Source organism: Pelophylax lessonae (assembly GCF_965119305.1).
Source record: "Pelophylax lessonae genome assembly, chromosome: 1".
Taxonomy (NCBI): domain Eukaryota; kingdom Metazoa; phylum Chordata; class Amphibia; order Anura; family Ranidae; genus Pelophylax; species Pelophylax lessonae.
The window spans coordinates 638166359-638454716 of NC_138768.1; the positions used below are offsets into that span (position 1 = coordinate 638166359).

The following is a 288358-nucleotide window of genomic DNA, read 5'->3' on the forward strand; positions in this document are numbered from 1 at the left end:
GGTCTCCTCTCCTAGGCAGACCCTTAGGCAAATCTCCTGGTACTCACGATACTGTTTTCCCAAGATGATTCTGCCAGCGGCTCCACTTGTCAGCACTCTGGATCCTCTACAGCTCAGCTCCACACACCTGGTTCACTAGGACGACTGCCCGAACCACCTTCCTCACACCTGCAGGAGGAGAGACAGCCATCCATCTCCTCCTGGGGCTTTGCTCCCGCCAAAAGACACCCTGTCACATGCTCCCTCCGGATTTATAGCCAATCCCAGGATGCATTGCAGCAATGCCCACCCACTGAGACAGCCATAAACCCTGGTGTGCTACTGGTTAGGTTTCCTCCACTGTCCAACAAGCCCCCTTATTGGATACAGTGGGGACACTCCCTTAGACCCAATAAACCACACCTGGAAACATGTGACAGGCTAAACTTAAGCCCCATACACACGAGTAGAAATTTGGCCGGGAAACTTCGTCCGACGACCGATCTGCCGATTTTCGGCTTGTTAGTATGGTGCTTTCCGACAACCGACTCCGACTCTGACTTTTCAGGTGAAAAAATCGTGGTGTGCAGGCTATATAATTTTTGTCAAAACACGCCCGATTTTCATCTCATTAGTACAGATTTTGATGGGGAAAAATCTTGTGAGCAAGACTAGGCATGCTCAGAGATGAAAGAACACAAAGAAAGCAATCCAACACATGACATCACTTCTGAAGTAGAATTCTGTCGTGCGGGAAAATTCGTGTGCAGTCTAGGCACATTCCAACCAACAGACACCACTCTGGACAAAAGACGGACGACCGGTCGGTGGAAATTTGTTGCGTGTGTACGAGGCTTAACAGATCTGGCTCTCCTGATAAGCAGAAAAGAGCCACCAAATGGAGGGTGCTACATACATTTACTGTTTTTTTTTTTTTTTGAAGCTACATTAGTTGGTGTTTTTCATATGTGTCCAAAGTCCAGCTTTAGAGCCAAGTTTAGCCAAAGCTATTTGCTTAGTTAAACCTATAATTTCCCCTTGCCACTTATATGCATACTTCATTACCTCCTGCAGTTAGATAATCCAACTCACAAAAGTGTATGGCAATTGAGCCACATGCTTATGTCCCGTACACACGATCCAAAATTCGGAGGACAGACTGTCCGTTTTTTGTTCTTTTTGCATGCTAGTCACATCGAAATTGGAGAGGTTACTAAAGTTACTAAAATTCTTGTGTGACATAATAAAAAATTGAAAGTAATGTATTGTGCTGTAGTGTGTTTATATTGTGTTTTGGATGACAACTGTACTGATTAAACAAAAAAGTACGATCTGGTATCGTACAAGAAACATTTTCATGCTTATCCGATCGGATAATATCTGAACTGTCATAATCGGCACTTGAAAGCTCTGTGCTAATGATTCGATTATTGCAAAATCTATTCGAAATCGGTATTTTTCATCCGATTTTCAGATTGTGTGAATGGGCCATTACTCAAGGCGATGACAATGTTGAGGGCTTTTGGATATGTCTAGGTATGGGTATGGGCTCAACAAGAGCAGAGATTTGGAATTGTAACTTCCCTGTCCGGTTCCTACAGCCACTGAAAATACCCTTTGTTTTTGTATTTAAGTTCCTGGACTCACATTTCTCATTTGGAGTTTCCAATTGCAGCCTAAAAATGCATCCAATTCCCATCATAGATTCTAAAGTGCTGACATTTTTACGTGTCCATTTATATGCAAAAAGTCTGTGATTTTGTAAAGCATTTTTGTTCATTATATTGTCTTGGCTTATTATCACAGTATGTACTGCGTATTGCTGGAGATTTTACTTTTAATAATAATACATTGTGTTTTCTGTACAAGAGCCATTCACCAAATAAACTGCATTAGAGTAAAAAAACTTTAGGTTTATGAGCTTTGCAGATTGGAGGTCAAAAAATGGACTGTAAATGGGCCATAAATGCCAGTTTCTCGTGTACTTGACTTTTTATTGTTCATTGCAGGTTAAAATTAGATATCTAGTTCCCATTATGTTTTTTTTGTCCTTGTGTGACATTGATATTGTGTTCTGTGATATACATTTTGCTGTCACACACTTTCACAATAAAATGTCATTGCCTGAGGTGTAAGGAGTTAAATTGATTTGTTCCCATGGTCACTGATGTTAGGATTCAGATCAGGTGCACCACTGACCTTTGGGCTGTTCTGTAGCCCATGTGGGAGATCTGTCTGTATATCATGAAGAACAGTTCATCTTATAATGTGAAGCCAGTTTTAGCTCAAAGTATATCTAAACCGAAGAACAAAAATATAATATGTTACAGCTTGCCAGTCCTTGAATGTGGTGAATGCATTTGTTTTCTTTTTTTCAGGCTTTTTTTACCTTTATTTTCCCCTTGTGATCCTGCCAATACACCCACTGTCCTAGGGTGGCAACACTTCTCCACTGTGCTGTATCTATGGAGGAACAGCGTTGTCACACTAGGACAGGAAGTGTGTTAGGACTACAATACAACACCTGCTTTCCTCACCTCCATAACATAGAGGTTTGATGTTTTGTACTCCACAAAGAGAGCTAAGAACAATGCTAACTGATAACAATGTAGCACAGGCAGGCAGCAAAGAAGGTATAACAACATTTTAATCAACGGGAATATGTGCACTAATTGAACCAATATAACAAAACTCGTTTGGTGGTATATCTAACAGACTTAAAGGGGGCAAATTAGAGACATTCACTTTTTTACTAAATATTTTTATAATTATTAAAATAAAAAAGAAATTATGCTTCCCAGTTCGGTGCCTTACCTTCTCTTTGGGAGCCCCCTCACACACACCTGTACTCTATCAGTGTCCACTATCAAGTAGATATAGGAGGAGTCCCTTGTAGTGCATTAGCACACCTCTCCCAGCAAGGAGTGTTGTCTCCAAGGGTTAGAGAGGCTGGATTCACCCCTTTTTTATGGATAGTGTAGGACCCACTGATAATGGGGTACTTTGACGTAGTGGTGGGCTTGAGCACGATATGGCCATATGGTGGGACCAAATCCCCATTTTTATTTATGGATTTTCTTCATATTTGATAGTCATTTCTTTTGCATGTGTGCGCTATTCTTTTTTAATATGCATGTCGCTTGGTTCATAGCTGCAGCAGCTTTAGAAATACATGTTCAGGGTTTGCTCCCCCAACTTTTTACTTGTTTATTATGTATTCGGTCTGACCAGACTTCTGGGGTTGAGCACCCCACCCCAGCCCCCCCCCCCCACACACACACACCTGTACTCTATCAGTGTCCACTATCAAGTAGATATAGGAGGAGTCCCTTGTAGTGCATTAGCACATCTCTCCCAGCAAGGAGTGTTGTCTCCAAGGGTTAGAGAGGCTGGATTCATCCTTTTTCATGGTTAGTGTAGGACCCACTGACAATGGGGTACTTTGACGTAGTGGTGGGCTTGAGCACGATATGGCCATATGGTGGGACCAAATCCCCATTTTTATTTATGGATTGTCTTCATATTTGATAGTCATTTCTTTTGCCTGTGTGCGCTATTCTTTTTTAATATGCATGTCGCTTGGTTCATAGCTGCACCAGGTTTAGAAATACATGTTCAGGGTTTGCTCCCCCAACTTTTTGCTTGTTTATTCTCTTTGGGAGCCCCCGCCTTCCTCTGGGTGCCTCCTTACAAAGCTGGGTTCTACAGTGCATCCGGAAAGTATTGACACCGCTGGGCATGCACCAGTAATGTCATTAAAATGAGGATCACTCGATTTCGGTGGAATGGCACAGGATAGACAGATTGTAAAGACAACACCTGGTACATTTTTTATTAATTATTTCAAGGAATGAAAGTAGAAATCTTTAATTTACTACCACCTAAAGGAAAAAAACTCTCCACTTCCTGTCCTGGCTGCAGCACTTCACTTCCTGGTCTCACAGGGAACACTGAGCCATAGGTTCTTTCTGCTGTCCATCAAAATCCCGCAAGGAGGGAGCAGGGGCAGGTCTTACCAGTGCTGTGTGTGTGTATATGGATGCACACAGCCTGGCTCAGCAGCAGTGAAAAACCTTAAGGCTTTACAACCTCTTTAAAGTAAAAAAAAAAAAAAAAAAGAACACTTTGACTTTGGAACCACTTTAAAGATTGGGTATCTCTATTGTTTAAAATTCCGGATCAAGTGTTTTCTCACATGTGGGATAGTAATTAAAGAGTATTTTGTGGGTTCAAGACCTGCAACTTATCTATTTAGTATGTACTGCAAATAGGCTTTAACTGTATTTACCATGTTCCTTTAGGTCATGCCCACAAATCCAGCACAATTTACCATACCCACTTTTTGCACATCTTTTTACTCTCCAGGTTGTCTCTTTCTCAACTTCTAATGTTGAGAGGTAGGTAAAAGTAATTCTGTCATAAGAGAAATTGCAGGGCTGTTGTATATTATTGGCCTGATAGAATTTCAGACAATACTAGGGAAATCAAGCCATTCATTAAATGGATTGGAATTCAGAAGACCCAAGGTATGGGTAAATGCTGTCAATATTTTGGTGACCAACGATTCAAAGTTTAGTGGTGTGGAATGGATATTAACATACTGCATAGCATACAGAATGGGGTAGTCTGGTAAAGTTAATTACAGCACATTAGACAGATAGGGCAGCACCCCATGGAGCACATACACCCATCAAATCTCATACCCAAAAGAGCTTCCATAAGTGGATCAGTGTGCTCTTGGTTTATAACCTTCAGGCAGGTCAGCACAACCTAAACATTTTCCCCAGCCACAAAGCTCAACCCACTTCTCAGGGGGTTGTCTTTAATATAACTGTGAGATGGGATGTACTTGCATTATATATGTCTGCTTCCATTTTGTTTAATGGTGCCTTTGTTGTCTGTAGTTCTTAGGATACATAATGGTTATCAGATATCGGTACCATTTTAGAACACTGATAAGTGTTACAATGCATCCGTATGTGAAAGTATTCACATCGCATTACTTTTTCCACCTTTTGTTATGTTACAGCCTTATTCCAAAATGCATTAAATTCCTTATTTTCCTCAAAATTCTACAAAAAATACCCCAAATGACAACGTGAAAGCAATTTGTTTGAAATCTTTGCACATTTATTAAAAAAAAAAAATTAAAAAAAAAAAAAATCACATATAGATAAGTAGTCACAGCCTTTGCCATGACACTCAAAATTAAGCTCAGGTGCATCCTGTTTTCACTGAGCATCCTTGAGATGTTTATACAACTTGATTGGAGTTCATCTGTAGTAAATTCAGTTGATTGGACATGATTTGGAAAGGCACAGACCTGTCTATATAAGATCACACAGTTAACAGTGCATGTCAGAGCACAAACCAAGCCATGAAGTTCATGGCCAAATTGAGTGATCGGGGGAGAAGGTCCTTTGTCAGGGAGGTGACCAAGAACCTGATGGTCACTCTGACAGAGCTTCAGTGTGCCAAGCTTGTAGCATCATACTCAAAAAGACTTGAGGCTGTAATTGGTGCCAAAGGTTCTTCAACAAAGTATTGAGCAAAGGATGTGATTTTTTTTTTATTTTTAATAAATTTGCAAAGATGTCAAACAAACTTCTTTCACATTGTCATTATGGGGTATTGTTTGTAGAATTTTGAGGAAAAAAAAGCATTTTTTTTAAATCAGATCTTTTATTATTAATTTTATAAACAATCAATACAAAACACTCAAACAAGCCATGCACATATTAATAAGCACAATAAACGAATATAACAAGAAGGAAAAAAAACACAATCTGTAATAATATCCTATTATCACTATCCGTCTCATCAAATTATTTATGCTTTTATAATTACATATAAACCTCTCTCATTCATAGGTTAAAAGTGGACACCACCCTTTCCCAACTTCCATTATATATCTCCTACCAATTATTCCTCTGTTTCTAATTAGCCAGTGTAGCTACTGGATCTACAATGTCCAACCACCTCTTCCACACTTTTATAAATTTTCTGTGACAACCCATATGTAGGAATATGTACTTTTCTTTAAGTATTTCCTTTATTTGCACTCTCCATTCATCTATTGATGGAGAATATGATGACATCCATTTTTGTGCTCTAAGCTTACAAGCCAGAAAGAGACTACTTACTATCGGTATAAGGGTATTTTCTGGTATCGTTGTTTCATACATCATACTCAGAAGACATATACCTGGCTCCAACAACAGCTCCATTTTAAAGAGAGAGAGTTAATAGTAAAAAAAAAACCCTGCCAGGATCAGTGAGGTTTGGGCATCTCCATAGCATATGTATTAAATTGCCTGGACCCAGATTGAAAAGGCAAATCCCTGTGCTGCCATTTAAATAACTTCTCCAGAGTATGATAAGTCCTTTGTATGATAAATAATTGGGTTAATTTTTTGTAGGAGATAAAGAGACCATGGGGAGTCCGGACAATGTCACCTCCCATTGGTCATCGGATATAGGCCCTAAGTCTCGTACCCATTGTTCCCTTGATGGTATATCCATTGATTCTTGAAACGTATTATAGAATATACAATATAATTGAGATATAAGACCTTTCTTAACATCCCTTTTGGACAACAGTGAGATTATTATAGATTTATTAAATTTCATTCATGGGAGGGAGTCTGTGCCTGTAAGGCATGCCTAAGCTGGAGAAATTGAAAAAATCTTTGTTTTGGAATCCTATATTCATTACTCATCATTATGAAATAACTGGGATATAAACCTCAACCCTTTAGTCTTCCATATCTCAAACCCCTCCAATTTCTTTTGTTCTCCCTAACTGGAATTATTCCACAACGGGGTAAATAACATGTTAATACTTGTATTATTTTTAATTTCCTGCCATGTTTTATCAAATAGTTTACCTGTTAAAAAAACCCTATCCCGTATCACGTTTCTTGTCTCCAATAAAGCTATCAATGGATAATCATCACACAGATAATAACAGACCCTGAATTGGATCAGAAATAAGAAGCTAAGAAATAACTTTTAGCATGGGGAATAGCTAGCCCCCCTATATCTTTAGCTAGCAATAATGTGGTCAATTTAATACAAGTTTGTTTTTTCTGCCAGATACGTTTCCGAAAAAGAGAATCTATCTTCTTAAACAAGAAGGATGTGATCCATGTGGGGGAATAATGTCATTAAGATTAGCTCTTCCAATCACTGTCAGTGGGAGTTTACACCAACTCCGGCATTTATCCGTATATTTAACTAATAGTGGTTTGAGATTCAAATTAACATAATCCTTTATGTTTTGGGATACCTCCACTCCCAAGTATTTAACTGTTTGCTTGATTTGGATTTGGGAAGCTAAATCTGGTAAGGTGTTTTTAGCTCATTCACTGGTATTAATATCGATTTCTCCCAATTAATCCTAAGCCTCGAAAATAGGCCAAATGTAGAAATAGGCTTTATCAGTTCTTTTAATGACTTTGCAGTGTCCCCCCAAAAAATAAGAGCATCATCTGCATATAGGGCTATTTTATCCTTTCTACTAGTATGGTGAAACCCAATCATTCAAAATGTTTGTCTAATAGCAAGAGCCAAAGGCTCTATAGCTATGACAAACAACAGTGGGGACAGGGGATAACCCTGTCTGGTTCTTCTGGACAATGTAAAGGTGGAGGAAAAGGTGTTATTGATTCTCAACCTCACTTTAGGTTCTTTATACCGCATTCTTAACCATGTTAAATCACCTGGACAAATACCAAAAGCAATAAGTACTGCCCAGAAATACTCCCGCTCTATCATATTGAATGCTTTATGGGCATCCAAACACAGTATAGCTCTTGTGCCTACGCTGTCCATAGGTAAAAAATTAATTTAATCCATTTTGGAATAGAGTTGTAACTTAACATAATGTGGAAAAAGTGAAGCACTGTGAATACTTTCCGGATACACTGTATACTACAGTTTTTTTTTTAAATTGATAAGCTTGTGATTTTTTTTCCCTTCTATTTAAGAGTTAATGTCACCAACAGCTCCTTTAGAAACATAATTGTCCTACCAACGTAATGACAAAACAAATATAGAGCACAACATGTATGAATAGGTTCTGCACATTTTAGTTAACTGCTGGTCAGTTCCTTGCAGAAATAAAAGGCTTCCTGCACCCTGCACCACCTATCGCATTTTTCGCCGTATAAGACACACTTTTTCTTCCCCAAAACTGGGGGGGAAAAGTTGGTGCGTCTTATACGGCAAATATACATTTTGCCTGCTGACGTCGCAATGGGGGCAGTGCCGGTGCGTGCATCAGTCACGCACCGTCACCGCCTGATCTCCTTCCCGCCGGACCGATCAGAAGACCGAGAGAGCCGCCGTCATAGAAGACAGAAGAGGACGAGAGTAGCAGCGCCGTGGACGTCTCGCAGGCAGCCCAGGAGAGCAGGTAAGTGAAGCCGACCTGTGCCATGCCTGTACCATCACCTGTGCCATGCCTGTACCATCACCTGTGCCATGCCTAAATCACCACCTGTGCCATGCCTAAACCACCACCTGTGCCATGCCTAAAAAAATCACCTGTGCCATGCCTATACCCTCACCTGTGCCATGCTTAAAACATCACCTGTGCCATGCCTATACCCTCACCTGTGCCATGCCTATACCCTCACCTGTGCCATGCCTGTACCATCACCTGTGCCATGCCTATACCATCACCTGTGCCATGCCTATACCCTCACCTGTGCCATGCCTATACCCTCACCTGTGCCATGCCTGTACCATCACCTGTGCCATGCCTATACCATCACCTGTGCCATGCCTATACCCTCACCTGTTGATATCAAATATTTTACTGCAGGATTTGGTTCAGAATCTTTTTTTTCTAGATTTTCCTCCTTTAAAATTGGGTGCGTCTTATATGCCGGTGCGTCTTATACGGCAAAAACTACGGTACATTTCAGATCCAGCGTTTTGGATGTGACCCTGCCTGTGCTCACTGAATAGACTTGCCTAGCACACTGTTCTTTTGTGGACTCAAAGTAGAGCTGGATTGTCCATTAATGAAAATAAGCACGTACTTAGGGCACTAATGGAATGGGGGGCCACAGAGTTTTCCCTTAGCTATCATACCCTTAAAGGATAAGTGCATACCATTTCCAGGTCACAACAGAACACAGTGCTGGAAACCCGCTCTCCGTGTGTGTTTCCCACACCATGTTCAAAAAGCTTTGGGTGTGCAGTCTGCTGTGGGTGTCAATGTATTTCACAGTACTATGTCATCCAATGATGTGTATTTTTGAAAAGTAGTGCATGCACTACTTTTGGAACGATCCAGTATGATTTCAGCCCATGTGAACCAGCCCCAAAACAAAGTGCACTCATCCTTTTTGCCTATTTGCCCTGACCTAAATGATCCCACCTTGCTCCTCCACAGATGTATACCTAGATCTGACTGCTTTGTCCCCTAATGTTTATTTCCATCCCTTGCCACATGCCTTTTCCTTCTTTGCCACCCCTGTGAATTACAGTACCATGGACTTCTATGGGGCTCATCTATCTTTGTCTTTTTCTCAGAAAAAATTATTCTTGTTAATAATTATTTATCAAAAAATTGATTTCCCTCATCATTTCTAAAAAAAAAAAAGATATCAGCCAGTTGAATGATCTTGAGATATGGACATTCTGTTAAATAAATAAAATAAAAACATTTTATATAATAAAGTTGTGGTGTCTGGCTGGGAGCTGACCTGGAAGAAAACTTAATAAGGTTTATATATTTTGAAACTTTTATTTCACTTTCAGGCACTTTTTAGGTCTTAATGTCTTGTCAGTTAAGCAAAGGAGGGGGCCATCGGGGCATTAGTTGCCCTTTATTTGGCCCTGGTCTGGAGTGAGGGATTAATTGTACTGCATTGTTATATCATCCATTAAAATCATACTACGGTATATTGTATACCTTTTTACCCTTTGTTCTTTGCTTTTGAAAACCTTTAATAAAGTTCCTATAAAATGCATTAAATCCAGTAAAACTGATCAATTATTCTGTTTCTTCGAATGCCCCTAAAAATATAATTACACTTTAAATTTTCATGTCTTCATATCACTATCAGCTTGAAGGGTAGATGCAAAAAAGAACTAGGGGTATATCCACCCATTTAATTCTGTACAATTATTTATGGTATTATGAGAGGTGCTTAGGGCTTTTTGAAAGTCAACTAGCAATGCATTTGGAAGTATTGAAGGGTCATGTTTAGAGCTGCGGAGTTATGTTTTCATGCTACATTTGCTCAGCTTTTGCAGCCAAAAGGCTTTAATATTTGAACCTTTGTGATTGGCCTGCCCTGTCCACCACTTCCAGCTGCTATCAATTCTGAAAATACTCAAGGGTATATGTGTTATTAATCACTTCTTCTGTTGGAAGGAGCTGAATATTTTAACAGTTGCTTGGCTATAACAAAGCACATTGGGTATAAATATAAGATCGACTTTCATTGAGTAGAAACCCGTGAAGCTATTAGAAAATGAAAGCTCTGCTTATTTTAAGCCTTATCGTCGAGTGCTTCGCTCTTGACTCATTTAACATCAGGTATTTAACAAAATGTATTATGTAGATTCTTTGGAAAAATGTACTTTGTGGAACAGTACAAAATTCACTTGAGTTTTGGTAGTCTTTAGGCTTTGTTATTTGTATAAGGCTGGTGCCTGAGCGATGTTTAAAATGAAGTATGTTCTGATCTCAGCATCTCCAAACACTTCTGCTAATGCCTGAACTAGCAATCTGGAAACGGTAAGATTTACCAGAAGCCCACTGGGAATAAGAGCATTAATAGTGGTGGTGTAAACATCAATGACCAATGAATAAGCTCTGTACATTTCCTGAGCTTTACTCTCAATAATATAATCTGCTGATTACTAAACCAATTCAGAAACTTAGTTGATTTAGTTATCAAAGTTTTCTTATGTGAATGGTGATATGGTACTATCTATCTATCTATCTATCTATCTATCTATCTATCTATCTATCTATCTATCTATCTATCTATCTATCTATCTATCTATCTATCTATCTATCTATCTATCTATCTATCTATCTATCTATCTATCTATCTATCTATCTATCTATCTATCTATCTATCTATCTATCTATCTATCTATCTATCTATCTATCTATCTATCTATCTATCTATCTATCTATCTATCTATCTATCTATCTATCGTATACATATATAGAGCCCCTTTCATAGGACATTTCCCGCTACTGACTGCTGTGACCCAATGGCAGTACAATAAATACAGGCCACAGGCTAAGCACCACAGTTGCAGTTTATATGATGCATGCACATAGCTCCCAACTGTCCCTGATTTTGAAGTACTGTCCCTCATTTGGAACAAAGTCCCCCTGTTCCTCTTTCCTCCTCATTTGTCCTTCATTATGGACCATAGGGCAATGGGGAAGGGGGCAAAGAGGATTTTCCTGGTACTGTCCAAAAGCATTACAATCACATAAAATCAAAAAATCTTTATTACATATACAGTATAGAGAAAGTACAAAATATACACATTAAAACTAAGAATTTAAAATAACCCATTACGAATGATTAACTGTACCTATAGCGTTTTTACCCATACTAATAAATATGACACATAGATTGATGGGATATTCAGTTAGCCAGTACGCTACATGTTTCACAGTTGAACCACTTTCTCAGGGGCTCAAAATGAGTGGATATCAATCCTAAAATTAAACATATGTAATTAGGGTGGTAGAATCTATTTGAAAAAGAATACAAACTACTAAATTCAGTTTTAATTACTCCAATGCTTACCTTGAATATTAAATACACTATAGATGAAAAAAGACCAAAAGTAGGGGAGGTCAAAGAGTTCCCCCCAGGGCGAGTGTGGGAGCAAGCAAAAGGGTCACCCTTTGTCCCTTATTCCCATTTCAGAAAGTTGGGAGGTATGCATACTGTGCAAAGTTTGATATAATTTGATATAATTTGAATTTTTCTTTGATCACAGCCATTACTGAGCTTACAATTCTACTCATTGGTTTCTTTGAGGGAATGTGGCAAATGGTCATTACTTTAATTTTTTTGGGGCTGGATTTGGGACACGGAGAACAATCATTTGAATATAGGTATTTTTAAATTAATTTAGTTTTGAATTTGGAATTATTGAGTATTTTGTGGGGGGATACCCAAAGCTCTCTGTGTATGGTTGCATGCAATCGGGTTGGATTGCAGCTGTGACCACTCTGTAGGGTTGATTTACTAAAACTGTAGATGGCAAAATCCGGTGCAGCATTGCATGGTGGGCAATCGGCATCTAACTCAGGGGTCTCAAACTGGTGGCGCTCCAGCTGTTACAGAAATACAATTCCCATGAGGCATTGCAAGGCTGACAGTTACAAGCATGACTCCCATAGGCAGAGGCATGATGGGACTTGTAGTTCAACAACAACTGGAGGGCCGTCAGTTTGAGACCCCTGTTCTAACTTCAGCTTGTTGAATAAGGCTTTGAAAAAAAAACCTGGAAGCCGATTGGTGTCTATGCAGAGCTGCACCAGATTTTGCATTCTCCAGTTTTAGTAAATCAACCCCTATATCCACTTCTGGGTCTATTATGCAGTGTCCATCAGAAGCAATAGGAAACTAGTTCCCATCTATTTTCTGAGAAATCTCAGTGCAGCTCTGAAAATTTCTCAATAGATGTAATGCATTGTTAACCACTTAAGCCCCGGAAGATTTTACCCCCTTCCTGACCAGGGCCTATTTTGCGATTCGGCACTGCGTGAATTTAACGGACAATTGCGCGGTCGTGCGACGCTGTACCTAAACGAATTTGACGTCCTTTTTTTCCCACAAACAGAGCTTTCTTTTGGTGGTATTTGATCACCTGTGCGATTTTTTGATCATGCGCTATAAACAAAAAAAGAGTGTCAATTTTGCAAAAATAGCAATATTTTTCACATTTTTTATATGAAATTCCCCCCAAAAAAATGTAAAAATCAAAATTTTTTAACATTTTCGGCCAATTTGTTTTATGCTACATATGTTTGGTAAAAAAAATCTCAAAAAGCGTATTTTGATTGGTTTGCGCAAAAGTTATCACGTTTACTAACAAAGGGAAAGATTTTTGTCATTTTTTTTTAACGCGTAATGGCGGCGATCTGCGATTTTTTTGCGGTACTGCGACATTGCGGCGGACAGATTGGTCCCTTGACTGACATTTTTGACACTTTTGGGGTTACCAGTGACATTACTGCAGTAATCAGTGCTATACATATGCACTGTTACTGCAAAATGACACTGGTAGTGAAGGGGTTAACTTTATTTGAGAGGGAGGGGTTGTGTGTGTCCCTAGGGGCATGATTCTAACTGTGATTGGCTGTGGCTTGAGCTGTAGAAACAGTGATCAACGGTCCTACATAGTAGAACCGTGTGATCACTGTTTCTACACAGGGGAGAATGACAGGCGGCTTGTTTACACTAGCCGCCTGCCTTTCTCCCTCTGCAACGACGATCGCCGAGTGACCGGCGGACACCGGGTCCGCCGGTCACGCGCGGGGGGGGGGGGTCCGTGACCACGCGGGAGTGGGAGCGCGCCTCCGGGGGCGTGCGGTCGCTCGCTCCCTTGACCCTAACAGGCTAGCGACGTAGATCTATGTCACTCTGCCTGTGAGGGGCTGACTGCCGACGTAAATAGTCGTGCGGCAGTCGGCAAGGGGTTAATGCTTTAGTCTGAAAAAACCCCCCCAAAAACTTCCAGAGATAAATTAATTGGGTTCATTGAGTTATCACTTTTAGTTCTGGTGACAATAGTTACAAGGACAAGAGAAAGTGGGGTTCTCCCTAGGAATGACTACAAATACGACCTGGCAGGGGTTCTAGTCCCTTTTAAAGAGGTTGTAAACCGAGAAAAAAAATTTTTCTCTTCTTTACATCCTGAAAGAGAAACACATAATGAGCTAGTATGCATCGCATAGTAGCTCATTATGAAATACTTACCTTAGAACGAGCCCCCGCCGTGCCGTCCGCTTACCTGTATGACGGGCGACATGTATAGTCGCCCGTCTTCCGGGATCGCGGCATCCGGCCATCTGATTGGCCGGAGCCGCGGTGACGTCACTCCCGCGCACGCGCGCGGGAGCCGACGGTCACGGCACGGGGCTCTGAAGGAACGGCACGATCTGCCGTTCCTTCAGAGCGCATGCGCCAGTGACGTCACTGGCTGCATTAAAGGTAAATATCTCCTAAACGGTGCATGTTTAGGAGATATTTACAGTACCTATAGGTAAGCCTTATCATAGGCTTACCTATAGGTACAACTTCCTGAGGAGGGTTTACTTCCTCTTTAATCGAATGAAAAGCTAAAAAAAAAAAGGCTTTGGGTACTCTTTAAGATTTCTTCATTATGCCCTAATAATGCTTCATAGTTCCATAATTTTTAATATATTTAAACATTTTGCGTGGCAGCTTTATGATGGGCAAGAAGGACAGCCCAGTCAGCAGAATGGTTAAGCAGAACCTTTTACTTTCCTGTAAATTACGCTCATATATTTTATTGTTCAATAAGTAAAATAAACAATACTCTATTTCCCTCTTAAAACACTTGGAATGTGAATATAAATGAGTTTACTTTGCATCTCTATAAGGTGCAGAGAGCTTCATCATACATTTTTCACATTCTCCGTTTTAAACAGGTCAAAACATCTGTCATGCATGAGGTAGGAAAGCGGTTCTAGCTAATAAATTTGTGTCAGGATTCTTAGTTAACACCACGTTTCATACATCCCGAGTGCCGTACCTGCATAGGTAATGAGATCAATGCTAAATGCAACGGCGAGATTCAGGATGACAAATGGAAGTTATAAAAGGAGCATTACTTAGAATGCTGAATGTTTAAGTATTAAATTCACACCTGCACATTGGGGCCTGTCAGTTTCCTTTCACCATTTTAAAACGATTTTAGATGTAATAGTTTTAATGATCATGCAGCCTACTGCCTCAATTATTAGTCAGAATAAGAAACCAAATGATTATATATATATATTTTTCTTCTGACACTACCAATGGACGGACATTGGTAACGTCTGTAAAAAGCACAATGTGGCTCATGAAAAATTGTGGCAGATGAAAAGTGAAGGGATTGCTTCTTATAATCCAATCTTTATACTTTTAAATAGCATCTAGTGTCAGGTGCAATAATCCCCAAATGGTCTTTTAACTATGTAGTTTCCTTCTTTATTTTAAAGTGGTTGTAAGGCATATCGCTCTATAGAGTGTACTTGTCTCAATTAAGAGCACTAAGTGTCATTTCTGTCTGCTGCCTCGTTCCTCTGCTATCAGCATGATTTACGTCTGACATGTTTTCCTGACACCAAGAGAAAAATGGTGGCAGGGAGGGACCTCCAGCAGAATGACATCCTCATCTCTGTTCTTGTGAGCTTTGTTGAGGGGAGTGTGTCTCTTCCCTCCAATCAGCTTTTAACCACTTTAGCCCGGGAGGATTTGGCTGCTCAATGACCAGGCCCTATTTTGCGATTCGGCACTGCGTTATTTTAACGGACAATTGCACGGTCGTGTGACGATGTACCCAAACAAAATCGACGTCCTTTTTTTCCCCACAAATAGAGCTTTCTGTTGGTGGTATTTGATCACCTGTGTGACTTTTATTTTTTGTGCTATAAACAAAAATAAGCGACAATTTTGAAAACATTACAATATTTTCACATTTTTTATATGAAATTCTCAAAAAAAAAGTAAAAATCAAACTTTTTTAACATTTTAGGCCAATTTGTTTTCTGCTACATATTTTTGGTAAAAAAAAAATCACAATAAGCGTATTTGGATTGGTTTTCACAAAAGTTATTGCGTTTACTAACTACGGGAAAGATTTATGTCATTTTTATTGTTTTTTTTTTTTTACTAGTAATGGCGACATTTTGCGGGACTGCGACATTGCGGCAGACAGATCGGACCCCTAACTGACATTTTTTACACTTTTGGGGGTACCAGTGACATTACTACAGTAATCAATGCTAAAAATATGCACTGTTACTGTAAAAATTACGCTGGCAGGGAAGGGGTTAACATTACTGGTGATCAGTGTGTTAAATGTGTCCCTAGGGGCGTGATTCTAACTGTCAGAGGGCGTGGCTTGTGAAGTAATCACAGAGACATGCGATCCTATATAGCAGGATCACATAGCCTCTGTGATCACTTCAGGGAGAATGACAGACTGCTGTGTTTACATCAGCCGTCATAGTTACATAGTTACATAGTTACATAGTTAGTGAGGTTGAAAAAAGACATCAGTCCATCCAGTTCAACCTATGATGTGTATGTGTTTGCTTTTAACCGTACATTGTATACCCCTGTATGTTGTGGTCTCCAAGGTGCCCATCTAATAGTTTTTTGAAACTATCAATGCTCCCAGCTGACACGACTGCTTGTGGAAGAGAATTCCACATCCTTACCGCTCTTACAGTGAAGAACCCCTTACGCATTTTAAGGTTAAACCGCCTTTCCTCTAGTTTTAGTGAATGGCCACGTGTCTTATTGTATCTCCTCTCTCTGAATAGTTTGTTCCTTATGCTAGGGTCGCCAGTACAGTATTTGTACATTGATATCATATCCCCCCTCAATCGTCTCTTCTCCAGAGAGAATAAGTTCAGTGCTTGTAGTCTTTCCTCATAGCTGATGTCCTCCATTCCCCTAATTATTTTTGTTGCCCTTCTCTGGACTCTTTCCAGTTCCAGCACATCCTTCCTGAGGACCGGTGCCCAGAACCGGACAGCATACTCCAAATGTGGCCGTACCTGAGTCTTGTAGAGTGGGAGAATAATCTCTTTATTTCTGGAGTGAATCCCCTTTTTTATACATCCCAGTATTCTGTTGGCTTTGCTTGCAGCGGCTTGGCATTTCATGCCACTGCCAAGCCTGTTGTCTACCAGTACCCCCAGGTCCCTTTCCATCCTAGACTCACCCAGAGGTTCCCCCCCTAGTGAGTAGCTTGCTTTCTGGTTTCTGGCCCCCAAGTGCATTACTTTACATTTTTCAACATTAAACCTCATCTGCCATGTAGTTGCCCACCCCGTTATTTTGTTCAGGTCCGCTTGTAAGGTTTCCACATCCTGCATAGAAGATATTGGCATGCTTAGTTTAGTATCATCCGCAAATACTGAGATTGTACTAGATATCCCCTCCTCTAGATCATTTATGAATAAATTAAACAGGATTGGTCCCAGGACAGAACCCTGGGGGACCCCACTTTCCACACCTGCCCAATCCGAGTACTCCCCATTAATCACCACCCTCTGGACTCTCCCCTGGAGCCAGTTCTCTATCCAGGTACTCACCTTATGGTCCATACCTACCTTCCTTAGTTTGAACAGTAAGCGTTTGTGGGGAACGGTGTCAAAGGCCTTTGCAAAGTCCAGATACACCACATCCACCGGCTTACCTTTATCTAGGTGGCAGCTCACTTCATCGTAGAAGGTTAATATATTGGTTTGGCAAGAACGATTTTTCATGAATCCATGCTGATTACTACTAATAATACCATTTTCATTACTAAAGTCTTGTATGTGGTCCCTTAACATCCCCATCCCCGTCTTTCCTTCTCTCTCAGCTGCGGGAGATTGCGAGTGGCCGGTGGCCATCGGAGCCGCCAGTCACACGCACTGGCTCCTCAGCTAATGAGCGGGGGCGGGAGTGTGCCACCGGCAGTGCGCGCTCGCCCCCTAGAGTCTCCTGAGCGAGCGACGTAGTATAACATCGCTTTGACCAGGAGCGGCTGCCTGACGCAGTAAAACTGCGGCGGGTGGAGCTAAAGTACTTAAAGCTCTTCTCACTGAGCTCTGAAGTGTGTAATTTCAGCTCTCCACCCCCGTTATTTCCGAACCCTCAGACAAGCTTTAAAAATTCAGCACTTTGAATGGATCTGGAGAAGAGAAGACTGCAGATAGACAGGTTTAACTCATGTAGGAGGATTTGTTTCATCTCTGTGTGTCACCAGAGGCCAGTCACTTCACTGGTTACATGTAAGGGTTTACAACCACTTTAATGCTTGGTTCATGTATTATTTGCGACTGTATGATCTTGATAAAAGAAGACCAGCGGATGTTGAATTGCATCCATAGGAGGTGGACTTTAAGGGCACATGTATGAGATGGTAAATAAACTCGGTAATATAAAATTCACATTTTATTAGCTACTTATAAAAACAATGCGATTAGGTTAAAAAAGGGAGACTGCCCAAAACATTTGGGATATCAGTCTAGTTACAGAGAAAAACATACATTTATTGAAAAATCTTTAGATTACATGCATATCAGAGTGTATATCTGTATCAGAGGTCGATGTGTTTCGCAGTATGCTTCATCAAGACCTTGTAGATACACAGGTACAAATATTCTTGAAATAAACAAAATCAGTATTAGCTATTTTTTTTCTTCCTTTATATTCTTTTTCTTTTTTTTTATATATTCTTTTTTTTCTTTATTAATAGGGTTAAAATTTGATACTATGTGAGGTTGGGAGGGTAACCAAGGTTTTTTGACTACTATGTCCTACTTTGGGTATCTTGTATGGATATTGTTGTATCACCGGCGCTCCATGGAGTGGATTGGGGGGGGGGGGGTGGACCCTCCTGGCCATATTGAGAGACCAGGGGGGAAATACCCCTCTGTCTACCTGTTGTCGAGCCCCTGTGATTAAGATTATGCTCTATGCATTAAAACTAATTACTCGTAATTGGTGTTGCAAATCCCAATTGTGCTTATTTTGATGTTTTTGTAATGTAAGATTATCCTATGCTCTTTAAAACCGGTTGCCGACCGCCGCAAGTACGTATACTGCGGCGGTCAGCCCCGGACAGGCAAAGTGACGTACCGGTACGTCACTAGCCTGGGAGCCAATAGCGGGCGGGCGCGCGCCGCCGGAGGCACGCTCCCGCCTCGGCTCGTTCATGGACACCTCCGTGCGTGTGACCGGTGGACCTGATGTCCGCCGGTCACTCGCGATCATCCGCTGTGAAGGGAGAAAGGCAGGTGGCTAGTGTAAACAAAGCCGCCTGTCATTCTCCCCTGTGTAAAAGCACTGATCTAACGGTCCTGCTATGTAGGACCGTTGATCTGTGCTGTTACACACACAGCCACATCCCTGCACAGTAAGAAGCACGCCCCTAGGGACACACATAGTCACTGCATCTCTAATAAAGTTAACCCCTTCCCTGCCAGTGTCATTTTTACAGTAACAGTGCATATGTATAGCACTGATTACTGTAGTAATGTCACTGGTACCCCCAAAAGTGTCAAAAATGTCAGTCAAGGGTCCGATCTGTCCGCCGCAATGTTGCAGTCCCGCAAAAAAAAATTGCAGATCGCCGCCATTACTCGTTAAAAAAAAAAAAACAACAAAAATGACAAAAATATTTCCCTTAGTTAGTAAACGCAATAACTTTTGCGCAAACCAATCAAAATACGCTTATTGTGATTTTTTTTTTTATCAAACATAGGTAGCAGAAAACAAATTGGCCAAAAATTTAAAAAATTTTGATTTTTACTTTTTTTTTGGGGGAATTTCATGTAAAAAAATGTGAAAAATATTGTTGTTTTTGCAAAATTGTGGCTCTTTTTTTAATGATAGCGCATGATCAAAAAATAGTACAGGTGATCAAATACCACCAAAAGAAAGCTCTGTTTTTGGGAAAAAAAGATCGTCAAATTCGTTTAGGTACAGCGTCGCACGACTGCGCAATTGTCCATTAAAGTCACGCAGTGCCGAATCGCAAAATACCCCCTGGTCAGAAAGGGGGTAAAATCTTCTGGGGCTTAAGTGGTTAAAACTAATAAAAAATGATTGGAAACCCAAAAAAATTCATCATAACTAATATAGTCATAAAGGCACAGTTTATTTGTCATTTGACTACCTTCTCTTAAAAACACTCACAAATACTCGGTTTGGGTGTTTTTAAGAGAAGGTAGCCAAATGGCGACCATATTGTACATTTGATATAGGGATATGTATGTTCTACAACACAGTCAACACTATCCTTTTATAAAAATACAATAATGTGATTTTCATTTTCATTTGTGCTGTGTTTTCGAGACAAATACTATTTGAACTATAAAAGAATGGTATGACACTTATATTCTTTTTGTAAACTCTTCTTTGAAGAAGCCCCAGGTCCCTCTGTACTCATAAGCTGCCCCTTCCCTTAAGTCAGCAAACCTAGGCAAGAAACAAAAGGTGGTTCTACTTCTTGGCATCAAATGTTTTGTTAGATGCAGACCCTTCACCCCCCTTTACATGCACCATTCTTTAATAATTGCTTTAAAAAGTCTTAAAGTGGTTCTAAAGGCAGAAGGTTTTTTTCATCATAATGCTTCAGTGTGCAGCAGCCCCCCTAATACTTACCTAAGCCCCATCTTCAGAAATGTCGTAAGAGAGCCTCGGTCGCTCGGCACTCTTGGCTCATACACAGCAGTGGACACCGTTAGCTCTCACTGCTGTCAAACAAAATCAATGAGCCAATGAGGAGAGAGAGGACTGGGGCTGTGGCAGAGCCATGGCTCTGTGTGTGAATAGACACACAGAGCAGCGGCTCGTCTCAGGTGCCCCCATAGCAAGCTACTTGCTGTGGGGGCACGAGGCAGGAGGGAGGGGCCAGGAGCGCCAGCGAGGGACCTGAGAAGAGGAGGATCTGGGCTGCTCTGTTCAAATCTACTGCACAGAGCAGGTAAGTATAATATGTTTGCTATTTTGAAACAGAAAACAAGACTTTAATATCACTTTTAACCACTTTCTGCAAACTGATGACGTACCTGTATGTCAGCTTATAAAAGTGGTTGTACCGGGATGATGCCTGCAGCTGCAGACATCAATCTGGTACCATTTTTTATAGCCAGCGGTTGGCTTTTAGGAGGTAATAATCGATGCAGCTTAGCAGCTGCTCGGCCGTTATCCCAGCAAGCAGGAGGGGACGTCCCCCCCTCCTGCCGCCTTCCGCAGCTCTGCTCGGGTCTCCCGTCTCACCAGGACATGACAACACTGAAGAAATTACACTTTGCTACAATAACTCAACACACAGTTTAATGTGTAAACTGCTGGCAACAAAAGTGAGTACACCCTTAAGTGACAATGTCCAAATTGGGTCCAATTAGCCATTTTCCTTCCCCGGTGTCATGTGACTCGTTATTGTTACAAGGTCTCAGGTGTGAATGGGGAGCAGGTGTGTTAAATTTGGTGTTATCGCTCTCCCTCTCTCATACTGGTCACTGGAAGTTCAACATGGCACCTCATGGCAAAGTACTCCGTATTTCTACATCTGTGATCAGGTCTGTATTGTTAGTAATCAGTAGGTCTAGTAACGCATTGTTTCTTGTCGGTCCGTTCACCATCTGACCCATGAAAATGTCCTGCAAAACATTTAGGAAATGGCGAGCCTTAGATGAATGCGCAGTTCCTTCTGCCCAGTCTATTCCTGGATAATTAAAATCCCCCATTATAATGACATTTCCTATCCTTGCTACCATTCCAAGCTGTGGTAAGAGGTCCGCCTCCCCCTCCTCCCTCTGGTTGGGGGGCCTATATTACTTTCCCCATAGTACCTTCCCTTTGAAGCTCTACCCATAGGGATTCTACCTCCTCCCTAGCTCCATTTTTTATATCGTCCCTCATATTCACTTATACATTGTTCTTGATATACAGGCATACCCCTCCCCCTTTTTACTCTCTCTATCTCTGCGATAAAGGGAATACCCCTGAATGGTTGCCAGTCAATCATTAGAGTTGTCAAACCGAGTCTCCGAATTTCCCACAAAATCAAAATCCTCCTCATACATTAGCAGCTCCTGTTCTCCCATCTTGTTGGCCAGACTTCTAGCAATGGCATACAATTCTTGTAATTTTGTCTGGTTGCATACTATATCCTCGTTAGATGTTATGAGGCTGCACTTTTGATTTGTCAGCCTACCTACCTTGGCTTTTGGATGTCTGGTCACCCTACCACTAATGCCCCCAATATTGCCCGCTGAACCTTGCTCCCCGCTGGATAATTCTACATCTGGACCCTCCCCCCATCACCTAGTTTAAAAGCCCCTCTAACTTTTCGGCCATCTTCTCTCCCAGTACGACTGCACCCTCACCATTTAGGTGCACACCATCTCTACTAAAGAGCTGGTAGCCGACTGAGATGTCAGCCCAGTTCTCCAGGAACCTGAACCAATCCTTACTACGACATCTCCTCAGTCACTTGTTAACTTTCCTAATCTCCTGCTGCCTCTCTGATGTGGATCGAGGTACACCCTTGTCTTTCCACCCGCCTTTGTGCTGGCTCCTGCCGGCAACTGCCGGGTCTGTTCCTAGCTCTCCTTAGGTATGGAGATTCTTCTCAGTGTTGCCAGTTGCTTCTTTAGATTCAGGACCTGAGCTTCCAGGGATGCAACATGCTTACATTTTGCACAGCTGTATTTGCCCTCGATCGGACAATCGAGGAACACATACATGCCACAAGATGTACACTGAATCGCATCACAACACCTGCCAGGCATTGTATCCACTAATTTAATGGAGATTGGGAATTTAATTCTTTCAGATTAGCTGTTTACTAGCTTCCTGACTCTAATTTCTCAGCACACAGTTACTCCTCAGTCACACACAGTTACTCAGCAGTATTCAACTCTACCTAGTCACTCCACTCAGGTACCCGCAACACTCAGGTATGTGCAATACTCAGATACTCACACTACTCAGATACTCACACTACTCAGATATTCACAATACTCAAGTGCTCACCTTACTCAGGTACTCACAATTCTCAGCTTCTCACACTACTCAGGTACTCACACTACTCAGGTACTCACACTATGCAGGTACTCACAATACTTAGCTACTCACACTACACCCTCCTCAGTCAGCATCCCCACTACACACAGTCAGTCTTTTCAATCACAGTCTCAGTCTTTTTTACTAGTTTTTGTCTCAGTGCTCCTGCTCAGTCACCCCTGTAAATTGACACTGACAATTGCAGGGCTTGTCAGCAGGTTCCTTCTCCCTCAGGCAGCCTGCTTCTCTGCTCCCGTAGCCTCTGCCTGTCACAATCCCACCCTCCCCCGCTCAGAAATTTCACTTACCCGCCGCCCTGGTCAGTCTTTCACTTCTTGGTCTCCCAGTCCCGCTGTCACTCCCACCGCACTTGATCCCTGTGTCGCCTGCCGCCAACCTTGGTCCCCTGGTCACACGCCACCGCTATCTCTCGTGATCCACTTCTTGGCCCCCCGGGTCACCAGCTGCAGTGGCTGCTGCCTCTCAGTCTCGGTGGGGGGGTCTCAGTGGGAGGGGGTCCGGTCAGCAGCAGCTCTCATGGAGCAGTTCTCACTCCACATCACGCTGTCTCAGTGACAGCACATCTGCCTTCCTCCCGGCAAATAACAGCACCACCTGCTGGACAACTGAGATATTGATCTGGTCAGTTAAGTAGCAGAGAGGAGTGCACTAGATGGACAACAAGGAGACAACCTCCAAAACAGAAATGGCTTTACAAGTGGAGGCCACTGACATTTTTTTCCCTACTCATCTTTTCTAACACTTTTTCACTATTTTTGCTTTTGGCTAGGGTCAGTGTCACTACTGGTAGCATGAGGCAATACCTGGACCCTATAGAGGTTGCACAGGCAGTCCAACTGCTACAGGATGGCACATCAATACGTGCCATTGTTAGAAGGTTTGCTGTGTCTCCCAACACAGTCTCAAGAGCATTGAGGAGATTCCTGGAGACAGGAAGTTACTCTAGGAGAGCTGGACAGGGCCATAGAAGGTCCTTAAACCATCACCAGGACCAGTATCTGCTCCTTTGCACAAGGAGGAACCGGATGAGCACTGCCAGAGCCCTACAAAATGACCTTGAGCAGGCCACTGGTGTGAATGTCTCTGACCAAACAATCAGAAACAGAATTCATAAGGGTGGCCTGAGGGCCTGACGTCCTCTAGTGGGCCCTGTGCCCACTGCACAGCACCGTGGAGCTCGATTGGCATTTGCTATTGAATACCAGAATTAGCAGGTCTGCCAATGACGCTCTGTGCTTTTCACAGATGAGAGCAGGTTCGTCCTGAGCACTTGTGACAGATGTGAAAGAGTCTGGAGAAGCTGTGGAGAATGTTTTGCTGCCTATAATATCATTCAGCATGACTGGTTTGGTGGTAGGTCAGTGATGATCTGGAGAGGCATATCCATGGAGGGACACACAGACCTCTACAAGCTAGACAATGGCACCCTGACTGCCATTAGATATCGGGATGAAATCCTTGGACCCATTGTCAGACCCTACGCTGGTGCAGTGGGTTTTGGGTTCCTCCTGGTTCACGACAATGTGACTCATGTGCCAAGAGTATGCAGCCAGTTCCTGGAGGATGAAGGAATTTTTACCATTGAAAGGCCCCCACGCTCGCCTGACCTAAATACGATAGAACAACTCTGGGATATTATGTTTTCGTCCATCCAACACCGCCCGCCAGGCGGCACCTTAGTCTGTTCAGGAGCTCAGTGGTGCCCTGGTCCAGATCTGGGAGGAAATACTCCAGGACACCATCTGTCATCTTATTAGGAGCATGCCTTGACATTGTAAGGCATGCATACAAGCTTGTGGGGGGTCATACAAACTACTGAGTACCATTTTGAGTTGCTGCTATGAAATTTTAGCAAAATGGACTAGCCTGCTGCATCCTTTTTTCACTTTGATTTTCGGGGTGTCTTTGAATTCAGCCCTCTGTAGGTTGATAATTTTCATTTCCTTAAAAAAGTGTTGCATCCTTTAGTTCCACACATATTACCCAGTCATATCAGTGTAGATATCCATCATGATATTTTTCCCCACTGAGAGCTAAATTGGTTTCAAAGTGTTCCTTTAATTTTTTAGAGCAGTGTATATACACACAGACACAAACTCATATAAGGGAAAGTAAACAAACATTTTAAAACTTGGACGGTGTCAGTAGAGCAGTGGGTGTGTCAGTAGGACAGTGGATGGTGTCAAGCAGAAGAACAGTGGACGGTGTCAGTAGCGCAGTGGACTTTGGTGAAATATGCACTGCACAGGGTGATTAGGGTGTGCCCAGGCACACCCAGCACAACCCCTGCTCACACCTATGATACCTTCTGTTTTCAAACAAGTTAACTGTGCTCCATCAAAAAACTAAAAAATGAAGTTGACTATAGATATACTTTAATATTTCTATATACATATAAAACTCAGCTGCTTGAAACTTGGTAAGCTAACAGCTTTGAGGGTGTCATAAAATCAGTGGTTTGCATGAGCTAGGTCAGACCACGGCTTGCCGGGTTCTGCGCAGAATCAGCATACACAGGTGTAAAACAAAAATCCAGTCCAGGGTCTTTTCTCAAGAGACTGTACCAGTTTAGAAGCTGAGAATGAAAGCAGAACAAGTCCTAACGTAAAGCGAGCAGGCAGCAATAATCATTATTCAGATAAAGAGCAACCACAAAACCATAACAGAAACTCAGCTACTGTAGGTAACCATAAAATACTTTTTCAACAGCATATTGTATGCAGAAGTCAGTTATGAACCATGGCTCTTTGGACCTGCCTACAAGGTATTTTTTCTTGTTTATGTAAGCCTTCTGACATTAAAAGAGATGAATCAGTATAGGTCTGCATGCCTACATACATTTCTGACATGTCATAATATACAGCAACAGCATATTTTTTCCGAAAAGCTGCACCTAGTACAATGCAAAATAAGAGCTCGATCTTTGCTTTTGCCTAGGTTTAGATGATGTCACCTGTCTACTGCAGGCAGTGTTCTCAGTGTTCTCCTGCAGTGTTCAAACTGTAAAAATGTAGTGCTGCCGCAAGTCACAGACTGGAAAACCAATCTGAGTCATACATTTGTCAACATAGCAAAAATCTGCACAGGCATCAGTATTTATATGATTGTGTCATCTACGGGCCCTGCACTTTAACCACTTTACCACCGGAGGATTTTGCTGTCTTACGTCTGGGCCACTTTTTGCGATTCGGCATTGTGCGACTTTAACTGACAATCGCGCGGTCATGCGACGCCGTACCCAAGCGAAATTTACGTCCTTTTTTTCCCACAAGCAGAGCTTTCTTTTGGTGGTATTTGATCACCTGTGCGATTTTTACTTTTTGCGCTATAAACAAAAAAATAGCTTAAATTTTGAAAAAATAACAATATTTTTCACATTTTTTTATATGAAATTCCCCCCCAAAAAAATGTAAAAATCATTTTTTTTTAATTTTTGGCCAATTTGTTTTCTGCTACCTATTTTTGGTAAAAAAAATCACTATAAACGTATTTTGATTGGTTTGCGCAAAAGTTATTGCGTTTACTAACTAAAGGAAAGATTTCTGTCATTTTTGGTGTTTTTTTTTTAACGAGTAATGGCGGCGATCTGCGATTTTTTTTGCGGGACTGCGACATTACGGCGGACAGATCGGACCCTTGACTGACATTTTTGACACTTTTGGGGGTACCAGTGACATTACTGCAGTAATTAGTGCTATATATATGCACTTTATATTAAAAAAGAATAGCGCGCAAATGCAAAAGAAATTACTACCAAATCTGAAGAGAGTCCATAAATAAAAATGGGGGTTTGGTCCCACCATATGGCCATATCGTGCTCAAGCCCACTACTGCGTCAAAGTACCCCATTATCAGTGGGTCCTACACTATCCATGAAAAAGAGATGAATCCAGCCCTTCTAACCCTTGGAGACAACACTCCTTGCTGGGAAAAATGTGCAAATGCACTACAGGGGACTCCTCCTATATCCATTTGATGGTGGACACTGATTGAGTACAGGTGTATGTGGGGGGTGGGGAGGGCTGCTCAACCTCGATAGTCTGGTCAGACCGAATACATAATAAACAGGCAAAAAATTTGGGGGAGCATACCCATGTATTTCCAAAGCTGCTGCAGCTATGAACCAAAAGACATGTATATTAAAAAAGAATAGCGCGCAAGCAAGCGTTGAGCAGCCCTCCCCACCCCCCACATACACCTGTACTCAATCAGTGTCCACCATCAAATGGATATAGGAGGAGTCCCCTGTAGTGCATTTGCACATTTTTCCCAGCAAGGAGTGTTGTCTCCAAGGGTTAGAAGGGCTGGATTCATCTCTTTTTCATGGATAGTGTAGGACCCACTGATAATGGGGTACTTTGACGCAGTAGTGGGCTTGAGCACGATATGGCCATATGGTGGGACCAAACCCCCATTTTTATTTATGGACTCTCTTCAGATTTGGTAGTAATTTCTTTTGCATTTGCGCGCTATTCTTTTTTAATATACATGTCTTTTGGTTCATAGCTGCAGCAGCTTTGGAAATACATGGGTATGCTCCCCCAAATTTTTTGCCTGTTTATTATGTATTCGGTCTGACCAGACTATCGAGGTTGAGCAGCCCTCCCCACCCCCCACATACACCTGTACTCAATCAGTGTCCACCATCAAATGGATATAGGAGGAGTCCCCTGTAGTGCATTTGCACATTTTTCCCAGCAAGGAGTGTTGTCTCCAAGGGTTAGAAGGGCTGGATTCATCTCTTTTTCATGGATAGTGTAGGACCCACTGATAATGGGGTACTTTGACGCAGTAGTGGGCTTGAGCACGATATGGCCATATGGTGGGACCAAACCCCCATTTTTATTTATGGACTCTCTTCAGATTTGGTAGTAATTTCTTTTGCATTTGCGCGCTATTCTTTTTTAATATACATGTCTTTTGGTTCATAGCTGCAGCAGCTTTGGAAATACATGGGTATGCTCCCCCAAATTTTTTGCCTGTTTATATATATGCACTGTTACTGTAAAATGACACTGGCAGGGAAGGGGTTAACTTTATTGGAGAGGGAGGGGTTAATATATGCCTGGTGCTTACTGACGTGTGTGGGGGGAGGTGACTATGTGACACAAAGACAGATCGAGGGTTCAGCCATGCTGAAACCTGCAATCTCACCCTGCCTGTCACTTAGGAGATCCGCCCGCTCTGTTTACACAAGCGGGCGGATCTCCACACTCGATTCCCCGAGATCGGGGATAAGCACCGGCGGTCGCCGCTGCTCCTCCCCTGGCCCGACTCCCGCTGTGACTGAACACAGCGGGAGCGAGCCTCCGGCGGCGCGTGGGTGCCGCCGAGTAAGGGGAATGTCTGGTGACGTAGTACTACGTCGCCAGACGTTATCGAGCCACTTTGCCAGTAGTGCTCTAGTGAGCAGTCGGCAAGTGGTTAAAGCAGAACTTCACTCAAAAGGGAAAGTTCCTGCTCTCCCCCCCTCCCCCCAGACACATTTGGCACATATTGTTTTAGGGGAGGAGGTAGCAGGTGCCTGTTTTTTTATAGATACTAGCTACTATAACCTAGGAGATCAAAACTCCCACTTCCGCTTGGATCACCTAGACCAGCCTTTCTCAACCTTTTCAACACAGAGGGACCCTTGAAATAAATTTCTGGTCTCGGGGAACCCCTGAAAAAAATTAAACATCTACAACTCATGACATTAGTGTGACAGTCAGTGGGAAGAATGCTCCTTACTCTTGAAATCATTGGGAAGAATGACTCCCTTACAGATAGCTAAAAGGACAAAGGTGTCATTGAGAACTTATCAGAGAGGCAGAAATTGCCTATTGCTCAAGGAACCCCTAGCAACCTCAGGAGGAACCCTAGGGTTCCACGGAACCCTGCTTGAGAAACCCTGACCTAGGCAAATCAAGCTCCCACTTTGGCTTGGATCAGACGATCCAAGCTCTCACTTTGGCTCTGATCACCTAGGCGATTCAAGCTCTCACTTCAGCTCAGATCGCCTAGATATCCAAGCGGAAGTTCTCTTCCACCCCCGCCTGCCGCCTTCAGACATATGACAGGTCCCAGAAGAATGCAGGACCATTTAGTTAGTGCAGTGTGAAGCCGCAAGCAGTCATAGATGGCTGTCCACAGTTAAGATGCCTTCACAAGGACTGAAGCCTGTTGAAGAAACCAGTTCGGGCGAGCAAAGTGCTAGATCTTGGGACAGGTGAGCGTCTGTTTAATAAAAGTCAGCAGCTACAGTTTTTGTAGCAGTTGACTATTAATTTTCCCACAGGTGAGAGGAAATCCCACCAAAGTGATGGAATCCCTGGTTATCCCCAAAAATAATGTCCCCATTGGAAGATTTCCCCTCTGTTCCTGTTCGGGGAACAACCCAAAATTAGGGATTTTCTTTCACTTTGGCTCTTGGTGATCATGGTAAACAGTAGAAATAGAGAGGATGAATGGGGGTACAGACATTAAAAAACACCTGACGGGGGTTCTATTCCCTCTCCACTCTATCAAAGATTTTAAAAAAAAAAAAGTGTTGCCTTTAATTATACTTTAACCTCTTCTATTACAATGACAGCTAAAATGTAATTTGTTCAATTTACTTTTTATTTTCTCCCAGTTTCAGTAAAATATTCTTAGTATTGTATTATCCTTATTCTTTTTTTTTCTCATCTGGTAGCTGTGCCTTAGCAGAAGCAATAGAAATGAAATATATACAGCACACTGCGTGTTTTTCAGCCAGCTTGTATTTCATCCAGGATTATTCTTGCTGAAATACCTAGATTAAATATTAACTAGCAGCCTAAATGCCTCCAAATTTATCGTAATAAAAAAAAAAGACTATTCAGAAGGACCTCCTGTCATCGGCGTGCTTCTTAAATCAGAAATATCTGACTGCAAATTGCTCCTGAACATCTTCTTAGTGCGGTATTAATCAGTTGCTATAAATTTCTTCATTAGGATTGTCAGAAGAGCCACTGGCATCTTTAATCAGTTGCCAGGCAATTAGTTAAATTCGGTATCACTACCTGCATCTAATTGAATTTATTGTTATTTTGTCAAGATAAATAGGATTTTGAAAGTCATCTAGCCTTGTTGGCTAATTCATCATTGTTATACCAAGGAATAGACTCAAGTATAAACAGATTAATTTTTGTAGGCAGTGAAAAATTGAGGTGCCAAAGGAAGTCTATGGTACAGAGATTATCCTGGTCCCTGTCAGCTTTCTCAAGCATTGTATAGAATGGAGTCTGGATGTTAATGGGCTCTACTGCCATGTACAATTTTGTTGTCTGGATTTTTAATGCATTACTTACTTACAAGCATGTATTCGTTGTTCAATTCTGTTTTATCCATAGCATGGTATTCTGGATACGTATTTGTATATATAGAGGCAAAGGCGGCGTTTAACTACTTAAGGACCAGGCCTATTTCTGACACTTGTTGTTTACAAGGTAAAATCAGTATTTTTTGCTAGAAAATTACTTAGAACCCCCAAACATTATATATATATATATATATATATATATGTATATGTATTTTTTTTAGAAGAGACCCTAGAGAATAAAATGGAGATCATTGCAATACTTTGTCACACCTTATTTGTGCAGTGGTACTTCAAACGCAATTTTTTTAAAAAAAATACACTTTTTTGAAAAAATAGGAAAACAGAAAAGTTAGCCCAATTTTTTTCTATAATGCAAAAGATAATGTTATGTCAAGTAAATAGATACCCAACATTTCATGCTTCAAAATTGCAACAAACATTTGTAATTTAAATCTCCATAGGCGAAGCTTTTAAAATTTGTACAGGTTACCAGTCTCAGAGCAGAGGAGGACCAGGGTTAGAATTATTGCTCTCGCTCTAACGATTGCGGCAATACCTCACATGTGTGGTTTAAACACCGTTTACATATGTGGGCGCGACTTGCGTTAGCGATGGGCAGCTTTACATTTTTTTTTTTTATTATTTATTTTACCTTTTATTTTTTATTTTTACACTGTCCCTTTAAAAAAAAGATTTTTGATCACTTTTATTCCTATAACAAGGAATGTAAACATCCCTTGTAATAGAAATAAGCAGGACAGGTCCTCTTTCATGTGAGATCTGCGGTCAAAAAGACCTCAGATCTTACATCTACACTAAAAAGAAAAAAAAATGTCCTTTTTTTTTCCTCATGAAAAAAAATGGGCTCTTTAAGGTCTTTGGGAGGAAGCGGCGTATGACGTCGCTCCGGTCCTCCAAGGCCATAGAGTTGGGTGGGGGCCAGCTTGCCCTCACTCGACTTCCTGCTAAGGAGGGGAAAGGACCGGATCGTTTGCCCTGCTACCGATGGCTCAGGTAAGCGGGGAAAATGACTGGAAAGCTGCGGGAGGGGGAGAGGGGCACCTCCCCCATCGCCCGTAAAAATATAAAAATGATGCCATAGTGAGGGAGTTTTGGAGTCTACAAACTTTGCCATATATATTTGAATTTTGATCTGTCCTGATGTACTGACCTGCCTATCTCATGTCTTGAGGCCCCAAAATGTCAAAAAAATTCAAATACCCCTAAAATAACCCAGTTTTGGAAAGGAGACATCTCAAGGTATTTAGTAAGAGGCATGGCCAAGTTGTAATTTTTTGTCACTCTTTTTTGGAAAATGAAGGAAAAAAATAAAATTTCCCCACAAAGTTGTCATTTTACTAAAGTTCTTTCTCACACTATTTCTTACATGGGCATACTTGGAATTATGACCCAAAACACATTCTGCTACTCATCCCAAGTATAGTGATACTGCATGTGTGAGATTTTTCACTGTTTAGACTAATTATGTACTGTACATTGAATCTAGTGTATCACACAAATCAACCAATTGTATCAAATCCAATGTACTGTAATGGTTGCCTTTATATGAGCGGTCAGGGAATATAGCTTAGTGTAGCGTCACCTACAGCAGCCCCAGTTCCTGTAAGCCAAGCAAGCCTAGCCTACTGGTACGTGGTTGCCCCCAGGAATGCCATGTTCATTGCCTGGGAAGTATAGGAGGGTAAAGAAAGGAAGAACAAAAGAGTGGGCAATGATCAGGGATACTGTGACTGGTGCGGTGGTAACCAGGGATACTGTAACTGGTGTGGCGGTGATCAGGGATACTGTATCTGGTGTGGCAGTGATCAGGGATACTGTAACTGGTGTTGCGGTGATCAGGGATACTGTGACTGGTGTGGTGGCGATCAGGGATACTGTGACTGGTGTGGCAGTAATCAGGGATACGGTGACTGGTGTGGCAGGGATCATTGATTAGGTGACTGGTGTGGCAGTGATCTGGGATACCGTGACTGGTGTGGCGGTGATCAGGGATACTGTGACTGGTGCTGCAGTGATCAGGGATACAGTGACTGGTGTGGCAGTGATCAGTGATACTGTGACTGGTGTGGCAGTGATCAGGGATACTGTGACTGGTGTGACAGTGATCAGGAATACGGTGACTGGTGTGACAGTGATCAGGAATATGGTGACTGGTGTTGCAGTGGTCAAGGATACGGTAACTGGTGTGGTGGTGATCAGGTATACGGTGACTGGTTTTGCAGTGATCAAGGATATGGTGTGGTGGTGATCAGGGATACTGTGACTGGTGTGGCGGTGATCAGGGATACTGTGACTGGTATGGCGGTGATTAGGGATATTGTGACTGGTGTGGCGGTGATCAGGGATACTGTGACTGGTGTGGCGGTGATCAGGGATACTGTGACTGGTGTGGCGGTGATCAGGGATACTGTGACTGGTGTGGCGTTGATCAGGGATACTGTGACTGGTGTGGCGGTGATCAGGGATACTGTGACTGGTTTTAGCGGTGATCAGGGATACGATGACTGGTGTGGCAGTGATCAGGGATACGGTGACTGGTGTTGGTGATTAGGGACAATTTGACTGGTGTGGTGGTGATCAGGAACACTGTAACTTATGTGGCGGTGAGATCAGGGACCCTGTAACTGGTGTGGCTGTGATTAGGGACAATATGACTGGTGTGGCAGTGATCAGGGACACTGATTAGTGACAGTATGTAAAAAAAAGTTTTACCATATTGCAAAGTTCTGCTGCTTCAACACAAATAAAATGAAGAGATATCCCAGAGCAGTCAGGTACGTAAGCAGTTGCAAGCGGCAAGCATAGTATTAAGAAAAAGCAATCCGCAACTCCTTACTTGCTCTTTAAAATCTTCAAGGTTTATTAGTTCTCCATAAAAGACACGCAGCAGATGTTAATGCGCTTCAGCCTTGTCAGCCTTGATCACAATCGGTGTCACCCTATGACTGGTGTGGTGGTGACCAAGGACACTGACTGGTGACAGCATGTAAAGAAAAAAAATAATATATATATATTTTTTTTTTTTACAATTTGGTTTTTGTATTTTAACATACTGTCATTAGAGCAGTACAGTAATTGGTTGTTATGTCTAGGGGAGCGATGGAGAGGCTGTTCACTTACCTGACCTCTGGCTTCAGCCCGTTCTTGTGCTCTCCTCCTCTGCTCAGTTGGTGGAGACACAGCATTATCATATACCATACAGGAACATTAATCTTGTATGGCAGGCTGAGGAGGCTGGAGTGTGACTGCTTAGAGAACTGATTGCAGCACTGGAGGGTCCCTGCTGGAGTGAGGAATAAGGTAAGTATTTACTCCTTAATCCCCTACCTGTAAATATTTTTTTTAGGATTTTTTTTTTTTGTAGGATTGTAGCACTACTCCCAAGGGAGCTGCTGGAGATGGGTCCCCCTGGGTTACCATTAGCAACGGTAGAACATTCTGACATGTTTCCAAGTGTTTTTACCTTAGACAAGGGCTTAACAACTTGGCACCCCTTTACTGTAACACTCTGGGTTAACTGGCTCCTTGATCCCTTTGACCTCTCTGGAGTGGTCCCTCTCTTAGGCAGACCCCCGGGCAGCAGATCCTTGAGTACTTACGACACTGTTTTTCCTGAAGTCTTCTGTCCAGCAGCTCCACTCGGTCAGCACACTGGATCCTGTCAGCTCAGCTCAACCCCTGGTCCGTAGGCCGACTGCCTGGACCACCTTCCTCACTTCAGCAGGAGTAGAGACAGCCATCCACCGCCTCCTGGGACTTTGCTCCCGCCAAAAGACCCTATGCCTCAGATGCTCTCTGCTTTTATTTTCAATCCCATGATGCACCTCTCCAGGTGTCACCCCACTGGGACGGTTACAAAAGCCTTTGTATCATTGGCCAGGTTTTCTCCACTGTCCAACATGCCTCCCTATTGGACGCAGTGGGGACACCCCCTCAGACTAGATGAATATACACTGAGCACACTGAGCAGGCCTAACTAAAGATCAAACTCCTCCGATAAGCAGATGACGCAATTATGGTTTTCCTGCTGCTTTCCTGTTAAGCGGTAAATGCCAAACTATGTCTTCTATCTAGCACCTGACTAGGAGGGTGCTACAGGATGTTTTCATTTTTTCTTTTTTTCCCCTTTTATTGGTTGAACTAGATGTAACTATAATGTACAGTACATATTATAACTGGAAACTAACATAGGTAAAGTTGATCCACGGAATATCAGATTGCCTCTCAGGGGATCAGGAAGGAAATTTTCACCTGCTGTTGCAAATTGGATCATGCTTTGCTGGGGTTTTTTTTTGCCTTCCTCTGGATCAACTGCGAGTATATACAGTATCTCACAAAAGTGAGTACACCCCTCACATTTTTGTAAATATTTTATTATATCTTTTCATGTGACAACATTGAAGAAATTACACTTTTCCACAATGTAAAGTAGTGAGTGTACAGCGTGTATAACAGTGTAAATTTGCTGTCCCCTCAAACTAACTCAACACGCAGCCATTCATGTCTAAACCACTGGCAACAAAAGTGAGTACACCCCTAAGTGAAAATGTCCAAATTGCATCCAATTAGCCATTTTCCCTCCCCCGTGTCATGTGACTCAGTGTTACAACAAGGTCTCAGGTGTGAATGGGGAGCATGTGGGTTAAATTTGGTTTTATCGCTCTCTCTCTCTCATACTAGTCAATGAAAGTTCAACATGGCACCTCATGGCAAAGAACTCTCAAAGGTTCTGAAAAAAAAAAGAAATGTTGCTCTACATAAAGATGGGCAAGGCTATAAGAATATTGGCAAGACCCTGAAACTGAGTTGCAGCATGGTGGCCAAGACCATACAGCTGTTTAACAGGACAGGTTCCACTCAGAACAGGTCTCGCCATGGTCGACCAAAGAAGTTTCAGCGTCATATCCAGAGGTTGTCTTTGGGAAATAGACGTATGAGTGCTGCCAGCATTGCTGCAGACCTTGAAGGGGTATGGGGGGGGGGGGACAGCCCGTCAGTGCTCAGACCATACGCCACACACTGCATCAAATTGGTTTGCATGGCTGTAGTCCTAGAAGGAAGCCTCTTCTAAAGATGATGCACAAGAAAGCCCGCAAACAGTTTGCTGAAGACAAGCAGGCTAAGGACATGGATTACTGGAAACATGTCCTGTGGTCTGATGAGACCAAGATAAACTTATTTGGTTCAGATGGTGTCAAGCGTGTGTGGTGGCAACCAGGTGAGGAGTACAAAGACAAGTGTGTCTTGCCTACAGTCAAGCATGGTGGTTGGAGTGTCATGGTCTAAGGCTGCATGAGTGCTGCCGGCACTGGGGAGCTACAGTTCATTAAGGGAACCATGAATGCCAACATGTACTGTGACATACTGAAGCAGAGCATGATCCCCTCCCTTCGGAGACTGGGCCGCAGGGCAGTATTCCAACATGATAACGATCCCAAACACACCTCCAAGACGACCACTGCCTTGCTAAAGAAGCTGAGGGTAAAGGTGATGGACTGGCCAAGCATCCTCAAATGGAAAGGTGGAAGAGCTCAAGGTCTCTAACATCAACTAGCTCCGTGATGTCCTCCCTCCAGTGACAACCTGTGAAGCTCTGGTGAACTCCATGCCCAAAAGGGTTAAAGCAGTCATGGAAAATAATGGTGGCCACACAAAATATTGACACTTTGGGCCCAGGGGTGTACTCACTTTTGTTGCCAGCGGTTTAGACATTAATGGCTGTGTGTTGAGTTATTTTGAGGGGACAGTAAATTTACACTGTTATACAAGCTGTACACTCACTACTTTACATTGTAGCAAAGTGTCATTTCTTCAATGTGGTTTTTTTCTTCCCCCCCCTTTTTGTTGGTTGAACTACATGGACTTGTGTCTTTTTTCAACCAAACTAACTATGTAAAAATGTTACTATGTAATTAAACGAGCAATATCCCTAGCAGTGCAGAAATAAATGAACTCAAACATTTTAAACTGCTGACAGGTAGATTTTTTATGACAGAAAAGACCCTGTCAGGGAGCGAACTCAGAAGGAAGACTGGGAGAAGAGTGGTGACAGCATAGTACTGGAGGGATTTGTTTAACAGTGAGGTCTCAATAACAAACAAAATAGCCCCTGCCTCCATCTATAACTGGCCTCCACAGCAAGAAGCACATGGAAGGGCTGCGCATGCAAAACAAAACCATGAAAATTCCCAAGTCAACTCACCAACCAGTATGCTCAACAACCGAATGAACCTTGTTAAGCAGACTGGTTGGTGAGTTGAGCTAGGAATTTTTGCTGGTTTTGTTTTGCATGCGCAGCCCTTCCATGTGCTCCTTGCTGTGAAGGCCAGTTATAGATGGGGCAGGAGCCATTTTGTTTATTGTTGATGTATACTGGTGAGGGGACACACTGGATGCCTTTGCTACCATTGTGCTATGTTCTGGGTGCTTAGGGTGCCCCTGTGCCTTTAAGGAGGACTGGGCTACCTCCAGGCCTACCTGCCTCTATCTATTCATTAGAATGCATGTGCTTCTATTTGGGAGACTCGTAAATTTACAGGAGTTAGAACTGCAGGTAATACAGGGTGCCGTGAAGAGGCCTTGCAGGTTACGCATGCGTTTGCAGATGTGTGCTAACTAAACCCCTGTTTCTAATGCATATTGTTAGACAGGTTTATTCAGTTCTTGAGCTGGGAATTTTTCTGGTTTTGTTTAACAGTGAAGTCTTCCATAATGTGCCAATATGCGGTGCACATTTGTGGTTGGGGCCACTTGCTCTGCACGTGTGGGCAGTGGCGTAGCGTGGGGGGTGCAGGGGGGGCCGGCCGCACCGGGCGCAACATCTGGGGGGGTGCATCCGCTCCGCACATGAAGTACTCACACTCTGTCTGTCATAGGATGCCGCCGCCCGCTCGCACTCGCAGCTCTCTGCCCCTGGCAAGGCTGGCTCACTCACTGACCCTCACTGGCTGTGCGCAGCTTGGCTCCCGATCCGAGCCGCCGGGTCGCCCACTGTGGAGGGGGGGGGGGTTTGGAGAGACAGTCCCTGCTGCACGCCTGGCTTATCTGGGAGGGGGAGGGACTAAGGTGCAGCAGCCGCCAAGCGCAGCACTGAGCGCGGGACGGGAGAGGAGAGAGAACCACCGTCCACCAGGCCAGGCAGCTCAGCTGTGGCAGAAGCAGAAGAAGAGAGAGGAGAGAGCCGACGTCAGACGCTGCTGCAGGACGAGGGACGAGGGAAAACCTAGGAGGAGAGGAGAAAACCTAGCCTGCTGTTATCGGGACAGGTGAAAAAAAAGGTAGGAGTCAGGACTCAGGACTGGACTGGAGTAGTACTGGGCTGGCTGTGCCTGTGCTAGTAGTGACTGACTGACTGAGACTGACTGAGTGTGTGAGAAGAACACTGAAAAGATTTTGGAGATTTTGTATTTTGGAGCCATATGATTATGTAGCGCTACCCATAGAGGATCCTCAGAGGGGATCTATTTTATGGGTTACCTGGCCTGCTGTAAGGGGGGAGATCTAAATGGGGGATGGGACCTCACCTCACCCTGGCCTGCTGTAAGGGGGGATCTATATGGGGGACATGATCCCCCATATAGATCCCCCCTTACAGCAGGCCAGGCCGCCAGGGTGAAGTTAGGTCACTCTGGGGTCCCCCATATAGATCCCCCCCTACAGCAGGCCAGGGTCCGGACCTCACCTCACCCTGGCCTGCTGTAAGGGGGGGAAATCTATATGGGGGACCTGCCCTGGCCTGCTCTAAAGGAGGATCTATAGGGACCCTGCTCTAAAGGGGATCTATGCCATAGATCCCCCCCTTTAGAGCAGGATCCCCATAGATCCCCTTTAGAGGAGGCCAGGGTCCCCATAGATCCCCTTTAGAGCAGGCCAGGGTCCCCATAGATCCCCCTTTAGAGCAGGATCCCCATAGATCCCCTTTAGAGGAGGCCAGGGTCCCCAAAGATCCCCTTTAGAGCAGGCCAGGGTCCCCATAGATCCCCCTTTAGAGCAGGGTCCCCATAGATTCCCCACTTTAGAGAAATGTCCCCTTAGATTATATGGGGACCATTCTTTAAAGGGGGATCTATGGGGACCCTGCTCTAAAAGGTGATTTATGGGGACCCTTCTCTAAAGGAGGTTCTATGGGGGACCCTGCTCTAAAAGGTGATCTATGGGTACCCTTCTCTAAAGGAGGTTCTATGGGGGACCCTGCTCTAAAGGGGGATCTATGGGGACCCTGCTCTATAGGGGGATCTATGGGGGACCCTGCTGTAAGGGGGGATCTATAAGGACCCTGCTCTAAAGGGGGATCTATGGGGACCCTGCTCTAAATGGGATCTATGGTATACATTGATAATTGTTTATTTAATTAAAAATGTTTTAATACCGCTTAAATGTTTGTTTACATTTATTTTTAAAAGTGTGTGTATATATTCATATATATATATATATATATATATATATATATATATATATACACACACACACACGCACATGTGTTTGAGGTGCACACCCTTATGCCATAGGCTGCGCACACGCCTATGCACTCTGTCTGACTCTGACATAACAGTTCGCTCAGTCAGTTTAGCAGCGAGTGAGCAGAGTCAGCAGTCTGGCGCTGTCACAGATTTCGCTAAAATTTCGCTATTGTCACACGGATCCTCCTCCTAGCCAATCAGGAAGCGGGATCCGCTTCCTCATTGGCTGAAAGGCGAATGCATGCAATTGGCCGAGCTGCCGAGCAGGAGGCGGGAGGACTCGAGAAGACGCAGGGAACTGAGGAGAAGCCACCACTGCAGGTAAGTCTCTCTGCATTGAAAGGGGGCACATTGGTCATTCTGCATTGAAAGGTGGCACACTGGTCATTCTGCATTGAAAGGTGGCACGCTGGTCATTCTGCATTGAAAGGGGGCACGCTGGTCTCTCTGCATTGAAAGGGGGCACACTGGTCATTCTGCATTGAAAGGGGGCACACTGATCATTCTGCATTGAAAGGTGGCAAGCTGGTCATTCTGCATTGAAAGGTGGCACGCTGGTCATTCTGCATTGAAAGGGGGCACGCTGGTCTCTCTGCATTGAAAGGGGCCACACTGGTCATTCTGCATTGAAAGGTGGCACGCTGGTCATTCTGCATTGAAAGGGGGCACGCTGGTCTCTCTGCATTGAAAGGGGCCACACTGGTCATTCCGCATTGAAAGGGGGCACGCTGGTCATTCCGCATTGAAAGGGGGCACGCTGGTCATTCCGCATTGAAAGGGGGCATGCTGGTCATTCCGCATTGAAAGGGGGCACGCTGGTCATTCCGCATTGAAAGGGGGCACGCTGGTCATTCCGCATTGAAAGGGGGCATGCTGGTCATTCCGCATTGAAAGGGGGCACGCTGGTCATTCCCCATTGCAAGGGGGCACGCTGGTCATTCCGCATTGAAAGGGGGCACGCTGGTCATTCCGCATTGATAGGGGGCATGCTGGTCATTCCGCATTGAAAGGGGGCACGCTGGTCATTCCGCATTGAAAGGGGGCACGCTGGTCATTCCGCATTGAAAGGGGGCATGCTGGTCATTCCGCATTGAAAGGGGGCACGCTGGTCATTCCCCATTGCAAGGGGGCACGCTGGTCATTCCGCATTGAAAGGGGGCACGCTGGTCATTCCGCATTGAAAGGGGGCACGCTGGTCATTTTTCATTGAAAGGGGCACGCTGGTCATTCAAACTTGTATTTAGATGCATTTTACTTTAATTACATCAATATTTTCATAACAAACAATACATGTGCTTAGGGGGTAAGGGTTTCTTTAACTAATCAAGTGGAAGAGACTCGAGTGCTAAAATCCACGGGTTAGGGGGCGCAAATTACCTGCCTTGCCCCGGGTGCTGACAACCCATGCTACGCCACTGCGTGTGGGTACCTTTCATCGTGCACATGCTCAATAATGCCAAGGGCCAGGCCTGGACTGTGGTCATGTGAGAATCAAACATTAAGGCAATTCCTTGACTTAGAAATGAGCCGTGTCACTTTGTGTAGTAATGAAAGTATAGAGTTGCTCTATGCTATCCTGTGTGACTACACTCTGTTGCCTGATGTATGATGCATTTAAGAGGGACACCACTGAGCCTGTGCCAGCTCTACCAGTCCAGTGTTTCTCACTGTCATCTCACTCCCAATAACAGAATGGGGTCCTGGCGTGCACCTAGCGTGGACCTCCTGCGTGTCCTTGTTAACTCCTTTCTACCCGTACCTATGTGAGTAGGTCATAAATCTTCGTAACATGGGTTTGGTTCCGGTTGCTACTGGAAACTGACTGCTAGGAAGGGAGAGATAGTATAGATCCCCTCACTACAGGAGGACCCATCACCCACTCCAGGTACCACCCTTCATGACTGGCCGCTATACACTTCCCACTAGTTCTTGGTTACCCATGGCTACTGCATTACTCCTGTTTGACTTGCCGAATAGACCTGCTGCCGTGCTTTGCTTTGTATCCCTTTGTGCTTTACTGACCCTAGTTGTTTTGATATATCATGCTCCACTATTCACCCCTTTATAGTAACGTCAGACCAGGCATGAAACAGTTAACAAAAAGGGGTAGGAGAAGAAAAGCAGTGCCACCTCAGTGTAGATTAAAAGGTTACTTATTTCATAAAAACTATTTAGTAACTCACACAGAGGAAATAGTTGATCAGCAAATGGTGATGGTTCATCTGCAACACTGCAGGGATGTTAGGGAAGTACACTGTGGCGGCCGTGGTCCTGGCTGTGCCGGTGGAGTCCCACACTTCCTGTGTTTCTGGCAGCGTTCAGTATCCAGGCTTACATCCAATAGTGGCAGGGGGGTGCTCACGTTCGGAGCATGCATGCTCCTTCTTCAGTCGATGGGCATCGCCTGAGGAAGGAGCGTGACCACCCCCCTGCCACTATTGGATGTAAGCCTGGATACGCCACAGTGTACTTCCCTAACATCCCTACAGTGTTGTAGATGAACCATCACCATTTGCTGATCAACTATTTCCTTTGTGTGAGTTGCTAAATTGTTTTTATGTAATAAGTAACCTTTAAATCTACACTGAGGTGGTCCTGCTTTTCTTCTCCTACCCCTTTTTGTCTGTTGCAGAGTCCCTCTAGCTCTGTATGAAGCCTGCAGCCACCTCCACCATCCATCTCCACTAACCCCAGGGATTGAACTATCCTTCATACCTCCTAAAAAGACTAAATACAGCCACAGTTGAAACTTTTTTCATAAGATCGAATGTACTTGAATGAACGTTGTATATGTACCTTTCTTGCTTGATGAAACAGTTAACAGATTTACAAAAGATTACCGAGTCCAGCACTAACTAACTAATGCAGGCTGTCCAGGCTTGTACCTTCCAAAAAGTCCATTCAGCAAGAGTCCAGTGATGGTGGGTTCCTAGTCCAGGGAGAACCCTAGCAGGGTGACCCAGAAGGAGGCCACGTGCCTCAGTAGGACTACATGTTGCAGCAGTTCTTCCTCTGCAAATCCCATGAGAAAGAGAGAGAGAGCGCTCTGAGCCCTCCCCTAGTATTTATGTGGCTTGCAGCAGGAGGCGGGACTCAGAAAGCCGAGGAAAAGAGTCTAGACACAGTTAACCCCTTCCCATCCTGGTGTTGTGCCTAAAACTCTGACTTGCCAAGAAATCCAACAACATTTTTCCAGGTGACTGTACACCAGGAATAATTGGAGATTTCGGCCACTTGGTGTTTTCACGCATCACCGGCAGCCTATACATTCCGGTATAATTAGTGGAGATTGTTAGTCTGCCTGCTAGTTGTCACCGCCTTGGAGGTGGCCTTGTTTTTGGTTACTAGTGGGCGGACTAACAATCTGCACTAATTATAGCATCTACCGGAGTGTATAGGCTGCCGTGTTGTGTGAAAACAACAAAGTGGTTGACGTTTCTTATTATTACTGGTGTACACTCACGGGAAATAATGTCATTGGAGATCTCTGCAAGTTGGAGTTTTCGGCAGAACCCGGCCAGACTGTAACTGTCTGTATAACTACACAGTGAATACAATTGCAGAAATACATTCAATGACACCCCACAAGCACCTTCTTACGTAATAGCACATTATGGCATAATCCTCCGGGAAACCCATTTAAAAATAAATATATAGCGAAGTTTAATTCTTCCTTAAGAATTGCGGTTAATGGAATTGTATTGTGTGTAATGACTAGTTGTCTGGGTCTTGTTGCAGCAGGTTGTTGTCTGAGACAGGTCACACTTGCTGCTACATGCCCAAAACCATTAGCACATTATTGCTTATTTCTTTCAAAAGTGAATGCAGAAACAAAACAAAAACAGGACTGAATAACATTTTATTATATAAATGTATTGATGCATTTTCTGTTTGCCTGTAATTCAACGTTAAAGGTAGGTTTTCATGGATTTAGTGAACTCAAGTTTTAATATAGCATTTACCTAAAAGGCATTTTAATGAGATTTTACATTTTCGTGATTTAGGGGAGCCACATCTTCATGGCCATATTCTATTTAAAGATTTGAAAGGGCTTAATTTTTGTCACACAGTGCAATCAGCTTCCTTGCTGAACAACTACAAGTAAAATAATTACAGAATGAGTCTCCTGCCACGTGTGGGGATTATGTTTTCCTTGCCCACCACAGCATGTCCTCAATCCTTTAGTTGTCATTTCAGTGTCATAAGGCTAACATAAAGTAATCAGCTATGAAACCAGTGCTCAGCGTAATGCTAAGTTGAATCTTTTATGACACTGATTATAAATCATGTCTGGGTGTGCTTATTTTATGAAGTCAACCTGTCAAAAACCTGGACAATTCAAACTGAGCATATTAATAAAATTGCATAACCAGAGGTTATCTTTGGTGAAAACTCTATGTCAAAACAATTACTACATCCTGATATATATGCGCTAAATTGCGTGCAATTTTTTGTAAAAGTCAAGGTTGGCTGTGCACCCTCCCACCCCTGCTTCCCTCTCATAAGCGAGGTGGCCTATTACATGAAGGATCAAAGGAAAGGCTTGGTAGATGGAAGGGGGCAAGGAAACTACTATGAAATTTAATAAAAATGGATACAGAAAAAATTCAGAGACCTTTGTCTTTAATGTAGTGTTCCTTTACATTTGTGATCAGTGGAGAATCACCCCATTACTTTAGCGGTCAGTGCCTAGTTATCCCTTTCCAATTCATGGCAGAAGCACCCCCTTACATTGATGGTCAGTGGTGAAGTGCCCCCTACATTAGTGGTCATTACAGATGCATCCCCTTACATTGGTGGTCAGTGGTGAGGTGTCCACATACATTGGTGGTAAGTGCAGAAGTACCCTCTTACATTGGGGGACACTGATGAAGTAATTCTTTCTATTGGTGGTTAGTGCAGAGGCACCCCCTTACTTTGGTGGCCATTGGTGAATTGTCTCCTTACATTGGTGGTCAGTGGAGAAGCACACCCTTACATTGGTGATCATTGCAAATGTACTCTCTTACATCAGTGGTCATTACAGAAGCATCCCCTTACATTGGTGGTCCTTGCAGAAGCATTCCCTTTACATTGGTGGTCAGTGGTGAGGTGTCCACATACATTGGTGGACAGTGCAGAAGTACCCTCTTACATTGGGGGGACACTGGTGAAGTCCTTCATTACATTGGTGTTTAGTGCAGACGCACCCCCTTACATTGATGGCCAGTGGTGAAGTGCCCCCTTACATTGGTGGTCATTATAGATGCATCCCCTTACATTGGTGGTCAGTGGTGAGGTGTCCACATACATTGGTGGTAAGTGCAGAAGTACCCTCTTACATTGGGGGACACTGATGAAGTAATTCTTTCTATTGGTGGTTAGTGCAGAGGCACCCCCTTACTTTGGTGGCCATTGGTGAAGTGTCCCCTTACATTGGTCATCAGTGGAGAAGCACACCCTTACATTGGTGATCATTGCAAATGTACTCTCTTACATTAGTGATCAGCAGAGAAGCACACCCTTTTATTGGTGATTAGTGACTAAGTGCCCCCTTACATTGATGGTCAGTGCAGTAGCACCCCTTACATTGGTAGTCAGTGGTGAAGCGCTCCCTTATATTAGTGGTTATTGGTTATTTCCCCAATATGGTAACTCAGATATATTGACCATCTGGGTCAGATGTTACTTACCTGACAGAAGAGAGGCTTCTCACCTTGAGAACGTCATCCTTTGACGAAACGTACGTCGGTCGCGGCGTGCTGACGTCACCTCGTTGAGACGCTCAGGCGGGTGTTCCTAGCTGTCCGGCCGGCAGCTTGGATTCAGCGCATTCTATATGCTTTACTTGTAAGTGCATTACTTTTACCTTTTGGTTATAATAAAACGGTTTTACACTATGGGCATCTCTATTGTTTATATATGAATCCGGGAGCCTTGTTTGTGGGTCAGTCATCTATGCCACCAGGGACGGAACCTATGTACAGAGGACAGCTAACCTTATCTGTGGATATCGGTTTTGTGTTTTCCGCATACATCTGCCTATATCTGGTAAGCAGGTATTAGTGACGGTCGTAAAGGGGCCACGGGTCATCTGAGTGTTCATATATGCCTGCTTTCCTGCACCATCTGGTAATTGAACTGTGATCTAGGTGGTGGCTTAACTCATCTCTGTGCTTGTTCTTGTCATCTGAGACAGCTCTTGGATAGTTCTATTGTGTTTTTGCTCTTCCATCTGCTAAGCAGCCTGTGATGGTGGTGGCTTTCATTGACACTTTCTTTTCCTGATACACATGGGAGTTTCTTTTTATCAATATTATACAGTATTACGCTATGTGCTTGTTGTTGTTCTTTATTCCATCACTTCTCTAACGGTGATCCTGGGACGGATACCACTGGGACTGGACCTGCCTATAGGGGATAAGTGACCGCATCCAGGGACATTCTGATTTGTGATATAAGCAATTATATACACACAATCTGGTAAGCGGTGACTTCTGTCGACGGCCCTGAGTGTTTCCTTTACCATCAGAGTTATTTCACATGCTCCCTATACCTGCACTAGTTGGTAATTACACTGTGATTAAGGTGGTGGCTGGTTTGTTGGCCTAGTCAAGATTGCTTTAGTTGTTTTTTGCTTTCTCTGATAATCCATCTGGTAAGCAGCCTGTGATGGTGGTGGTCCCTATGAGCACTTTCTCTGTCTGATACGCACGGGTGATATACTTTTAATATACAGTATCACGCTATGTATTTCTATTTTCTATTTGATATATCCATCAACTTGTGATCCTGGGACGAAAATTTCTGAGGAGGAATTCTTCATAAACTTTCATCAGGCTTGGATATTATTTGAAAGGTCCAATTTGCAGCTGCATCTGGTAAGAAGTAATTTCACATGTAATCTACATCTGTGGATCTTCGCTTGAAATTCTGGACCCTCATTTGATCGTTTTGTACACCTTACTGAATTTTGGGACTTATTTGGACTCAATTTATTCGTGTCACTAAGCGCAGCTTTCTTTATCCACTATTCTTTTGATGTTCGTCACATACTAAGTTGCCGCTATCTGTTTTTTTGATATTCAGCGCAGTTTCTCCCCTCTTTCTGCTGCTGTCATGTTGCTGCCTCTGGCCACTGACTAGGAGACTAGCATAAAAACCTGACACAAGGTCCTTCTTCGCTTAAAGATTTTGGCTTGACATACACTTTAAGGATGAATTTCTCCACAGTGTCTAGGGCTACAGGGGTCCTTGATGGCTTGTTTTAAAGCCCATTTTGTTGTTGGTCATGAATATGTATATAAAAATCAGGATTCAAGTCTTTAAGGACAATGTTGCTGCTGTAAGTTACTTTGTTGATATCTATTTGTCATGAATAAATGAAAAAAAAAAAAAATAACTGACAAAAAGTACAGGCACTTAGGGCTTTATCATATGTATGGTTATACCGTTGTCCCTCTGAAAAACTATATGTCATAGGGCTTTGACAGATGGTAAGGAGGCAGTATGTCACTTTCTCACTGCCTGCTTGAACTCCTAATATGCTGCCCATCATGCTGCAACTGTGTGAGTCACATTTGGCGGTGCTACCGCCTGGTGAATGCGACATGCCATTTCATTTTTGCCATGCCCGCGGTATGGGTACTGCCCTGAGCAGCCGCATTTCTTATTTTAGGTGGGCAGTCAGGAGTCAATAAAGCAATGTCCCAATCTCCTGCATTTACTGTACGCTCCATGTGTATGAGAGGCAGGGTTTCTCAACTGCTGCAAAGGGGTCCAGCGGCAAAATTACAGAAAGCCTTGATATATTCCAATGATTAAAGGCTTCCTGTGTTAACTTCTGTGTATACAAAGCAGAGAGAGCACATCTTGTTTCTCCTCTGGGCTCTCTCCCCCTCCCTGCTGGTATCTATACTACTCCCGGCAAAATTGAAAGCTGTACAAGCCAGCTGCCCGCATCCTACCAACCAATGATGTCATTGATTGCTAAGGAAAGGTCGGGCAGTGAACACAGTTTTCAGTTTTTGCTGGCAGTAGTAACGATAGCAGCAGAGAGGGGGAAAGAGCCTAGAGGAGGAAACCTTTAATCATCAGACTGTATCAGGGCTTTCTGTAAACTTTCTGTGATAAAGACAAAAGTGAGAGGTTTAGGAGGAGGGGAGGATTTGTGCTAGAGGGAGAATTTTGCAGGGGGCCTTTGTGGTAGAAGAGGGCATTTTGGAGGGTGGGTTTGTGCTATGAGGGGGGCGAGGGTTTGAGCTGCGAGGGGGGGATTTGTGCTACGAGGGCAGGGATTTGTGCTACCAGGGGGGGATTTGTGTTAGGAGGGGGGATTTTGAAGGGGGGGGGTTTGTTGGGCTAGCTGAAGGGATAGGGGGATTTAAAACCTACTGGCTGCTTAACTCTGCATTAAAAACTGCATTTTAGGGCTTTTTCACAGCAGCTGCAGTGTGGTAATACACACTTTTCCGCACCACACAAAAATGCGTTGCCATTTACAGCTGCACGCAGGTGCCATTCATTCTTAATGGCACCCATACGCATCTACCAATTGCATGCATGTTTTCGCCCACTAAAAACGCAGTACCACTGCAGTGCCATAATCATGCCACCACATTTTTTGCATTATTCACTAGCATAGAGCAGCCTAATTAAAAACACAACACGCAGAAACACTAAAAAAAAAAACGAAACACGCACACTCAGACGCACCCGTTGTGTGAGCGAGCCCTCAGACTGGTAAGCCCTGGGAATGAACGCAATTCCAAAGGGTGGCTTTAATGAAAAAAGGTTGAAAGACACTGTCCTAGAGGCACATGCACACCTAAAGCAGTCTCTAAAACCCTCCTGTCTCAGCTGAATCCTTGTGTGTTCTGATTGGCACTTCCTGCAGCTCCGATACTACCCAGGAGTGTTGGGGGTTTGCCCGTCAGTGTGGCTCAGTATCCACCATGGCAGGAAGAATTTAGAGATTACTGCCAGTCAGTGCTTTAAGTGGGCCGGTATGCACTGGTACTCAGTACCGCCACTTCCAAATATGGCTCTTGAGCATACCGCCACCTCTCCGTGCGCCCTAGCGTACCAGTACGCCAGTACGCTCATTTTGGACATTTGCACCCTCAATTGCCCCCTCACCCCCAAGAATATTTCCCACTCCAGAGCCAGACCAGTCACCACCAGTGAGTCCCCCTGCTCCGGAGTCCCAGCCCAGGCCGGGGGGGGGGGGTGCTCTGTGGGGACCCGATGTGGGGTGGGGGCGACAAAATTTATAGGCTATAATAGAGTACCGGCACCTCTTTTGGGCCACTTAAAGCACTGCTGCACCCTTTTCCTACAGCAATTTATTTTTTACATTTTACAACAGAATCCCTTTAGGAACCATTTGTCCTCCAAGCACTGCTTTCTAAACCTAACATAGGGGTAACATTTTTCTTTTAAGATAGACTTCCCTACCTGGCGAGCCAGCTGTGTCTCACAAATATGCAGCTTGCAGGTTTATTGTAGTGTAATGTGTGAGATGTGGCAGCACAGTAAAGTAAAATCCAGCTTTATAATGTGAGATGACACATAACTCATTACGATGTGTTGCAATAAATTGTACAAAGTAAGTCTATAAACCCATCTAATCTATTACCAATCCAGGCTCACAGCTAAGGTATTAATAACACGCAAGCACTGCACAGCGTCTGATCAGTGCTGGATATCCAGATAAATATTAATCCAAGTAAAAAAGCAATTACAATAAGAGAACCTCTAAAGAAATACCATTAAGGGGCATTGTATTATTAACCCCTTGATCGCTAGTCATACATAATGTAAACGGCATGAAAATTAACGAGTAATGTCTACACAAAGTGGGCATTTAAAACAGAACTCCACTTTTGTGGTCGGTAAAAGTAGCACAAAAATAAAATAATATAGTGTATACAATTGCAACACAAGTCATATTGTAATTGAATATTATTAAAAATGACCTTTCCTCCTACACACAATGTTAATACGGTTTTACCTTTACTGTTTTTGCAATATCTGCGTTAACTATGTTACTGCATACTCATATATACCTATCTGCATGAGAACAGAAAATGGACAAAGTCCTATTTGAATGTCTGAATGATTGTAATTCTTTTTTCTCTGAAAATCCTCAATAAAATATATGTTAAATAAAAATTACCTTTCCTTTTCAATCCGCAGCTCTTGTAATTCTCTTAAAATGCAATGCAATATGGCTACCTGGAGCTGTTCGGTACACAGAATGTGTACTGACCACACCCCAGAAACATAATTTTCTGCTTGTTTGATTGGCTCACTGATTTTCCCAGAAGTCTGGACTAAGATACAAGTCAGATTTTTGGTATCCCCTGCAACAAAAATGTCATTTTTGGTGAGATACTTCCAAAAGGGACACTTCTAAAGGGATGCAGGCCCAGCAGCTTTCCTCATTAGTGCCCTGGAGGTGCACAGCTGATTGATAATTATGAAGCCACTCCCATTAGATCCACTTTCCCACATGAACACAGACAAACACGCAGTGATTTCTTCAGAATAATAAAAGGTAGGAATCTGCAACAAAGTTTGTTAAAATCCTTACAATGTACATAGATCACCCAGAGGGGAGTGTTTTTTTCTCAAAGCAATCCTGGCATCAGCAAGTCAAATACAAAATAACAGGCATCCTCCAGCACTATAGGTTACTGTAAGTGCTTCTGTTCGCCCCCCAATCAATGTTGTAGCCCCACTGAAAACACTGCTACTTGTGAAAATAGGGCACACTCTATCATGGCCTCCCGCAATGCAGTGGTTAGGTGCTGGGCAGTCAGTTATGTGGGGATTGGGCGTGCCAAGCAGACTGCAATTATTAATTTTCAAGAAAGACAGTATTTGCATAGACTCTTTGAGGCATGGGTCAGGGTGGTGAAAGAGGCATTTATGGTAAGTTAAAGCACTTAAGGGGGCCTGCTATACAGTAGGTAAGTGGTTAGCACTTTTGCCTAGCAGCACTAGGGCAGTCGGTTCAGATCCCAACCATGGCACTACCAGCACACAGTTTGCATGTTCTCCCTGTGCCTGCGTGGGTTTTATCCAGGTACTCTGGTTCTCTCCCACACACCAAACACATGCTGGTAGGTTAATTGGCTCCTGTCTAAATTGGTCCTAGTATGAATGTGAGTTATGAACCATAGATAGTAAGCTCATGGAGAGCAGGGACTGATGTGAATGTACAATATATATATATATAAAGCACTGCATACAGTAAATTGACAGGGCTATATAAGTACCTATAATAAATAAAATGTTATATTTGATTTGCAGAGGACAGGTGTGTTATGAAAAAAGAACTCTGTTAAGTAATGTTTTGTATCTCTATGCTTCTAACAGGCATATGTGCAAGAAATTAACAAGTAACAAACCATTGTATAGCCATTCTTCTTCCACAATATGTTATAGATCAACAGTATCAACTTATAGTCATCATGTACAGTATATCATAAATAGTATATAAATAAGTATTATACACCTCCTGTTGGGAGTTTAAATATTCCCTGTTCTGGTTATATTTTTTCACTACTGCCCTCTAAATTTGTAAAACGATTCTGTATTCATTCCATTATGTATTGAAAACTTAAACTCATTCTTTACTATTATTATATTATATTTAGGGATCGACCGATTATCGGCAACACCGATATATCGGAGGCCGATATGCACTTTCCCCAATATACTGTATCGGAGTCGGCTCCTGAGGTTACCGATATTGCCAATACTTTGGGAAAGTGCATGTACCAGAGTGATGCCTGCATCACCCTGGTACCGGCATCCATAGCCGTCGGTTGGCTGACTTGTAATAACAACTGATGCGGCTAAGAAGCCGCTCGGCTGTCATTACAAGGAGCGGGAGAGGACGCCCCCCCCCTCCTGCCGCCTTCCGCGGCTCCTCCGAGTCTCCCATCCCACCTCCACCACCGCCAAAGAGAAGATCCGACATTCGGCGCTGATCGGGTCTCAATGTAAACAACCCGGAAGTGATGTCATGACATCACTTCCGGGTACTCAGTGCCGAATTAAAAAAACTGACACCATTCAAAATAGCCAAACTCGGCGTTTTATATGCTTTTTAGTGCCGAGGAGGGGTTTGGGGTCTTTTAGACCCCCAGATCGCTCCACAAGGAGTACCTTTGTAAAAGTATTCGAAAATATTGGCCGATATCGCCCGATACCGATATCCGATGACCAAAATATCGGTATCGGCATTAAAAAACGATATGGGTCGATCACTAATTATATTATTATTGTACAGGCAGTCCCCGAGTTACAAACATCCGACTTACAAACAACTCCTACTTACAAATGGAGGGAGACAACAGGAAGTGAGAGGAAATCTAACCCTAGGAAGGGAAATTCACTCCTTTAGGAGTTATTATTGGAAAAAGGTGTCTCCACTGAAGTTTATCACCAATCCTTGTTTCCACAACAACCCAACATTTTCAATATCCAATTGTCACAGGGACAGAAAGTGAGGGGAAATCTTCTGAACACAGGCACAGACAGTAAAACAAACGCTACAGGGGTGTTAACTCTTCCCTATGCATCGAAAAATGTTTAAAATTATTTTTTTGGCTTGAGTTACACTAAAAAATGTACCTGTTTCAATTTACATACAAATTCTACTTAAGAACAGACAACACAACAACAACCTATCTTGTTTGTAACCCGGGGACTGCCTGTACAGGGTTTATATACCACCAACAGTTTGCGCGGCACTTTACAATATGAAGGGGGGACAATACAGCAACAATACAATTCAATACAGAAGGGTTAGGAGGGCCCTGCTCCTGCGAATTTACAATTTAATAAAATGGACTATTATGATGTGTTGACTAGGGGAACCCAATAGAAGTATTCTCTTGAACGTGTTGTAAATGAAGCAAATCTAAACACATTCACTCATTACTATTCATAAACATGTGCTCTCACTTCACCACAGCAGGTATGTTTATAGAATGAAAAAGGTGTCCTTGGTGCTGGCCTTATCTTAGAGAAATTATATTGATTTTCTGGGAAAAGTAAATCATGCTAGTAGAGCCCTGCAATCCAATAGTTAGGAGTGTAAAATGCTGGCTATACATTATTATTATTATTTTTTTCACTCAGCCTACCTATTCCTCTACAGATTCTTCTATCCATGCTATACAGCACAGATGGATGAATCTCCTACTGCAGCTATTGTATACTGAAATCCGGCACCAGCGGCTATCAGAATACCCCTATAGCAGCATGGATGCAGCTGCCGTTTAGCTGACAATTTTCTGCCTGGGTCTTTTGGACTTGAGGGGGCTGACAGTGCCACCCACAGAGTGAAATTCAAACAATGTATGGCTATAGTTTGATCTGTAGGTGCTATAGACATTAGAGATCACCACTCAGTCTATCCCAAATCATCAGCTTTAGACAGTCATACAATATCTATTAATAGTCTTATAGATATATACTATAATTCACATATTAGGTGGTGATTTTATGTAGCAAAGTCCTGATCAGATCATCTTTTTTTTTTTTTTTACTTTGATTTTGCAAAATTACCAATTATCATGTCAACTCTATTTGCAAGATGACAAGTCTGAGCGTACGTATCAGTATGCATGTGTCACACTGCTATATCAGACAAGGCAGGGCTGTAAATGTCTCTAGCTAATATCTATGCTACTTGGGATTCAGGAGCATCATATCACTCATAAGGAGAGTGGAATCACAGAATTGTCCTGTACAAACTCTGCCTGGAGGAGAGATACTGCTAATTAATGTACTGTAGCTGCACAAACAGGATTGCATGTTTATTTTCTACTCTCCCCCTCTCCTCTCTAGCAGATCTGAGATGAAGCACCATTTACATCAGTACACAAGGCTCAGGCAGTTCTCGCTAATGGTTCTGTTATCTGAAATATCAGAATGTCAGTGCTGACAATAGCTCTACTGCTGAGTGTTCCCATTAACCACTTTCAGTTCCTGCCTGTGGAAATGGGAGTTTTTTTTTAACCCTGTTTCAAGGTAGCGATTGTATATTACCTTAAAATGTATGAGGAAGATAACAGCAAGCTTTGATTTATTAGGTCACATTCCTTTCACTCTGCATTGTACATAGAGCTAGTGCACTGAGTTGAGAAAATAGCTGATAAAATAACATGTAGCAAAGCAGGACCAGCTTTTTTTGTATAGCTGGAATTTGTAGAGATGCTGGTTTGTAGGTTGAGGTTTCCCTCTGTAGATTGCTTAGCCAATTTGTATGTTGGGGTTTCCTGTTGTGGATTGCTTGTCCAATTTATAGGTGTTTTTTTTTACTGTGGGCTGCTTAGCCAGTTTTTAGGTTTGGGGTCCCCTCTGTGGGTTGCTTGGCCAATTTGTAGGTTGGAGTTTCCCTCTGTGGGTTGCCTGGCCAATTTGTAGGTTGGGGTTTCCTTCTGTGAGTTGATAACCAATTTGTAGGTTGGGGTTTTCTTCTGTGGGTTGCTTGGCCAATTTGTAGGTTTTGATTTCCCTCTGTGGGTTGCTTGGCAGTTTGTAGGTTGGGGGTTCCCTCTGTGGGTTGCATGGCAGTTTGTAGGTTGGGGGTTCCCTCTGTGGGTTGGTTTGCCAAAGGTAACTCCATTCTAAAATGTATGAGGAAGATAACATCAAGCTTTGATTTATTAGGTCACATTCCTTTCACTCTGCATTGCACATAGAACTAGTACACTGAATTGAGAAAAAAAGCTGATAAATGCCACGTTGCAAAGCAGGACCAGCTTTATTTGTAAAGCTGGAATTTGCAGGATGCCTGTTTGTAGGTTGGGGTTTTGAGTTCTTTGGCCAATTTATAGGTTGGGGTTTTCTTCTGTGAATTACTTTGCCAATTAATAGGTTGGGGTTTCCTTCTGTGGCTTGCTTGGCCAATTTGTAGGTTGGGTTTTCCCTCTGTGGGTTGCTTGGCCAATTTTAGGTTGGAGTTTCCTTCTGTTTGTTGCTTGGCCAATTTTAGGTTGGAGTTTCCTTCTGTTTGTTGCTTGGCCAATTTGTAGGATAGGGGTTCCATTTGTGAGTTGGTTTGCCTCAGTTAACTCTGTTATAAAGCTTGCTGCAGACAATAAAATACCTGGCAGGAAAGCCTGACAAGATGAAGATGGCCTCATTTACCCCTCCATGTCGGGGGTTCCTGATAGAAATGACAGATAGAGCAAGGGAACCAAGTGACACGAGCATCTTGCTGGTCTGCTGAATTGCTGGAGCAGCAAATTATAATGGGTGAACACAGAATCAGCAGACTACTGAGAAGGAGAGTGTGTAGAGTAAATAGAGAGTTAGTAAGTGGTAAACAGAGCTGCACTCAGGTAAGCAAAAGAGATGTAGAAGCTCAGGGCTTGATCAAGGTTAGGCAGGCTGTGTCAGCATCTGGCAGGCAGACCAAGTATCATTTAATTATCATTAAATCAGTAGCAGATACGAGGTCAGCTTCCAAGCTCGGGTAGATACCATACAAGCAGGTCTGGAGCAAGAGACGCAGGCCGAAGCATGGCCATGGAGCAAGCCAAAGTTGGTACAGGCAGATAGTAGGAGCAAGCCAAGATAAGTTGGATCAGTATCAGGAAGTCAATCTAGAAATACTGGATACAGGTTAACAGGTACTGCTGAAGACAAGTCAGGCCATGTGCAACTATCCAGTTTAATGGCCTTGAGTTGTAATTGGGGTACCACAAGGCTCTGACTTGGGACCAGTTCTGTTTTACTTGTTCATAATCAATATAGAGATTATTATAAATAGGTTAACCTCAGTGTTTGCTGATGATACAAACCTAAGCAGCACATTATTTTACAACAGATATTGAAACTCTACAGGAAGATTTCAATAAAATAAATGCATGGGTAGCTACATAGCAAATGAGGTTTAATATTGAAAAATGTAAAGTAATTCACTTGGGGGCTAAAAATATGAGGGCAAGTTACTAACTAGGGCCGAACCTTTGGGGCAAAAAAATCCTAGCATATCACCGGCTCAGCAATAGCATGCAATGCCGTGCAGCAGCTAGCAAGGCAGACTATTAGTATATATTAAAAAAGGCATCTACTCAAGAAAAAAAAAAACATACTGTATTTCTACCACTTTACAAAGCCTTATCTTGAGTATGCCATCCAATTCTGGTCAACAATGCTCAGGAAATTGTGCTGGAACTGGAGAGAGTCAAGGGAAGGACAACAAACCTAAGCGGTTTAACCTTAAACTGCATAAGGGGCTCTTTACTGTTAGAGTGGTAAGGATGTGGAATTCCCTTCCACAGTTGGGGTTGTTAGCGTGGAGTGTCAATAATTTTCAAAATCTACATATACACCCACACACCACACAGGTTAACCTGGTTGGACTGTTGTCTTTATTCAACCTTATCAAGTATGTAACAATGTAAATAGTCTGCTTAGTTCCAACAACAGCAGCATAAGTTTGCACACACATTCGCACAAAAGACAATCTACTGCCGCTCTACTACTGGAAGCTCTTCCCCCTTGTAGCAGTAGGGATGATCGAACGGTTGGGATCGACCATCGGTTTGACCTGAACATTGACTGTTCGAAATTCGGCCGAATTCCGAACTTTTTGCGGAAAAAGTTCGGAATTCGGCAACCAGAACCGACCAAAATGCAATGGGACAGGAACTGGGCTTTAAAAGCCTGTGATTGGACCAGAAACATTATTAAAAGCCAATTGAGGGGGCAGGAGGATGCTAGGAATGTGATTGGAGTGACTAGGGGGTCCAGAGGCCAATCATTTGTGAATACGCCCCCCAGTATATAAGATAGCCCCGCCAAATCGCTAGCACTGTAATACAGGGGCTATGGAAGAGAGTGAAAGCAGTTCTGTTACTCCTGCTGAAAAAGTGTCATTTAGCAATTATTAGTGTGAGGAAAGGGATATCTAGTGTAGTTAGGGTACTATATTCCACTATAGTTAGATTCAAAAATCTAGTTTCTGTAGGGAAAGTGTTAAGTGTCAGGGTGACCGTAGTGTAGTGTAGGGTGAACTGACTCTGACTGCTATGGCAGGGTGACCAAACTCATCCATGTCAGGGTGACCGCCATAGAAAAAAGATCGTTTGTATTATAATTGCAGTAGAGCAGGGTAGTGGCTCCGCTACTTTCACACCTGGCCATTTTTGTTGCAGGCGTTTATTGGGCTTTTTTGTGGATGTCTTTGGAGGCAGGCATGACATCTGAACTTCTGTGTAGGGGTATATATACACACACACATATATGTATATATACACATACACACATATAGGTGTGAAAGTAGCGGAACCCTATGCCTGCACTAATGAAATTATTTGCAGGCATGTGGCTCAGCTCCTATCACACCTGTATGTGTGTATGTGTATATATACAATTATGTGTGTGTGTATATATACCCCTACACAGAAGTTCAGATGTCATGCCTGCCTCCAAAGACGTCCACAAAAAAGCCCAATAAACGCCTGCAACAAAAATGGCCAGGTGTGAAAATAGCGGAGCCATATGCCTGCTCTACTGCAATTCTAAGACAAACAATCTTTTTTTTTTTCTGGTTCTGGACATGCTACAGAGCTGAAACTTCACAAGTAGACTTTTTTTAGACCCCTCAGACACTAAATCCAAAGAAATCTCTTTTTTTTTTTTTCAATAATTTTTTCAATAATTGGCTCTCTATCAAAAACGACAATTTTTAAGAACTTTTTTTTGTGTGATTAATAGTCTCTGGGGCATGACCCAGAACCCGAGGCACTTTTTAGGGGCATTTATTGGGTTTTAGGGCTTCAAAATGTTTTTTTTGATTACCGAAGTTCGGGTCCCATTGATTTCAATGGGGTTCTGGAATCCGGACCCGAACTTTCGGGAAGTTCGGGTGTTCTGGTCGAACCGAACTTTTCAAAAGTTCGATCATCCCTATCTAGCAGTAAAAGAGATGGCTTCACTTTGGGGGTGGGAGTGACTGCTGCAGTATGTCAAACTGCTACTGTCATATCACTGTGTGCTTAGTTCTCTTCACATGTGACCATATTAATGTTGCCACTAATCTCTCTTATCACTAATTGCGCAGGCTGGATTTTTCAGGTCAGTCACTATAGTTTTGTTAGGTTAAATCTGACACAGGAGGTTTCATCACACAACCTATCCAGTATATGGACTTGGTTTGTTATATTGTGCGCCAGTGTCTAACTGCATCCTATGCCCATAGTAGTATGGGAGTTATTTTACTAAAGGCAAAAAAGTTGTGTGCTTTGGCAGAGAAGTTGCACTTTGCAAGAGAATTTTCCTCAGACCTCTACTGACTTCCATCATCCGATCATGTGCAAGCAAAAATGTTTTTGTTATTTTTTGTGCATGTGGTTGGTAGATCAACCCCAGGATGTTCAGCGTTAAGCGTCCCAACCAGATTTTCACATTATCTTCTCAACCCCAACACAAGGTCTTCTTCTCAAGAGCACCCCAGTCACTGCCACTTCCAGGGGAATACATTTAATATCTGGGCTAAGGGGTAAGTCATGTCTTCATCCTGAACTTCACACCTTACACACATTACTTTTCTTGTGTGTGGCAATCCTCTGATCATAGTGCTGTTTACCTACTACAGATATGAAACTCTATAAGAAATGGTGAAACTTTTGCCCACACCAGTGCTGTAATTCATTTCATTGCTGTTCTATTAAAGACTATTATTGGAAATGGAGGTATCTAAAGAATGAAAATAATTTATTATGAGAACTGCAATGCCAAGCGTAGACAATGGGATAGGGGAACTTTGGAAAGCAATATATGTTTTGTTACTTTTGTAAGATGATACAGTCTATTAGTTCCGGCCATTTACAGAGTGCACCGTTTTAATCTCATGTATGGATGCTATGCTTGATTCTGAAAGCATTTGAGTAAAGCTTTCTACACATAAAAGAATACCGCTATTTTTTTTAATGACATAAACATTTGCTATGCTTGTCCTTCAAGGTTAGCCTTTGTTCACATTCGAATTCCATATATTTTCAGTGTATTGCTTGATTGCACTGAACCTATTCACATCATGCAATGGTCTGCAGATGTGTATTAGGTATCATCTAAGACCTTAAAGCTGTTGTCTGACAGTCATAGATTCAGGCATATTATAGTGGTTAAATGAAAGGCCAGAAGAGCAATCATACCTGACTTGCCATGTTATAACAAGACTTTATTCTTACAGAGCTTATCAGCTGGTCTCCGGAGAGTCGTTCGCTGCTTACATCATATGTCACAGAAGCTTTTTCTTTCCTGCACGGACAAATTAATCATACACAATCAGGGTGAAATGTATCTAGTAAAGAGCATTAAATGCCTAATCAAATCAATTTATAAAACAATATAAAGGATATATACTTATCGGTGCAAGCAGACCCCAGGTGACACTTACAGTCCCCAACGCTACAGATATTTTTACATCTCACATAATATGTGTTTTGGTAGTACTGGTTATATTTTCCTCTGAATATGTATATTAAAAAAAAAAAAAAACGTGAAAAATGATAAAAACAGACCAGTTGCATGTCCTCCTACTTTATACAACACAGCTGCATATCGCAACAGGGGATAGCATAATTACTTTAAAATTATTGACATACAGTATATATATTTTAACTTTTTATCTTACTGTACTATTCGATTTGTCTTTAAAAAGGTAAAGTCTACATTTTTTTTCCCTAAGGCTTTCTCAGCATTGAGGTAAAAACACTCCACTAACTGTTCCTCCTTCACCTACCTGACTCCTCTGTCCTGGCTGCAGCTCAGACCCTGTCTCTTCTTGAATCCACAGGAGACTCTGAGAGTAGAAGGAGCCATAGGCAACTGCTGCTGTCAGTCAAACTCCGGTGAGGAAGGAGAGGGGGGCGTTGCTTGCAGGTGCTGTGTGTGTGTCTATGGATGCACACAGCACAGCTTGGGTGCGCATGGGTGCCCCCTTAGCAGCTGGTTTGTTAAGTAGATACTCAGAGGAAAAAGGGGTGGACAGTGCCAGCGGAGTAGGTGAGTCTCCATTCTGTGCAATATTGTTGCACAGAGCAGGTAAGTTCAGCCTCTTTTTATTTTAAGAAAAAAAAATGAGCCTTTCGTATTACTTTAAGCTGACCATTTACTATACAATCTCCATTTAATCTACCATCAGCTATGCAGTGCACCTAGATTGATACAGATTGAAGGGATTGTTTGGATGTATCCTAACATTACATAGTTTTGTTAAAATTATGATTTTACGCTATACAATTAGATTGTATAATGTATGAATAACCCAAAACCAATCACAAGAAAAACAGAAACCCCCTGAATGGGTGGGACTATGTAGGCGACCAATCATCCAAATATGTAAAAAATTTTAGTTTATATCATCATATAAAATACACATTTCATGACTGAATGTTTCCATAGAAAATTGTTTCTATTGTTTCTATTGTTTATATTGAAAAATATAACATATACAAATCTGTACGATAAAAACTGTCACGGCTTGCAAAAGGTGCTCATCAAGATGTGTGGAACATCAGTGAGAGAATTGTCCTCCAAAATCCGACACGTTTCAGGTGAAAAACATCTTTCCTCAGGGGTATAGAGTATAGAGTTGTATAGTTTCCTATACCAAAATAATGAAAAAACTGATTATTTCAATCATATAGCACTTATATATCTACATTTTCCTATATATATATATATATATATATATATATACAGAAACATCATTAAATGGTATTAATTACATACCAATTAAAGAGTTCCTGGTGATGAGGGAGCCGTGTAAATTAAAATCAAGTAATAGAAAAAGAGAAAGGGTGCACAGATGGGGCTACGATGATTTTAATTATGCTGCACGAACTGTATCATGGAGGAGTTACCGGCGCCGCCAGAACCAGTGAAGGTCTCATGGAAGTCCTCACAATAAGTGGGTCAGATGGTGTCCCTGCGACTCAAAAATAGGCCTATTTACAAAAGATGTAATACAAGAAATAGTGCAAAAGAGCGTGTTTCCAGATATGTTACAGGGCAATAAAAATGAGAATAGTCATAATAATAATATTGGATTCCAATATTTCAATAACAACTACCCAGTGTATAAAGGGAGTTATATAAGAATTCTATCACAAACTTTTCATATACGTTTTTACATGTTAATGCAAATTCAAAAGTTTTTTTTTAATTATTTTTTTATTTTTTCAATTATGCAGCTTTCATTAAAAGAATATCTGGTGATCATTGCATGAAAATCCTTGTTCAGACCGTTGCTGTAATGGGGGTGACAGCTGTCTCCCAGTTGCATAGCTCACAACTGTCCCTGATTTTGAGGGACTGTCCCTGATTTGGAACAAAGTCCCTCTGTCCCTCTTTCCTCCTCATTTGTCCCTCATTTTGGTCTGATCTATATAATTTATAAAAAATGAACTTTTAATCTTTCAAAAAGTGCTAAACCTTTCATCCAATTTATAAATTGCTGCATTTCAAAAGTGCGTATAAAGGAAAAGTAGTGGTGGTAAATTAAAAAAAAAAATGGGGTTTTTTAAAGTGGGTTTAACTAATTATTTTTTTTGTATATTTCTCCTTTAAGGGGGTGTGTTCTATGCCTACATACTTTTGTTAATATGTGTTCCTCTTTCCCATCTAAAAAGGTTGGGAGGTATGCAGTTGTACTCCCATGTTCCCACCTTGTCACATACGCCTACAATGTAGACTACAAGCGGTTGTGCATTACATTATCAGGAATCCAGTCCAGAGCAATGATATGGTGCTATGGTTGGAGAGGGTGCATGTAGATGGGAAAAAGATAAAAGAGGATTGAAGTGATCAGCAGCACTGAAATGTAAAGAAGTGTCATTGAGCCCTGTAGGACATACATAGATTATAATGTATGAGTGTTAGTTATGCTATTTCTCCTTTTGGCCACAAGATGGAGATATGGAGAAGCTGATTTTTTCCTTTTAGAACTTCCAGAAACACAAAGCACTATGGGAAATGTAGTTTGTAAGCAGCATCTGGACACTGCATTTCACACTGAGTAACCTGGGACAGAAGAGAGAGAAGATGTTTAGTGGGAAGCCTGTGCTGTCAAGGGAAGCTGAAGGCCAGAACTCTTTCCAGTTTACATCTCAAACTGTGTCAGTCTGTGCAGAGCTGTGACCTGTGGACAAGAAGAGAGACTGAGCCAATGGCAGGGATACAAACGTGCTGCATTACAGACCGGAGTCGCCAAGGGAAACCCAGAGTGAGGGAACGTTCATTCAGAGGGATAATCACTGTTGTGTCACTGGGTCTAGTGAGAGGGCCTTGTGCTCTCTACTTGCTACTGCTGTCATAGAGTAAACCTTAGGGAATTTCTTAACCTGCTATCCCATAGCCCTAATACTGCCTACAGCAGGGGTAGGGAACCTATGGCTCGCGAGCCAGACTTGGCTCTTTTGATGGCTGCATCTGGCTCGCAGACAAATCTTTAATAAAGGGGGGTGTGTACGGACGTGAGCCTCGCTGGACGTATAGTCCCAGAGCTCCGCCGCGTCTACCACTCAATCCAGCGCCATCCACGTAGCTGTGCCCGGTGCAAAGGAGATTTCTGCACCCATCGACGGTGCACTTTGTGGGCTACCCACTGCTACCCTCGGTTCATCTCTGGGTGGCCAGATTGCCATGCTACGGACCCTACGGCCTATTCGCAGTACCGCCGACGGCTCGTGTGCTGTGCATCTGAGGGCCTTGGCAATCACTGCCCGGTAAGGAGACCTGCCATCCGCTCCCTGTGCCCCGACAGACACGATCTCCTTCCCCTCTGATACCCGGGGACCCGCGGGAGCTGCCTCTCACATCCACTTCTGAGGCCTTTAGCGGCCGGCCGCCATTTTCTCAGGGCCTATACTAACATCCATCACTCGCAGGCCTGCAGGCGCTTCACCACTCCGGCCTCATTGCATACCTGCCTGCTCTGCTCTCTTCCCGACCGGACTCCAGGCACTTTCACACGGCTCCATCTACTCACTGTATAGCTGAGGCCCATGAATATGAATATTAAATAAAGGTTCCCGACCCCTGAAATATAGTGTATGGCTCTCACGGAATTACATTTGAAAATATGTGGTGTTCATGGCTCTCTCGCCAAAAAGGTTCCCGACCCCTGGCCTACAGGCTTTATTGATACCCACAACATGCACCAACGAGCTCCAGCGATTAGCTGGTGAAGATTTAAGACTAAGGACTGCCCTTAATTGTAGCTACTCTAAAGCTCTATCCCGCCTGCCAGTTAAAGTGATATTCCACCCCTTTCAGTTACAGTATAGAGCTATCATTCTGAACAAATTTAGTATTATTTTACACTGTTTATTGATTAATTATGGCTAATGATAACAAACCATATTTCTTTCTTTTCTACTTGTCTACAGTTCTTTTACCCTGTTTAGCAGACTATGTTCAGAGAACCCAGAATTATTAAGCAGCTCTTTTGGGAGGGGGGCGCTACAGAAGAAACATAGAAACATAGAAACATAGAATGTGTCGGCAGATAAGAACCATTTGGCCCATCTAGTCTGCCCAATATATCTGAATCCTATGAATAGTCCCTGGCCCTATCTTATATGAAGGATAGCCTTATGCCTATCCCATGCATGCTTAAACTCCTTCACTGTATTTGCAGCTACCACTTCTGCAGGAAGGTTATTCCATGCATCCACTACTCTCTCAGTAAAGTAATACTTCCTCATATTACTTTTAAACCTTTGCCCCTCTAATTTAAAACTGTGTTCTCTTGTGGTAGTATTTCTTCTTTTAAATATGCTCTCCTCCTTTACCGAGTTGATTCCCTTTATGTATTTAAAAGTTTCTATCATATCCCCTCTGTCTCTTCTTTCTTCCAAGCTATACATGTTAAGGTCCTTTAACCTTTCCTGGTAAGTTTTTTCCTGCAATCCATGTACTAGTTTAGTAGCTCTTCTCTGAACTCTCTCTAGAGTATCTATATCCTTCTGGAGATATGGCCTCCAGTACTGCGCACAATACTCCAAGTGAGGTCTCACCAGTGTTCTGTACAGCGGCATAAGCACTTCTCTCTTTCTACTGCTTATACCTCTCCCTATACATCCAAGCATTCTGCTGGCATTTCGTGCTGCTCTATTACATTGTCCTCCCACCTTTAAGTCTTCTGAAATAATTACTCCTAAATCCCTTTCCTCAGATACTGAGGTCAGGACTGTGTCAAATATTCTATATTCTGCCCTTGGGTTTTTACGTCCCAGGTGCATTATCTTGCACTTATCCACATTAAATTTCAGTTGCCAGAGTTCTGACCATTTTTCTAGTTTTCCTAAATCCTTTTCCATTTGGCTTTTCCCTCCAGGAACATCAACCCTGTTACATATCTTTGTGTCATCAGCAAAAAGACAAACCTTACCATCGAGGCCTTTTGCAATATCACTTATGAAGATATTAAACAAAATTGGTCCCAGTACAGATCCCTGAGGTACCCCACTGGTAACATGACCTTGTTCTGAATGTTCTCCATTGACTACAACCCTCTGTTGTCTGTCACTCAGCCACTGCCTAATCCACTCAACAATATGGGAGTCCATGCTCAATGACTGCAGTTTATTGATAAGTCTTCTATGTGGGACAGTGTCAAAAGCCTTACTAAAATCTAGATATGCAATGTCTACTGCACCTCCACCGTCTATTATTTTAGTCACCCAGTCAAAAAAGTCTATAAGATTTGTTTGACATGATCTCCCTGAAGTAAACCCATGTTGTTTTTCATCTTGCAATCCATGGGATTTAAGATGTTCCACAATCCTATCCTTTAATAGGGTTTCCATTAATTTGCCTACTATTGATGTCAGACTCACTGGTCTATAGTTGCTCGATTCCTCCCTACTACCTTTCTTGTGAATGGGCACGACATTTGCCAATTTCCAATCTTCCGGGACGACTCCTGTTGCTAATGATTGGTTAAATAAATCTGTTAATGGTTTTGCCAGCTCACCACTAAGCTCTTTTAATAATTTTGGGTGTATCTCATCAGGACCCTGTGACTTATTTGTCTTCACTTTAGACAGCAATCTTAGAACGTCTTCCTCTGTAAAGACACATGCATCAAACGATTCATTAGTCATCCTTTCAAGTGGAGGTCCTTCTTCTTTTTCTTCTGTAAAAACTGAACAGAAGTATTCATTAAGGCAGTCGGCTAGCCCTTTATTCTCTTCTACATACCTTCCGTCCTTTGTTTTTAATTTAGTTATTCCTTGTTTTAATTTCCTTTTTTCATTTATATATCTGAAGAATGTCTTATCCCCCTTTTTCATAGACTGAGCTAGTTTTTCTTCTGCCTGCGCTTTAGAAGTTCTTATAACTTGCTTGGCCTCTTTCTGCCTAATCTTGTAGATTTCCTTATCTTCATTGCTCTGGGTTTTTTTATAATTACAAAATGCTAGCTTTTTATTTTTAATGATTTGGGCCACTTCTGCTGAGTACCACAGTGGTCTCTTCCTTTTTTTGCTTTTACTGACAAGTCTAATGCACTTTTCTGTTGCCTTCAATAATGCACCTTTTAAGTAGTCCCATTTCTCCTGGACTCCATGTAATCCGTTCCAGTCTGATAAGGACTCATTTATGACTAATTTCATTTTTGAAAAGTCTGTTTTTCTAAAATCTAAAACTTTTGTTTTTGTGTGGTGCGACTCTTTCACAGTTCTTATATTAAACCACACTGACTGGTGATCACTGGATCCCAAGGTTTCGCCTACAATGACATCATATACCGAATCCCCATTTGTGAATACCAGATCCAAAATGGCCTCCCTCCGGGTTGGCTCCTCAACCACTTGTTGCAGAGACAACCCCAGTAGGGAATTTAGAATATCTGTACTCCTGGTAGAACTTGCTATTTTGTTTTTCCAGTTTATATCTGGAAGATTGAAATCTCCCATAATGATAACTTCTCCTTTCATTGTCATTTTAGCTATTTCTTCAACTAGTAGATCATCTAGTTCTTTAACTTGACCAGGTGGTCTATATATCACACCTACACGAGTTACTGCATGATTAGCAAACTGCAACGTAACCCAAACTGACTCTATGTTGGCCTCACCAACTTGTATTAGGTTAGATTTAATGCTATCTTTCACATACAGGGCCACTCCTCCTCCTTTCTTGCCTTCTCTGTCTCTTCTGTATAAAGAGTACCCTGGTATGGTTATGTCCCAGTCATTTCTTTCATTAAACCATGTCTCCGTAACAGCCACTAAATCTACATTCTCAGATGCCATAATTGACCCAAGTTCATTGATTTTTTTACCTAAACTGCGAGCATTTGTAGACAGGACTCTGAGCTTATCATTTCTTAACCTCTGTGCTTCTGACCTGTTCTGGCATTGTTTCGGGGGGTAATTGGACTCTTGTAGAAGGATAAAAAAAAAAAAGGAAAACAGTATTTAATAAAGAAAACTTGCCTGCATCATTGTATAATGTGGGATCATATTCAACTCTGCAACACAGACCTTGATGTTTAGCATTTGCTAACTTCCACTGTTCCACTTCACAGCATACATGTTGCTTTGCTAAGATGCTGCTTGGCAACGTCTTTCTGATAATGTGATCTCCCAACAAGCGCTTGTGGCAGAATACTGACGGATACAATAAAAATGAACAGAAAACATGTAAAAAAGGGCGCAGCAATGTTTAACTAAGCACTTTTCCGTAAACATACCCATGTACCTTTCACATGCAAATCCTCTTAGTACAAGCGATTTCCATTTTGTTTCCTTTCCTTCATAACGTTGAAGAGGATGTAGACAGCTTTATGTACAAGCATTAGTCTATTTGCCATTAATGACAGGTAATACCACTCGCTGCCACTAGATGGGGGAAGCAGATCATCAAAAGCAAGGCTTCTTATTTTTTTTTTGCATTTTAAAAATTACTTCCTATAACAGCTGCATATTAATGCAATTTCTGAAGTAGTACAGAAATCACTTGTATATGTCACAGAACTGTCAAGTCAACCAGGCTATTGGCTTTTTTTTTCTTTTAATAAAGAAGCCTGGAAATATTTTTTTTTTATCATCAGCCATTTTTCTCAAATGTACCAACCTGATACATTTCTGAGGAAAACAAACATGAGCCATTGACAACTACCACAGGGCTGATTTCCAGCTCTGGCATTTTAATCTGCAGCCGTGAATAGTTTACATTTAATAACTGGCAAGCCTGGGTTTTATGATAGTTTATTAAAGTTTCATGAAATACACATTTAATGCTGAGAACTAGCTCATTTCACATGCTGAGTAATTATGGCCCTTTAAGAAAGGTTTTTAAAATGGATTTTACAGTTTGAAGACTCTCCTATCTAGACTTTACAGTAAATCGTGTGTAATTTGACAACTCCGAGGGAGTATCTATCTTTAACGTAGATAGGAGGCTAAATGGCGGCGCTCAGCAACAGGCTCATTTAAAATGTGCAGCCGGAGTCCTTCATAAACTGTAGATCAAGCACAGGGCAAAATTAGTTAGGGGTACAGACTGATGGATTTCATTTATTTTTATTTTATGTATTCATTTAGCGAGCATTGACATATTCCGCAGCTCTTTATAAAGGACGCAAACAGATCACATCAATCCCTGCCACAAAGGCATTAAGACTCCGAAGTCTGTACAGCATTCTTAAATAAATGCGCAATTTTATTGCAAGGTCGTTTTTCTTTTATACAGTTCATTGAAATGCCTTACTTAAAGTGACACAGCGCTAATAAAAAAAAATTTTAGTTAAATATGTATTCTTAAGTTAAAAAAGTACCTTCTATCGCTCTCAGATAGAAGGTACATTTTTAACTTAAGAATACATATCTCCTCCAAATCTCCAAATTCCTTTTTTAGCTGCTGTAATATGACGCCCTGTTAACCACTTAAGCCCCGGAAGATTTTACCCCCTTCCTGATCAGGGGGTATTTTGCGATTCGGCACTGCGTGACTTTAATGGACAATTGCGCGGTCGTGCGACGCTGTACCTAAACGAATTTGACGTCCTTTTTTTCCCACAAACAGAGCTTTCTTTAGGTGGTATTTGATCACCTGTGCAATTTTTTGATCATGCGCTATAAACAAAAAAAGAGCGTCAATTTTGCAAAAATAACAATATTTTTCACATTTTTTTTTCCAAAAAAAAAAATGTAAAAATCAAAATTTTTTAACATTTTCGGCCAATTTGTTTTATGCTACATATGTTTGGTAAAAAAAAAGCGCAAAAGTTATCACGTTTAATAACAAATGTAAAGATTTTTGTCATTTTTGTTGTTTTTTCTTTTAACGCGTAATGGCGGCGATCTGCGATTTTTTTTGCGGGACTGCGACATTGGGGCGGACAGATCGGACCCTTGACTGACATTTTTGACACTTTTGGGGTTACCAGTGACATTACTACAGTAATCAGTGCTATACATATGCACTGTTACTGTAAAATGACACTGGTAGTGAAGGGGTTAACTTTTTTTGAGAGGGAGGGGCTGTGTGTGTCCCTAGGGGCGTGATTCTAACTGTGATTGGCTGTGGCTTGAGGTGTAGGAACAATGATCAACGGTCCTATATAGTAGAACCGTATGATCACTGTTCCTACACAGGGGAGAATGACAGGCGGCTTGTTTACACTAGCTGCCTGCCTTTCTCCCGCTGTCACGGACGATCGTGAGTGAGCGGCGGACATCGGGTCCGCCGCTCACACGCATGGGGGGGTCCGTGACAGCGCGGGAGCGGGAGCGCGCCACCGGCGCCGCGCGCTCGCTCCCCAGAGCCTCACAGGCTAGTGACGTACCGGTACGTCACTTTGCCTGTGAGGGGCTGACTGCCGCAGTATATGTACTTGCGGCGGTCGGCAAATGGTTAAAGAGTAGCTATGTTCATTCTCTGCTGTCTCTCTTCACAGTGAAGGAAAAAAAGTATTTGATCCCCTCCTGATTTTGTACGTTTTCCCACTGACAAAGAAACGATCAGTCTATAATTTTAATGGTAGGTTTATTCTAACAGTGAGAGACAGAATAACAATGAAAAATCCAGAAAATGCTTTTCAAAAAAGTTATAAATTGATTTCATGATGATAAAATACCACCAAAAGAAAGCTCTATTTGTGGGGAAAAAAGGGCGTCAATTTTATTTGAGTACAGCGTAGGGATAGACCTATATGTTTTTTTCAGAGCCGATACCGATATTTTGGTCACAAAGTATCAGTATCGGCCGGTATTTTGTACATTTAGACTCCATTCACACTAGTACGACTTGTCAGGCGACTTGGTCAGCCTGACAAGTCGTGGACCGTCGCGGTCCATTGTGTGGTACAGGAACAGTTCTAATAGGAGCAACACAAGTCGCTCCGACTTAGAAAAAGGTTCCTGTACTACTTCGGGGCGACCTGGAGCGACTTGCATAGACATTAATTTTATGAAGTCCGTGCAAGTCGCGCCAAAGTCGCGCTGCACGCGACTTCACAGGTCGCCCCCGAAGTCGTGCTGCTGCAGTGTGAATGTGGTGTTAAAGTTTTGAAAAATAAAGAATTTTTGACACAAATCTGCTATTGAACTTGTTAATGTTTGTTTATTAATGTGAAAGAAAATAAGGTGTGCTAACCATACAATTAGGCGGCAGCACTAAAATGGGGAAAATAAATGTGAAAAAAGGTATAGTGCGCTCAGCACAATCATAAATATTAAGCATATAACATCTGAGATGACCTAAATATTATGGTGATCTTCATACAGTGGGAAAAACCATATGTGAAAATTATTTATGCAAAAACATATAATTTATAACAATCGTGAAAAAAAAATATATACAGTATATATACAGTATATATATATATATATATATAAAGTCCTCCAATTGATCCAGATAATCTCAAATAGCCAAAGATCAACCTTCCATCAATAGTGGATCTTCAATCTTGCTAATCTTAGACCGATATGTGAAGGTGAAATAGAAGAAATAGCCTCTTACCAGATAACACTAAACAGTGAGCCTTATTGGCGAATAGGCACTTTCCACATGTGAACAAATGAAATCAAGTGAGGTGACACCTCGGTGGTAATGCAAACTTCTTACCAGAAGTATGTAGAGGGTAGGCATAAACCACTGTTGTTTATACGGATGCACCAGATAGAAGGTATCCAATGGCGGCTTCAATGCGTGGGCTGAATGTTTCTCCACTCCACCATATCCAACTCACGGATGTGGCTGGCGATACTGTACTCTAATGTGGCTCCCCCATAACAAAAGATATAAAGTGCCAATAGTGCATTATCCTTTTAAAAAAACTTTATTAAAAAAGAAACACACTTACATGGCAAATGGAAGGAACTGGGCATAAACAATGGTTCCAAATGTACTGAACGTGACCACCTGCAGTGCGGAACACGTGGTGTGGCGTGAAGGCCTGGCTACTCCCCCCGACACGTTTCTCCTTATCAGGCTTCAGCTGGGACCGGAGCAAGTCAACTGGAGGGCGTCAATTTTATTTGAGTACAGCGTAGGGATAGATCTATATGGTTTTTTTCAGGGCCGATACCGATATTTTGGTCACAAAGTATCAGTATCGGCCGATATGGGCCGGTATTTTGTACATTTAAAGTTTTGAAAAATAAAGAATTTTTGACACAAATCTGCTACTGAACTTGTTAATGTTTGTTTATTAACATTAAAGGCTCGTTCTTCACACCTTACCTGCATTAAAATTGGTAGGAAAACCACACAGCTTTCACTTGCAGGTACATCAGTTTCAGTTCATGTGATCGAACGAGTCCTAGAAGAGTAGACAACTGTGAAAAAAAAGTGCTAGGAAAATAATAACTAAAGGCTTCCCAAAGCAAAATTTACATAAACTGCTGCAGTAGTGCACTCACTTTCAATTAAATCTAATAGCTGCAGTGCAAAGACAGTGGACTGGACACTACCATGTTTCCCAAAAAATAAGCCCGGGTCTTATATTAATTTTGGCAACAAAAGACACAGTAGGTCTTATTTTCGGGGTAGGTCTTTTAGCTGTAATGTGCTGTGTAATGTGCTGTCTTCCCTTCCCTCCCTGCCTGCCAGGAATCCCATGTGAACCTAGTTTAGTGTGATTAAAATTCTAGAATCCACTTTATTAGTGTTTTATATAATGTCCAGTGTGTGTTTTTGTAAAAGAATAGTGGGAAATACCTTCATTACATCGCTGCTCCGGGCTCTCCTCGCTAATCTCCCGCTCTGCTCTTTTCTCCTCTCATAGCTGTCAGAGGAAGATCTCAGTCCCTCCCCTCTGCAGTGTACACAAAAGCCTCGGGTATTAGATTAGAATAGTGTGAAATACCATTCGTTACATCGATGCTCCGGGCTCAGCTTATCTCCCGCTCTAATGTCCTTCTCTTCTCCCCAATTGACAGCTGGGGGTCACGGAAGGGCCGAGCAGCGATGTAACAAAGGTATTTCACACTATTCTAATTGAATAACTGCCGCTTCTGCTTCTACACTGCAGAAGGGAGGGGCTGAGATCATCCTCTGACAGCTATGAGAGGAGAAAGACAGCAGAGCGGGGAATCAGCTGAGCGCCAAGCGCCAATATAACAAAGGTATTTCACGCAATTAGATTACAAAAACACACATTGGACATTGTATAAAACACTAATAAAGGGGATGCTAGGATTTTACATACACTAATATTACATACATTAATATCGGTAATATCAGCAAGTTCCGGGGCCGATACCGATATATCGGTAAAAGTGAATATCGGCCCTCTGATAATCGGCTTAGCCGATAATAGGTCGATCCCTAGTACAGCTTCGCACGACCGCGCAATTGTCAGTTAAAGTAACGCAGTGCCGTATCGCAAAAAATTGCATGGTCATTAAGGGGGTTACAGTACTTCCTTCAGATCCAGAAGTGGTTAATATACGCCAAGTGCAATTATTTACAAATAATCGCACCAACTGTTGTCACCCTCTCACCAAGCTGCCTGGCGATGGTCTTTTAGCCCATTCCAATCTTGTGTAGGTCTACAATCTTGTCCCTGACATCCTTGGACAGCTTGATTGATTTATTGCTTCTGTGGACAGGTGTCTTTTATACAGGTAACAAGCTGAGTTTAGGAGCACTCGCTTTAAGAGAGTGCTCCTAATTTCAGCTCGTTACCTGTAAAGAGGACTCCTGGGAGCCAGAAATCTTGCTGATTGATAGGGGATCAAATACATATTTCAATGATTAAAATGCAAATTCATTTTTTAGCTTTTTTTAAATGCATTTTCTGGATTTTTTTTATTGTTATTCTGTCACTCACTGGTAAAATAAACCTACCTTTAAAATTATAGTCTGATCATTTCTTAGTCAGTGGGCAAACCTACAAAATCAAATACTTTTTTCCCGCACTGTTTGAAGGAATGTAGCCACCCTCTCTTTTTTGCTCCCGAGATGGACTATGGGATTGGTAGTCTGCATAGAGTAATGCACATGACCTTCAGGAGCTTACCAAGAACACTAAAAAGAGGCAGAAAAACACAGTAAGAACTAATTTACTCTTGTGGTTGGGGGGGGGTGGTAAAAAACATTTGTTGAGCTACCTTTTTGCCATCTCCCAAATGCTCTATTTTAAGCTGCAAAGGCAGAGGACAGGGTAGATACACATAGCTCCCAACTGTCCCTAATTTCGAGGGGCTGTCCCTCATTCAGAACAAAGGGGTCAATTCACTAAGCTTTACCGCATGCAGTAAGGGTATTATGTTTCTGATTTGTATAAATTATCGTATGCGGCAAATAAAATCCAATTCATGAAAAAAAAAAATACAGATTTTGCGGTAAATACGGGAAAATAATAATTGGTGGTAAATATCGCAAAAATTGTGCAATAATCTGTTAAGTCCAATTCACAAACAAAACAGGAACTAATAAAAGATGCAATTTTTAACACCACCCTTTTGGTGGCGGTAACCAGTGCGGTACCAGAAAAAGGGGCCTATTCAAGCCCTCAGAAAGGGGCATTCCACCCACTGAGAGTCTAATTCAACCCACAGAGGACCCACAGAAAGGGGCCTAATTCCATCCACAGAACACCCACAGGAAGGGGCACTATTCCACCCACAGAAAGGGGTGCAAGACTACCCTCAGAGAGGGGTCTAATTCCATCCACAGAACACCCCCAAGGAAGGGGTACTATTCCACCCACAGAAAGGGGTGCAAGACTACCCTCAGAAAGGGGTCTAATTCCACCCACAGAGGACCCACAGAAAGTTGACACTATTCCACCAGCAGTGGAGACACATAAATGTGGCATTATACATTGCGAATACACAAGTATTTTTTTTTTATTTTTATAAATCAAAAAGGCATGATGTGCAGTGCAAATTAAATGCAAACATTGGCTAAAATGTAACATCAAGAACTTTTTTTAAAAAAAATAATACCTTTTTTTTTTTTAAAGTAAATGTTTACAAAAGTGAAACAATGGAGTATGTCCACCATGACAATTATTCCAGCTAAAAGTGACCTCTTGAAGTGGTCACTGTAATACTTTTGGTTATATACACCATTAATACAAGTTAACCTTGACGTGAAAAATAAATAAAAATGTTTTAAAAATTTGTAAAAAAAATATAATTAAGTTTTCTTTAGTTTTCACATTATAAACATAGACAGCAGCACAGAATTGGGCCAAAAAAACATAGAACAAGCTAGTAAAGAGCACTTTCACATTTTTATGAAGGTATGGCATCTATGGATTTAGTAAAGGAGCGCAACACAGCTTAACAGCTATTTTCAGGCAACAGAGTTCCACATGGAAAAGACAGCTTAGATTACCAAGCATCAGGAGACATTTGAGAAGGTAGTTCAAATTTCAATGCCTCCAAAAAGAGAATACTGTAAAAATGTTAGATTAAAAAATAGTTTTTTTTTGCAAAAGAAAAATAACAAACATGTTAAAACGTAAAATGTTATAAGGAAATTACCTTAAACAACCCTTAAACAGCGGCACGTGCGATAAATTACTGCATGAAAAAATGCTGTAGTTACCGAACAATTGAAAAAATACCATATTTGTTATTTAAATTAACACTAAATTCTTAGTGAATTGAACTTTCACAACTGATTTACCGCATGCGTTATTTTACTGCATTTTTTTGCTGTTATTTAACTCTTAGTGAATTGACCCCAAAGTCCCTCTGTCCCTCTTTCAACCTCATTTGTCCCTCATTTTGGTCTGATCGTTATAAATGTATATAAAATGCACTATTTAGCTATCAAAAAGTGCTTTATAGTGCTAAACCTTTAATCCAATTTTTAAATTGCTGCATTTGTAATTTCAAAAGCCAATATAAAGGAATAGTAGTGGTAAAAAAAAGCATTTGTGGGTTTAGCCAATACTTTTCTATATGTACAATTCTCCTTAAAAAAGGTCCATGGCAGGGGGTGTGTCCTATGCCTACATACTTTTGCTAATAGGTGTTGCTCATTCTCATGGCAGAAAGTTGGGAGGTATGTATACATGCTGCAGTGAGTGGCAAAAATGATCCTCCTCGTCTTGGTCCGAGGTAGTAGTGTCCACCGAAAGCGACCCATTGACCCTAATGAGGCTGCACCATGACCGTGTGAAATATATGCAGAGTTAAAGGAGTTAAAGTGGAAGTAAACCCTCCTATCATTTTCAGCCAAGGAAGCTGCCATCTTGGCCCCTGTTTGATCTACAACTGCCATGATGCTGCACATGTGATCAGTTATCACACCAGCCATTGGATGGTTGGACAGTTTGGTTGAAAGCACAACCAATGTGACAGAAAGCATTTCTGGCATGCCGGGAATGTAACTGGTTTTTGAAACTATTAAATCAATCGGTTTACTTCTGCTTTAAAACAGGCGGTGAGGAGGCAACGTAACACCTCCTCACCACCTGTCATATGCCCTCTGAAGAATGATCCACCACAAAATGGGTACCACAAATGTAAATGAGCCATAAGAACTATTAAAATAGATTACAGGGCCAATAAGTAGTGGGTGCGTATGAATTATTTTTGGGGAATAAGGTGTCACTTTAACAGGCTCTTGCAAAATACAAAGCCTACGTGCAAAATATACCAAACCTTAGCAACCAAGTAAGGTTCAATTTTCTGCAGTCAAATGAGAAAAACGACAAAAGTCAAGTTAAATGATGAAGTCTGATTGCCTGCTATGGTTTACACTACTGGATAACGGAGCCTTTTCAAGCAGCAAGAGAACCCAATCAGTGAGCTAGTAATGCATTTCAGCAAACTGCAGCTGTACTAAAATAAGACATTTCACTGAGATCGAATGTACACACAGCATACTCCGAGAACATCTCAGGGCAATAGTTAACAGGAGTGTACTTCTAGCAACCTGAACAGGGTACCTACTACCTACTTTCTATTTTTTTTTTTTATAATATGAGTAATAAATAAAGAAACAACTTATTACAGATTTTTTTTTTTTTACAGAAGCAGGCAGGTGTGGGTTTCAGCATCACAAGCAGGCATTTTTCTAAGAAAACCAGATTCCAGACAAAGGGAAAAGGGGTGAATTTGTGTACTAATGCAATGCCTGAATGAAAGTGCTAAGCAGAAAGACTGGGCTTATTTCAAGGCCTAGTTTCCTTCTGTGCTCCCCCAAAGCCCTGAACTCCTAGAAATGCACAGGAGATATAGGCCCCATTCACACTAGTGCGACTTGTCCTGCGATTTTGGACTGCAAAATCGCATGACAAGTCGTTTTCCATTATTTTCAATGAGCCCCATTCATATCAGTGCGTTTTGAAGTCGCACCGACTTCAAAGTAGTTCCTGCACTACTTTGCCACGATTTTAATGTGTTTTGAGGCATATAGCCTTGCCATTGCTTTCAAAATCGCGGCAAAAATCGCGCCGCAAAATCGCGGTAAAATTGCGTCGCAATAGTGTGAAAGGGGCCATAAGTTTCTCTCCTTCCCTCCCTCAGCAGCATAATGAGAAAACACCTGATTAAGCAGAGGTGGCTGGGCATGTGATCTGCTGCCAGAAATGTAGTCCTCCACAGTTAGTCCTGGCATACGGGCACCCGAGCTGAGGCCCAATTGTATGCAGCTTTCCTAGAGGACACAGCCATTGCAGAGAATACCGCACTGACTGCTACCAGCGTACTGTGCTTCAACTGGGGTGGTCATACGCCTTAAGCTACCTAAGACATGCTGCATTTTATTGCAGAGCACTGGACAGGATTGCATGTCACTGCTGTACAGTGACATAAACAAAGTGTCGCTTTTGTGCACTTCAAATAAAGTTTGTACAAATATCCCAAATAAAAAAAGGGAGCTGTATGATGCGCTGCACCACACTGCCCCCTACCCCTGGCTCACTACAGTCAGAACAGACAGCTCCCGGACAGGATACCTCTGCGAATGGGCTCTAACTATAAAAACTATGCAAAGGGAAGTTAGGTCAAAGCTGTTGTTTTAAGCCCTTGTCTAGGATTAGCAACAGTGGTTAGTGGTAATCACTGGTTGTGGACCTTTCCCCTCTGGCTATTATCTAGCACTTAGGCATTGGTTTAACTTGATGAGAGGGACTTATAGTGAACAACACATACTCCACATCATTACACTTTTTCCACAGCCCTACAGTACCTTTATTTTGTTATTTCATGTTGTAGCCTTGCGACTTTTGTGTTGCCAAATTACAAACAATTGCCATGGTTTTTTTTCTTTTAAACATCTTTCAGCCTCTTTCAGCCAGTTCCTAAATAGATATGCTTACTATATTCATTCCTTAGGTTGGGCTTCCTAATAATGACACTTGTGGAACTGTGCTATGTACATCAGAACTGCCACTTATGCCCCATACACACGTGCAGGTTATCTGCAGACTTTTGTCTGCAGACTTACCAAAACCATATAATATGAGGTCAAACCTAAACACTTTCAATTTGTATGCAATCCGGCAGGCCCTTGCACTACATAGAAAAGGTAAGTCTGCAGACAAAAGTCTGCAGATAATCTGCACGTGTGTATGGGGCATTAGTCTCCACTGAAAACACACGAGACAGGGTGACAACACAGGGGACATTGGGAGAAAAAAGAAAAATGTAAAGCTGTATGGTACAGGCTGTAATGCAGTAGGCAACACTAGTCAACCAAGCAGTATAGCATGCAAAAAGTTTATTTGTTTAAAAAAAGTGAATATGTAGTTCACCACAGTGTATGAAATTGTGTTGTCACCCTACAACAGGAAGTGCCTGAAGGACTTTCATGACAGGATTACCAAGTGTGATTTTAATGAAATTTATAATTAATTAAAAAAGAAAAGAAAAGTACTTTTAAAACGACATTAGCATGTTAAAGATTGTATGAGATTTTGGTGAATGAGTTTACATACTTAAAGGTTTTCCCACTGACTGTGAGGTTACAATGTTTTCACCCAAGATTCATACATTCATTCAGGATTCACGCACTTTTCCAACGGAATCCAATGTCTGAATCTTGGGTGAAAGTTACATGAAAACAATCTTAGCTAGACCCCACTAAATATTTATATATATATTTTTTTTTATACTAAATTGCTTTTTTTTTTTTTTACTTTTTTAAAAGGAACCATGAAGACTCAACCTTCAAGGAAGGACAGGTGAGGGTTCAGTGAATTTTTACTTGCATTGGGAAATCTGTAAATACTTGATTTCACCCCCACTCTCACAGGATGAATGTACGTGTGGTTTCATAGGATAAATATCTTTTTGTGTGTGTGTATATATATATATATATATATATATATATATATATATATATATATATATATATAGTGTATATATATATATATATATATATATATATATATTCTTAAAGTGTGATTTTACTTAGTCTTTTCCTAAATGATATTTCAATTTTTTTTCAGCAAACTTACAAAATAACTACAACATGGGACAGCAAACAAGTGCTGCATGAGCCAGTGACGATCACATTTAAGCCACATTCAGATGGACTGCTGTTGGAAGTTAATGCTCTTTTCTTTGATGACCCTCGTGCACCCCCAGGGGAACCTGGAAAACCCTTTAATGGACTTTGGGACTATGAAGGTGAATGAAATAAATCCAGATCATTAAACGTATTAGTTGTCCCTTATGTATATGTGATATTAGTTCAGCATAGGTCGAGTCATTGACGCGGGTGAGTTTCTTGCTTAGTCGTGTAGACTTGAAGTTTCATACTTATACCAATTAGAAAAACATGTGAATGTTAGAAGAAAGTTCTGTGAATCCTGTGTGTAAATAAATAAATAGACCTCTAAGAGTCTCTCACACACTGGCAGAAGGAAAGAATTATACATGCAAAACAAAGTACCCACATTATATGCTTGCAGCAATAGCAGTATTTTTACACATCAGTGCTGGTTTTGCATGGCACAGTAGCATGCCTATATACTGCCCTTTTTGTCAGTCCAAAAGGGATGGTGACCCATGGTTGAGGTCAGTTTGGTAATTAACCCTTTTACAACTTTGCCACGTGCATCCAGTGGTATTCACATGGTCTGGCCTGCCAATGGCTTAGTCCCACCTATTAGTTGGAGCTTATGGTCATAGGCAATTAATTATTGGCTCCATCTAGTGGCCATGGGTGTGGTATTTTCCTGATTCAGTCTATTCTGTATAAATAAAGAACATTCTACCACTGTGCTCTGGGAGCAGTGTTCTAAACACTGCATCTGGAAAAGGACAATATACAGGTAAAGGTAAAAAGCAGAGCTATACAACTAAAATAGAGTTTTCCTCCCTGCAACCCCTCCTTTCTCCACAATATATAAAAGCTAGAGCTTTCTTTTGGTGGTATTTGATCACCTGTGTGATTTTATTTTTTGTGAAATAAACAAATTCTGCTATCGACAATTCTGAAAAAAAAAAAAACAATATTTTTCACTTTTTGCTATATAACATTCCCAAAAACAAATTTAAAAATTACATTTTTTAATAATTTTAGGCCAATTGTATTCTGACCAAATGTATTCTGCTACAAATTTTTGGTAAAAAAAAATCCCAATAGGCATATTTAGATTGGTTTGCGCAAAAGTTATCGCGTCTACAAACTAGGGGAAATATTTATGTAATTTTTATTTATTTTTTATTTTTTACTAGTAATGGCGGCGATAAGCGATTTTTAGCAGGACTGCAAAATTGAGGAGGACAGATCAGACACCTAACTGACATTTTTTACACTTTTGGGGGGATCAGTGACATTACTACAGTAATCAGTGCTAAAAATATGCACTGTTACTGTAATAATGACACTGGCAGGGAAGGGGTTAACCCAAGGGTGATCAAAGGGTTAAATGTGAGCCTAGGGGGTGTGAGAGGGATGGGCTTTTTGGATCAACACAGGAACCTGTGTTTCTAAATAGGAGGAACACAGGAGGCCTGTGATGATAACTGACAGAACGATGGTCTGCAGGCCCCACAGATCAGCTTCCCCTTTTGCGAAATGCCGCGCGTGCATACCCCCATGCTTGCTCCTGAGGAGCAACGTATGGGTATGACGATTTGCATAGCCGAGCCAGCCTGGCAGCCTGCTGCAGTATATCTAATGGTTAATAATCCAGCCTGCCCCCTTGCCACTATTCTTGTCTAGGCAGAAATGATATGTCCAGCTCCTGCAGCCTTATGAGATATCTCTGTCACCCTTGTTATCAGGAGGCTGCAAGAGTAGCTACTGGAGGGAGGACCTGATGGCTCCTCACGAGGGGCTGGCTGCCAGAACTCAGAAGAGCCAGCCAGCTCCTTATGACATAGGAAGGGAGGATAGTAGCAAGGGACCTGTGGCAGTAGCACAGTAGGACAATGGTGGATTTACTGGACAGGTGGGTATGTTTTCTGAATACATACATAACAGGTAGAAGGGGATAAAGTTCCTCTTTACCATTCAACCCCCCCCCCCCCCCCACTGTCCTTCCCAGTTATACACTATATTTTCAAAAGTATTGGGACACCTGCCTTTACATGCACGTGAACTTTAATGGCATCCCAGTCTTAGTCTGTAGGGTTCAATATTGAGGTGGCCCCCCCTTTGCAGCTATAACAGCTTCAACTCTTCTAGGAAGGCTGTCCACAAGGTTACAAGGTTTAGGAGTGTGTCTATGGGAATGCTTGACCATTCTTCCAGAAGCGCAAATGCAAAGTCAGGCACTGATGTTGAACGAGAAGGCCTGGCTCGCAGTCTCCACTTTAATTCATCCCAAAGGTGTTCTATTGGGTTAAGGTCAGGACTCTGTACAGGCCAGTCAAGTTCCTCCACCCCAAACTCACTCATTCATGTCTTTATGGTCCTTGTTTTGTGCACTGGTCTAAATCATTTGGTGGAGGGGGATTATGGTGTGGAGGTTGTTTTTCAGGAGTTGGGCTTGGCCCTATAGTTCCAGTCAAGGGAACTCTTAAGTCGTCAGCATACCAAAACATTTTGAACAATTTCCTTGGTAGTTTGTCCCCATCCGGGGGATTCTGTCTGCTCTGGTCTTGAGGTCCGTGCTCTGATGCCTCTCTTGGAGGGATTTCTTCTATCTTTGGCATACCTACGCCATATACATTTGGCTAATTGCTTCTATGTGGTTACAGCTACCCTCCTATGTCTTGTTTAGACATGTGTACTATCTACCTCGGCTTTTGTCGGCATCATCTGACAGACTCATCCCAGCAGACCCCCCGTTATGATTTACATTTTCTTTTTCGTTTGTATATTGCCCGATATATGGGCGTAAGTCCACTGTGAAGCACTATCCGTCTTTATAGGGAGTTTTGTACACCATTAGCTCCAGAAGAAGCTTGATCCCTCAAGCGAAACATGTAGGGCATCTGGCTACATGAACCATTCCCTATTCCAGGGTCATACCAGACAAACTCGGGGACGCTAATAGCCTTGTCTTTGGCATCGTCTTCGAGCCCTTTAGGATGTGACGTATAGTATCCTCTTACCACCACGTTTCATGTGATATGCAACTATCTATCATATCATTGATGTACATTTATGCTTTAATGCCAAGTTATATTTAGGCGCTATTATGTATGTATTGTGTGTATATGTAATCACTCCCCTATGTGGGGGTTTTTCTTCTTGTTTTTACTCGTCAATCAATAAAAAAGTTTTTACTCTACCCCTATCTGTGCCTATAAAGTCCACCTATTTTTTCTTCAATTTTTGATCTATGAACTAGGATGTGGCACATAGTTCCTTATCATTGTTGCGCCCCCGTTTGCTGTTAACCCGGCTGCGCATCCTTTCCATTTAATTTCATGTTCCTAACTTTGTGGGAACAGTTTGGGGATGGCCCCTTCCTGTTCTAACATGCCTGCACACCAGTGCACAAAGCAAGATCCATAAAGACATGGATGAGCGAGTTTGGGGTGCAGGAACTTGACTGGTCTGCACAGAGTCCTGACCTCAACCCGATAGAACACCTTTGGGATGAATTAGACTGGAGACTGCGAGCCTGCCTGACCTCACAAATGCGCTTCTGCAAAAACGGTCAAATAGTCCCATAGACACACTCCTAAACCTTATGGACAGCCTTCCTAGAAGAGTTAAAGCTGTTATAGCTGAAAAAGGTTGGCAAACTCAATATTGAACCCTACAGGCTAACACTGGGAAGCCATTAAAGTTCATGTGCATGTAAAGGCAGGTGTCCCAATACTTTTGGTAATATAGTGTATTTCCTGGGCTGCTACTTTAATTTTAAAAAATATCTAGGTTGCAAATGTTTATCCATTGTTGTTTCTTTGATGGAATAAAATAGATGCAATCAACACCAATACAAAATTGTTTCTATACCTTTATTTTTAATATAACTGGGTTAAAGATACAACTTTTTTAATGGCTTAAACAGGACCTCTGAAGTATGCAAGGCTTTATTTATGAATAAGGTTAATACAGCAGATAAAAAAAATGTTATGGTTAAAGAAATGTCTACATTAATATGCAGAATGTTCCTTATGGTAATAACCAGTGAGTAAGTACACCATACAGAACTATAATACCAGCCACGACATATAATCGTTCTTCCAGTGTGAATTCATGGGCACTGTCAGAGCTGTGGTCTGCAGGCTGACCGCAGGTTTTTAAATCTTGTCTGTGCTTCAATGCATCATTTTAAAGCCATTATTTGTACTAGATTTATCCTGGTTAAGGGGCATATTTACCTCCCAAATATTATTGATGGGAGCCAGTGGCAGAGACAGATGGAAAAGTCAATATTTCTAGTGACCTAAGATGTCACCATTACTATATGGAGCCTGAGCAGGAAGCCGCTTACTGGAAGAGCAAAATATCTACATCAACTACATTTTCCAGAACAGCGAGCAGAGACTGGCTTTATACACAGAACTCTCTGTATCTCTGGGCTTCATAGCTCTTTTATGCAATAGCAAAAAAAAAAAAAAGTGATAGCACTGGCATCTTCCTATGTATCACTTAGCCTCTATCTAGCCAATAACGTTTCATTTTTTTCTCTTCACAAAATTGCTTTTTTCCATTTCTCCACAGTGGTTGAATCTTTTTTCCTGAACAGCCAGACTACTCAATATCTGGAAGTAGAGCTGTGTCCGTGAGTATATTTCCGTCTTTGTATAAAATCATTTTTAAGCGACAAAAACAATGACTTAAAGCCGACAGCACTGAACTGTGAACGCCATAGACATTTAGCAATGGAGCAGGTACAACACTTACTGCAAATGTACAGAGTTTCTATAAACTGTTAAGCTTTGACAGCCCTGACCCTTTGTCAATGTAAGTCAGGGAAAAAAATGGCTCTATTTTACACTGTCAGTGAAACTCAGCCAAGAGGGAAGCATTTGGATTAAGACATGTTTTAGTTGGCTGATGTACAAGCGAGCGTGAAGTCTTTAAATCTTGCTACTGAGAAAGATTCTGAATGACATATACACACTTCTTTATCGACACGCTGCAATGTCTTCAGCGGCCAACCGTTGTAAATGTTGATGTTTTAGGGAACAAGATAGTGGTTATGAGTATGACCTACACTGCCCTATGTGCTCCCGACTTTACCACTCTCCTTTGAATGGCTTGATCATGTATCCTCTAGAAATAGCTCCTTTTTGATTTTCTGTCTTTTGCTATAACATGTTAGCAGGTTGACTTTCTCTCAAGCCTGAAATGGCAAGTGGAAAACTACTTAGATTATCTGTAAAAATATGTGTACAATTTTCCTCTGGCAAGGAGTAAGAAATCACACTGTGCTATCATCCATAGAGTTCCAAGGGGGCAGGACTCAACTTTGAGTGGTGACATACTATAAGTGCTGTGAAAAAGATTACCCCCTTGGTAGATGGGTCATTAAAGGCAACCGCTAACCAAAATATGTAAAAATGTAAATTGTATTTGTTCCATATAAAAATAAAATGTGTATCATATAATTATTGTGTACAAACATACAAACACAATGACAATCATAAAAGTATCCTGACTGAGCTGTCGGGTATCGTTCAACTATTTACTGAGACATTTGCTGATCCTCATATTTTTCCTGACCTTCATTTCTCCAGGAATACTCATATTTATGGGACTCATAAATACTACAGACAACTTAACACCTCATTAATTTTGGAACACCATCTGGCCTAGTTTTGAGGACCATTGTTAGACCATATGGAACTGTTGGATGGTTGAGATGTCCCCACTATAAACCATTACATGTTACCATCATATTACCTCGGCATTTTCATTGTAGAATCTTTTTCCGGTTTTTAATAAACACAGCTTCTTTCCATATCATAAAATATCCTCATTTCTGGGAACCTTGTAACCTCTAGCTCCTATATCCCCTTAAGAATGGTGGTGGTCACCTGAAACATGTCGGGTACTGGAGGAACACTCCCAAGAATGAGGCTGTGATAGTTCCATTAAGATCATCCCCAGAGCCGTGATACTTTTAGGCCCTGTTCACATCTTGGATTTTTCAGCTCGTAAAACGCTCATCTCTGAAGTCTCAAAACGACCAACAAGCAAAATCCCATTCATTTCAATGGCCCCTGTTCACATATGAGCGTTTTGTCACCTGAAGCAAAACGCCTGAAGCTCAAAAAAGTACATAAGCTTCTTTTTTGGCAGATTAAAAGCGTTTTTGTTAGATGTCAATGCCTGCCTCCAAACACCTGCAAAAAACACCTGCAAAAAAAATAAATAAATAAATGACTGAAAAACAGCCAAAAAAAATCTGAAAATGATATGCTCAGGTGTGAATGGAGCCTTATGATTGTCATTGTGTTTGCATTTTTGTACACAATAATTATGCGATACACGTTTTATTTTTATATGGAACAAATAAAGTTTACATTTTTACATATTTGGTAGGCGGTTGCCTTTATTATCCCATCTACCAATGGGGTAATCTTTTTCACAATTTCCGTAAGGGATGATGGCCACCTCTATCCAGGACTTCAAGTGATTGGATATTTTTTCTACTATAAGTGCTGGTATGTTTAGGTCTAGAACTAGGAAGGTTCAATGCTTTTGCTCAGAGGATAAGGTAATTGGTGTCATTTAGTGTAATTGATTTAGGGGTTATGTCAGTGTTAGGATCAAGGACTAAGGGCTTGGCTTACATTTTAGGTTTAAGGTAGGTTTAGAATTTAAGATGCTAGATTGTATAAACCTAAGAACAAAACAATATTTAATTGCGGTTTACCAAACTTGTTTTAGGAAGAGGGGACTGTTGTCACTCTTAAAAAGTTGGGGGATTTTGTTAAGAGGAAAAATGCAATATAAATAGCAATTAGGATAAAGGATACCTACACTTTTGTGTTAAGAAAAATGTTATTACCAATTACCTTCCCATTTAAATCTGTAATGTTGTAATTTTCTGTAAAATTCAATGCAATATGGCAACCTGGAGGCGTTTTGTACACTTTTGGTGTATAGTAATCAAGAATGCTAAAGGCCCATGTATACATCTGAACACAATAAACTATGTAAAACAACTTTTTATTTTATTTTAAATATCCACAGATAAAACCTTATGTCCAGTACAAAAATAAATAAAATATTTATTTAAAGTGGTTCTAAAGGCTCAAGGTTTTTTTTTTTTTTTTTTTACCTTCATGCATGAAGGTAAAAAAAAAACCTTCTCTGTGCAGCAGTTCACCAGTCCCACCAATACTTACCTGAGATCCATCACAATCCAACGATGTGCAAGAGAGCTCTCCAGGGATTCTTCCTTCTAACTGGCTGAGACAGAAGCTGGAGCCATTCTGTGTGTGAATGGATATGCACAGTAGCGGCTCGGGAGCGAGCCTGCTTGGGTGCCCCCAGAGCAAGGTGCTTGCTCTGAGGGCACGCGGAAGAAGGGGGGGGAAGCAGTGCCTGTGGGGTACCCAAGAAGAAGAGGATTGGCACTGCACTGAGCAGATACATATGATATGTTTGTTATTTTTTTTTTTAATGCCTTTAATATCACTTTAAATACAATTATAGAGAAAACTGATCTACTGTTGTCAGAATTTTTGACATAGTCAGATAATATTCACATTTTACAGATTGTCACAAATTCTCAAATTTAAAATCCATAAACTTGCAAAATAAATGGATGGACAAGATGCATCACAAATCTCAATGCATTTCGTGAACAGTAATTCACTTCTTCAGGAATGGATGCAACTAACAGGGTGTCTATGAAAAAAACAAAAAAAACAAATTCTAATTCTATAATAATGATACAAATATGAATTCATCTACCTGTGGTGGATAGATCCATCCTCATACCAATTTACAAAGAAATGTTGGCACGTACAAATCAACTGCAAAACAAGCCTAAAAACCAAGGATCTTTTGGATGGCAGCTATCAAAGGGCGTGTAACCTGGGGACTGTGGCAGAACAACATTTGGCTTGATGTATAAAAGAATAAATCAATGTGATCACAATAATCGTTATTTTTACAACTTAAATTAAAAGATTTTGTGGCAGTAAAATGATAGTAGCACTAAATAAAGATGATTTTTATAATTACATCAATAATGCATTTTACAGGTATTACCCATACCCAAATGTTAACTTAAAGGAGGGTAAGTATGGGGGGTGGAGAAGGATAAATGAAAAGGTTTTACTACTCACCTTTCCAACATTACCTACTTATCTTCCGAAGAGAAAATGCTGTTGCAGATCTCCTCCAGTGCTGTTCAAATCACCAAAAACCTTAGGCCAGAGGCGTAACTAGAACCTTCAGGGCCCCGGTGCAAGAAACCATGAAGGGCTCCCCAGACCCCTGGCTGGGGCCCTTCCCTTCAAGCCTGGGGCTCTTCCCACTGATCCTGGGGCCCTTTACCCTCGTTGTGTGGGCCCTTTATTACGGTCCCACAGCGGGACCCTTTCACAAGTTCTGCAGTGGGCCCCCTTCCTGCCATCTTGGGGGCTCCCCATAGTGGTGGAATTCCAGGGCCCAGTTACAAGTGTGACCTTTGTGATCCTGGAAGTTCACCCACTGGTGTCAGTTGTTTTTATTTTTTGGTATTTTAATTGTATTATTTTTTATCATTTTATTTTATTTTGTACAATGTCACTGACTATGACTCTGTTCATTCAGAAAAGGAAAGAGCTGGTAAATTACATATTTACTGACCCCTTCCTGGTTCTCTTTTGTGACACATCCCCTGCAGCAGCCGGAAGGAGAGGGGGGCGAGCACAGTGGGGGGGGGGGACCAGGGGAGCACACAGGGGCCCAGAGACAGCAGAACACAAGTGAACTGGATAGGAGGAGTGACGGGGGCAGCATACAAGGGAACCAATCTCCTCCATTTTCCTCCTGCAGCTACAGGAGGAAAAAGAATGACAGTGATTTCTCTACATGCTGCCCCCACCGCCCCTCCAGTCCAGGTGTACAGGGGAGCCGCACAGGCCCCCTGGAGCATGGGGCCCACTTGCAATTGCAACCCCCTGCAACCCCTGTAGTTACGCCCTTGCCTTAGGCATTTGGTCACATGATCTGAGCTGAAAAGGGCGGATCAGCCAGTCTTCTCTTCAATCTTCCCTTGTTAACAGAGATCAAACATGACCGTGTGTCTAGGCATTCAGCCTTGTGACCAGCACATGGAGTAGCACATTCTCTCCTCTTTTACTCTTCATTTTTCTGAACGACCATGGCTGTAAAATAGGTGTAAGTCAAAAGAAAATTCTGTTAGTAAGAAACCAAAATGTTACACTTGATGTAGAAAAGGAAAAAATCTGTGTGATGAAAATAATTACTATTTTTGCAGCTTGAGTTAAAAGATTTTGTTGCTCAGCGGCAGGAAAAATGATAGCAGCAGGAAAAAAATGATGATTTATATAATCACATCAATAATGCATTTTACAGGTATTACTCATTCTCATGTAAACTTAAAGTGTATACGTGGTCAAACTGTAAAGACATATATTTATTTCCACACTGTATTTCAATTATTTCTACCTACTCTGAACAATCTTAAGGTTTGTAAACTTACTTTGTGAACTTCCCCACACATGTATTTCTTTAAATTCTATGACATGTTTTCTAGTAAACACCATCAAATTTTTACTAGATCCCAACAACTAAAAGATGGAAGTCAAAAAATCACAGAAGGCTTTTTTAGGCACAAAATCAAAGAAAAAATCGACAAAATAACGCAAGAAGAGACTGGGAATCCAGAGGGCTTAACGATTATAAATTTATCCACACACACCCTAACCGAAGACCAAAAAGAAGTACTATCACTTGGCCTTTCTTTTTGCCCGAATAGAGGCACAGATACCTTTGAAACCATCAAAGATGTTAATTTATTTGCGAGAAACTTACTCCTAAAAGTAAAATACAACAAAAAAACTACCACTGAAACCCCACAAACAAATCTGACAGCAGCAGAATTCAGGGCCATTAGAGACCTGAACCTCCTACTGGAAGAGGGAGCAATAGATGACTGGACAGAGGAGGAAAAACCCGCAGAAAGTGAAAAGGATGAGACAGAAGAGACGCATGGAGTCGAACGTCCCGTCTTTAAGAAAAAATCCCACATCTTTCCCTCCCTGAATGAGAATCCGACCATAGCCCTTTTCGTTAGAGAAACAACGAAAGAGCTGGAAAAACTCAAAGGTGACAATACAATGCAAAACCTCACTGAAAAACAAAAAATTGCCCTAAAAGAGTTGGAGAGTAATGAAGCTATTACAATAAAACCATCCGATAAGGGTGGCAATATTGTGCTCATGGACAATGAGGATTATAAGACAATGTGCCAGAATATCCTAAACAACACCCTATGCTACAAGAAAATCATGCCCATCATGATAGAGTCCTACAAAGAAGAGTTTTATAAGAAAATTGATGGGGCTTTAAACCAAGGGATGATATCACAATCACTATGGCAGTTTATGAGGACTAAACACCCCAGAACCCCAACGTTTTATGCACTACCTAAAATCCACAAGGATAAAAACAATCCCCCGGGTAGGCCCATCATATCCGGGAATGGCAACCTAACGGAAAACACCAGCAAAGTCATAGACGCTTACTTGAGACCTCATGTAACGAAGCTATTTTCCTACACAAGAGATACGGTACACCTCCTTCAGATCATTGACGGTATTACCATACCAGAAAAAGCATTTCTCATTACTATCGACGTGGAAGCGTTGTATAACAACATTCCGCACAAAAAAGGAATGGAAGTTATAAGACAAACCCTGAGGGAACAAAGCGAACGCGATGAAAAGTTCAATGACTTCGTTGTAATGATGTTAGATTTTATTTTGAATCACAATTTCTTTGTATTTAATGGCACATACTATTTGCAGACGTGTGGGGTCGCGATGGGCACAAGCTGTGCCCCCTCCTATGCCAACACCTACCTTGGAGCCTGGGAACAGGAATTTCTGGCTAAAGAAGAGAACAGCACCTTTGCCAACAATATCATCTTATGGCAAAGGTTCATAGATGATATATTCATCATATGGACAGGACCGGAAAACATGATACAAGAATGCTTACATGCCATGAACAATAACAACTATAACATGTTCTTTACTCTAAATTATGACCAAGAAAAAATCTCCTTCCTAGATACATGGATCATGAAGGATAAGGACGGCCTTCTAAAGACAACTCTATACAGAAAAGAGACCGCAGGAAACTCCATACTGCATGCGTCAAGCTTCCATCCCACTCCACTCAAGAACGCTATTCCATATAGTCAATTTCTTAGAGTGAAAAGAAATTGTACAACCGACCAAGATTTCCAGCGAGAGGCAAACCTCCTCACGGTGAGATTGGCCAAAAGGGGTTACACAAAGACAACCCTTAGAAAAGCGTTCAATAGGGTAAAAAAACAGGAGAGAAATGAGATCTTATTCAAAAACAAAAACAAACAGAAAACCACCGAACAGGAAAATAAAACCCGGATAATAATGAGGTTCACTAATGACCATGCAAAAATCAAGAAGATCCTGGCTAAACACTGGCTGATCCTTAAAGAGGACCCCGCAGTAAAATCATTCATACCAGAAAACCCACAAATAACATTTCGAAAAGCAGGATCGATAAAACAATCACTTATCCATAGCGAATACAAAGAAAGTAGAAAAGACCCCTGCAAAGACAAGGGCACGTTTCCATGCGGGAGTTGTGGACAATGCAGCGTCATAAAGAGATGTGTAGATACAACACTCCCCAATGGGGAGGCTTTTAAACCCCGACATTTTGTAAATTGCAAAAGTAGAGGGGTCGTATACCTCATGCGGTGCCAGTGTGGATCCTACTACGTAGGAAAAACCAAACAAGAGCTGGGCCAACGGGTTAACCAACACATCAACAGTATGCAACTTTGCAATTTTTATGTACCTCTGGGCAGGCACGTAATCAACCATCATAAAAACAGGATGCCCAATGTAACTTTTATAGCACTGGAAAGGATCCATATCCCGCACCGCGGTGGGGATTGGAACAAAAAATTACTACAGTTGGAAATGAGGTGGATCAGACGCCTAAGGGCTACAGTGCCACCCGGACTAAACGAAAACGAAAGTTTTCGGCCATTCCTTGAAGGTTTTGCATCGGGCAAAACAGACTAACAAACTATCCATTCATGCCTTCACACACCTCTCCTTCCCCCCCCCCCCACACATGATCATGCACCTGCTAATCTTTCTTTGGTCATACAAATTACCACCTATGACCTTCGAGCAACCACGTCTTTGCCAAAAGCAAATGATACAATACCTTTGATACACCCAATATAAGTCTCATAATATGTAGACATGACATCTGAGTAACCCTTCATAATAACATCCAGCAAATCGGGACCTATCCCATCCTTCAACCTACTGCTCCCCATGATGGTTTATATATTACTGCTGTTAAAATGCTCATCCTTTGTATTTTTCTTTATTTTTCTACTTTTCCTATATATTACTATGATATACTGTAAACATTTGAGAAGTGTTCAAAACTACGTTTGATATGTCCAAAAAAATAGAGGTATATGCCGCTTTTTGCTTTTTCCTTGGGTTCCCACAACCCAGCAGTCACACCCGGCACGGAAAGCCCTTGCAACGCAAGGGTTAATTGGGACCAACCACTCCTCTCGAGGAGAAGACGGCCCCTCCTTTACGTGTCGGCGGCCAGTGAGCGTCCAAACGACGGGCAGACCTGCGCGCGCATTCATCCGACGCAGGCGTAGACAGTGCACGCCACGTCACGCTCACCAGAAGCCCGCTCACACATAGCGCAATGTGCGCATGCGCGAGGGGTTTAAAAGGCCGGGGAACGAGCGTCTATCCGCACTTCTCTCATGGAGAGAGAAGAGGAAGGACATACCCTGCGCCAGCCGATGGAACCTTTCCACTGTAAGCAGACACACAGCCAATTCATGTAAGTGCAAGTGGCTACCAGGTCTCCCCTCCCCCGCTGGAGGGAACCTACTACCACAACCACTTTTTATGTTTTTTTCAAAGTCACAAAAATAACTGTTAAAACACTTCATCATATCTTATATACTACAGATAAAGGAATTGGCTGAGGAAAAGGGGAAATACCTATATATCCCCAGGACTTTGGAGAAAACACACTCCACCAGCCTCAAAATAACTGTAAGTGAAGGAATATTTCTTAAAACTTAAAAACTCCTCACCATTAAAAATACTTATATTAAAACACCTTCATTATATAACCCATAGGCTACGCGCAAATATACGATTCCTGCTGTGACTGCTACTGGATGTAGGAACCCTGACGCAAAAAACAGGGCTATACCCATGTATGTACCTACCAAATACTAGGAATACACTTTGTATCCATTTTTCTGAGAGGATTTTTTATAATCCCTGTATTATTTTCATAGATCATTTACTATGTGACATAAACGCTTTGAAAAAGGCCCACGATAGAGCCGAAACGCGTCAGCATTGGCAATTTGAGATCTCTCTCTGGGAACATCTTCCTATGAACCCCGACAGGAAACACAGAGAGAAAAATCCTTTTTGCTTGTCACAATATTCACTATTGTCACCGATTCTTTTGAATCACCTTTATTTTCGTCACACTTGGGCTCTTTTCCCAAGCACACCATCACTTTAATCTATATTGTGTATTTATATTAGAATTTTTGAATAAATGTTTTTTACCTCTTACTTATCTCCTTGTATACATATATATACCTGCCCATAAAGTCCCACCCTTTCTTTGGCTTGAGGCACCAGCAACCCCATACTTCTATGACATGTTTACTATGAGTAGGCACTGCGGTATCACAGCATTTACAGAGCCTGCCTTTAACCGCTTCAGCCCTGGAAGGTTTTACCCCCTTAATGACCAGGCCATTTTTACTTGCGTTACTTTAACTGACAATTGCGCAGTCGTGCGATGCTGTACCCAAAGACAATTAATGTATTTTTTCCCACAAATACAGCTTTCTTTTGGTGGTATTTGATCACCTCTGCAGTTTTTAGATTTTGCGCTATAAACAAAAAAAGAGCGACAATTTTGAAAAAAACACAATATATTTTACTTTCTGCTATAAAACATTCCCAATAAATTTTTTTTTAAAAATCTAATTTTTTTTATCAGTTTAGGCCAATTTGTATTTTGCAACATTTTTTTGGTAAAAAAAAAAAACCCAAAAAGCGTATATTATCTCGTTTGCGCAAAAGTTATAGCATTTACAAACTATGGGATAGATTTTTGGACTTTTTATTTATTTTTTTGTTTTTTTTAGTAATGGCGGCGATCAGCGATTTTTAGCGGGACTGCAACTTCGCAGTAAACAAATCTAAATCTAAGTGACCCTTTTTGGGGACCAGTGCCACCAATACAGTGGTCAGTGCATATTATTTACTGTATAAATGACACTGGCATGGAAGGGGTTAATACTGGGGGTGATCAAGGGGTTAAGTGTGAGCCTAATTGTGCTTACTAGCTGTGGGGGTGAAGGCTCTGTGACAGGCACACAGAGATCGGTGTTTCAGCTTAGCTGAGACACAGGATCTCTCTGTGCCTGTCTGACAGGAGAGCTGCCTGCTTTGTTTACTGTCTTGCCAGTTTCCCCTGAAAATCGCAGGAGTCCGGCGGTGATCGAGCCCGCTCCTCCCGCAGTCTGGCTCCCGCTGTGTCTAATCACAGCGCACGAGCGCCGCCAAAACCGTGCACACATAATCACGTAGTTCCCGTGAGGTGGGCAGTGTGGGTTCCACCTTACGCGCATTTCGTCAGTCCGTATGACGTCTTCAGAGGTCTTCAGACCTCGGCAAGTGGCCTCTGAAGACATCATATGGACTGACGAAAAGCGCGTAAGGTGGAACGCACGCTGCCCACGTCACGGGTACCTGAGTGGAACGCATGCCGGTATTCACCGCTCTCCACTCACGGGCACCATTTTAGCTGGCGGTTTTACTTTTATATATATTGTGTATTTACCAAATCCTATTAAAACACATTTTTTATGACATTACACTATCAGGAGCTTTTTTTATTCCTCATACCCTGACCGGACCCTATGGACAAAGGTTATCCAGGAGAGGGCAATCCGGAGTACGGTGGTACTACAAAGCCCAGCAGTATCCATTCTGGCCCAGGTGGCCAATCAAGCGCTACAGGTCTTAATACCATAAGGTATATAGGACCCACATCTTCTGGTGAGTGTGTTCTTCTATTACCCCCCACGATGACACCAAGTACTAGCACTGGATTCTTGGAAGATCCAACACAGAGCACCAGCACTTTTTTTGCCCCATTTGCACTCAAGATTTACCTGCAATTTTGGACCTGAGTCACTTATGAACTATTGTCTATGAACAATTTTTTAAATATTTGTTTATATATATATATATATATATATATATATATATATATTTTCATTTTTCCATTTTTTCATTTTTTGCACTTGTTTGAATCACCAAAAACAGCACCTTCCATCACTTTTTAGTTTCATTATCTGAAATCGCATTATAACATAAAATATATATTTGCATACTTATTATGGTATTTTATCTTCATTGATATTATAAGGTTATTTGATATTCATCACTCTTTGTGTTTTTTATATATATATATATATATATATTTGTACACCTTTAAAATATAAGGTTTCCTACAAGTACCAAGCACTTTATTAAGGTTTAATGCACTATATACACTCCAAGGCTTACCAACCTTACGGTATTTTGTAACCATCTTCTGTTTTGACAAGCAATTGTCCAGTAGTGGTTCACCCACAGTTGGCCCCATTACATTGTGGCCTTACTCCTATTTTCCTTTACTCTCCCTATAGCAGCTGCATTTCTATTTTTATTTATTTATTTTATTTAATTATTACTACCAAATATATTGTGACAGGAAGTCAGGTAAATCTGTGAGTGTAGTCACAGACAGGAGATACATTTCCACCTGGATTGGAAAGTTCACCAATTACTATAGGGTGTCGGTTGCAGAGCTAGCCAGCAGGAAGTTGAACAGACTTCAGCTGTTCAGAATGAGGAAATGAAGGCCTCTATAATTTGTCCAAAGGAAGTCTAAGGATTGCTGCCTCCTGTCGCCGTGTGGGCTGGGAGAGGAGGACAGACAGACGTGTGCCCCCTGAAAGCTGTGTGAGCATGGGGAAGACCTCCGGAAGCGATGTGAAGCTAAGGAGGGTAACAAGTGTGAAGACTACTCGAAGTGAGGTCTTGGATCGTTTCTAGGTGAAAAGAAACCAATGGACATTTCCTGTGTGAAGGGGAAATTAAGTAAGACTGAAGACTACTCAAGGTGAGGCCTTGAACTATTTCTATTTGGAAAGAAATAAATGCACTGTTTGCTATGTGGAGAGACAAGCAAATGAACTGTGTTCAATGTGAAGAGTGTGAAGAGACAAACAAAGGGACATGAACATGTGCTGTGAGAAGAGAAAATAAATGGACTATATAGTGTCTGCTGTATGATCAGCCAAGTCTGCCCAACAGTAGGTTGGAGACAGACTCTTAGGTAGGTTCCAGTGTGAGAAGGTAGCCGCCCACAGAGGCAAGGATTTATTTTGGTGTTTTATTTTATTTTGCTGGTTTTGAGGTTTGCAGTCTGGTGAAGAAAATTGCATTAATAAACCAAACTGTTGTTTGCAACCACTTCTCGGATATCTTCTTGTGAAAACGCACCCCCCAAGGGGTCATCCACGCCTACCACTGAGCTAATCCCTTACAATATGTTATTTATTTTATTTAATTATTACCACCTAAATGAATTAATTCATTAGAGCATACCTAACCTTACCCATAGGCGCGAGGGATATACTTATTCCAGTATATTTATCTTAACCATGGGATATTTAGTCCTTAGAAATTAAAAGTAAACAGTGAAGGAGAAGAAGCAAAGCCTGCAGGGAGTTCAGGAAGTTCTGGAAAGAATTGGCCAGTGGATAGCCAACACTCACAACATAACAGGAGATTTTTTTTTTCAAATAACCAATTCTGCCCTGGAAGGCTTTAACCTCTTAATGACCAGGCCATTTTTGCGATATGGCACTGTATTCATTTAACTAAAAATTGTGGGGTTGTGCCATGCTGTATCTAAATAATATTGAATTATTTCCCCCAAATACAATTAATGTATTTTTTCCCACAAATAGAGCTTTCTTTTGGTGGTATTTGATCACCTCTGCGGTTATTATTTTTTGTGCTATAAACAAAAAAAGAGTGACAGTTTTAAAAAAAAAAAAACACAATATTTTTTACTTTCTTCTATAAAACATATCCTATAAAAAAAAATGTATAAAATCAAATTTCTTCATCAATTTAGGCCAATAGGTGTTCTGCTTACTAACTATGTAAGTTAGTACATATTTTTGGTAAAAAGGAAAATCCCAATAAGTGTATATTGATTGATTTGCGCAGAAGTTCTAGCGTCTACAAACTATGGGATATTTTTATGGAATTTTTATATATATATTTTTTTTTACTAGTAATGGCGGCGATCAGTGACTTCTAGTGGGACTGTGACATTGCGGCGGACAAATAGAACACCTGACACTTTTGACACTTTTTTTGGGGACCAGTGACACCAATTCAGTGATCAGTGCTAAAAATATGCACTGTTACTGTACTAATGACACTGGCAGGGAAGGGGTTAACATCAGGGGCAATCAAAGGGTTAAATGTGTCCCTGGGGGGGGGGGGGTGCTTGCTAACTGTATGCTTTGACTGGGGGAAGACAGAAATCTGTGTTCCTGCTTAGAAGAATCACAAGATCTCCATTTTCTCCCCTTTCAGAATGGCGATCTGCCTTATTTACATAGGCAGAACGCCGCTCTGCCTCTCTTGGGAACGATCCGCTGATTGCCTCCCCCTCTGTCTAATCAGCGTGCAAACGGATCTTCGGTGGCGCGAGTCCCCTAGAGGCTATTGCATGAAATGACATACAGGTATGTGATTTCGCGCAATAGAGCCGACCTGCCACAGAAAACGTATGTTACGTGATCGGCAAGTGGTTAAGCCTGTGTTGGATTGTCAAAAAAAACTATTTCTTGTATTACTATTACAGTACTAATGTTATAAAATGAAAGTGTATGCTGTGACCATAGAACCCCTTTAAAAGCAGTAATGAAAACTATGTACTACCCACCTTTCCAATGGAAAATGTGGTGCAGACTCAAGTGTTGGTCAAATTGACAAAACCTTGGGCATTTGGTCACATGATGTGAACTGAAAGGGCGGATCAGCCAGTCTTCTCTTTGATCCTTTCTTGTTAACAGAGATCAAAGGTGACCTTGTGGCTAGGCGTTCAGATATGTGGCCAACACTGGAGTAGCATATTCGCTCCTCTTTTACTCTTTATTTATTTCAATGACCATGGCTCTAAAACAGATGTAAAACAAAGGAAAATTCTGATAATAGCAGAACTAAATATTAAGCTTGATGTATAAAAAGAAACATTTGTGTGATAACAATATTTCTTATTTTTGCAACTTGAGTTAAAAAGATTTTGTTGCTCAGCTGCAGACAAGTGAAGTAAAATGATAGCAGCAGGAAATAATAATGATTTATCTAATGAAATCAATAATGAATTTTACAGGTATTACGTGTACCAGCTTTGTCAGCTGGGATAATGAAACAGTCATGCACTGGTTTATTTGCTAGCTGCATGCTTTGTCAGAGGGCTAGAGCATTTGTTTCAAAATGGAACCTTCACATACTCTCATATGACCCTAGAGAGGATTGCTGCTTTCTCTCCGATAACAATTCAGTCCATTCAGATCAGTTTTTTTAGTTTAAGTGAAATATGGAATATGCCGAGTGAAAAGGTTGGCTTCTGTTCATTTATTTAGCAGCAGCCTCTGGCAAATCTCCAGGCTGATATGCACAACAAAAACTAAAGCACACAAAAGACATTTTAGGCCTCTGGAGAGTTTTGCTAAACATGTTTGGCAATCTGTCATTGGACAGTTCACACTTTTTCCTACACCAAATCACATATTTATTTGTTTGACTCATGCAACATGTCAACTTTTATCTGATCAGACTATAGTCACCTATTGCCCAGGAGAGCCTAGGCCCAGTTTCGAGTCCTTGGCATAGCAGTTATTCCTAGATTGAAAGATGAAAGCTTTTTAATCATTTTCGTTGTCACAATGCAAGTTATACATTTCTTTTGGCAATATTTTACTATTTTACTTCATTAGGACCAGGTTCACAGTAGTGCGAAACTGGATGCGGGTTTCCCTGTATCCAATTCGCATGACAGGAGACTTTGACCGGCTCTCAATGGAGCTGATTCACAAATCTGTTACAAATGTGGGTGGCTGTGGAGTGGATTGTTTTTGGCTCCATTTCAGGTCCGAGTTCAGGCACAAATTCGGGCCTGATTCATCCCTGAAACAGAGAACAGGCACACACTGGACCCCTGTTTTGAGCCGCATCCAATTTAAGTGTGAACCCAGCCTTAAAGTTTACAGGAAAAGTATTACATCTACCAACTGCCATGTTTCCATGGGACAGTCCCAGTTTTTCAGAAGGTTCGAACTAGGGCTGCCACCTCATCCCTTTTAACCTGAACACATATGAATTGCACAGGCTTAGGTGAGTTTAATTACCACCTTAATCAGCCACAGAACCTGTGCAGATAATACGTGTTTGGGTTTAAAGGGATGAGGTGGCAACCCTAGTTCAAACTTAATGCTAGGCCAGGGCTGTGTAACTGGGGTTTCTTTTGAGGCCTGTGAGGCCCTGGCTCCAGCTTCAGCTAGTATACACAATGCACAATGATAATGAGATGCAATTGGAGTACTGGAAAGCTCTCTGCACAGATCACCCCATTTGACAGGGACAGTATAATTCAGGGATAGTACTGCATAGTTCTGGCTGGACCCTAATGGAAAGGGAGAAATAGATAAAACAGCACAGGAGTGTTTGTTTCCAGGTAAGTAACCACTGAACACCAATAAACAGTGGCGGCCGGTATACTGAGGGCACAAGGGCGCCACCCCCCCATCCATGCGTCCGGCCCCCTGATCTGCATGCAGGGACACCGGACGCATGGAGCTTAATGGGCTTTTTTTTTTGGCATCACCTGATTAGAGCCAGAGGCTCTAATAGGGCGATGCAAAGGGCGCAGAGCAGTGCGTCCCGAGTCCACCCATTGTGTGACAATAGCGAATGAAAATTCGCTATTGTCACACCAATCCTCCTCCTGGCCAATCCGGAAGCGCATCCAATATGCACTTCCTGATTGGCCACAAGACAAACCCCATGCCATTGGCTGGGGACTCTGGGGAAGACGGAGGCGGGAGCGGGAGGCGGGAGGACTGAGGACTCGCCAGTCGCCGCCACGCCGGAGAAGCCGCCACTGCCAATAGAGTTTAGTGATTTTACTACACCAGTGAAGAAAGGATTATTTTTGCATCTACTGCAATGCATACCAGAAAAGGTGGGGTGGTGGTGGGATTATTGCTGACACTACTACTGAAACCAATAAAAAAAGAGGGACTATTATTGCTGTCACTGACATCAATGAAGGGAGGGGTTTTTATTGTTGCCACTGTTGCTGATGCTAATGAAGGGAGGGGTTACTGTTGCTGCCATTGTTGCTGACACCAATGAAGGGAGGGGTTATTGTTGCTGCGACTGTTGCTGACACCAACTAGGGGAGGGGTTATTGTTGTTGACACGAATAAAAGGAGGGGTTATTGTTGCTGCCACTATTGCTCACACCAATTAGGGGAGGGGTATTGTTGCTGCCACTGTTGCTGACACCAATGAAGGGAGGGGTTATTGTTGCTGCCACTGTTGCTGATACCAATGAAGGGAGGGGTTATTGTTGCTGCCACTGTTGCTGATACCAATGAAGGTAGGAGTTATTATTCCTGCCAATGAAACCAGTATAAGGAGGGGTAATTACTCCTACCACTATTGCTCACACTAGGGATGCACCGATTTGATTGGGTTTTTAATGCTGATACAGATCATTTTTACTCGTACTTGTGAAAATGCTCCAGATACCGAAACCGATACTTTGCGGTGCAATTTGTGTCAATACAAAATGATTGGACACAAATCGCACTGCAAAGAATCACATGCAATTTGAACAGGAATGCGGTGCCCCCACCGCTCCTGTGTGTGTTTGTGTGTGTATAGAAAGGGAAAAGCTTCATCTAGTGGACAGTTTATTAAAAATGTCAAAACTCACATTAGGTACAGTTTAAATGCAAAATCTGCATAAGTGTCCCAGTCCCACGGATGATAGAAAATCATGGCCGCTGGAGGTGCTCAAAGGGCTGGAGGAGATGTATAGGCAGTCCACTCCCAAGCTGACATCACTTCCACCCTATACCCATGGGATCCCAGAACTTTTCCTTCAGCCCTGTTAGCACCTCCAGCGGCCATGATTTTCTATCATCGGCTGGATCAGGACACCTTTGCAGATTTTGCATTTGACCAGATATGTACAGTATCAATGTGAGTTCTAACTTTTTAAATAAACTTCCCACTAAATGGCGCTTATGCCTTTCTATATACACAGACACAGGAGTGGAGGGGGAAATGGCCTGCGATTTGGACGGGAATCACACCACAATCCTGTCAAATTGCATGCAATTATTTGCAGTACAATTTGCGCCCATTTACTTATTTGTATTGACACTGATTGTACTGCAAAGTATTGGTACTCGGTATCAGCGAGTACTTAAACTGAAAGTAACGATACTTGTACTCGCTGATAAAAAAACAGTATCGCTGACACCAATAAGGGGAGGGATTATTATTGGTGACGCTATCTCTGACACGAATGAAGGGAGGGGGTTATTATTTCTGCCTCTGTCTCTGACACCAAAGAAGGTGTCACTGACCCTGATGAAAGGAGGGGTTGTTATTGGGGACACTGACACCAATAAAAACAGGAGTTTAGTAAACAAATGTGTGTAAGTGCAATTTTAAACCTTTATTGAAATAAATGGCTAAACAGATTTACACTATGGGGCTGGTTTGTTGTTATATCTGCATGTGAGGAGTCTGGAGGGACAGGAGAAGGTAGGAGAAGCCAAGGCAGCCCTGTATTGTGTGCAGCCACAAAGTGCTGCGAATGCTGTTTTACCCCTTAACAGGGGAGAAATTCTGGTGAGTGAAGTGGAGAAGGGGGAGCACGTGTGAAAACCACCAAAGCACCACAAGATATATTTGAAATTCAACCCACATTTTTTGTTTTTTAGCACATGTCACTTTATGTACTTTCTTTACGTTGCATCATAGCGCGTGTCACTTTTCACGGAGGTCAATGAATATTTAAAGCACAGTACAGTCCCTTTATTGTAAATTATGTATCATGTATAGTTTGATTAAGAGTCGGTTCACACTATGGCGACACGACTTCGGGGCGACTTGAACAAGTCGCCGTGCACCGCGACTTCTGCGTGACTTGCACTGACTTCACATAATGGAAGTCAATGCAAGTCGCTCCAACTTCGGCAAAAAGTAGTGAAGGAACCTTTTTCTAAGTCGGAGCTACTTGAGTCGCTCCTATTAGAACGGTTCCCATTGCACAGAATGGAGCACGACTTGTCAGGCGACCAAGTCGCCTGACAAGTCGGAGTAGTGTGAACCAGCACTAAATTAGTGTTTTATTAATTTGTTTACTAAAAAGGTCCTGCAATCATTTAAGACGTTTTTTAATTGTTTGATTGCTTATTTGCACAGCGAATCACTTCACCTAACACACCAATTATAGACACACTTAAAGGGATATACACTATAAGCAGCGCCATACCCACTCTCATAGGAATATTTGCTGACTCTACCTTGGTGGTAGTCTCAGTGGGCGCAGCAGCTTAGTAACCATTTTCATAATTTGTCCATAAAGCCGACATTTTCTCTTTTGTTTTGAAAAGCAGGAGTTATTATCAATGCCACTGTCACTGACCCCAACGAACAAATGTTCTCATTTGAATATTTCACCCCCCCCCCCCTTCATTACTGTTCTGATGACAACTCAAAATTTTGAATTTTCCCTCAATTTCTGTATCAGTGATATGGTCTATGGGACAAATAGAAGGTGCATTTCCCCAGCAGGGTCACAAAGAGCAATACATAATGGATAGATGTTCTACCCTTTCCTTTCCCTTACTATAGTAATGGCTTTAGATAAACTTTACCTTTCTCTAAAGAAGACTGAAGGCCCTGGGTAAAAGGCCATTTAGAGTTTGACAGTTGTTGCAAAGCAGCTGCCTGACCTTATGCCTGATAACACCTAATGTCTCCTGAGTGTGTATACAGTATCATATAATAGAGCCCTGCAGAAAATAAGAAAAAAATAAAATGGCTTAGGGACAATCGAATAAATTCAGGCAATTGACAGCAGCTGTCATACCTCTGGGGACCTCAGTCGTCATACCTCAGTCACTCCTGACTATTATTGCCAAAAATCATCCTCAGAAATACCAAATAACATTAAATAAGGGTGTGAATACAACTATTCTCATGCGTGTGCTCACAAAATCCTCTTAACTAAACATTATGATTCTTGCAAAAGCGCATTTCTAACTGCTTTTATTTGGGTTTATGAAAAGCAGGGCTTTTCTTCAGCGGGAACGTGGGGGAATGCAGTTCCAGCACCTGCAGCACTGATTGGGTTGCTGGGGTATACTGGAGGGTCTATTGATTCTGGTTGCTGGGGGGGGGGTCATTTATTTCTAGGGGGGTCTATTGTTGCTGGTGGGGGATTTATTTTTGCGGGGGGGGGGATCTTATGTTGCTAAGGAGGGACAACTTTTGCTGGCTGCTGGAAGGTCTATTGATGCTGGCTCCAGGGAGATCTACTGTATTGTTATATTGGGGGCCTATGGTTATTTGGGGTGGTACTATGTTGTGGGGGGTCTATTGTTGCTGGGGATCGATTGTTCCTGTCGGGGATCTACTGTTGCTGGGGGGTCTATTGTTGCTAAGGGATCTATTCTTGTTGGCTGCAGAGGATCATGCTCGGAGCTCGGAGTAGGGTAGGGGACAGAGACAAGGGGTGGCTCTGAAGGGGGGGGGGGGGGGTACCTGCACCTATTTTCTGAGAAAAAAAAAGCCCTGATGAAAATAATGGTGCCAGTGAAATAAAGGTCTATCTTTGTCTGCTTGCCACCACTACTTGGACATACAGTGGGGAAAACAATTATTTTTTCACCTGCAGATTATGTAAGTTTGCCTACTTACAAAGAAATTAAGTATCTATAATAGTTATCATAGGTGTATTTTAAATGCTTGATATAGAGATAGAGACAGAAGTGCTCAATTTTGGTCCCATCTGACCACAGCACTTTCTCCCAATCCTTCTCTGAATCATTTAGATGTTCATTGGCGAACTTCAGAGACCAAAATTAAGCTCTTTGGCATTTACTCGTCTTGCCCTGTTTAAAGGAAGAAAAATGCTGACTTTGACCCTAATAACACCATCCCTACAGTCAAGCATGAAGGTGGAAACATTTTACTTTGGGGCTGTTTCTCTGCTAAAGGTACAGGCTGAATTTGCTGCATTGAGGGGCTAATGGAAAGGGCCATGTATTGTAAAATAGTGGATGAGAACCTTCTTCTCTCAGCCAGAACACTGAAGATGGGTTATGGTTGGGTCTTTCAGCATGACATTAACCTAAAACATACCGCCAAGGAAACAGAGAAGTGGCTCAAGAAGAAGCACATTAACCACTTTACCACCAGAGGATTTTCCTGCTTTGCGTCCAGGCCACTTTTCGCAACTTGGCACTGCACAACTTTAACTGACAATTGCGTGGTCATGCAACACCGTACCCTAACGAAATTTAGGTCCTTTTCTCCTCACAAACAGAGCTTTCTTTTGGTGGCATTTGATCACCTCTGCGCTTTTAATTTTTTGCAATATTAATAAAAAAGAGCGAACATTTTGCGAAAAAATTGAGAGTCTGGTGACGTAGGTCTACGCCGCCAGACGATAACGAGCCACTTTGCCGCAGTACCAGCTCAGTGAGCGGTCGGCAAGTGGTTAAGGTCATGGAGTGGCCTAGCCAGTCTCCAGACCATAATTCTATAGATAATTTATGGAGGGAGCTGAAATTGGGAGTTGCCAAGCGGCAGCCAAGAAACCTTAAGGATTTAGCGGAGATCTGTAAAGAAGACTGGACCAAAATTCCCCTTTAGACTGTGCAAACCTGATAACCAACTACAAGAAACATCTTACCTCTGTGCTTGCCAACAAGGTTTTCTCCACCAAGTACTAAGCCATATTTTGCTTGGGAATCAAATACTTATTTTGCTCACTGAACTGCAATTCAATTTTTAACATTTGTATCATGTATTATTTCTGGATTTTTGGTTGATATTCTGTCTCTGTCATTTAAAATACACCTATTATAAAAATTATAGACTCTTCATTTCTTTGTAAGTGGGCAAACTTACAAAATCTGCAGGGGATCAAATAATGGAGATCAAGCAATGGAGATTTGGCAAGTTCTTTTAACAAATGAAACTACATGGCCCAGCAGCACTATTTCTTATAAGTGTTTTTTCAATGCAGAGTTTAAGAGGTGAGATTTACCTGCACTGGCCATGGTTTTTCAAAATATACCATCCTTGAAACCATGGTATTGTCATTTTGAATGAGGTCACCGTACGGAGACTTTGAGGAGAGAACGTTTTTCTTTAGTTGTATCCATGAGACTTTTAAATTGTTGCAATGGCAGTAGGGTTCATATTGGGGTAATGGAAGGATTAATACAATACAACCTTGAAAAAATAATTATATAATAAAATAATTCATTATTTCTTCTATGTAGCACCATTCATGGCTGAAATACCACAGACCATTTCTGACATTTGTAACCTTAATGGCTTCCATTTCGATGGGCACTAGAGAGTTGAAGGCTGGAAAAATCTTTTGTAATGTAAAATTGTGCACTGCATTTTCATTTACCGCTGTAAACATTTCAGGTTATTTTATTCTGTTTTTCACAATTGTGCATTTATTTTTATCTTAGACATGGGCAGCATCTGGTTCTGTTACTTTCTGGCATTGGAGATGCGTTTATGGTGAGTACAGGAACATAGAAATATACAAATATTTCAAATGGTTACAGACAAAAAAAAAAAAAGATATCGAAAGCAATCATGTTTACTAAACAAAGAAGCGCATTGGTACTGACATCTACACCTGGCATTATCACACCGTGGATATCATAAGAAAGGCTGATTTATAATCACTTGTGAACTACTAGTTCCCTAAAACTGGGATCTGCCATCTCGGAATAAGTGCTGCTTAGAGGGAGGTAATTCAAAGGGACGTTAGCACAGTGTGCTGCTCGTTCATGGGGTGAAACAATGATCATCCACGCTCACTTTTAACACCTCCTTCCCACTGGCAAAAAACAGTCATGAGATGTATTCAGGTCACACATATTTATAAACTGCAAGACTCATATGCAATTCATAGCACAGTTACTGTTAAGTGTATGGAAGAAAGGTATTAAAAATATTAATCCCTTGTGCCGCTGAAGCCAGGAGCACATAGCCAAGTGCTAATTGTGTGTTTCCTACAACACTGATGTGGTTCTGTGGGTAATTCATTAACTGCACTGTATAGCCCAAAAAAAAAGAGGTTAATTACCTTCAGATAACACATAGAGTCTGGAAGCATGATGTTTATGCTTCAGAATTGTAATCTTCCACTCTGATTTTACTAATGAAACAAAGCGCTGTTTCTAAATGAGTAATACATTAACTTAATGGGCTATTCATATCATCTGGACAATCTTTTTTCTTTCTTATTTTGCATATTATACAGCAGAGGTCCTTGGGCTTTGTCAGCTCATAAGCCACATTCAACTACAAGATACTGTTAGCAAAACTAAACATACGTGGGGTCAGGTTGTCTTGATTGCAAGCATTCTGAGAACTATGATAAACAATAAAAAAATGTATTAACATAAAATAGTCACAAGCGTAAGGCAATGACTCTTGGAATATCATTTGGTTGGAATGGAACATGGGAGGACAATTCCTAAAGGCACTGAGCATGTTACCCAATGATGAGCTTTTTAGACAGACACTCTTCAGGGGATATGTATGTATAGTTGCCAACATTTGAAAAAAATTTGCAGGGACACTTTGCATCACAGTTATCAATTACTTACCACACCCACTTCCCTGAAGCTCCACCCACTCCACATAATTAATCTGCGCCTACTTCATCAGATTATAGGGTCTACCCAATATAGAGTATTTTTAAAAATACTGAATTTAAAAATATTGTTAAAGTAGAAATACCTTAGGAGTAACGATTCCCCATATATTTATTATAAAGGTGGCCCCAATGTAACAAAACATCCCTCATAGGCTATTTAGAACTATCTTTGGAACTATGGGGATTAATATCCAAATTGTGAATTGTCAGCCAATATATCTAATTTAATGGCTGGTATTTGCATTCTAATGGGGTATCTGTCCTTGGATTTGTAGTAAGATGTTTATAATGCAGCATTAGAACGGGCTGGAAATGGCTTCCGGTTAGGTGTACACGAAGCCTGTACACCCAACAGGAACAGGAAGCGTGAAATATACCAGAGGACGAGGGGGTATAAAACCCTTCCTGTCCAGTGGCCGGAAATACGTCTGTGATAACGCCCTGGAGGAGGGCGAAACGCGTCGATGCAATTTTCGGTCCCACGCTCGCTGTGACGTCAGATCCGGTAACCGTGGAACGCAAGCCGGGACCACGAGATCCCGCAGCACACTGCGATTGTCTCGGACAACTTTACCTGCTTGACTGTACAGAGCCTGATTTTAAACATGGAAATGTGAGTGTTCTAACCTTTGTTTCAATAAATACGTTTTTGTTAAGCAATATTACGCTATTGCGACCTTTTCTTTCCTACTGCATATGGCCCCATTGTGCTGAGTTCCTAAGGAGTTCCCCAGTGGTCCCAGACTAGCCATAAGGATGATTGCCGGATTCTCTGCCGGACTAAGCCTGTGTGACCCTTACACTATATTGTTCAAGGGTCCATTTTGTCCGGTAAGTTTGACATCCTGGGGGAGAGGAAAAGTCACCTATTTCACCACACCATGGCAGCATGTTAATGCACAAATTTCCAGCACTTGAGCACCTTTTTCTTGGTGGACTACCTTTCACTGGCTACCTGCTGAAGCAATGTGTTTTGTTTTGATATTTGTCGGACTTTTTTGATTGATATCTATTATTCACTTGGACTTTTTGATCTTATGAACTTGATTTTATCATTTGCACGGGGAAATAGGTATTACTATTGCAAGTGACTTTATATATTTTATGAACTTCATTTAATCACCACACAGGGTGATATTGATTGTTATTTGTGCAAGTGGTCTAATAGTGCTTATTTTTATATATTTTATATTCATACAACTTTACACACTTATCTATTTATTCACAGCACTTTAGTGGTTTATTACCACATTGTTGATTATAACCAATTTTGCGCTGTTTTTCTCATTAACACGTTTAAAATCCTTTTGATTTTTGCACAGCAGCACTTTTGAGTTAATATAATATTAAATATAATGTTATATAATATTTATTTCACCATAGCGCAGCACTAATTTTCTGTTCACGCAATATAGAGAGAATTACAGGAAATTAAAAAGGGAATTTCAAACTGAAGGCCAAAGTAGCAGAGTTGGAATAAGTCTCCCATTCAGCTGCACTACTTTTGCGTAACATTTACGGGCAGCCGATTAACAGGCGCTTCCAGGGACAATGTAAATTACTCGGGACAGGCTCCTATTTGCTGGGACTGTCCCGGGAAAAAAGGGACAGTTGGCAAGTATGTGTATGTTGCATGGAAAAGCCAAAGTTTTAAGGTTAATTTCTCATGAGTGTATGTAGGTACCTTCAGGGCTACTATAAACAGGTCTAGGATTTTACATTTGGCAAATAGCAGTATGTTTCACGTGCCCCTTAGATAATTTTACTGACCTATGAGTTTCTTTGATTTGAATTCAGTTGCTCAAAAAGTATCTTCAGCTTTTCCCAACCTTTTGAACATGGAGGAACCCTTGATAATACTTTCACATCTCTGAAAACCCCTGCTAAAAACTACTATATCTACAGCTCAGGCTAAATGAATGCTACCAATAAGTTGAGATATCAGAATGAATACGAAAATAAGTAATGTGATGTACCTGTGATAGTGTATGTGATACCCATGAATGCTCTATGTAACAAAATAGTCTTCAGTAACAATAATGAAATTAAATAATTGACCCCTTCTTGCCAAGTGCATGCATATATGGAGCCTCATAGAAGTGGGTCTCAGCCATGGGGCCACGTACAGTATATGCGTATGCGTGTTTGTACTGAGACCGCGCTGCACAGCACTATCCCAGCACAGACCAAAATCCCAAGACAGTTCTAGGTCTCGCATTAATGATCGAAAAGTGATAATCCTGTTTCCTGAATACATGAATGCTGTAATAGCCTGTGACTGGCTATCACAGAAATCAGTCACTCTGTGTTTTTTATTCCTCTTGAATGGAGAAAAAGATAGAATGTATCTTTTAATAATTGTAGAGTTCCCTTAATTGGTGGTCAGAGGGGAAACACCCCATTTTTGGGGTTCATTTAGACTTGCAGTTGGGAGGCATTAAAAATATAGTTGAGCTGCAATTTTAGTGCTACCAACTGCCCTCCCCTTAAGCTGCAAAGGCAGCGGACGGGGTCTTCACACGCAGTGGTCATGGTGCTTTGATTTGTGTTTGCAGCAAAAACAATTTCAGTAGTACCACCGAATGCAACCCATTCAAGTGAAAAGGGAAGGGGGAGGGCGTGGCCACCGCAGACGAGTAAGACCGCATCTTCCCGAGGCTCTGCTAGGCCACTGGGGAATCCACATTGTGTTTATCTGCCTCTTCTCCAGCCATCCACCACCACCCAGCCTCTCTCCAGCTTACCAGTTAGGACCCGCTGCAAGAAAGACCCACTGCCCCCTAATAAACTGGCCGGTTTCTTCATCTCACAAGGCCTCGGAACGGTGGCCCGCATTCTGGCCAATACGTGGACCCTGCAGGCAGCTCCTCCATGGGACCAGGCAGCGGGGGGTCTTCAGGAGCTTCCTCCCTCACCACACACAGCCAAGCAAAGTGAATGGGGAAGTGCTGCAATCACTCTGCAACTGTGTGCAATGCATGTGGTTGTGGCCCGTTGGTGAGATTGTCTCCTGACCGCCTGTCAAACACCTCTGAAGAGTGATCTGAAAAGGAGTGGAAAACTTACTGCAGACTTAAACCTAGTGGAAAGGTCTTTCCAGACATTGATGATCATTGGAGAGGCATTCTCTTACATTGGTGCTGACTGGGAGAAGAAGACCCTTATAATGGTGGACAGTTGGGGAATAACCCTCTTACACTGGTAGTCAGAGGAGAAAAATGTTCATTCATTGGTGATCTGTGAGAAGAATTTCCCCCTTACAGCATTGCTGTCAGTGATTATTTAAATGAGTGTTATAAATTGCTTAAAGAATCCCTATCAACCTCTAGAAGAACCCTAGGGTTCCATAGAATCCTGGTAAACAAAAACTGTTTAAGCCATTTCTGCGTTGTGTCTAGGTACTTTAAGTTGTTTTGGAGCTTGTACTGAGAAAATACATGGGTTGCAATTACGGACCTTTCCTTCTGAAAATTGCAGCTGCTTGGCTGTCATACTGATCCAATGGCTTTAACACTTTCTGAGTCACTGACCTACAACAAGTATGCAGGCCAGTAGTTCCATCTTCATTTGCTGCATACTTATTTGCTATAGTGACTCATGAAGTATGGTTTGCAATTGGCTACCTATAGTTTTTTCTCAGTTCTGATTTCCTTTAAAATGTTTGAAGAACAATAAGATATGCACTGGTAGTGTTTGTGCTTGGGTTTTGTGCTGCAACCAAAACTCACCTCCAAACCAAAACTTCTTTTGGCTGTGATCTTTTTGAGGAGATTTACCACCTCAGGACAGGAAGTGAAGGGAAATCTCCCCAGCGGGGAAGAGTTTGAGCCTCTGACACGTTTTTTTTGCTGTTTGTGTCTTCTTTACTAAATGACAACCACTTCCCCTAATTTCTTGCCCTGCTTTCACAGGCTGTCAGAAGACAGGGAGCCTAGTGAGATCACCCCGTTGAGCTCACAGACAGCAAACAAATAATAAGAACTTACCCTTTTCAAGTCTATAAAAAAAAAAAGATTTGGCTGGAATTGGCTTTAAAGCCTAAGTCTAGCCTAAATTACAAACATAAATATCAGCACAAGGGACATAACTTACATTAAGTCTCCATGCACATTATAAGCTAAAAAATGCGAGAAAAACATTGGATGAGAAATGCTCAAAATAGCATTTTTGTGCCAGCCTTGAGCAACAGTTAGGAGCTTTCAGCTTTTTTTTCTGCTGGTAAATGTCTCCCAAAAGCACAAATAAAAAGTTTTGTTTCTCAAGCTCAAGCTTCAAAAACGCTTCTAGACTAAAATAGTGTGCATGGACAAATACTTTATATTACCTAATTATTGGGACGCCTGCCTTTACACTAATATGAACTTTGTTGCCATCTCAGTCTTAGTCCTTAGGGTTCAATATTAAGTTGGCACACTCTTTGCAGCTATAACAGCTTCACCTCTTCTGAGAAGGTTGTCCTCAAGGTTTAGGAGAGTCTATAGGAATATTTGACCATTCTTCCAGAAGCGCATTTGTGAGGTTAGGCATTGACGTTGGGCAAGAAGGCCTGGCTCGCAGTCTGCTCTCTAATTCATCCCAAAGGCGATCTATCGGGTTGAGGTCAGGGCTCAAACCTCCACCCCAGACTCGCTCATCCATGTCTTCATGGACTTTGCTTTGTGCACTGGTGCGCAGTCATGTTGGAACAGGAAGGGGCCATCCCCAAACTGTTCCCACTAAGTTGGGAGCATGAAATTGTCCAAAATGAGGCAGGCACTCCGAACCGGGACATGGTGCAGGCCCATATTGCTTGGCGTTCCTTGGGTCGGCCGCTGTGATAGGCTAACCGGATGGAACCCATTTAAAGTACACCTGCCTCATGTTATAACTGGATACTTTGCAGTTGAAATCTTTAGCTGCATGTAGGATACAGGACACTTTGGATACACCTATTCCAATTGAGATGTTCCCATATACCCTGACTTATGCTGTCATTATAACAGAATAAGTAACCAATTAGGCCTTTATGGTCCAAGATAACAGGAACCTCAACATTGGTGCGAGCATGCATATGCGCACGTCCTCCTATTGAAACCTACAAAATCACTGTGCCATTATGATCGTATGATAATTATTGCGTCACCACTACTTGTGGATAGCCTGGTTGTTCGGCCCACTCTATGCTTTGCCTGCCATGATCTAATTCGCATTGAGAAATATCGGTCTGTCTTTGGTCTCTCTGGCCCTGAGGAAGCCTTGTGTGAAACACGTCGACTTGCTGGGGACCCTTAGACCATGCTCCATCAGAGACCCTAACATCATCTCCTGATACCAAGTATCGGCATCCCCATTGAGGAATATATTTCTACATATGCGTTTTTTGCTTTGATTGCTATGTTTTTATATATGCCATTAATGGGAATAATCCCCGTATTATGTACTAGTTTTATAAAAGTATTATAATAAAGTTACATTTTAGACAAATTTTGTGTTATATATCATCCTGCTGCTCCCATTGGCCTTGAAAGTCCCACCTTTTCTATTTTTTGTGATTGTCCAAAATGTCTTGGTGTGCTGTTGCCTTATGAGTTCCCTTCACTGGAACTAAGGGGCCAGACCCAACCCCTGAAAAACAACCCCACATCATAATCCCCCTTCCACCAAATGATTTGGACCAGTGCAGTTACCAAGTTCCATAAAAACATGGATGATATAACCCCTTTGGAGACTGCGAGCTGTCCAACATAAGGGCCTGACCTCACAAATGCGCTTCTGGAAGAATGGTCAAATATTCCCATAGACACACTCCTAAACCTTGTGGACAGCCTTCCCATTCCCAGAAGAGTTGAAGCTGTTGTAGCTGAAAAGGGTTGGCAAACTCAATATTGAACCCTACAGACTAAGACTGGGATGCCATTAAAATTCATGTGCGTGTAAAGGCAGGCGTCCCAATACTTTTGACAATATTGTGTAGGATAACACTATTTTCTTCTAGAAGCAGAAAAAATGCTCAAAAGCTGCTGCTGGGAGCATTTGTTTAAGCTAGTGTGCATGGAGCCTTAGTATGATGTATTTGCTGATTATTCTTAGTTTAGGGGAAATATTTGTCTTTATTACCCCCTTCCTGACAACTATAATTTTCTGGTGCCACTTTGCTATTCCTAGAAGACAAACTACAAGTTCTATGAATCATGCCAGACATCTGAATGGAAAAAACAAATTGAAAAGGATTAAAAGAGGTGCATGGAAGCCAGCCAGCCCCAAGTCTGATGTACTCACCCTCCAGTCTGCCACCAACCAAGCATGACCTGCTTGTCTCATGTAAAGTCCCAAATATTTTATGAAATTAGGGATGGAGACACTGACCTATACAGGCAAATTGCCTCATATAAAGTCCCAATCTGTGTTTTACACTGCATCCGCCAAGGGATTGGAGGTGTATGCTTCTCAGCTGGTCGTTTTCAGTTTGTACCATCTTAAGAACATTGCTATTAGAGCATTGAGATACTATACCAGTCGTGGATGGAAGTGGGTTGGGGGAAGTTTGGGCTGCTCCCTCCCACCTGCCTCCTATCCACCCATTAGCATCCATGTGCTCCAAGAGTGGAGACACTCAAATTTAAAAGTGTTAGGGACTGCAGATAAAACAGGTTGCCGTGTCGCGGCTCTGCAGCTTACACATGCGTTTGCAAATGCGTGTCAACTAAACCCCTGTTCTTTATTTATATCGAGACAGGTCAACTTGGTTGGTGGCAGACTGCAGGGTGAGTACATCATAAACAGGCAAAAAATTTGGGGGAGCATACCCATGTATTTCCAAAGCTGCTGCAGCTATGAACCAAAAGACATGTATATTAAAAAAGAATAGCGCGCAAATGCAAAAGAAATTACTACCAAATCTGAATAGAGTCCATAAATAAAAATGGGGGTTTGGTCCCACCATATGGCCATATCGTGCTCAAGCCCACTACTGCGTCAAAGTACCCCATTATCAGTGGGTCCTACACTATCCATGAAAAAGAGATGAATCCAGCCCTTCTAACCCTTGGAGATAACACTCCTTGCTGGGGAAGATGTGCAAATGCACTACAGGGGACTCCTCCTATATCCACTTGATGGTGGACACTGATTGAGTACAGGTGTGTGTGGGGGGTGGGGAGGGCTGCTCAACCTCGATAGTCTGGTCAGACCGAATACATAATAAACAGGCAAAAAATTTGGGGGAGCATACCCATGTATTTCCAAAGCTGCTGCAGCTATGAACCAAAAGACATGTATATTAAAAAAGAATAGCGCGCAAATGCAAAAGAAATTACTACCAAATCTGAAGAGAGTCCATAAATAAAAATGGGGGTTTGGTCCCACCATATGGCCATATCGTGCTCAAGCCCACTACTGCGTCAAAGTACCCTATTATCAGTGGGTCCTACACTATCCATGAAAAAGAGATGAATCCAGCCCTTCTAACCCTTGGAGATAACACTCCTTGCTGGGGAAGATGTGCAAATGCACTACAGGGGACTCCTCCTATATCCACTTGATGGTGGACACTGATTGAGTACAGGTGTGTGTGGGGGGTGGGGAGGGCTGCTCAACCACGATAGTCTGGTCAGACCGAATACATAATAAACAGGCAAAAAATTTGGGGGAGCATACCCATGTATTTCCAAAGCTGCTGCAGCTATGAACCAAAAGACATGTATATTAAAAAAGAATAGCGTGCAAATGCAAAAGAAATTACTACCAAATCTGAAGAGAGTCCATAAATAAAAATGGGGGTTTGGTCCCACCATATGGCCATATCGTGCTCAAGCCCACTACTGCGTCAAAGTACCCCATTATCAGTGGGTCCTACACTATCCATGAAAAAGAGATGAATCCAGCCCTTCTAACCCTTGGAGATAACACTCCTTGCTGGGGAAGATGTGCAAATGCACTACAGGGGACTCCTCCTATATCCACTTGATGGTGGACACTGATTGAGTACAGGTGTGTGTGGGGGGGTGGGGAGGGCTGCTCAACCTCGATAGTCTGGTCAGACCGAATACATAATAAACAGGCAAAAAATTTGGGGGAGCATACCCATGTATTTCCAAAGCTGCTGCAGCTATGAACCAAAAGACATGTATATTAAAAAAGAATAGCGCGCAAATGCAAAAGAAATTACTACCAAATCTGAAGAGAGTCCATAAATAAAAATGGGGGTTTGGTCCCACCATATGGCCATATCGTGCTCAAGCCCATTACTGCGTCAAAGTACCCCATTATCAGTGGGTCCTACACTATCCATGAAAAAGAGATGAATCCAGCCCTTTTAACCCTTGGAGATAACACTCCTTGCTGGGGAAGATGTGCAAATGCACTACAGGGGACTCCTCCTATATCCACTTGATGGTGGACACTGATTGAGTACAGGTGTGTGTGGGGGGTGGGGAGGGCTGCTCAACCTCGATAGTCTGGTCAGACCGAATACATAATAAACAGGCAAAAAATTTGGGGGAGCATACCCATGTATTTCCAAAGCTGCTGCAGCTATGAACCAAAAGACATGTATATTAAAAAAGAATAGCGCGCAAATGCAAAAGAAATTACTACCAAATCTGAAGAGAGTCCATAAATAAAAATGGGGGTTTGGTCCCACCATATGGCCATATCGTGCTCAAGCCCACTACTGCGTCAAAGTACCCCATTATCAGTGGGTCCTACACTATCCATGAAAAAGAGATGAATCCAGCCCTTCTAACCCTTGGAGATAACACTCCTTGCTGGGGAAGATGTGCAAATGCACTACAGGGGACTCCTCCTATATCCACTTGATGGTGGACACTGATTGAGTACAGGTGTGTGTGGGGGGTGGGGAGGGCTGCTCAACCTCGATAGTCTGGTCAGACCGAATACATAATAAACAGGCAAAAAAATTTTTGGGGGAGCATACCCATGTATTTCCAAAGCTGCTGCAGCTATGAACCAAAAGACATGTATATTAAAAAAGAATAGCGCGCAAATGCAAAAGAAATTACTACCAAATCTGAAGAGAGTCCATAAATAAAAATGGGGGTTTGGTCCCACCATATGGCCATATCGTGCTCAAGCCCACTACTGCGTCAAAGTACCCCATTATCAGTGGGTCCTACACTATCCATGAAAAAGAGATGAATCCAGCCCTTCTAACCCTTGGAGATAACACTCCTTGCTGGGGAAGATGTGCAAATGCACTACAGGGGACTCCTCCTATATCCACTTGATGGTGGACACTGATTGAGTACAGGTGTGTGTGGGGGGTGGGGAGGGCTGCTCAACCTCGATAGTCTGGTCAGACCGAATACATAATAAACAGGCAAAAAATTTGGGGGAGCATACCCATGTATTTCCAAAGCTGCTGCAGCTATGAACCAAAAGACATGTATATTAAAAAAGAATAGCGCGCAAATGCAAAAGAAATTACTACCAAATCTGAAGAGAGTCCATAAATAAAAATGGGGGTTTGGTCCCACCATATGGCCATATCGTGCTCAAGCCCACTACTGCGTCAAAGTACCCCATTATCAGTGGGTCCTACACTATCCATGAAAAAGAGATGAATCCAGCCCTTCTAACCCTTGGAGATAACACTCCTTGCTGGGGAAGATGTGCAAATGCACTACAGGGGACTCCTCCTATATCCACTTGATGGTGGACACTGATTGAGTACAGGTGTGTGTGGGGGGTGGGGAGGGCTGCTCAACCTCGATAGTCTGGTCAGACCGAATACATAATAAACAGACAAAAAATTTGGGGGAGCATACCCATGTATTTCCAAAGCTGCTGCAGCTATGAACCAAAAGACATGTATAGTAAAAAAGAATAGCGCGCAAATGGGGTACTTTGACGCAGTAGTGGGCTTGAGCACGATATGGCCATATGGTGGGACCAAACCCCCATTTTTATTTATGGATTGTCTTCAGATTTGGTAGTTATTTCTTTTGCATTTGCGCGCTATTCTTTTTTAATATACATGTCTTTTGGTTCATAGCTGCAGCAGCTTTAGAAATACATGGGTATGCTCCCCCAATTTTTTTGCCTGTTTATTATGTATTCGGTCTGACCAGACTATCGAGGTTGAGCAACCCTCCCCACCCCCCCACACACACCTGTACTCAATCAGTGTCCACCATCAAGTGGATATAGGAGGAGTCCCCTGTAGTGCATTTGCACATCCTTCCCAGCAAGGAGTATTATCTCCAAGGGTTAGGCTGGATTCATCTCTTTTTCATGGATAGTGTAGGACCCACTGATAATGGGGTACTTTGACGCAGTAGTGGGCTTGAGCACGATATGGCCATATGGTGGGACCAAACCCCCATTTTTATTTATGGATTGTCTTCAGATTTGGTAGTTATTTCTTTTGCATTTGCGCGCTATTCTTTTTTAATATACATGTCTTTTGGTTCATAGCTGCAGCAGCTTTAGAAATACATGGGTATGCTCCCCCAATTTTTTTGCCTGTTTATTATGTATTCGGTCTGACCAGACTATCGAGGTTGAGCAACCCTCCCCACCCCCCCACACACACCTGTACTCAATCAGTGTCCACCATCAAGTGGATATAGGAGGAGTCCCCTGTAGTGCATTTGCACATCCTTCCCAGCAAGGAGTATTATCTCCAAGGGTTAGGCTGGATTCATCTCTTTTTCATGGATAGTGTAGGACCCACTGATAATGGGGTACTTTGACGCAGTAGTGGGCTTGAGCACGATATGGCCATATGGTGGGACCAAACCCCCATTTTTATTTATGGATTGTCTTCAGATTTGGTAGTTATTTCTTTTGCATTTGCGCGCTATTCTTTTTTAATATACATGTCTTTTGGTTCATAGCTGCAGCAGCTTTAGAAATACATGGGTATGCTCCCCCAATTTTTTTGCCTGTTTATTATGTATTCGGTCTGACCAGACTATCGAGGTTGAGCAACCCTCCCCACCCCCCCACACACACCTGTACTCAATCAGTGTCCACCATCAAGTGGATATAGGAGGAGTCCCCTGTAGTGCATTTGCACATCCTTCCCAGCAAGGAGTATTATCTCCAAGGGTTAGGCTGGATTCATCTCTTTTTCATGGATAGTGTAGGACCCACTGATAATGGGGTACTTTGACGCAGTAGTGGGCTTGAGCACGATATGGTGGGACCAAACCCCCATTTTTATTTATGGATTGTCTTCAGATTTGGTAGTTATTTCTTTTGCATTTGCGCGCTATTCTTTTTTAATATAGGGTGAGTACATCAGACTGGGGGCTGGCTGGCTTCCATGCACCTCTCTTAATCCTTTTCAATTTGTTTTTTCCGATACAGGGATGGAGACGCTGGGCATACCTGCCGGTGTCTCATTTAAAGTCCCACATAGCCCACATTGTCTAAGACCTCTGAATGGAAGGGTGGAGCTATCAATTACCCACCCATCCCCCCATTCAGAGATCCTGTGCATCCATAGAAGCTGTAGTACGGCTTTTATGAATGGCAAAGTGGGCGATAAGGGTGGGCATAGTCAAGCTCTCTTGATAAGAGCTCCTAACAGCCATTCAGTTGTATTAACCCCAGCTGCACCTGATAGGAAAGACGAAAAATGTATCCTAAACCAAGAAAAATAAGCACAAGGAACACATCACACTAAATGTAATATATGTCCCTTGTATTGATTTTTATGTTTGTAATTTAGACTAAACGTAGGCCTTAATGTCAGCTTTGTAAGCTTTACACAAATTCATGTTCAGTTGAGTTATTCTGCACACCTGCTTGCTATAATGTGCTACAATACTTGCATATGAAGCTAAATGTATTCCTTTGTGCCTATATCATATGCCTCATCCAAAGGACAAATGATTTATATTTTTTTCTTTGCAGATATAGAGCTAATTAAATGGTGCATGTATCTCTTTTGTGATATGCCTTACAGTCAGAAATAGATACATAGATAATGTTATTGAGAGCTGGGGTTTGGGACTGAATACGAGAATTCTATGGAACAAGACTATCAGAAAAAAAGGAAGGGAGGTGATATTGTTGACATGTTGGCTAACTTCTCAAGGTCATAGTTTTAATTGCATTGATAATAAAATCCAGAGTAATTTTCATTATCACATTTGGACATCTACGTGGTGCTGCCATTTGGCATATTATATATCAGCTCCTTATTCTCATTTTATTTGCTGCTAAAGACGGTACATTTCTCTAATTATTTATGCTGCGCCCTGCCACATATATCTTGTTAATAATGGCCCATTTGTTAGAATAACACTACAAAATCTTCAAATCCCTTGCAAATTGGTTTCACAGATTTTCTTCAATCAAATTAATCAAACAGCCACCTAAATAGTGAACCTGACACACATCATATAGATTTTTTTCTTTTTTTTTCATAGATCCAAGGACTTGTTTTAAATATCTGAACTCCCCCCTCCCGTCCACCCTCAGGCCACATCATGTTTTGAATAATGGAGTAATTTATTCTGCATACGATATTATAGGGTATGTAATGGAGCTTGTCTCCAACTAAAGTATTTCTTTAATATGTGGGAATAACGTTTCCCATTGCCCAGGAGAATATTAATACTTTGTTTTTTTGATTAGGCAGAAGGTTTAGGGCAAATATCTGATCAATATGCAGTGCAAATGCTGCTAAACACCCAACACAATGCATTCGTTATAGATGTTATTGCTTAGAGTTGGCAGTAAGATGAATTTAACTCGCTTGTAGTCAACCAATCACATCAATTCAGCTAGAATGTTTGCTTAAAATTCAATTGAAGTCACAGAAATATAAATAGATATGTGTTCATATAGATATTGACAACCTCCATTTTCAGTCTTATCTCTTGCTTCATGGTGAGAAGTGTATCTCAATATGATGTGCAGATTGGTAGGAACCAGAGTTCGAGCCTGTGTATTCAGTAATCTGTACTTAGTAACAGAACTGGTATGACACGCCCCTTCTCCTCCTCTGCAGTACAAATCAGTGTGGGGACATATGATGAGGGGTGTGGCTACTACTCAGCTATGCTAGCAGAGAGCGATCAATTGGGAGGGCAGGAATCAGCATTTTTACTGATGGAGTTTCAAAATTACTAACACATAAAAAAGTGCTTTAGTTTTTGCTTTAGAACTCATGCACACTGGGCGTTATCAAAACGTCAATACATAGCTGTAGCTGTAGAAGGATTTTTTTAGCTTTTTTGCAGTAGAGTTTTTTTTAGCTTTTTTCAGCTGTAGCATTTTTTGGCCTTTTTTTTACTATACTCCCACAAAAGCTTATGGTTCAAAAACGTTGATAAATGCCGAATAGCTGTGTTTTTTGGCGTTTTTAAGCTTTTATTAAGGTTACAGTGTTTTTACAGCTGAAAAATGCCTCCTAAAACCCACTAATTCTGTGTTTTTTACAGCCAGAAAGCGCCCCTGCCAAAAACTGCTGATAACAGGCTATGTGTGCATGGACACATAGAATAACATGCTGGGGAGTTTACTGGCTGAAGAAAAAAACGTCAGACGCCAAAAAGCAGCTGTAAAAACTTCCAGTGTGCATGAGGCCTTAGATGAACTTGTTTATGAATTAATTTTATCCAAAATGGCAAGATAACATAAACTCACCAACGTTTTACAGTTTAAAGATTGAGTTCACTTTTTTTTTTTTCCAAATTCCAGCTTCCCTATGTACCAATGTTTCTATAGCCACACATATACTGCAGCAGGTCGGCAGGCTCCCGTGAAACGACCTACCCGTACGTCACTTCGCGGGAGCACTCATGGAGGCGTGCGAGCGCCCATTTATAAGAGTGGAAGCTGATCGCGGGGCAGGCGGCTGCGATTGCCGCCGGGCACCCACGATCGCTTCCCGCGGAGACAGAATGGTGGTCTGCCGTTGTAAACACATCAGACCATTGTTCTATCAGCAATGAACACATGGCTCCTGTGTTCCTCCTATTTAAGTACATCCCCTCCACAGTTAGAAAGCATCACCTAGGGACGAATTTAACCCTTTGATTTCCCCTGATGTTAACCCCTTCCCTGCCAGTGTCATAAGTACAGTAACAGTGCATCTTTTTACCACTGATTACTGTAGTATTGTCACTGGTCCCCCCAAAAGTGTCCAAAATGTCAGTTAGGTGTCCAATCTGTCAATTTTTCAGTCCCGCTAAAAATTGCTGATCCCTGCCATTACTAGCAAAAAAAATAAAAGATAAATAAAAATTACATAAATCTTTTCCCCTAGTTTGTAGATGCAATAACTTTTGTGCAAACCAATCAATATACTCTTATTGGGATTTTTTTTAATTAAAAATATGTAGCAGAATACAAATTGGCCTAAAATTATGAAAAAAATTGATTTTCACATTTTTTTTTATTGGGAATGGTATATAGCAGAAAGTGAAAAATATTGTTTTTTTCAGAATTGTCGCCCCTTTTTTTGTTTATAGCTTAAAAATAAAAATTGCAGAGGTGATAAAATACCACTAAAAGAAAGCTCTATAGGTAGAAAAAAGAAGACATCAATTTTTTTGGGTACAGCGTCGCACGACCGCACAATTGACAGTTAACCACTTTACCACCGGAGGATTTTGCTGTCTTACGTCCAGGCCACTTTTTGCGATTCAGTACTGTGCGACTTTAACTGACAATTGCGCAGCCATACAATGCCATACCCAAACGAAATTTATGTCCTTTTTTTCCCCACAAACAGAGCTTTCTTTTGGTGGTATTTGATCACCTGTGCGATTTTTACTTTTTGCGCTATAAACAAAAAAAGAGCGAAAATTATGAAAAAATAACAATATTTTTCAAATTTTTTTATATGAAATTCCCCCCCCAAAAAATGTAAAAATCTAAATTTTTTATCATTTTTGGCCAATTTGTTTTCTGCTACATATTTTTGGTAAAAAAAAATCGCAATAAGCGTGTTTTGATTGGTTTGCGCAAAAGTTATTGCGTTTACTAACTAAGGGAAAGATTTCTGTCATTTTTGGTGGTTTTTTTAACGAGTAATGGCGGCAATCTGCGATTTTTTTTGCGGGACTGCGACATTGCGGCGGACAAATCGGGCCCTTGACTGACATTTTTGACACTTTTGGGGGTACCAGTGACATTACTACAGTAATCAGTGCTATACATATGCACTGTTACTGTAAAAATGACACTGGCAGGGAAGGGGTTAATTTTATTGGAGAGGGAGGGGTTAATGTATGCCTGGTGCTTACTGACATGTGTGGGGGGAGGTGACTGAGTGACACAGGGACAGATCGCAGGTTCAGCTATGCTGAACCCTACAATCTGACCCTGCCTGTCACTTAGGAGATCCGCCCGCTTTGTTTACACAAGCGGGCGGATCTCCACACTCGATTCCCCAATGATCGGGGAAGAGCGGTGGTGATCACCGCCGCTCCTCCCCTGGCCCGACTCCAGCTGTGACTGAAAACAGCAGGAGCGAGCCTCCGGCGGCGCGCTCTCATCGCCCACAAGGGGAGGAGTCCAGCGACGTAGGTCTACGTCGCTGGACGATAACGAGCCACATTGCCGCAGTAGCAGCAATGTGAGCAGACGTCAAGTGGTTAAAATAATGCAGTGCCAAATCGCAAAAAATGGCCTGGTCATTAAGGGGGTAAAACCTTCCAGTCCAGAAGTGATTAATGTACTTCTTTTGCAGAAATAAAACAGCTTTCCATTTATTCTACACACACTTACTTCAGTCTCTTCATGGCTCCTCAAAAACACTTAATCATTACTTCTGCCTTACTTCCTGGACAGACTTTAGGTCATGACACAGGAAGGAGTTGACCAGCAGAGGGTAGATAATGCAGGGTGTTCCGTGAAAAAACCATACCCGTGAGAAAACCATACCCTCGTCACTTCCGGTTCAGCAACGGAGGGTATGGATTTCTCACGGTAGTTAAACTTGCGGCGCTTACATTAAAACAGCTTATCTGCAACATAAATCATCTCCGCTCTTCGCCCTGTCACTGCCCTCATCTCCGGTAATAAATATAAAAGCGGATCACGGAACCGCGATCGCCATCACATTTACATCTCATACACCCGCCACCGCTTTTATATTTATTACCGGAGATGAGGGAAGTTACAGCGATAGCAGAGGAGATGATTTATGTTGCAGCCGAAGTGTTTTAATGTACCCGCCGCAAGTATTACATTAGACACAGTGCCGTGAGAATTTCATGCCCACCGAGCATGCGCACTTGTCAAATTCTTTCATGTTTATTTACGTGTCCGGGGCTCTGAGCATGCGCACTGCTGCGCTGCTCAGCTGTTTCAGACCGGAAGTGACGAGGGTATGGTTTCTTCACGGGGTATGGTTTTTTAACGTTACAGGGTGTGTGCTAATGAGATCAGCTGGTCAACTCCTTCCTGTGTCATGACCTAAAGTCTGTCCAGGAAGTAGGGCAAGAGTAATTGAGCAGTGTTTATAAATTGAGCAGTGTGTCATGAGTAAAGTCTGTCCAGGAAGTAGGGCAAGAGTAATTGAGCAGTGTTTATAAATTGAGCAGTGTGTCATGTGTAAAGTCTGTCCAGGAAGTAAGGCAGAAGTAATGGTTAAATGTTTTTGAAAAGACATGAAAACAGTGAGGTAAGGGTGTGTAGAATAAATGAAAAGCTGTTTTATTTTTGCAAAAGAAGTACATTAATGGTATATTGGTACATAGGGGGCTGAAATTTAGACAAAAAAAGTGAACAATGGTGAACTTAGCCTTTAAATGTAATAATTTATGTATAAAAAATATTTATGATGTCTCAAGAAAAAAATAAAGAAAATCAGCCTTCATTATACATATACAAGCAATGCATGTGACACTTTGGCCATATAGACTTCATTTTGGATACCATTGGGAAGGATAAGAGCTTCTGTCAGGTTTTTATTACCGCTTGTATCTATCCTTATTGGGGAGATCTTTCCTCAACTCCTGTTAGGACAGGACATGATGAGAAATCTCTCCAATGGGGACAAAAACCAAACACATATCCCTAAGAGTGTGGAAAACTAATTTGACAATGTTGCTCTCTGTGCTTTCTGCTTTGGTTGACAAGCTCCTTCTCTGTGGTTGTCTCAAAAACAGAAAATAAGGAAAAAATCACCCAAATAGAGTCATAGAACGAAATAAAACCCGAGAGAGTTTTGTATTCCTCCCTTCTCCATTCAAAGATTTTTTTTTTTACAAAGCAATAAGAAGTTGTTACCAAGCAATAATAAGCTGTGAGCATGCTCGGTTTGACAATAGGAGATTTTCAAGCCATATTGGAAATGTTTTGTGGCTACCAACAATCATTTCCTTTTCAGAAATAGATTACTGCACTTTGCAAGCACATGCAGCTGGCTCTTACTGTATATAGCTGTATGTCATATAGTATGAACATAATGTAATTAAGGAGGCACAGATACAAAAAGAATGCTTGAATTTTAACCTCTGCCATTGTAAAGAAAGCAGGTGCATTTTATTTACTTGAATAACTTGCCACCGCCACCCACCTGCTCTTTAAAATAATCCACTTGCTGACCAGCCAATAGTAAAAATGTGTCATTTGTTTGACGTTAAATACCAGTATTATTTTTTACTATTGGCAATTCTCTTTCGGGTAAAAGTGGTCCCGCAGGCGGATTTGCCGCAAGAGCACTTTTAGCTTCCTTGTCATTCCCGGGTTTACCTGAGCCATCGGTGAAGCCCAGGAGCAATTTTATGCTGGCGGAAGCTGGGTATGGAAAAGAGTAAGGCGAAGATGGCTGCCACTCGCCTCCATGTCCTTGGAGGACTGGAGCGACGTCTGACATCACTTCTGGTTTCTAGGCCATAGTAAATAATTTTTTTTTTTTTTTAATTTTTGATCTTTTGCTTTTAAAAGTAGATAAGAGATTTGGGGTCTTTTTTTACCCCAGATCTCTCAATAAGGAGGACCTGTTATTCTTATTTCTATTATAAAGGATGTTTACATTCCCTGTAATAGGAATAAAAGTGATAAAAAAAATTAATAAATGGGCAGTATAAAAAAGTAAAATAAATAAGAAAAAAACCCCCCCAAAAATGTAAAGCGTCCCATCCCTCTGTGCTCCCACGCAGAAGTGAATACATACATAAGTTGCATAAGCATATGTAAACGGTGTTCAAACCACACATGTGCGGTATCGCCGTGAACGTTAGAGCAATAGCACTAATTCTAGAGCAAGAACTCTGAACTCTGTTACAGGTAACCTGTAACAAAAAAAAAGTGTCGCCTATGGAGATTTTGAGGTACCGTAGTAGTTTGTCACTATTCCACTAGCGTAAGCGCAATTTTAAAAGCATGACATGTTAGGTATCTCAGCGTAGAACCATCTTTTACATTATATAAAAAAATTGGGGTAAATTGTGGGTTTTTTTTTATTTCATTAAAGTGTATTTTTCCCCAAAAAAAATTGTGTTTGAAAGGCCGCTGCGCAAATACTGTGTGACATAATATATTGCAACAATCGCCATTTCATTCTATAGGGTCTTCACTAAAAAAAAATATGTAATGTTTTGGGGTTCTAAGTAGTTTTCTAGCAAAAAATACTGATTTAATCTTTTAAACAACAAGTTCCAGAAAAGGCACGGTCAGCAAGTGGTTAAAAGAATCGAAATGCCAGGAAGCAGAAGCGACATTTTCCGTTCATGTGACCACTGTGATTGGCTACCACAGTGGAAAGGTCTGGAGGACCCCTCTGCACACTGCATTATAATATATTTCAGACACCTAACTGACACTTTTGAGGGGACCATTGAAAGTAATACAGTAATCAGTGCTAAAAATATGCACTGTTTCTGTACTAATGTCACTGGCGGGGAAGGGGTTAACACTAGGGGTGATCAAAGGGTTAAGTGTGCTCCTAGGGAGTGCTTTCTAACTGTATGGGGGTTGTGCTCACTGGATGGACACAGAGACCTGTGTTCCTAAATAGGAGGAACACAAGATCCCTGCGTTCATCACTGACAGAACAGCGGTCTGCCTTGTTTACATAGGCAGACCGCTGTTCTGTCTCCATGGGGAGCGATCGCGGGTAGCTGGCGGACATCGCATCTGCCGGACCCCCTGTTTGGCTCCTTTCTCTGGCCAATTGGCGCGTGTGCGCACCCCCACTGTCTGTTACATGAAGCTAAGTACGGGTACGTCCTTTTGTGTAATAGAGCCTACCTGCCGCAGTAAAACTACGGTGGCTGGTCGGCAAGTGGTTAAAGCCCGCCCGCCGAGCTGAAGCATATGTGTATGGTCGGCGGGAACAGGTTAAAAGCTACCTGAACTTTGTGTTTTTCACCAGAAGATGTGCATTGATCATGCAGTTTCATTGTGTCATTGTTGCGCTGTGTGATTAGCTTGCAGTAGAGTAAATCTTCACACTCAGTGTCAGAAGTTTCAGTTTGTGTTCAAACATGAGGCATGAGGCATGCGTCATGGCATTGCACAAGTTAATGTATGACTTCTGTCTGTAGTCTAAGATCTGACACCACCTGTGATCAGTGGCGGCTGGTGTATTGGGGGCCCAGGGGCGCCGCCCCCCCTAACCATGCGTCCGGCCCCCTAATCTACATGCGGGGCGCCGGACGCATGGAGTTCAATGGGGCTTTTTTTAACCATGTGACTAGAGCCAGAGGCTCTCACAGGCTAAAAAAAAGGGTGGGCTCAGGGCGCAGAGCACCACTTGTGTGACAATAGCAAATGAAAAGTAGCCAAAAGTAGAAGCCATGCCATTGGGCATGGGGGAGGAGACACTTCTACTGAGGGGGAAGAAGCAGCAGCTGAAGCTGCTGCCGCCGCCACTGAGGGTGAGTGAGCCGTGGGGGGGGGGGGGGGGGGTCCGGGGTCCTGGGTCCTGAGGGGGTCCTGGTGTGCGGCCTGGTGGGGGCCGGGGGGGGGGGGTGGAACAAATCCTACAGGCTCACCTGAGTCAGAGGACTGCTGGCCGGAGGTAGGAGTGGAGCCCAGTGGCAAGGACCGCAGGCCGGTAGTAGGTGCAGGAAGTCTGGCAGTAAGCGTGGTCAGACAATCCGGATCGGCAACGGAGGTAGCAGTTCAGTAGGTAGGGACAAAGCAGAAGAGTAGTCGGTAGTCAGTTCCAGGTCAGCAGTGGATTTGTGGTAGTAGATAGAGCAGCAGATGAGGAGAAGCTTGATCAAGGCTCAGGAGCTCAATAATCAGCAAGCTTGAGTGCAAGGGGCTGGACTTATATAGGGAAGTACCAGACCGTGGCCAGCAGGAGTGGAAATTTTCCTGGCATCAGTGGGAATAAACATCGCCACATTAAGTATTGTGGGGGGGGGGGTAGTGCCCCATTATTGGTGTCAGTGGCTGAAATGGTGCCCCATTGTTGGTGTCAGTTGGCAGAATAGTGTCTCATAACAGTGGGATGATTAGTGCTCCATTGGCCAGATAAAGATAAGCAAGGGGCCTCATCTGGCCCCTTGGCCGCAGTTTGGAGACTACTGGCATTGACTAACAAATTAAAGTCAAACTTAAAGTGATTCTAAGGCTCCATTCACATGTAGGCGTTTTGGGGCATTTTTGGGGAGTTTTTCTGCTCTAGGATCAGCTCTCAAAACGCCCAACAAGACAAATCCTATTCATTTCAATGGCCCCTGTTCACATCTGAGCGTTTTGACGCTGTGAGCAAAACGCCCAATGCTCAAAAAAGTACATGAGCTTCTTTTTGGGCAGATTACAGGCGTTTTCCATTGGTCTCTACTCAATCTAAAAACGCCTGCACAAAAAACGCCTGTAAAAACGCCTGTAAAACGCCTGCAAAAACGCCTGAATAAACGCCCATAAAAACGCCTGTAATAGCAACGCCAAGATGTGAACGTAGCCTAAAGGCAAGCATGGTATTTAAAAATAACAAACATGTCATACTTACTGCTCTGTGTTATGGTTTTGCACAGGGCAACTCCAATCCTCTGCTTTTGTGCACATCGCTGGATTATAATGGGCTAAGGTAAGTAAAAGGGGGGGGGGGGCTGGGGGGAAGAAGCTGCTTGCAGGAGGTTTTTTACCTTAAGGTAAGAAAAAAAACAAGAAAACTGCTACCTTTAGAACCACTTTAAGCAGTTGTAGCAACGGTATTTGCTCTTTTTGGTATAATATTTTTACATAAATGAATAAAAGCTGACCTTTTTCAGCTTTTAAATAGCATTTAAACCTGTCATTTTGAAATGGTGTGTCTCGACTAAGTGTCTCATTAACACTTTGGTTTGGTCTGTCAAAGGAATTTGAAGAATAACAGATTTACTGGCCAGATCATCAGGTGAAAACAAAGGGGAATATCTATCTATCTATCTATCTATCTATCTATCTATCTATCTATCTATCTATCTATCTATCTATCTATCTATCTATCTATCTATCTATCTATCTATCTATCTATCTATCTATCTATCTATCTATCTATCTATCTATCTATCTATCTATCTATCTATCTATCTATCTATCTATCTATCTATCTATCTATCTATCTATCTATCTATCTATCTATCTATCTATCTATCTATCTATCTATCTATCTATCTATCTATCTATCTATCTATCTATCTATCTATCTATCTATCTATCTATCTATCTATCTATCTATCTATCTATCTATCTATCTATCTATCTATCTATCTATCTATCTATCTATCTATCTATCTATCTATCTATCTATCTATCTATCTATCTATCTATCTATCTATCTATCTATCTATCTATCTATCTATCTATACCACTGCTCAAAAAAATTAAAGGAACACTTTGAAAACAAATCAGATCTGAATGGGGAAAAATATCATGCTGGGTATCTATACTGATATGGACTGGGTAATCTGTTAGGAAAGAAAGGATGCCACATCGTTTGATGGAAATGAAAATGATCAACCTACAAAGGGTTGAATTCAAAGACACCCCAAAAATCAAAGTGAAAAATGATGCAGCAGGCTAGTCCATTTTGCTGAAATTTCATTACAGCAATTCAAAATGGTACTTTTGTAGTAGTTTGTATGGGCTCCACGTGCTTGTATGCATGCCTGACAACATCAGGGCATGCTCCTAATGAGATGACGGATGGTGTCCTATTGAATTTAGGTCAGGCGAGTGTGGGGGCCATTCAATGGTATCACTTCCTTCATCCTCCAGGAATTGGTTGCATACTCTCACCACATGAGGCCGGGCATTGTCATGCACCAGGAGGAACCCAGGACCCCACTGCACCAGTGTAGGATCTGACAATGGGTTCAAGGATTTTATCCTGATACCAAATGGCAGTCAGGGTGCCATTGTCTAGCCTGTAGAGGTCTGTGTTTCCCTCCATGGATATGCCTCCCCAGACCATCACTGACGCACCACCAAACTGGCCATGCTGAATGATGTTAAAGGCAGCATAACATTCTCCACGGCTTCTCCAGACCCTTTCATGTCTGTCACATCTGTCATGTCACAGGGTGCCAGTGGCAGACCTGCCAATTCTGGTGTTCAATGGCAAATGCCAATCAAGCTCCATGGTGCCGGGCAGTGAGCACAAGGCCCATTAGAGGACTTTGGGCCCTCAGGTCACCCTCACGAAGTCTGCTTCTGATTGTTTGATCAGAAATATTCACACCGGTGACCTGCTGGAGGTCATTTTGTAGGGCTCTGGCAGCGCTCATCCTATTCCTCCTTGCACAAAGGAGCAGATACCAGTCCTGCTGATGGGTTAAGGACCTTCTATGTTCCTGTCCAGATCTCCTAGAGTAACTGCCTGTCTCCTAGAATCTCCTCCATGCTCTTGAGACACAGCAAACCCTCTGGCAATGGCATGTATTTATATGCCATCCTGGAGGAGTTGGACTGCCTGTGCAACCTCTATAGAGTGCAGGTATCGCCTCATGCTTTCAGTTGTGACACTGACCCTAGCCAAATGCAAAACTGGTGAAAAACAGTCAGAAAAGATGAGCAGGGAAAAACATGTAATTTTCCTCCACCTGTAAAACCATTCCTGTTTTGGAGGTTGTCTCATTGTTGCCCATCTAGTGCACCTGTTTTAATTTCATTAACACCAAAGCAGCTGAAACTGATTAAGAACCCCCACTGCTACTTAACTGACCAGATCAATACCCCATAAATTTAATTGACTTGATGCTTGATTAAAAAGTGTTCCTTTCATTTTTTTGAGCAGTGTATAAATTCATAAAAATATATATATATATATATATATATACTGGATTTCAGAGAAGATGGAAGGCTGCATTTGTGTTAATATTATTTTTCAGTAAACTAAAGATGAAATAACTTTTTAGAAGAATTTGGTTCTGTCTTCTCTGCAGATTTCAAATAAAAATGCGGTCAATTCAAGTACCCTGTCAAAACACTTCAAATAAAATGAAATATAAAGTAAAAGATAGCCTGGAGGTATTTGTAGATGAAAATAGTGTAACTTTAAACCCACAAGGAACAGTTTAAATATAATCTAGGCATTAATTTCGTTAAAATGTTCTCTTTTATATTTTGTAAAATACATGGTGGTCTAACAATTAGATGTTGATTGGCACCTAGCTGCTGTGTAAGATGTGCTGCCATAGGCCATGCCATTTCATTTATTTTTACACTGCAAGGGTTAAATGTTCATTACGTCTAGGGCACAGGTGTCAAACTCCAGCTGGAGGGCGGCCAGTTTGACCCCCCCTGGTCTAAAGGGTGAGGAAAAAGGTGTAATACCAAGGCTGGCAATAGATGCCTTGCCTTTTTTTTCGATTGGCCATACTTGGGCTGATCTAAGCACTGGGATAATCAAGGAGCGGTAATTATTTGTAGCTGAGGATGGGAAGAGGGTTTAGGAAAAACCTGTTGCTTTGACCTGAATAGGCAAAGCTCAGATTTGCTTTCAAGATTAAAACACAGCATGCAAAAGGCACAGGCAAAAGGCAGACGTGGACTTTATCCAGAGTTTAGATAGTACCTTGTGACCTTCAGTAGTTTTGGTGCAACACATGGCAGTGCTTACCTCCCACAGCTAAGAAAAGTGCTAGGCCTTTGTGATGGGCACAAGAGGGTTGGTCTGCCCCATAATGACTCACAGAGAGTGATAACCACTTGCCTGCATGTCCTCCTCATCAAAACTCTGCCTGGTGCTTTTCCCACCTGCAGCAGACCAAGTTTCTAAACGCTGTTTGTAGACCTTATATAGTGCACTGTTAGGCTGGGTTCACATATATGTGAATTGGATATATTTTTAACTGCATCCAATTCGCATAACATGGGAATGTGATTTGCCTTCAATTCAGTCAGTTCATACATGTGCAGGACGGCCGCGGTGCGGTTTTCAAAAAGGGTCCTGTTCATTTTTGGGTCCGGATCAGGTGTGATTTTTAGGTAAAAATTCGCACCTGACTCGCACCTGAATTGGTGAACAGAAACGCTCCAGACTGCTGCACTGAAACTGCGGTCGCATATGTGTGAACCCAACCTGAGTGTTCTGGAGTCATTAGGTACCAATTCATTGCTAGACAGCACTTGCTTGATAGCCTCATTTGTAGGCATATATTGCAGCCTACCTATCCCTAAATGCGATGGCTGCATTTGTTTTATTGTTTATTTTCACCTGGTGATCAGGCCAGTTTAAGCGCCGGTTCACACTGGCGCGACGCTACTTTCAGGGGCGACCTCCGAGATCGCGGTGCGGCCGCCACAGACTTCATAACATTGAAGTCTATGGCGGTCGCCTCCTGGTCGCCCCAAAGAAGCTCCGGACCCTTTTTCTAGGTTGGAGCGACTTGTGTCGCTCCTATTAGAACGGGTCCGTAGCTTCCCTATGGGAGGCGACCTGCGGCGACCTGTGAGGCGACCAGGTCGCCTCACAGGTTGCCCTAGTGTGAACCGGGGCTAACACACTTTCTGTTTTTGGGTGTGACCACACCACTGGAGGTGCAACAGAGATACCTTTGGACAGCAGCATTTTCAATGTGGGGAGAGGTTAGTGTTAGATGGACTAGTATATGTAACCACTTGCCTACCAGCCGCTGCAGTTATACGGCGGCAGGTCGGCTGGTTCCTGCAAATCGCCGTACCTGTACGGCAGTTTGTGGGAGCGATCCTGTGGGTGCGTGCGCCCGGGCCCACTGGCCAGTAGGAAAGCCAAAGCGTGGGGCATCCACGATCGCTCCTCGTGAAGAGAGAACAATGTTCTCTCTGCAATCAACACAGAGCTCATGTGTTCCTGCTATTTAGGATGACAGCTCTCTGTGTTTATATTACAAGCCCATCCCCTCCACAGTTAGAAAACACCCCCTAGCCTCACACTTGACCCTTTGATCGCCCCTGGGATAACCCCTTCCCTGCCAGTGTCATTTTTACAGTAACAGTGCATATTTTTAGCACTAATTACTGTAGTAATGTCACTGGTCCTCCCAAAAGTGTCAAAAATGTCAGTTAGGGGTCCGATCTGTCCGCCGCAATGTCACAATCCCGCTAAAAATTGCTGATTGTCTTCATTACTAGTAAAAAAATAAAAAATAAAAATGACATACAGTATCTCACAAAAATGAGTACACCCCTCGCATTTTTGTAAATATTTTATTATATCTTTTTATGTGACAACACTGAAGAAATGACACTTTGCTACAATGTAAAGTAGTGGTTGTACAGCTTGTATAACAATGTAAATTTGCTGTCACCTCAAAATAACTCAACACACAGCCATTAATGTCTAAACCGCTGGCAACAAAAGTGAGTACACCCCTAAGTGAAAATGTCCAAATTGGGCCCAATTAGCCATTTTCCCTCCCCGGTGACATGTGACTCATTAGTGTTACAAGGTCTCAGGTGTGAATGGGAGCAGGTGTGTTACATTTGGTGTTATCGCTCTCACTCTCCATACTGGTCACTGGAAGTTCAACATGGCACCTCATGGCAAAGAACTCTCTGAGGATCTGAAAAAAAGAATTGTTGCTCTACATAAAGATGGCCTAGGCTATAAGAAGATTGCCAAGACCCTGAAACTGAGCTGCAACATGGTTGCCAAGACCATACAGCGGTTTAACAGGACAGGTACCACTTAGAACAGGCTTTGCCATGGTTGACCAAAGGAGTGCACATGCTCAGCGTCATATCCAGAGGTTGTCTTTGGGAAATAGATGTATGAGTGCTGCCAGCATTGCTGTAGAGGTTGAAGGGTTGAGGGGGTCAGCCTGTCAGTGCTTAGACCATACGCCGCACACTGCATCAAACTAGTCTGCATGGCTGTCGTCCCAGAAGGAAGCCTCTTCTAAAAATGATGCACAAGAAAGCCCACAAACAGTTTGCTGTAGACAAGCAGACTAAGGATATGGATTACTGGATGAGACGAAGATAAACGTATTAGGTTCAGATGGTGTCAAGCGTGTGTCTCGGCAACCAGGTAAGGAGTACAAAGACAAGTGTGTCTTGCCTACAGTCAAGCATAGTGGTGGGAGTGTCATGGTCTGAGGCTGCATGAGTGCTGCCAGCACTGGGGAGCTACAGTTCATTGAGGAAACCATGAATGCCAACATGTACTGTGACATACTGAAGCAGAGCATAATCCCCACTCTTCGGAGACTGAGCCGCAGGGCAGTATTCCAACATGATAACGACCCCAAACACACCTCCAAGACAACCACTGCCTTGTTAAAGAAGCTGAGGGTAAAGGTGATGGACAGGCCAAGCATGTCTCCAGACCTAAACCCTATTGAGCATCTGTAGGGCATCCTCAATTGGAAGGTGGACGAGAGCAAGGTCTCTAACATCCACCAGCTCCGTGATGTTGTCATGGAGAAGTGGAAGAGAACTCCAGTGGCAACTTGTGAAGCTCTGGTGAACTCCATGCCCAAGAAAGTTAAGGCAGTGTTGGAAAATAATGGTGGCCACACAAAATATTGACACTTTGGGCCCAATTTGGATATATTGACTTAGAGGTTTACTCACTTTTGTTTCCAGCGGTTTAGACATTAATGGCGGTGTGTTGAGTTATTTTCAGGGGACAGCAAATTGACACTGTTATACAAGCTGTACACTCACTACTTTACATTGTAGTAAAATTTCATTTCTTCAGTGTTGTCACATGAAAAGATATAATAAAATATTTACAAAAATGTGAGGGGTGTACTCATTGTTGTGGGATACTGTAAATATTTCCCCTAGTTTGTAGATGTGATAACTTTTGCGCAAACCAATCAAAATAAGCTTATTGGAATTTTTTTTTTACCAAAAATATGTAGCAGAATACAAATTGGCCTAAAAGGATGAAACTATTTTATTTTTAACATTTTTTGGGGGGGGAATGTTATATAGCAGAAAAAATATTGTTTTTTTTCTAAAATTGTCACTCTTTTTTTGTTTATAGCGCAACAAATAAAAATCACACAGGTGATCAAATACCACTAAAAGAAAGCTCTATTTGTGGAAAAAAAAGGACATCAATTTTATTTGGGTACAGCGTCGCATGACCGCGCAATTGTCTGTTAAAATAACGCAGTGCCGTATCGCAAAAAATGGCCTGGTCATTAAAGTGGTAGTATACCGATTTTTGTGACTTTTACCTACAGGTAAGCCTATAATAAGGCTTACTTGTAGGTACAATTAATATCTCCTATACCTGCATGGTTTAGGAGATATTTGCACTGCATGCAGCCGTTGACGCTAGGTCCGGCGGACCTTCAGAGTTCCTTGCCGGGAAGTTGCCAGAAAGTTAATCCCCCTCACGCATGTGCGGGAGTGAGGTCACACGGCTCCGGCCACTCACAGCGCCGGAGCTGCCGAACCCGGAAGAGACGGCGAGGGATCATGTCCGCTCCCACAGCGGTGTCTGGGGGTCCTTGTCGGGGCTTTGTTTTAAGGTAAGTATTTCATAATGAGCTAGTATGCAATGCATACTAGCTCATTTTGCCTTTGTCTTGCAGGGTTTTTTTTTTTTTTGAGTATACTACTGCTTTAAGGGGGAAAATCTTCCAGTCCAGAAGTGGGTAAATGAATGTTACATAAGTGACTAAGAAATGAATGCTGAACTCCAGCTAACACTCTTTAGGTAGTTACAGCAACTTTTTTTTTTTCCTGTTGGGATAAAGGTTTCACATACATAAATACAAGCTGACAATTGTAAGCACCCCTATCAGTGTTAAATAGTTTGTCTCAACCCTCTGTGTCACTTTTGCTGGACAGCTTGCACTGTTAAAGGGAGTTGGAAAAAAAAAGACTCCCTGGCACGGAACACCAGGTGAAAAAAAAGGAGACAAAAAGACAAGACAAAGGGAAAAGTGATGCAGCCACCACATCTAAGAATTGGTAAGCTGCAATATATATTATGCTTAGTTTATGGGTTTAATGCCACTTTTAAGCATTCGTAAAGTCAGTTTTTATTTTTTTTTTAAATAAACATTGTATACTTACCTGCTCTGTGCGAAGGTATTGCACAGAGTGACCCTGATCTTCCTCTTCTGGGGTTCCCCACTGATGCTCCTAACTACTCCCCATTTTGGAGTGTCACTATAGGAAGCCACTTCTTTTGTGGCTGGATCCTGAGCTGCGCTGCCTGCGTCTATAGCTACAGACAGCAAAGCTCAGTCACACCTTGTCACAGGATTCCTTCAGCCCATAGCTCCTGCTGATCTAAGCAAAAACCTGTGAGAGGGGGAGGAAGGGGCGATAGCTGGTTCTCTATAGGAGCACCCCTGGACCAAAATCAGGCTCAAGTAAGTTTAAGGGGGGGTGACATTTTTTTTTACATTAATACAGGGAATTCATTAAAGAGTTCTGGCTGAATTTATTTATTTTTTTAAAAACACCCTTAGTAAAGTTAGGGCTCGTGCATTTACACGAAGTTATCTTGTAAACTATGAAAAATAGGGTTAATACCAGCGCTATGGAGTTTCAGTACCTTAATTGGACTAGGATAAATATTGTGATGTAAGCTGCCACCAACCTACCTCTGAGGTAGTAAAAATGAAAAAGTGCAAAGTTGTTGGGATCGGCGCTATCACTTGGAATATTTCAATGGTAAAAGTGTGTACTGTGCGCATTAATAAAAGATAAGCTGCATAAAATCATACGCTTTAACAAAGTGCATATGGTGCATATAGTGCGTTTGCCCTTTTAAATACAAAGTGCTGCGTGCTGGTTAAAAACTTCAGTAAACAGTGCATGGGCTGTGTTTAGTGTACCATATCATATATCACATATGCATATAAAGTGCTGAGTGCTGATATTGCAATGAACCACGTGAGTGATTATGTGCCTTTAAATAATGAATATGGCGCCTGTGGATCCCCACAAATTGCACCGCTGCTTACCGCACATGTAAGGCAGATGACTCAGCCACTTCTCGGTCACTGAAACACAAGAGAAGCCTCCATTGCATAGTATATGTTGGTTATATTAGAGCAAGTAGCATCAACTCACATTTAGGGAGTTCACCTTCTTATGACAACCGAGGACCACCCCCACCAAGGAGGGTTTTTTTTCAACAAGGCAACAGAGGGAGACCCCCACGAGGAAGAGGGGGCCCTCGCAGACCATGGGGATATTGGCAACAGAATTGGCATCAAGCACCGACAGGAGGGGACAATTGGATAGAACAGCGACAACAAGAGGAACATCGTGGAAACAGAGAGGACACAACACGACACCAGGAAAGAGACAAAAAAGAAAATCGTAAGGAACCCGAGGAAGGAAGAAACGGAAGAAAAAGGAGAAGAAATCAATAGGCAAAGGCATCTTCAATCTGAGTGACACATTATTTGATGAGGAGGAATTGAAAATACTTGATCTGGGTCTCAAATATGCTCCAGGAAAAAACTTGGATAAGTTTGAGGCCTACATAGACCTCAACAAATATGTCAGGAAACTGAACATCAAAAAGTTTTTCACATTGAAACAGAAACAAATACAAAGACCCACACACAGTGAATACAAACAAACAAATTTAAAAAACCGTTCCACTTTTAATCCCAAAAATCCTCAAAATGAGAATTTGGAGGTCTTCAAACGGATGGTGGAAGCAGACATAATAAGAGAATTAAAGATCCAAAATAAGAAGGAAAAGGACACATGGGAAACCATCAAAAAATTGGAAAAAAGAAAGGGAGTGGTAATAAGACCAGCCGACAAGGGAGGTGGTCTTGTGATCCTAAACAAGAAAGATTACGAGGAGGAGATGGAGAATCTACTCAACATACAGGATACCTATATTAAGTTGAAGGGAGACCCGAAACAAGCATTTGAAAAAACTCTACATAAATATGTGGAAAAAGGGAAGGAGATGGGCATTTTAAACAAAAAGGAGGCCAGATACATCTGCCTGGAAAAACCAAAGACCCCAGTCATCTATTACATTCCGAAGATGCACAAGAATGACAAAAAACCACCGGGTCGTCCCATCGTGAGTGGAATCAATTCTGTGCATTCGAGGCTTGGAGAGTACCTTGATCAGTTCTTGCAACCCCTAGTCCCTGTGGGGAAATCCTACTTGAGGGACAGCAAGCAACTGTTAGCAGAGATCAAGGACTTGGATATAGAGGAGGGTGACATCCTAGTGACTATTGATGTTAACTCCCTCTATACTAACATAAAGCAGCAAGATGGCTTGCAAGCAGTGGACTGGGCTCTACACACTCATACGTACATGAAGGAGGCACAGATTTGCTATATACTGGAAGGACTAAAAACAGCCATGGAATCAAAATATTTTTGGTACAAGGGTAATTATTATGTACAAAAGAAAGGAGTAGCTATGGGAGCCAAGTATGCCCCCAGCGTGGCAAACGTTTTTATGCAGAAGTGGGAGGAGGAGCAAGTGTTCAGTGTACCCAGGAATAACCTCAAGTATTACCGTCGGTACATCAACGACATTATTATCGTCTGGAAGGGAAATATGGAGTCCTTACAAGAATTCTTTGATGAGATCAACACCAACATGTATGGTATCACTTTCTCAGGAGATTTTCATTTCGAGCATATCGCCTTTCTGGATCTGGAACTAACTATAAAAAGGAAGGAAGACTAACTAGCAAGACGTATTTTAAGAAAACCGATAGGAATGGGTAGAAAACGGTAGAAAACATGAGGAGAGAAGACTTAATAAATGATTCACCAAACAGAGCAAATAAAAACAAAAACACAGAATTTGCTTTCTTGACAGGATTCAATACACAACACAAGGCCTTAGAGAAGATCATAAAGAAACATTGGCCTATTCTGAAAGCAGATACCACATTAAAAGATATCCTCCCTGCAAAACCCACTTTCATTTACAGAAAAGCACCTAGCCTGAGAAATCGGCTAGTGCATAATGTTATTGATCCCCCAAAGAAAATAAACCTTCCAACAAGTCTTAAAGGCTTCTTCAGATGTGGCAAATGCCTACCCTGTAGGACATCAAAAGAAAAGAGAAGAAAGACCACATCCTTCATGGCACAAAGTACGGGAAAAACGTTTGAGAATAAAGATACTATAACATGCACAAGTACCCATGTAACTTACGTGGTTGAATGCCCATGTAAGTTACAATACGTAGGCCGTACCACCAGACCCTTGTTTGTCCGCATTAGAGAACACGTGAAAAACATCCGGAAGGGGTTTGACAAACATAGTCTGCCAAGACATTTCAAGCAATATCATTCTCAAGATCCTACAGGCATGGTTTTCTATGCCATTGATAAAATAAAAAATGATTGGAGAGGTAGCAATAAAAGAATAAATGTATCTAGGAACGAAACGAAGTGGATATATTTGATGCAGACCCTCCAACCGAAAGGCTTGAATATAGACATTGATTTGAACTGCTTCATCACAGATTTTTAAGAAGACCCCCCCTTCTCCTTTTTTTCCTCTCCTTTTAACTGGAATAATTTTTATATTTTTATATTTCTATTTTTATTAATTTTATACATATGAGTTATATCTATATGTATTCAAGCTGGAAACACACATTTGCCTTATTATTATCGGGCTTGTGGTTTATGACCCAAAGCCTCCTTTGAGCCTATACTGATAATTTCATAATATTTTCCATTCCTCGGTTTCCACCTAAGAAAAGTCTATCCTGAAGTTCCATCATTGGTATTTGCCCCCTTTCTTCCTTTTTTACCTGGATATATATATTATATATTTTATATTTTTTATTCTTGTATCCCTTTACTTAAAGTTTTTTGGATCTAACCTTTGACTTTCATATCAGTCTAAGGACGACACAAGTTTATATAACATTTAGAAGGACTATGGGTCTTTCAATGTTTTTAAGGATGCAAAAACTCTACAAATGTTTTTAAGGATGCAAAAACTCTACAAATACTTTTTTCCACTTTGGAAACACATCCCCAGAGGTTCTTGGACTTTTAAGGAATTTTTAAGAATTTTTTCAGATTTTTAACAATAAAAGATTTTTATCCCGATTTTTTCACCGATTTTATTGTTACATGTATGGGCACTTTTTATCATAAGCACTAAATGCATGGAAAAAAATGGGCCCTTCACCAATAAATATAAAGAATATTTAATACACCACTGGATCACTTTGTCATCTAACTTTCATGCAGCACTTAGATTATCGCATCACTCCCGATTGAATCGGGCACATCACTGCCCCGCACTAATATCGCACCATATTGTATTAAAAAGTTTTAAATAAGTTAATTGTTATGAGTGTTTGGTTGTACTTTTATGAATTGTAATAAACATATATGTATTGTCTGTACGGCGAACACAGCAAATAGGGAGTTCACATGATGAATGAACATTTGTTTAGGCTGTACTATATTGGTAGTTTGCATGGCAGGTACACAAAGATGGCCGCCGTGTCCGGCTCCCAATAGGTGTACAAAAATGGCGGCAGCCCAGCCTATAAAAGGACCAGGAGTAGCGCTAGATGGCACACTCCAGATGACGTCGTATGACGAAACGCGTAGGGCGTGGTTTGTTACGTCAGTACGTCACTTCCGGTAGCGGTGCTTTGAGCCGTTGGAATGCGGAAGCAACTCGGCGAACACCTTATGCTGAAAGTGAACTCCCTAAATGTGAGTGGATGCTACTTGCTCTAATATAACCAACATATACTACGCAATGGAGGCTTCCCTTGTGTTTCAGTGACCGAGAAGTGGCTGAGTCATCTGCCTTACATGTGCGGTAAGCAGCGGTGCAATTTGTGGGGATCCACAGGCGCCATATTCATTATTTAAAGGCACATAATCACTCACGTGGTTCATTGCAATATCAGCACTCAGCACTTTATATGCATATGTGATATATGATATGGTACACTAAACACAGCCCATGCACTGTTTACTGAAGTTTTTAACCAGCACGCAGCACTTTGTATTTAAAAGGGCAAACGCACTATATGCACCATATGCACTTTGTTAAAACGTATGATTTTATGCAGCTTATCTTTTATTAATGCGCACAGTACACACTTTTACCATTGAAATATTCCAAGTGATAGCGCCGATCCCAACAACTTTGCACTTTTTCATTATCCTGTAAACTGTCCCCTGTTCTGTTTTTGTGCAGCATGTCTCACTTACTTTATTCTTCTCCTGTACAGTGCGGCCATCTGCAGTCTGGGCATCTGAAGCCGCACTGTTCTTCTTCTGGGATTCTGTGCATGCTGGCTACCCGGCATGCACCTCCCGTTGTCCCGCATGCACAGTGCGTCGCAGTCCCACAGCTTGCTGCAAGCCGGCGATGCCCATTAACTTCTGGGATTAATGACACTCATCTCCCAGGAGCAAATGCAGAGCAGGAAATGACGTAGGCAGCAACAGCACAATAAGGAGGAAGTGAAGAGATTTTTTTCAGAAAAAATAAGGTAAAGGAACCGAAAAAAAAAAAATAGCGAAATAGTTTTCAGCATGTGAAAAGTAATGCATGATGGGAAGTGTAAAATGTGGCTGGAACTCCGGTAAAAAATGTTTAGGAATTACAACCACTTTAACTTAAGTATACTGTATAACTGACATGGAAGGATTGCTTTTTTTGTCAGCAAAAGTGGCTTTGCACTTTAGGCAGCCTGTCTAATTGATTAGATCCTTGGTAAATCCCTTTTCAGCCATAATGAAGATTTTATGTACGTAGAGCAAAGTCTTTTTACCTGTAATACACAATGCTAAATGATCTAGTCTATTACCAAAGTGCAATTCAGAATCAAGGAAAGGTTTCCAAACTCCAGGCCAATTAACACTCTATGAGTATACTCTATGATTATAACAATTCCTGTTCTAATAAAAATCCTACTAGCGGGGAAAAGAAAAAAACCACCAGCAGCTAAGCAGAGAATCCCTTTAAGAAACAGTAAGACCTACAACCCACATTGTTCTATACGTACTTTTGAGAATGATACACATGCAAACACATTATACTACTATTCACTTGCTAACCGCAATACGTATGTTTGCAAGCAGTTTAACTGGGTTATCGCTGAATCTATCAGCCATAACCCTGATATTTTTTTTCAGTTAGTGACTGACTCTAATGAAAGCAGTCTGAGCAGCTCATCAGCCACTGGATCGCTTTCAGAAGTAGCAGAAGGGGACGTCCGCCCCCCTCCTGCAGCTCCTCAGTGTTTCTTGGGGTTGCTGTTTTTACTGGAATGCCCGAGATCTGACACTGCGGCTGGTCACAGAGGCGAACAGAGACCAGATCGTCTCTGATCACCTCTATGGTCTTGGAGGACTGGAGCGACATCATGATATCACTTTTGGTCCATAAAGCGAACCTGTAATCCTTATTTCTTTATTCAAGGGCTGTTTACATTAAAAAAAAAAAAAGGGACAGTGTAAAAAATAAATAAATAAGAAAATAAAAAAGTTAAAGCGCTTCCATCCCTCTGTGCTTGCACGCAGAAACAAACGCATACGTAAGTCGCGCAAAGCAATTGTAAATGGTGTTCGCACCACACATGGGAGGTATCAATGTGAACATTAGAGCAAGAGCAATAATTCTAGCGCTAGACCTCCTCTGTAACTCTAAACAGGTAACCTGTAAAAATTTTGAAAGCGTCACCTATGGAGATTTTTAAGTACCATAATTTGTCGCTATTCCACGAGCGTATGCAATTTTAAAGTGTAACATGTTAGGTATCTATTTACTCAGCGTAACATCATCTTTCATATTTTACAAAAAAATGGGGTATGTATTTTTTTTTTTTTTTTTTAATTAAATTATATTTTTCCCCAAAAAATTGAAAAACGGCTGCACAAAATACAGTGTGAAATAAAAAAGTTCAGTGATAGCTATTTTATTCCCTAGGGTCTCTGCTAAAAAAATATATAGTGTTTGGAGATTATAAGTAATTTTCTAGCAAAAAATACTGATTTAAACTTGTAAACAAAAGGTGCCAGAAAAGGCTTTGTCGGCAAGATATATTTAATTATATACAAATATACAACTTACTAATGCTCGAAGCAGATGTAAACCAAGATCACCACCAGCAATTCATTTATATAGAAAACAGTTTAGAAACCATGTCAGAAATACCTTTTTTTAATCCTTATTTTGCAAGTTTTTTGACTGCTTTTCTTCTCTTCCCCTATGCACTGCCTAGGTTGGAAGCTGAACTTCAGCTTTTTCATGCTCTATCCTCCAGGCCATGTAGAGCGGAATTGAGCTGTCAGTCAAGGTATCTGATCTGACCTGCAGCATTGTTGACTGTGATGTGGACAGCTAGGAGGATTTCACCCCACAATAAGCCATAATTGCTAGAAGAAGGGGAACCTGTGCACTGTGGTGGCAACGCTGCAGAGGCTCCTTGAGCATGCAGATTGTTGCCACTGAGAAGAAGGGAGTCTAAGAGCCGGTTCACACTACCGTGTCCGTAAAGTCGCGCCATGAAGGAGCGACTTTTTAGCACGACTTTAGCGTGACATTGAAGAGACTTTTGAAGAGACTTTGAAGAGACTTAAATGATAGTCAACTTTGTCTGTGGGGAATGCCTGGGTAATCTTTTTCTTCTTCCTGGAAAGTCTGATCACAGTCGCTTGAAAATAGATAAGGATCCGACTCCCATTGAAGTCTATGTGCACAAGTCGGATAGAGGTTGCCTTGAAGTAGTACAGGAACCTTTTCTGAAGTCGGAGCGACTTCAGTAGTGCATATTAAGACGGCTCTCATTCATTTACATTGAATTTGTAATGACAATCGACTTGGGGCGACTTGAGGTCGCACAAGTCGCGTCCCAAGTCGGAGTAGTGTGAACCAGGTCTTAGTGACTGGCAGGATTAACAGGTCATTTCTCTAAAAAAAGTTTAATAAAAAAAGGAAAGGGCACAGAGTGATTATAAAAAAATATTAGGGAGGTTTTACAATTTTTGGGGGTTTGCAACCACTCCAAAGAGTCTTATAAAGCCGTTAAGCGTCATTTAGTTCCAGTTGCTATTAACTGGGACGAGTAGGTTTCCTGTGCACACTTTCTGATTTTTTTTTTGCAAATGTATGCATGAATTAGTAATTTTTGCCCTGAAAAGCACAAAGCAGAGGAGAAAATGAACAGGCACAGAGCCTTACATTTTCCTTCCACGCCAGCCTGTCTTCTTAACATCTATTTTTTATGTCAGAGATTTTATGCAGTGATGAGGTTTATATTGAAAGTGTGGTGACATATTGCAGCCATCACGGGAGTCTTCTTTGATATTAAAATATGAATAAACTTTCATTTGAAGCTGTCTTCATCCTTCAATACATAAGGGCCACCAAACCTCAGGATTGATTGCTGTGTTAAAGGATTAGATCAGTGGAATTAGATTTCCCTATCAGAGGCATTGAATTCATCCCAAGTGTCTCATTGATATTATGGCTTCAGGAAGAGAAGCAGGCACCCTGCTCTAAATGACTTCAAGCAATCAATGTCACTTCCGTTTATGTGACTTTTTGCAGGTGTGTTTTTATTTTTAAAACTAGAAGAAGAAGAAGAAAAAAAAAAGAAAAAGAAAAACAATATCAACTAGCTCTTGCTATCATGTATCTGTGTATGTGAGCACCAATGTTACCTAATGACACCTACATGTAACTTTGACTTTGCTACTTTAAAGGCCAAGAATATTAACAAGCCCACCTACTTCATCAACCTAACCACTGATATTTAAAGAAAAAAACATCCAAATGCCAGTTTTACCTATCTAAAGCTGCAATCACATGTTAATCCTTTTTCTATTCTTCTCTTTACTTACTGGGACCAGAGGCGTAACTAGAACATTCAGGAAAGAAATCATGAAGGGCCCCCCGGACCCCTGGCCAGGGCCCTTCCCGTCAAGCCTGGGTCTCTTCCCACTGATCCTGGGGCCTTTTACTCTCCTTGCATGACCCTTTTACAAGTTCTGCAGTGGGCCCCCTTCCTGCCATCTTGGGGCCTCCCCACAGTGTTGGAATGCCAGGGCCCGGTCGCAAGTGTGACCTTTGCGATCCTGGAAGTTCACCCACTGGTGTCCGTAGTTTTTATTCACTGACTATGGCTCTGTCCATTCAGAAAATGAAGGAGATGGTAAATTACATATTTACCGGCCCCTTCCTGGGGGGGGGGGGGCAGGGGAGCACACAGGGGCCCAGAGACAGAAGAACACAAGTGAACTGGATAGGAGGAGTGGCGGGGACAGCATACAGAAGAACCAATCTTCTCCACTTTCCTCCTGCAGATACAGGAGGAAAAAGGAGGACAGTGATTTCTCTGCATGCTACTCCAGACACCCCTCCAATCCAGGGGTACAGGGGAGCTGCACAGGCCCCCTGGAGCATGGGGCCCGGTTGCAATTGCAACCCCTGTAGTTACGCCCCTGACTGGGACCCTTCTTTGGGGGTCCACATCTCTGCCTGCACGATGTGGACATCTCCTTTTGGTGGAGGTGACACTTGCAGTTGCTGTGTCCTCTCTCCAAGGCTCCATATGCAGGTGAACTCATGGTGGAGGTAAGAGTATCAGTGCGTAAGAAGAAAGCGAGCAAGAAAAAATGCCTTGTCCCCAGGGCAGGAAAATAGCTTGAGTCATAGAAGAGACTGTGACTTTGATCCAATACACTGTAGGATGGCTTAGGAAGAGGTGCTTGGAATCAAAACTAAGGAGTAAGGTAATTGGTGCACAATGCACTATTTACATTTGATTTTTACCTGAAGTTGAGATTTAAAGTTGAACCCCAGGAATAGATTTTAATGCATAGTTATTTCACAACTGTAGAACTTCTGCGGAGAATCACTGTAAAAGTCATAGGTACTACAGTATTCCCCGCTGTCTTCCAGGACTTCCTCTGTGTTCACTATGCAGCAGGGAAGCCACTCAGCACAGGAATCGGAAGACAACAGCAATCAGTGTAGTAACAGTGACTACTACAGTGATTCTCCACTTCCACAGAGGTCCCACAGTTATGATATATGAATACTCAGTGGCAAAGCTAGACATTCCTTCAGCTGGGGTGAAGATCTCCCTTTTCTGAGTGTCATTTCACTTTTCAGAGGTTTTTTGTTTTTCATATTTCCATTAAATATTGTATCTGCATTCACAATGGTTATTGAGCTAACTCTGAGGGATATGATTCATACTATTTACTATTGACTTCACACTTCAGAGTGTTATTTCACTTTTCAGAGGTCTTCTTTTTTTTTTTTTGCACTTTAGTTTAGTATTTAGTACTGCCAGGACAAGAGGTGAGAGGCTAATTGCTGTCTCATACCATCTTCTCCCCCCTGCCACTCCCCCCGGTGCCCAATATCCACAACATCACAAGCACTACGTCACTTACATAATTCTTCGCTGCAGCTCTAGTGCTTGTTATGTGGAGGAGGTTGAGTGCAGGGGGAGCAGCAGTGAGAGAAGATTGGATGAGACCGGTGGCGCTCCTCTTAATGTAGTACCTGGGGACATTCCCCCCTGCCCCCCCTCCCTCCCATGCCTGGTTAGGGGGTCCAGAGTTAGTGACTGATATGGAGAAAACAACTTTTTTTTTTTTTTAGAATATTAAAGAATAATTAGAGGCATGGATATACATAGTTGCTTTAGTCCAACTTGTTTGTTTTAGGGAACCTATTGCAAGGCACCATGTTAGAACATGGGTTTAAGCCTCGTACACCCGTACCGATTGTCAGCCGTAAATATTCGGCCGTCGACCGATCGGCCGATTGTAGGCTTGTTAGTATGATGCTTCCGACAGCCGACAGCGCATTTTCAGCCGAAAAGAATCTGTCGTGTAGGCATTAAAATTTTTGTTGGCCAACACCAGAACGGCCGATTGTTCGCCAGTCAGTACAGAATTCGGCCGACAATCAGCAGATTTGCAAGACTGGGCATGCTCAGAAAAGAAAAAACACACGGAAAGTTAACCATCACATGACATCACTTCTGCAGTCGGCTGCTGTTGGCCGACAAAATTCGTGTGCAGTCTTTTGCAGTTTTCAACAGACACGACAGCCCTGGACAAAAGACGGCCGATCGTTCGGCCGACGATCGGTACGTGTGTACGGGGCATTAGTTAGTGTCTTGATCAGATGTTTTTGATTCTTTTTATGGTATAGACTTGCTGTACAAAGCCCTTCATCATCGAAACTATGTTTGTTTGCTGCCTTGCTAATTAACATTCTTGGACACACCTGCTTGAGCTGTTCTAGGTGTCTCTAGCATAGTTTACTATTTCTAAACCCAGCTGAGCCTGTCCCCTTTAAACTTGATGCTCAGATGGAGTTAGCACCTTAAAAAGACAGATGCCTATAGTTGAATACAATTGAAGGGCTTGTAAAACAGAGTTAATAAGCAACAGAGCAATCAGTTACTGCAAGAAGTGAAACGTTTAACCACCAGACAGATTTAACAGCTGACTGAAGTACACCAGGCCCCCTTTAAAGGACAAAAGCAAATGAACCTGTCTCTACGGCAGAAGATGCAGATACATGTTCTGTCATAGTGAAAGATGGTAGCGCAAGCCTCGACATTTACATCTTAACCTGGTGCAGAGCACTTTGTGAAAATCGTCCCTGGAGGATAATGTTGAATCCTACTTCTACATCTATGAGAGAATCACAGACAGTGAGAAGCTACCCAAGGAACAGTGGGCAGATGTTATAGCACCCTTTTTATTGTGGCAGCTCCAAATGGCCTACTTTGAATTGCAAACATCACGATGCCAGGAAGTATGTTAAACTCAGAATGGAAATCCTAGCTAGGTTCTAGGTTACCATGGCCATTCCTTGCGAAACCCTTGTTTACATGAGAACTAGAAAGCCTGTAAAGTCCAAGATGGTGGCAAGGATTGGGACGCGTGGCTGCCAATTGACCAAATTACATGAGCCTCTAGAATGTGACCTAGAAAAGCATACTGTATGTCAATATTTTTCAAGAATGTTCTTGCAGTATGAGACTGAGAGGCTCACCATAGAAAGACATCCGGTGTAAGCATTATTAGAATCTAGAAACCTTATCACATTTGCCCAAGCTGGTCCATGATTCAGATCAAATGAAATCATTTTTTATACATAATGAAGCTCTACAAAGTGCTGCAGAGATGCCTATTGTAGCCGCAAAGTTTGCCATAGGTGTGGTTAAAAGCTTGCAACATAGTGTAATACTGAGTTGGGATTTTGAAAACTTGGGGGGTGGGAGGTAACCAGTTCTGAAACTGTGTCTGAAAATATGTCCCTAGTTTGCCTGAACTTGAATGGATGTTGACAACCCTACATCATAGGTACTTGACAAATTTAGGACAGAGATCATTGTTGGGAAGTCAGAGTGAATGGCAGATATAACAGATAAACCTGTGGCCAGGGAAGATATTGGAACTAAACAGCTGCAGGATCCATTGTAGCTGATGAAAAAAAAAATGTAAATATGATGAATAGGATACTCCAAGAAGCAGAAGTTAGCCTTGTGTATATCCATTTTGTGGTATATCATGAAAATAATATAAAATCGCAGAGCTAAACCAAAATATATAAACATGTGACCATGTGTGAATAAATAAACGCGCATATATATATCAAATAAATCATATATATAACAAAACGTTAATATTGATCAAATATGTTACCGCATATAATAACTGAAAAAAGTTAATAAAGAAAGTCCCAAGTGGAGGTATGAACTTAATGTGCATCCAAATTCAAAAGTGATAGTGAACCGTGCCAAGGGACCCCACACCAACGATCAAAAAATTGCGCTCACCGGAGGGTATGAACCCAAGATACTTTATAGTATATGGGCCATACAGGCTGATATTGCTGTATACTTCCAAGATGAGGCTGGAACACCGGATGATCAGAAAGGTAGTCAAAGTGTCACAAATGGAGGCCGTGGATCTCTCACAGTCATACATGGAGGAACAAGCCAGACAAAACCGACATAGTGTAAAACTGCTAAAACTTTAATAGTATGTAAAAGCCAAAGAAACACTTACAAGCACCAATGGACAAAGGCATGTAATACAGAAACTGATGGCATGAATAACGTCTCTGAAGCGTTTCCTCTAAGCAGACATAATCATAGGAAGCTGCCATGTATAAAAAGCCCTCTCCGGCGTCTTAAATACTGTATCTAATCCCTATACTGATCAGGCAATTTGGAACATCTGTGAAAGTACTGACACTTCCTCCAAAATGGCGTTGGCTTGCATACCACTTCCGGGAGTCAGACCCGTTCTGTAACCAGCGAGACGTTCTCCGCCCGCCCACAAGACAACATCAGGTAAGACAAAGCGCTAGTCACATTCAGAGGTGCTCCATCCCTTAGAAATCGTCTTGCCCGAATGTTATTAACCCTCCAAATAGACCCGTATTCTTCAAAAACTTAGTAGGTTACTTTCCTTGCAAGAAGTGTAACGTCTGCAAATTGAATTGTACCCGTGGAAAGGCTACTTCTTTCCAATCCACGGTTACTAATTCCATTTTTTCCATGAAAGTTTTATTCCACATGCGCTACAACACATGTGGTCTATTTGATCACATGTCCCTGCAATAAGCAGTATGTTGGCCGCACTATTAGAACATTTTCTGTCCGAGTCAACGAACATATTAATAACATCATAAAAGGAAAGACAAACCATAGTGTCCCTAAACATTATGCGTTATGTCATAAAGATCCGAAGGGCACTAAGTTTCAAGTTATTGACCGATTCGTTGCCCCCTGGAGAGGTGCTTCCAAGATCCGAGGTGTTTCACGCTTTGAGACCTACTGGATCTACACCTTACAATCTTATGTTCCATATGGGCTTAATGTGGAACATGACATTAACGCATTTATTAATACCTCTTAAGGCGGAGGTGTGTTGTTGTCCTTATTTCCCATTATCCAACCTTCTCTCTGGATTTATATTTATATTTATATACATTTTTCATTTTTTTACCTCCCTTAGTGTGGGTTTATTAACCCTTCCCCCACCCCCCCTCTTTATTTTTAGAGGGACACAACAGGGGAATTATTGGAAGTTTTTCCCTACATTTTTTCATTTTTGATCCACCTAATAAATCACATTCAAGACTCCTGATTCCTATATTCAGTTTAACATACATTACTATACTCTACTTTTATCTAAAATTTTAGATGGTTATCTCCACCAATCCTATTGGGGTTTACACCATTACATTCATATACAATATGACTGTGGAGTATATAGATCATCGGCATCATCTCTACTCCTTAATATGGTAATAATCTACAGGCACTGGCATTAATGTCATGTACTTCCGATTTACACCATTAATTGATTTACATGGCGAGTGTTGTGAGATTGTATGTATTTTATTGCAGCTGTTTCTTCTCCCCACTCTGCTCAGGCTTCGGCTTAGGAGGAAGTGTCTAGTGTTGTCTGGGTTACGGGCATTGACCTCCTCCCAACGCATGTTGTATGGTGGGCGGGCGGAGAACGTCTCGCTGGTTGCACAGCGGACTGACTCCCGAAAGTGATGCCGCCCCCTATGATGAGCTTCCGGTTTAAGAGCGAGGCTTGGTATGCAAGCCAACGCCATTTTGGAGGAAGTGTCAGTGCTTTCACCGATGTTTCAAATTGCCTGATCAGTATAGGGATTAGATACAGTATTTAAGACGCCGGAGAGGGCTTTTTATACATGCCAGCTTCCTATGATTATGTCTGCTTAGAGGAAACGCGTCAGAGACGTTATTTATGCCATCAGTTTCTGTATTACATGCCTTTGTCCATTGGATGCTTGTAAGTGTTTCTTTGGCTTTTACATACTATTAAAGTTTTAGCAGTTTTACACTATGTCAGTTTTGTCTGGCTTGTTCCTCCATGTATGACTGTGAGAGATCCACAGCCTCCAATTGTGACACTTTGGCTACCTTCCTGATCATCTGGTGTTCCAGCCTCATCTTGGAAGTATACAGCAATATCAGCCTGTATGGCCCATATACTATAAAGTATCTTGGGTCCATACCCTCTGGTGGGTGCAATTTTTTGATCCTTGGTGTGGGGTCCCTTGGCACGGTTCACTATCACTTTTGAATTTGGATGCACATTTAGTTCATACCTCCACTTGGGACTTTCTTTATGAACTTTTTTCAGTTATTATATGTGGTAACATATTTGATCAATATTAACCACGTTTTGTTATATATACGATTTATTTGATATATATATATATATATATATGTGTGTTTATTTATTCACACATGGTCACATGTTTATATATTTTGGTTTAACGCTGCAATTTTATATTATTTTCCCTTAAGACTCGATTCACACTAGCGCGACTTGTCAGGCGACTTGTCAGCCTGAAAAGTCGCGCTCCCACGCGGTCCATTGACTGCTACAGGATCCGTTCTAATAGGAGCGGCACAAGTCGCTCCGACTTAGAAAAAGGGTCCTGTACTACTTTGGGGGGCGACCTCGGAGCGACTTGCATAGACTTCCATTATGTGAAGTCCATGCAAGTCGCTCCGAAGTCGTGGTGCATGGGAATGCACAAGTCGCCCCCGAAGTAGTGCAGAGTCGTGCCGCCCCAGTATGAACTGACTCTTACTCACAACACATGTCAGTTGATTTGCTAGCAGCTTTTTTGTTTTCTAAAACTTTGGTTAGCGCAGTTTGACATACTTTATTTTACATGAGGTATATCATGACTTACTCTATTGCCTAAATATAAATGGTAAGGAGCCATGGAGCAACTGGTGGTTCCCTGTCTCACACATGGATGGTGTTGGATCTGGCCCATTCTAATGTGTTGGGTGGTCATTTAGGGATAGAACGAACAAAAAAGCAGATTGAGCAGTTTTATTTGGTCCATTATTTTCAAAGCAGTTGAGGAATTGTAAATCCACTGGTATGCTTAAATAAAACTGTGGAGATTCCTATAGATTGTGTCAGGACACTGTGCAAATCTGCCAGGGAGGCACAAGCACATATTGGTAGTCCGTGACTTTGCTACCAGGTATCTTATCTAAAAGCAATCCTTCTCAGAAACAGTCCCTTTAGGGCTAAAATAAAAGAACTGTTCCACTTGTTTTCTCATACAGGTATTAGGGAAATTTTGTTCGATCAAGGAATCCCTTTCATGACAAATTTAAGCAAAGAGCATTATCAGTTGTTTAAAATGCCTCACCTACGCACCTCAATGTACCACCAACATACCGATGGACTGGTAGAATGATTTAATATAATCCTAAACGTATTCTAAAAGGGAAGTACCATATTCCTCTTTTATGGCAAAATGCAAGGTCCCTATGAGATCAGAGAGAAAGTCTAACTAATTTAATAAAACCCTGGAGGGTTTGGAAGACTCTTCTTAACATAAATGTTAAAAGAATAAATGTTAAAAGTTAATGAAATGAAATGCACAATAGGTCTGGAAGATTTGGGCTACAGCATTGGACAGGGGGTATACTACTATAATAATAATTGAAAAGACTCAAAGTTGGCCCCAGCCAGTGTAAAAACAGATGAGAGCCTTATTCGGAACTGTAGGATAAGTTTGCACCTATCTTTGCTACTATAGAAGCTCCAATTACCGATCTTACCAAAGGGAGCTTATTCACCATGGTGATATGAAATACTGAAACAGAGCTTTTCAGGAGCTGATGGCAGTATTTGATAAGAGGCCAGTGTTCACAATCCTTAACTTCAATCATAGATTTCTTGTACAAACATACACCTCTGATGTTGGCCTGGGAACAGTTTTGTTCCAGGAAATTATTGGGAAAACATCCAGTAGTATACTCCAGCCAGAAACCAACCCCTGCAGATATTAACTATTCAGTAATGGAAAAGGGGTCCCTGACCATGGGCAGTAGAGCCATTGAGTTTTTACCTTTTTGGGCGGACAGTTTTGGTTAAGTTACAGACAATTATCCATTACAGTGGATGGCTTAAGACAAAGGTTACAATGAAAAGATGGGTTCTGTTTCTGCCAGACTTTACATTTTATTTAGAACAATTATCCACTACAGTGGAGGGGTTAAGACAAAGATTACAATGAAAAGGTGAAAACATGGTTTCTGGTTCTGCCAGACTTTACATTTTATTTACAACAAAGAGGGACCCAGCAAGGAAATGCAGTTGGGCTGTCATGAATCCCCCGTATGTTGGCAAAATGTGCGTCTTCCTACAGCAGAGGGGGAGGGTACACGGGGCCCTGGCTGGCAAGATTGTGTGATGTATATGTATCGCCTAGGTTTCTCACCTACAGATGCTGGGGGGCTTCAAGGTTTGTGTCTGATATGTAAAAACAAGCATTATGTTTTCTTAGAAAAGTCTGTCCTGGATCCTGGAGTTCAAAGGCTTTGTTGAGCTTTGGGTAGGAAAACTCCTAATTTTTTAGGTCAACATCTTACCTGGTAGCCAGGCCTCTTTAATTAGTCTCATCTGTCTACAGGCTTCTTTATATATGAGCTGACTTCTGCTCAGGACCTCTCATTTGCTGTGAAAGCCTGCTGCTGGGTGTATTGGCAGACTGCTCACAGAGCACTAAAAAAGGTGTAATAGCTGCTTGTTTGTTTTAGAGAACCCATTAGGAACTACCACGAGTTTGGTTGGTGTCAGACCAGCAGATGCTTTGCTTCTTTTATGAATGTGTTTCTTTGCTGAGTTTTATGAGTTTTTTTGGTGCCTTGCCGATTGGAGGCAACGCCGGGCCAGTTATGCCATTGTGTGTCAGTGGATAGTGGATGCCTAGCATAAAGTATCCGCCAGAACTGTCATCCGAGGGTTCGCGATGAGCACCTGCCAGTAAACCTCGCGCAGATCAAGGTTCCAAAAAAAAAAGTGCGCCTTATAATCCAGTGCGCCTTATATATGAAATTAGTTTGAAAATTTACCGTTCACTGATACTGCGCCTTATAATCCGGTGCGCCTTATAGTCGTGAAAATACGGTATATATATATATATATATATGCAGTATATATAGTATACAGTATATATATATATATATATATATATATATATATATATATTTTTATATTTATATATATATATATATATATATATATATATATATATATATACATATATGTATATATATATATGTATGTGTGTTTTGTTATTGTTTCTTTTTCTGTGTGAAGAAAATGTTTATGAACCAATGTTACAACTTTACAACTTTTATACTATATACTTATTTTGTAATATTTATGCTTGTGCGCCATAGTGAGGGTCCCTCATACTTTTAATTTCACACTGAGTGTTGACTTTCCAGCCTGCATACACCGTTACTATTTATCAGTTATTTACTAGTGATGCATATCTTCTGTCTATTTTTTTGGCTTGGAAATACAGGACTAACAAATGAGATTTCAGTGTAGGAGTACCAGATTTAATGGAGCTGGTAAGAGTAAAATTTGTCAAAAGGAACCATGCGTTCCTTGAAACAGATCATTATACAGGTTTATAAGCATACATGCTGGGACAAGTGAGGAGTTCTAAAACCAGATACCAGATGTAGGCATTAAAATGCCATGCCATAGGTGATTGACAGACTTATGAGAGCTGCCAGACATATGCAGAGCAGGCAGTGACGGGCCTTTAAAGAGAAGCCAGGGAACAGATTGCTTATCCTTGACAAAGGACTATATTTAGACAGCAGTATAACAGAACCACCAAAGAAACCTAGTACCAGATGCGATATGACTTTGGAAACAGCTCTTTCAGACCGTAGTGAAGTTTTATTCCTATTAAAAGACACAGACTCATGCAAATGTCTTGACTTTTTCACATTAGTTTTGGATTCTTAGTTTACGAGTACTTTCTATGTAAGTTATTGATATAGATTTGCAAACTTTTACTCCTGTCACCTTAGATGTGCCAGTTGTCTAACAATTATCATAAGTTTGTCAGTTGTGTAACGAGCATCACACCAAAAAATATGGACCCTTTACTGTCTGGTTGTATATTTATAATTATTTAACCTGGCAGCAAGTATAATGTATCTACAGATCAGGTACATTTATCCGATTGCTATTATTGGCATTGGTATGTACTGCAAGGTATTGATTTAGAATGCAATTTTTTAAGATGGAGCTTAGAAAACCAGTGAACCCTTTACCAGTTTTATTATAGGCTTCCATCATAGATAATTCTACCTTTAGGCTCTGTGTGTGGGGGGAAGCATATTTGCTCTTTATTTATGCATGAGTCCATGCGATCTAGGCGGCCAAGGATGGAAACTTGGGAGCACCCATTTATTATATGTGATAAATAATACCTTTTTTTAACTCTAAAATATATGTGTTTGGTTGTGCTGGCATATGTCCTAATGGTCCATGTAAAGTGTAAAGATAATACTGAAATTCTTTGTATATCATAGGTTAGCACGGGATTAAAAAGTGACTCAAAGTCAAATATAATATTTAATAATAGGCACAATTTTGTTCTTGTATGAGCAGTTGGCAAGTCAGTTGTAGTAGCTGGCCCTTTGCACCTCCTGATAAAAATGCCCAAGCTAATAAATCTCTGTTATGTCTGTGCTGATTACCAGATTATACTTGGATTATCTGACTTCTACTATTCTCCTGCTTATATCTTCAACAGTCAATAATGGTTTGAGATTACAGTTTTGTAGACTGGAATATAATTAAATGAAACTGCAGTTTTTGTTCCATTTCAGGAAAATAATCAGTTGTTTTTGTGTAGTTTGGAAAGTTGTCATTTGTCTGGGAATCAGGATCACAGTACAGACTGAATGAAAATTGAGTTTGAACAAAAAAAAAAGTTCATATCAGCAGGTTGAATGTTGAAATGACCGAACTAGCTAGTAGCGATAGTATAGAGACGTAATCCAAAGTATATAAAAAAAAAATGATGAAGTATTTATCCAAATAATAAAGATACACATTTGTTCAAATAGAAAAACATTTAATGGATCACCTCCCTCACCTGGCATTTGATCTGCGCATTTCTATCCCATTAGGAATCCCTCCATATGCTGAGCTGCCAATCTTCTTTATTGACCAAACCAGCTGCTGAACGCATTGGGAAAATATAAAGCAGATAAAGAATGATGCAAGCTCATGCTTTGAGCTCCACGTCTTGGCAATTATAACACAGTGCTACAAACTTAATGGTCCAGTCCCATCTACACGTACAGAAACATATTTAGCCCATGTGGCAGGATTACTCATATTACATTAGAACAGCAAAGCACAGCATTTCTCACAAACGTGGGAAATTCGTTGCTAAGATGATGCGTGTGTCATTTTTTTCACCAAATATAAGCCGGTAAAATTGACAGCATTCTGAAGCTGTAAATACTGTAATTACATTTTGCCTTCCTGGTGCATTTGTAGCGGTCAGAGGAGTAGGGGACCGCAATGCAGAATTAAAGTACGGTACAGCAGACAGAGAGGCTGAAGCAGATACCGGCTTTATTAACCAACAGAGTATAATGGCCGGAGAATGATGTTAACAGTAAAAACAGATTACATAGGTTTACAGCAAAGTTAACTGCAACGTGATACTTAAAATGGCGTTCCCGCCAACGCACACACAGAGATACAGGCTACTCTGTTATATGATCCTATCTGATTCCCGCTAACCGGGACACGTTGCTGCAACGCTCTGTCTACAGAAACCTGTTCTATGCCCTACCACAGGTTAGCACCGGTGCAACTCACAGTTCTGTAGGTACAGCTGCTTTATCTCAGTCTCTGTGATGGTGGATGCAGTCAGGTCTCTGGATCTGTCCCTTGCTGTCTGTAGCTGCAGTCTCTTATGCACTGGTCTGGGTTTCTTTGCAAGTAGTTTATCTTGTTCTGTCACTTGGAGGTCACTGCAGTCTGGCCCCTTGCTCTGTAATTTGCTTGAGGTGCTCTGGGATGTTCTCTCCTCTCTTTCTCTGGTTCTCAGCTACTGTCCGTTGTATCACAGTTCAGTTCTGTCTCCTCTGGCAAGATCCTGTTGTTCTGTCCCAGGATTATACAGTCTATATCCCTCTCAAGGCCACAGCATGCAGTACCTTTCCTCAGCTCAGCACAGCCATAGAGAGCCGAACACCACACACTTCCTGGAACTTCCTGCTTCCTCCCTTCACCTAAAGCAACAACAGTGACCTCTTGTGGCTGGAAGATGCATGACAGTCTGTGGGAATTTCTCAATAGAACTACAGTGTACTGAAGTTAGTCATTCAAGGGGCTGACCCCCTACATGCCTCCCCACTTAACGATGGTCGTCCTCGGCCATCCTATATAGTCCATGGGGAAGAAAGTGATTATTACAATCTCTAACAGCAGCACAACATTGTCCACAACACATACAGGTGGACCAAACGAACTGATCAGCATTGTACCTGTTTGGTGGAACCCCTGCAGTAGACCTATTGGATCTCCGGAGGTCTTGACTATCTGTGAGGGACTGACTTTCCTCATTGGGAGCTGCCAACCTGGGTTCCTCCTCATTGCGAGCCGGTGGTGGTTCTGTAGCATAAGCTTCATCCCCTGTGGCCCGGGGACCTTCCGTAGTGTCAGGAACAATCCACCAGTCTTCATCATTGTTTTCATTGGAGATAATGAGTTCTGAGGACGGGACAGGAAGTGTTGTCTCTTCAGCAGGTTTGGGATCTTCAGACCGACATGGCCGTAACATATTCCTATGTAGGATCCTTGAGGCAAACTCCTCATTTTCCACCCGTACTTTGTAGACCGGGCCATTGGGGTACACTCTCCTGATCACTTTGTAAGGTTGTACCTCCCAACGCTCACTCAACTTGCCTTTGGGACGTTTCTCCCGCACCAATACCCGGTTGTGTTGTGAACCCGATTATTGTAAGCCCAGACTAATTCATGGAGGTAGTCTGGCCAGTGCATCCTTTTGTCTTCCTCTAATGTCCTCAACATCTGAAGCAGGGTCCGGTTGAAGCGCTCACAGGCCCCATTCCCTTGGGGATGATATGGAGTTGTCCTGGATTTTTCAATGCCATACAGTCGATGTAGCTCCTCCATCACTTTCCCTTGAAAGCACGCTCCTTGATCTGAATGGATCCGCTTCGGACACCCGTAGACTCGGATGAAATCTTGACAGATGGCCCGAGCTGCAGACTCAGCCGTCTGGTCTCGAGTTGGGGTGACCACTGCAAATTTAGAGAAGTGGTCAATCATGACCAGGCAGTATTGTGGACCTCTGGCGGATTGTCCCACGAGAAGATAATCTATCATCAATACTTCCAGCGGTTCTTTGGTCTGTATGGGCTGCATGGGTGCCCTCTGTTCGGTGCTTTTGGTGAGTTCACACATTCGACACTGCCGGCAGACTTCCTCAACCGTGGCCTCCAGTCGTGGAAAATATACATAGCGTTGCAGCCACTGGAAGGTTTTAACTGGCCCGAAGTGGGCTCCAAATTCATGAGCCTGTTTGGCTACTTCTCGTGCCATGCTTTTGGGTATTACTACCTGCCACCTTGCCTCTATATCAGCAGGCTGCTGCCACTTGCGGTACAAAACAGCTCCATGAATTTCCAGTCTATCCCATTGGTGTAGAATGGACTTCATCTCGGCATCAAGCTCAGTCCTTTCATCTCTGTCAGGTTTTCTTTGCTGGGACACCCAACCTTTCATCTGCCGCAGTCCGACATCTTCATCCTGTATTCGGCCCCATTCTTCATTGGTTCTTCCTAATGCCTTGGGTAGCACTCGGGCCTCCCCACTTGTCTGTGCTGCAACTGCTGGAGGTGTGAACCTGCGGAAGTCTGGAGTTTCATCCTCTTCTTTTTGTTCATCCAGATCCCCTACTGGAGTCTCAAAAGTAACCCTCGACAGACCATCGGCATTAGTGTTCTCTGTAGCAGAGCGGTAGCGGATCGAGAAGTCATACTTGGCAAGGCGAGCTGCCCAACGCTGCTCCAGGGCTCCCAGCTTGGCAGTATCCAGATGGGCCAGGGGGTTGTTATCGGTCTGTACAAAGATCTTAGCCCCTGTCAGGTAGCCCGCAAATTTTTCTGTCATGGCCCACACCAGGGCAAGGAGCTCCAGCCGGAAGGAACTATAGTTATGAGGGTTTCGCTCTGTATCCCGCAACGACCGACTGGCATAAGCGATAACTCTTTCACGTCCTTCTTGTACCTGTGACAGATCCCGCCCAAGTTGTACCAGGAAGTGAAGACATTGTTGAAACAGATGATAGATTCAGGAGTGGTACGAGGTAGTCAAAGTCCTTGGGCAGCCCCAGTGGTGCTTGTCAAAAAGAAGGACGGCACTATTCGATTTTGTGTGGATTATCGGCGGTTGAATGCATGCACCACACGAGACTCATACCCTCTGCCACGCATCGAGGAGTCCCTGACAGCCCTAGGGCGGGCTAAATACTTCTCCACCCTGGATCTAGCAAGCGGGTACTGGCAAGTACCGGTGGCCGAGAAGGACCGGGCCAAGACTGCATTCATACTCCCCATGGGACTATTCGAATTGAACAGAATGCTATTCGGGCTATCCAATGCCCCGAGCACCTTCCAGCAGCTGATGGAGAAGTGTCTGGGAGACCTGAATTTTGAAGCAACCTTGATATACTTGGATGATATCATTGTATACTCTGTACATGCTATTGTTCGGCAGAGCTGGCCGGGAAATTGTTGAACTGAATTTAGAACAACCACAGGACTTAATAGAACGATCGACCACCTCATGGGTGAAAGAACACCGTCAGCGGCTCCAGACCATCCGCCGGTTAGCAGGCCAGCGTTTGCAAGAGAGAACTCATACTGACCGTCCTCCCCTCCAGGAGGTTCCGCTGCAACCTGGAGACCGGGTATTGGTGCTGTGGTGTAGGAACCAGTGGGGCAATCTGATAGGGCGGTTGTTGGGCCGGATAGGCAGCCCCAGGGGAATAGCTCGACTCCATTCGCCTTTCCATTTGTGTCAATTTTTCGTGCATAGCACTCAGGGAGTTTTGCAGGTCTTGTACCACTTTAACTAGGACCTCTTCCTTCCCCACAACCCCAAAGGGTGTGGCGGTCTGGGTCCGTATCACTCCGGAGGCATAACTTTCTTCTTTACTGCGTGCCACAGCCTCCGCCAATATTTGCCGAAAGTTCAGAGTAGGGTCCACCCTGCTCGCAGCGCCACTTGTAGCGGTCAGAGGAGTAGGGGACCGCAATGCAGAATTAAAGTACGGTACAGCAGACAGAGAGGCTGAAGCAGATACCGGCTTTATTAACCAACAGAGTATAATGGCCGGAGAATGATGTTAACAGTAAAAACAGATTACATAGGTTTACAGCAAAGTTAACTGCAACGTGATACTTAAAATGGCATTCCCGCCAACGCACACACAGAGATACAGGCTACTCTGTTATATGATCCTATCTGATTCCCGCTAACCGGGACACGTTGCTGCAACGCTCTGTCTACAGAAACCTGTTCTATGCCCTACCACAGGTTAGCACCGGTGCAACTCACAGTTCTGTAGGTACAGCTGCTTTATCTCAGTCTCTGTGATGGTGGATGCAGTCAGGTCTCTGGATCTGTCCCTTGCTGTCTGTAGCTGCAGTCTCTTATGCACTGGTCTGGGTTTCTTTGCAAGTAGTTTATCTTGTTCTGTCACTTGGAGGTCACTGCAGTCTTGCCCCTTGCTCTGTAATTTGCTTGAGGTGCTCTGGGATGTTCTCTCCTCTCTTTCTCTGGTTCTCAGCTACTGTCCGTTGTATCACAGTTCAGTTCTGTCTCCTCTGGCAAGATCCTGTTGTTCTGTCCCAGGATTATACAGTCTATATCCCTCTCAAGGCCACAGCATGCAGTACCTTTCCTCAGCTCAGCACAGCCATAGAGAGCCGAACACCACACACTTCCTGGAACTTCCTGCTTCCTCCCTTCACCTAAAGCAACAACAGTGACCTCTTGTGGCTGGAAGATGCATGACAGTCTGTGGGAATTTCTCAATAGAACTACAGTGTACTGAAGTTAGTCATTCAAGGGGCTGACCCCCTACACATTACCAGCCTATTCATTTAAATGAGCCAACTTGATGCAATGCACATTAATGCACATGTGTTAATGCAACTGACCAGTATGGCAAAGTGGAACCTTTCGAATTTTAAAAATGCTATTCATTACAAGAAAATATAGAAACATAGAAACAGAGAAAAGCGACGGAAGAAGAAGACAGGGTCGTCCATCGAGTCTGACCATTTTTTTTTAATAATTTTATTTTATATTTTTTGTTTTGTTTTTTCCTTAACTTTATTGTCTGACTATAGATCTATGTTTGTCCCAAGCATGTTTAAAGCTATTTACTGTTAACTGTCTTAACTACCTCTGCTGGAAGTTTATTCCAAGCATCAAGTACCCTTTCAACAAAATAATACTTTCTAAGATTAGTTGTGACTTTCCTCCAGTTAGGTTGAGGTCCCGTCCCCATGTTCTTGATTTTAATTTCATATTGAAAAAAAACTGCTCTCCTGATCCTTATTCACCCCCTTGTTGTATATAAAGGTTTCAATCATGTCTCCTCTTTCCCTTCTTTCCACCAGACTGTACATATTAGGTTCCTGAAGTCGCTCTCGATATGTTTTATCCCGAAACCTGGTCATAGCCACGGCAGTGTAGCTCCTTGACAAATACAGTAAGGTAGGACAATCTACCTAGCAATGTGCTGTATGAAATCTTTTAATGCCAGATGTCTTTATGTGCTAGCATTCTGTACTGCCATCTCAATGAAGTTTCAATAAAACTTTCTCAAAACATTCTGACCTCCCAAAGAGATAGCTAAACTAGAATGCTTTAGGGAATTTTAATTTAGAGAATGAGGACTTCCTGTCTGTAAGCTCTTACCAAGAAGAGAGATTTGAATGTGTTTTTAATAGAAAAAGCAGGGATAGAATTGGCTTAAAACTGAAAGGCAGGTATAGTAAAAAATAAAATACAAAATCTATTGTATGGTAACTACGGTATATTTGCTATTTTAGTTTAAAATGAGATTAGAGGTGAAACTTACAATAAAGCCTAAGTGTATTTATTCATTTTAATCAGCACAAGGGACTGTACTCACATTTAAAGAGAATGTGTTTCTTGTGTTAATGACTGCTGTCTTGGAAGAAATCCAAAGTTACTGTATACCCCCAAAGTGTTAATCTTCCGGTGCTTCAGGGATCAATACAGTCACTGGAACTGTCATAGGCACTCATCAAGAGTGGCAGCTATGTCTTCCCTTTCCACCCCATCCTCCATTCATAGAAGATGTATTATAGCTTCCATCCATGAAAAGTGCTCTATGAATGGAGGAGGGGTGGACCAATGAAAGGTCTAGCTCCTCCATTTATAGAGAACTTTTCACTGATAGAAGCTATGGCACAGTTTCTGTTAATGGAAGATGGAGCCAGAAAGGGTGGGCATAGTTGGCAGTCTTGAGAAGTGCCTATGACCAGTTTAGCAGCTGTATTAACTTCTGTAGCACTGGGAGATTACTGCTGCAGGGGTATGAGCGGTAGCAGAGGACCTTGGATTTAAACTAAGATGGCAAGGTGGCACTTCACATTGAATGTAAGTACCATCCCTTATCCCAATTTTAACCTAAGCTTTAAAGTAAGCACTAGTACCAAAATAATTGTTTAGTTTTGGAAGTTTAGGAACTCTGTCAGGGTTTTACTACATTCTGTAGAAGAGACTTCCCCATACTTCCTGTTCTAGAGCCATAAAGTGATGTGAGAGGACATTTCATACAAGAGGACAACCTATTTATGACAGGTTAACTGTAACATGCTCCCGAAGCCACACTGCTATTAATTGCACTGAAGCACTTTTCTCTGCGATTTGGGACTATTATTTATTACCACACACCACCTTGCATGGAAATTTTTGAATTGTGCGATTTGGACTTCACATAGTTTAGCCATTATAAGTTTCACATATTTTTTATATATTTAATGTTTCACGTTTCTTCCTTTGTGATTTAAGGCCATCAACATATTTTGCAATTATTTACTTATTGTCACTATATTTTGGACACTAATGTTTTTGTCTGCACATCCACTTTTTTGTGGTTTTTCTTAAAATATTTAAGCACATTTGCACTTTATATTTGGATTTGTGATTTTTCCACTATTTAATAATTTTATCACTCAGTCACCTTAACATATTTGCACATATTTATATCACACCGGAAGTCACATATTTATGTGTTCATTTTTTCATATATTTATTGTGTATGTGTGAAGTTTACATGTGCTTTTCATAATTTAGGGTGCATATATTTATCTACCTCATACAAGGCTGATTTGACCTTAGGATACAATAAGCCCTAGGATTACCTTCCTTTTATATTGGAAGCACCACTCACCTCCCTTTATTTTCAATTTCCCTACTGTACACTTCTTGTATGGTTTAGAGGTAGGCAGCAGCCATTTACATATAATAATTTGTACGGATAGACTGAAATTTATCCTAAGCGAGGATCCTTTTCTCTCTAATTTCTACTGTAGTTTGAGGGAAAACTTTCATGTAAAAGAAAAATTCTGGTTGGCCACACATCCTAATAAATCACCTTTATTAGAAATCTTAATTAAAGTGTTTGTAAAAAAAAAAAAAAAAAAAAAAAAAAAAAAAAGAAGGATCCAGTTGCCTTAAAGCATGCATAACTGCACAGTGCTTGTGCTGTGTAATTTGGTCCCTTGTATAATTTAAAATACCCGGTTGATCCTGCCTGGTTCTGCCACCCCCCCCCGCCTTGTAAACAGACCGGGTTTATCATGATGCCCCTGACACCGTGGTCAGTTTACGTGCCTCCATCATCCAAAGTCTCTCCTCTGTCCCCCAGCCAGAGGAGCCAGTCAGCCAGAGGAGCCAGACAAAAGCCAGTCAGCTTGTGTCAGTGCTGCTCTGCTCCTCGCCCCTTCCCTTCCCTACTGTGTTATATTCATACAATCCCTTCTTTTAGATAACGTTATGTGCCCCACTGTATGTTCTTTATAAAATAAAAAGGCCAATTTCTACCTTATTTCACCTTATTTTCATGTGACTGCTTGCCACTCTCCTCCCCTCCTCCCGGCTGACATCAGTGGTAGTTCTCGGCCCCTCCCACTGTAGTTGTCAGACTAAGAGAGGAGAGCGGCGAGCAGTCACATGAGCGCCAGGAGGTCTTCTGTAATAAGGTAGAAATCGCCATATTTTTTATAAAGCACATACAGTGAGGTACATAACGTTATCTAACAGATGGCTTTAGAACCACTTTAACCACTTCAGCTCCAGGAGAATTACCCAACTTCATGACCAGGCAATTTTTTGTGATATGGCGCTGCATTATTTTAACAAACAATTGCGCGGTCATGCGGCACTGTATACAAATAAAATGTATGTCCTTTGTTTTTCCATAGATAGGACCTTCTTTTGATGGTATTTAATCACCTCTGCATTTTTTTTTTTGGGGCTATAAACAAAAAAAGAACGACAATTCTGAAATAAAAACATTTTTTACTTTCTGCTATAAAAAATATCTAATAAAAAAATGTAAAAATCGAATTTCTTCATCAATTTAGGCCAATATGTATTCTGCTACATATTTTTGGTAAAAAAAAAAACCCAGTAAGTGTATGGTGATTGGTTTTGCGCAAACGTATAGCGTCTACAAACTATGGGAAATATTTTTGGAATTTTTATTTATTTATTTTGTTTAGTGACTGTGACTTATAGCAGGACTGCAATACTATACAATACAAATCAGACACTGACATTATGATGTTTTTTTTGGGAACCAGTGACACTAGTACAGTGATCAGTGCTAAAAATATGCACTATAACTGTACTAATGACAATGGCTAGGAAAGGGTTAACACCAGGGGCGATCAAAGGGTTAACTATGTTCCTAACACGTGTTTTTCAACAGTGTGGGAGGTGATTTTACTGGGGGAAGGCATGGATCCATGTCCCTGCTTTACAGGAATGCAGGATCCATGCCTTTTGTACTGACAGAACGGCAATCTTGTTTACATAGGCAGACTGCCATTCTGCCTGTGTAACAAACGATCAGTGAGTGGTGGCGGACATCGAGTCCATGGTTTCTGCTAATTGGCTCCCGCTGTTCATAATCACAGTGGGAGTGAGCCGCGGTGACACGCATTCGCACCCGCTACCAGGAAGTGTGGGATTACGTATATATACGTGATCCTGCGCACAGCCGCGACCATGTAGCAGTAAAATTGCTATAGGGCGGTCGGCAAGTGGTTAAAAAACATCTTCACAATGAGGGGATACAGCATACTGTATACAGCTTATGCATTCCGCACTAATTCAACCCTTAATCATGGCTACAAAAATCACAATCCACACAGATATATAAATGGCAGCTGCTGAAAATGTTCTATTCCTGCTCCACTCACTCTAGAAAACAAACAAGACATATAAAACCATGCCTGAACTATTGAAAGCTTTGCTTGTATAGAGATATCAGACTCAGTAAGGAGGAATAAGCAGCCACAGCACCTGCTTGTATACAATGGCGACTGTCGATAGGTAACTCCATCAGACAGGATGCAGTCATTGATAAGTCGATCATTTTCTGCCTGGCTCAGTGGAATTTCAAATTGTCTTTTTTTGAGCCTGGTGGCACTTGCAGGGCCACCCACAGCTCGAATTAAGCAGAAATCAGCCACAATTTGAGTCATCTATGGGGGCCTTAACAGGTGATACTTTTCTATGCTTACAGAATACATTTTAAATGCAAGCTCCCAGTAGCAGCTTCTTTTTCTCGGTTTCTGAAAAATCCAATCACTTTTTTTTTTTTTTTGTTCTTATCATCTGGCGGCCAAACTGCATTATAATTTTTTTTTGCTCTCAAGCAGATTTAAGCATTCCTTTGAGGATCGGTATTCAGATATCATTTTAAAGTGATCTGCATTTGAAAAATAATGTCTGACTGCTGTATCTTTTATTATAAGCCTAGCAGTATTACTGTCATCATCTGCCGGAAAAAGTATAGTCTGAAAGTTCAATTCATCATGCAAAACTGCAACTACAGAAACACCTTTTTTGACCTGTGCTAAATTTTACATAGAGGTGTGAACGCTGCAACTTTGAAAATTGGGATCTAGCTTTGGAAAATGTTCTCAAGAAGTTACCAAATTTTCTGTGCTTGCTACAATCACAAAGAGGCCTTATATTTAATACCACACTTGCTTATTAAAAAAAAAAAAAAATAATAATAAAATAATTTCCTAACATTGCAGTGGGCCCTGGTACATGACATGAATAGAGCCTCAATTTACTGTATGTGACAATGTAATGTTACATGCATGCATCAATGTGTTTGCCTTGACATCAATGTCAATCAATATCTTACAAAGTGGGGGAGATCTCTAGTACACCAGGCATATCTGCACTGTTTGACCTTTAGTTTGAGCCAAAGGGGTCACAGGCTCAATTTGCATACATCAGGGACTGTACAATACTACTTCCTAAAGCTGAACTCCAGACAGACATGAAATAGACACCAATGAAAGCAATTATGCATTAATTAAAAAAATGTTTAAATGTATTTAAACTGCCACTAATATAAATACCCAAAGTGTGCTTGATTTTAGCTTCCTGTACTGAAAAACTCAATCTGGTAGGAGAGGCAAAATTAGGGGCCAATCAAGTGTCCTATGTGCACATCTGCTGACAGGAAACATGACAGGAGGAGAAAGCAGAAAGATCTCATCACTAGTGTAGCACTACTCCCAAGGGAGCTGCTGAGTGTGGGTCCCCCTGGGTTACCGCTAGCAACAGTAGTACCTTTAAGCATGTTTCCCAAGTGTGAATACTTCAGACAAGAGCCAGTCCAGTTTCTTTGGGTTTTTAGGTTTATTTGAGAACTTTGACAGGAGAAGGGATGAGTGGGATACTCCAACAACCGAACTATGCACAAATAGGCTGGGACTCTACAAAAATGCTGGTTAATGCTTGCTGACGCTGATTAGCACTGTCTGATGCTGGTCACGGCTAGGCCGCTTACTATGGCTTCACCTCTGACTGTGGAAAAGTCCTTTGAGCCCCCTGAGGTACTCCTTCCCAGGGTAGCTGACTTGTAGTTCAATCTGTATCACTGAACACTTCAGGGCCCTTCCTGGTGCCCCCTTTAATCCCCAAACTTCAGGGCTTTAGTAATTGGCACTGTACTCTCCTGGTTAGCTGGCTTGTGGATCCCCCGTGACCTCTCTGGAGTGGTCCCCATTCCTAGGCAGACCACTGGGCAGATCTTAAGTACTCATGACACTGTTTTTCCAGAAGATCTCTGCCCAGCAGCTCCACTCGGTCAGCACACTCTCGATCCTCTGCAGCCCAGCTCAACCTCTGGCCCCTAGGCCGATTGCCCAGACCACCTTCACACTTCAGCAGGAAGAGAGACAGCCGTCACCTCCTCCTGGGACCGATGCTCCTGCCAAAAGACACTCCGTCACATGCTCCCTCCAGATTTATTTCCAATTCCAGGGTGCACTGTGGCAATTCCCGCCCCCTGGTGCGCTATTGGCTATGTTTCCTCCACTGTCCAACAAGGTCCTTCATTGGATACAGTGGGGAGACTCCCCAGACTCAACAGGCCACACCTGGAAGCATGTGACAGATTAGCTAACAGATCAGGCTGCCCTGATAAGCAGATAGGTCCACATATGTGCTTTTTCCTAGCACCCACCTAGGAGGGTGCTACACTAGTAATAGGCAAATGAGCTTGGGTTTGATTTGAGGGCAGATTTGATGAACAAGTCCAAAAATCTGAAAACTACACACTGTAATGTGAACCCCACTGAAGTAAAGTCTTGAAAATCAATTCTCAAGGCTAAAAGGCAAGGACATGAGGAACTGGGCACTGCCAGGGGGGACATGTACTAATGTAAAATAAATGGTTAAATAAGGTTTGGTGGGCACTAGCTCTTTTAATAAGACTTAAGTGCCAACATTAAATTTAGACAATTCACGTGAATGATATACAAACCTCCCTGTGAAGTGGCACATCTGTAGGATGTACACAAGCAAAAGCGACATTTACAGAGAAAAATACAATTGGCTGTTAAATGACGTTTACCTGCAGAAAATGGCATGGGCCCCCCAAATCAAGAAAGGGCATAGCCAGCTGGGCACTGCCCTGGGAGACATGTACTAACGCAAAAAAACATTTAAAATAATACCCCTCTGCAAGGAGCAGCTTTTTTAAAAAGTCTTTAAGGGATTCTGTAGCTGTATTGCCAGGCCTGGATATATTGGAAGGTGACATGAGTTCAAGTTATAAAAAAAAAAAAATCTGGTTTTCCGCATCCCTGTTCCACTTTCTTTATCCTAGTAAAGATAAAACAAATAAATAGCTCCATTTGTTACCCATACTTGTGCTTAAAATGTGCAATGTACATGGATGTAAAAGTTTTCTTTTTGTTTTTTTTTCCATTTTTGGTCAAGCTTTTTTTTTTTTTTTTTTTTTTTGCTGCACTTACTATAGAGATTCACCCCTTTACCTGACCACTATCACCAAAGCAGAAAGTGAGGGAAATTACAAAAAATTGCAGTTATCATCAGAGCAGTAGGTTAGGAAAAGTTCTCCAATGGGGACACCTGTTCTTGTGACAACCCTCTAAGTTGGAAATTCAATTCTCTTTGGAGAGATTTGCTCTTGTTTCCTCATGCATATCCAGAACTTGAAGTGAAGGGAAATTTCCCTAGCTGGACACAGACTGCAAAAAATAATTTGATAGGAGTTTAAATATTTCCATAATCCGGCTAAGACTAAAACTAATGTGTGGCTTTACATACACTTTAATTATTTTTTGGGAACTGTCTGATAACAAAGATATATGCTTGCGGAAAATGCACTTTAAAAATGACGTACGGAGTAACAGAGCAGACGTCTATCTCTGTGTAATACAGTTTCTTAATTGTTACATGTAAACTGCTTCATTAATATTTTTGCCATCTAGATACTTGAGAAACAAGGTGGGAAAAATGTATTACCTCAAGTTCAATGTTAACCTTTCAGTAATTGCTGGTCACCACGTTTGCTGCATGTGATCTTTCCATTTAGGCACTAATTATCAGCCCAGGCTTTGAGGAATCGATTAAATAAACCTTTGAAACCTTAGTGCACGAACAGTAATTATTTTATTAGTGACTTTTCAACTCACTGTTCATAATTTACCATTTATTGTCACAATGTGGAACGAATACAGGCTATGAAGATATTGTTCTGCTTTTTTCCAAAATAACAATGGCTGTTCCTGTGGTGCCTGGGTAATTACTTTTTAGTCTGTATATGAATAATTCATAATTTTTCCTAATTTGCTGTTTAAGGAGGTACTGTGTTCTATTTTTATTTATTGAGCTCTCTGCCATGTATGTAGCACAGTTGACATATATTAACTACCTCCCACCCGGGCCATAGTACATATACGGCCGGGTGGGAGTCTCGTCCTTCTGAATGGACGTTCCGGAACGTCCTTCAGAAGGAGAGAGATCGCGCCGCCGCGGGCACGCGCAGCGGCGCGATCTCGATGTGCCTGTGTCCCTCGGACACACGGCAACAACATTCGGCAGGAGGGCCCTGTGATTGGCCCTCCTGATCACATGACGGCTGTGTCCAATCACAGCCGTCATGTAATGTAAATAGAGCCGTTGTAACGGCTTCGATCTCTTCTCCTCCTGACAGATCCTGTCAGTGAGGAGAAGATCAGAGGATCGGTGCTGCTGCGGGGGTGATCAGTGAGTATTTGTAATTACTCACTGATCACAGGGGGGGTCTGTGCTGGTAATCAGAACATTGATTACCAGTACAGCCCTGGGGGGGGAGGGGTGCCACTAAGCCACCAGGGATGCCCACCCATGACCACCAGGGATGCCCACTATGGCCACCAGGGATGGCAAGCAGGGCTCAGAGAGCCCCCCAGTGCCCTCCCTATCAGTGTTGCCCATCAACGGCATCTATCAGTGCTGCCCACCAGTGCCATTATTGCCATCTATCAGTGCCGCCCACCAGTGCCCATTATTGCCCACCAGTGCTGCCTATCAGTGCCCATCAGTGCCCCCCATCAGTGCCGATCAGTGCCACCCATCAGTGCCGATCATTACCGCCCAACAGTGCCACTATCAGTCCCCATCAGTGCCCATCAGTGCCGCCAATCAGTGCCCATCAGTGCTGCCTATCAGTGCCCATCAGCGCTGCCTATCAGTGCCCACCAATGCTGCATATCAGTGCTATCTATCAGTGCCACATATCAGTGCCCATCAGTGCTGCATATCAGTGCTACCTATCAGTGCCCATCAGTGCTGCATATCAGTGCCACCCCATCAGTGCCACCCCATCAGTGTCTCCTCATCAGTGCCTGTCAGTGCGGCATCATCAGTGCTCATCAGTGCAGGAAAAAACATATCTATTTACAAAATTTTATAACCTAAACAAGAAACTTTTTTTTTTTTTTTCAAATTTTTCAGTCTTTTTTTATTTGTGCACCAAAAAAGAAAAAAACCTGACGGTGATCAAATACCACCAAAAGAAAGCTCTATTTGTGGGGAAAAAATGACACAAATTTGGTTTAGGTACAGTGTTGCATGACCACGCAATTGTCATTCAAATTGCAACAGCGCTAAAAGCTGAAAATTGGTCTGGGAAGGAAGGGGGTTTAAGTGCCCTGTATTGAGGTGGTTAAGGACTTGGTCTCTTCCAACATGAACTCTCTTTGGCTGCTGACCCTAAATTAGGGAGATTGCCCTCAGCTTTTTAAAGCACTTTTAGCAGCTGATTTAATTACTTAACTGGGTGCGCAGTTTCTTCATAGTTTAATGTTTGCCTTTGTTCTAGTTTAAGCTAATGTCGTGACCACCGACTCAGATTTCCTGTTTCGGGGTTATGCCTTTCTTGAAATATTCTATGGAGTCACCCTCACATGGAAGTACTAGAGTTGTGTATTCCTACACTGTGTGCATCAATAATAATAGCAATATCCCAGGTACAGGGGTAAGAATTGTAACAAATAGTTTGCTGAGGGATTAATGCTATGACCACCAGCTTCTACACCAGCATAAGGAATATAAATAGTTGATGTTGATTGGGAGAGTTTAGTTTCGGTCTAAGAACCAACAAAACATGCCAATTCCATATAATGTACATCTATTTGATGTACGGTAATCTCCAAAAAAATGTAATAAATAGGTATCTAACATAACATACATGTAAACTAGTACACATCTTTTCAACTGTCACTCCTAAATATATGTTTTCTATTACAAAATATTTTTTATGGTATTCAGAACATTAGTATATTACGTACAAATACAAGCAAAATATTACTAATATGTATTGATTGCTGTTTGTGTTTAATAATCATTGCTATTAATTTAACAATTGTTTAAATAGCCACAATTGTGTAAAAAGAAAGTTTAATGCACCATACACTTATTGATCTACCTATCTATCTATCTACTTCCCTATGACTGGATTTTTTGTCCTGACCAATCGGTAGACATGTGCAATTCATTAAAGCCCCGTACACACGTACCGATTGTCGGCCGTAAATATTCGGCCGCCGAACGATCGGCCGATTGTCGGCTTGTTAGGATGATGCTTCCGACAACCGACAGCGACTTTTCGGCCGAACAGAATCGTGTGTGCAGGCTATAAAATTTTTGTTGGCCGTCACCAGAACGGCCGATTGTTCGCCAGTCAGTACAGAATTCGGCCGACAAACAGCAGATTAGCAAGACTGGGCATGCTCAGAAAATAAAAAACACACGGAAAGTTAACCATCACCTGGCATCACTTCTGCAGTCGGCTGTTGTTGGCCGACAAAATTCGTGTGCAGTCTTTTGCACTTTTCAGCCGACAGGACAGCACCGGGCAAAAGACGGCCGATCGTTCAGCCGACATTCGATACGTGTGTACGGGGCTTTAGTTCTGAATTCTTTTTCAGAGAGCATCCAAATGAACGAAACACTCTTTTGAGGAATGCTTATGAAAACAAATTGTCAGAGCGAAAATCTGAAAGAACGAAAATACAAAAATCCGAAAGAACGAAAAAAGATATAACCTACGAGTTTAACAAATCAAGTACATTTGAATACTTTTCGTTCTTTTCGACTATTCGTTATCGCTGAATATAAAGAAATAATTGATGAAGGCATTCGTATTTCATTTGGATGTACAAACCCAATTCCAAAAAAGTTGGGACACTGTACAAATTGTGAGTAAAAAAGGAATGGACTAATTTACAAATCTCATAAACTTATATTTTATTTACAATATAATATAGATAACAGATCAAATGTTGAAAGTGAGACATTTTGAAATGTCATGCCAAATATTGGCTCATTTTGGATTTCATGAGAGCTACAGATTCCAAAAAAGTTGGGACAGGTAGCAATAGGAGGCCGGAAAAGTTAAATGTACATAAAAGGAACAGCTGGAGGACCAATTTGCAACTTATTCGGTCAATTGGCAACATTATTGGGTATAAAAAGAGCCTCTCAGAGTGGCAGTGTCTCTCAGAAGTCAAGATGGGCAGAGGATCACCAATTCCCCCAATGCTGCGGCGAAAAATAGTGGGGCAATATCGGAAAGGAGTTTCTCAGAGCAAAATTGCAAAGAGTTTGAAGTTATCATCATCTACAGTGCATGAAATCATCCAAAAAATTCAGAGAATCTGGAACAATCTCTGTGCGTAAGGGTCAAGGCCGGAAATCCATACTGGATGCCCGCGATCTTCAGGCCCTTAGACGGCACTGAATCACATACAGGAATGCTACTGTAATGGAAATCACAACATGGGCTCAGGAATACTTCCAGAAAACACAATCCACCGTGCCATTCGCCGTTACCAGCTAAAACTCTATTGCCCAAAAAAGAAGCCATATCTAAACATGATCCAGAGGCGCAGGCGTTTTCTCTGGGCCAAGGCTCATTTAAAATGGACTGTGGCAAAGTTGAAAACTGTTCTGTGGTCAGATGAATCAAAATTTGAAGTTCTTTTTGGAAAACTGGGACGCCATGTCATCCGGACTAAAGAGGACAAGGACAACCAAAGTTGTTATCAGCGCTCAGTTCAGAAGCCTGCATCTCTGATGGTATGGGGTTGCATGAGTGCGTGTGGCATGGGCAGCTTACACATCTGGAAAGGCTCCATCAATGCTGAAAGGTATATCCAAGTTCTAGAACAACATATGCTCCCATCCAGATGTTGTCTCTTTCAGGGAAGACCTTGCATTTTCCAACATGACAATGCCAGACCACATACTGCATCAATTAAAACATCATGGCTGCGTAGAAGAAGGATCCGGGTACTGAAATGGCCAGCCTGCAGTCCAGATCTTTCACCCATAGAAAACATTTGGGGCATCATAAAGAGGAAGATGTGACAAAAAAGACCTAAAACAGTTTAGCAACTAGAAGCCTGTATTAGACAAGAATGGGACAACATTCCTATTCCTAAACTTGGGCAACTTGTCTCCTCAGTCCCCAAACGTTTGCAGACTGTTATAAAAAGAAGAGGGGATGCCACACAGTGGTAAACATGGCCTTGTCCCAACTTTTTTGAGATGTGTTGATGCCATGACATTTAAAATCAATTTATTTTTCCCTTAAAATGATACATTTTCTCAGTTTAAACATTTGATATGTCAGCTATGATTTATTCTGAATAAAATATTGAAATTTGAAACTTCCACATCATTTCATTCTGTTTTTATTCACAATTTGTACAGTGTCCCAACATTTTTGGAATCGGGTTTGTATTTGGATTCATTCGATTTTCAGATGGGCAGTGTTAGTGTGTTATCTTTGGCCAATGAGCTTGTCCCTTATTCCCTAGTGTGTTTTTCTGTGTCTGTCTGCATTCCATCCAGAGTCCAGACAGGGTGCGGTGGTGGGCCTGTGGCACTGTTTTGTTGGGTTTGTGACTCTCTTGTGACACAGAGAGTGAGAGATAAATTATTTATTAATTTCTAATTAAGCTTACACGCAGTGGCGGCTGGTGCTCAAAAATTTTGGGGGGGGGGGGCGCAAAAAGAAAAATGTAATAGATATTGCTTCGCGGCAAAAAAACGCGGTAAAAAATTGCGTGACTTAACAAACAATCATTAGGTTGGTTCAAGATTGACCAGCGTGTCCCCCATCAATGCACAGTGACCAGCATGTCCCCCATCAATGCACAGTGACCAGCATGTCCCCCATCAATGCACAGTGTCCAGCATGTCCCCCATCAATTCACAGTGACCAGCGTGTCCCCCATCAATGCACAGTGACCAGTGTGTCCCCCATCAATGCACAGTGACCAGCATGTCCCCCATTAATTCACAGTGACCAGCATGTCCCCCATTAATGCACAGTGACCAGCATGTCCCCCATCAATGCACAGTGTCCAGCATGTCCCCCATCAATTCACAGTGACCAGCATGTCCCCCATCAATGCACAGTGTCCAGCATGTCCCCCGTCAATGCACAGTGACCAGCATGTCCCCCATCAATGCACAGTGACCACTGACCAGCAGCATGTCCCCCATCAATGCACAGTGACCACTGACCAGCATGTCCCCCATCAGGCCATCAGTGCACAGTGTATTGCAATGCATTGCATCTATGTATGTATGCATGTATGCACATCTCTGCATTGCACATCTCTGCACATGTATGTATCTCTGTATTGCATCTCTGCACATGTATCTCTGCACATACATACACATGCATCTATGCACATGTATCTCTGCACATGTATCTCTGCATTGCACATCTCTGCACATGTATGTATCTCTGTATTGCATCTCTGCACATGTATCTCTGCACATCTCTGCACATACATACACATGCATCTCTGCATTGCACATCTCTGCACAATGTGCAGAGATGTGCAATGCAGAGATACATGTGCAGAGATGCATGTGTATGTGTATGTATGTGCAGAGATGCAATACAGAGATACACGTGCAGAGATGCATGCGTATGTGTATGTATGTACAGAGATGTGCACAGATACATGTGCAGAGATGCATGTGTATGTATGTATGTACAGATATGTGCAGAGATACGTGTGCAGAGATGCATGTGCATGTATGTGCAGAGATGTGCAGAGATACATGTGCAGAGATGCAATACAGAAATACATACATGTGCAGAGATGTGCAATGCAGAGATGTGCAGAGATGCAATGCAGAGATACATGTGCAGAGATGCATGTGTATGTGTATGTATGTACAGAGATGTGCAGAGATACATGTGCAGAGATGCATGTGTATGTGTATGTATGTACAGAGATGTGCAGAGATACATGCGCAGAGATGCAATACAGAGATACATACATGTGCAGAGATGTGCAATGCAGAGATGTGCATACATGTGTGTTACGTCACGTAATATGGGGAAGGTGTGTTTGTAGCACAAGCGCCACACTATTAGCATTCTTTCAGTTTTCCATTTTCCTGGTTTTCAGATGTTACATAGTTACATAGTTGGTGAGGTTGAATAAAGACAATAGTCCATCCAGTTCAACCTGTGTAGGTGTGTGTGGCTGTAATCATCTCACATAGCCCTTAATGTCCTGATCCTTGAGATGTAAGTCTAAGAGTCTTTTGAAAGCCATCATACTTCCCGCAGAAACCACCTCTTGTGGTAAAGAATTCCACAATCTTGTAGCCCTAACAGTGAAGAACCCCCCACGTTGCCTGAGGTTAAAACGCTTCTCCTCTAATCGCATTGTATGCCCTCTTGTCCTCATGCAATCCCTTCGACTGAACAGCTTTTTTTCTAAGCTGAGATCCCCATTGAGATATTTATAAATTGCTATCATGTCCCCCCTCAGGCGTCTCCTCTCCAGGGAGAATAAATCGAGCGATTGCAGCCGCTCCTCATAGTTAAGGTCCTCCAATCCCCTAATCAGTTTAGTTGCCCTTCTCTGGACTCTCTCCAGCTCCAACACATCCCTCCTGAGGACTGGCGACCAGAACTGGACAGAATACTGGTTTGGCGATGTGGTTTGGCGTCTCGCATTCCTGTTGGTAAATGCAAACTAAACAATTCCCCCGAGCCCGGGGGGGAATAGCAGCTCATCTGTAGGAGACCACCACATCAGGGAGAACCCAGCACATCCTAGAATGGTGCATGTCTTCTACCTGTCCTTCCCCTGCAAGGAGAGACACGGATCTCTCTGCTGAGTTATTGATCGCATGATATGCGTGTGATAGAATGTGAAGGATCTCTTTAAGGAAGATTAAGTATAATATGCAACTAAGAAGTACTGCCAGGCAAGAGTGTACAGCCCGGTGCGGCCTGCCCCCAATGCGGTGTGCCCCCCCGGTGCGGGCGGGCCCCCCCCAGTGCACTGCGGTGCGGGCGCCCCCCCCGGTGAGGTGCGGCGCGGGCGGCCCCCCCGGGCGGGGTTCCGTATGCGGTGCGGGCGGGCCCCCCCGGTGCGGTGCGGGCGGGCCCCCCCCGGTGCGGTGTGGGCGCTCCCCCCGGTGCGGTGTGGGCCCCCCCCCCCCCGGTGTGGTGCGGGCCCCCCCGAGGCATCACTTACCGTTGGCGGATGGAGTACTCTCTGTGAACGGCCGGTGTACTGCCGATTGTTTCCTTCCGAGTCCCGGTCCCGACTCCGCCTCCTCACACGCGGCCCTTGCTCTCCTCTCCTCTCCTCTCTGAGCCGGCGGGCGGGAATGGAAGGTGATCGTGACGCCGGGGTGGTGCACCGCCCACACGCATCACGTCACCAGGTCCATGTCCTCCTGTGATTGGTCCAGGCTGGAGTCTGGACCAATCACAGTCCGGACATCAGCAAAGTGGGGGGGGGTGTCAGGGCGCATTGCTCCGCGCCCCGATGACCCCCAGAAGGCCGCCAATCGGTGCCTCTGCTTGCTGCAGGTGGGGTCAAACCCCACCCCATACCCACCACTAGGTCCGGCGCCCCTAGTGGGCAGAAATTTGACAATTTTTTTTTTCCTTCTTTTTTTGGGGGGTAGGGGGGGCGGCGCCCCTGCGCCCCCTATCGGCTGGCCGCCACTGCTTACACGTATAAAATGAAAGGTAACGAATGATTACGAATACAACCATCAATATCTGAATGAACGAAGGGTCTTAACCCGAAATAACGAATGCTGTATCTAAACGAATGGAATGTAATGAATACGAATGCATTTGAAGTTAAGAATTATCCGAAGTAATGAATGCCACATCTAAACGAATGGAACAGAACAAACACAAATGCATCCGGTTACAAATTACCCAAAGTAACGAATGCTGTGTCTAAATGAGTAGAACAGAACGAATACGAATGCACCTGAATTTATGAATTATCCAAAGTTATGAATGCTTATCATAATAAATGATCTGATAAATGGAAAAAAAAAAATGAAACAAACTTTTTGGTAGTGCACATGCCTGCCAATCAGAATAATTTGAATGAAAACAATTGGTTTTGCTCAAAATTAGAATTGAGAGGGCCTCAAGCTCTTTTACCGGATGACTGTCCAGGGGTAAAGAGAATCACTTTACTGGATTGTGTATTGTCCATCCCTGAGGTGTAGTGCACCCAGGTAGCTTATATCTTGATAAAGCATTCATGTTTATTTCTATAGGTGGCTATCCAATCTTCTGCGTCCATAATACTTGCTACTTTTTTAATCCAGTTGTTTCTGCTAAGGACTTGTGTAAGTTTAAAATAGATTGGTATTATATGTTTAGCTGCTGTGACATGGAGTAGTTAGCTCTCGTGGTAGATGCGTAAAGAGTGAGACCACAGCATACAGGAACTATTTTAGGGACTTGGTAACCCACTTTTTTTTTTTTTTTTAAAAGAAAGCAAAAGTTCACAAACCAATGACTTCCCACGCAGGGTTTTTTTTTTCAGCTTCAGCAGAATACAAACACTGGAAAATGCTGAGCCATCTGGCTCAATATTACAAACAAATGGCCAGTTGAGCTTAGTTGGTAAATGGTATGTTGATTTGGGAATGTTCTTTGATTTTACTTGGCTCATCAGCTTACTCAGCTCCAACTGCAGTACCATGCCATACCTCTTACCAGTCTCTCAGACTGTGTTGTCCAACTCTCTAGGATACTTGGCTCTCTACAAACAAAAGAGAAAACAGGCGCCACTGAGTTAAGACTGCGATTTAATATGGCAAACAAGTAATAAAAACTTACATCAAGGTAAGTATAAGCAGACAAGATGGGTCCTTCCGGTGTCCATGTGGAGGCTGGGGCTTGGAGTCATCACTGTGGGTCTGTAATCCTCTCCTCTCTTCCTCTTCCTGTCCAGCAGGAAGTGGAGGGTGTCACAGCAGTGAGATGGAGGCTTGGACAGCAGGGTGAAACCGCAGTGAGATGGAGGCTTGGGCCGCACGGTGGCCGTGATGCTTGTCCACAGGATCTTCCGGCGTATTGACTGACGCGTTTCCGAGCATGCGCACTGTGGGGGGAAAAACAGCGCGCGGTCCTTTTTCAAAGTCGGATGTAAAAGGAAAAGAGAAGGACCAATTTATGTCTTCCGGGACAATGCCCTCTGGTGGTAAAGTTATAAAATTACTATCAAAGTAAACATGACTCTACGTTATAGCTGTATGAGGAACAATGCCCTCTGGTGGTGAAGTTATTAAATTACTATCAAAGTAAACATGACTCAACGTTATGGCTGTATGAGGAACAAGGGTCCCTCTAAAGGTCAAACCAGTAAGAAATAAAAATAAACAATAATATACATGTGATACAATGCATGAAGAGAATAATGCCATAGACAATGAGAGGAAAATTAGAGAAAAAAAAAAAAACCATGGGATGAAATGAGAAAGAAATGATAAATGTGAAAATAAAATTAAATATGAATAAAAATAAAATATAAAAAGTAAATTAAAATAAAAATAAAAATCAAAAATAGGAAATTGAAAATTAAAAATAAAAATAAATGTAAACGAAATAAAGAATTGTATATGATGTATGCATATCATTAACTGAGACTAAATATACAATAAAAAAAAAAAAATATATATATATTTGTATGTGATAATGTAAAATTCTTATGGTACATATTGATACATGTATGTATTTCATATTTTTGATTTTTATTTTAATTTACTTTTTATATTTTATTTTTATTCATATTTAATTTTATTTTCACATTTATCATTTCTTTCTCATTTCATCCCATGTTTTTTTTTTTTTTTCTCTAATTTTCCTCTCATTGTCTATGGCATTATTCTCTTCATGCATCGTATCACATGTATATTATTGTTTATTTTTATTTCTTACTGGTTTGACCTTTAGAGGGACCCTTGTTCCTCATACAGCCATAACGTTGAGTCATGTTTACTTTGATAGTAATTTAATGACTTCACCACCAGAGGGCATTGTTCCTCATACAGCTATAACGTAGAGTCATGTTTACTTTGATAGTAATTTTATAACTTTACCACCAGAGGGCATTGTCCCGGAACACATAAATTGGTCCTTCTCTTTCCCTTTTACATCCGACTTTGAAAAAGGACCGCGCGCTGTTTTTTCCCCCACAGTGCGCATGCTCGGAAACGCGTCAGTCATTACGCCGGAAGATCCTGTGGACAAGCATCACGGCCACCGTGCGGCCCAAGCCTCCATCTCACTGCGGTTTCACCCTGCTGTCCAAGCCTCCATCTCACTGCTGTGACACCCTCCACTTCCTGCTGGACAGGAAGAGGAAGAGAGGAGAGGATTACAGACCCACAGTGATGACTCCAAGCCCCAGCCTCCACATGGACACCGGAAGGACCCATCTTGTCTGCTTATACTTACCTTGATGTAAGTTTTTATTACTTGTTTGCCATATTAAATCGCAGTCTTAACTCAGAGGTGCCTGTTTTCTCTTTTGTTTGTTGCATGTTTGGAGATCGCTTCTGCTCCCCAACAGGCTGGCCTTGAGCATCCAGACTATTTCCTCATCTCACCTTAAGACTTTATCATAGCCTTGATGTGCTACTATATGGACTATCGTTTTTATGTAGTGCTAACAGCTTGCGCCACTTGTTCCATTTTTGTCTGTACTTGGCTCTCTAGCCTTTAGTCACTGAGCCCTACTCTGACCTATGGATTACATTTCTCCTGACACCCCAAAAAAGGGTTGACCTATTTCCTGGAAGTGAGACCCTCTGTCTCTTGGCTACTGTCTGGGCACTCTGACTCCTCAGGAGACCTTCCTTCTCCCCCACTGGGCAGTCTTCAAACTGGGAGCCCTGGGCTATCGTCAGACTTGACTATATCATGACCCTGCACACTTGTATACTTAGCCAGGTTGCAGGTGTCTAACAAAACACAGACACAGAATTGAGTGTTCCGATCCAGAACAGCAGAATCCAGTGAAAGCCAAATGCACAGCTTTCTCTGCCCAGAAACACTAGTCTGAGGCACTCACCCTAAATGCGAATCCTGTGTCACATTTTCCTATATTCTCACAGTGACAAAGCCTTGTACTGCGTTAGGTAGATGTGATAGGACACAATGAGTATAATGTCTGATGAGAATGGTAGGAACATGGAGTAAGCAATGCAATGGTGTGAATGGAAATCAATGTCCAAAATCTTTGCAATTTTTTCTTTATATCTGCCCAGAAGGTACAGAAAATTCCATGATGACCACAGTCCCTCCAAAATAGGTGGAGGGATACATGTAGGCTGAAGCTATGGGCCCCCAATACCATAGAATTACCAATTTGTAATTGATATCTTGTGTCTTAGATTCAATGGAGCCAGAATGTGACAATTGATAGAGGCGTTGCAATTGCACTTCAGAGAGGTCACATTGTAGGTCACGCTCTCACATGGGCCAGTTTTACTCCATGGATATTGGCATTTAATAATTTGTACAGGACTGAAATCATGCGTTATCAAAGTCATTCGAACTGTGTGAGGGAAGACATGGCACGAATAGTGTGTGCTTGAGTAGAGAAAAAGTGCTCAAGTTGTTTATACCATCAGGTATCAATGGCATATTCCCCAAATTTGTCTCTCATGGTAGTAAGCAAGAGCAGCTTGCCAGCAGCAAGGAATTTACTGCAGCTCGCATCTCCGTCTTTAACTTGAGTACCAAAGAAGGCTGGGTGTTCTCCTGGAGGAAACCAAGGAAAGCCTCCAACTGCCTGCAAAGAAACATGGGGGTGGGGGGTTGTGTGAAGTGAACCTGAACGCTTAATTATTTTCCAAAGATTGAGACAGAGCATGGGTTGTTAAGGGAGAACTCCAAGTGGTTAGGCCTCTCAGTGAGTGGAGAAGCCAGGGAGCATGCGATGAATTCCAGGTGACCATAAACTTTTACATGGGGACCCAGATTTTGGATAAGACATAGAAGTGCCAATTCGAGATTCTCTGAATTGCAATACCTTTTTAGTATTGCTAAATATTGGGTACAACTAGACCCCTGGATATTTTTACTCGCCTAAATATGGTCATAGCTATTTCTGGTGTTTGATAATTACAAATTAATTTAGTAAACAAACTCTTAAGGCCCCTTTCACATGGGGTGGATCCGTTTGGATGGACTCTGCTTGCTCAGTGGGTCCGTCCGTCACTGTATGAGCCAAACTGCCCTGATGGAAACGTCCCTAGCTCCACAGCTGGCTATGAATCTGGTCTAATGAGGATGAATCACAGCCTGAAGGAGATGCTTTAATCGATTTGTCAAGATTTTTGAGAGGATTTTTATATCTAAATTCAGTAAGGAAATAGAGCGAAAATTTTGAGGTAATATGTGGTCTTTGCCCTCTTTCAGAAGCACTATGATGTGTGCTCATAGGGCTTCTGCAGGGGTTTGGCTACTCTTGGTGATGGAATCGAAACCCTGAGCCCTCTTGCTGGAAGTGTCTCCTGAATCTAAATCATATACTGTAGTTCTGCATAGTAATTACATAAAAGCAAAGCCATCTTGAAAGTGTGCAAGACTGCATCCTCCGTTTAGGTCTGAAGTTCATGAATGTATCCAGAGGCTCTATGTTTTCTGAGTGCTCTCACCAGCATCCTGCTGCATTTGTTATTATATTCTTAATATCTGTGCGACACAAATCACAACTGTCGATGAATGCGGCGATCAAGCAAACAAGAGAGAGTTTCTCTGAGCTTTGTGAGTCATTCAATGGCTTCTGGGCAACCCTGACGTTTATGGTAAAGTTCAGCAGTTTGGAGTGCAGATAATACACGTTGAAAATCCACCTGTCTCTCTTTTTTAAGTTGGGATCCCCTCGCACCACTGCTTTGTGATCCTCTCAGATCACACCATCACAAACCTCCTCTGTGATGTTCTCAAAAAGTAATGAGTGATGGGTTCAGTAACCTTCCCCACAGATATTATCTAGGAGGTTTTCATTTAGCTCCATAATGTTTTGGCCACCAAATGTGGTAGATGGAGAGTAGCAGTGATCGGAGCATAGTCAGAGATGGTGATTTATTCAGTGGTGGAGTCAGAAAGCAAGTCCAATGTGTGATGGTCTATAATGTGCATGTAGCTATACTCCCTTTCCGAGGCATAGAGCACCCTCCAGCTAAGCGACATAAGGCTTTATGGACATGTTGAAGGAAGACATTAGAATGCAATGCTTTAGAGTGTTTCTGGTAAGTGTCAAGGAGGGGATCGGGGGCTAAAGTTGAAGTCACCTCTGAGAATCAATCTATCGTCTCGGAAGTCAGACAGGCACTCAGGAACAAAATCTATAAAAGTGAGTTGGTGGGCATTTGGGGCACATAAGTATTTCTGATCTGCTCTAGAGCTGTAAGGAAGACATATCTGCCTTTGGGGTCTGCATAATATTTTAAAAAAGCAAGATTCATGGATTGCTTGTAGGGTGCCTCTAGATTTCGCCACTGGAGAATTGAAAAAAAAAGAATTTAAACAAATGTGTTGGTAGTTTTGGGACTTGTGTGTGAAGTGCATCTCTTTCAGAAAGATTACCTGTGCTTTGAGCCTTTTTAATTCTAACCAAAACCTATTACAATTATTAGGGGAACAGAGACCAAGAATATTGTAAAAAAAAACTAACTTGGGCATAGCCATGAGAAGGCAGTTGCAAGGAGCAAGAAATTACTAACATCACCCGCAGGTACATTGTGTGGTGACAAAATGGCTTGCTTCTAAAATGCATAAGAAAGGAATAGCTCAAAAAACAATTAAAAAAAAAAGAACAGAAACCAACAGCATAGAACAAAAGCACCATAGTCACAAGTGCTAGCTAGTTCCAATCCCAGAGTCCAATCCCACCTTGGCAGGCTGGGGACCTACGTCCCTAGGGGGACAAGCTACCATGGGAGGCCGGCCTTTGGGGGTAATATGGGTAGGCATACAGTGTGGGGTTGAGACTGTGCAGGGTTGAGACTCAGGTTTTGTCCACAAAAATATTAGAATTAAAATAATACAGAGGTACCAACTTGGCACCACCAAAGTGCGCTGATAGTCCATAACAATTCTCACTGGAGAATTTGGATCCAGGCAGTAAAAGTCAGAATTGGATGTTGGTGGTAGGGGAGTAGCTATTATAGGGAGTGATGGGTCACAGGACCATCCTGAATAGTCAAACTTCAAACTATATCTTCTGGGTGGTAGGACGTTGCAGATGTAAATTGGGCACTCAGGATGAGTAAGAGCTGCTGTTAAAGAAGAGATACAGAGATGTACAGGTGTCCAGGCCATTAGGTGCCTGTGGAGAGAAAGGTCGACTGAGCAGCCTTTGGGGTGGGAAGGTGGCCAGGAATGAGGTGTAGCAGGGACTGGGATGTCTGTGATGTAGTATCAGTCTGGAAAATCTACAGGTTACAGGTGCAATTGTTAGAGGAACTAGGGTAGATCATCTTACCTTAGTATACAGCACTACATATCTCATTCCCCTTTAATTAGTGATTCAGTGCTGCTGTGTTCAACTACAAATATCGATGCTACATGTTTGTGTTGCTCACAAGTTGTATAAATCCCTCCCCTTTGCATATATACAGTATATATGTTACAATGTATACATATCAACCAAAACAAATCACTCTCTTTTTACATATAAAGTGCTACAATGCATATATTATATCAATCTCCAATTAATAAAGTGCATTCATAAATGAGCAAATCTTGTAAAAAAAAAAATCAAAAAGGTCGAAATAAATGTGCCCACATAAAAATTATTGAAAGTGTCCATTTATAAAAATTCCACTGTATAAAGTGGTCGGTGCTCTATGTGCATAAAGTTCATTCAGTGCTTCAAATCCACCACCGTGAAACACCACCACTCTGGAGAACTCACCAAATGGCCATGACATCTCATTTAGGCTGGGTTCACACTGGTGCCAATTGGATGTGGGTTTCCAGTTCTCAATGGAGTCGGTTCACACAGCTCCAGGATGGCTTCGGTGCAGTTTGCAGAAGGGTCCTGTGCGTCTTCTGGTTCATTTCAGGTCTGAATTCAGCCAAAAATTCGGACCAAATTTGGACCTGAAATGGCACCGGACCTTCTGCTGTGAGCCTCTCTGCACACAGTGTGAACCCAGACTTAAGAGCTAGGTCTCAATGGGCTTTTCCCCAAGGGGTTAAACATCCAGGACTTCTGCTTTACTCTTTCACTCTATATTCACTATTCCGAAAGAATTGGAGGAGAAAGAGCTCTAATAGTGTACAACCTTTTATTAGCTTCAATATGTGGCATATAACATTAGTTAATGTGCTTACATTTCATTGTGCATTTGTCCTGCACCTGGGCTACACACATTATGTTATTGCCGGTCAGCACCACTCTGTGACAGTACGAGCGAGGTCCATGTGTACTCTCACTGCTTCCAGCTGTCACCTCACAGATAGATTAACTTGTTTCCTGTATGCCCCGACATATGTTTCATCGTAATGACGTCCTCATGAGGCATCCAAGGCTAAAGGCTAAATGTAAACCCCCATACGTAGCTCACACTGGTAGCATGAAGAGACTCCAGCAAGGGGTATATCAGTTGCATCAGTGTGCGTCTGGACAAATCTAGGTAAAATGAGAGATGGGCTCTGTCAAAGTATGGTTTGTTGCGCATATGTTGCCCATATGCTCTTTGACCATATATATGTGTAGCTTTCATATCATGTCCATCCAGATATGTATAGTAACTAAGTAGAACTACTTCACTACTGTACTTAAGTACCGAAAGGCGGGATCTGTACTTTCCTAGAGTAAAATTTTTTTCTCCTACTCCCACTTTTACTTCACTACATTTTTTCAATGATTTCAATACTTCTACTCCGATATTTTTTTTTTGTGCTGCATAGTTACTCGTTACTATTATAAAAATTACCACTGCCAGAACAGTAGATGGCAGGTTTCATGAAGCTCAAAACATGTGTATTATCAGTGCATACGAAAATAAAAGCTACTGTATGTATAAATAAAAGCTGCATTTGAAATAATAAAAAACAATATGATGTTCAAACTTTAATAACTACATAACACAGTACTTGTACTTTTACTTTCAGTACTTGAGTAGCAATTTTTTTTTCAAAACTACTGGTACTTTTACTTTCAGTACTTGAGTAGCAAAATTTTTAAAAAAACTACTTGCAATACTTAAGTACAAAAAATGTTGAATACTTTAGTACTTCTACTCAAGTCACTTTTTGATCGAGCACTTCCACTTCTACTCAAGTCACTTTTTAATTGAGCACTTGTACTTTTACTCAAGTATGGGTTTCCAGTACTTTACACAACTGTGTCCATCAGACTCTCAGGGTCCTGTACAGGGGATAGGGTGCCCAGTGAGCCCTGTCGATTATAATGGTGTCAGATGATGACAGGCCAAGGATTTCTTAAAATATTTCCTGGAGTGTGGGAATAATGGCCTTTGGTGCTTTTACCTCTGGGAGTCCCCTGATGCGAATATTGGACTTGCCGCTACAGTTCTCAGAATCTTCTAGCTGGCACAGAAGGGATTCAATCCACTGATCCTGGGAAACACATTTGTTCTTCAGTAAAGAGACAGAGGGAATAGCTTTCTCAAACTTCTGTTTTACAGTTTCAATTATGTTGCCCTGTTGTGTTGTATCTTATTTAACCTGCTCAATATCTTGTTTGAATGCTTTCTCTACCCTGCAGGCAAAGGCTGTCCGGTGCTCAGTAAAGAAGGAATCAATCGAGGTTCTCTGGGGCTGGGATTAAGCCCACCATTGATATAGCCTAAACAGAGTTGCTGTAAACCAGTCGGTATCCCCTGAATGAGCTGTAAATGCAGTGGTGTAAGCAGAGTTGTATAAAGTACTCGAAACCCATACTTGAGTAAAAGTACAAGTGCTCGATCAAAAAGTGACTTGAGTAGAAGTGGAAGTGCTCGATCAAAAAGTGACTTGAGTAGAAGTACTAAAGTATTCAACATTTTTTGTACTTAAGTATTGCAAGTTGTTTTTTTAAACATTTTGCTACTTAAGTACTGAAAGTAAAAGTACCAGTAGTTTTGAAAAAAAAATTGCTACTCAAGTACTGAAAGTAAAAGTACAAGTACTGTGTTATGTAGTTATTAAAGAAAGAAGTCAAAAGTTTGAACATCATATTGTTTTTTATTATTTCAAATGCAGCTTTTATTTATACATACAGTAGCTTTTATTTTCCTATGCGCTGATAATACACATGTTTTGAGCTTCATGAAACCCGCCATCTACTGTTCTGGCAGTGGCAATTTTTATAATTGTAACGAGTAACTATGCAGCACAAAAAAAAATATCGGAGTAGAAGTATTGAAATCATTGAAAAAATGTAGTGAAGTAAAAGTGGAAGTAGGAGAAAAAAATTCTACTCTAGGAAAGTACAGATACCGCCTTTCGGTACTTAAGTACAGTAGTGAAGTAGTTCTACTTAGTTACTATACATCTCTGGGTGTAAGCGTAGCTCTGGCAGTGAGCATCCCCACTTCTCCGTGTCCATCTCCATGCAATTTGTATGCATTTTTGGTGTATTTTCAATAGAAAACAATCAACGGGTTATGCATTTTTTTATGCATTTTTGAAACAGGGTTTGATGTGGCATGCAGGACCTTTCAAAACACACATCACCCGCAGTGCACTAATGTGAAGAGTTCCACAGGATGTGCTTCACAGCTGCGTTTTAGTGCAGCAAAAGTGGATCAGTGTGAAAGAGGTGTTACACTACAAACAAACATTTTTAAAATTTCAATTACATAAAGTTTAGAAGCAATTAAGATTATATCGGTAGACTGATCATTTCTCCATGCTAGATATGCTTATGAACTCTTTTTTAGTTACAACCGTGTGTGTAAATTGATTATTATTACTATAATATTATATTGACCAAATATTATATTGTCTTATTTTAGACAGAGCTGCCACTGGAATTTTCATCAGATGTCACATCAGACTGGGGAAAATGGCACGGCATGGCCCTTATTCCCTGGTCCTATTTTCCTCCTGGAGTTGACATGATGAATTCTTATGCTATCCACGGCTCTGGGATTGGTAGAGTATATGAGTCCTTATATCCAATCCCCCCAGAAGAAATAAGTGAAGGACAAGGGCCTAATTTGTAAGTATGATTATACTTTATTATTTAGAAAAAAAACTAGGAAAATTGAATCTGCTCTACAGTACTTATGATATTAATTAACTAGGCCTATTATCGCTAAGCTCAGCTCTCCTGAGGTCATAGAACTGATACTGTCCTACCGAAACTGGGTGGTTGGCAGGTGTCTGCAAGTAACATAAACAAGGATTTGCTTAGAAAGAATTTAAAGTAATGCACCACATGTTCGTAATAACAAAATTTGTATTTTTTCTTTATTAATATATACAGCATAACATTACCATCAAAGGATCTATTTATCAATGTTTTTACCCAAGATTCACACAGCTTTCCCCCAAGAGTCACATATTTTTGTAATGAATTTTATGTGAAAAATGTGTACGTCTTGGATGGAAAGCGTATGAATCTTGGGTACAAATATTGACAAATAGAGCCCTTGAGTCCAATATACGTACTGTATACAGGACCAGTGCAAGAATTTTTGCCGCCCTAGGCAAAATAAAAATTGCCACCCCCATATGCTCTCCCACCCCCCATCCCAAGTTGCTGAAGGGGTTAAAACCAGTGGCGGCTGGTGCTCCATCGGTTGGGGGGGCGGCAGACGGACCTGGCATTGGACCCGCCCCCCCTCACTCCAGAGTCCAGTCCACACCATATCCCCCCCAGGCGGCAGTTCTCTTACCTTGGTCCTCCGGACGGCAACGGATTTCCCCTCAGTCTCCTCCATGTTCCCTCTCGACGGCGGTCTCCTCCTTTCTCCTCCACCAATAGGATGCCTTCTTCTTTGGCCAATTGGGAAACAGGTCTCAGGACCCGCTTCCTGATCGGCTGGGAGGAGAATCAGTGTGACAATTGGAAATATTCATTTGCTATTGTTACACAACCGGGTGGGCTCAGGGCGCAGTGCTCTACGCCCCGAGCCCACCCTTTTTTGAAGCCTATTAGAGCCTCTGGCTCTAATCATGTGCTTCAAAAAAAAAAAAACCCTCATTGGAATCCATGCATCTAGCGCCCTGCATGTAGATTAGGGGGCTAGACGCATGGATGGGGGCGGACGGGCCAGCCGCCACTGGTTAAAACCCCTTCAGTGACTTACTGTAAGTCACTTACCTCGGGTCAGGCTCGGCTGGTGCCCCCTGCTAAGTTGCGCCCTAGGCAGCTGCCTAGGTCGCCTTACTGATAGCACTGGCCCTGACTGTAAAGAACAGCTCACTACAGTAAAATCCAGGCCTTATCCAAAACTAAAATAAAACATAAAAGGATATGAATAAACATCATGTAGCACTCCAAATCCTACCATGTAATAGAAAATTACTGAAAGCAGAACTACACTACATCTGAGTGCCACAAACCAAAAATGCTATTTAATTTATTTTTATTATTCAAAGTAATCTCACCCATCCATCCATGTCTCTATGTTTGATTTTGCAGAGAAAGTAAATGCAAGTATGCAAAGTAATTCATGTAGCATTTACTTCCTGGAATCCATCTGCCCTTAGCTCAGGCATGCATGCAGGAGGGTGTGCTTAGCTGAGAAAACTCCTCCTCCCCTCCTGAAGACTCCTGAGTCCTGGGTTGTATGACATAATTTGTCTAGGCATGGAAAGCAGGATTAAACTAAAGAAATGTGCAAGAAATGTGACATACTTTTCTATCTATTTACTAATGCTAGCAGCATAAGGATTAAAAATAAGACATACGCAGAAAGAAAAATTTTTCTTTGTTTCAGATAGATTCGTTATGGTACTAATTTTGTTCCGTTAATTCGTTTTGGAATTCATTTTGTTCATTTAATTTAATTTAATTTCTTAATTTTCTAACAAATTCAGAACGTTTCGAAATTGTTGAAAAATAATCGACCGATTAGAATTCTGTGAATAATAGCTGGTTGTTAAAGAGAGGGATGGGAAGCTGGCAACTGGGTCCTTAACAACCAATGACTCCCCAGCTGTCAACGGGCTTCTCAGCTGATAGTTGAAATGTAAACAAAAGAATGCCAGCAATGAAAATTAAAAAAAAAAAACATGTCCCCAATTCATACCATGCCCCTATCCAAGAATGAAGCCCGGCAGGCAAGGTCAAAAACTTGTGTTGTGTCTTTTCTCACTTTTTACACTTTTTTGGTGAATGAGTAGTAAAACTATGTACCCCATGCACATTCACATCAGGGAGGGGGTGGCTGGGATCTGGGGGCACCCCTGTTGAAGGGGGCTTCCAGATTCCGTTAATCAGACCCCCACAACCACGCCCAGGGTTGTGGGGAAGAGGCCCGTGTTCCCATCAACATGGGGACATGATGCTTTGGGCTCTGCCCCTCCCCCCTTGTTGAGGGCATGTGACCTGGTATGGTTCAGAAAGGGGTCATCCACCCATTTCTGGCCTGTTGGGCTGCATGCTCGGATAAGGGTCTGATATGAGTTTTGGGGGGGGGGGGGGGGATGCCACTTTCTTCTTTTTTTTTAATTTTGGCGTGGGGTTCCCCTTAAAATTTATTCAAGACCCGAAGGGTATGGTATGGATTGGCGGGAGGGGGGCCACACTGTTGTTTTCGAAGATTTTAATTGCCGGCATTCTTTTGTTTACCTTTCAGCTCTCAGTTGTTAAGGGCCCGGTGACTGGCTTCTCGTCCCACTCCTTAACAATCAGCTATTCTTCACAAAGAATTTGAATTGGTTGATCATTTTTCGATCGATCCAAATTCAAATTGTTCTGAAAATTTGGAATTAGTTAGAAAACGAATATATGAAACAAAATTAAACGAATCCTCACAAAATTTGTTACTATTTAATTTGGAGATTGGATAGGCTCGAATCTCCGAATAACCAAAAATTTGTCCGAATTCACATTCGGACCGAAACAAATTGCACATTTCTATTAAAAATAGTCATTGTTGATTGAGAGAATGAAGTTCCACTTTAACCACTTCTGGACTGGAAGGATTTGCCCCCTTAATGACCAGGCCATTTTTTTGCGATTCGGCACTTCGTTACTTTAACGGACAATTGCGCGGTCGTGCGACACTGTACCTAAATTGATGTCCTTTTTTCCCCACAAATAGAGCTTTCTTTTGGTGGTATTTGATCACCTCTGCGATTTTTATTTTTTTGCGCTATAAACAAATAAAGAGCGACAATTCTGAAAAAAAAACTATATTTTTCACATTCTGCTATATAATACCCCCCCTCCCAAAAAAAAATTTAAAAATAAATATTTTTTAACATTTTAGGCCAATTTGTATTCTGCTACAAATTTTTGGTAAAAAAAATAGCAATAAGCGTATTTTGATTGGTTTGCACAAAATTTATCACGTCTACAAACTAGAGGAAAGATTTACGTCGTTTTTATTGCTTTTTTTTTTTTTTTTTACTAGTAATGGCGGCGATCTGCAATTTTTAGCGGGACTGCAACATTGCGGCGGACAGATCGGACCCCTAACTGACATTTTTGACACTTTTAGGGGGACCAGTGACATCACTACAGTAATCAGTGCTATAAATATGCACTGTTATTGTAATCATGACAATGGCAGGGAAGGGGTTAACACAGTGGGTGATGATGGGTTAAATGTAAGACTAGGGGAGTGTTTCTAACTGTATGGGGGTTGGGCATGTGAAATGATCACAGAGACCTGTGTTCCTATATAGCAGGGTCACAGGCGCTCTGTGAACATTCCAGAGAGAGGAACGGTCAGCTGTGTTTACAACAGCTGCCCGTCCTTCTCTCTCAGCGGGGAGCGATTGCGGATGGCTGGCGGCAATCAGAGCCGCCAGCCCCTGCGCATCGGAGTCCCTGCTGCTGAGTGGCGCGCAAGAAACGTATACCTACGTCGATTCGCACAGGAGGGGCTGCCTGCCGCAGTAAAACTGTGGCGGGCGGGCGGTCTTTAAGTGGTTAAAGAGGTATTAAACCCAAAACCAAAAATATATTATATTGCAGCTTTCAAATCATTAGTGATGTGGTGGCTTAATCAGTTTTATTTTCTCTGTTTTGCTTCCCTCTGTTTTCACCTGATGATCTGGCCAGCAACACACCTTCTATATTAGTCAGACACAACTCTGGAGCAATTAGAACTGAAGGCACAGCAGACTGCAGCATTGTCAGTCTGGGGGGAGAGTAGTATTAAATGTATTAGAAGATTTAGAACCACTAACAAACTGAAGCCAAATTCCAGTTCACACTTTAAGCCCCCGTTCACACTGGGGCGACCTGTGAGGCGACCTGGTCGCCTCACAGGTCGCCGCAGGTCGCCTTCCATAGGGAAGCTGCGGACCCGTTCTGATAGAAGCGACACAAGTCGCTCCGACTCAGAAAAAGGGTCCGGAGCTTCTTTGGGGCGACCAGGAGGCGACCGCCATAGACTTCAATGTTATGAAGTCCGTGTCGGCCGCTCCGAGGTCGCGGCGCGCTGCTCACACCGCGACCTCCGAGGTCACGGTGCGAAGTAGCGTCGCCCCAGTGTGAAAGGGGGCTATCAGTTACAGCAAATTTTTTTTTTTTACCTTTTGGGATAAAGGTTCTGCAGGAATACATAAAAGCTGGTTATTTGAATCACCCCTGCCAGTGTTAAGTGTTTTTTTTCTCACCCATATATCATGTAAATGGATACATTCTGCTGGAGAGTTGGTGCTGTGAAAAATAACAGACTTGCTGGCTGGATCACCAGATGAAAATAGAAGAATAAAAGCCCAAAAAATAAAACGGATGCAGCCATCACATCTAAGAATTGGTAATCTGCAACAAAATAAATGTTTGCTTTTGGGTTTATTACTGCTTTAATGTAAATTTACCCACATATGAAGTGAATACATTACGTTACACAAATCTAATTGAATAAGCGTAAAATAATCAAGCCCAATTGGATTTGGGTACTTGCACATTATACTGATGTATGAACATCAGATTGGTTGCAGAAATTCCAACATAAAAATGAGAGGATTGGCTGTATAATATAGGTGTGTATTTACATGTATGTGTACACGCAAGTAAAAATGTGTCTAGCGTTAATTCTTGGGGTGTAAAATTATGTCTAGCGACACAGATTTTTGTATAAAACAAAGACTGCTGTGTTAATCATAGTGACAGACCGCATTATACACTGTATGTGCATAAATACATAAAAGAACATCCAAACAAGTGAAAAATCAGTATACGTAATCCATATGTGCAAAATGAATCAATTATTTAAATTAGGGGGAGTTCATATAGAATCTAAAAAAGTCCATCAAAGATATAAAGTGCTCTTGTGCAGAAAAGTTTTTTAGTACACTTATGTGTTTATCAGAATTCAATGCTCCAGCTATCTGGGTGCCTGCATGGGACTTTGAACTCTGAATTACCCTACTACACCATGAGTACCTCCTTGTCTTTCTCTCTGATTGAGCTCACTGATGACCTTCTTGGTATGAGACAACCCACCCTAGAATCCTGGCTCATGTTATCCATCCATCCCATGAGGTTATTGGCATAAGATGCAGCCTGACTCCCATCCTGAAGTCAAATTAGCTGGTAAGCGGCTTGTGAGTAAGGCTCCATGTACACGGGACGTTAGAAAAAACGTGCTGCAAAGCTAGTTCTGACGCCGCGAAAAAGCAGCTGTTAAACGTGCTTTCAGTAGCTTTTTCCATTTGCGTTATTGCACGTTTTGCCACGTTGCTTTTAGCAGCGTTTTTTCTGCCTCCATTCAAAATCAATGGTTCCCTATGGGAGCCTATTTAAATGAATGGAAGTCGCACCGCAAGTCGGATCCGACTTGCGGCGCGACTTGCACTGTGAGAATCTTGAGGGGGAACTCCATGCCAAAATGGGTAAAAACTGCGTGGGGGTCCCCCCCAGGTTCCAAACCAGGCCCTTCGGGCCACATGCCCTCAACATGGGGGGGTGTTGGTGCTTTGGGGCAGGGGGAGCTCTGCACCCCCCACCTCAAAGCACCTTGCCCCCATGTTGATGGGGACAAGGGCCTCATCCCCACAACCCTGGCCGGTGGTTGTGGGGGTCTGCGGGCAGGGGGCTCATCGGAAATTCTTCTTCTTCTTCTTCCCCCACACAGTTTTTTTCCCCCTCAATATTCTCACAGTGCAAGTCGTGCCGCAAGTCGGATCATCCTGATCTGACTTGCAGTGCAACTTCCATTGGGAGTTCTATAGGGAACCATTGATTTTGAATGGAATAAAAAAACTTATAATGTGGCTGAACGTACGTTCATCACGTTGGTCACTTTTGGTCACGTTCGGCCGCGTTTCTGCGTTTGAAACGCCGGAAAACACACGTTCGAACGCAAATAATTGCGTTCCAAAAAACATCCCTGAACTCAACTGCCTGCAAATGACTGTAAACGACCCTGTGTACATGGACAGATAAGATAACATAGAGGAGGGTTCAGGAGCGTCTGAAAAAAATGCCCAACTGCTCCTAAACGGCCATTTACAACGTCCCGTGTACATGGAGCCTACGGTGTGCACTTTCTGGGAGTGAAGAGGTTTTTCATTCACGCTGGGACATTGAATTTTGCTAAACACATAAGTGTAATAATGAACTTTTCTGCACAAGAGAACTATGTTTTTGATGGACTATTTTTGGATTCTATATGAACTTTCTCTAATTTATTTAATTGATTAATTTTGCACACATGGATTATGTATACTGATTTTTCACTTGTTTGGATGTTCCGTTATGTATTTATGCACTTTTTATGGATAGAGCAACATTTTCCGTTTGAATAGTTTTGGTTATTGTTTATGTGGACATATTGTGAGTACAGCTATCACTGAGTAATTTCTGTATTAACCAGTTCCCGACTGCTTACGTTATATTTACTGTGGCAGGCTGGCTCGTACAGGCAAAACGACGTAGGTCTACGTCGCTCGCCTGGGAGGAACTAGGGGGTGAGCGTGCGCCGCCGCCGGCGCGCTCTCGCCCCCGATTGTCAGTGGGGAAGCTGAGGCACGGGTCAGGTGGCTCTGATTGCCGTCTGACACCCACGATCGTTCCCCCCAGAGAGAGAAGGACGGTCGGCTGCTTGTAAACACAACTGACCGTCCTTCTCCCTGAAATGATCACAGAGCTCATGTGATCCTTCTATATAGGATCACATGTGGTCATCTCAGAAGCCACGCCCCCCCCAAGTTAAAATCCCTCCCCTAGGGTCACATTTAACCCCTTGATCACCTATACTGTTAACCCCTTCCCTGCCAGCGTCATTATTACAGTAATAGTGCATATTTTTAGCACTGATTACTGTAGTAATGTCACTGGTACCCCCAAAAGTGTCAAAAATGTCAGTCAGGGGTCCGATTTGTCCGCCGCAATGTCGCAGTCCCGCTAAAAATCACAGATCGTCGCCATTACTAGTAAAAAAAAAAAAGAAACAATAAAAATGACATAAATCTTTCCCGTAGTTAGTAGACGCAATAACTTTTGCGCAGACCAAGCAAAATACGCTTATTGCGATTTTTTTTTTTTTTACCAAAAATATGTAGCAGAAGACAAATTGGCCTAAAATGTTAAAAAATGTTGATTTTTAATTTTTTTTGAGAATGTTATATAGCAGAATGTAAAAAATATTGTTTTTTTTCAGAATTGTGGCTCTTTTTTTGTTTATAGCGCAAAAAATAAAAATTGCAGAGGTGATCAAATACCACCAAAAGAAAGCTCTATTTGTGGGAGAAATGGACATCAATTTTATTTTGCACGACCGCGCAATTGCATGTTAAAATAACGCAGTAAACGAATTTACAAAAAATAACGCAGTGCCGAATCACAAAAAAATGGCCTGGTCATTAAGGGGGCAAATCCTTCCGGTCCAGAACTGATTAAGGACAGGTAGTGATGGAATATTTCTTTGAAGTTATTTACTAATTAATTTGGCCCACTGTTTCATTTAACCACTTAAGCCCTGGAGGATTTGGCTGCTCAAAGACCAGGGCCTATTTTGTGATTCGGCACTGCGTGACTTTAAGGGACAATTGTGCGGTCGTGCGGGGCTGTACCCAAATGAAATTGACGTCCTTTTTTTCCCCACAAACAGGGCTTTCTTTTGGTGGTATTTTATCACCTGTGCGATTTTTACTTTTTGCGCTATAAACAAAAAAATAGCGACAATTTTGAAAAAATAACAATATTTTTCACATATTTTTATATGAAATTCCCCCCCCCCCAAAAATGTAAAAATCTACATTTTTTAACATTTTAGGCCAATTTGTTTTCTGCTACATATTTTTGGTAAAAAAAATCGCAATAAGCGTATTTTGATTGGTTTGCGCAAAAGTTATTGCGTTTTCTAACTATGGGAAAGATTTATGTCATTTTTTCATTGTTTTTTTTTAAATAGCAATGGCGGCGATCTGCGATTTTTTTTGCGGGACTGCGACATTGCGGCGGACAGATCGGACCCTTCGCTGACATTTTTGACACTTTTGGGAGTACCAGTGACATTACTACAGTAATCAGTGCTATACATATGCACTGTTACTGTAAAAATGACACTGGCAGGGAAGGGATTAACTTTATCAGTGATCAGTGGGTTAAATGTATCCCTAGGGGCGTGTTTCTAACTGTGGGGGGGCGTGGCTAGTGATGTAACCACAGAGACATACGATCTTACATAGCAGGATTGTGTAGTCTCTGCAGTTAGATCAGGGAGAATGACAGGCGGCTTTGTTTACATCAGCCGCCTGCCTTTCTCCCTCTCCAGCGGGAGATTGCGAGGGACCGGCAGACATCGGAGCCGCCGGTCACTCGCGCAGGGATTTCAGGGAACGAGCGGGGGTGGGAGCGTGCCTCCGGCAGTGCGTGCTAGCCCCCTAGAGGCTCCTGGGCGAGCGACGTAGCCCTACATCGGTTTGCCCAGGAGAGCCAGACTGCTGCAGTAAATAGTCGTGTGGCGGTCGGCAAGTGGTTAAAATTGGCATTTAATACACCCGCTCTTCAGGCATTTTTGTAAAAAAATTAGCACATAGTTGAATCAGTAATACAGAAAACAGTGCAGTCAAAGCAGAGCTAGGTAAAAAGACCTAATAGCCCTTATGCCACTTCTACTCATACCAGTGATTGTTCATTGAGTTTCATGTACTATTTGACTACACAACATGGTACCAAAGCTGCACAGGCCACATTTTGCTGAAACTGTCTCTTTGCTAGTACATAAATGATGAAATACCAATTTTAAAAAGTTGAATAGTTGCATACTGTTGCGCCATAAAGCGTGCCAAGCCAACAATCCAAGATGATTTCTTTGTTAAATAAGTGACAATGAAATGAACAAAGGGCAGCCAGTCCTTTTACGGGCCAAAAGATCTCCCCCTTCCTTGGGACTTAAAGTGGTCATAAAGATTTAAGTTTTTTTTTTTTGTTACCCTAATGCATTTTCTGCAATGAGGTAAAAAATTGTCCACGGTCAGCATTCCCTCAGCCTCCCCAAATGTATAACAATAAATAAATATATTTCAAAAAGTGTCTGTGCAATCATAAGCTGCTTGCTGCAAATAAAGTGCTAGTGCTCTTTAGATAATGTGAACTCAGTGTTGCAGCGCTGCTTAAACAATACGTATGGTAAAATGAATAAATAATCTACTTGCAACAATGTGCAAAAGTGCTGAATATACAGTGCAAATTACGCAAAATCATGTATAAATAATTCAAATTCAAACATCAAAATTCATATAAATTATAAAGTCCATTTAAAGTCCATTAAAGTGCAAAATAAGGTGCTCCTGTGCTTTCTCTGTGCGTGAAAGGGGATGACCCCCCTGTGGTTTTCTACTTACCACAATGCGCTTGGTAGGAAGCATGTAACAAATATAATCCTCATAATCTTATACCGTGCAAATTACAAGTATGATGTGGCAGTCCGCTCAGCCAATTGCTAGACGCGTTTCGCTGTGAATCACAGCGTCATCTGGAGCTACAGAACACGCTGTGATTGACAGCGAAACGCGTCTAGCAATTGGCTGAGCGGACTGCCACATCATATCCGGCCGGTGGAGCGCACGCTGCGGGAGCAGCGAACCACCGTGCCGTGTCTTACATGCCTACATTTATATTATAAACAGGCAAAAAATTTGGGGGAGCATACCCATGTATTTCCAAAGCTGCTGCAGCTATGAACCAAAAGACATGTATATTAAAAAAGAATAGCGCGCAAATGCAAAAGAAATTACTACCAAATCTCAAGAGTCCATAAATAAAAATGGGGGTTTGGTCCCACCATATGGCCATATCGTGCTCAAGCCCACTACTGCGTCAAAGTACCCCATTATCAGTGGGTCCTACACTATCCATGAAAAAGAGATGAATCCAGCCCTTCTAACCCTTGGAGACAACACTCCTTGCTGGGAAAAATGTGCAAATGCACTACAGGGGACTCCTCCTATATTCATTTGATGGTGGACACTGATTGAGTACAGGTGTATGTGGGGGGCGGGGAGGGCTGCTCAACCTCGATAGTCTGGTCAGACTGAATAAATAATAAACAGGCAAAAAATTTGGGGGAGCATACCCATGTATTTCCAAAGCTGCTGCAGCTATGAACCAAAAGACATGTATATTAAAAAAGAATAGCGCGCAAATGCAAAAGAAATTACTACCAAATCTCAAGAGTCCATAAATAAAAATGGGGGTTTGGTCCCACCATATGGCCATATCGTGCTCAAGCCCACTACTGCGTCAAAGTACCCCATTATCAGTGGGTCCTACACTATCCATGAAAAAGAGATGAATCCAGCCCTTCTAACCCTTGGAGACAACACTCCTTGCTGGGAAAAATGTGCAAATGCACTACAGGGGACTCCTCCTATATTCATTTGATGGTGGACACTGATTGAGTACAGGTGTATGTGGGGGGCGGGGAGGGCTGCTCAACCTCGATAGTCTGGTCAGACTGAATAAATAATAAACAGGCAAAAAATTTGGGGGAGCATACCCATGTATTTCCAAAGCTGCTGCAGCTATGAACCATTTGCGCGCTATTCTTTTTTAATATACATGTCTTTTGGTTCATAGCTGCAGCAGCTTTGGAAATACATGGGTATGCTCCCCCAAATTTTTTGCCTGTTTATTATTTATTCAGTCTGACCAGACTATCGAGGTTGAGCAGCCCTCCCCGCCCCCCACATACACCTGTACTCAATCAGTGTCCACCATCAAATGAATATAGGAGGAGTCCCCTGTAGTGCATTTGCACATTTTTCCCAGCAAGGAGTGTTGTCTCCAAGGGTTAGAAGGGCTGGATTCATCTCTTTTTCATGGATAGTGTAGGACCCACTGATAATGGGGTACTTTGACGCAGTAGTGGGCTTGAGCACGATATGGCCATATGGTGGGACCAAACCCCCATTTTTATTTATGGACTCTTGAGATTTGGTAGTAATTTCTTTTGCATTTGCGCGCTACATTTATATTATGTTTGTGAGTATATTTCTTGACTGTTCTACTAAAATTGGTTAAAATGTACTTCACTATGGATGGTTCTTTTTCTCCATGAGGGAAGTCTGGGATACTTATACCATCAAGGATTTTTCCAGCGATATCACGGATTCTAAGCCTAAGATTATGAGGATTATATTTGTTACATGCTTCCTACCAAGCGCATTGTGGTAAGTAGAAAACCACAGGGGGGTCATCCCCTTTCACGCACAGAGAAAGCACAGGAGCACCTTATTTTGCACTCTAATGGACTTTAAATGGACTTTATAATTTATATGAATTTTGATGTTTGAATTTGAATTATTTATACATGATTTTGCGTAATTTACACAGTATATTCAGCACTTTTGCACATTGTTGCAAGTAGATTATTTATTCATTTTACCATATGTATTGTTTAAGCAGTGCTGCAACACTCCCCAAATACTTACCTGAGTCTAACCTTGATCCGGCCCTATGCCCGAGAGCAGCAGTGCTGCTCTGTTTCTCTCCTCACAGGACACCAAGGCCGCAGTAGGAATCATTGGCTCCTGCTGCTGTCACATGAAGCAAGAAGGAATGACCGCACTTCCGATAAAGTTGAAAAACAGAGTGTATTTATTCCAGATCAAACGAATGGCAAAATATAATACATACACACTGTGAGTGCTGGACAAAACGGTAGACGCGTTTCACGACTAGATGTGTCGCTTACTCGTCCTGCTGCTGTCAATCAAACCTGTGAGGAGAGAGCAAGGAGTGGTCTGAAGGATTGAGCCAGGGGAGGAACCAAGCCCCCTGGCTGGAGATCCCAGAAGAGGAGGTTCAGGCCACTCTGTGCAAAACCATTGCACAGAGAAGATAAGTATACCATGTTTGCTTTTTTAATTGAAAAAAAAAAAAAAACTGAGCCTTTACAATCACGTTGGGTCTAATACAAAGGTCTAACGATTTAAAAGTGTCACAGTCAACAGGTTTTTAATTATTTTACTGTTTGAGAATCATATATGACCAGGATCAGTAGATCAGTGGCACTTTGTGGAGGGCCACCTAACCCAAGTCTAGTGGCTCCACGAAGGACTTCATTTTTACTGGTAGAGGATTCATATCCAGCACCTCTCCCCCACCTCATCTTTCATTATTATGTGAGGATGTGTAAAAAATGGATATCTGGATCAAGTGGCAAATAGCCAGCACTTCAGAGACGGTAATGAGTTTGTAGAAATCTGTTGAAGATCTGGCTACCCAACGGTTGCATCAAGTAGCTGCGTCTTTAGGCATCTTAATAGCGGTAGAGAAAAAGACAAAAAGCACTTAAGATCCAATGCGAGCCTATCAAGTCCAAATACAGAGAGAGCTGTGAGGCTTTCATCTTTTTTCACTTTAATGATATTTGTTTATATTTGCAGTCATCGTCTGGAATATTTCAAAGCATTCAAACTGAAATGGATCATGGGAGAAGAATGGGAGCAGCCCTCGTCTTGCCTCTGGGATTCTATTCCCTGTAACATTCCTGTCTCCTCTCTATAAAAATAAGATAAATTAGAAGAAAAATAAATTCCTACTGGCATTTAGCATTTAGCAAATCGCTTATTCTTTTTCATTACTAAAGCTCTTTTGATACTGCAAATTAATAAAATGAGCTTTTCAGCATTGCTCATTTCCATACTTTTTATTTGACTGCCAGAGCGATGTCATAGTTTAACAGATTGGTTGTTCTCACTTTTACTTGTTTCATGAAATATATAAACATAAATTCTGTGATGTGGACTTCATAGTAGCAGACATCTTCCCGATACATAACTGGGAATAAAGTGATAACTTGGATGTTTTACATTTTTTAAAGCTTTTGAGCAATTGTACACATTTCATTTTAAAACTTGTATAGAAAAGGTTGTACTGTAAAAAAAAGAAAATCACTTAGAAAGGTGAAAGGTAAAGTATATAAGTGGTGTGTTGGTAAATGTGAGAATTATTTGTCACCTCTAACTACCTTAGCCTGCTGCACAATGTGCTGTCTAATCAGACTGAAATACCAGGGTTTTATACACCCACCTCTGCTGAGTAGTGCCATCGTGTTCCTTAACTCTCTGTCCTTACAAGTTCCGGAAAGCTGGCAAATAAATTACACTGCTACAAATCCGTGATCTTTGTAGTTATTTTCCCAATACGAGGCCTACAGATAGATACATTAGCTGTTAACCACTTAAGCCCCGGAAGATTTTACCCCCTTCCTGACCAGGGGGTATTTTGCGATTTGGCACTGCGTGACTTTAACGGACAATTGCGCGGTCGTGCGACGCTGTACCTAAACAAATTTGACGTCCTTTTTCCCCACAAATAGAGCTTTCTTTTGGTGGTATTTGATCACCTGTGCGATTTTTTGATCATGCGCTATAATCAAAAAAGAGCGTCAATTTAGCAAAAATAACAATATTTTTCACATTTTTTTTATATGAAATTCCCCCCAAAAAAAAGTAAAAATGTAAAATTTTTAAAACATTTTGGCCAATTTGTTTTCTGCTACCTATGTTTGGTAAAAAAAATCACAATAAGCGTATATTGATTGGTTTGTGCAAAAGTTATTGCGATTACTAACTAAGGGAAAGTTTTTTGTCATTTTTGTTGTTTTTTTTAACGAGTAATGGCGGCGATCTGCGATTATTTTTGCGGTACTTGCGACATTGCGGCGGACAGATCGGACCCTTGACTGACATTTTTGACACTTTTGGGGGTACCAGTGACATTACTACAGTAATCAGTGCTATACATATGCACTGGTACTGTAAAAATGACACTGGCCGGGAAGGGGTTAACTTTATTAGAGATGCAGTGACTATGTGTGTCCCTAGGGGCGTGCTTCTTACTGTGCAGGGATGTGTCTGTGTGTCGCCCGCTATTGGCTCCCAGGCTAGTGACGTATATATACGTCACTTTGCCTGGCCAGGGCTGACCGCCGCAACAAAAATAGTCGAGCGGCGGTCGGCAACCGGTTAATCCTCACCTTGTAAAACAACCCATTCGGTTTAAAATAAAACTACAAGGAAAAACGTTTGTGTATATGTATGTCGGTCTCTTGGGACCACGGCCTTCATCTGGAAGCAGCGACCCAGATGGTTGGGAACAGCAAGCCAGTGCTGCAGCCTAGGCAGTAAGAGAGAGAGCCTTCAGTAGATGTGTGTGGACTCATCCGTAATTGGCAGTGTCCGGTCAGTCTGGTGACAATCAGGAGATCACTCTCATCAAAGATCCAGCTGGGCTGCGGCACCCAGGAGTGAGGAGCCTAGCACCATTCCTTGAGCACAGTATCTGCAGGAGCCTGCTGATGGGTCTGCACATCTATTTCTTGAAGCCTAGTATCGCCCAAATTGGTGAGCAGGCGGAAGCCCATCCTCTTTACACCCAAAGACACTGCATGCAGCCACCTTTACTTTGCCCTTATCCTCAAAGCTCTATAAAGAGACACTTACGATCACAATTGCACTGTTTGGATGTCTTCACCCAAAGGTTACTTTGGGCCCCTTTTACTTTACTAGCTAGGTGAAGATACAAGACACCTGCATCAAGAGAATTCCTTTGTCCCCCCCTACAAAGAAAGAAGCGTTGGCCATTTGACCAGCCCCTATTACCAAGGAAGTTTCTTAGCAACCAGGTCATATACTTTGTGCACCACTTATCCAACAGTGTTGAGTGTTCATGTTTGTGGGTTGTGGCGTCAAGAGGCAAAAAGGAGTAGTCTGACAATAAACTGGTCATTCTCCTTCCCTTTTCTGACCTGTAGCCATAGGCCTTGATCAGGTTATTGTACTAATTAATACACAGTGCTGTCATTTAAACGTGTCATAAACTCTTCGAACTATGTGCAATTGCACTATTTTCTGTGTCTAATCAACCTGGTCAAATACTGTTTATATGACTGCTGCTGTTCACCACAAAAAATATATTGACCTATTTGTGTTACATGAACCACCTCTACCAAAGCGCTGTCATTAACTCAAATAACATGTGATCCAATATTACTCTGTATAGCTGGTTATCATAGGACAAAATTGTGTAAAATAAACAAACAGTCCCTTATATTCAAAAGGTCATCATAAACTGTGTTCTTCCATTATAAAGTGCTCCATATGGCAAATAAAGTGCTCTGTGCCAATATCACTCTTTAGTGCTGAACAAAGTGTTCTGTGAAAACACTGTGCTTCCACACACTAACCTTATCAAATGGACCTAAAAAGTCACAACATGCTTATGGGAAACAACCCTCCTGGATGTTCTTTCAGCAAAATTCAGCCTTTCCACCCCCCCCCCTTTTTTTTTTGCTTCAGCTCAGTTCTCCTCTCTCACTCACTAATTCATCCTTAGTACTCGTATGCCTCCAATGTTAGATAAGGGGACAAAGAGGGGGAGCCCACATAGTGCAGTATTGTTTATTTAAAAGAGTACAGTATATATTACAAGCTTAAAAACACTCAAATAGAAGAATAGTAAAAATTGCATATGAAGACGCCCCCACCACTATGTGCATTGCACAGGTCCGAAGTGATGTCAACGGATGTGCCACCCAATGCGTTTCGCCAGCCAATCAGGCGTCTTCAGAAGAAGGCAACTGATAACTGATAACCAGCTATACAGAGTAATATTGGATCACATGCTATTTGAGTTAAAACAGAGTTCAAGTCCCCAAAATTATTATTTTTTTAAACACTCTGTAATTATGTACACTTACACTGCAACATTTAGATAATGTCATATATTTGTTCCTTTTATTTTATGTTTTTAATAGTGGAAAACTGACCAGATCTCGGAAGCAGGCAGATTCCATCTCTACTGTAAGCATCTGAAGCCCTCTTCTCTTAATTTCTGGGATTCTGTGCAGCTGGCTACCCAGCATATACTTCCCGATCTCGCGCCTGCGCAGTAATGCCTCTGCATAGAGCGCTCTCTTCCTGACAGGTGGCCATAGCAATGGCAGCGTCAGCTGAAGTTACTGTCCCTTTGCTATAGCAACCTGTCAAACAGAGGACAGGCCAAAAGGTAATGGAACTCGGGGAAAGCAGGAAAAAAATGCAAGATGTCGTCACTAGGCAATGACCCCGATATCCCAGGAGTCCATGGAAATCGCCTAGTGACAAAATCGCCTAGACACCTGCAGCTGGAAGTGCTGCAGAAAATAAAGGCAATAAGGTATTTACTAATTTAAAATAAATAAAAATCTATTTTGAAAAGCATTCAGGATGGGCATAACATTGATTGGACATGTACAAAATGGGTGGAACTCTGCTTTATTTAGAGTGCTGTGGTAGAGTGGATTGATATGTTTATTGCTCGCTGTCCTTATACTATTAAAACTATATCTATAATTTTCTTATTCTTTTGTGTTAAGAGTTTAATAATAGCCTCATATTTGCTTGAACCACTGTCTGTTGATATTGTTAATGATCAAAGTGTAAGTCCAGGCAAAAACTAACTAACACTAAACCTGTTCTATGCCACATTTTATACCCCAAATCCATCTAACCCTGTAAAGCAAAAATCGCTGTACTTATCTATTCTGTAGCCGTCCCGCTCCAGTCTCGTGTCTAGTGGTGGAAGCTGTGTGCAGGAAGAGACCCACAATGACTGTGCAATACCTGGGAAGTTACGTCAACCACAGAGTTACTATGGGGCTTCTGTTGTCGGCTGCCTCTCCTGCACCCACCTCCATACTGAAGCCATCGCTGACTGTGGTTTAGAATGTGGCAGAGAGCAGGTTTAGCTTTAGTAAGGTTTTGCCTGAACTTCTACTTTAACCGCTTCCCCACTGCTCACTGTGCTGCTACTGCAGCACAGTGGCTCGTTATCGTCTGGCGACGTAGGTCTACGTCACCAGACATCCCCCTCTCTCGCCGGAGGCTCGCTCCCACTGTTTTCAGTCACAGCGGGAGTCGGGCCAGGGGAGGAGCGGCGGCGATCGCCGCTGCTCTTCCCCGATCGTCGGGGAATCTAGTTTGGAGATCCGCCTGCTTGTGTAAACAGAGCGGGCGGATCTCCTAAGTGACAGACAGGGTCAGATTGCAGGGTTCAGCGTAGCTGAACCCTTGATCTGTCCTTGTGTCACTCAGTCACCCCCCCCCCCACACGTTAGTAAGCACCAGGCATACATTAACCCCTCCCTCTCCAATAAAATGAACCCCTTCCCTGCCAGTGTCATTTTTACAGTAACAGTGCATATATATAGCACTGATTACTGCAGTAATGTCACTGGTACCCCCAAAAGTGTCAAAAATGTCAGTCAAGGGTCTGATCTGTCCGCCGCAATGTCGCAGTCCCGCAAAAAAAATCGCAGATCGCCGCCATTACGCGTTAAAAAAAAACCCACCAAAAATGACAGAAATCTTTCCCTTTGTTAGTAAATGCAATAACTTTTGCGCAAACCAATCAAAATACGCTTATTCTGATTTTTACCAAATATAGGTAGCAGCAAACAAATTGGCCAAAAATGTAAAAAAAATTTGATTTTTACATTTTTTTGGGGGGGAATTTCATATAAAAAAACGTTAAAAATATTGTTATTTTTTCAAAATTGTAGATATTTTTTTGTTTATAGCGCAAAAAGTAAAAATTGCACAGGTGATCAAATACCACCAAAAGAAAGCTCTGTTTGTGGGAAAAAAAGGACGTAAATTTCGTTTGGGTACGGCGTCGCACGACCGCGCAATTGTCAGTTAAAGTCGCACAGCGCCGAATCGCAAAAAGTGGCCCAGACGTAAGACAGCAAAATCCTCCAGTGGTAAAGTGGTTAAGTAAAAAATCATTTTTTTTTTACTGTGTCCTAGTTTTGGTGTCTGTGCATTAGCTTTACTATTGCTGAAATGTCTGAACCCAAGGTGTCAGAGGTGTCAGGAGACTTGCACGGTCAGGGCAAGTATCTTTAAGCCACCCTCACAGGAGGAGCGCAACACTAGTCTCCAGCTAAAACCGATTACTGTTGTTGAAGCTTCAGAATGCTATAAGTAGATCTTTTTTCCTTTTTCTTTTTTTGTTTTCCCAGAAACAGCAGGAACCTACAAGTGGAAATAAAGAGCACTTGATTTCCCCTTCATTTCCCCCCTACATAATCCTCTTGATGCTTCCCACACATATACACAACAAACACAAGCATAATGCTGGATGTGATTGGAAAAATAAGTTCATATATCTTTGAGTCAGACGCTTTTTTTTTTTTCTTTCTTTTTAGTTTCTCATAGCTCAAGGGACTGTCTCACGGCTCTTCTTTGACTTACAATCCTTAACGGCCTTAAGTTTCCAAAACGTCAAAGAAAGTTCTGACTACCTGTGTTTAGCAGATGCAGTCACCATGGAAATGAGTTAATCTCTTATTTTGTAAAACTCATCAAATTATTTGTGATAAAACCTGTTAAACAAATTAACTTTCTTCCACTTGGGATTGTACTTGGCACATTCACTGAAATATTGACAGAAATACCTGTTTCTGATGGCGTCCCTGATAATGCTATCCGGCTGCCCAGCACGTACAGAGCGCTTCTTGCCTTAATTGCTGGATACGGTTCTCAACACTTGTTCTTATTCCTGCACTGCAGATTTTAGAGAAGTACTTATTTAAAGTGTAAATTCATCCAAGCTGATATATCAGTGTTTGGTAGGTGCTGGAGAGTTTAAGTGTATGTAAACCCAAGCATTATCATATAATATACGTATGTCTAAGCCCAAGGACAAAAGTGTAATAAATTGCCGCTTGCCAGCCATTAGATAAGGCAGCTGCATTAGTTTGTTTTTCTGCAAATGCAGCCACCAAAACGGCAAGATCCCACTGAAGACTCATTCAAGGGAATTCATAAACAGTGTCTTTGATACTGTTTAGAATTCCATCGTGCCTCTGCTTGACAAATGCCGGTGTGGGCGACCAGTGCCGGGACAAGGTCATCCAGTGCCCAGGGCAAGGATGCCAATCTGCGCCCCCCCTTCCCTTAGGGTCAAGGTGCCCCCCCATCCCTGCAATAAACCACTGCACCCAGAGCAACTTCCCCTCCTGCCCACCCCTTGTCCCGGCCCTTTGGGTGACTGATTTATGTACCTGTTATAAACAGGTACGTGAATTTCAGGCATTCACCATATGCAAAGGCGCACTGAGACCAGGGTGTAACTATGGGCACTCAGTGTAGCTGAGCTTCCTCCCTGTCTCTGCAGCTATCACATTGACAGCGCAGCACTGGTTGGGAAGGGGAGGGATTAGTGCTGGCAAACATGCCGCCTTACAGAGACAGGCACTCTGTATGGCAAGTTCGATTTGGTCCTAATTACCTCCAGTTTCATTATCTATGAACGGAAGGTAATTATTTTTGAATTTGGTGCATAAAAAGTACCACTTTGTAAAAATGGCACTATTAACCTCTTGCCGACCGCCGCACGACGATTTACGTTGGCAGTCAGCCCCTCGCAGGCAAAGCAACGTAGGGCTACGTCGCTAGCCTGTGAGGCTCTAGGGAGCGAGCGCGTGCCGCCGGAGGCGCGCTCCCGCGCGGTCACGGACCCCCCCCCGCGTGTGTGCCCGGCGGACCCGACGTCCGCCGGGCACTCGCGATCTTCCGTTACACCGAAAGAAAGGCAGGCGGCTAATGTAAACAAAGCCGCCTGGTATTCTTCCCTGTGTAAGAATGGAGATCAAACGGTTCTGCTATGTAGGACCGTTGATCTCTGTTCTTACACTAGTAGCCACAGCCAATCACAGTTAGAAACACGCCCCTAGGGACACACTTAACCCCTCCCTCTCCAATAAATTTAACTCCTTCACTGCCAGTGTCATTTTTACAGTAACAGTGCATATGTATAGCACTGATTACTGCAGTAATGTCACTGGTAACCCCAAAAGTGTCAAAAATGTCAGTCAAGAGTCCGATCTGTCCGCCGCAATGTCGCAGTCCCGCAAAAAAAATCGCCAATCGCCGCCATTACTCGTTAAAACAAAAAACAACAAAAATGACAAAAATCTTTCCCTTAGTTAGTAAACGCAATAACTTTTGCGATAACCAATCAAAATACGCTTTTTGCGATTTTTTTTACCAAACATAGGTAGCATAAAACAAATTGGCCTAAAATGTTAAAAAATTTAGATTTTTACATTTTTTTGGGGAATTTCATATAAAAAAATGTGAAAAATATTGTTATTTTTGCAAAATTGACACTATTTTTTTGTTTATAGCGCATGATCAAAATATCGCACAGGTGATCAAATACCACCAAAAGAAAGCTCTGTTTGTGGGAAAAAAAGGAGGTCAAATTCATTTAGGTACAGCGTCGCACGACCGCGCGATTGTCCGTTAAATTCACGCAGTGCCGAATCGCAAAATAGGCCCTGGTCAGGAAGGGGGTAAAATCTTCTGGGGCTTAAGTGGTTAAGAACTAACTCAATGCTCTGCACATGCTACCTAAATGGGCCACAAAGATCTTTAGAGCTTCAGGAATTGATGTCATCCTGCACAGTATTCTTGGAAGTGACACTGATACCGAAAAGCAAGGTCTAATATAGGGAACCTTGCTCACATAGCAGAGGGCAGTGGCGGATCCAGGGGGGGGGGCATCGAGTCAATTGCCCCCCCCGAGAAAATAGTACCAGGTTTAAGTTTACAGAGGCATTATCTAAATGCATCTACAGGTACTTTATTTCTGCTTCCACGGCTCCCAGGAGACCTAAAATATAATCCCTAAGCCCCATCAGTTCAGAGGGGACCAGGATACTGTTTAGAGAGAGTTTTTTTTTTTTTTTTATTTCCCTGCTCAGGTGGATTAATACCACCAGGAGCCGCATTTTGCGACATTAAAATGAAAGTTCCGGCCAGGCGGAGTGATATCAGTCAGCAGCCTCATCACTGCCTGACTCCTGCAGCCAATGGGTGCAGAGAGGAGAGGGAGGGCTCAGGCTGAGGGGGAAGCCTGAGACACAGCAGCGTGCGTCTGTGTGTGTGAACACACTGAGAGGGACAGATCTTCACAGCAGACAGGGGCAGTAAGGAAAACGTCTAGACTGCAATTAATTCATTTGTCTCCAAAAAGGTACAGTAACACACCCATCCCCCTTCACCTATGCCATGTCCTTGCTGCTGGCCAGCCACCATGAGGAATTATACAGCAGCTAAATGCTATCATCATCATTATCATCATGATAATCACACAGTACAGATGCATTGAGCCACAGTACCTGTATTGTGTGATTGTCATGATGATAATGATGATATAGACTGACAGTGAAAATAATCTTCCTGCCTCCTTTACACAAAGTGTGCTGCAGACATGAGTCTAACATGCAGGGCTGTCATTTAATGGCTTTAGGATGCATAAAGTGTTGCATTTATCCCTGTGCCAGCATCCCATTTTATTTCTACTGAGACACACAGCCATTGTGTGCCAATATGTCATGCTTCCTGGTGTGCATGCAGGGTGCTTTCATGGACCTGCACCAGCATGTCATATCAGGACAGTGCAGCCATGTGTCAGAATGCAAATAAATGGCATGCAGGCATGGGGATACATGGAACACTTTAAAACATTGTCACTGTTTTAACCACCTGCCCACCAGCCGCCACAGTTATATGGCGGCAGGTTCTCGCAAATCATCGTACCTGTACGGTGGTGTGCAGGAGTGATCCTGGGGGCGCGCGCGCCCACTTGCCAGTGGGGAAGCTGAGGCACAGGGCCAGCAGCCGCGATTGGCGCCGGGCACCTGCAATCGCTCCCTGTGAAGAGAGAACGACGGTCTGCAGTTGGAAACGCAGCAGACCGTTGTTGTCTCAGGAATCACTGCAGAGCTCCTGTGTTCCTCCTATTTAGGAACACAGATCTCTGTGTTGGTATTACAAGCCCACCCCCACAGTTAGAAAGCACCCCCCAGGCTCACACTTAACCCTTTGATCGCCCCTGGGTAAATGCCTTCCCTGCCAGTGTCATTATTACAGTGACAGTGCATATTTTTAGCACTGATTACTGTTGTAATGTCACTGGTCCTCCCAAAAATGTCAGTTAGGGGTCCGATCTGTCTGCTGCAATGTCGCAGTCCCGCTAAAAATTGCCGCCATTACTAGTAAAAAAAATAAAAATGACAGTGCCCCTCCCGAGATTAGACTCTGGATCCGCCCCTGGCAGAGGGTGGAGCCGGTTTCTTAAAGAGAAAATGCTTTTTATACCTTTGTGCAGAACATGTGCACTAAAACATGTGAGTAGGCACTTTTCATTTGTTTTTAATGAGGATTTCCGCTTTCCTCTTTTCTCTATGATTTTTGGGATTTGAAACATTGGTCAAAGGACTGAAGGTGGTCCTAGATAGTTTAATTCCTGGGGGATACAAGTGCTTATTGACCCACTGGAAACAAGAGGAACATGGAGATCTGGTGAGTTCTCTGGTGTGGAGGTGAAGGATTAGGTAGGGTATGGAGCCCAGAGTAAAACAATTATTATTGCTGGGTGAAGGAAGAGGTGGATCTAATACTAATGTGGAAGAGGCATAACACTGAGCACTTTTGTTTTCTGCACTAGGCACTTTTTATATAAAGCACTGACACTTTACTTGTATTAGGCACAGACACTTTGATATAATTATTCATGATTGTAATTATAGTCATAAAATGTGCCTTGGTTTGAATTTATAGCCCTGTACTGTATATATTTATATACACACTGTATTTCAAATATATTGGGATGCTTGTCTTTACACGCATATGAACTTTAATGGCATCCCAGTCTTAGTCCATAGGGTTCAATATTGAGTTGGCCCACCCTTTGCACCTATAACAGCTTCAACTCTTCTGAGAAGGCTGTCCGCAAGGTTTAGAAGTGTATCTATGGGAATGTTTGACCATTCTTCCAGAAGCGCATTTATGAGGTCAGGCACTGGTGTTGGACGAGAAGGACTGGCTCACATTCTCCACTCTAGTTCATGCCAAAGCTGTTCTATCGGGTTGAGGTCAGGACTCTGTGCAGGCCAGTCAAGTTCCTCCACTCCAAACTCGCTCATCCATGTCTTTTTGGACCTTGCTTTGTTCACTGGTCCAAATAATTTGGTGGAGGAGGGATTATGGTGTGGGGTTGTTTTTGAGGGGTTGGGCTTGGCCCCTTAATTCCAATGAAGGGAACTCTCAAGGCGTCAGTATACCAAGACATTTTTAACAATTTCATGCTCCCAACTTTGTAGCAACAGTTTGGGGATAGCCCCTGCCTGTTCCAACATGACTGTGCACCATTGCACAAATAAGGTCCATAAAGGCATGGGTGAGCGAGTTTGGGGTGGAGGAACTTGACTGGCCTGCACACTGTCCTGACCTCAACCAGATAGAACACCTTTGGGATGAATTAGAGTGGAAGCTTTGAGCCAGGCCTTCTCATCCAACATCAGTGCCTGACCTCACAAATGCGCTTCTGGAAGAATGGTCAAACATTCCCATAGACACACTCCTAAACCTTGTGGACAGCCTTCCTAGAAGAGTTCAAGCTGGTTCAGCTGCAAAGGGTGGGCCAACTTAATATTGAACCCTAAGGACTAAGACTGGGATGCCATTAAAGTTCATGTGCGTGTAAAGGCAGGCGTCCTAATATCTATCTACAAACCGAATTCCAAAAAAGTTGGGACACTGTACAAATTGTGAGTAAAGAAGGAATGGACTACTTTACAAATCTCGGAAACTTATATTTTATTTACAATATAATATAGATAACATATCAAATGCTGAAAGTGAGACATTTTGAAATGTCATGCCAAATATTGGCTCATTGTGGATTTCATGAGAGCTACACATTCCAAAAAAGTTGGGACAGGTAGCAATAAGAGGCCGGAAAAGTTAAATATACATATAAGGAACAGCTGGAGGACCAATTTGCAAATTATTAGGTCAATTGGCAACATGCTTGGGTATAAAAAGAGCCTCTCAGAGTGGCAGTGTCTCTCAGAAGTCAAGATGGGCAGAGGATCACCAATTCCCCCAATGCTGCGGCGAAAAATAGTGGAGCAATATCAGAAATAAGTTTCTCAGAGAAAAATTGCAAAGAGTTATCATCATCTACAGTGCATAATATCATCCAAAGATTCAGAGAATCTGGAACAATCTCTGTGTGTAAGGGTCAAGGCCGGAAAACCATACTGGATGGCCGTGATCTTCGGGCCCTTAGACGGCACTGCATCACATACAGGATTGCTACTGTAATGGAAATCACAACATGGGCTCAGGAATACTTCCAGAAAACATTGTCGGTGAACACAATCCACCGTGCCATTCGCCGTTGCCGGCTAAAACTCTATAGGCCAAAAAAGAAGCCATATCTAAAAATGATCCAGAAGTGCGGGCGTTTTCTCTGGGCCAAGGCTCATTTAAAATGGACTGTGGCAAAGTGGAAAACTCTTCTGTGGTCAGACTAATCAAGATTTGAAGTTCTTTTTGGAAAACCGGGACGCCATGTCATCTGGACTAAAGAGGACAAGGACAACCCAAGTTGTTATCAGCGCTCAATTCAGAAGCCTGCATGAGTGTTGGATGAGTGCGTGTGGCATGGGCAGCTTACACATCTGGAAAGGCTCCATTAATGCTGAAAGGTATATCTAAGTTCTAGAACAACATATGCTCCCATCCAGATGTCGTCTCTTTCAGGGAAGACCTTGCATTTTCCAACATGACAATGCCAGACCACATACTGCATCAATTACAACATCATGGCTGCGTAGAAGAAGGATCCGGGTACTGAAATGGCCAGCCTGCAGTCCAGATCTTTCACCCATAGAAAACATTTGGTGCCTCATAAAGAGGAAGATGCGACAAAGAAGACCTAAGACAGTTGAGTAACTAGAAGCCTGTATTAGACAAGAAAGGGACAACATTCCTATTCCTAAACTTGAGCAACTTGTCTCCTCAGTCCCCAGACATTTGCAGACTGTTATAAAAAGAAGAGGGGATGCCACACAGTGGTAAACATGGCCTTGTCCCAACCTTTTTGAGATGTGTTGATGCCATGACATTTAAAATCAACTTATTTTTCCCTTAAAATTATACATTTTCTCAGTTTAAACATTTGATATGTCATCTATGTTGTATTCTGAATAAATATTGAAATTTGAAACTTCCACATCATTGCATTCTGTTTTTATTCACAATTTGTACAGTGTCCCAACTTTTTTGGAATTGGGTATCTATCTATCTATCTATCTATCTATCTATCTATCTATCTATCTATCTATCTATCTATCTATCTATCTATCTATCTATCTATCTATCTATCTATCTATCTATCTATCTATCTATCTATCTATCTATCTATCTATCTATCTATCTATCTATCTATCTATCTATCTATCTATCTATCTATCTATCTATCTATCTATCTATCTATCTATCTATCTATCTATCTATCTATCTATCTATCTATCTATCTATCTATCTATCTGTAATGACTTTCATTGTGGGATGGAGTAGTAAAGCATAAGCATTTGTCAAGTACCTGGTCAGTAAGCCTGATATACAGAGGAAGGCCTCTCATACAGCTCCGGCTCGAGGGACACTGGCAGTGAGACGGCAGCCAAAGGAGCATGGTGAGGTATGAGTGAGTGACTGTAGTCAGTCCAGAAGTCTGTTTGGCAGCAGTCATCAGGTAGAAGTGGCAGCAGAGCAGGCTGGTAGTAGATGAGCTGGTACCATGCTTGGCTGGTGGCAGACTGTAGTAAGCAGCTAAAAGCAGGAGCTTTCTGGCCTGGAAGCTGTAGCAGGCTGGATGAACAAGATGCAGGGTCAGATGAGCTCGGTCAGTAACAGTCATGCCGATCAGGCATTGACATTGACAACAGGCAACATAATGGTCAGGTAACAAAGATAGGGGATACTCCTATATAGATTGCCAATTTGGAGAGGGTTCCTGTTAAGTATGTGCAGGAAAATGGTCCCTCTATATCACAGCTGACTTGGTGTCCGTTGACGGGAAACAGCATATACTGTACTACACAGTGCAGGAGACTCAGAGGTTCTCCTAGAGAAGTCAACTAGGGGCACCAAGGAGATTGTGAAAAAGATACATTTTATTAGGATCAAACATTACACATATGGGTGACTCAAGATGTAACACATATCACGATTAAAAACATTAACCATAAAAACATGATGGGATGAGCTGCAGCAACCCGGGTTGTAGGAAGGTGAACCTTTGTGGGATCTGATATAGGAGGGGGGTAAGACATCCTTCCTAAAAAATGAAAAACAGTCCCAACAGGAAAATAACACTCAGGACGGCAGTGCATGGGGGGAGAGGGGGTTACATCATCGCTGGAAGGACACGTCCAGGCAGATCAAGAAATAGGGAAAGCAAGATTGGTTGCAAATGGCCTGAGTATTATGGCTGGCCAGTAGGTGTCCTTGTGGCGGTAGTCCTGGAAATGTGGCAGTGCAGTAGGGAGAGGGCAGAATGGTCAGGTAACAAGCCAAGTCAGTACTGGGAGATCAATGAAGCATAAATCGGAGACAGGAGCAGACTCCAAAGACAAGCCGGGGTCGGGGCAGGTAGCAGGCAAACGCAGGTCAGAAGGTAAACCGGATGAAGATTAGAGGTCACACAGAATCAGGAACAACACACAGAAGCTGCAGACCAAACAGCAATGAGCCCATACTGAAGCCTGTTTAAATAGCCCACTTAGCATCAGCATTAGTGACAGATGCACACATAGACAATCGAGTGTGATTGCAGAGATGCGCAATTGCGCATGCGTGCACACCTTTGCTCACGATTATACACATCCGCCTGGGCATTTGCCAGTCTGTGCATGCGCATATGTGTGCGACGAGAGATACCAGGAGCACCACAGACATGCCTTCCCTGACAGCATTGTGTATCAATGGAAGTAGGGTTTGAACATGCAAAAGGAAAACATGGCTTCCCCATGTAGATATGTAATTGCAAACAATAGCTGGAAACCAGTTTATTTATTTATTTATTTTTTTAAACATTAGCACAACAAAAACATGATTTACTTGAAGTGAATCCCACAGTTACACATATTTTTTAAATATCATTGAAGAACTATATTTAGAAAAAATGTATCTATACCACCATGATATACTGATATATGATGGCATAGGCGTGCTCACAGGGTGTGCCAGGTGTGCCTGGGCACACCCTAATAACCCTGTGTGGAGCAGATTCCCCCTGTTTGAACCCCTGATATTTCAGCAAAGCCCCCTAATGGCTCCTGCAATTTTATAAAAAATACTAAAATTGTAAGATATAATAAAAAATAAAAACTAATGACACTATCCACTGCCCTGACACCCCTCTCTGCCCTACTGACAGCATGGACTGCTCCACTGACACCATCAGTATACACATGTATATGTTTGAGCTTTGAGGTGCACCCTAATGCAATAGACTGTGCACACCTATATATGATGGTGTGATTTTATTCTGGTGAAAGTTATAATAAACCAAAGGAAAGGAAGGTTTATGCAAAAAACACTTAGAATGGCAGATGACCTGCTGTTTATTTATAGATATCAGGCACTACCCTGAATACATTTCATTCAGTCAAGGTAATGGTGCTTAGCTGGTGCTCTCCGAAATGACAGCTTGTGCGGTGAAGATGATTACCTTTATGATTTGAGGGTGTAAACCTCCCTCTTTTCCGGCACTGTCATATAAACTGGAAGGAAGCAGTAAGGCTGGTAAATTGGCAGCAGGAGAATGCACTTAATATTTGCTGGATGCTGTTGCTAATATCCTGTAGGTGGCCATATGCATTAATGTATAATGTAACAGCATTATGTCTCAGCACAGTTTCGTTTTGAGAAAGGGAGGGTGGATAGATGCTGTCAATGCTGAGATGAATGGATCTTTTTTTTTCTCTCACTTTCAAATTATATATTTCCAGTCCACTGCATGCATGTTTCAGAGGTGAGAGATGTAAATGCCATGGATTCTTGTTTGGATTAAGCTTTCCAGATATAATCTAATATACATTGGTCTAAAGGACAACTAACAGGGAATTGAACTGTCTAAAAAAAAAAAAAAAAAAAAAAAAAGGAAAATAAAAGGAGAATATAATTCAAACCACACATAGCCCCTGGCAAAGTGTTACCTCTATCTATTTTACTGCACTATGGATTATGTGATGTCATCAGGGAACAGATGTTCTTCTTTTCTCAAGTCATCTAAAGTGTGCTGGTTATTTTATCTTGGAATTGTGTTATGTATATTAAAATGGGACATAACACATGGAGCTATAGTATTTGCAAATGTAGCATTTTCCTCGCCAGCAGAAGATGAAAAATGCTGTTTGTCCATGGATACAGTACATGGTGATTTTCCACAGACTGGCTACATTACATTTTTGCAGAACAGTGAACGTAACATCAATAGTGGATTATAAAATGAATGATAAGGGAGGACACCTTGGGACTTGCATAATCAGCCTATTAAAGGAAACCTGTGGGAATAGAAACACAGAGGCAGCCATTGCTGAACTCCTTCTGAATATTATAGCTGAATGGCTATCTCATTTTTTTTATTTATTTTTTTTATCTTTATTTCTATGTTTATTTATTTATTTTTTCATTTTTATTTTGTTTCATTAAAAGCAATTTTCAAATTTTTATTTTATCTAAGTCGGTTTTTATTTTTATTAAATATTTTCCATTTACTTCAAATGTATTTATATTTGTTTTTTAATCTCACAATTACATAAGGCTGTATACATATCAAATCAAAAAGTAGGATAAGATTTAGCTTAACAATACTACACAATATAAAAATAGGTTGTAATTAGCACAAATACCACAAGATGCCCTCACTGAGGAACAGTTAGTAATGTATTGGATTCTTACAGTGGAAGGGGTTAACAAAACACAAGAAGAAACAGTGGGAGGTGACTTCTTAATTGTCTCTTCCAAACTAACTGAGTAATTGGAAGGGGAGGAGTAAATCTTGCTGTGGGGAGTTAATTTAAGTGACTGACACGTAAGGGAGCTTCTTGCTTTTGAAAAAATTGTCTGTTGATGACGAAACGCGTCAAGCTGATGCTCCCGTGCATCACTTCCGGCCCAGAGAGTGGAACGCATGCCAGGTAACCTGCACCGTCCATTACTCTAAACTTACAGAGGGTCGTTATATACTAATAGTGATGCTTTTTATGGTTTTCTACTATGGTTTATTACTGTTTTTACCTTGTAAATGCCTTACAAAGAATAAATGCAAAAGGATTTACACTATGAGGGGCTTCCTCTCCATTTATTGTCTACCTGCATAAAAAAGTTTTTGGACCCCAGGGATCGCAATAGACGGGAGTCTGCACCTGAGGACATCGCAGTGGGATAGGTCCCCCAAAAAGACTTACAGGCCTAACTAACTTTCCCTACTATAAGGTAGGGGAGTCACCAGTATTGGGTGAGTGCCGAGTGATCACATTTTTCCACGTGGTGGACACACAGGAATCAGAGCATGAAGCACTTTAATGCACATTAAGACTTTTTTTGCACACTAATAATTTTTTGCACACTAATAATTTTTTGCACAAAAAAATGTTGTATTATATTTTTATATTTGTTACTTTATAGCAATTATCAATATTGATTTGTTTCACCATTATAGTGGTATTTCAAAGTATTCACTATAACAGTTGCAGTATTATTCATCAGTTTATAGTTGACCCAGTGCTGTCTGAACATTTACTTATACTGGCTTACAGTACCTGTAAGGATAGCATAGATAGCAGAGGGCCACCAATACCATTCATTTTACTTATACACCTAGGTGCAGGTGCTTCCATTTGTTTCATTGGCTATCTCTGACGTCAGCATAGGGACAGTGGCTGTTCATACTAGTAGCCTTTATGGCTTCTGGTACTAGAACCACCATCTATCAGTGACAGCTGGGGTCCAGCACTAAGGCCAAGAGCTGAAATTATTAGCTTGTGGGCTTTGGTCCTTTCTACATGGCGCTCCAAAGGAGCTCATGTAGCAAACAGCTGTGAACCCAATACTTCGCATTGTGTTTACATTGGAGGGATTGTGACTTCCCAAGTGACATCACAGCACTTTCTCTGTTGCAGCTCTGCCCACCAATAGATGCAATAGCAATCTATTGCAGGCTGAGTGAAGGCAGAAATAGATCTCTATTAGCAGTGATCTGTTGCTGCACAGCAGCATGGGGAGTCTGGTTAAAGCCTTCACTGATCAGATCCAGACCTCCCATAGTATAAAAGTGTAAGAAATAGAACAAATAAATAAATATACATTTCTATCCCCATGTCCCAACAATGATGTTGTATGAACTGGATTACATTTGTGTAAGGACATTTACTGTACAAGCTTTAGATGTTCACGGAAATGAATGCAATACCACTGAAATTTCTAGCAACTGCAGACCTGCAAAAAATTTGCTAATTTGTGCCCTCGTCGATCCAGCTTAATCTTGTCTTAATATTACGCCAACACTTTACACATACCAGTTTTTTTTCCCCTGCATATGTTGCAGTGTAGCATTGAAAGAGAAATCATGTGTTCACGTTGAGCTCTACCATTCCGCTACATTAAATAAAAGCTGCACTAATGTAAAAATATTATAATCAGAAGACTTTGTTGATTGTATTTTCTGGTAGTTATATAGGGGTGTACAAATGACATGTTGTATTGGGAAAAATAAGAGGAAAATATGAGTTTTATTAATTTTTTTATATTTATTCCCAATACAAGGAAAATAAATTTGGTATTTAAATTTGCTACCAAATTGGAGCCCTATCAGTAATGAGCATACTCACTTTGTAATACCTTTGGGTAGACCACAAACAATAAAAGGTACAGTGTGCAGAACTGAGACATCGCCAAAATTAGAAAAATAAATTCAAGGGCATTTAGGGGGGAAAATGTTCATAAGACTCAAGTGATTAAATATACCACTGAAAGAGGTTTGTTATATCTCTTCCATGTCCTGTGCACTCTGCAGTCTAATCGGCGCTGCTTAATTCACCTATATAGCACACGGCCCCATGTCACAGAGATAAGAAGAATGGGTGGTGTTCTGTAGTCCTAACACACTTCCTGTCCTAAATGGATAAAGCTGTCTATCCATAGATGTAGTGCAGTTAGAGAGCATCTTCACCCAGGACAGAAAGTATGTTACTGACAGGATCACAGTTAAACATAAAGGAAAAAAAATGAGTGAAGCCACCACATTTAAAGACTGAAAAGTTGCAATACATTGGATGTTTGTTCTTGGGTTATGGTTCTTTAGTGAGTGGTTCAAGCATTATTCATGTGCATTGCCTCCCTGTTATAGAAAGGTGTGGCATTCTTATTATACTCATGGGGTTAGATCACCACCTAGAACATTGTAAGATTCTCTTTTATGTTGAGAGAATCAAACCATTTATTATGCAAAATTAAGAGAGAAGACAGGCAAATATAAAAGCACCACAGAGCATTCTTTGAGAGCACCAAAAAAAGAAAGAGAGGGCACACAGACCTGGTGTGGTATCCCAAAACAATTGCTTTTTTAATAAAAATGGTAAGTATTATATTCACAAAATACAAAATGTATCAAGCTCATCACGTGGTACACCGTCATTCAATCCTCAGAGCATAATGTCATGTGGTAAGGGAAAGTAAACATCCAGTAGGCTAACGTGTTTTGAGGACCAGCCTCTTCTTCATAACCCTCAGGGGTTTGTTGTGGTTTCAGTTGTTCAGACTCCCCAAGTCTTGAGAGGGCAGCAAGATGAGGTGTATCCATACCAGCCAGGATGGAAGTATAGCCTACTTAAATTGTGTGGACCCACTCCTAAGCGCAGGAGGTTTTTGTGTTTGTGACTATCTTTATACTTAGAGAGCAGTTATTTTACAGGAACAAGGTTGCTGTTGCTGAGTAGGGATGATCGAACTTTTAAAAAGTTCGGTTCGACCAGAACACCCGAATTTCCCGAAAGTTCGGTACGGATTCCAGAATCCCATTGAAATCAATGGGACCCGACCTTGTGGAATCAAAAAACACCATTTTGAAGCCCTAAAACCCAATAAATGCCCCTAAAAAGTGCCTAGGGTTCTGGGTCATGCCCCAGGGACTATTAATCAGGCAAAAAAAAGTTCTTAAAAATTGTCGTTTTTGATAGAGAGCAAATTATTGAAAAAATTATTGAAAAAAAAAATGAGATTTCTTTGGATTTAGTGTCTGGGGGGTTTAAAAAGTGTACCTGTGAAGTTTCAGCTCTGTAGCATGTCCAGAACCTGGGGAAAAAAATGAATATTTTTCTTAGAATTTAACTAGCGCAGGGATGGTGTTACCCTCCTTTCACACCTGGGTGTTTTTGTTTCAGGCGTTTTTTTTTATTTAACTTCTGTATAGGGGTATATATATATTTATATATATATATATATATATATATATATATATATATATATATATATATATGTATACCCCTAACCCAGAATCTGCATAGTGGGGTCACCCTGACATGGCAGAGTTAGTTCCCCCTAAACTACACTACGGTCACCCTGACATGGCAGAGTCAGTTATCCCTAAACTACACTACTGTCACCCTGACATGGCAGAGTCAGTTCACCCTAAACTACACTACGGTCACCCTGACATGGCAGAGTCAGTTCACCCTAAACTACATTACGGTCACCCTGACATGGCAGAGTCAGGTCACCCTAAACTACACTACGGTCACCCTGACATGGCAGAGTCAGGTTACCCTAAACTACACTACGGTCACCCTGACACTTAAAGGTATCCCTACAAAAACTAGATGATTGAATCTAACTATAGTGGTATATAGTACCCTAACTACACTGCATATCCCTTTCCTCACACTAAAAGAACAGCTCCATACAGCAGAAGATAACTGCAAAATGACACTGGAGCTTTACAAGCAGCAGGAGAAACACAAATGCTTCCACTCTCTTCCACAGGCCCTGTATTACAGTGCTAGAGGTTTGGCGGGGCTATGTTATATACTGGGGGGGCGTATGGGGGTGTATTCACTCCTGATTGGCCTCTGGGCCCCGTAGTCACTCCAATCACATTCCTAGCAGACTCCTGCCCCCTCAATTGGCTTATACTTTTAAAGCCCAGTTCCTGTCCCATTGCATTTTGGGCGGTTCTGGTGGCCGAACTCCGAACTTTTACCGCAAAAAGTTCGGAATTCGACCGAATTTCAAACACCCAATGCTCGGGTCGAACCGATGGTCGACCCGAACTGTTCGATAATCCCTATTGCTGAGTTGAAACAGATGGCAGTCAAACGATAGAGAAAGTGATTGCTTTCGTTATGGATTCAGCAAATAAAAGAGTATAGAGAAGCAAAGAGAAACATGTTCTGCGGCTGTACTCCTATTTCCAGTTGTTTGCTTTCAACCATACAAGCCTACATTTTGCAGAGATGCCATAAAGCAAGCCATATTAAGCATCTCATATATCAACCTGGTGCCTCCTAAAGACATACATTCAGTATTTATAGGGAGGATTGTGGTGATCTTTGCTCACAGAGAATTTTCACCAAAAGTACCCAGACATCTTACACATCTTTCCTAACTGTCTTGGTCTTACAGGATTATCCAGACCTTGAGTCCCTAAAAGGAACAGAAAATATCAAGGAAGACTATGACCTGTTTACATACAGTATGACCAGATGGGGTTCAGAGTTCATGTTGAGCAGGGTATGGCTTTGTGTGTCCCAGAGTTTATGTTTTATTTCTTATGGAATGCCTTTTGTAAGACCAAAAAGCTTGTTAAGATTAGGAAGTGGTTGTACCCCTGTAACTAGAGCATGGGTGTCCAACCTTTTGGCCTCTCCGGGCCACATTGAGTGTAGAGAAATTTTCTCGGGCCGCATATAAAATATATACTATAGTTAAGGTATGTAATAAAATGCCGCCGTGCCCCCCGCACTAATTTAACACAACTAGAGGATGATCAAATTAAATGTAATCAGTATACAGAGGTTTACTTCTTCTGAGAGACAATAATGGAACACTCTAACCACCATGACTATGTCACTGATTTGAAGTGGTCATGGTGGTAGGAGTCAGAAACACTGCACATGCTCGCCCCCCCCCTCCCCTCATCCTCTGCCTACTGTTAGTTGTAAGCTGCTGTGGCCGTGCCCCCGACCGGACTTCCTTCCTCCCCAGCAAAAAAAAATTGTCAGGGGGCAGTGGGCCGCATTGCCTGCGGTTCTGGGCCGCATGCGGCCCTCGGGCCGAAGGTTGAACATGCCTGAACTAGAGTATATGAGTGCGCATTATAATTCCTCCATTGTGCAGATATCACAAAACTAAGAAATGCTGGCTTTACACCTCTAGAATTTCGTTCAAACTTTCAGACAAGAAAGCATAGAAATCATTCATTCCGCCATTTGATGGTGCCTTTATGGACTGATTTGTAATGTGTTTTCATTCAAGTACCATGTCAATGCGACAATAGTTCTGCTTCATGCCCATTAAACTAGTTATGATTTTTCTCGTCTGGGAGAGAATTCAACTAGAATTCTTTCCTTCCTATTTGATGCGGCAAAAGTTTTCCATCCTTGTCCTTTGAATTTTTTCACTAGCTTTGGTCAAAACTGGTCAAAACGGTTGAATCATCCCCTTTCAGTTAACCTCTGAGTTAATCGAACTACCATTCTGAAAACGACAATTTTCGAATTAAATTCGGCAGGTTTAAGGCCAGAATTACTGTCACTGTCTTCTTTTTTATAGATGAAAAAGAAGCACTTTGTTGGTACAACTGTTTCTGGTCAGTGTACTGGTTGTTTTAATTAATTTCCCAGCGCACTGTATGTATCCAGCGGTACTTAAAAGGATGTACTTTCACTTCTTCTGATCGGTTTTCTATAATAAAACGATTACACAAAAACAACAAAAACTCTACAAAGTGAGAGCTTTCTTTCAAGCTACGCATTGTTTATTGATCAGCAGACATATTTCACACCCATTCAGTAAATAAATATCCTGTTGTGCATTGGGTTGATGTACTTCACTTTTTTCCTTGATGTCTACTTCATATGTACTTGTGAAAAGTCTGACAGTTTAATCTCAGGAGGAGATGTAGACAGGAAAATAAAAGGCGCAGACAAGATGCAGAAGTGAGGAGATAACTGGAAGCTGAGATATACAGAGCTTACCAATATGTTTGGGCTCATGAGGGAACTAAGATCGTTTGACATATCACTTTATAGCTTTTTGTCAAAGAAAATCCTTTTCTTTTATTGTAATCTGATGAACAAAACTCTGCAGAAACAAAACTTCTGAACCGAAGTATCCAGTAATGTTGGCTCGTTTAAAGATATCAGAAAACCAGTGGAAAAATATAAGCCTTTGCCTGCAAGGGGTTTTGACTTTGGACAAACGTAAATTATATTGTCATGTTGCACTGTCTGAAGTGATGGGGACATTATTAGAGGTCAGTGCTTCATACTTTGAGAGCCTTTGTGCACAAAACGCATTTTTTTTACCTGCTTAATTGCTTATGACGTTGGGAAGGAATACATAGAAAAGAACTGTTTAGTGATACATACGATTTTGCTATAAACACAAGGTCTTGGTGGGTTGGAAAATGTCCATTTCTGTCTGATACCTCGCCAATTTGAAGTCATATGTAAAGTCAATATCAAAGCTTACAATTTTGGGAACACTACATAACAAATGCTTCCCACTTGTTAATTAACTGCTAGATGTCTTTTTTTTTTCTTCAACAGATGATGTGTGCAAGGTGGCTAATACAGAGGTATACATGAATATAGGAAATTCTTTGATATTTTGGTAATTCATTCACAGATCTGTGTATGCGGAGTGTGTAGGCATGGGATCTTCCTATGCATCTTCACAGGGGGTGGAAAATTGTTCCAGGAAGCAAAGGGAGTCAGAAACCTCTGCCCTTAGTTAAAATGGCCGCTGTGATAAAAGCCCAGAATTAAAAAAAAAATGGTAATCCTGAAAACAGCAGTCTACATATAACAGTAAATATGTATTTTTTTTAATTGCCGTTTCACAACTTTTATAATGGTGCCTTTATTTTATGTTTGTTGATCCAGGGGGTGGTCAGCTTTAAAACAACTTGAAGCCCAACTGTACATTTCTACAAAATCTGAAAACATCAAACCAGTGTGAATAAAAATATGCATTACGTTTCTTATGTTTTTTTCTCTTTAATTGTGTTCAAGATGCCATGCTCAAGAGTAAGTATCCCCACTGTAGGGTGTAATGTTTCAAGAAATATTTGTTTTAAGGTCTGCAGTGATGTTCAAGGAAGCAAACATTTATACAAATAAAAGGTGTAAAAAAGATAAATTTACTAAATAAAAGTCCAAATCTGGGACTCAGAAAAAACTACCCTTGCAGTTCCACGCTACAAGGGGTAAATGCTCGTTAACTGTGAGGGAAGAGGAATACTTACCTTATACCTTGCTCCAGCAGGAACCCGCCATCTATGCAACCAGTCACTCTTGTATAACAAGTTTTGGCCAGTGGTCCCACGATGATGTCTATTTACTTTGGCCTAAAGTACTTCAGTGCCCATGCTATGGACAGTGATGTATTTTGGTCTTCTGCTACCCTAGGGAAGACTAAAATCAGGTGTCTCCCCCCCCCCCCCATTTAAATTTGTCCTACCCTAGATTCGATATACCTTTCTTGTCTCAGGATCAGAAGGGGAAGCTGCAGCCATTCACAGTGAACAGCTGTGGCTTCCTTATCAGACCCCGAGACATAGAAAATTAGAAGGAGCTCAGGCAAAGAGTATAAAAAAAATATACAGGTACCTAAATCCCAAAAAGAGCAATATATATAAAGAGCACAATTGGGGGCAAGCGTGGGGATATTAATGGTACCGTACTAAGACCAATAACATTCAATTGAGGACTGATATTTGTATAAAAATCGTTTGAAATTTTATTATAAACAGATAGCTGCAATTCATTAGCTGCAAGTACTCCATTGCAAGTACAACATTTTAAGTACAGTGAAGAGATATTGCAGGAGACTGAAGAGATTGAAGAGATACTGAAAGAGATTGGCTTGGAGTTTGCAACCAACTCATCTGTGTTTCTTTTTGCTGACCATTGCTTGAGAAGAGGAAAGGAATTTGGTCAGGTGTCTGCTATTGTGCATTTGCTAATGAGACCAGCTCATTAAGGTGTTACATTTGCTGCTGGGGGAGGAGCTGTGAAGGAGTAAGTGTATATATATATATATATATAGACATACTCATTAGCTTGTCTAATTCATTAGCTGCAAGTACTCCATTGCAAGTATAACATTTTAAGTACAGTGAAGAGATATTGCAGGAGATAGTCAGGAGGTAGGCTGGAAGGTGGAAAAAAAAAAAAAAAAAAAAAGGTAAGATTTGTTTGACTTAAATTTACAAATTTTCTTTTTTTTTTCTCCTCTTTAAAATGGCAGACTTGGTTCAGTGCAGGAATTGTTGTGCATTTATTTCATGTTTCACTCTTTGGAGATTCGGATGCTGTCAGATCTGTAGACAATTCTCCTTACTGCAGCAGGAAATTGCATTTTTGAAATCAGGGATATTTAAATTATCTGTTAAACAAACTCCAGCTGGGACTGCTGCAATGCCACTGCCACAGAGGACCCCGAGAAATGGCAGATGGGTTACTGTAGGTTCAGGAAGACTTAGAGTGGTGGATAGAAGACATGACCCACAGTCGGTGGTTCTCCAAAATTCATTTGCAGCACTCTCAGAATGTAAGGACAACATGGATATGGACTCAAGCACAGAGGGTGAGAAACCATTGACTCCTATGTCTAATGTATGCAAGACTGCAGCCAAGGACAAAAAAGATAAAGTGAAGTCTCAAAGGAAGCAGCTGTTGCTGGGTGATTCAATCATAAGAAGTGTGGAGCTTAAAGAAAATGGTTTTGTGAGATGTCTCCCTGGTGCTACTGCTAGACGAGATAGAAGACGTATTATTAATATTGTTAAGCAAGCAAAGCAGGAAGGGGACGTGGATGTTCTTGTCCATCTAGGGACAAATGACCTGGCTTGCAATGAAGTGTCAGAGGTGAAAAAATCTTTTATCACACTTGGTAATGACGTACAGGATTTTGCATCCACCATTTCATTTTCTGAAGTTCTGCCTGTGCATAATGTTCAGAATGATAGGCAGAGGCGCATAAAGGAGTTCAACATATGGCTTAGTAAATGGTGTCAAGAGCAAGGATTTGGCTTTGTTTCTCATGATAGCTCTACTTGGAATAGAAAGGAACTGTACAAAAAAGATGGTTTGCATCTTTCTCTCAAAGGAACAAATGTACTTAGTGAACAACTCCAAGAATCTGCGAAAGAGTATTTAAACTAGGAGGGGGGGGGGGCAAAAGAGTGGAATTACAAGAGTCCAATTGCCCCCCGAAACAATGCCAGAACAGGTCAGAAGCACAGAGGTTAAGAAATGATAAGCTCAGAGTCCTGTCTACAAATGCTCGCAGTTTAGGTAAAAAAATCAATGAACTTGGGTCAATAATGGCATCTGAGAATGTAGATTTAGTGGCTGTTACGGAGACATGGTTTAATGAAAGAAATGACTGGGACATAACCATACCAGGGTACTCTTTATACAGAAGAGACAGAGAAGGCAAGAAAGGAGGAGGAGTGGCCCTGTATGTGAAAGATACCATTAAATCTAACCTAATACAAGTTGGTGAGGCCAACATAGAGTCAGTTTGGGTTACGTTGAAGTTTGCTAATCATGCAGTAACTCGTGTAGGTGTGATATATAGACCACCTGGTCAAGTCAAAGAACTAGATGATCTACTAGTTGAAGAAATAGCTAAAATGACAATGAAAGGAGAAGTTATCATTATGGGAGATTTCAATCTTCCAGATATAAACTGGAAAACCAAAATAGCAAGTTCTACCAGGAGTACAGATATTCTAAATTCCCTACTGGGGTTGTCTCTGCAACAAGTGGTTGAGGAGCCAACCCGGAGGGAGGCCATTTTGGATTTGGTATTCACAAATGGGGATTCGGTATATGATGTCTTTGTAGGCGAAATCTTGGGATCTAGTGATCACCAGTCAGTGTGGTTTAATATAAGAACTGTGAAAGAGTCTCACCACACAAAAACAAACGTTTTAGATTTTAGAAAAACAGACTTTTCAAAAATGAAATTAGTCATAAATGAGTCCTTATCAGACTGGTACGGATTACATGGAGTCCAGGAGAAATGGGACTACTTAAAAGGTGCATTATTGAAGGCAACAGAAAATTGCATTAGACTTGTCAGTAAAAGTAAAAAAAGGAAGAGACCACTGTGGTACTCAGCAGAAGTGGCCCAAATCATTAAAAATAAAAAGCTAGCATTTTGTAATTATAAAAAAAACCCAGAGCAATGAAGATAAGGAAATCTACAAGATTAGGCAGAAAGAGGCCAAGCAAGTTATAAGAACTTCTAAAGCGCAGGCAGAAGAAAAACTAGCTCAGTCTATGAAAAAGGGGGATAAGACATTCTTCAGATATATAAATGAAAAAAGGAAATTAAAACAAGGAATAACTAAATTAAAAACAAAGGACGGAAGGTATGTAGAAGAGAATAAAGGGCTAGCCGACTGCCTTAATGAATACTTCTGTTCAGTTTTTACAGAAGAAAAAGAAGGAGAAGGACCTCCACTTGAAATGATGACTAATGAATCGTTTGATGCATGTGTCTTTACAGAGGAAGACGTTCTAAGATTGCTGTCTAAAGTGAAGACAAATAAGTCACAGGGTCCTGATGAGATACACCCAAAATTATTAAAAGAGCTTAGTGGTGAGCTGGCAAAACCATTAACAGATTTATTTAACCAATCATTAGTAACAGGAGTCGTCCCGGAAGATTGGAAATTGGCAAATGTCGTGCCCATTCACAAGAAAGGTAGTAGGGAGGAATCGAGCAACTATAGACCAGTGAGTCTGACATCAATAGTAGGCAAATTAATGGAAACCCTATTAAAGGATAGGATTGTGGAACATCTTAAATCCCATGAATTGCAAGATGAAAAACAACATGGGTTTACTTCAGGGAGATCATGTCAAACAAATCTTATAGATTTTTTTGACTGGGTGACTAAAATAATAGACGGTGGAGGTGCAGTAGACATTGCATATCTAGATTTTAGTAAGGCTTTTGACACTGTCCCACATAGAAGACTTATCAATAAACTGCAGTCATTGAGCATGGACTCCCATATTGTTGAGTGGATTAGGCAGTGGCTGAGTGACAGACAACAGAGGGTTTTAGTCAATGGAGAACATTCAGAACAAGGTCATGTTACCAGTGGGGTACCTCAGGGATCTGTACTGGGACCAATTTTGTTTAATATCTTCATAAGTGATATTGCAAAAGGCCTCGATGGTAAGGTTTGTCTTTTTGCTGATGACACAAAGATATGTAACAGGGTTGATGTTCCTGGAGGGAAACGCCAAATGGTAAAGGATTTAGGAAAACCAGAAGAATGGTCAGAACTCTGGCAACTGAAATTTAATGTGGATAAGTGCAAGATAATGCACCTGGGGCGTAAAAACCCAAGGGCAGAATATAGAATATTTGACACAGTCCTGACCTCAGTATCTGAGGAAAGGGATTTAGGAGTAATTATTTCAGAAGATTTAAAGGTGGGAAGACAATGTAATAGAGCAGCACGAAATGCCAGCAGAATGCTTGGATGTATAGGGAGAGGTATAAGCAGTAGAAAGAGAGAAGTGCTTATGCCGCTGTACAGAACACTGGTGAGACCTCACTTGGAGTATTGTGCGCAGTACTGGAGGCCATATCTCCAGAAGGATATAGATACTCTAGAGAGAGTTCAGAGAAGAGCTACTAAACTAGTACATGGATTGCAGGAAAAAACTTACCAGGAAAGGTTAAAGGACCTTAACATGTATAGCTTGGAAGAAAGAAGAGACAGAGGGGATATGATAGAAACTTTTAAATACATAAAGGGAATCAACTCGGTAAAGGAGGAGAGCATATTTAAAAGAAGAAAAACTACCACAAGAGGACACAGTTTTAAATTGGAGGGGCAAAGGTTTAAAAGTAATATGAGGAAGTATTACTTTACTGAGAGAGTAGTGGATGCATGGAATAACCTTCCTGCAGAAGTGGTAGCTGCAAATACAGTGAAGGAGTTTAAGCATGCATGGGATAGGCATAAGGCTATCCTTCATATAAGATAGGGCCAGGGACTATTCATAGATTCAGATATATTGGGCAGACTAGATGGGCCAAATGGTTCTTATCTGCCGACACATTCTATGTTTCTATGTTTCTATATATATATATAAAAACAAGAAACACAAAAAACACAATACATGAGTATATGTGTACACACTTGTGTGAACCACAATTCAATACAGTTGATTCACAAACTACACCAGTAGAGTTATACCACAGATGATACAATCCCTGGCTCAATGATGAGTCAGGTAGATATGACTACTGTAGTTCCCATAATACCCAACATGTTTTGCGGGGTTCCGCTTCTTCAGGGGCGTGGGGTGGTGCAGTAATGGAAAACATACATGTACTATAATACAAAAAAGGAGGGAAAATTGAATAAACAATGAATTCAATCAGTAATCGCTATATTGAACAAAAGTATAAATCAGAAAAATATATATATATTGTTTTTTTGTGCTGTGCAGCCAAGGAGTCCCTACCTCATAAAAACAGTTACCACCCACTAATCAAGGACCAGAAGAGCATCAAGATGTGTAATCTCCCCACAGTACATATTGGTGTACACAAATGCTCTTGTATTGTGTTTTTTGTGTTTCTTGTTTTTATATACTGTATATTTGTTTATAATAAAATTTCAAACAATTTTTATACAAATATCAGTCCTCAATTGAATGTTGTTGGTCTTAGTACGGTACCATTAAAATCCCCATGCTTGCCCCCATTTGTGCTCTTTATACTGTATATAAGACCCTGAGACATGATGCCTCCAAGTGCCATATATAGATTTACTGCCCATGATCTGACATTCACAGTGATACCTCACATGTGAAGGGTGATTGCTGTTTGTGTGCGTGCGGGACCGACAAATGCGTTTGCCTTCGTGCGCAAGCACGGGAGAATGGGGGCACTTTACATTTTTTTTTTTTTTTAGGTATTCATTTATTTTATGTATTAATTGTTTTGTGTACATTGTTGCCTTCATTTTTTTTGATCACTTTTATTGCTGTCACAAGGAATGTAAAGATCCGTGTGACAGCAATAGGCATGTGACAGGTACTCTTTATGGAGATCCAAAATCCTTCCTCTGTATTTAAAATAGCAATCAAGCTGCTAGTAAGCCAACCGCTGGCTCTAGAAAATGATCCCAGTACGACCACCAAAAGGACGAGAAGCGGGAGCAGTGCCGTCCCCCTGAAAAAGGGCATCTAGGGCAAATGCCGTGTTTGCTTCACGGTAGACATGCCCCTGGCTATGGATATTAAAGTATTTACATTTTCTTAACTAACTGCTTATACTGTGAAGGTATTCATTCTCAGAAATCACCACAAAGACTCTTAAGTCTGGTTTCAGTAGGTTTTTACCAGTTTCTATGTGTTTACATTAGAAAAAAAGTCTAGTGTATCACATTCAACTGGACTTGTTCTTTAATGTCGTAAATGTTTCATAGCATATCTAATGCCCCGTACACACGTACCGATCGTCAGCCGAACGATCGGCCGTCTTTTGTCCAGGGCTGTCGGTGTCTGTTGAAAAGTGCAAAAGACTGCACAAGAATTTTGTCCGCCGACTACAGCCGACTGCAGAAGTGATGTCATGTAATGGTTAACTTTCCCTGTGTTTTTTCTTTTCTGAGCATGCCCAGTCTTGCAAATCTGCTGTCTGTCGGCCGAATTCTGTACTGACTGGCGAATAATCGGCCGCTCTGGTGTCGGCATACAAAAATTTTCATGCTTGCAAGACAGATTCTTTTCGGCCGAAAGTGCGCTGTCGGCTGTCGGAAGCATCATACTAACAAGCCTACAATCGACAGATCGGTCGTCGGCCGAAGCTTTTCGGCCGACGATCGGTACGTGTGTACGGGCCTTAAGTCACTTCTTCAGTTCTAATAAGTGTCATGGAAATACCCCAGCCTTCATATCCACACAGGTAGCACCGACACCTTGATTAAGTTACCATGGAAAGGCAGATGTTATTGTCAAGAGCAGGATGGAGGGTGTAGAAATTGTGGAACCACTGCATCTAGTTTCATAACCCCAATTCTTGGTGCATGGAAGGCTTCATAGGTGTTAGGCCGGGTCCACATATGTGTGAATTAGATCCAATATGCATGACATGCGAGTGTGTCCGGCTCTCAATGGAGATGGTTCACACAGGTCCAAGGCCAGGGCCGCTGAGAGGGGGGGACCACCAGCCCTCTTGTAGGGGGCCCGAGCACACAGGGGGGCCCACACAGAGAGGGGGATTAGTGATGGACAACAAATACAGAAATCTTCCTCCAGCACCTGAATCTGATCTGTCCCTCTCCCTGCTATCAGCTTTTATCTGTTGAGAAAGAGATAGTCGTAGCTCACTAATCCCCCTCCATTGTGTGGGCCCCCCCTCCCAGCACTTATCTCTGCTCAGGAGTTTATTTGTAAATTGTAACTTTGTTTCTCTCTCTCTGTCTCTCTGATCACTGAGCTCCAACTGCCCAGCCTATATATTTTTCTCATCTCATCTCATCTTCTTTTTTATTTAACAGTTTTTTTTTTTTTTTTTTTAGGTTTAGCAGGAATTATGCGAGTTATGTTATATTTGTGTCTGATAATAGTTATTTTGTTGTAATTTTAGCTAAATGTATCTTTAATATTTTCTTGAGGGGGCTCTGCCAGGTAGTCTGTATGGGGCCCCGCAATGTTCAAGGCAGCCGCAGTCCACATTCTAAAAAAGTTCTGTGCGTGTTTGGGTCCAGTTCAGGCAAAATTTTGAACCTGATTCGCACTTGAACCGTTGAACAGGAACGCATCGGACCCCATGCTGGAAACCGCAGCCGCACAAAAATGAACCTGGCCCTAATCCTTCAATTTACATGGCTAAAGGTGTGAATTGTTTTTAAAACACTGGGGAAAAGAACAAAAGGCATGATAGGTGGAAGACATATGTTGCTGAAGGCCTAAATCCCTTTTCAGTGTTTGATGTACACTAGATGGCCTCTTTCATACCTTTTTGGGAACCAGCTTTCCTCTCTCCTGTCAAAAAACAATGTCCCCTTTTCCTTAAAATGGTTGTAAACCCTCACATATACCCAGTGAAGTGACTAGTCTCAGGCGATAGACAGAGATGAAACAAATCCTGCTACATAAAGTGTACTTGTTTATCTGTAGCCCTCTCTTCTCTACAGCTGTTCAAAGTCCAAAGTTTGTCTGAGCTTTCAGAAAGCAGAGGGCACTGAACTGAAGTTACACTCTGCAGAGCTCAGTGAGAGGCGATTGGAAGGACAAACCCCCCTTTACACAGGAACAGAGCTGAGGCTGTCAATCACAGGCTGTGTGCTGGAGTGCTCTCCCCTTGCACCTTTTTACCTTTTGGTGTCAGAAAAAGTTGTCAGAATTGCATCATACAGATAGCAGAGGCATGAGGCAGAAAACAGAAGCGACACTCAGTGCTTTGGATTGAGACAGGTGCACACTATACTGTATGCTTTGTTTATGCTCCATTTACAACCACTTTAGGTTAAGTTCAGTTTATACATAAATTGGGCCATGCAAACAAGGTGCCCAAGGAGTTTAAAAAGCACCGGGCCATTTGTAAAATTATTGTTTAATGCAAATGTCATACCTGTATGCCTTTTCTGTCACCCATAAAGCATGGCAGACATACTCCCAATGTTTACATTCTTCCGCTCTTGCCCCAAACATCACAGGAACGAGCATGCTTCCTGATTTTAAAGCTGCACATATGCAGTGCACCTTCTCTCTCCCACTATCCTAGCAGCATCTGTGTACAAATGTACGTTTAAAAGTCTGAACAGCCTATTGCATTAGGGTGTGCACCCCAAAGCTAAAACACACAAGCGCAGATGTAAACAAACATTTTAAAATTGATTTAAAAATAGACAGTGACGGTAGGGCAAGGGGAATCTGCACCGCACGGGGTGAGTAGGGCGTGCCCAGGCACTTCAGCATACCCCGTGCGCACACCTATGTGTAAGTTACTCGTACTTTAAATAGATGATAAAGGCAAAGGTCAACAGGGATTACACTTGGGCCTTATGCACACTGGGTGTCAAAAACGCTGCTTGTAAGGGCGTTTAACATTTTCTTTCTGCCTCTAAATGCTCCACCATGTTAGCCTATTGTATGTGTCTATGCAGGCATTTAGAGGCAGGAGCCCATCACTTCTGTGGAAAAAAAGCCCAACATGCCTAAACGCTAGACGCGCTAGCCAATGGAACGGCATAGAAAAATGCTTAAACACCTTTGCAAAATGCGACTTTAGGTGTGTTTTTGTGGTGCATTTCTCCTGTCAGGAGAAAAAACGTTCAGAAGAGCTGTGCAAACACCCAGTGTGCAGGAGGCCCAGGTCTGGCTTCAGTTCTGTCCTGCTGTCAAGAGTCTTATCTCATTTCAAATGTTTCCTTACAATCTCAATAGTCTCTGCAGCTGATATAAAGTGAAGAAGAATGTGACATCATAGGACACAATAATCTCTGACAAATTCTTTGGACATGGTGTACCATGTTTCCAAATAAAGCCAGCCATAGATGGATCAAAATGTGGTCACTTCAGCAGTGACCAAACAAATTGTTATCCATTCCTGTGCAGGCTGGTTGTACAGAAGTTGGTGTCCCTGGTGACGTCTGTACGAAAAGCCTGTTGGAAAATTTTCACTTAATTAGTGCAGGACTACAGATGGTGGTGCTACAGATGGTGGTTTATGGTGGTTTATTCTGATGGCGGGGAAGCTTCTCTGCTGCCAGAATACAATAGCTCCGAGGGAGGGATTCCCTCATGCACCTTGAATGTTTGGATGGGGGAATCGATTTATGATCTTTCGTTCAACAGGCTGGTTGAACCAAAGAAAATGAATCATGTATGGCCTGCTTAAAGCGGATCTTCACTGCATCTGACCATCACAAACCAAAAAACACTATTTAATTCATTTTGTATATTCAAAGCAAACTCCCATATCCATCCATGTCTCCATGCTTTATTTTGTTGAGAAAGCACTTTGAAGAACACCACCTTAGCATTTCTGGCTGTGGCCATTTTGAGTAAGGGCATATGATTCATTTACTTCCTGGAACCCATCTGTCCTAAGTTGGGGCAAGAAGGAGAGTGCGCTTAGCTCCTCCTCTCCTGCCCTCCTGAAGACTCCTTGGATGTATGACATAATTTGCCTAGGCAAGAAACCAGAAAGTAACCGAAGACATGAAAAAAAAAAGTTTAAAAACAGTAAATATGATATCTATTTACTAATGCTAGAAGTATGAGAATTACCAATAATCAGTGTTGCTTGGGAGAGTGAAGTTCAACTTTAGGGGTACAAGATTAGCAGCCAGATACTGAGCAATGTTATATGTGACAGAATTGATGCTGCTGAAAATTGACCATAGAAGGGCACCTTCCTTAGGGTGTAACTTAGGGTGCTAATGTAGGCGAAGCATAGAGATTTACTTTGTGAACTTTAAAGATTCATTTATACACAATACTTATAATTACAGATGTAAATGAGGACTTGTCTTAAAAGTGCTTTTACTTCTTTCTCAGAATATGTAAATACATTACTGTGCATAGTCTAGGCACTGGTTCCCTTTAATGGAGATGTATAATTATCCTTTTTGTTACAGTTCTGTCCCCTATAGCCTTGGTCCTCAACCCTGGTCCTCAGTGCCCACTAACAGGCCAGGTTTGCAAGATAACTGAAATACATCCCAGGTGGTATAATTTGCTGCTCAGTGATTGCAGTATTCTAGTCTGCATCTCTCCAAGGTAATACCTAAAATCTGGCCTGTTAGTGGGCCCTGAGGACCGGAGTTGAGGACCACTGCCCTATAGGACAAAGCACATGTAGCAAATATATAATAGCTGCAACATGACATGACTGCGATCTTAAAGGAAACTTGTCATGTACCAAAACAAACACAAGATCCAGCAGACCAACCATCATCTGGAGCCAATCAATAGCAATAATTTCCAAATCTGTTACTGCAAGGTGCCCTAGGAGCCTCCCACAGGGGTACCTGTAGCATGCCCCTTCCAGATTTAACATGCATCTGTGCCTAGACTTTCATATTCCTAATATGCAGTAAAAAGTATTTCAACTAGCCCTTGCTAACCTGTAGCTGCAGGCACGGTGGAGTAATTAAACCTCAAAGAACCTCAAAGATCACAGCAGGCATCCTGAAGTAGCTTACTGTAACTGCCAAGTTTCTGTTGTCAGAGAAAATAAAGACGGAGGAGCTGCAATGTTTGTGCCTCTTTTGTGAAAATTAAAGCAGAACTACAGCCGTTTTCTTAAATTATTTTGGATAAAGTAAGGGAGAGTTATAATCCCTGCCAGTTTTTTTGCCATTTTTGCCATAGCCCCAAATTAACCATTATGGCTCAAAATTAATATGGTCTAGAAATATTTAGACAGCATAACGGTGAATAAAGCAACTGGACCAGATGTAATACAATGTGTCCTAAAATAATTGAGTTCTGTTATTTCAAAGGCATTGTTTCTAATTTTTAGGGACTCTTTATTGACTAGAATAGTACCACTGAATTAGTGTAGGACCAATGTGGTGCCTATATTTAAAAAGGGATCAAGGTCTTTACCAAGTAACTATAGACCTGTGAGTTTAACTTCTATAATTGGGAAGATACTAGAGAGTTTAATAAATGGCCACATAGTTGAGTTCTTGCTAGAAAAACTTTTTTAACCACTTCCCGCAAACCAACGTACCTGTACGTCAGTTTGAGGACGTGGTTGTACCAGGCTGAAGCCTGCAGCTGCAGGCATCACCCCAGTACAGTTTTTTAGAGCTGGCGTTCAGCTCAGCAGCCGCCCGGCTGTTATCACAAGAAGGGGGAGGTGACGCCCCCCCCTCCCGCCACCTCCCCCAGGGAGACCCGAGCGACCAGCAGGCACGTCTGCTGGCTGGCTGGAGTCCCGAACAAAGCCAGATTTGATTGGGTCTCCAATGTAGTAACCCTGAAGGGACGTCACATCGTCACTTCAGGTTTACTCGGCTGCCAACGGCGCCGATTTAAAAAAAATGACAGTATTCAAAAATGTAGATTTTGGCGTTTTGAATACTTCTAAGTGCAAAAGAGAGATTTGGGATCTTTTAGACCCCGGGTCCCTCCATAAAGAGTACCTGTCACTGCCCATTACTGTCACAGGGGATGTTTACATTCCTTGCGACAGCAGTAAAAGTGATCAGATTTATTTAATTCAAAGGACAGTGAAAAAAAATAAAAATAAATAAATATAAAAAAAAAATGTAAAGCGCTCCCATCCTCGCATGCTCACACACCAAAGAAAACGCATACCTAAATGTAAACAGTGTTCAAATGTAAGGTATCGCCACAATGGCCAGGGTGAAAGAAATAATTCTAGCAAAAGACTTTCTCTGTAACTCTAAACTGGTAACCATAAAAAATGTTAATAGCGTCGCCTTGGGAGATTTTTAGGTATCGTAATTTGTAGCCATTCCAAAAGTGTGTGCAATTTTGAACAGTAACATATTAGGTATCTATTTATTCAGCGTGACATTCATCATTCACAATATACAAAACAATTGGGTTAACTTTACTGTTTATTTATTTTTTTAATTCAGTGAAGTGTACTTTTTCCAAATAAATTGCGTTTGAAAGATTGCGCAAATACAGTGTGACATAAAATATTGCAATGACCGCCATTATATTCTCCAGAGTCTTTGCTAAAAAAATATATAAATATATATATATATATATATATATATATATATATATATATATATATATATATATATATATATATATATATACTATATATTGAGGGTTCTAAGTAATTTTCTAGCAAAAAATAACAAGTGTCAGAAATAGGCTTGGTCATTAAGTGGTTAAAAAACAGACAGCATGGATTCATGAAAGACAGAAGTTGTCAAACAAACCTGATTTCTTTTTTTGAGGAGGTAAGTAAAACCTTGGACAGATGGGTGGCTGTGGAAGTAGTATACTTGGATTTTTCAAAAGTGTTTGACACCGTTCCCCACACACGGCTAATGTGTAAGTTAGTCTACAGGCTTGGAAAGATCAGTTTGTAAATGGATAGAAAATTGGCTAAAAGATAGAATTCAGAGAGTGGTGGTTAATGATTCTTACTCTGAATGGTCTAAGGTTATCAGTGGTGTACCCCAAGGTTCAGTGTTGGGACCCTTACTTTTTAATATCTTTATAAATGATTTCATTTCAGTCTTTGCAGATTAAACCAAGCTTTGCAGTGGAATAACTACTTTACAGGATGTCTCCAACTTACAAACAAACCTCAATGCACTGTTTCATAGGGCAACTATGTGGCAAATGAGGTTTATTGTTGATAAATGTAAAGTTATGCACGTGGGGGCTAAGCATATGCATGTATCATACATATTAGGGGGAGAACAGCTGGGGGAATCAATGGTGGAGAAGGATTTTTGCGTTCTGGTAGATTATAAGCTTAATAATCACATGCAATGCCAAGCTGCAGTTTCAAAAGCAAACAAAATTCTCTCTTGTATTAAAGGAGGTATGGACTGCAGAGAGAGAGAGAGAGAGACATCATTTACCCCTGTACAAATCATTACAAAGACCTCATCTGGAATATGCAGTTCAGTTTTGGGCACCAGTTCTCAAAAAGGATATCTGGGAACTGGTGAAAGTGCAGCGAAGGGCAACCAAACTGATAAGAGGCATTGAGGAGCTCAGCTAAGAGGAAAGATTAGAGGAACTGAATTTATTTTCTCTTCAAAAGAGGAGATTAATGGGGGATATGATCAACCTGTATAAATACATAAGTGGTCCATTTAGTGAACTTGTTGAGTTATTCACTTTAAGGTCATCAGTCTAGAAGGAAAAAGATTTAATCTCCAAATACTGAAGCGCTTCTTCACAGTAAAAGCTTTGAAAATGTGGAATAGACTCCCTCAAGAGCTGGTTCTGGCTGGCTCTGTAGATTGTTTTAAAAAAGGCCTGACTTCTTAATAGGATACTCATAATATAACCAGATATTATTATTTATAGGTAAAGTTGATCCAGGTAGTATCTGATTGCCCCTTGGGGATCAGGAAGGAATTTTTTCCCCCTAGTGGAACAAATTGTACTATGCTTTATTGTTTTTTTTTTTGCCTTCCTCTGGATCAACTGTGAGTAAAGGGATTGTGTGTATAGTATTGTAATTTTGTTTTCCCTTCTATTGGTTGAACTGGATGGGCTTTTTTTTTCAATCAGACTAACTATGTTACTGTGTGTCCCATTGGGGAGTTTCCCTTTAATTCCTATCCTTTGGTAAAGCAAGTAAGAGGAAATCCCTCCACAGTGAGGAAATCTCTGGTCTTCACCAGAATTAGTGTCTCAATTGGAAGATTTCCCCTCTATTGTTGTGTTGACAACTCAAAATTTGGGATTTTTTTTCACTTTCACTCCCATTATACTGGTCAAATAGAGTGAGTAAATCTTCCAAACGGGGCTCAGACAGCAGTTAAAATGGATAGATGTTCTAATCCCTCTCTAATCTATCCAAAACTAAAAAAAAAAATGCCTTTAGTTATGCTTTAAAGATTATGTCTTCAAAATACCTGAAGCTACAGAGGTCAATGATGGCTTGTTTTAAAGCTTTTACTGATTGTTGAAAATATGAACAGGAAATATTTTAATGTTCATAGTCTGGGCACAGTTGCACTTTCAGATATAATGTAACATCAGATTGTTGTGTGCCAGTGGGTGAATCCTAACCTTCTACTTAGCAATGATAAGACTCACAATAAGTTTGACAATAAGCTGTCAATGCTATTCATAATAAATAACTAGCTGGTGCAGCGTGAAGTAAGATGTCATTGCTGTAATGAATTTGAGTTGTTTGGAAAAGAATTCAGATTTACTGCTATTTTCCACCTTGTGAGCTTACATACTGTATACCTCTGACCAGCAATCGGGGTAGATCCTTTAAAGAAGATTTACGCCTAACTAAAAATCAGACTATTCGTTTAAAATGAGGCTCTGTTGAAATCACCTAATTCTGTTATTTAACACTTTACTTTCTTTTCTTTCAAAATTCTTGTATTTACCTTTCAGTCCAGTACTTGACACCTTCACCACACTGCATTACACCAATAAACAGCCAACGTACACATAAGAAAGCAATAAAAAGAAAACCTGTCAGATTTTAAGCTTTCTAGGTTTACAATGCTGCTGAAATCCCGTCCACTTATGTTGCTTGCAAATGATCTGTATTCTTCTTCTGACCATCCTGTCTTCCAAGGGGCCACTTGGGTATCAGGTCCAGACATTATACAGGGCCTAAGGTAGCATCAAAGCTGAACTCAAAACAAATAGTTAAATACACTGATGAAATTCATATGTAAGAACTGTCCTACCTGCCAAAAGATTTTTAATGTTGTCCATCCATTGCTGAAATTTACAACACAGCATAGCTAACATTTTATAGGTAATCAGGCAGGGAATAGCTGTAACTTGCAGTTTAATACACATGTGCAAAGTTAGAAGTAATAATAAAATACATGAATGGCAAAATAATGCACATACCACATGTATCAGTTGTGGGGATTTTTTAACTTATTCATGACAAATGTTCCCATACATGTGTATTATTATCTCTCACACATAGGTGGTTTAGTGAGCTTTGACGTCGTGTGTAACGATGGCTGCCGCATATCCAACTGACAATGTGGTTTTGGGGGGAAGTGCTACCATGTCTTGCTGACATCACTCACAAAACAACCTGTGAGCGGTCAACAGGAATATTTACATCCATTGGATGGTCTCTGGTGTATAGTCTAAGGACTATAAATAGAGTCTCTAGCATTGGGGAAGAGAGGTTCGCTGTTTGGAGCTGTAGAAAGATGCAGCCAGGACCTCATTGTCTGGTTCCAGTTTATCCAGTGTAAGCTGTTGACATTCAGAGCTAAGCATGGGCGTCCGCAGGAAGGGGTGGAATCTCAACTCCCCCTTTCAAGTGGTTGTTAAGCCACTTTATACCATTTAACCACTTTACGACCAGTCAATGTGCCTCTACTGCGGCACAGTGGCTCGTTATCATCCAGCGACGTAGTACTACGTCGCTGGACTCCTCCCCTTGTGGGCGGCGCTTGTGCGCCGCCGGAGGCTCGCTCCCGCTGTATTCATTCACAGCGGGAGTCGGGCCAGGGGAGGAGCAGCGGCGATCGCCGCTGCTCTTCCACGATCGTCGGGGAATCGAGTTTGGAGATCCGCCCGCTTGTGTAAACAAAGCGGGCAGATCTCCTAAGTGACAGACAGTGACAGATTGCAGGGTTCAGCATAGCTGAACATGCGATCTGTCCCTGTGTCACTCAGTCACCTCCCCCCACACACGTTAGTAAGCACCAGGCATACATTAACCCCTCCCTCTCCAATAAAATTAACCCCTTCCCTGCCAGTGTCATTTTTACAGTAACAGTGCATATTTATAGCACTGATTACTGTAGTAATGTCACTGGTACCCCCAAAAGTGTCAAAAATGTCAGTCAAGGGTCCGATCTGTCAGCTGCAATGTTGCAGTCCCACAAAAAAAATCGCAGATCGCCGCCATTACTCGTTAAAAAAAAAACACCAAAAATGACAGAAATCTTTCCCTTAGTTAGTAAACGCAATAACTTTTGCGCAAACCAATCAAAATATGCTTATTGTGATTTTTTTTACCAAACATAGGTAGCAGAAAACAACTTTAAAAAAATTTTAGATTTTTAAATTTTTTTGGGGGGAATTTCATATAAAAAAATGTGAAAAATATTATTTTTTCAAAATTTACGCTCTTTTTTTGTTTATAGCGCAAAAAGTAAAAATCGCACAGGTGATCGAATACCACCAAAAGAAAGCTCTGTTTGTGGGAAAAAAAGGACATACATTTTGTTTGGGTACGGCCGCGCAATTGTCAGTTAAAGTCGCACAGTGCCGAATCGCAAAAAGTGGCCTGGACGCAAAATCCTCCGGTGGTAAAGTGGTTAAAAAAATAAGCAGTTCTTTACCAGTTTTCAGAGGGCTGAGCGCCACTCATGTGACCCGTCGGCTCTCTTCTCTCCCCGTCTGACAGCTGCCTGCAGCGGGTGGGGCCGAGGATTCCTCACTGATGTCAGTTGGGAGGGGAGGAGGAGGGAAGGGGGAGAGGAGAGAGGCGGCGGGTCACGTGAGCGGCGAGTGGTGCTCTGAAAACTTGTAAGCACTGGCTTATTTTTATAAAACACAGACATAGGGCACATGTGATTATTAAACAGACTGTAAACAGTATATTAAACTTTAAATGAAACTACAGCAGCAGAAGGGGAGGGGGCGGGCACTGACACAGGAACAGACAGGCAGGGAGGGAGGGGGGAGAGAGGGCAGAGAACAGGAGGGCTGCGAATGACGGAGGCACGTAAACTGACCTCAGTGACAGGGCTCAGCAGCCATGGTATACCGTGGTCAGTTTACAGAGGGGAGGACATAGCCAGGCAGGATCAGCCAGGTATTTTAGGTGATAGAAGGGGCCAAATTACACAGCAAAGCACTGTGCTGTATAACATGGGAGCTGCTGTGTGTGGGTTTCCCTGTGTTACCATTAGCAACAGTAGACCATTCTGACATGTTTCCAAGTGTTTTACCTCAGACAATGACCAGTCCAGTTTCTTTGGTTTTTATGTTTTATTAGGAACTTGGATAGGAGAAGGGATGAGTAGGATACTCCAATTATCTGATCTATGCACAATAGGCTGAAACGATATAGAAAAATGCTGACTGACGCTGGTTAACGATGACTGACGCTGGTTAACGCTGTTTGAGCTAGTCACGGCTAGGCCTTTGACTGTGACTTTACTTTGCCTTTGACTGTGAAATAGTCCTTTTAGCTTCCTGAGGCACTCTTTTCCTTAGGTAGCTGTCCTTTATAATAGACTGCACTGCTGAGCAGCTTCAGGGCCCTTCCTGGCACCCCCTTTACCCTCTAATCTTTAGGGCTTAACAACTTGGCACCCCCTTTACTGTATCACCCTGGGTTAGCTGACTTCTGGATCCCCTTGACCCCTCTGGAGTGCTCCCCTCTCTTAGGCAGACCCCTGGGCAGATACTTGAGTACTCACAATACTGTTTTTCCAGAAGTATTCTGCCCAGCAGCTCCACTTGGTCAGCACACTGGATCTTTCTGCAACACAGCTCAACCCCTGGTCCCTAGGCCGACTGCCTGGAACACCTTCCTCAGCAACAGGAGGAGAGACAGCCATCACCCTCCTCCTGGGACCTGGCTTCCTGGCCAAAGACACCCTGTCACATGCCCCCTCCGGATTTATTTCCAATCCCAGGATGCATTGCAGCAATGCCCACCCACTGGGACAGTCATAAACCCTGTTGTGCGATTGGCTAGGTTTCCTCCACTGTCCAACAAGGTACCTCATTGGATATAGTGGGGAGACTCCCCAGACTCAACAGGTCACACCTGGAAGCACGTGACAGGCTAACTAACAGATCAGACACTCCTGATAAGCAGAACAGAGTCACATACAGTATATGCTTTGCCTAGCACTTACCTAGGAGGGTGCTACACAGGCTTTAAGGGAACAGGATCAATTTTTTTTTTTTAGGTTGACAAATGCTTTAAAAATAAATGCTGCTGTTTTGCTTTTAGTGCTCTCACATTTTGAATGACAATTGCGCGGTCATGCTACACTGTACCCATATGAAATTTGTATAATTTTTTTCACACAAATAGAGTTTTCTTTTGGTGGTATTTAATCACTGCTGGGTTTTTTATTTCTTACTAAAAAGACAGAGAATTTTGAAAAAAAAACCCGTTATTCTTATTTTGAAAATATATAATTTTTCTCCTTCACTGATGTGCGCTGATGAGGTGGCACTGATGGGCACTGAGAGGCTGCACTGATGGGCACTGAGAGGTGATGAAGTCCCGCCCAGTGGGACGTAACCCGTGCGAAGGGGGAGGGGCCGGTGACGTCACCCGCCATCCATTGTGGTCGAGACCGATGTGTGTAATACGATCTGATCATAAAGTAATTTATTGCGGCAATGCACTATGTGCGGACCTTTGTTTTCCTATGGACCTGTGACACGCTTTATGGACCTGTGATCTGTTACCTGTGAGCCTTATTTTCTGATGAAGAGGAATACTGATCTGATCTATATTGGTGATATCCTTGGAGAAAGTTTATGTCTTACTAGGCCGTCTGGTGACACAGGGGTAAGTGTGAGATGAGAGGCTAATGAGACTGGGTGGAGGATTACCAGCACATTGAAGAGCACTAAATGTTTATATCTTGTGCATGCTTCATCATAATTTGCACCTGTGGACTGCTCTCCTCGATATCATCTTCATAATCCATATTTGATAGCGCTGCACTTTTTGTTATATATTTGTTATTGGGACTTTTGGTTTATTGATCCTTTAGTGCATAGCAGCTTTCTATTATTATTTTATACAGTTGTGCTGAATTTTCTATTTATTATTATGGGCACTGAAAGGTGGTACTGATGAGCACTGAGAGGCGGCACTGATGGGCACTGAAAGGCGGCACTGACAGGCGGCACTGATGGGCACTGACGGACGGCACTGATGGGCACTGACGGGTGGCACTGATGAGCACTGATGGGCAGCACTGATGGGCTGCACCATCAGTGCCCACAATCAGTGCCCATAGTTCTGTCAGTCAGTGCCAAGAGGAGCAGGCACTGATGGGCACTGACTGGCAGCACTATGGGCACTGATTGTGGGCACTGATTGTGGGCACTGATGGTGGGCACTGTGAGAATTGATGGTGGGCACTGATTGGCACTCTATTGCAATTTTCTGTAATCAGGGCACTGATGATCAGTGCCCTGATTACATGTCCTTGTCTCCCCAGTGAGGAGGAGCCGCTGATCGGCTCTCCTTGCCTCACACTCTGACAGTGTGAGGCGAGAAGAGGCAAATAACGGCACTTCCTCATGTACATGTGACCGCCTGTTATTGGACACAGCTGATCACATGGGTAAAGAGTCATGTCATTGACTCTTTACCGAGATCAGGGTCGCGCCGTGTCCTAGCAACACGGCGCGGCCACGATAGCCGCTCTGCACGCCCCCGCGGGCGCGCGAGAGAGGCTGTTCTGGTGTGCTGTCATATGACGGCGTCCTAGAACAATAGGTGCACCGCTCCGCCGACATTAGGATTTCATATGCAGTAATTAGGACTTATCCTGCAGGGATTGTTTTGACAAGACAACTTTATTATTAATGTCTGCAATCACCAAAGGTCTTTGTTGGTTCACCTAGTTTAGGGGGATTGAGACTCAGTGCTTTAAGTGGGCAGGTATGCACTGGTACTCAGTACCGCCACTTCCAAATATGGCTCTTGAGCATACCGCCACCTCTCCGTGCGCCTTAATTGCCCCCCCCCCCCCCCAGGAATATTTCCCTCTCCAAAGCCAGACCAGTCAGCACCAGTGATTCCCCCTGCTCCGGAGTCCCAGCCCAGGCCAGTGGGGGTGCTCTGTGGGGACCCTGATGTGGGGTGGGGGGGGGCGACAAAATGTATAGGCTATAACAGAGTACCGGCGCCTCTTTTGGGCCACTTAAAGCACTGGTGAGACCCAAGGTGAAAGCAGGATTGTTGAATATTAGTGGGGCTAAAGGACTATGTGGAGATTTAAACGTATTCGTTGCTGACAGTCTGTCCCATAAATTTAACAAGAAAGATAATGCTGGACATAAAATAAGGAGCCTATCTCTGGTCGATAACCACGACAAATGGCTAATTAGTCTTGAGGACTAGGGAGAAGATTCCAGTGTCATCCATAATTGGTAGAGTCTTTGGTCATGAAATCTAATTAACTATACCAGTTGTGCAGCTTAAAAATATTTGACTAAATCTGGAGCATCTAGTTACCCCTCTGTTTTGAGGTATATTGTGTGCATTTATTCACCCTGGTTCTCTTGTCTCCCTAAATAAAGTTCATCAACTTCTTTTAAAATATTAGAAGTTATGATATACTTATCGCAACTGGGATAGCTCTAAATAAGTATACTGTCTAAGGAAGGATATTCTTCTTTGCAGAGTACAATCTCCGAACCATGATGGAGGATTCTCTTTCAATCTGACAAGGTCATTTGAGAGCTTTCTGTATACCGTGGGGTAGTTCTTTTGATGCAATGCATGTAGAGAAGGAGTTAAATATTTGCCAAGGTAGGGGAGAGCATCTGATTGCCATTTAAATGAAAAAATTGCTTTGTATGGCGTGGATGGTTTTGCCTTCAAAATAAATATTTAGTGTTTGTTACCCTAAAAAAAAAAAAAAAAAAAAATGGATCCCTAAAGCATGTTATATAGCAAAGTGTTTGTGCTGTGTAATTTGGTGATTTGTATAACCTAAAATACCTGGCTAATCCTACCTGGTTCTTCCCTCTCTCCTGTAAACTGACCACGGTTTATCATGGCTGTTGAGCCCTGACATCGTGGTCAGTTTACATGCCTCCATCATCCGCAGCTCTCCTCTGTCCCTCTCTGTCCTCCTCCCCTTCCTGCCTGTCAGCTTGTGACAGTAACCACCCTCCCCTGCTGCTAAAAAAAACTTTATTATGATGATACAATCCCCCTGTTAAATAAGTGCATGTGCCCAACTGCATGTGTTTTAAAAAAAATATGCAGATTTCTACTTGTTTTTAGAGCGCCTCCCGGCGCTCACGTGACTGCTCGCTGCTCTTTCCCTCTCCTCCCCTTCTCCCTGCTGACATCAGCGGGAGTTCCCGGCCCTGCCTGCTGGAGCTATCAAGTCAGGAGAGGAGAGCAGTGAGCAGTCACGTCAACACCGGGAGGTGCTCTGAAATCAGGTAGAAAATCGGCACATTTTTTATAAAACACATGAAGTGGGGCACATGTCCTTATTTAACAGAGGGAATTGTGTAATCATCATACAGTGGCTTTACAACCACTTTAAGACCTGAGATTTGCAGTGGTTTACTTTAAGTCCTGATATTAACCGCTTGGCGACCAGCCGCGGTAGTTTTACGTGCCTGTATGTCGCTTCGCAGGACCGCTAGCAGGGGCGTGTGCCCACACACGCCCATTCACCACAGGGGAAGCTAATCAGTGGGTCTGGCAGCCATGACTGCTGCAGGATCCTGTGTTCCTCTTATTTAGGAACACAGGTCTCTGTGTTCATGGAGCAAGCCCACCCCCTCACAGTTAAAAAGCACCCCCTAGGGACACATTTGATCGCCCCTGGTGTTAACCCCTTCCCTGCCAGTGTCATTAGTACAGCAACAGTGCATAATTTTAGCACTAATTACTGTAGTAATGTCACTGGTCCCCCCAAAGATGTAAAAAATGTCAGTTAGGTGCCCGATTTGTCCTCTGCAATGTCACAGTCTCGCTAAAAATCACTGATCACCGCCATTACTAGTAAAATAAATAAATAAATAAAATAAAAATGACATAAATCTTTCCCCTAGTTTGTAGACGTGATAACTTTTGCGCAAACCAATCAATATACACTTATTGGAATTTTTTTTTACCAAAATATGTAGCAGAATACAAATTGCCCTAAAATTAAAAAAAACATTTTTTTATTAGGAATGTTATATAGCAGAAAGTAAAAAAATATTGTTTTTTTTTTTTCAGAATCGTTTCTCTTTTTTTGTTGATAGCGCAAAAAATAAAAATCGCACTGGTGATGACCAGTTACTATAGCAGTAGTGGAACTACCACTGATCAGCAGGATAGGTACACCCTGGTGAATGACGAGGGCTCACCTGTGATGCAGAGTCTAAGTTCTAACCGGTGTATGCCAGAACTCCTAAAGGTGGAGATGGGTTTTGCTGCATGTTACTGCTAGGTTGTGGTCCTCAAGATTGCCCCACCAGGAGGTGAGCAAGCCAGGGTCCAGTAGCAGATAAGCAAAAGAAAAGCAGGTAAGCAAGTCAAAAGGTCAGTAATGAGTAGTTGCATGTTGGGATCAGGCAGAAGCGTAGTCCAGGAACAAGCCAAAGGTCGATAACGAGTGGTAGAAAAAAATATGGATGACAACAGGGAAGACAGGAGTAAGATACTGGCTGGAGAGAGCACAATAATCTGGCAAACAGGAAGTGCAGGGACATGGCTTAAATCTGAAAGTTCATGGGAGGAGCAAAGAGTTCAGGGTTCAAGACAAACAAGGTTCAAGACAGGATCATTTAAGGAATTGTCATGGGGACTGTCCAGCTTTCCAGGTAACTCAGCAAGAAGAGACATTGACTGACACAACAGAGGTTCAGGGTTCAAATCCAGACCCTGGCAGCAGGTGTCAAAGGCCTGCAGTAAGCGTGGCTATCCAGAGATACAAAAATAACACAGGTACTTGTCTAACTTTATTTATGAGCCAATACTTCCATTCCATTTCATTTTAAAGACCAAGCCATTTTTTGTTTTTTACCTTTTCGGCTATTTCACGCTGAAGAGGAGCAATGGCCATATATATGAACAAAAATGGGAATTTCTCCATATCTGGAAGTTAAAGGCAAGCGGACACTATAAAATCGATTCCTCCACAAAAAGAGGTTACGTTTTCTAAATTTACAATGTTATGCAGTCATATGAGGAATAAACTCTGTTTTATAATGTCATAACATATATAAGTTTAACAATAGAGTTAAAATATATATATGAATATCAATGGTGTGTTTTTGTTCACATTTCTAGATGTAAAACAAAATTCAACAAAGTAAAAATACCAAAAGATCTGTTAGCGGAATTATTTTTTTCTTTAGATATGATGGAATGGCTTTGATGAATACTTGAGAAGACATCACTCATCCTCCAGTTAACGTACATGCTGTAATCAGCTAATACTAAGTTATTATTTGGATACATCACACCTCAATCTGACGGCTAAACAGAATGTTCTGTTGCATCGTGCTTCTTTGCAGAAACTCCTATTTTGTTCTATATCCAAGAAATCATTGCAATATAGTATTTTGCCACTCACAGAGCTTACAGCATAACAATGCCACAATTATACATTAAGATTAAAAAAAAAAAATGATTAACTGTCACCTGAGAGGGGATTTTAGCAAGTGAAAATTGCCTAGCTTTTCTTGCACGCTGTTAACTAAAGGGATTCTGGATTCATTTAGCAGCTATCCATGTTCTTTCGGCGATGAGCAACACTGTCAGAGAATCTTAATTACACTTTAAGTGGGATGCAAATGAGTTGTGACACTACATCATTTCACATGAAAGGTTCATTACTTACATTACCTTGCACAATGATGTTTCCAGCATACTAGTTATAGAATGTGGGCAAGGTTAACCCCTTTGGTGGTTGCATCCAATATGCTGAGTCTTAGGTCATTTACAATTTATGGGAAATGCACAATGACAGTGTGGAGCCACCTAAAACAACAATTCATTTTTTTGTCACTTTGGGGTTAACACGATTACTATTCTAAAGTTGATTTACCACATAAAGCAAGATCATGCTATTGTATAAATGAATTAAAGAAACTATCCCTGTGCCACCCCTAGCAATAATATACGCTACTCCAAAAAAAATGAAAGGAACACTTTTTAGAATCAGAGTATAGCATCGCGTCAATTAAACTCCTGGGATATTGATCTGGTCAGTTAAGTAGCAGAGGGGGTTGTTAATCAGTTTCTGCTATTTTGGTGTTAATACAATTAACAACCTGTTCACTAGATGGGCAACAATGTGATGATCTCCAAAACAGGCATGGTTTTACAGGAGGAGGCCACAGACATTTTATTCTCTACTCATGTTTTCTGACTGTTTTTCACTAGTTTTGCATTTGGCTAGGGTCAGTGTCACTACTGGTAGCATGAGGTGATACCTGGACCCTATAGAGGTTGCACAGGCAGTGGAACACCTCCAGGATGGCACATCAAGAGTGCCTTCTAGTACAATCTCGAGAGCATGGAAGAGAGTCCAGGAGACAGGCAGTTACTCTAGGAGAGCTGGACAGGTCCTTAACCCATCAGCAGGACCAGTATCTGCTACTTTGTGCAAGAAGGAACAGGATGAGGACTGCCAGAGCCCTACCAAAATGACCTCCAGCAGGCCACTGGTGTGAATCTCTCTGACCAAACAATCAGAAACAGACTTCATCAGGGTGGCCTGAGGGCCTGACGTCCTCTAGTGGGTCCAGTGCTCTCTGCCCGGCACCATGGAGCTCGATTGGCATTTGCCATTGAACATCAGAATTGGCAGGTCCGCCACTGGCACCCTGTGCTTTTCAGATGAGAGCAGGTTCACCCTGAGCACATGAAAGGGTATGGAGAAGCCATGGAGAACGTTATGCTGCCTGTAACATCGTTCACCACGACCAGTTTGGTGGTGGGTCAGTGATGGTCTGTGGAGGCATATTCATGGAGGGATGCACAGACCTCTACAGGCTAGACAATGGCACCCTGACTGCCATTAGGTATTGGGACAAAACCCTTGGACCCATTGTCAGACCCTACGCTGATGCAGTGGGTCCTAGGTTCCTCCTGGTGCACAACAAAACCAGACCTAATGTGAGGAGAGTATGCAGACAGTTTGTGGAGGATGAAGGAATGAATACCATTGAATGGTCCCCAAGCTGGTTTGACCTAAGTACAAAAAAACACCTCTAGAACATTATGTTTCGGTCTATCCGACGCCGCCAGGTTTTTATCTCAGTCTGTTCAGGAGCTCAGTAGTGCCCTGGTCAAGATCTGGGAGGAAATACCCCAGGACACCATTCGTAGTCTTATTATAAGCGTGCCCCGACGTTGTAGGGCATGCATACAAGCACATGGGGGCCATACAAACTTTTGAGTACCATTTTGAGTTGCTGCAATTACATTTCAGCAAAATGGACTAGCCTGCTGCATCATTTTTTCACTTTGATTTTCGGGGTGTCTTTGAATTCAGCCCTCTGTTGGTTGATCATTTTCATTGCCATCAAACGATGTGGCATCCTTTTGTTCCTAACACATTACCCAGTCCATATCAGTATAGATATTCAGCATGATATTTTTCCCCATTGAGATCTGAGATGTTCCTTTAATTTTTATATGTTTTGATTTGATCCTATAAGGATACAAGTATTGGTATTTACAAGGCTTTTTATTACCATGTGTTTGTTTTTATGTGAGATTATACTTATTGGGTAATCGGTATATTGTAGAGCTAGCCTAATAAAAGCAGTATTTTTTTTTTCCAAAAAAAAAAGCAGTATTAAACCCAAAACCAAACATGTACTATATTATATTGCAGCCTGCCAATAATTAGATGTGGTGGCTGCATCTGTTTTCTTTTCTTTGGCTTTTTACTTCTGTTTTCACCTGGTGATCTGGCCAGTAACACTCCTCTGGTATTAGGGAGATACAACTCTGAAGGAATGACCACATTGTCAGTCTGAGGGGAGGATAGTGTTAACTGTATTAGCAGATTTAGATACACTAAAAAATTGAAGCCAAACTCCAGCTTACACTTTATAATCAGTTACAGCAAACATTTATATTTTTTACCTTTTGGGATAAAGGTTCTGCATGAATAAATAAAAGCTAGTTTTTTTAATCGCCCCTGCCAGTGTTAATTGTTTTTTTTAATTGTGTAAATGTAAACTGATACATTCTGCTGGAGAGTTGGTGCTGTGAAAAATAACAGAATTGCTGGCTGGATCACCAAATGCAAATAGAAGAACAAAAGCCTAAAAAAGAAAACAAATGCAGCCATTTTTTTCCTTTTGGGATAAAAGTTTTGCATCAATAAATACAGTCTGATAATTTTAATCACCCCTGACAGGGTTACATGGTTTTTGGCGTATCCATGTAATCTGATACATTCTTCTGGGGAGCTTGTGCTTTTGAAAAACAACACACTTGCTGGCTGGATCACCAGATGAAAATAGAAGAAAGAAAGCATAAAAAAAGAAAAGTGATACAGCCAGAGGCGTAACTAGAGCCTTCAGGGCCCCGATGCAAGAAACCATGAAGGGCCCCCCCCAGATCCCTGGCCGGGGCCCTTCCCTTCAAGCCCAGGGCTCTTCCCACTAATCCTGGGGCTCTTTACTCTCGTTGCATGGCCTTTTATTACGGTCCCGCAGCAGGATCCTTTCACAAGTTCTGCAGTGGGCTCCCTTCCTGCAATCTTTGGGCCTCCCCACAGTGGTGCAATGCCAGGGCCCGGTCGCAAGTGTGACTTTTGCAATCCTGGAAGTTCACCCACTGGTTTGCTACTGGGCCCCCTGGAGCATGGGGCCCGGTAGCAATCGCAACCCCTGCAACCCCTGTAGTTACGCCCCTGGATACAGCCATGAAATCTAAGAATTGGTAAGCTACTATATTTGCTTTTGAGTTTAAAACCCTTTTATTTTCAGCTTTTAAGCACTAATCTAAAGAGTATCAGCTTTAGCAAGCATTCCATAAGCATTTAACAAGCTTCAAGCAGCTTTTCGGAAGCCCTTTATGCACCTTCCATGATCTCTTCAGCATAACGGGAGTGCTGGCTGTAGCTTTAAATAAGATTTGACAAGTTTCAGCTATAATATGCTTTATGCAGTGCAGAAACTTGTTAAACCTGCTAAATATTGTTTTGAAAGTGATTTCCAGGTACTGTATGGAAATTTTTACATTAGTCCAGTTTGGACCTATTAAGGTATACATATGCTATACCTGTCAGATCCCCATGGAAGCAGGAAATCATTGTAGTTGGCACTGCTGATACACTGATCTCTGCTAGCTTCTGTGTCCTAGGCCAAGTGGTTGCCCTTCAGCTTAGTGAAAGTGAAAGGGACAATCTCCACCTTGTCCAATCAAATAACACTTTACATTTATTAAAAAACAAAAAATGCAAAGTGTTCTCTGATTGGTGCCCATGCAAAGCAGGCGACCTCCTGGGTTCAGTAAACTGAAGGGTAGCTGCTCAACCCACAAGATGGTGGAGATCACAGTAGTAGTAATTCAGTGATTTCCAGCTTCTAGGAGGATCCCATAGGTATGGCACATGCATACATACATGCCTCGGTCTAAGCTAAAACAATGTAACTAATGTATGTAAAAAACGCCTTACTTAGACTTCAGCTTTAAGGCTGGGTTCATGTTGGTGCGAATTGGATGCAGTTTTCCCCGCATCCAATTCGCATGTCAGGAGCCTGTGACCGTCTCTCAATGGAGCTGGTTCACACAGCTTCGGGACGGCTGCGGAGCGGATTGCAGGAAATTCTTTTGTGTCTTCTGGTCCGTTTCAGGTCTGAATTCAGTCAAAAATGTGGACCGAATTCAGTCCCAAAACGGTGAAGAGGACGCAAAGAATGAAGAATGAATGAAGTTCATATTCCCATCGTACACCTTCCTGGATATAGCCACATATGTATTGGGTGCTGAAGCGATCACCAGCTGGACACTGGATCTATCACAGGTGCATACATATTCGCCAGTACACCATGGATCTTGCAAAAGCAGTCCAAAAGCTTTAACGCAAAAAAGATCACATCAGAAACAGTGCAACGTTTCAGAGCCACGCAGGACCCCTTTGTCAGGCATGTGATCAGGTCTGAATTCAGTCTAAAATTTGGACCGAATTCAGACCCAAAACGGTGAACAGGATGCAAGGGACCTCCTGCTGTGAGCTGCTCTGCAATCCAGTGTGAACCCAGCCTTAACCACTTACCCACTGGGCACCCATACCCCCTTCCTAACCAGACCAATTTTCAGCTTTAAGTACTCTTACATTTTGAATGACAATTACTGAGTCATGCAACACTGTACCCAAATGAAATGTTTGTCCTTTTTTACCACAAATAGAGCTTTATTTTGCTGGTATTTAGTCATCACTGGGCTTTTTATTTTTGAAATGAAAAATAAATTTTCTTTTTTGTTTCAGTTTTAAATTTATTATTTATTTTTTTTTTTTATAAATTTTAGCCAAAATTTATACTGATACATTTCTTTGGTAAAAATAACCCAAACAAGTATATATTATTTGGACTTTGTGAAGGTTATAGAGTCTACAAGCTATGGTGACAATCATTGAAAATTGATCACACCCTATCTCATTTCTTGAGACACTAACAAGCCAGGACAGTACAAATACCCCAAAATTACCCCTTTTTGGAAAGTAGACATTCCCAAGATCATATAAGTGATAGTGGTGCGCTATAAATAATGATATAAAAATCAAGACCCTGAGGAAGTCACGTGTCTAGTGACGCAACGTGTAGGAGGAGCCAGTGACGTTACACTCAGCTGATCGACTGCAATCTCAAACAAGAAAGCCGTGAAGCCGGGGAGCCGGGTCTCCTTGCGGGATTTACTATCAAACACTGACAGGATCTCCATCGCGCATTTATATAGTATCACATGTGAGTGTTTTGGATTGTTCTTAAGTGATTCAATAAATTTGAATACGTTACTACACTATGAGACACTCTCTCTTATATGTGTGATCGTGGAGCTCCATTCACCGTGGTTGGAAGAGGATTATAGAGGAATCTGAGGGATCCCTCAGGGGGATATGAAATTGATCTTGTATTGCACATACCCTTTGTGCTGCAGGTGAGCACCCATTGCACACAGAGGTGATTTTTTTGGTGGATGGATTTTGGCACATCAGAGCACAATCATCCTAAATAAAGAAGCATTGCACCAATTGTTTTTAAGTCACCACATGAGGATGTCACTAAAAAGCACTTTATGAACTTACAGATATGTGAACTCTGATACACTGTATATTAATTTAAATTTAACTGCTCTTGGTTTTATTTTGTTACTTCACGTTTATTTATGTATATTTATCTTGGTAATATGGAATTTGCAGTCACAGTTTGATTTTTTATGAGTATATTTTTGATAAGAATAATGATTGATTTTTATATCATTATGAAGAGTGCAGCACTATCACTTATATGATTTTCATGTCTAGCAAGAAGTACTTGTAACTAGTGGGAGCAGAAATTCACATAGCAAATAAGCAATTTTTAGGCCTATCCATAGCAGCGCACCTTTCCTATCTCCACAGACCTTCCAAGATATTTAGTAAGAGGCATGGTGAGTTTTTTGAAGTTGTAAATTTTTCCAACAATTCTTTGCAAAATTAAGACTTCTTTTTCCATATAATTGTTATATTACCAAGTTAAATCTCACACACTATATAGGCATACTTTCAACTACACACCAAAATACTTTCTGCTGCGCCTCCTGAGTTTGGCGATACCACATGTGTGAGACTTTTACACAGCCTAGCCACATACAGAGGCCCAACATCCAAGTAGCACCTTCAGGCTTTCTAGGAGCATAAATTACACATATAATTTCCTGACAACCTATCACAATTTTGAAGGCCCTGGAGCACCAGGACAATGTAAATGCCCACAAAATTACCCCATTTTGGAAAGCAAACACCCCAACATATAATCAAGACAATTATGAGTCTTTTGAACATGTCATTTTTTTCCACAAGTTTGTCCATTTATAAGATTTTTCTAACATAGCAAAAATTACACCCCAAAATACATTCTGCTACTTCTTCTGAGTATGGCAATACCACATGTGTGAGACTTTTAAACAGATTAGCCAGATACAGAGGTCCAACATTCAGGGAGCACCGTCAGGTGCTCTAGGGACATAAAATTACAAATCAAATTTCCTGACTACCCATTACACTTTTGTGAGGCACTGTACAGCACTGATAAGTACTGATGTGGCACGGATAAGCACTAATGTGGTATGGATGTGGCTAGGATGAGCACTGATGTGGCATGGATGAGCACTGATGTGGCATGGATGTGGCACGGATGAGCACTGATGTGGCATGGATGAGCACTGATGTGGCACGGATGAGCACTGATGTGGCATGGATGTGGCACGGATGAGCACTGATGTGGCATGGATGTAGAACAGATGAGAACTGATGTGGCACAGATGAGCAATGATGTGGCACAGATGAGCACTGATGTGGCATGGATGAGCACTGATGTGGCATGGATGTGGCTAGGATGAGCACTGATGCGGCATGGATGTGGCACAGATGTGGCATAGATGTGACATGGATGAGGCACAGATGGGCATTATTGAGGCATTAATGGGCATGATTGAGGCCCAGATGAGGCATGATTGAGGCACAGATGGGCATGATTGAGGCACAGATGAGGCATGATTGAGGCACGGATGAGGCATGACTGAGGTACGGATCAGGCGGGGGTGAGAGGTGCTGCAGTCTCCCTCCTCTCCTCTCACGCTGTACCAATCGCTGTGTACAGCGTACGAGGAGAGGAGAGAACTGAACAAGACATGCGCTGGTTTGTTGAAACTGATCGCTCTGTCATTGGACGGAGTGATCAAGTGATGAAGGGCCACTATCATTGGCCCTTTACCACGATCTGTGATGCAGTGGAACCGGCAAGCACAGAGACTCCCGTGTGCGTGCCCCAGGGGGCGCTTGGGAAGCGTGATTCTGGGAGGGCGTCATTGTCCTCCCTCCCAGAATAAGCCGACCATGCTGTAGCCATCATTTGGCTATGGCCCGGTCGGCAAGTGGTGTTAATTTCCTCAATAAAAATATTTTCATTGACGAAATTTACAACAGTTAAGTCGGCAAAAATATGATTAAAAGTAATACAATTCAGATAACTAAAATATGACTAAAAATAAAATAGCATTTTAGTCAAAAGACTAATCCTAAACCGAAATTTGACATCAAAATGAACACTGCACTACCACATAAATATAAGTAGCGGGCATCTACTAAGTTGCTGTATAAAAAAACAAAATAAGAAAAAGGATCGGTTGGCAGACGGGTGTCAATGGACAAATCTCTGCTGACATCTGCCTCCCTATAGAAGAGAATGGGTGGCCCCATCAGGTACGCCTAAAAAACAGACAGATGGACCCAATTGATCTGATTTTGTGAAAGGGGCCTAAAAGTTGGACTTCTGTTTGTCAAAAAGCAATATTTTTTTTTGTTTATGAAACTTGGTTTAATTTATAAAGATGTTATATATAACAACAGCTAGATCTGTGTCTCTAGTGCATGTTCAAACCTTAAGGCTACATTCACACCTGAGCGTAGCGTTTTTCGCGCATTTTTTACCGCGATTTTACCGCGATTTTTGCGGCGTTTTTTACCGCGATTTTACCGCGATTTTTACCGCGATTTTTGTGCAGGCGTTTTTAGATTGAATAGAGATCAATGGAAAACGCCTGTAATCTGCCCAAAAAGAAGCTCATGTACTTTTTTGAGCGTTGGGCGTTTTGTAAACAGCGTCAAAACGCTCAGATGTGAACAGGGGCCATTGAAATGAATAGGATTTGTCTTGTTGGGCGTTTTGAGAGCTGATCCTAGAGCAGAAAAACGCCCCAAAAACGCCCCAAAACGCCTAGATGTGAACGGAGCCTTAAGTGATACTAAATTCTTGTTTTTTTTGTTTAAAAATAACAAACATGTTATACTTACCTGCTCTATTGCAGTGTTTTTGCACAGAGCAGCCTGGATCCTCCTCTTCTCTGGTCCCTTTTCTGTGCTCCTGGCCCCTTCCTCCTGTTGAGTGCCCCCACAACAATTAGCTTGCTATGGGGACACAGGGCCACAGCTCCCTGTGTCCATTGAGACACAGAGCCGTGACCCTGCCCCCTTTCTCTTCTTATTGGTTGACTGACTTTGGTTGACAGCAGCAGGAGCCAATGGTGCTGTGCTGCTGTCTCAGCCAATGAGGACGAGAGTCCCGGGCAGCCAAGACACTCCTGCAACATTGCTGGATATAGATGGGGCTCAGGTAAGTATTGGGGGGGGGGGGGGGTGAGCTGAGGGGGGATGTTGTACACAGAAGGCTTTTTATCTTTTTTGCATAGAATGCATTCAGATAAAAAATATTCTGCCTTAACAACCACTTTAATATCATACATTTTAACTTGTTTTTTATTATTTTTACTCCAGGAGTATATCATGAGTTTTCATAATTCTTGAGAAATGCTTAAATATTGAATTACAATTTACCTAAACCCATTAGATTGTATTCAAGTAAAATGTACTGGAGATTTTAGTTGACTAAAATGCAACTAAAACTAAAACAATGCAGATGACTAAAATACGACTAAAACTAAAACAATGCAGATGACTAAAATACGACTTAAACAATGCAGATGACTAAAATACAACTAAAACTAAAACAATGCAGATGACTAAAATACGACTAAAACTAAAACAATGCAGATGACTAAAATACGACTAAAACTTAAACAATGCAAATGACTAAAATACAACTAAAACTTAAACAATGCAGATGATTAAAATACGACTAAAACTAAAACAACGCAGATGACTAAAATATGACTACAACTAAAACAATGCAGATGACTAAAATACGACTAAAACTAAAACATTGCAGATGACTAAAATACAATTAAAACTAAAATGGCTTTTTAGTAAAAATACTATGATACCAAATCATAATAATTAAAATTTGATGTCAAAAGTAACACTGGTGGATTGCAGTTATGAACCAAATTGATCACATCTAAACTACAGCTGAATGGTTCCTAAAATGGGACCTAGCATCAGCTTTATGTTTTCAGGGAAAATACATCTGATTAAAGTAATATGTTAGTGTAAGACTAATAGATATGTACAGTATTTATAGAAATCACAGTACCCTCCCTGATTATGCTATAATCTGCTTCTCTCTTCAGAAGGCCAGCACCATCTTTGTGCAGGGATTATCAGGGTCAGCATCTCCTCCCTGGATTGTGATGCTAGCTCAGAAATGATACAATCATGTCAAGCCCAATGCCTTTCTAGCTCTTGACTGCATTCATAAAAAAGTAACACATATCAGCTCACTGCTGCAGGCTGTCACCTTGTGACTTGCTATAAAAGTTACAATGTTGCAGTCTGATCACTGAGAAAGAGGTGACTAAGAAAATGCTTCCTGCTGTCTTCAGCAAGCAAACCCATTCAAACAGAATCTAAGGACTGTGCTTTATTGATAAAAGGTAGAACTTTAAAAAAATGCATACTGTTGATGTATATTGTGACATGCAGACTTATAGGGGTCTATTTATTAAAAATTACTGTCTCAATCATTCGCACAGCCATCACAAATAATTCTCATATATTTATGTTTATTTCATATGATTGCCAGCTCCATCTAGTGGCTTAATGTGGGATCTTCATGATTGGGATATTTCAGCAAAATACTGCTATGGCCACTAGATGGGGCTGAGGATCGTAGGAAATAAAACTATTAGACAAAATATGGGGATTATTGTTAATGCCTGTGTGAACGCCTATTGCTTAGCAAATGTTATAAAAATAGACTCCAAAAATTTGCCAAAAGTTCCAATTCTGTGTATTTATGACCTTTACCCATGTTAGCTTGTGACGCTGTAAGTATTACTTTTGTAAACTTTTATTTTTTCTTTTTTTTTAATGTTTATTGATATTTTTAACATACAAAATCCAAACAAAAATAGAGAAATACAAAGCAACAGTATTAATGCAGACAAATACCCGGGGAGAACACTCCAAGGTAGTATATAGTAGTTTAACCAAAAACAAAAGATTTTGCTTTAAAAAAAAAAAAAGAATAGAGTAGGGAAATAGGAAAAGAGAGAGAGAGAAAAAGAGAAAAAAAAAAGAAAAGAAATAAGAAAAAAAGCAGAATTCAAAATTCAGGCTGAGCCGATTGGGGTAGCAGCCCTCATATTGCCAAGAGAGTTGGCCATGTCTCTAGTAGGATACCATTCAGTGAATCTGAAAGGGTGTATCATATCCGCCAGGGTCTCTCCTGAGAATGTATATTCCAGAAATGATCTCCATCTGATAAAAAATCTCGGGGTAGTACGAAGATTTGATAGCATAGCATCAAGTCTTTCCAGTTGGCATAAGGACAGCAAAGATTGTTGAACCTGTGAAAGGTTTGGGGGGGGTGGGGTTGATCCAATTAACCATGATGGTTCTGCGTGCTGCCAAGAGACAGAGATGAGTCCATTGTGAAAGGAAAGTAATGGTTGAGCCCGCCCCAGAAGTAGGGGAGGGTAATATAATCCAGCACTCTATCCCAATAATTGCTGATATGGGGGCAGTCCCAGAGTCGATGTAGGAGTATAGGCCGGGTGACTTTGCACCACGGGCATTGAGCTTGGGTGGGATCGTCCGGACGATGTAGAAATGGATAGTAGGCCCGGTGCATTATTCTAAAGTGAGTTTCTCACCAACTTTCAGAAATAATGTTGGCGTCTATACTTTTATAGCTCTTAAGGAGCTTTTCTGATAATGTTTCGTCCCCCAGAATGTGAGACCATTTGTGGAATAATATCCGTTGGATCTTATGAAGCACTGTTGACGTGCATGTTTTTTTATATAGGGAGGTATAGGATATGATCTTGTCCCTTAAAAAAGCTTTACCTGATTCCCAAAATAGATTGGGATCAGAGGTGAGATACGAGACATTATGTGAGGAATATTCCTCCCATGAGGATCACATCATGTGCAAGAAGTCCTCCTTGTCCTTTAGTAAAGATATAAAATGCCATATAGGCGTTAATGTAGAGAATTCGACGAAAGGAAAAGATATAGCTATAGGACAATGATCCGAAATAGCCATGTCGTGAATAACCGGGTCACGAAGTAAAGGGGTGAGAGATGATGACGCAAAAAAAAAATAGTCGATACGTGAAAAAGACTGATGTGGAGAAGAAAAAAAAGTAAACTCACGGTCGATAGGATGCGTGATACACCAACTTTTCTTATTATATTAAAAAAGCAGGATAATGTTATATATTTAAAGGTACAAACTTTTTGCTGATATTTTATATTGTGTTGAGATGTGCTTTGACTTCAAATATACTATATTTATGCAGTCTATAGATACTATTTTTATACAGTCTATTGATACTTTATTTATACAGTCTATAGATACTATATGTATACAGTCTATTGATACTATATTTATACAGTCTATTGATACTTTCTTTATACAGTCTATAGATACTATATGTATACAGTCTATTGATACTATATTTATACAGTCTATAGATACTATATGTATACCGTCTATTGATACTATAATTATACAGTCTACAAATACTATATGTATACAGTCTATTGATACTATATTTATACAGTCTACAAATACTATATTTATACAGTCTATAGATACTATATTTATACAGTCTACAAATACTATATTTATACAGTCTATAGATACTATATTTATACAGTCTATAGACACTATATGTATATAGTCTATTGATACTATATTTATACAATCTATAGATACTATATTTATACAGTCTATAGATACTATATGTATACCGTCTATTGATACTATATTTATACAGTCTACAAATACTATATGTATACAGTCTATAGATACTATATTTATACAGTCTAAAGATCTTTTGCATTGGGCAACAGAATGTAATATACTGTTGTTATTTATGCTGAGGGATTTTATGGATGAAGTGTTATTTCTACTACATTCTCTATGCAGTAAGTGCAATTTTAATTGTACTAAGCTGTTGAGCTCTGGCAGATTATCAATGAGACTATTCTAATTGCTGGCCAGTGAGCATGCCATCAGATAAATTGTCATAAATGATTAGTCAGAGGCATAAACGTATATCTTCTACAGATCAACAAGTAACATTCTCAAGGCTTATGTATGTTGTATACTACAGCTGGATTACTAAACTTAATAAAAAGCTCTGAAGCTCCGAGGCACATGCAAATGTGCAGGCGCCGGCCTTCTGGTGCCGGTCTTACTGTGCTCAGGCGAACGCGCATGCATTAGCCATTAGCCGTTGACACTGGCCCAAAGTGGCCTATATAAATGTAACAGCTGCACTAATTAATCGCTGTCTGATCCACAGCTGTACCCGTGTTCCTGTATCTGATTCTGCTGACTTTTGTGTTTGCCCTGGCTTGCTCCTGACTTCGTTTGAATGCTACCTGCCCTGACCTTAGCTTGTCTCTGGACTTTGCTCTGCCTTCTGCTTATCTGCCTGATCTCATGTTGCCAACCTCTGCCTGTTCCCTGACGATTCATTGCTTGCCATCTATGCCTGCATCTTACAGTTTGTTGTTGACCTGGCTTGTCTGATGTCACATCCAGTTGTTTGTCTGCTCTGCCTACACCTGCCTATTTCCTGCTGGAGATGCTTCTACTGTGAATTGCCAGTCTTTCTGCACCTGCTACCAGCCGCTGTCTACCGCTGCCTGCTGTCATCTACTGTTCTAGCTATCCAGTCAGCTCTAGTGATGTACCTGCTATGGATCCAGCAGAAGACTACAGAGGCACTCATACCTTGCTGTGCTCTCGCAAATACTATTGCATCATCAGTGGTCCTTGAGCTGGGGCTGTATGAGAGACCTTCTTCTGCACGTCAGGTTCAGCCACAAGATATGTGACAGTAAGCCTACAACAGAAAGTTAAGGAACTGGCAGGATTATTAGGTAGAAAAAGGCACCCATAGGCTCCTATGGCCCAGCCGTTGTTGGCACTCTCTCTCTACCCTGCAGCAGTCGCTCACTGGCACAGGGGAGCAAGAGCAGCAGGATCTAGAAACGGGAGTGGATTAAAATAAAGGTAAGTACACACATGTGTTACACAGGGTTTACACAGGGAGGGAACATTTTAAGAATAGGTTGTGTTAGGCTTTTCTTCCACCTTAGTAAAAATGACAAACGAATGAACACATTTTTTGAATAAATTTTAACTTTGACTATTTTTCGGTCTAACATCACAATGGCTCCCAGAAGGTAACGAAACGGCAGCACGTTTGTGGACTACACATTTGGTTGGCTGCTTTAGTCTGGTGCAGTTATAGTCACTTTTATTTTGAAGTGCAATTATTACATTTTATGGGTCTTTTTTTAAATAAAGATGTATACGATGATTTTGTTTCTGGTCTGTGTCCTCTATGAGCCCTAAACGTGTACTGTAAGGAAAATGGCGCTATACAACAGAGCACCTGCGATATTTGAAGGAGGAATTGGAGAATATCTTGTTTTAGATGAAGCACTGTTTGACCATCTTATTGAATATAAGGGGTCAAATAATTCTGGTGAGTGGTCACTTATTTTGAGGGAGTGTGAGGAGCATGTTTGGAGTCACCTCAAGAAATGTGACACTTTTTGTATGGTGGACACTATTGCAGTCATGATTATAGATACCAGTTTTACACTGTAGAGCACTTTCTTAAAAAATATGTAAATATTTTATATTCCTGATATGTGCCTGTTGTACCATGCACTTGTATGAAAAAGGGGGGAAAAACCCATCCATGGCCTATATAGCCCATCCAGAGCTTCAAGCACAGAAAAAAAAGTGAGGGGAGAAAATACAGGAACGGAGAAGAAAAAGAGGGGAGGGAGAGAAAAAGTGGAAGAGTGGAGGGGGGAGGGTAGGGAAGGTGATAGGATACCCCAGTGGTTCTAGGCTGCTCAATGCAAAACCTATCACAGTTCTAAGAAATGGGACATCATTCCGTTGGAATTTGCCGAACGTATGCCGAAGGATCGCCGTCAACTTCTCGTTATAAAGTGTGCAATGAACCTGATTTTTAACATCTTCAAAACTGTTAGAAAGCCGCTGGTCACTTTTAAACACATTTAGTGTAAAAGCGATGGTAACACATTAAACCCAGCATCTAGACTGGGATTGCTGAGCCACTGGTTTTTGTTCAAATCATTTATTGTTTTGGTATAAGATTTTGTAGGTTGCACACTTTTTTAGGAGTTGAGAGTTCACATATATCTTTTATATAGATGAGCACGGGTCAAGATCTTTTTGTATCACATTAAAGGTGAAGTACAGCCAAAGCTCATTTGGCTGTACTTCTCCGGTGGATCACAGGAGTACAGTTGGTTCTGCACACCTGTGACCTGCTTTTTTAGCCGACAGCGGGCTAAAACATCACAGAGCCGGTCCAGGCTCATAAAAGATCACAACCATATGGTCCACTCAGGAACCTGGACCAGCATCTTGCTCAGCCCGCAGCTCCCACTCACTGAACAGCCCAGTGCTCAAATAAGCATGTTGGGGGGGGGGGGGGTTACAGTGGCAGAGCAGACAGTGACAATCACCCACTCTCTGCTCAGAGTGGAAGGGAGAACTGAGCGATCAGTGGTGTTTGATCACTCAGCTATAGAGACGGTGGGGGACAAATGAGCATCAGATCGATCCTGCATCCACCTAGGTAAGTACGATTAAAACAAACAAACAATAAAATAATACTTGTCTTTTAAAACATAACTCAGCTCACCTTCTGTGACAGTTACCCATTGGCAGACAGTTGGCAGTGTATGACTGCACTTCTCCTTAGGGGACATTAAAGTGTTACTAAACCCACAACTTTAAAATTAGTCTGTATATGCAGCAAAGCAGCATGCTTGTTATACTCACTGTGGAACCTAAGGGGTAATCCTCTGCATTGTAAAAAAAAAAGCTGTTTGATCCTGTCTTCTCTGATCCTCCCCTTCTTCTATTTCCAATCCATCTCTTGATAAGACAGAGCCTTTGGGTCACTCTGCACATGCTCAGTTTGGTGTGTATTGCTAGCGAGTTTTTTTTTTTCCTTGTGAGGGTGCATGTGATTGGCACAGGGCCAATCAGCACTGTCCAGACAGAGACACAGAGGTCCTGCAGCCTCATAGGACAGTCAGGGTAGAATGAAAACTCTTCCTACAAGCTTAAAAGTGATTTTAAAATCTCATTTAAAAAATAAAAAACAAAACAAACATGTTAAACTTATCTATATATAATAATAAAAGCTGCGCTAAAAATGATACATGTAATAAACAGATAAATCTCAAAAAATAGCAATGAGCTATCAGACAAATGTGAAAGTGGTCAAATTGTGCAATCAAACAAATAAAGGAGAACCCCCTTAGCCAGTATAAATAATGACTCCAAAATATAAGTAGAATAAAGAGTCCATTGAGAAATAAAGAATCCAGATGATGTGTATAATGGTGCAAAGAAAAGGAATCCTCCACCGCTAAATGAATTTTCTTCTTCTTCTATTGCTATTACCGAATGGAAGCTGTAATCAAGCATAGATAGGAATCATGAGAGATATACATCCAGTCAGCTCAACCAGGACCTTTGGCAACTCCACTCCAGGTCAGCAAGATGGTATACACCGCAGAATAGAGAACCCGGGCAATCCACAATCCAGCAGTTAGCATGAAAAGATAATAGCCACCATAGTGAAATATATAAAAGTAGACATTTATTGTAAAAAGGTAGAAAACTCACATATATAAAAACCAACAGCGCTTGTAATCAGCGGGATTCGAAGAACACAGCCGCCCGACTTCCGGGTATCACGTCATCTATGACGAAACGCGTCTGTAAGGCGTGCTGACGTCACCACATGCAAAAAAAGAGAGTTAATACTTACTCTTCGTAAGAAGAATTTTAAAATGTGTCCTCAAGACAGAATAGGTGAAAGGGGGGAAGAGGAAAAAAAGAAAAGAAATATAAGTGGGTGAGGGAAGGAAAAGAACAAAATTCAGTTCTATTAAGAGGGAGTCCTTGGTGTGTGTGTGTGTGTGTATATATATATATATATATATATATATATATATATATATATATATATATATACACACATATATATATATATATATATACATATATATATATATATATATATATATGAGAATGAGAAAAAGAAAACATAAAAGCCTGACTGAGCTCAACCTCAGTTATACACTCTATACTGTATGTTGTATCCATAATCCCTAGATAGGTATAGCAGGACCCAGTAATCTGACACATGTATAGAAAGGTAGAAATCAACTTTATTAAACACAACTATCTAGACAATACAAAACCCCCTATCTAGCTTATAAAAAACATAATTGTTAACATTTTTTAAAAATACAACACACAACCATGGGAGCTGCAGGGAAGCTGTGTAAGCAACCTCCTCTTCAAAAAGAAAAAAGGGGAGAAAAACAAAAATATAAGGATTTATGAGTAGTGTTGAGCGAACACGGACTGTATTATTCGTGTTCGTACCGAATAATTGGATTTTTGTTACCCGAACACGAACACAGACACTTTACTGTATATTCGGGTAAAAATCCGTGTTCGGTCGTTTTATTTCCGGGTTTTGCATGCTTTGGCGCTCTTTTCATGGCGGGCTTTCAACAGCCAATCAACAATCGTTTAACTGGTGTGCCTTAAGCCATCCCAGCCATGCCTGCAAATGTCTCAGTAGCTGTGATTGGCCGTCTGAAGCATGTGACCAAGTCTTTATAAGTTCGAGGCAGCCGCAGCGGCGTCATTATGCTGCTTAGATCAGGGACAGAGCACACATCAACGTGCTGGCTGCTGATTAGGGAAAGATAGGCAGGAAAAAACCATTTGTGTCCGGATAGAATTGAGGGACAGGTCGGAGTGTTTAGGCAGGGCGAGTTGTAGGCATTTTAGGGATAGAGTCTGCTGAATTATAGGGTCAGTGTGTTCTACAAACTACAATCGATATTGCTGTGTGGGGTGGGGTCTGCACTTAGTTCTCCTGATCTACGATCTCTTCTCAATCCTGTTAGGGACAGAGTCTGCTGAATTTTAGGGAAAGTGTGTTCTACAAACTACAATCGATATTGCTGTGTGGTGTGGGATAGGAGATAGGCAGGTGTCAGTGATCCACATCCATTTTTCTGTGTGTGGGCTGCAGTGAACACAATCTTTTTGGGGTGCAGTGAACACAATCCTTTTGGAGTGCAGTGAACAAAATCTTTGTGGGGTGCAGTGAACAAAACCTTTGTGGGGGTACAGTGAACACAATCTTTGTGGGGTGCAGTGAAGACAATCCTTGTGGGGTGCAGTGAAGACAATCCTTGTGGGGTGCAGTGAACAAAATCTTTGGGGGGTGCAGTGAACACAATCTTTGTGGGGTGCAGAGAAGACAATCCTTGTGGGGTGCAGTGAAGACAATCCTTGTGGGGTGCAGTGAAGACAAACAATCCTTGTGGGGTGCAGTGAACAAAATCTTGGGGGGTACAGTGAACACAATCTTTGTGGGGTGCAGTGAACAAAACCTTTGTGGGGTACAGTGAACACAATCTTTGTGGGGTGCAGTGAACAAAACCTTTGTGGGGTACAGTGAACACAATCTTTGTGGGGTGCAGAGAAGACAATCCTTTTGGGGTGCAGTGAACACAATCTTTGTGGGGTACAGTGAACACAATCTTTGTGGGGTGCAGTGAACACAATCTTTGTGGGGTGCAGTGAACAAAACCTTTGTGGGGTGCAGTGAACACAATCTTTGTGGGGTGCAGTGAAGACAATCCTTGTGGGGTGCAGTGAAGACAATCCTTGTGGGGTGCAGTGAAGACAAACAATCCTTGTGGGGTGCAATGAACAAAATCTTTGGGGGGTACAGTGAACACAATCTTTGTGGGGTGCAGTGAACAAAACCTTTGTGGGGTACAGTGAACACAATCTTTGTGGGGTGCAGTGAACAAAACCTTTGTGGGGTACAGTGAACACAATCTTTGTGGGGTGCAGTGAAGACAATCCTTTTGGAGTGCAGTGAACACAATCTTTGTGGGGTACAGTGAACAAAACCTTTGTGGGGTACAGTGAACACAATCTTTGTGGGGTGCAGAGAAGACAATCCTTTTGGGGTGCAGTGAACACAATCTTTGTGGGGTACAGTGAACACAATCTTTGTGGGGTGCAGTGAACAAAACCTTTGTGGGGTACAGTGAACACAATCTTTGTGGGGTGCAGTGAACAAAACCTTTGTGGGGTACAGTGAACACAATCTTTGTGGGGTACAGTGAACACAATCTTTGTGGGGTACAGTGAACACAATCTCATACTTCTGAAGCTTTGAGGGTGCTGCCTGTTCTATACTCCTCCTCCTCCTCCTCATCCATCCTTTTAGGTGTACAAACAATAGTAATTGGGGCCTAGTGTGCTTCTGTACGTGTGAAAAACATACACTTTTTTTTGATCATATTTCCTATTCCGCTATTCAATAAAAACCTTTGGGGCTCAATTAAATTGCGGAATAGTCTGTGTCGGTACGTGTGAGATCCACCTTTCCAAGTTTTTGGGGTTCATCTCATACTTCTGAAGCTTTGAGGGTGCTGCCTGTTCTATACTCCTCCTCCTCCTCTTCCTCATCCATCCTTTTAGGTGTACAAACAATAGTAATTGGGGCCTAGTGTGCTTCTGTACGTGTGAAAAACATACACTTTTTTTTGATCATATTTCCTATTCCGCTATTCAATAAAAACCTTTGGGGCTCAATTAAATTGCGGAATAGTCTGTGTCTGTACGTGTGAGATCCACCTTTCCAAGTTTTTGGGGTTCATCTCATACTTCTGAAGCTTTGAGGGTGCTGCCTGTTCTATACTCCTCCTCCTCCTCATCCATCCTTTTAGGTGTACAAACAATAGTAATTGGGGCCTAGTGTGCTTCTGTACGTGTGAAAAACATACACTTTTTTTTGATCATATTTCCTATTCCGCTATTCAATAAAAACCTTTGGGGCTCAATTAAATTGCGGAATAGTCTGTGTCGGTACGTGTGAGATCCACCTTTCCAAGTTTTTGGGGTTCATCTCATACTTCTGAAGCTTTGAGGGTGCTGCCTGTTCTATACTCCTCCTCCTCCTCCTCCTCATCCATCCTTTTAGGTGTACAAACAATAGTAATTGGGGCCTAGTGTGCTTCTGTACGTGTGAAAAACATACACTTTTTTTTGATCATATTTCCTATTCCGCTATTCAATAAAAACCTTTGTGGCTCAATTAAATTGCGGAATAGTCTGTGTCGGTACGTGTGAGATCCACCTTTCCAAGTTTTTGGGGTTCATCTCATACTTCTGAAGATTTGAGGGTGCTGCCTGTTCCATACTCCTCTTCCTCATCCTCCCTTTAGGGTAGGAAAAAATTTAATCGGGCCTAGTCTGTGTTTGTACGTGTGAGATACACAGTTTTTTATCCTATTCCGCTATTCAATACACACCCTTTTGGTGTAAAAAACATTAAATTGCGGCATAGTTTGCATATTTGACTGTGAGATACACCCGTGCGATACTGTTGTTCTTTTGTTCCGCTATTCAATAAAGACCTTTCTAGGGCAAGATCTTAAATTTCAGAAATATGAGGAGAGCGTCAAATAGGGGCCGTGGCCTGGGTCGTGGTGGTGCTGCTGCTAGAGCTCCTGTTGCAAGGAGAGGACGTGGTCGATCTGTGCCAGCTACACGCACAAGTGAAACACCTTCCTCAAGTGTGAGTAGGCGACAGAACCTGCATCAGTATTTGGTAGGGCATCATACGCCTCTAGAAGTGATGAGGCCAGAACACAGAGAGGCGATAGTAGATTGGTTTGCTGCTGACAGTGCCTCCAGTTCCTTCACATTGTCTCCCACCCAGTCTACTGCAGAAAGGTCAGAGTTGGCACCTGCAGCCAATGTCCAACCGTCTTTCACCTCACCCCCTTGCAAATCAGGCAAGCAGTCTGAGCCCCAAGCCATAGAGCAGTCTCTTATTCTTTTTGAGGACTCTGTCAGCAGGGTTTCCCAGGGCCATCCACCTAGCCCTGCCCCAGAAGTGGAAGAGATTGAGTGCAGCGATGCCCAACCACTTATTTCTCAAGATGAGTACATGGAAGGACCATCACAGCACGTCTCCGATGATGACGAAACGCAGGTGCCAAGTGCTGCGGCGTTCAGCATTGTGGAGACCGACAGGGAGGGCAGGGGTGAAGACTGGGTGGAAGATGATGTGGAGGACGATGAGGTCCTCGACCCCACATGGAATGAAGGTCATGCAGGTGACCTGAGTAGTTTGGAGGAAGAGGCGGTGGTCGCACAGAGCCACCAGCACAGCAGAAGAGGGAGCAGGGTGCAGAAGCGGAGCGGCCGTGCCCTAGACACTACGCCTGCTACTGCCCAACGCAGCAAGGGAACGAGCGCACCAAAGTCAGCTCAAAAGAGTTCTCTAGCGTGGAAGTTCTTTAGAAAATGTGCTGATGACAGGACACGAGTGGTTTGCACCCTGTGCAATCAGAGCCTGAAGCGAGGCATAAACCTTCTCAACCTGAGCACAACCTGCATGATCAGGCATCTAAGTGCAAAGCACGAGCTGCAGTGGAGTACACACCTTCAAAACCAAGAAACGTCTCTGGCTCATCCTGCTTCCTCTTCTGCTGCAGTCTCGGCCGCTCCAGCCACCTCTGTAGTCATACCGGCACCTGCCACCCCGCAAACAGACGATCTGTCAGCAACACCACCACCTGGGTCACCAACAACCATCTCCACAATGTCCCGTGGAAGCGTTCAGCTTTCCATCTCCCAAACACTTGAGAGGAAGAGGAAGTACCCCCCTACCCACCCGCGATCCCTGGCCCTGAATGCCAGCATTTCACAATTATTGGCCTTTGAAATGCTGTCATTCCGTCTGGTGGAGACGCCCAGTTTTAAAAAGCTTATGTCGGTGGCTGTCCCACAGTACGTCGTGCCCAGCCGCCACTACTTTTCCAGGCAAGCCATCCCTTCCCTGCACAACCAAGTGGGGGAAAAAATCAGGTGTGCACTGCGCAACGCCATCTGTGCCAAGGTCCACCTAACTACCGATACGTGGACCAGTAAGCACGGTCAGGGGCGTTATATCTCCCTAACGGCACACTGGGTAAATGCAGTGGCGGATGGGCCTGAGGCGGATAGCAATTTGGCACATGTCCTTCCACCACCAAGGATTGCAGGGCGCTTCAGTTTACCTCCTGTTCCTAACTCATCCTACTCCGCTACCTCATCCTCTACCGCCTCCTCATCCGGACAGCGTAATACCTTCACCACCAACTTCAGCACGGCCAGGGCTAAACGACAGCAGGCAGTTTTACAACTTGCCTGTTTGGGGGACAAACCACACACCGCGCAGGAGTTGTGGAGGAGCATGGAACAGCAGACAAATGAGTGGTTGCTGCCAGCGAGCCTCAAGCCCGGCCTGGTGGTGTGTGATAACGGGCGAAATCTCATAGCAGCTCTGGGCCTAGCCGGTTTGACGCACATCCCTTGCCTGGCGCATGTGCTGAATTTGGTGGTGCAGAGGTTCCTTAAAAACTACCCCGATATGTCAGAGCTGCTGCAGAAAGTGCGGGCCGTCTGTGCGCACTTTTGGCGTTCTCACCCTGCTGCTGCTCGCCTGGCAGTGCTGCAGCGTAACTTCGGCCTTCCCGCTCACCGCCTCATATGTGACGTGCCCACAAGGTGGAACTCCACCTTGCACATGCTGCAAAGACTGTGCGAGCAGCAGCAGGCCATAGTGGAGTTTTAGCTGCAGCACGCACGCGTGAGTCGCTCTGCGGAACAGCACCACTTCACCACCAATAACTGGGCCTCCATGCGAGACCTGTGTGCCTTGTTGCGCTGTTTTGAGTACTCCACCAACATGGCCAGTGGCAATGACGCCGTTCTCAGCTTAACTATCCGACTTCTATGCCTCCTTGAAAAAACAATTCGGGCGATGATGGAAGAGGATGTGGCACAGGATGAGGAGGAGGAGGAGGATGAAGAGGTAACATTTCAAAGGCTTTCAGGGCAGTCATTCGCAAGGGTCTCCGAGGGTGGGTTCCTGCACACACAAACGCCAGGGACACAATTGTCCAGCAGGGGCACAGTTCTGGAGGATGAGGAGGAGGAGGAGCTGGAGGAGGAGATGGAACCATGTTCACAGCAGGGTGGCACCCAGGCCAGCTCATGGCCATCACTGGTGCGTGGCTGGGGGGATACAGAAGACACGGACGATACACCTCCCACAGAGGACAGCCTTTCGTCGCCTCTGGGCAGCCTGGCACACATGAGCGATTACATGCTGCAGTGTCTCCACAACGACCGCCGAGTTGCCCACATTCTAACTTGTGCTGATTACTGGGTGGCCACGCTGCTGGATCCCCGTTACAAGGACAACGTACCGTCCTTAATTCACTCACTGGAGCGCGATCGCAAGATGCGCGAGTACAAGCGCACGCTGGTAGACGCGATGCTGCTGGCATTCCCATCTGACAGCGGGGCCACAGTGGAAGCACAAGGCAGAGGAGGAGGAGGAGGAGGTCGCCAACTCAACCAGGGCACCGCCAGCACCTCAGAAGGCAGGGTTAGCATGGCCGAAATGTGGAAAAGCTTTGTCAGCACGCCACAACAAACAGCAGCACCAGCAGCTCAGATGGAACGTCTTAGCAGGAGGCAGCATTTTACCAACATGGTGGAGCACAGACTTGTATAAAGTACTCAAAATTTCTACTTGAGTAAAAGTACAAGTGCTCGATCAAAAAGTGACTTGAGTAGAAGTGGAAGTGCTCGCAGAAAAAGTTACTTAAGTAGAAGTACTAAAGTATTCAACATTTTTTTTACTTAAGTATTGCAAGTAGTTTTTTCAAAAAATTTGCTACTTAAGTACTAAAAGTAAAAAGTACCAGTAGTTTTGAAAAAAAAATTCTACTCAAGTACTGAAAGTAGAAGTACAAGTACTGTGTTATGTAGTTATTAAAGAAAGAAGTCAAAAGTTTGAACATCATATTGTTTTTTATTATTTCAAATGATTTATTCAAATGATTAACCTGTGTTTGTTAGTGGTTTCTTGATGCACTTTAAGCGCTGTAGCACCATTTATTTGTTTGTTTCATATTTTCTTTTTATTGGAAAGATTTGGTATAGCAGCTTTTATTATACACAGCCTTTATTTTCTTATGCGCTGATTTACAAATGACATACACATTTTTTTTGAGCTTTATGCAACCTGCCATCTACTGTTCTGGCAGTGGTAATTTTTTTAAAAGTAACGAGTAACTATGCAGCACAAAAAAAAAATACTTGAGTAGAAGTATTGAAATCATCGAAAAAATGTAGTGAAGTAAAAGTAGAAGTAGGAGAAAAAAAATTCTACTCTAGGAAAGTACAGATACCGCATTTCGGTACTTAAGTACAGTACTTAAGTAGTTCTACTTCGTTACTATACATCTCTGGTGGAGCAGTATGTGTGCACACGCCTACATGTAGTGAATGAGGGGTCTGCCCCCTTCAACTTCTGGGTCTCCAAATTGGGCACATAGCCTGAGCTTGCCCTTTACGCCTTGGAGGTGCTGGCGTGCCCTGCAGCCAGTGTATTATCTGAACGGGTATTTAGCACGGCTGGGGGTGTTATAACAGACAAGCGCAGCCGCCTGTCCAGAGACAATGTGGACAAGCTCACGTTCATTAAAATGAACCAGGCATGGATCCCACGGGACTTTTCCGTACCTTGTGCAGAATAGCAATGGATACCGACCTTACCCACCCATTGTTCCATTTTTGCTCTTTCTCACTCTTTTGGGGTGTACCCTCATTTAAAATTTGTGAAAAGAACCAGTGTTGGCTACCTCGTCCTCCTCCTCAGGGCCAGATTAACGTAGGGGCTATTGGAGCTGCAGCTCCATGCAGGCCCCTACCTTTTATATAGGCCCCGGGTTGGCCATATTCACTGTGACCGCTCTTCTGTCACTTGTAAACACAGAAGTCTGGCTTCTATGCTCGCTTCCCCAGGCAGCACCCTCAGAACCTCCCCACACAGCGCGAAGGCCGGACAAGGAGGGACAGTTGCCGATGCATGGATGTGTTTATGGGCTTCAGAGACAGCATCCCATGTTGAATTAGGCATGCATGGCTGCACCCTTCCTCCTCTGGGTGCATGCCAAGGCACGGCCCTTAAGGCCCTTCAAAATCCTCAGCACCAAGACCATGATGCTCTTAATCCGGCCCTGGTCCTCCTCCACCGCCGCTTCCACCTACACCGCCCATAGGTGTGCGCAGCCTATTGCATTAGGGTGTGCACCCCAAAGTTGAAATACACATGCATGTGTTTGCCTACATGTACATGGCCCCGATACATTACTCTCCCTGCTGGCAAAGAGAAATAGAGCAGAGCAGGTGCGAGGGAGATCTTTCCCATCAACTCACTGGCAAACAGAGCGATAATGCTATGTGCCCTAGGTGATTAGGGTGTGCCCAGGTACACCAGGCACACCCTGTGCGCACGCCTATGACACCGCCACATCCACCACCACCTCAACCTCCCTCCTACTCCATATGGGCCTCGTCCTTCAGAGATGAAGAACATTGTTTTATTTTTCTGTTTTTTTTTGTTGTTTTAAGTTATTTCCCTATCCACATTTGTTTGCAGAGCACTTGCCATGCTCTTAACTACGTTTTGCTGCCATTTGCAGCACTCTAGCCCTTTCCATTTGTGTTTTAGAGCCATTTTAGTGCCTTAAAGTTCGGGTCCCCATTGACTTCAATGGGGTTCGGTGTCCGGGAAAAGTTCGGTAAAAGTCCGGGACACGGACCCGGACTTTTTTTTAAAGTTCGGCCGAACCCGTCGAACACGGACATCTAGGTGTCCGCTCAACCCTATTTATGAGTACATTTATATAGAATGTATATGCCCCAATGCACAATAGGGGGGGGGTACAATATGTGTCAGCAAAATCAATTATAGTATACAAATGCCTCCTCCGATTGTAGGATGATAATTATTATTAGCTCCTGGGTGAAAGTTGCAAAAAATTCCTTAGAATGGGATTCTATGGTAAGTTATATTCCAAAGTTATTTAGAATTGAGTGTTGTACAAAGTTCATCATGACCGCTTCTCCTGGATATTTATGAAGATACAAACCACATGTGGATAATGTCACCCCGTGTGGCCAACACTTTTTGGACCGTGATGTAAGATCTACCCAACTGAGGGTGATACAATTGGCTGGTGTGTGTGATTAGCAGCTTATGAAGATCATAAGGGTATCCTATGTGGGATCAGTCCTTATGAATCCAGCTTAAAGTGAGAGTAAAGTGGTAAGCATCAAGTACAAATACAACTGGAAAACTCCCAGGGAGGGATGCACTTATTATCACATATAGTGCTTTTATGGTAAATTAGCCGGCATCTGCTGTCCTCCCTTAATTGGCAAATAATTCACATTTGAAACTTCTCCAACCATGTGATATGTGGTTTCACATTGCCCAGTATGGGAGCCATCAGCATGATTTAAAAAGAAACCAAAAGCCATTCAACACTCAAAGAAAGGAAGTGTACTTAGCCTCCATGTGGATCTTGAAAAGTCCAAGCTGTATGAGTGGTAGTAAAGGTGCATCAGTCCAAATCCAGGAAATTATCAGTCCTTTGAAGGAATGGGGGAGGTACTAGAGGAGGTGTCTCAAAAGCTGGCTGCATGGGACCAGGCTGGAAAACCTGACCGGTTTTGCTGGGGTCCACCGGCTGCTTCAGAGGCAGTTGTCACCTTTCCATGTGAGAGATCTTTAAATATGCCTAAAATGGCCATTGTTACTCTTCCCGCTGTTTGTATTGTCTCATGCCTCTCTATTCCAGAGTCGATGAAGAAACAGAAGAGGCCACTGAATGCAGCAGAAGATCAAGGAGATTGACATTTTCAGGAATGTTGGTTTTCCTGCAGATTTATCGTGTATAGGGATTTATAATAAAGGCAGGAAAAAGATCAACGATATGTGTCCGTATTTTCCCACATGCATAAGATCATTAAAGGCCACTCTACCTCTCTATCTCATTCTCTGAGTTTATTGGAATAAGATTAGAAACACACAGCCTCTCCAATGTAACCTGCCAGAGAGAAGTAATTCATGTACTGTACAAGTTGGAAGTGACCTTATACTCTGAATTTCATGTTACGAAATGTAAGAGAGCATTTGGTACAGAGCCAACAAGGCATGCCTGCAGATGATAAAACCTACTTACATCCTACAATAAGAAGGTATTGCCACTTTTGCATTGTTACATAAACACAGAGTTAAGTATTTTAAACTTCCTGGAAAACCTCTATTTCACCGGCAGAAATGGGCACAATATAGCAAAAGCTCAAGCTACTTACTTTGGCACTACATGATGCCCAATTTTGTAATGTAACAAAAATCCCCAACAGCTATGTTTTTCCCTTATTATTGAGTGCACTTTGCGTTGTCAAAATCTGATATGTTAATATATGCCTGTCACCAAGATGTAAAAATGTCTAATTTAACCGTAAGTGAAGTAAGAAAGTCATTTTGTTTAGTTTTATGTGCTTGTAAGTGACTCCTGTATCTGCTTAACCACTGGTATAATGTGTGAATGAAAGGCGAGAGAAATGAAAGGAGTTTTGATGCTTATCTATATCCAGAGGTGTGAGAATGTAGCATGTCAGAGATAGGATAAGGTGTAATTATAGATGAATAGACCCTGTAGCAAAAGCTCATCACCTGCGCAGTTTATGACGGTCTGGCACACATTTAACTAAACATTTTACATCCTGTTACTATTTTTTTTTATCTTTTTATTGTTTTCTTTATTTAAGTGCTCATCCACAAAGAAGCAGCCTTTCTTTTTCTAGTGCGCTGAATACTTGAAGCAGTCCTTGGATTCTGCCTGGTACAATTCTTTCACAATTGTAACAAAATTGAGGCGATTAAGCAAAAAAAAAAAAATATATATATATAATATAGACATTAATACATAATAGCTAAATTATAAACCAACAACCACTTCTCACCATTTAACCGCTTGACTGCCTAACGACGATTTACGTCAGCAGTCAGCCCCTCACAGGCAAAGCGACGTAGGTCTACGTCGCTAGCCTGTAAGGCTCTGGGGAGCGAACGCGCGCTGCCGGATGCGCGCTCCCGCTCGGTCAGGGACCCCCCCCCCGCGCGTGTGCCCGGCGGACCTGATGTCCGCCGGGCACTCGCGATCGTCCGTTACACCGGGAGAAAGGCAGGCGGCTAATGTAAACAAAGCTGCCTGTCATTCTCCCCTGTGTAAGAATAGTGATCATACGGTTCTGCTATGTAGGACCGTTGATCACTGTTCTTACACCTCAAGCCACAACCAATCACAGTTAGAAGCACGCCCCTAGGGACACACTTAACCCCTCCCTCTCAAAAGAAAGTTAACCCCTTCACTGCCAGTGTAATTTTTACAGTAACAGTGCATATGTATAGCACTGATTACTGTAGTAATGTCACTGGTAACCCCAAAAGTGTCAAAAATGTCAGCCAAGGTTCCGATCTGTCCACCGCAATGTCGCAGTCCTGCAAAAAAAATCGCAGATCGCCGCCATTATGCGTTAAAAAAAAAAGCAACAAAAATGACAAAAATCTTTCCCTTAGTTAGTAAACGCAATAACTTTTGTGCTTATTGTGCTTATTGCGATTTTTTTTTTCTACCAAAAATATGTAGCATAAAACAAATTGGCCTAAAATGTTAAAAAAATTTAGATTTTTACATTTTTTGGGGGGAATTTCATATAAACAAATGTGAAAAATATTGTTATTTTTGCAAAATTGTCGCTCTTTTTTTTTGTTTATAGCGCATGATCAAAAAATCGCACAGTTGATCAAATACCACCAAAAGAAAGCTCTGTTTGTGGGGAAAAAAGGACGTCAAATTCGTTTAGGTACAGCATCGCAAGACCGCGCAACTGTCCATTAAAGCCACGCAGTGCCGAATCGCAAAATAGGCCCTGGTCAGGAAGGGGGTAAAATCTTCCGGGGCTTAAGTGGTTCATAAGGGGAAGGTCAGCAATGAAACACATATCACTAACTGTAGGTGAGCAATTATATGTTTTACAAAGAATTATACATGAACAGCCTAGTTACTGGTAAGGACATATTTTACAAAAATGACAGAAACAATCCTTAGAGGAATATAGATCCAAAGATTAACAGCAAAACTTAATACTATGAAATAATAAAGCCCCTGCACCATAGAGGACAAATACCTCTAGAACCAAAGACAATGCACTCAAACCATCAGACACAGGATAGATTTATAGCCAACAAAGCATATAAAAATGACTAATCCCAGAGGAATGAACAAAGGCTGGCTCGCCTTTCAGGCTCCTCTTATGTGCCTGACCTCCCTGTGTCTGTTCCTGTAAGGTCTCCACCAGTGTGCCTCTCTTGCTCCCGATTTTGACCTAAGTACTCTCATTTCCCATTGAAGCCCAAAATGCACATTCATATCTTTCTCATTAAAGTGATTGGATGGTAAATCAAGCCCTCTTTGATATGATAACTATTTCATATTAACTGCAAACTTTGCTTGAAGTTTGGATGGCCTTTCTTGCAAGTATACGTTAATTAACTGTTATCTCCTGACATTACACATTGACATTTGGACAATCAGTTGACAGGCTTAACCTACCAAAGCCATGTTCCCCTAAGGAGACAACACTGGCCTAATAACTTAGCAAACCAGCTCACCTGGCCTTGGAGACAAAGTAGACATCCTAATTATAATGCACAATAGTAGGCTTTAGCCTACTAATGAAGGCAGCAATAGGAAATCGTTTGTGCTCTTGAGAGGCAGTTGATGGTCCTCCTGTACATAACAGACAAGGTGACACTTTGGGTGGTGTACATAATATTTTAGCCCATATCTCTTATTAATCGCATGTAAATGTATTAATTGCATATACTCCCAAAAATATATATTTTATTGGGCAATTTAATTTCTTACACAGTCTAGTATGTTGGGTCATTTTGCAAAAAGCACTTTTTTATGGCTCATTCTTTAGCTTATACACTTTATATAGCAAGCAAAACAAAAACAGTTTGAAATATAGAACATTTCCAGCATGATCTGCAGATTTTATGATATTATTTTGACAGAAATGCATTGTGCTGTGGTGTAGCTGCTCAAAAACCTACTTTGCAGTGCACTGACAGCTCATTCACATGCAAAGTACAAAGAACCCATAATAACCTGCATTAACATGCTGCAACAGTGGGAAACTTTACTGAGCAAGGGCTCTTGCACATGGGTGCCTGAGTCCATGCAATGTAAATTTCCCCTTTGTGGAAAGCCCAGGTGCCGCAAACAACAGCCCATAGACATGAATGGCGGTGCAAAGCGTTACTCGAATATACACTGGTAAACATGAGTATAGCAAACAGGGGTATGTAAAAAAAAATAGAAAATATTTAATTTTTTTGCATACGCTCCTATGGCATACTACAATTTAGGATAGTACTGGCATATACTCGAATAGAGCAGTGTACAACCTTTTATGTCAATAAAAGTGTGCTTTCTGGGTTGGCTAAATAGACTGAAATTTATGTTGCACAGGCTCAGCCATCTGTGTGCAAGAGGCCTATTAGTTACACAGAGGAGTTTATTTACTAAAGCTAGAGAGGGCAAAATATGTCACAATTCTGCAAAGAAACCAATCAGCTTCCAGATTTTATTGCTAAAGCCTAATTAAACAAGCTGAGGTTAGAATTGATTGGTTTCTCTGCAGAATTGTGACTAAGTTTTCCCTCTCTAGCTTTAGTAAATAAACCCCATAGTGTTATTTATTTCAAACTATATACAGCTGCAAGAAAAAGTATGTGAACCCTTTGGAATGATATGGATTTCTGCACAATTGGTCATAAAATGTGATCTGATCATCATCATCTAAGTCACAACAATAGACAATCACAGTCTGCTTAAACTAATAACACACACATCATGAAATGTTGCCATGTTTTTTATTGAACACACCATGTAAACATTCACAGTGCAGGTGGAAGAATATGTGAACCCTTGGATTTAATAACTGTTTAAACCTCCTTTGGCAGCAATAACTTCAACCAACCGTTTCCTGTAGTTGAAGATCAGACGTGCACAACGGTCAGGAGTAATTCTTGACCGTTCCTCTTTACAGAACTGTTTCAGTTCAGCAATATTCTTGGGATGTCTGGTGTGAATCACTTTCTTGAGGTCATGCCACAGCATCTCAATTGGGTTGAGGTCAGGACTCTGACTGGGTCACTTCAGAAGGTGTATTTTCTTCTGTTTAAGCCGTTCTGTTGTTGATTTACTTCTATGCTTTGGGTCATTGTCCTGTTGCAATACCCATCTTCTGTTGAGCTTCAGCTGGTAGACAGATGGCCTTAAGTTCTCCGGCAAAATGTCTTGATAAACTTGGGAATTAATTTCTCCTTCGATGATAGCAATCCGTCCAGGCCCTGACGCAGCAAAGCAGCCCCAAACCATGATGCCCCCACCACCATACTTCACAGTTGGGATGAGGTTTTGATGTTGGTGTGCTGTGCCTCTTTTTTGCCACACATAGTTTTGTGTGTTTCTTTCAAACAACTCAACTTTGGTTTCATCTGTCCACAGAATATTTTGCCAGTACTGCTGTGGAACATCAAAGATGCTCTTGTGCAAACTGTAAACATGCAGCAATGTTTTGTTTGGACAGCAGTGGCTTCCTCTGTGGTATCCTCCCATGAAATCCATTCTTGTTTAGTGTTTACGTATTGTTGATTCACTAACAGGGATGTGTAGCATTTGCCAGTGACTTTTGTAAGTCTTTAGCTGACACTCTAGGACAGAGGCGGCTCTCTAATTAGGCGACTTAGGCGGCCGCCTGAGGCCTCGCGCTTCAAGGGGCCTTGCGGCCGCCTTTCTGCCCAGTTAATAATATAAGTAGAAATGTAATCTTGGCCGCCGGTGGCCGCATCCACATTGCCGCGGCACCTGCGCTAGTAAAGGATTGAAAAACCTGGGCCCCGCACTCACATCGCAGTTCCACCCGTGCGTGCTGTGCTCTTCTGCGAGTCTCCTCCTCCTGGTCCTGCAATCAGCCAATGGAGAGCGAAGACATCACGACTCAAAGTAACTCCTCCCCTGCATTCTCCCGCCGGCGGTACCAGGAGAAGAGAAGAGCAGAAGAGAGAAAAAGGTAAGGACAGACAGGGCCGCTGATAAGGAGGTACCACTGGTCCTCGTGTACCGGGTCTGGCAGCTGACAAGGGACTCTCTCCATCTGCAGCCAATTCACAGCATCCCGTCATTCTCTCCCTGCGTGCCTCAGTGCTCTGATGTTAGCTCTGCTTCCTGCATTACCTTCTATCTACCTGGGTAAGTTTGTTTCTCAGACCAGCCCGTCCCCTCCAGATTCTTGCCCTGCTTACTGTCCCTGTCATATATCACCCCCCCCCCCCCCCCCATCCCTCCAATTATGCTCGTATCTTTCTCCCTTCTCAGTTAACTCAGTTAAGTTGATTGTGCAGTCACTCCCTCTCCCATGTGATCGGTCCTGTCTCACAGTCCATCCTGTTCCTTCAACTGCCCAGATCGTATGTCCTTTTCTGCTCCCCCTCCCCAGCTCTGCCTCCCTGACACCGTTATATGTCTCTTATCTTATCCAGCCTGGCTCAGTGTTTATGTGGCTGGGGCTCCCCACTCCTCTCTCCTAGTCTGCTTCTCCCACAACTCATTGCCACAAATCACTCATTCCCCTATCCAATGTAATTTCTTCTCCCCTTCAACACTATCATCACCCATAACAGACTCAGTTCCCTTCTACAAATCTATGTATCACTGATAAATCACTTCTATTTAACCCTTTACTAGTTATTCTGGTTAATAATGCCCCATTTCCTAATACCTATAGCTTAGATCTATCATTACAGAATTCCTAATTGAGTCTCAGCACTAGTTCAATTGCATCCTTAAAGAGGTTGTAAACCCTCAAAACTTTTTTTTTTTTCTTTGCTGCAACCTGAAAGAGAAACCCATAATGAGCTAGTATGCATCGCATACTAGCTCATTATGAAATACTTACCTTAGAACGAAGCCCCGCAGTGCCGCCTGCTCACCTGTATGACGGGCAACATGTCCAGTCGCCCGTCTTCCAGGATCGCGGCATCCGGCCATCTGATTGGCCGGAGCCGCGGTGACGTCACTCCCGCGCACGCACGCGGGAGCCGACGGTCACGGCACGGGGCTCTGAAGAAACGGCAACGTCACTGGCTGCATGTAATGTAAATATCTCCTAAACGGTACATGTTTAGGAGATATTTACAGTACCTATAGGTAAGCCTTATCATAGTCTTACCTATAGGTAAAAATTACAGAGGAGGGTTTACTTCCTCTTTAACTCCAGGTCAGTCCCATTCCCTTACCTATAATAACCCTTAATCATTTTACTATATATATATATATATATATATATATATATATATATTATTATTTTTTTAATTTGCAAATAACTCTATGGATATTTATTAATCATTAATCTGGGTTATCCCCAAAACCAATCCCCCTATGGATCCACTATGATCATTCTCCCTGTCCAGAATACAACTCCCCCCCCTCCAGCATTCTGATCTCCCTGTACACTCCCCAGCAGTAGCTTCTTCTCTCCCCACACACAGGGGGATCGTTTCAGGATAGGGGTGGGGATTGGTAAATATGTCATATTTACCAACCCCTTCCTTTCCTTTCTCCACAATGAGTGAGTGATGGCTACCTTTCACTCACCATGCTCATTCATAACTGAAGAATAGTAAACTGTGTTTACTATTCTTCAGTTTGTGAATGAATAAAGAGCCTCTGCACAGAGCACTTCCTGATCATTCATCTGCTCAACAGGATGGTTTAAAAATTGTTTTTATAGTAAAAAAATAATAAAATTGTAAAAAAAATAAATAAATAAAAAGGGCTCATTTAAACAGGTTCTGTGGCCATGTGATTTGCTTATGCGGCTTGAGCTACCTGCTACTCTATGGAGACGCAGCAGCTATATGAACACAGCTGCAGGTTTTAATTTGGCAGGTGTTGGTGAGTGGCCCCAAATGCCCACTTTTTGTGTTGGGGGCTGTACACCTGAACAAATACACTTTTCAAATTAGGACCTGCAGATGTGTTCATACAGCCACATAGTGTAACATAGTTTGCCTGCACACAACTCCAGGTGGCTCCAGCCACATAAACAATCCACTTATTAATACTTTACAGGCCACATAGCCCATGTGAATGAGGCCCCAGACCTCATTCACACATAGAGCTTTATTTATTACCACAATACAGTTTTGTAAATTTTAGATTTAGTAGAAATCTAGTAAGTTAGGTTGTGTTTTGTGTCAGCTAATACTGGTTTTAGTGTACAGTATATTTAGCAAAATATCTCTTTGATATTTTCTGTAGGGGGGCCTTGTCAGATAGGCTGTACAGGGCCCCGCGATTTCTATCAGCAGCCCTGAGGACAGGCGGAGCGAGTGAGTGACCTAAATGGAATACTACCCCACCACCATCCATCCACAATTCTTTATATGGCCAGCCCAGGCAGTAGTGGCTTGTAGCAGCAGCTCTAATATTTGTATTTTGATAGAGGCACTGGTCACTCTGCATTGGATGGGGGCACTGGTCACTCTGGTCACTCTGCATTGTTGGGGGCACTGGTCACTGTGCATTGTTGGGGGTGCTGGTCACTCTGCATTGTTGGGGCTGCTGGTCACTCTGCATTGGATGGGGGCGCTGGTCACTCTGCATTGGATGGGGGCGCTGGTCACTCTGCATTGGATGGGGGAGCTGGTCACTCTGCATTGGATGGGGGCGCTGGTCACTCTGCATTGGATGGGGGCGCTGGTCACTCTGCATTGGATGGGGCCGCTGGTCACTCTGCATTGGATGGGGCCGCTGGTCACTCTGCATTGGATGGGGGCGCTGGTCACTCTGCATTGGATGGGGGCGCTGGTCACTCTGCATTGTTGGGGGCACAGGTCACTCTGCATTGGATGGGGGCGCTGGTCACTCTGCATTGGATGGGGGCGCTGGTCACTCTGCATTGGATGGGGGCACTGGTCACTCTGCATTGTTGGGGGCGCTGGTCACTCTGCATTGGATGGGGGTGCTGGTCACTCTGCATTGGATGGGGGTGCTGGTCACTCTGCATTGGATGGGGGACTGGTCACTCTGCATTGTTGGGGGCACTGGTCACTCTGCATTGGATGGGGGCGCTGGTCACTCTGCATTGGATGGGGGCGCTGGTCACTCTGCATTGGATGGGGGCGCTGGTCACTCTGCATTGGATGGGGGCACTGGTCACTCTGCATTGTTGGGGGCACTGGTCACTCTGCATTGGATGGGGGTGCTGGTCACTCTGCATTGGATGGGGGTGCTGGTCACTCTGCATTGTTGGGGGCACTGGTCACTCTGCATTGGATGGGGGCGCTGGTCACTCTGCATTGGATGGGGGACTGTCACTCTGCATTGTTGGGGGCACTGGTCACTCAGCATTGTTGGGGGCGCTGGTCACTCTGCATTGGATGGGGGTGCTGGTCACTCTGCATTGGATGGGGGTGCTGGTCACTCTGCATTGTTGGGGGCACTGGTCACTCTGCATTGGATGGGGGCGCTGGTCACTCTGCATTGGATGGGGGACTAGTCACTCTGCATTGTTGGGGGCACTGGTCACTCTGCATTGTTGGGGGCACTGGTCACTCTGCATTGGATGGAATACACATTTGTGTTCCTGACCCTATAGTGTTTTTTTACTACACTGTCGACAACTTTTTTTCACTTTTAGGAGACACCAACAAGAATAACTGAGTAGTCAGTCACAATCTTTTTATCTATACCCAATGTTTGTGTATAGATATTTTGTAGAATAATTTAATTACAAAAATAAGATTCTAAGAGCTGTGAATACTGAGGTTCTGAGATGTATTGATGTTTGCCTTAAAATATGCAATTTATACAGTCAATTTTAATATCGCCTGCTTATTTATTTTTTTTATCGTGCGTGGGGGGCCTCATATTTGAATTTCGCCTAAGGCCTCAAAAAGTCTAGAGCCGCCTCTGCTCTAGGATTCTTCTTCACCTCATTGAGCAGTCTGCACTGTGCTCTTGCAGTCATCTTTACAGGACGGACACTCCTAGGGAGAGTAGCAGCAGTGCTGAACTTTCTCCATTCATAGACAATTTGTCTTACCGTGGACTGATGAACAGCAAGGCTTTTGGAGATACTTTTATAACCCTTTCCAGCTTTATGCAAGTCAACAATTCTTAATCATAGTTCTTCTGAGAGCTCTTTTGTGCGAGGCATCGTTCACATCAGGCAATGCTTCTTGTGAAAAGCAAACCTAGAACTGGTGTGTGTTTTTTATAGGGCAGGGCAGCTGTAACCAACACCTCCAATCTCATCTCATTGATTTGACTCCAGTTGGCTGACATCTCACTCCAATTAGCTCTTGGAGATGTCATTAGTCTAGAGGTTCACATACTTTTTACACCTGCACTGTGAATTTTTACATGGTGTGTACAATAAAAACATGGCAACATTTCATTCTTTGAGTGTTATTAGTTTAAGCAGACTGTGATTGTCTATTGTTGTGACTTAGATGATGATCAGATCACATTTTATGACCAATTTGTGCAGAAATCCATATCATTCCAAAGGGTTCACATACTTTTTCTTGCAGCTGTACAGCTGATTTACATGACCTACCTCACCAAAACCTTCTTGGTGGCTCCAAAATGGCTTGCTTCTCCATATCAGCCATGATTTTCAAACATCTATACCGTAAAGAACTGCTTCTGAATGTACAACCAACCCTGAGGCATAAAATAATCAATTGCATGGTTCTGCCCCCAATTCCGAAATAAGGACCAAACTTTTATTTCTTCATGAATCTGTCATGAATGTAAAACATGTAGATACCTTCTTATTTAGGAAAGGCTCTACAGTGCTTTTACATTGAGTTGTGGAAGGAAAGTGGAGCACCTGGAGAAAACCTATACAGAGAGAACTTACTTATTTTCCCTTCACTATTTCAAATCTACCAGCAGAAAAAAAAAAAACAGCCTTAATACAGTATACCATTACAGTTTTCCATTGCTCTCTTACATTAAAATTCCTGTTAAGGAATAACATTGCAGCTTTGGAATTACAGACCACATTAATGAAGACTGTTATTTTCTACCGGAACCGCATGTCCAGAGTGAACATCCAATTACAATTTATAGCTGGTTAATTTTGGCAGCACTTCTAATAAAAAATCTCCTAATGATGTAAGACTAGGGGAAATAAGAAAGGCAATAGTCTCAGGATTTTAACACGCTGAACAATAACACTTTTCAGTAGTCTGACTTGCATAAAACTGATTAAAGCAAATATGGTATGTGATTAAAAATCATGAAACTCTTTATCCTCCAGATTTGCAATTCAGATAAATGCTGTGATGCTGGTGACTTGCTACACGAAGAACTCTAACAGTTTTAAGAAGTTCAAACCATTCAGGAACAAGGTGCCACGATACCTTTTTCTGCTAGTGCTTTCTGGGCTGCTATGACATAAAAGGAACATCATTAAAAAGTTTAGGTCATGTTAGCAAGAAAAGAAAATTTGTTATCGCTAGGTTTTAGCAAGAGGACACATTCAGTACACATGCAGTGAGCTTGTTTTTTTTTCAGTCGTTTTCCAAAGCAAGTTAACCACTTAAGCCCCGGAGGATTTTACCCCCTTCCTGACCAGGGGGTATTTTGCGATTCGGCACTGCGTGACTTTAACGGACAATTGCGCGGTCGTGCGACGATGTATCTAAACGAATTTGGCGTCCTTTTTTTCCCACAAACAGAGCTTTCTTTTGGTGGTATTTGATCACCTGTGCGATTTTTTGATCATGCGCTATAAACAAAAAAAGAGCGTAAATTTTGCAAAAATAGCAATATTTTTCACATTTTTTTTATATGAAATTCCCCCCCAAAAAATGTAAAAATCTAAATTTTTTAACATTTTCGGCCAATTTGTTTTATGCTACATATGTTTGGTAAAAAAAATTGCAAAAAGCGTATTTTGATTGGTTTACGCAAAAGTTATCGCGTTTACTAACAAAGGGAAAGATTTTTGTAATTTTTGTTTTTTTTTTTAACGCGTAATGGCGGCGATCTGCGTTTTTTTTTTTTTGCGGTACTCCTAATTGCGGCGGACAGATCGGACCCTTGACTGACATTTTTGACACTTTTGGGGTTACCAGTGACATTTCTACAGTAATCAGTGCTATACATATGCACTGTTACTGTAAAAATACACTGGCAGTGAAGGGGTTAACTTTTTTTGAAAGGGCGGGGCTATGTGTGTCCCTAGGGGCGTGCTTTCTACTGTGATTGGCTGTGGCTACTAGTGTATGAACAGTGATCAACGGTTCTACATAGTAGAACCGTATGATCACCATTCATACACAGGGGAGAATGACAGGCGGCTTGTTTACACAAGCTGCCTGCCTTTCTCCCTCTCCCCCGACGATCGCCGAGTGACCAGCGGACATCGGGTCCGCCGGTCACACGCGCGGGGGATGCGTGACCGCGCGGGAGGGGGAGCGTGCCTCCGGGGGCGCGCGCTCGCTCCCTAAACCCTCACAGGCTAGCGACGTAGACCTACGTCACTTTGCCTGTGAGGGGCTGACTGCCGACGTAGATCGGCGTTAGGCAGTCGGCAAGTGGTTAATATATGTAATTTTAAAATGTAAAGTGTATTTTTTTTGTTTCATTTTGTTTTTATCAGGCCTGGCTTTCTTTTCTTTTCCAATAATTGTATTAAGTTTTACAGTACATTACATAGAAGTAAAACAACTTAATCATGTACAGTAAGGTACATAGCTTCCAATAGAGACCATATTTGTTACAAGAAAAAAAAAAACAAAACGAAAAAAAATACATGTAACCTCGAATATCATAAAGCTTGTGTACATCAATATTGCCAATCATGGAATGGGATGACTGTCTGTATCTTTGATCTTATAGAAAAAATATTAGAAAACACATAAAATGATTTGTATATTGTCTAACATCTTTTTCTACAAGTTATTTGGTATACTGTACCTCTTGCATAATTGTATCCTGTTGGATGAGTGAGACAGGCCTAGCTTTCTGTTGCCTTTTTTATGTTCAAGAATACAATAACCTTAAATACCATTATTGGGCATACACATACTCCCCTTCCACCCCACTCCCACCTCTTAAAAAAAAGTCTACTGTTCTAGTACATTGCTCATTAAAGACATTTGATCAAGTGCTGAAGTCTGTTTTGCAATGACCAGTGCCCTCTTCATGATGTCTTCTTGCTGTGAAGTCTTCTGGAGCCTGAGAGAACCCTGCTGTTGGACAGCAAATTGGAAGTATCTATGTCACCCAGCCAGCAACATGGGCAACCAATGAAGAGCTCCCCTTCTTTGCGAAAGAAGACATTGGACCTGAGCATAAGGTGATCAAGGTTTTAAGTATATTACATGAGCTTTTAGCTTAGGATTTTATTTTCCTTTTTGCATTTACACATTCCACATGCTGCTCCAGGTAAGGTTAGAGTCCACACTCCATTATTACATTGCAGGTACTGGCCTGGCTCCTCTCCACTGAAGAAATCAATTATACCAGCAACAGGAAGCCACACATCCTCCTTTATTAAAAGAAAAAGCAACGTGGCTAGCATGAAATATATCAGAATAAAACTTGTTCACACTGCCTATTTTGAAAAAGGAAGATTATAATTTTGCATCTCTGAATGCGATATTCCCTTTACTGGTAAAATAATGATTAGTTTGTAAAAAGGGGAGAAATGATAGGGAAAAGGGGCTGATGCATGGAGAGGCGCTTTAACTTATTTTAAACCTGATCTGGTCTAAAATGTTTCAGCAACAGTGTTGAAGTAAACACACCAGTGGCAGATCTACCAGGGTTGCAAACATTGCATTTGCAACTGGGCCCTGGCATTTGGCCACTGTGGGGGCAAGAGATCGGACTGTTGCTCCTCAGCTGGATTGCTGGCTACAGTTGTAAGCAGAGAGTGTCTAGTACTAGAGTGTCTAGGTGAGAGAAAGCTGGTCTGCTCCTCCTCCTAAATTGGAGTGCACACCCTAATTACATAGGTACATAGTAGTTGAGGTTGAATAAAGACAACAGTCCATCCAGTTCAACCTGTATAGGTGTGAATCATTTCCCATACCCCTAAATGTTTTGATCCTTGAGATGTATGTCCAAGAGCCTTTTAAAAGTATTTGTCATGCCTTCAGCCTAAGGAAGGAATAATATCTTTGGAACTTCCAATACCGATATTGTCCACAAGATGCCACTCTTAACAAATGACTGCTGATGGACAGTATTCTATGATACTGCACATTTCCTGTCCTTCTCACTGGTAACTAGCTCCACCTCATACTGAAAAATCTCCATTTTCAGACACCTAATGGATAAGCAAGACATGCACCTCATGTTCTTGAGGAAAATTCCTGAACTCTTCTAGGAAGCATCGCTGGTATGCCTGTGAACTGTTAGCTGTATACTCAGTGCATATCTTGTTTATGTTAATGTACTTATTGTATGTTCTAATCTGTTCACCATGCCAAATCCTATTCTCATATTTATCCTATCTGATATTCATCCTATCATATACGCGCCTGCATATCCTATTTCATGTGACCACGATTCTTTCATCGTAATAAAGCCTAAAGTTACAAACAGACTGGTTATTATAGGATTGAAGGTTTAACTGTATGTTGAGCTACATACACACCAGGGGCATACGTGTAGTGAGAATAGAACAGTGAAACAGCGGCTATCCAGCAAGTGGGATTTAGAACAGCGACAATACAGAGGCCTGCAAATAACATGTCACATAGCCAGGCATCCTCACTCAAGACAAGGTCCCAAGTTTTTGGCTCCTCTAGATCCTCCTCCGCAAGCAACGCACTCACCATAGCACGTGCGAAAGATGAAGCCGCCAAGGCCCGAGCAGCCTTTGCTGAGCAAGAAATGCAATTAAACAGGAGAAAGTGAGGTTAAAGAAAGAGACAGAGGAAGCCCTTCTAAAAGCAAAGACAGAGAAAGCCCTCCTAAAAGCAAAGACAGAGGAAGCCCTCCTAAAAGCAAAGATGCAAGAGGCACAGTTAGAGGCAGAGGAAGCCCTCCTAGAAGTAGCCCTAGAGAAACTCACTGTAGAGAAGGAAGCAGCACCTGCCATAGCCGAAGCAGAGGCCTTAAAATTAGCGGTATACCCGAGAAGTGAATGCAGCAGATGCAGCAATATTCTCGACCCAGAAGCTAAAAATTCAAAATTCTCTACAATGAACTTCAGATTACATTAATCAACATTTTAAACCAAGCAGTGACAAAGATGACGTCAGAGAGACAAGCCAAAGACACTACACGGTACCGCCGCAAGTCAGTGACAAGCCTCAAGCCTGCAAACGGGAGCAATCCATGCAAAGTGACGCCTCCTACGACAGACTTCCTACACGTGAGATAGCAGAACCTCCTTCTAATCGTCCTCCAGAACCAACGTCTAAGCCAGAACGGTACGTCAGAGGCTGGCTTGATGCCCTCAAAAGGTATGACTACACACAGTCATCTTACCATGGCAACACACAACAGGCAAACCAAGCCACCATAGACTTTGTAAGGTTCTTTGCACGATGCAAGTTAGTGACCAAAGGACTTGAAAAGTTTAACGACCGCCCTGAAAATTACAGAGCCTGGCGGTCATCCTTTCAAAACACCATCAGAGACTCAGGGTGATCTTGCAGTGAAGAGATAGACCTCCTGATCAAATGGCTTGGGAATGAGTCTGCTGATCACACCAGGCGAATCAGGACAATAAATATAAACCACCCAGACACTGGTCTTAAAACAATCTGGGATAGACTTGATGAGTTAATGTTCAGCAGAAGCAGTAGAAAGTGCATTATTCAAAAGACTTGATAACTTTTGAAAAAAAACCTAACAAAGCCTACCAGAAACGTAAGGAGTTAAGTGACTTGTTAATGGAACTTCAAGTAGCTAAATCCGAGGGAGACTTACAAGGACTTGCATTCCTTGACACAGCCAGAGGTGTCAACCCCATTGCACAAAAGTTACCCTATAACTTGCAAGAGCAGTGGATTACACATGGATCCCAATTTAAAAGACAGCATAATGTTCCAGTCCCTCCTTTTTCTGTTTTTGTGGACTTTGTGTACCAGCAAGCTAAAACAAAGAAATTATCCAATTTTTGATTTTACCCCTTTGTGTGCTGCTCCTGTGGGACTTAACCCTCGCAAACCTCCAGTAGCAGTACACAAAACTAACGTGTTTCCTCCAGGTTCATTTCACAGCTCTGCCAACTTCTCTAACTCAGAGACAAAGGTCAAAGATCCTGGTAAGCAGTGTCCCTTGCATCGGAAGCTGCATCCTCTCCGAAAATGCAGAGCCTTCAGAGAAAACCTGGCAGGACCACAAAGCATTCCTCAAGGAGAACCACATCTGCTACAGGTGCTTCTCTTTAACATCTCATCTCACCAAGGACTGTAAGGTCAGTTTAAAATGCACAGCATGTGACAGCTCAGATCGCAACACAGGGTTGCATCCTGGGCCAGCTTCATGGACTTTACAACACACCCTCAGCACTAGTGAGCATGGTGGGGAGGAAGAGCACATCAACACAACTACACCGGAGATCACTTCACAATGTACAGAGGTCTGCAAAGGAGCCATAGGTGGTAGGTCCTGCTCCAAAATCTGCCTAGTCAGAGTCTACTCAGAAGGCCAAAAAGACAAAGCTATTAGGCTTTACGTAATCCTAGATGACCAAAGTAACAAGTCATTAGCCAACTTTCTTTGACATTTTCGGCATTAAAGGCCTCAGCATTCCCTACTCCTTAAAAACTTGTGCAGGAATAATGGAGACGGCCGGTAGTAGAACATCTGGCTAACAAGTCGAGCTAATCAACGGGCGATCAGGCTTGTCTTTGCCAACTCTTATCGAATGCAACCAGATCCCTGACCATAGATCTGAAATTTCTACACCAGATGTAGTTGCTCATCACCCTCACTTGAAACGCATAGCACATCTGATACCGGAACTTGATCCTCAGGCTCAGATTATCCTACTCCTCGGGAGAGATATCTTACAAGCCCACAAATCAAGAGCTCAAATTAATGGTCCCAATAATGCTCCTTACGCTCAGAAGTTAGACCTCGGATGGGTCATCATAAGAGATGTCTTTCTAGGAAGCATGCACAAACCTAACTCCGTTAGCAGCATGCTCACAAATACTTTAGAGAATGGGCGTCGCTCTCTTTTCCAGCCATGCCACAACTATTTACTTGTTAAGGAATCAGCCTACACCACCCACTCATCTTGTCCCTTCACAAGCCCCACTAGTGACGACTTTGCCTGTGACAGTGACAAAGACCATTTAGGGTGCACAGTCTTTCAGAGAACTAAAGATGACAATTGTGTGGCAATTTCTATCAAGGACAAACTCTTCTTAGAAATAATGGAGCAAGGTCTAGTCAAAGATATCACAAACAGCTGGCTCGCACCTCTTCCCTTCAGACCACAGAGACAACGCTTACCCAATAACAGAGAACAAGCGTTACAATGTTTTGCTTCCCTTAGACGTAATTTGCAAAGAAAGCCAGAGATGAGGGAACATTTCTTTTCTTTCATGGGGAAGATCTTTGAGAAGGGTCATGCCGAGATGGCTCCCACCCCTAAAGACTCTGAAGAGTGTTGGTACCTCCCTATATTTGGAGTGTACCATCCCAAAAAGCCAGGTCAAATTAGAGTAGTATTTGACTCTAGTGCCAAATTCAAGGGTATCTACTTGAGCAATGTCCTCTTGACAGGCCCAGACCTCAACAACAAACTCCTGGGAGTGCTCTTATGCTTCCGCGCAGATTCTATTGCATTCATAGCTGACATCCAGCAAAAGTTCCATTGTTTCTTGGTCAGAGAGGAAGACAGGAACTTCCTAAGGTTCCTTTGGTTCCAAGACAATGATCCTTCCAAAGCTATCTCAGAGTATCGCATGAGGGTACACATCTTTGGCAATAGCCCTTCATCTGCAGTCGCTATCTACGGACTCAGACATTCATCCAAGAAGGTGAACTTGAGTTTGGCTCAGATGCAAGACAATTCGTAGAGAAAGACTTTTAAGTGGATGACTGTTTAAAATCCTTACCTTTCAGCGAGTCTGCAATCTGTCTTCTTAAAAGGGCACAGGAAATTCTCGCTTGTTCCAATCTCAGACTTCAACAGCTTCCAAAGATTGCTTCCAACAGCAAAGAGGTAATGGGAGCTTTCCCTGCTCAAGACCATTCTAGTGATCTAAAGGACTTAGATCTGGGTACAGACTCTTTACCTGTACTGCACAGTCTAAGTCTACTTTGGGATTTGAAGTCTGATTCCTTTACCTTCCAAGTAAATGGAGAAGAAATACCCTTCACTCGCAGAGGTGTCTTGTCTACAATCATTAGCCTGTACGATCCATTAGGATTTGAGGCACCTGTTACAATTCAAGGTAAAGCCTTACTTAGAGACTTGATTTGTGAAACATCCAACTGGGATGCCCCACTACCCCTTGATAAGAGGAACTCTTGGGTAGAGTGGAGGGACTCTCTATCAGTCTTATCTGATCTCCATGTTTCACGCCCATATGCTCCTGTACCTTCTACAAAGATATAGAGCCAAAACCTTTGCATATTCTGTGATGCTTTTGTCAAGGCAATAGCTGCCGTAGCCTACTTAAGAACT

The 288358-nt window shown here is 42.0% G+C and overlaps 1 protein-coding gene across 1 annotated transcript; it reads left to right on the top strand.

Annotated features, from left to right (window-relative positions):
* The first annotated feature begins 10456 nt into the window (after nt 1–10456).
* Nucleotides 10457–196553, top strand: LOC309565405 (UPF0462 protein C4orf33 homolog). The gene is made up of 7 exons (XM_082270349.1): nt 10457–10534; nt 76188–76221; nt 76489–76669; nt 81114–81174; nt 102529–102580; nt 183299–183504; nt 196308–196553. Exons 1-7 carry the CDS (start codon nt 10470–10472, stop codon nt 196426–196428), a joined length of 720 nt encoding a protein of 239 aa, XP_082126475.1. The 5' UTR covers nt 10457–10469; the 3' UTR covers nt 196429–196553.
* Nucleotides 196554–288358: the final 91805 nt, after the last annotated feature.

Excerpts from the sequence above, each read along its gene's own strand:
- LOC309565405 (XM_082270349.1), top strand. The coding sequence starts at position 10,470 with ATGAAAGCTCTGCTTATTTTAAGCCTTATCGTCGAGTGCTTCGCTCTT. Across the intron at positions 76,222-76,488 it reads CAACCTTCAAGGAAGGACAG|CAAACTTACAAAATAACTAC; the intron begins GTGAGGGTTCAG and ends ATTTTTTTTCAG. Across the intron at positions 102,581-183,298 it reads GCATTGGAGATGCGTTTATG|ACAGAGCTGCCACTGGAATT; the intron begins GTGAGTACAGGA and ends GTCTTATTTTAG.